Here is a 234115-nt window from a genome sequence, read left to right as displayed (position 1 = left end):
AACTTTTTTCCACCTACGCGCCGCAACTCAAGGTCACGTCACCTTAACAGCCTTTCCACAAAGGGCATAGATTGCTACTTACTTCTCTACCGGCCTGAAATGTGCTCCCCAAACCTTGGCTTATCGCGCAGTTTCCCTCTTAGGAAACCCAGCTTAAGCTTCAGCTGGGTCAAGATGTATTTTGCCAGTCCAGCTGTCATCTAGCCTTTTCTGTGGTAGACTCTCAGTCCAGTCTTCGCTGCCTTGTCTGTTCCACCGACAGGCTGTCAGTATTTACTTCTGTGTCCTTTCTTTGTTACTAAAAGGCAGGGCATGCAGGCTCTGCTGCCCGTCCCCCACAGCAGCTAGCACTAAAACTGGCACGCCCGCGGTCCCCAAGGAGTGCTTGTGGCCCTGCCCTTAACTTCGGCACTTATTACAGGTGACCTGTATGGTGCTTTGTCTATATTTTCTCTATATCGGTGTTTCGCCTCTAACCTCATTTTCCTGGTGAGCAAAGATGCCATCCTTCAGGACAGCAATTAAGGTGTTCCTTCCATCTTTCATTTTAAAATATGCCAACAATGTGCAAGTACAGAGATGGAACTGAGCAAGACATTTTTAATGCTCAGATTAAGACTAGTATCGAAAAGCCTATATTTACCTTTTCCTGTATGTCTGACTCTAATCTTGAAGGCAGTGTAGTGTTAGACATTCACTCCTTCAGCCTCTTTGTGAAACGCTTAACAAATGCCAGGCACTGTTCTAAAACAAGGCCCTTGCACTCTTGAAGCTCACCTTCCTATGCAGGGGCTTGCAAAATTTTTGGCCACAAATCCACAATAACATGCTTTAAATCATGACTCAGCACACACACATGTTTACAACAAAATTTTTTGACCTCGTACTTATCCTTGTATGTACAACTGCACTGTAGTATTTTATATTCTATTTATTTTTTTCAAATCTGGTTGCAATTTCCCATCCCATTAACAAGTCAGGACCCACAGTTTGAAAAACACCTTTTTTAGTAGACTTTTATCTCCAGAGCCTTGCACCTTTTTTTAGGCTGAAGTTTGCGATCAGTAATTGGGAAGTCAAGGAGTGAATAAATCTTTGAAGGTCAGATCACACCTTCTCTGTGCCCTAACTTTTCCAAATCAGATCCTAACTTGATTCCACCCCAGAGCCTGAAACTGGAGAAGTCACTAATCTATCCCAACCCCTACTCATGCTCAAGGTGTCAGAAAATACAGAACCGAACCTAGGAAAGGGAACTTCCCTTATTTCTCTCTGTGGGCTCTCAGAAACCCTAAAAGTGTTGACTGTAGCAGTCTGTGTCAATGAGAGTATAAGAGGTGGTCCCTAAATCAAGACACGAGTTCTGTTCTCACTGTCACCCGCTGACTTTAGTCCTCTTCTACTCAGCTCCCACTTATTCTCCACGACTTACTTATTTTTAATTTTTTAAAAGTTCATTTATTTTGAGAAAGAGATAGCATGAGTGGGGGGAGGGGCAGAAAAAGAGGAAGAGAGACAGAATCCCAAGCAGGCTCCACGCTGCCAGCCTGGAGTCTGACGCGGGCCTCGAACTCTTGAAACCAGAGATCATGACCTGAGCCGAGACCAAGAGATGGACACTTAACCAACTGAGCCATCCAGGCGCCCTTCCCTACTATTTCTTAATCAGATCCTGCACCGGTGACCTTACAGGTGTAACCCATTGAAGGCCTTTAGCAGACTGAAGAAAGCTGCAGGTCAGGAAACAGTATTTCAGAGAGGTTAAGTAGTTGAACTAAGTCACCCAGCTGCAAAACCAGTAGTCCTACTCAGGTTTGTGTGACTGTCCAACGTCGTTTTTAATTTATTTACACTGTTTAATCTGTTTACATTGTTTTAAATTCCATCGCCTCCCAAGAGTCTCAGTTTTATCATCTGCCAAAAAGGTCACACAATCCTTGTGTCACCTCCAGCTCTAGACTGTTTTAGGGAAGGACGTGAACAAAGGGAAGCCTGAGAAGACAGAGGGGAAGTGGGCAGAACTGATAATCAGGTTGTACATTTTGGTCAGGCCCTACCAGTGTTAAAAACTCAAACACTGGGGCGCCTGGGTAGCTCAGTCAGGTAAGTGTCCGACTCTTGATCTCAGCTCAGTCTCAGGGTCATGAGTTCAAGCCCCATCTTGGGCTCTGTGCTGGGCATGAAGCCTACTTTAAAAAACAAAAACAAACAATGATTTCATGGATCATGGGTTCAAGCCCTGCATCAGACTCTGTGCTGACAGCTAAGAGCCTAGAGCCTGCTTCGGGTTCTGTGTCTCCCTCTCTCTGAGATCCTCCCCCACTGGTACTCTGTCTCTCAAAAATGAATAAACATTAAAACACACACACACAGATACTTCTACTGGATGGTAAACAGCCATTGTCCTAAGTTGTCTCTGCAAGCACACCTGTCTGCTCTGACCCCCACTGGAATCCATCTCCTGCCCAGGATCTCTCCATGGTCCAGTGATGAAAAGGTAAACTATGACACCCAGGAAGCCTCCAGGCCCTACCTCCAGTGAAGGCAAGCTGCCCTCAGATTTGTCAGTGCTGCCTCTACAAGATGTTAGGTATTTTGCTTACCACTCTGGGACCTGGGCATAGAGCAAGCTAGGGCAGAGCCAAATGAGATTACCAAGAGAAATGGAAGGGTACAAGCACAGCTTCTCTGGCAGGTGGGCTTAAGGAGAAAGTGGCTACTTTCTTGTACAAGAGTCAAGAGGCTTTCTGTCTTCTTCATTCTCCAGGGTCCCCCAACCAAGATGAAATGTTCATTTTGTCATTTATCAAACATCCTTTCTTGAATTAATTTAACAACTATTTATGGAGCACCTATTATGCGCCAGGCCCTGTGATAGGCACTAGGGACACAATAGTGGAGAAGCAGGCTTCGTCCCTACCTTCCCAGAACTTAGTCTAACTAATGGGAGTGACAGAGAAGTAAACAGATAATCATAATGCAGTGTGACTAGCGCTGACGTAAGGACAGTATGGGGTGTTAGGAGAGCACATAGACTAGGTACCTAATCTCCTCTACTGGGGTCAAGTAGGGCTTCCTGCTGGCAGTGATGTTTGAGATGAAATCTGAAGGGTGAGTGGAAGTTAAGCAAGTGAAGGGAATTCCTCAAAGGAACAGCTTATGCAAAGGCCTGGGAAGTAGTGAGAGAGCTTACAGAGAGGGAGGACATGAAAACAGTTCAGTATGGCGGGAATGTGGAATGGGAGGTGAGAACTGGTAAGACGTGATGCTGAAGAGGTCAACAGGAACCAGACCACGCAAGGGACCTTGGAGCTCACAGAGGATCCTATCTTAAGACATTGGATTCTATCTAAGGGCACCAGTTAGCCACTGAAGAGCTTTCAGAGAAAAGTGACATGATCCTGTTTTAATTTTAGAAATAGCTTTCTGCCTCCAAAATGTAGACTAGATTAGAAAGGGACAAGAGTGGAAGTGTGTCTGGGAGAGCAGTCAGAATACCAATGTAGTAATTTAAGTGAGTGATGATAGCAGACTGCTCACGGAAATAGTGGTGGGGTAGAAAGAAGTCAGGGGTGGGGGGAGGGCGTTCCAGAACTCTTTACGAAGCAGAAACAAGCAGGCTAATACTCAGGATTAACGTCCAGGATTAGTTAAGAAAAATACTGTGAGGGATGAAAACTACAAAAAGTGAAAAGACAAATGACAAATTGGAGAAAAGATATTTGCAGTTTGTATCACAAGCGGCTAAGCTCCCTGTCCTAGAACTCACAGAGATCAGTAAGCCACTAGAAAAAGTAGCAAATGACATTTACAGACAGTTCAGAGAAAAGTAAATATAAATAAATGGTTTTTAAACATATGAGATGATGTTCAGTTTCACTTTTTTTGTTTAAGTTTATTTATTTTGAGACAGTGAGTGTGGGGGAGGGACAGAGAGAGAGGAAGGGAGAGGGAGGACCCCAAGCAGGCTCCACGCTTGTCAGCACAGACCCTGATGTGGGCTCGAACCCCTGACCCCTGAGATCATGACCTGAGCTAAAACCAAGAGACGCCTGACTGAGCCACCCAGGCACCCCTCAGCTTCATTCTATTTAATAAGAAAAAGGCAAATGAAAACCGTGCAGACACCATTATCAGATTGGTAAAATCCAAACATTTGCTAACTTCGCTCTATTTGCAGGGCCGTGACCAAACAGACACTCTAATCTATTTTTTTGTTTTTATTTTCCTAAGCTGTTATTTTAATTTCAGTTAACATACAGTGTAATATTAGTCTCAGGTGTATGATACAGTGATTCAAGACTTCCATATGACCCTAGGTGCTCACCACAAGTGCACAACAAGTCCTTAATCCCCATCACCTATTTCACCCAGCCCCACTCCCCTGTGGGTAACCATTAGTTCTCCATAATTAAGTCTGCTTCTTGATTTGTCTTGCTCTCCCTTATTTTTTCATTTTGCTTGTTTGTTTTGTTTCTTAAATTCCACACGAGTGAAATCATAACAGTATTTGTCTTTCTCTGACTACACTCTCTTGCTGGTGGGAATGTAAATTGGTATAACTCCTACTGGGTTAATTTGGCAATATCGATTGACACACGAGATCTATCTGTCAATACACATACCATCCCCATTTCTAGGAATGATTCCTACAGATATTTGCACTCATGAGAAACACTGTGTATAAAGCGTTCACCGTAGCATTGTAATAGCAAAAGATTAGGAATAACCCATATGTCCAATAATAGGGAAGCAGTAAAACAAATCCTAGTACAGCCATACAGCTAAATATTCCGTGGCTGTAACAAAGAATGAGAAAACTCTCCAAAATATTTTTAAATTAAAAAAAAGAAAGAAGAAAGAAAGAAAAAGAAAGCTTCAGAACAGTGTGGTTAGCATGATGCCTTTGGTAAAAGAGCAGGAAAACCAAGAATACTCTAGTATTTGAGTAAAGAAATTCTTTTTTTTTTTTTATTTTTTTTTTTAACGTTTATTTATTTTTGAGACAGAGAGAGACAGAGCATGAACGGGGGAGGATCAGAGAGAGAGCGAGACACAGAATCGGAAGCAGGCTCCAGGCTCTGGGCCATCATCAGCCCAGAGCCCGACGCGGGGCTCGAATTCACGGACCTGAGATCGTGACCTGAGCTGAAGTCAGACGCTCAACCGACTGAGCCACCCAGGCGCCCCAAGAAATTCTGAAAGAACATACAAGCTACCTACAAAAAGTGGCTACTGGTTGGCATGGGGAAACAGAAGGAAAAGTGAGACTTTTCACTGTATACCTCTAAAATTTTTAAAAATTGGGGCACCTGGGTGGCTCAGTCAGTTAAGTGTCTAACTCTTGATTTCGGCTCAGGTCATGATTTCACAGTTCATGGGTTTGAGCCCCACATTGGGCTCCATGCTGACTGTGCAGAGCCTGCTCGGGATTCTCTTTCTCTGTCCCTCTCTGCCCCTCTCTGCTCTCTCTCTCTGTCTCTCTCAAAATAAACAAATAATAAATAAATAAATAAATAAAATTTTTTGAACCATATGAATGCTTACCTAGTCAAAAAATTAAAGCAATGTTGGCACACATATGAAAATGGCTAAATAAACTTAAAAAAATTTTTTTAAATAAATACAATAAAATGGCTAATATAAAAAGCCTGACTATTTCAAGTGTTAGGATGTATAGCTATTAGAACTCTCATATGCTGCTAGTAAGAGTATAAAATGGTCTAACCACTTTGGAAACAGTATGGCAGAATCTTTAAAAGTTAAACATACACATAGAACGACCCTACAATCCAGCAATCGCACTACTAAGTATTTACCCAAAGGATACAAAAACTGATTGTTTATAGCAGCATCTATCAACAGTAGCCAAATTATGAAAAGATCCCAAATGTCCATCAACTGATGAATGGATAAAGAAGTTGTGTTATATATATATATATATATATATATATATATATATACACACATACACACACACGTATATATACACATGTATATATTAAATTAAATATATATACACACACACACATATATATATACACACACACATATATACATACAACGGAATATTATTCAGCCATAAAAAAGAATGAAATGTTGCCATTTGCAATGATGTGGATAGAGCTAGAATGTATCATGCTAAGCGAAATAAGTCAGTTGGAGAAAGACAAATACCCTGTCATTTCACTCATATATGGAATTTAAGAAAAAGAACAGATGAACATAGGGAGAGAAAAAGAGAGGCAAACCCATAAAACAAACTCTTAATTAGAACAAACTGAGGGTTGCTGGGGGGGGGGGGGTGGGAATGGGTTAAACGGGTGATGGGTATTAAGGAGGCACTTGTGATGAGCACTAGGTATTGTGTGTAGGTGATGAATCACTAGATGCTACTCCTGAAACTAATACTGCGCTATATGTTGACGAACTGGCATTTAAACAAAAACTTGAAATAAATAAACAAACAATAGGGCCGCCTGGGTGGCGCCCAGTCGGTTGAGCGTCCGACTTCGGCTCAGGTCACGATCTCACGGTCCATGAGTTCGAGCCCTGCGTCGGGCTCTGGGCTGATGGCCCAGAGCCTGGAGCCTGCTTCCGATTCTGTGTCTCCCTCTCTCTCTGCCCCTCCCCCGTTCATGCTCTGTCTCTCTCTCTGTCTCAAAAATAAATAAACGTTAAAAAAAATTTTTTTTAAATAAAAAATAAATAAACAAACAATAAACAAAACAATTTTTTTTTAAGTTCATACCATATGATCCAGCTATTCCAATCCTGTTAACCCAAGAGAAATGAAAGCGTATGGGCACACACAGACTTCCAAGGATATTTATAACAGCTTTATTTGTAACAGCCCCCAGCTGGAAACAACACAAATGACTGTCAACAGGCCAATGGGTAAACAAATTGTTGTATTGCTATACAGTAAAAAGGAATGAACTATGGAAGTGCCCGGGTGGCTCAGTCGGTTAAGCGTCCAACTTCGGCTCAGGTCATGATCTCGCGGTTGGTGGGTTTGAGCCCTGCGTCAGGCTCTGCGCTGACAGCTCGGAGCCTGGAGCCTGCTTCAGATTCTGGGTCTCCCTCTCTCTGCCCCTCCCCCACTCAACCTCCGTCTCTCAATAAACATGAAAAAAGGTTTTGTTTTTTTTGTTTTTTTTTTTTTTTGTTAGAGAAAAAAGGTTTTTTAACATAAAAAAAAAAAAGGAACTATGGATGCACAAAAACTGGATAATCTCAATTATGCTGAGTGAAAGGAACCAGACCAAGGAAAAATAAAAACTAAAAAATGCATACTGTAGGATTCTGTTTATATAAAATTTTGGAAAATACAAGTTAATCTACGGTGACAAAAAGCAGATCAGTGGTTGCCTGGGGGAGGGGGGGGGACAGAAGGAAAGATGGATTCCAGGAAAATTTTGGTGGGTAATGGATGCGTTAATTATCTTGATTGTGATCATGGTTTTCATGGGTGTATATGTGTGTCAAAATTTATCAAACTGTACATCTTAAATGTCCAGTTTATCATGTGTCATTATACCTCAGTAAAGGTATGTTAGGGGTGCCTGAGTGGCTCAGTTGGTTAAGCATTGGACTCTTTGATTTCGGCTGAGGTCATGATCTCAAGGTCATAAGATCAAGCCTCACATCGGGCTCTGAGCTGGATGTCGAGCAAAATTAGGGCAGAAGTTAGCAAATGCTAGAGTACAGATGGGTAAGCTGTGGTCTGAGGGTTCAGAGAATGGCCTTGCCTCTTCCTGCTGGGTCCCTACTTCCAATTAATCAGGCCGAGTAGAGCTTTTTTATGTACCTTTTTTTTTTTTTTAACTTTTTTTAAAAGTTTATTTATTATGAGAGAGAGCAAGAGAACAAGCATGAGTCGGGGAGAGGCAGAGAGAGGGAATCCCAACCAGGCTCTGCACTGTCAGCGCGGGGCTCAAACCCAAGAGCTGTGAGATCATGACCTGGGCCTAAGTCAAGAGTTGGACACTTAACTGACTGAGCCACCCAGGCGCCCCTTTTTATGTACCTTAATTGAACACCTACTATGTGTTGTGCTCTTGACTTATGTAACTGGAAGAACAAAACCACCTCCTATTTCCCAGCCCAAAGAAGGAGGGTAGTGGTTTGTGGAAGAATCCAATCAGGCTCTTTGAAGCAGCCTTTTCAAAGCTTTGGCTGGTTTTTGTGTAACTAAGGGAACAAGGATTACAAGATATATGACTCAGAAATGGACCCTCCTTTCTTATTCCAGGCAAGCCTTTGTAGGAGAGGCACTAACACCGCTCTGCATAATAATGCAAAGGGCTAATTCCACCGTGGCAGGGGCAGTGGCTCTTCTTTGGGGGTTTTGACCAATTTTTCTCAGGGTGAAATCCCAAGCCACCTGCACCAGAATCATTCCGTGCTTATTAAAAGTGCAAAGTAACGCAGTGATACTAACACACATTCGCCTGTTTGGGGGTTGAGATCTCATTTTATTCTTCGAGGTACGGGTATGTGTCACAAAGGTTACTTACTTCCCAAAGGACAGTCAGAAGAATAAAGCCTCATCTGCATCTCAGTCTGGCCAAGAGACTGGAAGGGTTCTGGACTCGGGTGCCAGCGGCCCCTAGACAGTTCTGCTGGGTGAACTCTGTGTGCCAGAGCTCACTGGGACACATGCTCTGTGGCGCCTTTCCCCTGGTCCATCTCATAGCACCACGCATCCTCCTCCCCCCCCCCCCCCCCCCCCCCCCCCCCCGCAACACTCACCTCTTCCAGACTGGATTTGTCAGATTTAGGGAAATTTGCTGGCAGTAGCTGAGGAACATGAGGGAAGGCCCTGGGGCTTCCCAGAAAGAAGTGGAGGTTTTTAAAAAAAAATTTTTTTTTAACTTTATTTATTTTGAGAGAGACAGAGACAGCTTGAGTGGGGGAGGGGCAGAGAGACAGGGAGACCAAGAATCCCAAGCAACTCTGTGCTGTCAGCACAGAGCCCGACGCGAAGCGGGACTCGAACTCATGAAAACCACGAGATCACAACCTGAACTGAAACCAAGAGCCGGATGCTTACCCTACTGAGCCACCCAGGCACCCCAGAAGTGCAGGTTTGAAAGAGTTTCTAAGGAGGGAAGCAGACCTGAGGACAGGGAGCCAGGTTAGTGTCTGGGGTACATCCATGAAAGGTACAGACCCTTTAATAAAGATTGAATTTCTTAGCTGTTTTTCACTTGGATTATAGGGAAAGTTAAAGGCAAACTTATTTATTTTACTTTTATTTTATTTTATTTTATTTTATTTTATTTTATTTTATTTTAGAGAGAGAGTGTGAGCGGGGGACAGGGGCAGAGGGAGAGAGAGAGAACCTTAAGAAAGCTCCACGCTCAGCTCAGAGCCTGATGTGGGGCTCAATCCCAAGACTCTGGGATCATGACCTGAGCCAAAATCAAGAGTTGGACATTCAACCGACTGAGCCACCCAGGCACCCGAAAGCAAAATTTTTTTTAAAGTTTATTTTTATTTTGAGAGAGAGCACGCAAGAGAGAGCAGGAGTTGGGGAGGAGCACAGAGAGAGGGAGAGAGAATTCTAAGCAGGCTCTGCACCATCAGCACAGAGCCCAACACAGGACTCGATCCCGTAAACCATGAGATCATGACCTGAGCCGAAATCAAGAGTCATATACTCAACCAACTGAGCCACCCAGGTACCCCCCCAAAGGCAAATTTTTAGTGTTTTCCCTTATTCATTGCAATTCTCTTTAGTCTTCCCCCAACCCTTCGGCAAAGAACACTTTGTACAGTCATGTTGAGGAGAACTTACAGCTCTGCTCCACTGTGAATATAGTTGCATTTCATCCAGAGGAACCACACCAGGAGTTTTAGACCATGGCCAGCAGCCAGGTGAAGGGCCCAGGACCGAATGGAACAGAAGGTCAAGCAGAAGACTTGGGAGACGGGCATGAGACAAACCTTGCCTTTCATTCCACTTCCCCAAATACACTAGAGAGAGACAGGTGACCCTTAAAATGGAAGGATATGGGGGGGGGGGGGGGAAGGAGGAAAATGCTGACACTTGGATTTATATACATTATCTCCTCTAACACTTAAAAAAACCCTAGGAGTGAATGTTATTCCCATTTTACAAATGGGAAGCTATGGTTTAAAGACCTGTCCAAGGTTACACAGCTAGTAAGTGACCATGGTCACATCTGAACACAAATCTATGCATCTGATTGGATTATAATGTCTCCTACTTGTTCCTGTGGCAATGGGGGTTGGCTGCCTGTCCATGCCCCAGAGACATTCGTTATTCTCTGTTCTATAGAATTTTGTATTATTCGATGCTTTCAAACCTATATTGCTTCTGTAGTTCACAGAAATAATAAAAATATTTTAAAAGGGGGGGGCATAATCAAATCAATGGTTTGCGGAAAACATTGTAAAATGCCTCTATCTTGGGACTGGTGGTCTTTATCACCCAGAGGACTTAGGAAGACAGAATATAAAGAACATGAAACACAAAAGAAAATTTAGGCTCTACTCCTGGTCTGCTCCTTACCAGCTATTTGGCCTTAGACAAGTCACTTGACCTCTCTGAGCCTCAGTTTTCCTCATCTTGAATATTATTCCTACCTCACAGATTTGGTGTGAAGGTCAAATAAGAAGATAAATGATGAATACTTCTGGAGCTATAGAAATCAGCCTGTATCTTAGTTAATCTAAGTATTAACTCTATCAGATTTACTGAAGCTGCTCTTTAATTGCAAGGAAGGATACCCCCCTCTGGCCACTTCCTGGGCACAATCTCTGTGCAAGCAGGAATCAGGGGCCTTTAGCCAAGTTAAATGAATGGTGGTTGATTCTGCCAATTTATTTCCTACTCCAGGCTTTCTTTCCCTCTTATCTACACATCTGCATGTCAGAAATAAATTTCTGTTTCCTACAATATCATTTTTTTGATGGAAACTTCTAGACTTACTCAGATGGGAGAAGGGGGGCGAGGAGAACAAAAGACCACATTTCTTCCGCATTTCAATCAACAACCTCATTTTCTTCTAACAGTTGAAGTGAACTTCTTATGAATAATGGATGATGGCCTGATGAATATGCACACAGCCTATTATGCCTGTGAGGTTTGGTAAATAATTTATGAGCTAAAATGTTCCTCACCTTGTTACTGTACAAAAATTATGGGAAAAAAAACATATTTACCCTTTGAGCTGGTAGGGTGATCCGTCAGAGTGACAGCAGCTTAGTAATACAGTCCTACATCATTGCTAAGATTACAGTAAATAGAATAAAATATATGCATTTCAGGGTGGGAGGTCTGTAAAAACTGGAGTTTGCAAGCCACACTCTGTGTCACATACAAGTTTTCAAAAACTCTGGCTTCTCAGAAAACAAGCAAACAATGACAGCAAAATACCTCTGGCTTCTCACCTTAAAATATCCCTGCATTGTTAACAGTACTCAGCAACCTTCCCCTCTCCCACCTATTCTCTTCCCAAGGGCTTCCACATGACCAGTCAAGATGGACGGCAGCTTCCTGGTTTCGTGAAAACTGGCCAACCGCGACAGGCCATAACATGGCAAAATCTAAGATTCCAGAGACGTTTTCTTAAAAAATTCTAAAAGCTTTCAGAGAGAACAAACAGGTAGCACACAGAGGGGAAAAACTGGTGGAGAAGCACTTGGAAATGCATTGCTGTCTTTTGTCTCCTCCCAATTGAGGGTTTTTTTTTTTTTCCTGCTGACCAACCTGACTCCCTGCTGTATCATCCTCCAACTCACTCCCACCTGCCCAAACCTCATTCCCTTAGCAACAGCAGTGATGCCTTTAATCTGGTGATGGGGGGGGGGGGGGGCAAGATCAACTATGGACACGAGGAAGGTGTTTGGGAAAACAGGCATGGATCCTGGGGAAATTTGGTTGTTCTACCACAATTCTGAAAACCTGAAACTGGGTGAGTTCTCAAGCCAGGGAAGATAGGACACCAGAGACTATCTGCTTCGATTCCCAGAGCTTTCTAGGAATGGAGTACCAAGCCAAGGGAGCCGTCAACAGACTCTTGCTATCCCCCTGATGTGCTGAGTGCTTGGTGGAGACCAGACAAAAAAGGAAACAGAAGGCCCTGCCCCACATCTGGTGGGGAAACCAATATGTTCTCCAGAAAAAGAACGAATGGCCTATAAACTACAAATTAGATAATGAAGTTATTGGAACAATGATGTAGCTAAAATAATACTAATTAGAACAACATGATATTATTCAAGAAAGCTTTTTGCAGGAGATAAACCTTGAGTGGAGTTTACAAAGGAAGAAAGACCCAATTAAACTGAAAGATTAGAGGTATATATGGCCAGGCCTTCCTGATGTGGGCCCTGCCAATCTTCCCAGCCCCATTTTGTGCAATTTTCACTGCTGTGCTCCAGCCATGTTGATCCTCTTTCAGTGTCTTGAATGCCAAGTTCTTTCCTGCCAGATGGCCTCTGCCTGGCCTCTGCCTCTGCTGTTCCTTCTGCCTCCTGCCTATCCTGTCTTTTAAAGTTTGTCTTACATTTCACTTCTTCAGAAAGGTCTCCCCTGCCCTGCCCCCCAGTGTTATTCTCTTTCACATCACGTTGTTTTCCTTCTTTCTTTCTTTCTTTTTATTTATTTATTTATTTATTTATTTATTTTGAGAGAGAGAAAGAGCATGAGCAGGGGAGGGGCAGAGAGAGAGGGAGAGAGAGAGTGAATCCCAAGCAGGCTCTGTCTGCACTGTCCGTGCAGAGCCTGATGTGGGGCTCAAACTCCCAAACTGCAAGATCATGACCTGAGCCAAAATCAGGAGTCGGACCCCTAACCAAACTGAGCCACCCAGGTGCCCCTGTTCACAGCAGCTTTATCCATAAGGGACAAAAACAAGAATAACCCGAATGCCCATCCGTAGTAGAATGGATATATTGTGGCATAATTATGCAATGGAATATATATATACAGCAACAAAAAAAGAGCAAACAATACTGCTAGGCACAACAACATGGATGAATCTCAGGAACATATGTTCAGTGACAGAAGGCAGACCCAAGAGCACATACTGTCTTGATTCCATTTATATGAAGTTCAAGAACCAGCAAAGCTAATCTATGGTGATAGAATTCAGAATAGTGGTAACAGTTGAGTCTTCTTGGGTGTTGGAAGTGCTCTTTTTTTTTTTTTTTTAAAGTAGGCTCCATGCCCAACGTGGGGCTTGAACTCAAAACCCTGAAATCAAGAATTGCATGCTCTACTGACTGAGCCAGCCAGGTGTCCCGGAAATGCTCTATATCTCGTTTGGGATGGTGATGATAATTATGTAAAACTTCAAGTTGTACATTTAAGACTTAGGTACTTTACTGGGTGCACATGTCAAACCTGAATTAAAAAAAAATTAAGCACACAAAGAAGTAATATATGCTCATCATCAAAAATTTAAGCAATGCAGAAGCATACACAATACAAATTAGAGGTTTCCTTTTTCCAGAGAAAACCACAATTAACATTTTGATGTATCTCTCCCCCCAACCCCTTCCATCACGTCCATTTCTTTCTTCAAACTATCCTTCATATTTACATTCAAAACATTTGATCTGTGTCTAGTACCAAACCAAGTCGCATAGACTAAGGGTTTCTGCCTTCGTGTGATAACGTTCAAGAGTAAGAATGTGCCCCTTCTTCACAGAGTGATGGGAAATACAAAAATGAGTAAGTCACAGCCTGTGCTCTCAAGGAATTTACAGTCAGAGGGGAAAGACCACAGAGACTACAGACCAAACAAAACTCCCAAGAGGGGCACTTGGGTGGCTCAGTTGGTTAAACATCCCACTCTTGGTTTCAGCTCAGGTCATGATCTCGTGGTTTGTGCGTTCAAGCCCCACATCCGGCTCCACACTGACAGTGCAGAGCCTGCCTGGGATTCCCTCTCTCCCTCTGTCTCTGCCCCTCCTCTACTCTCTCTCTCTCTCTCTCTCTCAAAAATAAATAAACTTAAAAAAAATTTTTTTTTGAACTCCCAAGAGATAGAATACCATGATATGTATGAGTTTCACAAGGCCATTAAAGTGGATATAAGACTATTGTACAGGTAATGATACATCTGTATAGAGCTTATAGTTTTTGAAGTTTTTTCACACACAGCCCCACTATTAAACTTCTTAACCCTAGGCAGTAGTGCCTCTAGATAGTACCCTCATTTTCTAAGTAATGAAGAAGTTCAACTACTTGCCTGGACTGCAAGCGGAAGAGTTGGGACTAAAACCTCAACGATCTGACTCCTAATCCACCAGCAGGAACTCCTCACCCCCACACGGAAACAGCAAACGGGCAGCACCTGAGCCCTGCTGGCCCAGCAGATGATGACGTCAGGCCTCAAGGGGGAAGCTTCTGTGAGCGGGACCTCTGGGTGCGAGCAGGCTCCCGGTGACATTCTGGAAAAGCCTGTGGAGCCACTGGTGCGGCTTCCCTTCTATACCCCTCCCCTGCAGGGTCTTCCCCTAAGGGGCTTAAAGAACGGTCGGGGGAGGGCTGAGGACTCCACAGATTCTCCCCGTGCTACCTGTCACTCCTCTATCTCCCGCTCTCCCCGAAATCCACCAGATTGGGGGTGGGGCGGGCAGTGGGTGTGCAATCCAGGCCAACAACAGGCCGCCTACATTGAGGGATCCATATTCGCTGAATTTAGAGCCTCCCTAAATTATTCTCCTCTCATTCCTTCTCTTCCCCCTTGGGACTTCCAACTCCTTCCTCTTCCACTTGCAACTACTTCTCCAACCTGCTTTCCCTCAGCCCCCAACTCTGCCTTTTCCAATCCCTTCCCCTACCTTCAAAAGCCCCTAGGAAACCAAATCCTCCACACCACCATCACCAGCAAAGCACAACGTTGTTTGTCTCCATTTTACCGAACTTTGTCTTTTTTTTTTTTTTTACATTTCTTGTCCACTTGGACAAGAAGACAGGGAAGTCGTCTTTAGACAAGACAGCCCACAACAAACCGCCACTGGGGTGAGGGTGGAGGGTGCATTCAGGACCTGGGTTCCCTCCCTGAAATGGAGCTGGCTGAGCGCCCACGAGTTCCCCCTCCTCTGTCGCGGTGGGGTTCCGGCCTGGGGCTTGGGAATGGACCTGAACTTGACTTTCCGGACGAGGAGGGGCACAGCTGACTAACCTAGAGTGGAAAGGCGGCGGCGACGGGGAGTCACCGCCCCAACCCCAGGCTGAAGGGACCGTGGCACAGAGTCTCCACTTCAGACTCCCGTGCTCCCCCTCTCGCACCTTCCAAAATGAAAGCACCTCGAGCAGCACCTCCGAGGGGGCTGCGTGACCCGCCCCACGGACCCTCCATTCCAGTCCAGGAAGGGAGCCCTTGGGGCCTCCTGGCGTGGCCAGGGGCTAAGGGTGCTGCCCTCCCCACCCCCACCCCTCGTTCCCCGCTCCCCAGATCCCCTCCCTTCCTCCACCACCCGCCCAGCCCGCCGCCCCCGGCGGCTGGCGCGCGCGGTGCAGCATGCGGCAAAGCTCTTTGCATAAATTATGCTCATGACGCAGCAGCTAAAAAAATCCAAGTAGCAGAAGGAGGGAAAAAAAGGGGGGGGAGGGAGAGGGGGGGCCGTGGAAGGGGTAAAAGAAGAAAAATATATATACCTGCCCGCCCCCCCCCCCCCAGCTCCCCCACCCCGCTTCCCGGCCGCCCCCCCTCCGCCCAGCGCAGCTCGCGGAGTCCCCTTCGGCTCTGCCCAGCCCGGCCTGGGGGCCCGGGGGCGGCGGCGGGTCCCGACCGGCTCCCGGGCCGAGCCGAGCCCAGCCAAGCCGCACTGGCTTCTTTGTCTGCGGGCGGCGGCCGCCTGGCCCCGGCCCCGGCCCCGGCCCCCTGGCCCGGGCTGTGAGATGAATCTGTAATCGGTGGCCGCCGGGCACCCGGGGCGGAGGCGGCTCGGGCTCGGGCTCCGGTAAGTAGCGGGGTCCGGGGCGGGGAGGGGTTTGCACGGACGGGGAGGGGGCCGGGCAGGGGAGGTTTCGGGTTTGGTTAATATGCAATGCCCGTAATTAGCATAATTTATATATTTATGATAAAGAGAAAAAATGCCGCGGGGCCGGGGTGCCGGGATGCCGGGCCGGGGCGGCGGGGAGCTCCGGGAGTGGGACAGCGCGCGGCCGCCTGCCTGGGGCCGGAGACCCCGGGGCCGCGCCCTGGTCCGCCCGCGGGCCGGCGGGGACCCGGGGAGGGGAGGGGGCGGCCGCCAGGTGGACCCCGTGGGGTGCTTGGACCTGGCCCCTCCCCGTTTCTGCCCCTGGAGCCCTGGTGGGGTACGGACCAGAGCGGACGTTACGTACACAGACCAGGTGGCGACCAGAAGCCGATTCTTGCCCCTCAGGAGCACCTGGACGCCTGGGTTCCTGGCGGTTAAGGTCAACTGAGGCGGCCTAGGCGACCTGTCATAATTCTCCCCAGCCGCAGTACACTGGTGGGACTCAGGGTTAGGAACCCAGGCGTTGCTGGAAGGGTGGGGGAATGTGGGAGGGTCACCATCGAGCAGAGCATGAGCGCTTCATAAATATTTAATAACAATATTATTATTAATAAATAGTCATAATAATGGGCCCGTTAGGTGCTTCCTGGCCATTCTCACCTGGCCAGGCCAAGGGAGTCCCAGGGTGTCTTCTAATCCTCACTTTAGCGTTGGGATCCCCCACTCAGCTATAATTGGAAGCCTGAAACCACAGAATAGCCTTGGCTGCAGGGCAAGGAGAAATAAAACACTGTCAGGAAGCCTTTCTGGGCAAACAAAAAGAAGTTCTTTGCAAAGATTTGAGCCTCATCTACTTTTCCCGATTCCTTGTTCCAAAAGTAGAGGTTGATCTTCAATTGTTCATAGACATCTATCCCTCCTCTCCTTATCTTGGTATTTTAAGGCAGCCAACATCGACGAGCAGGGCCTAATGAGGAATAATTCCATATATTCCCTTTTGATTGAAGTCCTGGGCTCAGGGTGATATTTCTGTGACCTGGTTTGTTGTTGTTGTTGTTGTTTTGCATATGTGCCATAGAACTTCATTTTGTTTATTGGTCCAACAAAAATACCCAGTATGTGCCAAGTTCTGAACAGTACAGACAGAATTGACCTTGTCATGGAGTTTTCATTTCAGTTTGCTGGCTATAAAATCATAATAGTAATCTTTTACATTTTTTAACACTTTGCAATTGAAAACATTTTTATATCGTGCTTTAGTTCGATGAAAAATAAAAATAATAGTCACAAACAGTTACATAGTGTTGGCTGTGTGCCAGGCCCTGTTCTAAATGCCTTACCTAAGTGTTATCAGTTTAATCCTTACAATGACCCGTGAGGTGGGTACTGTAATTTAGCCCCATTTTACAGATAAGAAAACTGAGGCTTAGAGAGATTACTTGAGGAGAAGCAGTACTCAACCTGGGTCTTCTGCCTTTAAGCCCCAAGCTCTTTCTGTGTCAAAAGGTGGGTCAGTGAGGCCACAGAGGGAATGGGAGGGAAACTGGATTGCCACAGTAGGAAAGAGTTGGTGTGGTCAGGGTTCTCCAGAACTTATTGCTACTTCTCTCTCTTTTTTTTTTTTTTTAATTTTTATTTATTTTTGAAAGAGAGAGAACAAGCGGGGAAGGGGCAGAGAGAAAGGGGGACAGAGGATCTGAAGCGAGACAGCAGAGAGCCTGATGTGGGGCTCGAACCCATGAACTGCAAGGTCATGACCTGAGGCGAAGGCTGCTGCTTAACCGACTGAGCCACCCAGGTGCCCCTGTTGCTACTTCTTTGAAATAATTTTTAAGTAGTCCTAGTACTGCAAATGGGGGCCAGAAAAATTTGAAATAGGATCTGTGTTTTGAGGGAGAAGGAAATATGAGGAAGCCAAATGATATGACCTGATTTCTTAGTTTATGTTTTTGGCTTATAGTCATTGACCCCCTGTTATATATGAGGTATTGTACTAGGCACTGGGGTATGTTAATAAGTGGACAGGTCTTGGAGCTTACGGTCTGGTGGGGGAATATAGCTACTTTTTATTTTTCACATTTCATTTGCCCCCTCCTTTCACCCTGCCTAGGATGAATCATGTTTGGGCACAAAGGAAAGGGTACAGGAGGAGAAACTAAATCTAAATGTGTCCTTATAAACTAGGTTTACTGTTCGCTTATATATGTCTAAGATTATAAATGGTAATTTGGAAAAGGGGAATTAAAGTCATTCACTACTTTCCTATCTTTTTACTCTTCCCTTTCTTCTGGCCCATGTGTATACCTAGCTGGTTTACCAATGGCTTGCCAAGCCATTTATCTCTGCTCATGACATTGGGGTGGGGGGGGGGGCGGCGTGGCTCTGGAGGAGAACTGAGAGCTTCCATTTTCCAATGTGTCCTGATCCTTTGGGACCAGAACAGGCCCTTTCCATTTCCGGAGAGGAGGCTTGGTATTGTGTTAGGAGGATAGGGATCTGGGGCAGGTGGACACTGACTTCAATTTCGAATCTTCCATGGACTTTCCTGTGCCCTTGGGCAAATCACCAGACTTTTCTCTATCTCCATTTCCCTGTCGATAAAACCAAGAATCGTAATAAGAGCACCATACTAAGCATTTTACTTACATGATCTCATATCACCGTTATAACAACCCCCATAAGGCCTTTCCATTTAATCACCATGTTAAAGATAAGGAACTTGAGTTTCAGAGAGAGTAAGTCAGTTGTCCAAGATCACACAGCTATTTCACGGCCAAGCTGGGATTTGAGTCTAGGTTTCCTCCCAAAGCCTATACGCCTACTTCTCTTTAACCCTCAACTTTCTATCTGTAAAAGTGAGAGCAATAATAGCTAACTGTTCTTAGTGTTTTACACAGTAAGTCCAAGGTGAGGTCTCTTATTATTTATCCCTGAGAAAACAGAGAAGTAACCTGCCCCTCTGTGGAAGGTCACACAATTGGTCAGGCTTCGGTGTGTATTTGCTCTATGGCCTGGGGGGGGCTGGTGTCAGAATTGAATAATAATAGTTAATATATATTGAACCCTTTTGCAATTTACTACAACCCTAGTCCTGTTTCAAATATGGTAACTGAGGCACAGAGAGGCTAGGTCCTTGTCCAAGGTTCTCACAGTGAAGAAATCTTTTATAATTTTTTTTAAAATTTGTTTCGAGAGAGACAGAGACAATGCAAGTGGGGGAAGGGCAGAGAGCGAGAGGAAGAGAGAGAATCCCAAACAGGCTCCACACTGTCAGCGCAGAGCCCGATGCGGGGCTCAAACCCCTGAAGCCATGAGATCATGACCTGAGCCAAAACTGAAATTCGACGCTTAACCGACTGAGCCACCAGGGCGCACCCCATCACAGTGAAGAACTCTTAAAACTGAGAGGTGAATCTAGGCTCTCAACTGCTACACTAAAGTGGCATGAGATAATGTATGTAAATTTTTATAATAACTACCATTTTCTGAGCCCTTACTATGTGCCAGGCATCGACCTAAACTTTTTACACGCGTTAATTTATTCAGTCCTCACTATAACCCTATGAAGTAGGTGCTGTTTATCTCATTTTTTTTTCAGATGAAGAAACTGAGGCACAAAAGTTAAACCATTTGTCCTGAGGCCCACAGCTAGTAAATATCAAGGCTGAGATTGTGAACCCAACCCATATTGGAAGGGAGAGCCAATGGGATTCGGTGAAGGAGTGAATGTGACCAGTAAGAGAGAAGGCAAGGATGATGGCAAGGTTTTTGGCCTGAGCATCTGTGGAACGAGGTAGTTGCCCATTGGCTGGCGTGGGGAAGGCTGCATGCAGGTGGAACAGGTTTGAAGTGGAAATCTAGAGTTTGGTTTTGAACAGGTGGAATATGAGAGGATATGAACAATCAGTAGGCATTTGGATATATGAGGCTGAAGTTCCCTGAGGAGGTCCCGGCCAGAGATTGAGATTTGGTCCTTGTGTGGCCGAGTGAGCGCACCTGGGGAGGAAGTGAGGAGTTCATGGCACCATTCAGCTCAGCCCCAGTTACCAGTCTTGGCTAATGTGCCAATCCCCTGCTTCCTGTCATTGTGGCCTTTTTGAATGGCAGCTTTGCAAGAGGTAAGTGGGTATACAGCTGAAACATAAAAGTAGTGTAGAATGCCCACAAACAACCTAGCCTGAGGGAATTACGTCAAAAACACTTTTTTAAGTTTATTTGCTTATTTTGAGAGAGAGAGAGAGAGAGAGAGTGGGAGAGGGTCAGAGGGAGAAGGAGAGAGAGAATCCCAAGCTCTGTGCTGTCAGCACGGGGCTGGACTCAAGGCTCGATCCCATGAACCGTGAGATCACGACGTGAGCCGAAATCAAGAGTTGGATGCTTAACCAACTGAGCCACCCAGGCGCCCTGTGTCACAACAAATGTGACTTTCTTTCCATTGAATACATAAAACTAATTTCAGCTTAATCGACCATTCCTCAGAGTCCAGTAACTTCACGCAGCGTATCCTGCCCCTCCAAATGACTGGATAATGAGAAGGCATTTTACACCTTGAAAACCTCACCCACAGGGCGCCTGGGTGGCTCAGTCGGTTGAGCGTCCGACTTCGGCTCGGGTCACGATCTCGCGGTCTGTGAGTTCGAGCCCCGCGTCGGGCTCTGTGCTGACTGCTCAGAGCCTGGAGCCTGTTTCAGATTCTGTGTCTCCCTCTCTCTCTGCCCCTCCCCTGCTCATGCTCTGTCTCTCTCTGTCTCAAAAATAAATAAAAACGTTAAAAAAATTAAAAAAAAAAAAAAAAAGAAAACCTCAACCACATTAAGTGTTAAGGGAGGGATTAAACCCACAGAAATGAAGGGGCGCCTGGGTGGCTCACTTGGTGAGGCATCTGACTCTTGATTTCAGCTCAGACAATGATCTGAGGGTCATGGGATCAAGCCCCATGTCAGCCTCCCTACTCAGCGTGGAGCCTGCTTAAAATTCACATGCACGCACACTCTCTCTCTCTCTCTAAAACAACAATGACAACAACAACAGAACACAGAAATGCGTCTGAGTTAAAAGTCTGAACCCCATATAAGAACTTCCATTTTCCTCTATATGGTGTAATATTTTTTTTTCAAGTTTATTTTTGAGAGAGAGAGAGAGAGAGAGAGCACTAGTGGGGGAGGGGGCAGAGGGAGAGAATCTTAAGCAGGCTCCATGCCCAGTGGAGGAGGGGGGGGGTGGGGGGTTGGAGGGGGTCCCCGACGTGGGGCTCGATCCCGTGACCACAAGATCATGACCTGAGCCGATATCAAGAGTCGGCCACTCAGCAGACTGAGCCACCCAGGCACCCCATCTTCATACATAAAATTTCGTGTCTGAAACACACGCTCTCGTGGAACAAGGGGAAAAGGACCACACCAGATTGCATTAGGTATCCCTTCTGTGGATCCTCTACTACCTTCTATTTATCCACCATGACATTTAAACATACTGTAACGTAGTTATCTTTTTATTTCCTTGACTCCCACGTCAGACTGAAGGCTTCTCAACAAAGCTGGCAAATGTCTTTTTCCCTCATTGTAGCTCCAACACCCAGCACATAGTAGCCACTGAAATATTTGTTGAATAAATAAGGGATGAAACATTTCAGAATTTTTCCCAGTAGGATCTCTGGCTACTCTAGGGGGTTCGGATTTGTCTGAGATTTCCTAACGCTCCTCCCCAGTGTCTTAGAATGTTGCCCTAAGCGAGCCCAGAGCAGTTGCCAAAGGAGAATGATACATAGAACCCGGTCCCCTAACTCATTCCCCTCCCTGGGAACTCCTTGATGGTCCTGGAGCTCTGGATTTTCGGATTGTGAGCAAATGCTTGAGCACACACAGTTCATTCTCTCCCCGAGGCTACCTGTGTTTTTAGATGTTAGCACAGGAAAGTGAGGGATAAATGAGCCATCTGGTAAGCAGCCGTGGTGCTTTGCCAGGTTTGATTCAGGTGTTTTTCACTCCACTCACTGGAGAAAGAAGACAAAGGAGGAGGCTCTGGGTGGGCGCTGGCTCCCGTCCCAGCTTTACCCAGAGCAGCTCTGCCGTGATCTGTGTGTGTAGTGTTCTACTGCCAAAGTGATCACAGGAGTCCCTTCTCTTAAAACAGACTGTGGATCATCTCTCCTCCCTGGCTGTCAGGCTGTGGACCCTGCATGGCATCATGAGCTCAAAGCAGGCCATTCAAATGTATGTACCCCAGTCATTAGGAAACTGGTCAAAAAGCAAACTAAAGATGGAGGTCTGGTCAGTGAGACCAAGCCACAGCCTAAGGCTTGAGGAATGTGGAAAGTTCTTGGCAAGGGGGTGGGGCTAGGTCCAGGAGTAAGTCTGCACAGATGCTGAACTAGGGGAACACACAGGACACAGCTCAGAGTCAAAATGCTGAGTGTCTACTTCTCAGCGATGTGTTTGTGCCCCATGCATATCTCTGATAGGCGTCCTGTAGAGCCAAGGCTAAGGAGTCATGTAAGGCCAAGTCTAAAGCCAAGGGTGTTCTAGGGTCTGAAATGAGGGAGGCCTTTGTCTCTGTTCTGCCTGTATTTCTGGTGTGCTGAAGCCTGGTTGGTGGGTTAGAGTGGGCCTGTGTGTGGCCAGAGGCTCTGAGCCAGGACTGACTTTGCCCTTGACACAAAGGACTAGACGTTGAGAAACCAGGCCCACCCCACATAAGCTCATAAAATCTCAAGGGCAGAAGGGATCTTAGAATCACCTGAACCTTCTCTACTACTTGAATCTCCCTAGTAACACAGCCACAAAAGTGGATAGTTAGCTAACAACTCTCCATAAGTGGCCATGGTTGGCCAAAAGGAGCCAGTGACCACAACAAGACTATGAGCAGACTTTGAGCCCCTCTTGAGCAGATGCCCCTTGCCCCACAATGACTGGCTACCAATGCCTCCCACCTAAAGGCCTTTGGGATTGGAAAATTCTTCCTCCATGAAATGTACATATCAAGCTATAATGGACCCAGATTTACCTTGCATACCTTTCCTCTCAGTTTGGTGTCTGCCTTTTATTTGAATTTGCAAATGACTTGCTAATTGACATTCTTTTTTTAAGTTTATTTACTTATTTTGGGGGGAAGAGCGAGAATCCCCAGCAGCCTCTGCACTGTCAGTATAGAGCCCAACTCGAGGCTCACACCCATGAACCATGAGATCATGACCTAAGCTGAGGTCAAGAGTCGGACGCTTAACCGACTGAGCCACCCAAGTGCCCCAGACTTCTTTATGTAACAAATTCCATGGCTCATCCCAGTTCCCATCCAGAAGTGGTGGTAAATTGTCAAGTTCTTGGCAAAACTCATAGAAGGCCCCCATGTACAAAATCTGGAGGAGGACATTACCCAGGAATGAGGCTAGAGTCCCAGTGAGGTTGGAAGATGCCTACTACCTCTTCCAGCAAATTCCTCTGCCCCTCCTGTACCCCCTTGTACCTAACAAGAGAGGCCTCATTTCCTCTTTTTTCAAATTGCTAGGTGTCTTGAATTTCTTGCCCTCACTTTCATTCCTACTGTAGGTGGTTAGGGAAGGAAATGGAGAGAGGGAACCTCATGGTTCTCCTTGCCTCTTTGGCCAGGGAACATTCTACCAAAGGGTGAAGACCCTAAAACCTCTTAGGTGAGCCAGCAACAACACTCTTAGGCATATATACCAAAGAACTGAAAACAAATATTCAAACAAAAACTTGTACACAAAAATTCATTGAAGCACTATTCACATGGTCAAAAGGGAGAAACAACCCAAACATCTATCCGCCGAGGAATGGAGAGACAAAATGTGGTATATCCATACAATGGATTTTTTTCCAAGACCTACGAGTTTAATTACCTACTAGACCACCCACATGGAAATATGAATGGAAACAAGGCTCATAAAATTAGGAGAAAGGCAGGCATTTTTAGAGCAGTTTAGGTTTAGATGTTCATCAGGTTGGGCTTTAAAAAAAAAAAAACATTTAAAACAAATACTTTCTTAAGATTTTATTTTTAAGTAGTCTCTACACCCAGCATGGGACTTGAACTCATAACGCTGAAATTAAAAGTCACATGCTCCACCAATTGAGCCAGCAGGGCACCTCTTAAAATAAAATTTTTTACCACAGTGAAAAAACAATATACTAAAACGGAATTCCAGAATTGTCCAAATGATTTTTTAATCATGATTAATTTTTTTCCACATTTCTTTAAATGTCAAGTTTTCTTTGGCAAATTTATCCAAAAATATAAATTTTCATTGTATAATTTAGTTTATATTTATATAACAGGGTGCCCTAAATTGATGTTCATCAGAATACCGTTCTCTAAGCCCTAATGGCTTATATCTTCCCTTTAAAGTGTGTAAGTATCAAAAAAATGTGTATCTTTTAATTATTTTATCATTTTCAAAGATAGTCTAGAGAAAACATGAATTAAACACCTGTAAATTCTTCATTTTTTTTTTTTAAGTTTATTTATTTTGAGAGAAAGAGAGACCCAGAGAGCACAAGCAGGGGAGGGGCACAGAGAGAGAGAGAGAGAGAGAGAGAGAATCCTAAGCAGGCTTCCCACTGTCAGCACAGAGCCCAACTTGGGGCTTGACCTCATGAACTGTGAGATTGTGACCTGAGCCGAGATCAAGAGTCAGATGCTTTTTTAAAAAATTAAGTTTATTTATTTATGTTGAGAGAAAGAGAACAAGCAGCGTAGGGGCAGAGAGAGAGAATGAGAATCCCAAGCAGGCTCTGCACTGCCAGTGCAGAGACCAATGCTGGGCTCAAACCCGTGAACCGTGAGGTCATGACCCAAGTGGAAATCAAGAGTCAGAAGCTTAACCGGCTGAGCCACCCAGGTGCCCCAGTTCTTCATTTCTGTTGCCGTGTAGCAATTGGTCCTCTAACCCATGGTGGTCTATCAGCTGAGCAAGGCTGAGTCTTGTTCTCAGATGCACCTGACTGCACCTCGTAAAGTAACTGACTACAGGCTTCTCCGCCTCTTTTTCAGACAACCGTAACTAACACAAATCATTCTTTGATCTATACGTTCTGCTAGTTTCATCCCCCAGATCCTCCTTTGGGAATTCTCATTCGCCAAATAGTTTTTGAAGACCATTGCACGACACAGTATCAAGTCATTAGATTCACATGCGCTGATAATTCTTGAAGGTATTTTCCAAATGCTTCCTTCCTTCAGCTTTACCATCTGTGTGTTTAAAATGGTCTCAAAAGTTCCAGGGCCACCTGGCGGGCTCTGTCAGTAGTGCGCGTGACTCTTGGTCTTGAGGTCATGCGTTCAAGCCCTGTGTTGGGTGTAGAGATTAATAAATAAATAAGTAACCTTCAAAAAAAAAAAAAAAAGAGTTCTGAGATTCCAAACAGTTTTCTTCTGGAGAAGATGCCGGTTTCTTTGAAAAGGTTCGATAGTTTTCTTCATTCTCTGCTTTGAGGTGTTTTACCATGCTGTAACAGGGATTACATGAAAATCTTCTGTTCCTCAGTCATTGTCTAAGTGTTGCACTTACAGGGTTTTTTATTTTTTTTATTTTTTTATTTTTATTAAAAAAAATTTTTTTTAACGTTTTATTTATTTTTGAGACAGGGAGAGACAGAGCATGAGCAGGGGAGGGGCAGAGAGAGGGAGACACAGAATCTGAAACAGGCTCTAGGCTCTGAGCTGTCAGCACAGAGCCCGACTCGGGGCTCGAACTCACGGACCGAGAGATCATGACATGAGCCGAAGTTGGATGCTTAACCGACTGAGCCACCCAGGCGCCCCACTTTTTTTTTTTAATGTTTATTTTTGAGACAGAGGGAGACAGAGCGTGAGTGGGGGAGGGGCAGAGAGAGGGAGACACAGAGTCTGAAACAGGCTCTGGGCTCTGAGCTGTCAGCACAGAGCCCAACATGGGGCTCGAACCCACGAACCGTGAGATCATGACCTGAGCCCAAGTCGGATGCTTAACCGACTGAGCCACCCAGGCGCCCCATACAGGGTTTTTTCTTGAACCGCTTGTGTGGGGAGGTGGTGGATTGGCACACACCTGTGGAGGGCTGGTCGAGTCACAGCTGAGTGTGATGAGCTTTCCATCTTGGAATTGGAACCTCAGTTTGCCTCTCTCTCAGCCCTCCCCAGAGAGAAAGCCCACCCGATATTATCCGTTATTCCATAGCTATAAAAAGGATCAAAGTCCTGATACGTGCCTTGACAACGTTTTGCTAAAAGAAGCCAGACACAAAGGCCATTTACTGTATGCATCTGTTTTCATGAAATATGGAGAATAGACACATCCATAAAGAAAAGGCCGACTGGCGGCTGCCAGGGGCCGGTGGTGGCAGAGAAGGGGAGGAATTGCTAATGGGTATGGGGTTCCCTTTGGGGATGATGAAAATGTTCTGGAACTAAACAGTGGTGGTGGTTGCACAACATTATAAATGCATTCAATTCCGCGGAGTTTTGCGCTTTAAAATGGTTAAAATGGTGAATTTTATGTTACGTGGATTTTACCTCAATCAATAAAATAACCGAAGAAGGAGAACCTGTCAGCCAACCCAGGGTTGAAAGAGGAGGAGGAAGTCGAAAGAGGGGGAAGCTAGCGAATTTCTCTGAGCTTAGGTCCCTCATCTGGACCATGGTGGTGGTAATTCTCCCATCCCCCAGCGGGCATGAGTAATGAGCTTGAGTAAGTGTTATAGAAATACTTAGCACTTATAGGCGCTCAACGTAAATGTTAATTGCCTTCTTTTCTGTATAAGTATCTAAACCTATTTGTCCGCTTTATACCTTTATTTCTTACGACTCTATGGTCTGTGAATCTGTTCTTCACGAGGGCTCCTCCCACTCCCTCTCCCTGCATTTGGCAGGGAGATCATGACATGAGCCATCTGGGATGTTGTCCTGGCTCCCGCGTTAAAGGCCAGGATGGTCCTTAGGCCACTGCCACAGAATCACTTAAGAGCTGCTTCTGTGGGACCCGTCGGCTGAATCAGACTCTCAGGGGAATCTGGGGTCTGCATTTTTATTTATTTATTTTTTAAATGTTTATTTATTATTGAGAGACAGAGAGACACAGAGCGTGAGCAGGGGAGGGGTAGAGAGAGGGGGAGACATAGAATTTGAAGTACGCTCCAGGATCTGAGCTGTCAGCACAGAGCCCGATGTGGGGCTCAAACTCACAAACTGCGAGATCATGACCTGAGCCGAAGTCAGTCACCCAACCAACTGAGCCACCCAGGCACCCCTGGGGTCTGCATTTTTAATAAGCGCTCCAAGTGGTGATCACGCACATTCAAATTTGGGACTACTGTTTCAATTTATTCGGGTCTTTACCATCTCTTCCAGGAAGTCTGTTCAGACTCCTCCCCTGAGAAGCCCTCTGATAGCCAGAGTGCTCCTTTCCTGTGTCTGAGGCTCTGGAGGCTCTGAATGTCTGGGTCAAAGTCAGCTTGGGTTCTGCTGGGTCTGCTCTCTCCCTGCAGACTGGGGAACGCCCAGGGACGGATGCCTGGCCCTCTCTTTCCTCTTGTCACCCTGGTTCTTCCTGAGTGTAGGATCTCTTGGGGTGCTGTAGGAAGCAAGACACTTCCGTTTTCAGGTCCTTTGAATCCTGTTTCCTTTACTTTTATGGATACTTGGGAGAATTTAGATTTTTTTCCCTTCCTACCATTCTACTCCTGACTCTCCAAGATGGTATAGAAATTGTATTACTGTGTCACATCAGCCTTTGCTTTTCCCGTCCCATGTCATCCCACAGGCTGTGCTAGGTGTGGGCCGGCCCCCACCCCACCCTAAGTGACCATGGATCCTGGAGCCGGGCCAGAGTCATCACTGACCGTCAATGAGCAGGTATGTTCTGGGGCAGGAAGAGGTGGGGGAGTGAGGGTGATGGACCCTGGGGCGTGGCCAGGAGGAACACTCCACAGAGCCTGTCAGTATCTGTTTCTTCACCAAAATTCATGCCGATTTCACCCATCCAGATGTAGTTACCAGCTAGGATTTCTCAGGGGCTGAGATCAGGGATTTAAGCTGTGACTTTATTATTTATTTATTTATTTTAAGCTTATCTTATTTATTTTTAGAGAGAGAGAGAGAGAACAGAGGTGCACGTGCGTGCATGCCCAAGTAAGGGAGGGTCAGAGAGAGAGAGAGAGAGCGAGACAGAGAGAGAGAGAATGAATCCCAAGCAGGCTCCACGCCATCAGCACAGACACCCTGACTTGGGGCTCAAACTCACAAACCACGAGATCATGACCTGACCTGAAATCAAGAGTCAGATACTTAACCGACTGAGCCACCCAGACACCCCTTAATTTCACTTTTTAAAGTCACAGCTTAGGGGCACCTGAGTGGCTTAGTCGGTTCAGCAGTTGACTCTTGGTTCTGGCTCAGGTCATGATCTCAAAGTTCATGGGATCAAGCCCCTTGTTGGGCTCTGTGCTGACAGTGCAGAGCCTGCTTCGGTTTCTCTCTCTCCCTCTCTCTCTCAGCCCCTACCCTATTCATGCTCTCTCTCTCTCTCTCTCTCAAAATAAATAAACTTAAAAAAAGAAGTGAAATTAAAATATAAAAAATTGTATGGGATGCCTAGCTGACTTAGTAGAGCATGTGACACTTGATATCAGGGTCATGAGTTCAAGCCCCACATTGGGGGTAGAGTTTACTTAAAAAAATAATAAAAAGTTTAAATATATATACAAATATGTATAAGTTTACATAAGGAAAAGATTTGGACATCAGGTAATTTACTCTGTTTTTTCCTAAATATATTTTACAATTTTTTGCAGTGAACATTCATTACATAATTTTTTAAAGGAAAAAAAAAAGGTTAACATTTCTTAAAAGGTAATTGGACTGAAGTCCCTCGTATCAAATTTAAATCTGAAAAGGAACTGCTTTTGGAGGTGTATTTCACTCATACTCCCCTGAGAGGTCACATTGTCACTTTTTCCAGCAATCTCTGGCTGGGTTCAATTTTGAGGACTGTGTTGTGGGAGTGCCTTCGGGTACAGGCCAAGTGCAGGGGAGGCTCGACACAGATTTTGAACATACAGCGTGTCCCTGATTCTTGATTGGTCCAATTCAAAGCATGCCAGTGCTGGAGGTGAAGAGCTGAGGGCTGGCTGTTTGAGCAGGGGAAGAAGACCAAGTGTTCTGAGGACATGGAAGGCCCCCTCGAGGTCGGAACATGCCTGCAGATGGCAGGGCTGGCCCCACAGGTCCACAGGGTGCAAGGGTCCAGTCGGAGAGGTTGGGCTCCAGTTGGAGAGATGGGGCTCCAGTCCAGAGAGGTGGGGCTTTAGTTTTGGGAGGTGGGGCTGCAGTCGGAGAGGTGGGGCTCCAGTCCGGAGAGGTGGAGCTCCAGTTCAGAGAGGTGGGGCTTTAGTCCTGGGAGGTGGGGCTCCAGTCCAGAGAGGTGGGGCTTCAGTCTTGGGAGGTGGGGCTCCAGTTGGAGAGGTGGGGCTCCAGTCCTGGGAGGTGGAGCCAGCGGCTGCTTCTACAGTATTCCTGACCTGCGTTTCAGGAAGTTAGCTTGACTGGAAACCTTGGCCTGTACCCCAGAGTTTTGGAATCATGAGCCTAAAAAGTTACTCAGCATTGTGGAGCATTCATGTCCATCCCTTTGTCTTTGAGGAAACTCCTGTAAGGTTTCAAGAGAAGTGAAGAGGGATCTGCTTCTTGGCCCAGCCTAAGGCTGGATGCTGTGTTAGTTAGGGGCCTCCAGTATCCTAGCAGCTAAGAGGACGCCCTTGCAGGGCTGTGGGATAGGCCACTTAACCACTCCCTGAACTGAGTCCAGGACGGGGAGCAAATAGAAATATCTCCAAGTGGTTTGGCTCTGTGGGGCTTTTACTAGCGTGTGTCAAGCCCTTCCCGTGTCACCAGGCCCCAGTTTCTTTCCTGGGGTTGGGGAGCTGCAGCCTGCCCCAGGATGTGGAATTGTCACAGCACACAGCCCTCAGGCAAGCGGTCTGCATCTCCAAGTGCCCTCTCCTCTCTCCCCCAGCCAGAAGCCTACTGGCCACTCCCCACCAGCAATGTCCCCTGTCCTGTGTTTTCAGGTCATCGTGATGTCAGGCCACGAGACCATCCGCGTGCTGGAAGTTGGAGTGGATGCCCAGATCTCTGCTGAGGAGGAGGGCAAAGGACTGGAGGGTGTCGCTGCCGAGGGCTCCCAGAGCAGAGGCCCGGCCGAAGCCAGTGAACCCGCTGGTGAAGCTGGGCCAGACAACCCAGACTCCTCTGCAGAGGCAACTGGTACGAGGCCATTGCTCCCATTTGGCATTGGTCCACCCGAGTCCCTCTTTCTGGCTCCTTGGAGAGCCAGCGTGAGTCCCTAGGGCCAGGGTGGCCTCGGGGTCTTGTCTTCCGGTCCACTGGACGACCTCTGGCCACAGCTGTACTTCTGCTCAGCTGCTAGGGCCGTCCTGCCCTCCATGTCCCTGGAACTTTAGTTCTGGTTTCATTCACTTCCACATCTAAACTGGGATGGGTCCGGGTGAGGTGGGAGGAGAGCAGCTGGGCTCAGTTGAGGGGATTGAATTAACCTCCGAGAGGGCTGTACGTCCAAGCCAGAAAGGCTGAGTGCAGAAAGGACTAGACCTTCAGGATCCCGACAGCCTTTCTAACCCAGTACCTTCTGTGGTGAATCTGGGAGGTTCCAGCAGCTGGGGACAGGAGGGCATGTTACCTACCCCACACTAAAGATGTAGGTTAGGTAGGACCTTGCAGAATCCCAGCTCCTTACTCCTAGCTGGGCTGGCGTGAGTCAAGCCTGGTGTCTTATTCATGCTGTCTCCAAAGACGACTTTTGGGCAAGAACTTGATTCCCCTGTAAGGGGAATGGGTAGGGACGATCCACCCACACCATCTCTCCTAATTACCCTGTAGTATAGCTGCGAGACAGCCAGGGCTGTTCTAGAGGCTGGGACTGAGGTGCCAGGCATGGCTGTCTGGTTGTGGGGCACCCTTTCATGGACTTCCCTCATTGACACCTTTCAGAGTAGACGTCTTTTGCTGGAAACCTGGGGATCCCCAGTTAGTACCCCCAGAACTCCACGATTCATCTCCCCTAGCCTTCTGCTTATCTTCCCTTCCCCGGATTGGAGATCTGGGCTGGTGGGGGTGGGCCAAGAAGAGGAGCCAAGAAGAGAGCAAATGAGAACAGACAGGCTTTAGGGAAATAGCAACTCCTTAATAAGAAAACTGTGAGACCTCACATCCCTCACTCTGCCTGCAAATCAGCACGCAGATTCAGTTGGCACCCTAGTGACCTAGGTTATTTTTTCTCCTTTTGAATAAAGGAACGGCAAGAGGCTTGACCGTTTTCCCCTAGCCTGGAAATGCTCTGCTCCATGTTGAGACCAGGGTGGGGTGTCACGTGCTCCGCAGGGCAGCGCCCCAGAGAGCAGGCAGCAAAGACCAGGATTCTACGTCTGACCGATCTTCCACTCCTTTCCATGGTGGGGATGGGGCCCTTTTCCAGAAAATTCAGGAGATTTCCCAGGTTTACCCACAGGGTCGGCAATTTCCCTTTTTATTCTTTTAACCATCTTCCATATCTCATTTCGTCTGGTGCCTTAATTCTGTTTCTTGTTCAAACCTGCTCTCGGAAATGGATCCTAAGTCAACTATTTATACCTTAGCATCAGTGTTTATGGTACTGTGCATCTTCTTCCAGGGGTTTGTACATTTAAGCCTCTTCACGAAAGTCCTCTTCTCTGTAAAGGCATTTTAGTGATCATCGGGTAGGTAAGGGAGGTATTTTGATGGTACCTACCAAGAAGCCGCCAACTTAGACTGTGGCCTTGATGGAACCTTTCTTGATAATGCTATTGCAGAGCAGAGGCTAAGAAGAGTTTCCTCTTGGGCGCCTGGGTGGCTCAGTCGGTTAAGCATATGACTTCAGCTCGGGTTATGATCTCACTGCTCGCGAGTTCGAGCCCCGCGTCGGGCTCTGTGCTGACAGCTCAGAGCCTGGAGGCTGCTTCAGATTCTGTGTCGTCCTCTCTCTGTCCTCCCCCACTTATGCTCTGTCTCTCTCTCAAAAATGAATCAACATTAAAAAAGTAAAAAAACAAACAAACAAACAAACAAAAAAACCAGTTTCCTCTTAAAATGAAACTAAGTAATGGGAAACTTTCAGGATGAGAAAAATCTAGTGATTTATATCACTCTAAATTACTACCCAGTCCTTGTCCATGTGTGTATTTTTAAAATTTTTTTTATTAAAAAAATTTTTAACGTCTATTTATTATTGAGAGACAGAGAGAGACTGAGCCTGAGTGAGGGAGGGGCAGAGAGGGGGAGACACAGAATCTGAAGCAGGTTCCAGGCTCTGAGCTGTCAGCACAGAGCCCAACGCGGGGCTCAAACTCACAAACTGAGAGATCATGACCTGAGCGGAAGTCGGACGCTCAACCGACCGAGCCACCCAGGCGCCCCTCAAACTCCTTTTTTAAAAAATTAATTAATTTTTTGAGGGAGAATGGGGGAGGGACAGAAAGAGAGCAAGAGCGAGAGCGAGAAGCCCAAGCAGGCTCTGTGCTATCAATGCAGAACCGGAGGTGGGGCTCAAACCCACATACCGTGAGATCATGACGGAGCCTAAATCAAGAGTTGGACGCCTAACCGGCTGAGCCACCCAGGCGCCCCTCAAATTCCTTTCTCGAAAAGAAATCAGTTGTGTACCTAGGAGGAAGTTATTACCTGGAAAAGTACAAAATCTATCAATGAGAGGACCAGTAATTGGCTACAAGGTACCACATGGCTGTTAAGCCAGAAAAATAAATAAACAGTGATAAAACCTAGGTTGGGTGGCACTGTGGAGAAATGGGCACATTATTGATGGTTCTGTGAATTGGTTCAGTCTTTCTGAAAAGCAGTCTAGCAGGAAGTGATAAAAGCCCTAAATGTATGCAAACCCTTGGACCCTTAGTCCTACTTTGAAAATAAATCCTAATAAAATGAACATTTCGTTTCTTTAGATGATAAGCTTTTCTCATTCATGTTTATCACATTCCCATTTTCCCACTTTGCTTTTTTTTTTTATATTTCATAACATTTTGTCAAGCAAAATATTTTTTAAGTTTTTGTGGGTTCAGAGTATCGTGATGTTTTCTGATTTTTTTTTTCAGTAGCTAGACCTGTATTTCCCTTCCACAGTGGACATGAACCTGCCGTTTTGTTTTCTGTTTGTATTTTAGAAGACTTTTGTTGTTGCCTGTTTTCTCTTTGATTTCTTAAAGAGTTGGATTTTTTTTTTTTTTTTCATTATATACTGTGAACTTTATAGTCCTGAGTTAGGTTACTGCCTTTCCAGATGAAAATGTGGGCTGGGAATGCAAGGTGGAAAGGCTGTCTAATTCCGTGGTTCCTCCTCTGGCTGCATGATGTATCACAAGTGGGTTTAAAAGGAAAAAGAGAGAGAGGAGAGGTTACTGACCTCCATTCCCAGACATCCAATTCAGTAGGCTTAGATAAGTGCCTGGAAATCTACACCCAGCCAATATTAAGAGGCCACCAATCTGGTCTAACGTCCATCACCCAATATGTAGATTCCTTTTCAAGTTTTACTGTGTATTAAATAATAACCCTTCTCCTCATTGTTGTGTGGCTTTGAAGAGGTTTCCTGGTGGGGTTCTCCAATACCGGACTAAATCAAGGTAGCAAGAGGAAGCTATCAGCTGGGTGAAAAGCACCCTTTCACAGGAAAGTTCTTTTGGAAGCTCAGTGAGGCTTCTCAGCTGGACTTCGGACCGCAGGCCCTGGCAGAGAAAAGCTGCCTGGCCTGGAATGCCCCTGTGTTCTGGAGTGTGGCAAAGACCTGTCCAGTTTTCAGGGACTGTCACTTCAAGGACCTCACCCAACAGGAGTCTTTGCCCCTTCCCCAGGCTAGCACCTGCATCCACAAAGTCACCTGCGGGTGGTGTAACAATGATTCAATTGCTGGATGAGTCAAGGGAAGTTGCTCCCATCAATTCTAGCTCCTTCCTTCCCTGACACACGTTTGCTTAGGGCCCCTTTACTGATTATGTGATAGGTCACCATGTCCTATGGAGCCAGGAAATGGGAGACTTGATAGGCAACTGTGCATAGGCCTGCATCTTCTTCAACTAGATGTGGGAAGAGGGTAGCCCACCTTTCAGGTCTGGCACAGGGTCCCCCATCCTTCCATTCTCACTACCGGTAGCATTTGGGAAGCTGCCTCCTGGGCCAGGGAAGGCTGGTGATTGGCCTTGGGTTATGCAGAAAAACAATGTAGGCCTGAGAATTTAGCACTCCAAACTGCAACCAGAGGTTCTACTCCAGTGACCCCTCCACTCACACCGGGCTCACTCCTTGTCCTTTCTCTCAATGCCACATGAAGTGAAGTCTCTCCCGGGGATCCCTCCGAGCCCTGCCCCTGCGGTTGCCACCTTCAGCCAAGCCCCAAGCCAGCCTCAGGCATCGCAGACCCTGACGCCACTGGCTGTACAAGCTGCCCCCCAGGTAAGGGCCCCCCGGGGAGCTGAACAGAGGGCCCTGGGCGGGAGCAAAGCATGGGGCAGCCAGTGTGGGGTGGCCATGGGATCTGGGGATTTCTCGGGGCAGAACAGGGAAGGGGCTGTGGCTTGAAGGAGGGAATCCCTTCCTGGGCACCCCTGGCCTCTCCCCTACCCCAGATCAGGCCCACTGGGAAGATTAGATCTGTCTTTGCCAACTAATATTCTTGGGTCCAGCAAAGATTGTAGAGATAACGTTAACTCTTTCGTGCCACAGGCATCTCTGTTTATCTAATGACTAAATGAGTGAATAGCCTTGTTAGCCCCTCCAGGAGATGCCTGGAAGAGTTAATGGATCGTTCAGAGTCCTCATTTAGAGCCAGGGGGCCGCCCCAGCACCGGGAGAAGCTGCCTCCCGGGTCCCCGGCTGTGCTGAGTTCCCTGTGACCTTTTGCTACACGCACAGATCTGCAAGGCATCCAGCGGGGTATCCTCCGTCAGAGCTTCCCAGAAGCCTCTGTGGGCCCTTGATCTCCTGGTTCCACCAGCCCCCGCCCCCTGCTTCCCGACGGCCACGAAGCATTGGTGGGCCAGGGCCCAGGGAAGGCCTGGGAGGCAGCAGACTGTGGTGGAGGAGGCCGGCACACCCTCTGCTGTCCTGAGAGTGGGGCCAGGCCCCGTCTCCGGTTCAGGCAGCTTCTCTGAAGGCAGGATAGTCTGGTCCAGGCACCCCCTCGGGGTCAGGCCTCCGGCTAGGGCTGGTCTCTTCCCCACCCTCACCGGCCTTTTCCCCACCGCCCTCAGAATGCTTTGTTTGTGCTCAACTGGGTCTGAGAGACCTGGTGTTTGCGCTGTCAATGTTGATTTTTTATTTTTTCTTTTCTTTTTGAAATCTTGTTTGCTTTTGCAGGTCTTGACTCAGGAAAACTTAGCCACAGTTCTGACAGGAGTTATGGTTCCAGCAGGGGCAGTTACTCAACCTCTTCTTATCCCCATCAGTATTGCAGGTCAAGTGGCTGGTCAGCAGGGGCTGGCCGTGTGGACAATTCCTACAGCAACCGTGGCTGCCCTCCCAGGACTGACAGCTGCTTCTCCTACGGGGGGAATTTTCAAGCCACCTTTAGCCGGTCTGCAAGGTAACGGCAACTCTCCCCAGGACTGCACCAGGCCCCCCCACCACCCTACACTACTGTCCCTGCACGTGTGCTTGCCATGCTGGACTCCGAACACGCGGCCCACCGGGGCAACAGCCCTGGAGTCCGGATCCGGTGTCCCAGGCACCCAGCCACAGAGCTGCTGCACCACCTCGGGACTCTAGGCCATGACACCGTGCCGGCCCAGCGGGCCTCTCTCACTCCAGCCAACCGAGACTGCCCCCCTCCCCCCCCACGCCAGAGTTCGCCCCACGACCAGCCTCCTAAGAAGGACCACCGCAAGAAGATTCAGCTTCTGCTTTGGAACCTACGCGTCTCCAGCAGGCCCGAGGGAGGGGGGGATGAGAGATGCTGCCACGCGCTGCCCCTGCAAGGATCAAGGGAATCACGGCTGCCTGTCCCCTCTGCCCCGCTGTCCCAACCCCCCTCTCATTCTTGGGCCAGATCCCTTGGGATTGGAGCCGCTCTGGGCTGCGGCTAGGCATTTGAGCGCCTCTGTCTCTGCCTTGCTCCGTAGCAGCTGCCGTGCTGAACGCCGCTCTCCCGACACCCGTACAAGCTGTCCCGCCGGTACAGGCCTCCTCGCCCACGCAGCCCCGGCCAGCGGCCCAGCCCCAGACGCTGTTCCAGACCCAGCCGCTGCTGCAGACCACGCCGGCCATTCTACCGCAGCCCACAGCTGCCACCGCTACTGCCCCCGTCCCCAAGCCAGTGGACACCCCCCCACAGATCACCGTCCAGCCTGCAGGCTTCGCACTGAGTCCAGGAATTGTAAGCTGCTGCCCTCACCCAGGGCTGACCAGGGATGGACCGAATCTCGGGCCAAGGGTGGAACTGGCCCTTCCCACAGGGGAGGAAGGAGGTGGAGGACCAGCCCCCCGAAAACGGCTCTTTTCCAACACATCCGCAGAGATGGCTCCCTCTGAGGCCTTCTCCTTGCATCTGCCAGCCCATCCATCCCAGACAAGAGCAGACAATCTCCGCCAAGAGGGCTGGGCAAATTCTCCAGAACCTGAACCACTGGACCGGCCTTGGAGGGTGGGATGATGTCTGGGGATTGCAAACTCGTGAGCTGTAACTAAGGTGGAGCTGGAGGCTCACAGCCCCGTGCCCGTGTCTGTCCGGTGTGGCTCCCGGCTCGGGCAGTGGAGCTGTTGGATGTGACTAGATTCACATCGGCCCCTCCAGTCTGGCCTTCTGTCCTCCTGGGCCTGGCCTGAAAGATTAGCCGGAGTTACTCTTCCGTGGTGGTGCCCCTCCCCCTTCCCCGCAGCCCCTGGCCCTCGATGCTATTCAGCTGGTGGACATAGGCCTGCAGCCCACATTCACACCTGCCCAGCATCCATATCTCCCCACCCCAAAGCGCTCAGCCTTTTCCTCTCTGCCTTGGGCTCTTTCTCACCCCGTGGCCTCTGAGCAAGGCTCTTTCTCCACCCACAGATCAGTGCTGCTTCCCTCGGGGGACAGACCCAGATCCTAGGCTCCCTCACTACCACTCCGGTCATTGCCAACGCCATTCCCAGCATGCCAGGGATCAGCAGTCAGATCCTCACCAACGCTCAGGGACAGGCAAGTGGTCGAAGCCAGGGCTGAGGGTTGAGGGCTGCGGTGAGGCTGCCTGGGGGTGGGGGGGGGGGGCGGCGGGACTTGGGCTGAGGGTCCTAGAGACTCAGACAGGGTGCCACACTGCCCTTCATCTCTCGTGTGGCAGCTCTCTGCTGATGCTGAGCCCGGGCAGGGGCCTCACTTCCACCCCAGCCTATAGGTGCTCACTCTAGTCTGGGGTTTTCCTTCGTGGAGCACCCACTTTGTGACCAGGCTCTGTGTTAGGTGCTCTCTCACATTATCTCACCTCATTTTGAGTACAGGTCTGTTAGGTGGAGATTTTCATTCCCATTTTTCCCGGGGGAGAAGGCCGCGGTTCAGAGAAAGTAAGCCACCCAATAAAATGTGGCAGGGCAGGGCAGGGCAGGGCTTCACATCCAGGGCTGTGTGAATCACATGCAGACCTATTCTTCCTGCACCTCGGCTCCGGGGATAGAATAAAGGAAACCGCTTTATCGATGAGGGGAACTGAGGTCCGGAAGGGTTCAACGATTCGTTGAGGTCCCTTCCCCTGCCCACGTGGGGATTTGGGTTTTGGGGTAGAACTGGACGCTGGCCTCACACCTGGGGTCCCTGCCTTGTTTCCTCCAGGTTATTGGAGCACTTCCGTGGGTAGTGAACTCGGCTAGTGTGGCAGCCCCAGCACCAGCCCAAAGCCTGCAGGTCCAGGCTGTGACACCCCAGCTGTTGTTGAATGCCCAGGGCCAGGTGATCGCGACCCTGGCCAGCAGCCCCCTGCCTCCGCCCGTGGCTGTCCGGAAGGCAAGCACGCCTGAGTCCCCTGCTAAGAGTGAGGTACAAGGGCTGGGCTGGGATGAGGGCAGGGGTGGGGGGGGTGCCTCCCTCAAGACTGCAGGGCAGGACAAGGCTATTTTCCGAAGCCCCTGGCACACAGAGTACCTCCCCAAAGTGAGGGGAAATCCCAGAGTAGAAGGCCCCACATACTCTGTTCAGGGACAGAGCACTCCCCTCCCCACTCCCCCCACCCCCAGAACAAGTGTATGTGCCCTCAGAGGCCAGTGCCATGCTGAAAGGGCCAGGGAGGTAGTCAAAGCAAACTGAGCCTTGATCGGCTCCAGGGTGAACCGATTGCCAGGAAAGCCCAGGGAGGTGACTCGGCATCCCCTCCGCCTCACCCCTTCACTTGCACTGTGGCTTTGATTATTCCCTTATTTGTTCATTCCAGGAGCAGTTTTTGAGTGCCTACTATACTCCAGGTGCTGTAGATCTAGGGACGAGTAAGATGCCTTTCCTAGCCTTAGGTGGCCCACTGCTGGAGACAGTCGCAAGCCAGAGTGACAAAGACTATGACAGGGACGTGACAAGCTGCTGTAGGGACCCCGAGAAGGGAGTTCTGGACCGACTGGGGAATTCAGCAAAGCTTCGTAGAGAAGGGACGCGGCACTAATCTAAAGGGATGCGGTGGGCGGGAGAGTGGGTCCCCCCCTTTACTGTAATTGCAGGAATTAGAAGGTGTCAGAGCAGGGTTCCCAGAGTTGTGTGTCAGAAGCACCTGCAGGACAGCTGGAATGCAGAGTCCCGACGCACACATGTCCCCCCACCCTTGGAGTTTCTTGTTCAGAAGTTCTGGAGTGGCGCTCCGGAATTTGCATTTCTAGCAAGTTCTCGGGCAAGGTTGAGGCCTTGGCTCTCAAATGCAGCATGCCGCTTCCAGGCTTTGTGAATAACCTCCTAGCCTCATCTGTAAAATGGAGATTATCAGAGTACCAACCTCAGAAGGTTATGAACGTTAATGGATATATCACACGTAAGACAGATAACACTCTGGTATGCAGGGAGCACTGGAAAAAAACTGTGCTTTTATTTTATCACTGTTATTATGGAGCAGAGAGTCATGGAAGGGAAGTGGCTAATTAGATGTGTATTAAAAAAAAATTACCGGGGCGCCTGGGTGGCTCGGTCGGTTAAGCGTCCGACTTCGGCTCAGGTCATGATCTCACGGTCCGTGAGTTCGAGCCCCGCGTCGGGCTCTGTGCTGACAGCTCAGAGCCTGGAGCCCGTTTCAGATTCTGTGTCTCTCTCTCTCTCTCTCTGCCCCTCCCCTGTTCATGCTCTGTCTCAAAAATAAATAAACGTTAAAAAAAAAAAATTTTTTTAAAAATTACCTGTTATCCAGGTGGAGCCAAGAACTGAACTGTGGCGAGACTTGAGTCCTTGTCACCTGTTAGGAGGCAGCTGAAACAGTTCTACCAAGAAACCAGGAGCCCTGAACTAAGGCTAAGTCCCTGGGGAGGAAGAGGGACTGGGCTCGAGAGCTACCAAAGGGTAGAATCCAGGGAATAGGACCCATCCTAGAGAAATGTGCACTTTGCAGGAAGTTGTTTTATTTTTTTATTGTTATTATTTAACATTTATTTATTTATATATTTTGAGAGAGACGGGGACAGTGTGCGTGGGGGAGGGGCAGAGAGAAGGGGGAAGAGAGAGAGAGAGGGAGAGAGAGAAGCCCAAGCAGGCTCCACACTGCCAGCATGGAGCTGGCCGCGGGGCTCGAACTCACGAAACTGCGAGACCATGACCTAAGCCCAAACCAAGAGCCAAATGCTCCACCGACTGAGCCATCCAGGCGCCCCTCAGGAAGCTTTTTTTTTAATTTTTTTTTAACGTTTATTTATTTTTGAGACAGAGAGAGACAGAGCATGAACAGGGGAGGGGCAGAGAGAGAGGGAGACACAGAATCTGAAACAGGCTCCAGGCTCTGAGCAGTCAGCACAGAGCCTGACGCGGGGCTCGAACTCACGGACCGCGAGATCATGACCTGAGCCGAAGTCGGACGCGTAACTGACCGAGCCACCCAGGCGCCCCAGGAAGCTTTTAAAAACAATCATCCTGGGCTGCCTGGCTGGCTCAGTCAGTAAGTAAGTCGAGCATGCGACTCTTGATCTCGGGGTTTTGAGTTCTAGCCCCACACTGTGGGTTGAGTTTACTTTAAAAATTCATACTAAAAATACTGATTTGATATATTTATAGTTTCTCCTGATGACAAATATGATACACACTTAAAAAAAATTTTTTTTAATGTTTATTTATTTTTGAGAGGCTGAGAAACAGAGCATAAGCAGGAAAGGAGCAGAGAGAGGAAGACACAATCCGAGGCAGGCTCCAGGCTCTGAGCTGTCAGCACAGAGCCCGACGTGGGGCTTGAACTCACGGGCCTTGAGATCACGACCTGAGCCGAAGTCGGACACTTAACTGACTGAACCACTCAGGCGCCCTGACACACACGTTTTATAAAAATTCCAATATTATGTGTAATGGAAAAAAGCAAAAATCTCTTACAAGTCCACCCCCAGAGATAGCTGATATAGACAACTTGCTTTATATGTCTCAAGATTTTGTTTTTCCTGGAAATTCACATGTATTTTTTATAGGAGTTATTCTATAAAAATTGTTTTCACTTTATCTTTTCTTCCACTTAGCACTGTGACCCAGAGCTCCTTCCATGTCGGTTAATTAAGAGATTAACTGCGTACTTTTTTTTTTTTAATATTATACGTGAGAAAGAGAGACAGTGCGTGAGCAGAGAAGAGCAGAGAGAGGGAGACACAGAATCTGAGCTGTCAGCACAGAGCCCGACGCGGGGCTCGAACTCACGGACCCTGAGATCATGACCTGAGCTGAAATCACGGACACTCAACCGACTAAACCACCCGGGCGCCCCACTGTATTCTTTTTAGTAGCTGCACAGAATCTCCTTGTAAAAAGGTCCCCAGAGTCATTTGCCAGTTCCCTGTTAATGGACATTTGGGGCCTGGGAGCCTCTAGAATCAAGTGTAGGTTTCTGTTCTGAGGGAAAAGATTTGAGAGCAGTTATCTCAAGGGTGGACACCTGTTGGGCTTTGAACACCTGTACTGAACCTTTCGGAGCCTCTGACCTGCCTGTGTCACGGGTGGCTGCGAGGCTCCAACTTGGTGGGGCATGTTGCTGTCCTTACTTCAGAGGTCACTGTCGTTGGGTGGGTGTAATTAAGTAGCTTCTAGTCTTGCTTTGTGATGGGGCACGGGTAGGAGTGTGCTGGGGGAGTGAGGATTTCACGCCCATTTTCATGTGGCCCGTGCAGGGACTCCCACCCCCTGAGCCAGGCAGGTGGGCAGTAGCGTCTCGTTGGCTCTCTTCTCCCAGGTCCAGCCCATCCAGCCCACGCCAGCCGTGCCGCAGCCAGCGGTGGTCATCACCAGCCCAGCCCCGGCGGCCAAGCCATCTGCCTCTGCTCCCATTCCAATCACCTGCTCTGAGACCCCTACTGTCAGCCAGTTGGTATCCAGTAAGTGACTCCTGAAAAAGGTTGTAGAGAGGAGGAGAGGCATGTATTCGGATTCCCCAGCCCCTTTAGATGCTGCTCTCCCTAATAAACTTTCTAGCGTCCAAAGGGGAAGGGCAAAGGCCCGCTACCAGGCACTGGCTTTCTTATTCCCATTCCTGCTGAGCTGGATTCTAGGCATGATGACAGTGGAGGCCACTTCCTCAAGAAGCCAATCCATGGGCTGTCTCTCGCTTGGTCTCTCACCCAGCATTTGAGGAATGTGGGTGGCTCAGCTCTGCTTGGGGCCAGGAGTGGGGAGAATGGGGGAGGGTCAGCCACCGGAGCTGGAAGAACTAGAAAAGAGACCCCTACTTCCAGACAGGTTAGTCCAGGCCCCTTTTCCTCAAGTTTTGTTTGCTTTGGGAACAGGGGTGGTGAAGGTGTTAAGGGTATATGGGCCTTTTGTCAAATGTCCTCATCCCTCACTGCTTCACCAGGCCAGGCCAATAAGCTAGATAAGGAGGGCTATCATCTGTCTTACACACTCACCCCTGGTCCCTTCCTCTGACCTAGAGCCGCATACCCCAAGTCTGGATGAGGACGGAATCAACTTGGAAGAGATCCGGGAGTTTGCCAAGAACTTTAAGATCCGGCGGCTGTCCCTGGGCCTCACACAGACTCAGGTGGGCCAGGCTCTGACTGCAACGGAAGGCCCAGCCTACAGCCAGTCAGCCATCTGCCGGTGAGTAAGGCTGTTCTGGACAAGGTCAAGGCCGGCTCAGGCATTTGATGGCACTAAGCACTCATTGGGACCCAGGTGCATGGCTCCTTTCCATATTCTCTCTTGCTCCTGCCTCCTTCCAGACCAGGAAGGTTGTTCCAAGGGTAGACGGGAACACCTAGAGTGGCCAGAGGCTGATCCAGTCCGTCTGAGGGCGCTCTCAAGTTTATTCTTCAATCCTGAGCATGTACGTGGTCTTTCGTTGGGGGGAACCTAAGACCCTAATCCATTCAGGAACCCTACAGGGAAAGGGTACAGCTTATGCCGTTGGTCACAAAAGTGGGAACTTCCGTTCTGACTTAGCTGTCCACCGCAACCCACCCTCCCCGCTGTTATGCTCCCATCCCCCCTCCTCCCAAGGCATGACTTTAAAGCGATGTAGCTGATTTTTCTGTGTGCGGCGTTCAGACTGGTTCTGATGCCAGTATCAAAGGAGGGCAAACCGTTGCAAACAGGAATGAGTGCATGGCTCAGGGTTGGCCGAAAGGTGCCTGCCAGCTCCCAGATTAGACAAGAGTGACCGCTAGACCAGGTGTCACGCTGGCAGTTCTGTAGTCGCATCCGGGCTCGGCCAGGAAGAGCGGTCTGACTCAGTGTCACTACTGTGAGACAAAATCGGAGGAGATGGCACTTGTGACATCCATGTGCCATCTCTGAAGTCCTCTTAAGATAACTCCTCAAAGGACCTCACTCATTTGGGTGTGAACGTTTTAGAAGAGTTGTTCAGACAGCAGCTGCACTGTTATCGTTGCGCCACTGAACTGAGGCTTTGTGACCTGGCTTACGGGATAGTCTGCGGGGTCTGGGCTTGGCTGAGCCAGGGTGGTCTCGATGGGGGCGGTGAGGGGACCATTTAGTACGGTCCCACCAGTCCTCAGAGGGGCAACCCCTCGTGGAGAGTACTCACACCCCAGGGTGGGGAGTAAGGCATTCTCACTGTCCCTTCCCGGGCTTGGGTCACCCACAGGTTTGAGAAGCTGGATATCACACCCAAGAGTGCCCAGAAGCTGAAGCCAGTGCTGGAAAAGTGGCTGAATGAAGCCGAACTCCGGAACCAGGAAGGGCAGCAGAACCTGATGGAGTTCGTGGGAGGTGAGCCCTCCAAGAAACGCAAACGCCGCACCTCCTTCACCCCCCAGGCCATAGAGGCTCTGAATGCCTACTTCGAGAAGAACCCGCTGCCCACAGGCCAGGAGATCACCGAGATTGCTAAGGAGCTCAACTACGACCGGGAGGTCGTGCGCGTCTGGTTCTGCAATCGGCGCCAGACGCTCAAGAACACCAGCAAGCTGAATGTCTTTCAGATCCCTTAGGGCTCCGCCCCCGGCCCTGTGTTCCAGCACTTTGTACTTTTCCCTTGGCCCCTGGCTGCAGCCACTGCCGTGACGGCACCTGTCGTTCTGCCACGTGCGGCTGCGCTTGTCCTGGGGTCGTGAGACTCCACTGTGTGCATGTGCGTTCACTGCCTCCCTCCTCTCCTCCACGTAGCTCACATCACGGGGAGGGCAGAGGGGGCCCACCTGAGAGCTCCAGGCTCCGGGCCGGTCACGCCAAGGGACCCTTCCATTAAGTGGTGTCACTTAAAGAAGCACTTTGCGAAGGTGGTTTTCGAAGGGTGAATTCTGGTTGGGAACCAGAAGCTCCCCATCTTTGGGGCAGGGCTGCGGCAGCCCCTAAGTACCACTGACCCTTAGCTCTTGTCTTTGATGGCATTCTCTCTCCACCCTCCCTTCCCCTGTGCTCCTCTGTGGAAGTGTCGCAGGTGCAGCAGCTCGTGCAGCGGAACCACAGCCTCAACTCCCACCCTTTGCCTGCAGGCACCCTGTCCCCGAAAGGACCCAAGGGGCACAGTTCCGAAAAGTGTGACGAGCTGCTCAGCAGGTCAGGCTCAGTGTCTGCCTTGCCCTCGAGGTCAGAAGGTTCTCGCAGCCCTGGGGCCAGAACATGTGATCCCTGCTTCCTTTGGGGGGGAAATTGCACTAAAGCAGAACCTGTTCATTTGTGACCCAGGTTGGAAGGAAGCAGCTTTGAACTCTGGCCGTCCTGGAGTTGACCTGGGTCTACAGCAGGTTGGGAACTTAATAGATGAACCCATCCTTCCAGATTTTAATCTAAACTCTGCCCGTGGCTCTCTCCCTCACTAGACAGTGAGGGTTAAAGAACCGGCAGCCTGGAAAATCCCACTGCCCAAGCTCGCAGCACCCCGAAGAGAAATGAAAGGAATGCTGACTCTCTCTTTCTCTTGTCCTCCCACTCACCCCTAACCCAGTGCTGGGCCTTGTCAGAGGGGCACATGAAACCCTAAACCAGACAGCAAGGCCCTGGGGAAAAGGCCACCATCCAGGAAGAATGGATGGCAGCCCAAGAAAGTCTCTTGTGGAAGGTGACTTAACTCTAATTTTCTTGGTGACTTTGAGCCTTGGATACTGGAGGAGAAATCTTGTTTTGTCTGGAGTCTTACACCATGTGTTTGTGCAAACAGTCCTCCCCACCCCTGCCTGCTGGAGCTCCTCTGAGTCAAGAATACCCCCGAAGCAGGACGGGTCTTGCCTACAGAGAGGACAAAAATGGCACACTGAAGACGGGCACCCCATCCAAGCTGCTCAGTGAGTTTCCCAGCCTCGCTGTGGCTGGACGGCCCCTGGAACTCAGTATGTTACTCCAGGAGGTCGGGCGAGCACTAAGAGGTGTGCTTAGGTGAACCTAGACTCACCGTGTAGACCGTGTCCAAGGGCCACAAGTCACAGAGCTAGATCAGCAGCTGCCCTCCACGGCACCTCACAGGATCTACCCTGACAAAATGGCTGCCAGGCGAGGGCACAGCCCTACCCCACTGGTCACCGGCACAGAGTCCCCTCCTGGTCTAGCTTCCTCTGGCTTGTGGTGTTCCCTTTCCTGCCTACAGCTGGTCCCTGTCAGGCCCTACAATGCCAGAGTGGCCACCCTCTTGGCGGCCCTGCCAGTGAGAGGACGGTTGTGTGTCAGATTTTCCCCAAACCCCCTACGTACGCACACACTCCTGCCCCAGTGCGTTCGGACCGCCCCAACTTTCCAGAGTGTGGTGGGAACGAGGAAGCAGGCGGGCACCCTGCCTGCCCCAAGCCTCCCGGGAGAGGATACGTCTCCAAGGGGGAGGCTTCACATTCAAGTTTAGGGTTATCCGCCTGTGTCAACGAGATGAGGGGCTCGCTCGGGCGGGCATCGTAAACAAGTTTTCAGTAAGAAGACCCAGGGTGCTGGCGTCTGTGAAGGATTCAGTGACTTACACGTCAATAAATGAGAGAGGTAGGCTTGCACCCGCAAACACTTGTGTTCAGATAGGCTTTCTTTTTTTGAGAGAGACAAGTGGGTCACAGCTGGAGCCCTGGGAGTAGCATATAATCCAGGGTGTGTCCGTGGCAGTAGATATGCAGGAGAATACCATCTGTCCTGGTCTGTGAAAAGAAGATAATGAAGTCCTGGTCTAAATCAGGCCTGGCCACGCTTTCTCAGCTCCTCCCTTGTCTAAATCTGTCTTCCCGGGGCTGGGTTAGAACGACACCATTTTCTCCTCTGCGGGAAGGATGAGTAGGTCTTTCGGAGGAAGGATACCAGGGGCAGAATTTTTGCAGGCTGAAGTCCCCAGGCACGGGGTGCAGAGTGTCCCTGAAGTGTGCCCAAGGCAGAGCTCACAGGCCTGCTATCATTGCTCGAGCTCCCCCCCCCCCCCCCCCCACTGTAGAGCCCTTGGGGAACAGCTATCTCCACCAGAGGTGGGTTTTCTGTTTTGCTTCTGATAGCATCAGGTTCTGAGGGGTGTCGATATGAATTTTGTTTTGAAAGCACCTTTCTGGACATAACCCAGAGCTTAGTGGCTCCTTTGCCATGGAAAGGCAGGAGAAAGGGCAGAAGTGATTTAACTGTCTGTGTGTGGCATTGTTTGTTTTGTTTTAAAATGAGAGAAGACCAAAATTTCTATGGCCTGGTGAGTCAGCTGGGGTCTGTGACCCTGCACTATCCATAGCATTTTATCTAGCGGGGGCCCGGGAAAGAATTTGGCCAAATGGACTGAGGAACACACTTGAATTTGGAATGAGAGTCCCTGACGTTTTTGTGTCCTTGGAAACCCAATCACCTTCCTATGCCTAGATTCGCTTCCTGTCTCATAAGCCAGGCTCTGACGCTGAGGTTCTGACTATTCCCTGACATGGGGCAAAGCCTGCTGAGGGCTGGAGTGAGGGGTGGGGAGGGGAAAATGGGGATGTAGTTGTGTGGAATAAACAGTATTTTTCTTTTGTACTGGTCTGTTCGTTTATCCTTCGCCTCTCAGGGTGGGGCTGATAGGGAGAGGCCAGAGAAGGATCTGGGAGCTGCCTTTGCTATCAGAGCTCAGAGCCTGGAAAATCCCACTGCAAGAGGGCGAGACCCAGTGCCCGGGACTATCACTTCAGAAGGCCCTGCCATGACCCTCCCCACGGAATGCAGGTCAAGGGGATGCGCCCTTTTTCCGAGTAGGACCCCAGAATTCCCTGCAAAGCCCACTTTCCCTCCCCTCTTCTCTGAGTCCCGATAGACTGTGCACATTCCTAGCCCCAAGAGATGACCAAGGGACAGCTCTCTGTTGGAGAGCTGGGGGGATGGAGTTTGGATATGCAAGCTGGAGTGTTGATAAGTATATACAAAGCCCTTTGCAGTGTGAGGTGCGTCTGCCACCCGGGGAGAGAAGGCAGGTAGTGGGCTGGGGACCAAGACTGGGGAACATTCTAGCACAGAACTTGAAGTCTAGCACTTCAAGGAGTGCTAGAAGTCTAAATTCAAACGTGGCCTTCCAGGTGATGATGAAGGTATGCTTGTCGTGATAGGAGGCTAGATCATCCGCAATTAGCTTGTCTTAACACAAATTTAGCTACATGGTAAGTGGATCTTCATTTGTGTTGTTGCTCAGGCCTACAAATGTTAGGGCCTGCCACTTGAGCTTAGAGCAAGGAGAGCACGGCTATAATAAGGGCCCCCCTCTTTACTTGTCTACCTCCTAGGAGTTGGCTTCATGCCATGCACTCCTGCAGCCCTCCCTCCTTCCTCTTTCACCTACCTGGGATGGATAAGGTCTGGGCTCCATAATCGAAACAGGTGAGAGCAAGGCATCACCTTTGATTCCACCCAATTAACATCCCCGAGCCGGGCAGTGTGCTTCATTCTAGATTGTGTTCTACCACCCTACCTCCACCCAAGGGACAATAGTTGTCCAATATTCTGATGTAAGGCTCAGGGGCCAGAGAAGCTTTACAGCACTCTGAAACGATGGGGCAGAAAAGTCAAATAGAAGCCAACACTTACTTCTGCATAGATGTCATAACCCTAATATTAGCTGTCCACACTAGGCTGGGATTCCTCAGTATCCAGGTCAGGATAGCACACAACAGGTCCTTGACAAATGTCTGATAGATGACTGAATGTATTTCCTGTCCTCTCCTTCAAGAAATAGTAAGAGCTAAGTCATTGACTTCATGCAACTGGGAGAAAGCAGGTACAGAGGATTCTGCTTAGCCATGCAGGGTTTAGACTGTGCTATGGGGGAGTGAACGGAATCTGGCCAACAACTGGCCTTGACCTGGGAAAGGCAGCTACCACCAGAACAGTTAATGGAAGCTGATATCTCTGGCTTAAACCAGCCGAATGTGGTTCCGGACAGTTGGCCCAGGACAGCCTACAAGGAAGAGGGGTGGGTTTGTGGAGGGACTGGAGTTTCTATTCCTGGGATGTTCTTTTGGGTCCCTGGGCCCAGTTCTTTTTTTTTTTTTTTTAATTTTTTTTTTACGTTTATTTCTGAGACAGAGAGAGACAGAGCATTAGTGGGGAAGGGGCAGAGAGAGAGGGAGACACAGAATCCGAAGCAGGCTCCAGGCTCCGAGCTGTCAGCACAGAGCCCGAAGCGGGGCTTGAACTCACAAACCGTGAGATCATGACCTGAACCGAAGTCAGTCGCTCAACCGACTGAGCCACCCAGGCGCCCCTCCTGGACCCTGTTCTGATGTGTGTGTGGAGGCTTCCCCACACCAACGAGCAATCTCGGACACCAACAAGGTATCCGAGAATTCAACTCAAGAATTCATCCACCTGAAGATAGCATCAGATTCCACAGGTAAAAGGCTCTATCCCACAAGACCACCCTCCACTTCAACCACCATCACAAGCCCAGGCTGTTACCTGTGCTTCTGAAAGACCAGCTATAAATCGGAGGCTCCAACAACCCCCTTCCAGCTCAGGATGCCAACTGTGAGTATAGGTTGTTACCTACACTTCTGACCAACTGGCTGTAAATTAGACGTTCCCATGACCCTCTCTTTGAGTTCAATGAATTTACTTGAATGGCTCATAGAACTCAGGGAAACCCATTTACTCGCTAGAATAAGTGATACAAATCAACAGCCCTGTGAAGAGATACACATGGTGATGTCCTGAACAAAGGAGCTTTTGTGTTCTTGGAGCTTGGGACCCTGGCACGGTGGCACATGGAACAGTTCTGTTCCCCAACCTGGAAACTCTCTGAACTCCTTCCTTTGGGGTTTTTATGGAGGCTTCATTACATAGACATGGTTGATTAACTCATTGGCCATTGGTGATTGATTCAAACTGTAGCCCCTCTCCCTTTCCCTGAATCAGGAGGTGGGACTGAAAGTTCCAACCCACTATTCATGGTTAGTTACCCTGGGAAGCAGCCCCCATCCGTAAGTGCTTTCCCAAAGCCAACTTTGTTTTTCATTTTATTTTTTATTTTTTTTAACGTTTATTTATTTTTGAGAGAGAAAGAGAGTGTGAGCGGGGGAGGCACAGAGAGAGAGGGAGCCACAGAATCTGAAGTGAGTTTCAGGCTCTGAGCTGTCAGCACAGAGCCCGACACGGGGCTTGAACTCACAAACTGCGAGATCATGACCTGAGCGGAAGTCAGACACTTAACCGACCGAGCCACCCAGGCGCCCCCAAAGCCACCTTTGTTAACAAACCCAGTTGTGGTGAAAAGGAGGTTGTTATGAACAACAAGACACTCATTTTACCTTCATGGCTCTGAAGCATTTTCAGGAACTGAAGACAGACCAAATATCGCAAAAGATGCTGTGCTCCCATAGCCCTATTGCTCAGGAAATTCCAAGGGTTTTGGGGCCTGTGAGCCAGGAACTATGGATGAAGACCAAATATGTATGAGAAATATATTTTGGTTATATATATATATATATATGTGTGTGTGTGTGTGTGTGTGTGTGTGTATGTAAATTTCTTATAAATCATCATATTGCAGCTGTCCACCATGCTAAGGACTGCTGTGAAGGGAGAACTGGTCTTTTATGGACTGGAGAAGATTGCGCTGGTTTCTGGATACAGATCACAACCTGAAGTTGTTGGGAGCTGCATGGCTGTGAAAGCTTTTGATTTCTTTTTCTCTCAACTACACTCCTTCAAAGAAGCCAGACTGGAGCTCACGGGCTTGTCGGGGTGGGATGTGGAAAGATGTGAAGAGTTAAACCTAGGTGGCCAGTCCCTCAACAAAGCCTGCCCGGATAATGGTTTCTTCCTGTTATCTAAAGGAAAATGCCCAATAATTGCCTGGGGAACCCAGCAATAGAGACTCTGACTTCAGTAAATGAATGAGAAGGGAAGACTAGGGGATGGACAGGTGCTGATCCAGAAGCTTGAGCCCTCAAGCCTCTGAGAGAATTGTTTTGTCTTGAGAAGTAGGCAGGACAGGTGCTAGGGTCCCCTTTTTATCAGTCATAATAATACTGATCACTATGTGCTAGGTACTCTTCTAAGTACTTAACATGCATTTTGTCAGTTAATTCTCACCATAATTCTGTAAAGCAGTAACTATGCCCATATTATTTATTTTTTAAATGTTTATTTAATTTTTGAGAGAGAGAGAGAGAGAGAGAGAGCGTGCACAATCAGGGGAGGGGCAGAGAGAGGGAGACACCGAATCCAGAGCAGGCTCCAGACTCCGAGCTCTCAGCGCAGAGCCTGATGCCGGGCTCGAACTCACCTGAGCCAAAGTCGGATGCTTAACCAACTGAGCCACCCAAGCTGATTCCTATACCCATTTTATAGGTAAGGAGTTGAAGTGCAGAGAAGATGAGGAACCTACTTAGGGTTGCTTTGTGTGCTGCAGAACCAAGTCTTGAACCCAGGTAGGCTGTTTCTAAAGCCTGTGTGCTTAACCTTATGCTATACAGGATGGGACCTGGGAATTGCTTTTCTGTCCTGATCATTTTTGTAGGATTTCCACATGTTTTTACCATCCAGGGTAAGCTCTACCGTGTTCTGTAGAGGAGGAAGAACTTTTCCTTTACCCTTTTAGGTTCTTTTGGTGGGTCACTTAATTAAATCGACAAAACACACCAAGAGGAGAAAAGGAAATCTAATTGCATACGTACAGAAGGCCCATAAGAACATGAGACCCCCAGGTGGTCAGGCAACTGAGGCTTATATGGCCTCCTGAGCTATGGGGATGAGGGTAGAGGTCTGAGACTTCACAGGGGAGGAAGATAATTTACAGGAAGATGGGAAGAGCAAGTAGTAGGTAAGTAAATGTTTGCCACGGGATGCAGAGACAACGGAGCCAAAAAGGAATCGGAACAAACAGGCCCTGTTGAGCTTCCCACAGCTACCATACTTAGCTCATATTCTCTGTAGTTATCTCTGATGATAGTTCTCTTCCTGGACTAGGCACTCCATCTCAAGTATTTTAGGCAGTTAAAAGTAAAGTAAAAGCGTCTCCTGAGTCTTTTGGGCCTTGACTGACTTCAGCTCGAAGCAGTCCACATGCCAAAGCGGCACATTTTGGGGAGGCTCATTCTGAACCTCTTCAGTTCCATCTAAACAGTGTCTGTTTCGGGACCTAATCTAGAGAAATGAGCCCTTTGCAGATAAGCCTTAACGCCACCCAAATGGTCCAGAATACTGAATTTGGAACTCTGTGCCACAGGTATTCTAGTTAGTCATACTTATTATCTCTAGTAAGAGCCGTGATTTGCGTTGTGGGATGAATTTACGCATACAAACTTTGGTTTATTGATAGGCGGTGCTGGATTTCCAGGGGAACGCCTGGTGATCTTTTCTTGGAAGCAGAGTTCCCGGGGCTATCCCTGGAATCCCTGTTTCTAGCCCTGGCACTCCAATTTCACTCTGAGTTGCACTGGGAAAGGGAGAGGAAGGAAGAAGTCCATTTCCCCCAGGCACAGAATTCCAGGGGTAAACAGTCAATAAAATCTTTTCCCCACAGAGGGATCTGGGCTCACAGACATAAATCTCAAGGCTGATCTGCATTCCAATTGGGAGGGAAGCTTAGGAATTATTTTTCATCTTACCCAGTTTATTTTAGAATTAATAAGTGGGGGCGCCTGGGTGGCGCAGTCAGTTAAGCGTCCGACTTCAGCCAGGTCATGATCTAGCGGTCCGTGGGTTCGAGCCCTGCGTCAGGCTCTGGGTTGATGGCTCGGAGCCTGGAGCCTGTTTCAGATTCTGTGTCTCCCTCTCTCTCTGCCCCTCCCCCGTTCATGCTCTGTCTCTCTCTGTCCCAAAAATAAATAAAAAACGTTGAAAAAAAAATTTAGAATTAATAAGTGGCAAGGAGGACTTTTGTGAAGTCTTTATTTTGGTTCAGAATTTAAACTTGAGCTCAAGCATTTCTGAGAAGAAGATGTCTGTCTTTTTCTAAATATTTTCCAGAGGACAGGGCTCTACGAGATTCTTGGATATGGCAATGATCTCTTCCAAACATCTAATATGAATATTCCTTGCTTTATTTTAAAGTTATTCACTTTGTGCTCTTTTTCTGCATGTTTTTAAGATTTCATTTTTAAATGTGTATTTATTTATTTTCGGAAGAGAGAGACAGAGCATGAGCAGGAGAGGGGCAGAGAGAAAGGGAGACAGAGAATCGCAAACAGGCTCCAAGCGGTCAGCACACAGCCAGACATGGGGCTCAAACTCACGAATTGTGAGATCATGACCTGAGCAGAAATCAAGAGTTGGCCACTCAACTGACTGAGCCACCCACGTGCCCCTAAGATTTTAAGTAATATCCACACCCAACGTGGGGCATGAACCCCCAACCCCAAGATCAAGAGTCACATGCTCTACTGACTGAGCCAGCCAGGCGCCCCTATTTTTCTGCAGATTAAAAAAAAAATGCTTCAGGGCACCTGGGTGGCTTAGTCGGTTAAGCGTCTGACTCTTGATGTCAACTCAGGTCATGATCTCATGGTTTGTGGGTTTGAGTCCCATGTCAGGCTCCGTGCTGGCAGTGCAGAGCCCGCTTACAATTCTCTCTCTGTCCCTCCTCCTCCTCCTCTCTCTCTAAGATGAATAAATCAACTTTTAAAAAATGCTTCATTCAAGCTATCTTCACGTGACCAGTTTTTGAAAATTTATGTTCTCACCTCCACAGGCTTCAAAATGCATCTCTGAAAAGAAGGCTAGGTAGGAAGCAGATGTTTTTTTAGGTTAAAACCATCTACAGCGACACAGTGGCATGATGATTACATGTCCAGACTGTGAGATCAGTCAGGCTTCACCACTCACAAGCTGAGTGACCCTGGACAAGTCAATTAATTTTTCTGAGCCTCAGTTTCTTGATCTATGAAATGCATCTAATAATGGTACCTTTCTTACAGGAGTGATGTGAGAATTAAATGAGATTATGTACATAAAACACCTAGTCAGGGGTTGGCACTTAGGAAAGGCTCAGTAAATATGAGCCTCTCATTATTACATCAGAGATTTAAAGTTACTTGCCCAGATGATGCATGTTGAGATGGAGTTGTCATTCAAGGAGGCATGGTTCCACCTAAAAGGCATGTAAAAATACTACCATGGATCTAATGTTCGTTTACAAAGAATTTTGATTATGGCATCTCTCTTTTGGCTTCTGAGCCCAGTTCCAGTTGCTTTACTCATAGGCACGTTTAAAAAAAAATTTTTTTTTAATGTTTATTTATTTTTGAGAGAGACAGAGAGGCAGTGCGAGCAGGGGAGGGGCAGAGAGAGAGAGGGAGACACAGAATCTGAAGCAGGCTCCAGGCTCTGAGCCGTCAGCACAGAGCCCGACCCAGGGGCCTGAACCCACGAAACGCGAGATCATGACCTGAGTCAAAGTTGGACACTTAACTGACTGAGCCACCCAGGTGCCCTTATTTATTTTTAAAGTTTATTTATTTTGAGAGAGAGTGAGAGAGCAGGAGGGGCAGAGGGAGAGAGAGGGAATCCCAAGCAGGCTCTGCACTGTCAGTGCTAGCCACATGCAGGGCTCAAACTCACCAAACATGAGATCATGGCTGAGGTATCTAGGCACCCCTCAATAAGCATTTTTAAAAAGTCCTATTGAATGCAGAAACTATACTAGGAGATATGTAGAACACAAGCCTGAGAAAGATTTCTTTCCTATTATTTAGGAAATCGCAGTCTAGCGAAACAGGCAAATATATACAATTCAGGACGAACTGTAAAAAGTTAAATAATGAAATACAACAATGAGCCAATACTTTCACATATAGGCGGTGTTTTATAGTGAAAAATATCATCAGACTTTGGAATCAGCTCTGAAGTTGGCACGGTAACTTAGTTGTGGGCAATTTAGCCCCATTAGCCTTCTTTCCTTACTAGTAAAATGAGGGTCATAAATATTTACCCTTAGAATTATAATTCTAATTGCAAGATTGTCTTGAGGATTACTAACAACGTAATAAAGTTCCTGGCATATAGTTGATGCTTGATAAACAATGGACATTACTATTTAATCCTAATAGGACGAAGGGGGAGCAGGGATGGTTATCCTTGCTTTTCAAATGAGGAAACGAAATCTCGGTGAGATAAGTGATTATTCGAAAAGTCACCAAACTAGCAAGTGAAGACGCCAACCCAAATCGTGATCTTCAGACCACGACCTTTTGAAAACGACAACTTTCACCTATCTCATGCCTGTTCTAACGCATCAGGGGGAATGCGGAAGATGAGTAGAAGCCGAGCCTTGACCTTCGGAGAGGTGAGTTTAAGGAGAGCGAGCATTCCAGGAGCAAAGGAACCCCTACAGGGAGCTCTGGGGAAACGGTCCGGAGTCCTCCAGGGGCCGGGGTGAGTTCGGTAAGACTAGAGTGAAGGCTCCATCCACGCCCTAGAGTGTCGACTTGGTACACACCGCCCTAGGCAGGACTCAGGTAGCCTCAGAAAGAGCCATTTAAACGGCAGACACCCGACGCACGCGGGGTCCTCTCCCAGACCGCCCAGCCCATCTCCGGGGGCGGGGAGGGGCCGTCGCGCAGCTAGCCTATCATCACTGCCGAAGCCCGCGAACTCTCTTCCTCATTGGCGACCTCCAGGGTGACGTCATGTTCGGCGGACCCGCAAAGGAAGAGGGCGCCATGATTGGTTGGCGCCGGGGCGGCGGGCGGTGGAGGACCCTGGCGAGTCTAGGTTTCCAGCCGGTGCTGGACTTTCCCCTTCCATGTTCCGAGGCTCTGGGGGACTGCAGAGGGCGGGGAGTCGGCTCGGCGGAGACCTGGATTGGGTTCTAAGAGCCGTGGGGTTGAGAAGGGGTGACCGGAAGTGATCTTGGGACTGACCGGAAGCGAGGCCTGGAGGGGAAAGGGAGAGCGGGTTCCGGGAGGGAGGGGGGCTTCCAGCAGAAGGGGACGGGGGAGAAAGGTGCGAAAGCGCCGTGGGAGTGCCGGGTAGGCAGTGGGTCGCTGCTGCTGGTCTGTTTGGGAGGCAGCAAGTGACCACCACGAGCTCGAGGGGAGAGCCCAAGCAGTGGGAGTGCGGGAGCCTAGGGCTGCCTCAGCGGAATCTGGAATAGCTAAGCACAGGGGCCCTCGCACGGCTCCAAAGAACTGGGTGGGAGGGATTTTGGAAGTCGAGGCAGGAGCCAGGAGCTGAGGGTACGGCAGATTAGTTGTGCGGGAAGTGCGGTTCGGGCTTGGGGGTGGTCGGTGGGGACGGCGTGGGAGATCTTGGTTTGGAGTTTTCCAGTCTTGCCCCCATTGGGTAGAATCACACTACTTGCCTTTGTACAAGAAACGGTGTCTCCTGGGGCAAGGGAGGAGCCAGCATGGCCTGGGCTCTGAAGCTGCCTCTGGCCGATGAAGTGATTGAATCTGGGCTGGTGCAGGACTTTGATGCTAGTCTGTCCGGGATCGGCCAGGAACTGGGTGCTGGTGCCTATAGCATGAGGTGAGTGAGATTTTTACCTGACCCTGCACCTTCTGAATAACAAAAGCAGGGAAGGGAATAAATAAGGTTGGAGGGGTGTGGGAGGGAGGTATTTAGAGTTAAATAAGCTGTCTGCGGTTAGGGAAAATTGACTTTTTTCTTTGTTACTTCGAGTAGTGACTGCTGTGGAAGAAATGGAAGAAGAAGGCAGTGTCAGGTCTGTGCAGGATCAGTGGAAGAAGCAGGAATGGCCCTTGGCTAGCAACCAGATGAATGTTGAGAGGCCGTTGTGCCAGTGTGAGAGATTGGAGACCTATAGTGTGTATGTGTATATGTGGTCAGGTTGGGCTGGAGGTGTGTGAAGGGGCCACATCTGGGGAGTTGGGAGCTGGGGTTTATTGCTGAATATTGGTTGACTGCTTCTTGGAAGGAAACCTTGGTGAAGAAGCCCACACATCTGTACCTTAGCTTGCTTTAAGGATTAATTCTAGGATGTCTGCCTTTTGAAACATAAGCTATGAAAAGAAAAAGCGTCAGAGAACTTTTAGATACTTCTAGATCTTAGTGTATCAAGTCAAATATTGATCAGAAATAAAAATCTCCTATGAAAGAAGCATAACCTCCCATGTAATTTATTTGCATGCATTAGTTATTTCATTTCCCCAGTATAGTTTGTTTCGTTTATGAGATGTACGAGAATCAGGTCTGGAAATGTTGAAACACCTGCACATGAGGGTTAGATGGAATATAATTGGGTTTCCAAATGCATTATAAGGCTCAATCTAAATAAGTGAGTTAGAAGAGACTTCAGAACTTAACAGTTTGAGTTTATAGGAGAAAGAGGTTTTTTATGGTGAAAGCGGACAAATTTTGTGTTCTGATCGCGAGATACTTTGAGAGTTATGTAATGTAAACTTCTTGTCTTTATCTCTGCTAACCCAAAATGGATTTTTCTCAAGTAAAATAATGAGTGAGAACTTAGTACTTCACCTTCAGGAATCTGTGCTTACAGCTAGAATAATAAAGGCTATCTTATATACATACTTAAGTGATTTTCAGGGAAGTTTAAGTGCTATCATGCAATGCTCTTAGTGTTAAGAAATTTAACTCTAGTTTTGTCTGTCCTTGTTTACATAAGTCTGACCCGAAAAATAGAGATTAACTTGGTCTGAAAATAAATGCCCTAACCCTGAGCTTATTATACTCAGTGTCTGACATAATAGTTGATAATTCATACTGTTGTTCATGTAAAGACTACCACAGCAAAAAGTTTGATTTTGTCTAGTTTGTCAGAAGATGGAGGTAATTAACTATAGCCATACTTGTTATAAAAATAGTTAACATCGTCAACATTCTGTGCGTGTGTCATGTGCTTTCCGTACCATATAACCTTACATTTAAAACTGCTTTCCGGTGTCATACCCCGAATGGTCTACGCTGGTATTAGTAGAATGGTTTGCAAATTCACACCTTTAGAATTTTTTTCTAACATCAATTCTGCAAGAGTTTTCCAAACATCACTTTCTGTTTTCCCCAGAGCACGATGTGCCAAAATGTCAAGTATTTTTTCTTTCTTTTTTTTCACCTTCCTCTTTTTCCTGCATTTTGCTCTTGTCACTCTTCTCCTGACTTTGATACACGTTTAATCATTTGCATTAATTTGTGTTAATTAGATATTAGTTCTCAAACGTTTGTGTTCATGAGAGTCCTCTAGAGTGCTTATTTAAAAATAGTTCCCAGGGCCTCATCTTCACTGATTTTTCTGGGGCACAGGCCAGAAATCTGATTTTTTAAACAAGTTCTTAGGTGATTTTGATGCAGGTAATCCAGCGACCACATGTTGAGAAGCACTGACTGGAGGAGTTTTTATACACAAAGACCATGATTCTTTGCTCTTTGTGTTTCTCTCTATAATTAAACCTTCTAATCGATTTTCCTACACCTTTATTAGGGAAAATGTTCTCTTTGTCAAGCTATTTGTTTTGTAAAATACATTCTCTGATGTATTCATTCTAACCTAATTTTCTTATTTTCTGCTGCATCTTATAATGGTTTCACTTCAGATCTATTGATTTAGATTTTATAAAGATTCACCTTAACTGGATTTCTGTTTTGGACTTGATCTGCCCTTATATTCAGTAATATAAGGTATATTATAAGGTATATAAGAACCATTTTCTAAATGGTTCTTTAATATCTTTCTTACTTTTCCCCTTACACTTTAATACTTGGTACAAACTTTTATTGTTAAAATAAAGGAAATCCCCTGAAAAAAATGCTAAGCGAAAGGAGCTAGTCACAAAAGATCACACAATATACGATTCCACTTCTATGAAATGTCCAGAATAGGCAAATCTGTAGAGACAGAAAGTAGAATAGTGGTTGGCTAGAGCTTGGGGAAAGAGGTAATGGGGGAGTGACTGCTGATGGTACTGGGTTTTTTGGGGGGTGGTTGATAAGTGTTCTAAAATTGTGGTCCGGGGCATCTGCCTGGTTGTCGGTAGAGCATGTAACTCTTGATGTTGGGGTTTGAACCCCATGTTGGGTGTGGCAATTAATTAAAATACATACATACATACATACATACATATATACATACCTGCAAATTAATTTTGATAGTTGGGCAATTCTGTGACTACACTAAAGACAACTGAACTGTACACCTTAGATGGGTGAATTGTATAGTACAGGAATTGTGTCAAAATAGTGCTGTTATAAAAAAAAAAAGGAAAGAGGATCAAATTCTGTATATTGAAAAGAATTTTATATCTTTCATTTTTTTTTAAAGTTGAGGTGGAATTCGCATCATGTAAAATTAACCATTTTAAAGTGAACAATTCAGTGTTATTTGGTACATTCGCAATGTTGTGCGACCACCCACCAATTCCATCAGTCCAAAAGAAAACCCTGTACCTCTTAATGCAGTTGCTCCCCATTTCCCCCTCCCCCTCTGTAGTCTGTGTGCATGGATTTACCTATTTTGGATATTTCATATAAATGGAATCGTGTAACGTGTCCTTTAGTGTCTGGCTTCTTTCACTCAGCATCATGTTTTCAGGGTCCATTCACAGGTAGCATGTATCAGTAGTTCAGTATCTCATTCCTTTTTATGGCTGAATAACCCTTTCTATGTATATAACGCAGCTTGTTTATCCATTCATCAATTGGTAGACTGTAAGGGGTTGTTTATAAAGGAGATGACCATGACATTTTGTTTTTAAATTTTTTAAATGTTTACTTATTTTTGAGAGGGAGAGAAAGAGAGAGCAGTGGAGGGGCAGAGAGAGGGAGACAAAGAACCCGAAGCAGGCTCCAGGCTCTGGGCTGTCAGCACAGAGCCCGACACAGGCTCGAACTCATGAGCCAAGCTGTGAGATCATGACCTGAGCCAAAGTCATATACTTAACTGACTGAGCCACCCAGATGCCCTGACCTGCAATGTTTATAAACGTTCGTATACAAGTTTCTGTGTAGATTTCTATTTTTCTGTTTTTTTCTGTGTAGATTTCTTTTAATTGAGGTATAATGATATATAACATTGTATTAGTTTAAGGTGTACAACATAATGATTATGTATTTGTATATATTGCAAAATGATCACAATGTCTAGTTAACATGTTTCACCGTACAAAACAATTTTTTTCTTATGAGAACTTTTTAAAATTAATTTATTTTTAATATAATTTATTGTCAAATTGGCTTCCATACAACACCCAGTGCTCATCCCAGCAAGTGCCCTCCTCAATGCCCATCACGCACTTTCCCCTCTCCCCCACCCCCCATCAACCCTCAGTTTGTTCTCTGTATTTGAGTCTTATGAGAACTTTTAAGAGCTACTCTCTTAACAAGTTTCAAATCTGCATTACAGTATTATTAACTATAGTCACGATGCTGTACTAGACATATGTTTCCATTTCTCTTGGGTATATATATCTAGGCGTGGAATTGCTGGCTCATATGGTAATTCTATGCTTAACTTTTTTTGTTTTTAAATCTAAAGACTTTTTAGAGCAGTTTAGGCTCACAGAAATACTGAGAGGAAGGTACAGAATTTTCCCATATACCCTCTTGCCTCCATACATGCATAGCCTCCCCTTTTATCAACATCATTTACCAGAGTGGTACCCACTCTGTACCTACATTGATGAACCTAAATTGACATATCATAATCACCCAAAGTCTATAGTTTACCTGAGAGTTCCCTCTTGATGGTATACATTCTGTGGTTTTGGACCAATATAGAATGACACATACCCATCATAGAGTATCATACAGAGGATTTTCTCTGCTTTAAAAGTCCTCTGTGTTCTGGGTGGCTCAGTCGGTTGAGCATCTCAGGTCATGATCTCACGGTTTGTGGGTTCCAGCCCCACATCCGACTCTGTGCTGATGACTCAGAGCCTGGAGCCTGCTTCGAGTTCTGTGTTTCCCTCTCTCTGCCCCTCCCCTGCTTGTGCTCTGTCTCTCTCTGTCTCTCAAAACTAAATAAATGTTTAAAAAAAAAAAAAAAAAGATCAACTTGAAAAAAAAAAAGCCCTCTGTGTTCTGCCTATTCATTCCTCCACCCCAACCCTGACAACCACTGATTTTTTTTTTAATGTTTCCAGTTTTGCCTTTCTAGAATGTCATAAAATTGGAATCCTACAATATGTTGCCTTTTCAGATTAGCTTCTTTCACTTAGAAATATGCATTTAATATTCCTCTATGTCTTTTCATAGCTTGATAGCTCATTTCTTTTTAGTACTCAATAATATTCTATTGTCTGGATGTACCACAGTTTATTCATTCACCTACTGGAGGACATCTTGATTCCTTCCAAGTTTTGGCAATTATGAATAAAGCTGTTATAAACATCCATGTGTAGGTTTTCGTATAGAGATAATTTTCAACTCCTTTGGGTAAATACAAGGAATGCAACTCGGGATTATATGGTAAGAATATATTTAGTGTTGTTAAGAAAAGGCCAAACTGTCCTCCAAAGTGGCTGTACCATTTTGCATTCTTACTACAAATTGGTGAGAGTTCCCTTTGCTCCACATCCTTATCAGTATTTGGTGTTGTCAGTGTTCTGGATTTTGGCCATTCTGGTAGATGTATAGTATATACTAAACTGTTTCAAGAACTCTCAAGCTGTTTTACATAACATCTGAACTGCTTTATGTTCCATCAGCAATGTATGAGGGTTCCTGTTTCTCCACACTCTTGTCAGGACTTTTTACTTCCTATTTTCTTTTTGTTGTTCTTTTAATTAAACCCATCCTAATGAGTGTGAAGTAGTATATCATTGTGATCGTGTTTTACTATTCCTTGACCATGAAGTTGAACATCTTTTCACGTACTTGCTGGCCATTTGTAGATCTTCTTTGGGGAAGTGTCTTTTCAAGTCTTCTTTTTTCTAAAGATTTCATTTTTAAATCTCCACACCCAACTTGGGGCTCAAACTTACAACCCCGAGATCAAGAGTTACATGCTGTACCAACTGAGCCAGCCAGGCACCCCATCAACCGACATATGGTCTCCAGCTTACGATGGTTCAACTTATGATTTTTTTGACTTTACAGTGGTGTAAAAGTGATACACATGGTAGAAACCATACTTCCAATTTTGAATTTTGAACTTTAACTGGGCTGGTGGTATGAAGTCCAATACTTTTTCATGATGCTGGGCAGTGGCAGTGAGCCACAGCTCCCAGTTGGCCAGGTGATCATGAGGGTTGCAAATGATATGCTTATAACTGTACAGTATCCATACAACCATTCCATTTTTTACCTTCAGTACAGTACTCAATAAACTACATGATATTCAACACTTCGTTATAATATATGCTTTGTGTAAGATGATTTTATCCAACAGTAGGTTGATGTAAGTGTTCTGAGTACATTTGGCTAGGTTAAGCTATGATGTTTGGTAGGTTAGATGTATTAAATACATTTTTGACTGACAGTATTTTCAGCTTACGATGGGTTTATTGGGATGTAACCCCATTGTAAGTCAAGGAAAAGCTGTACAAGTCTTTCATACCATTGGCTAAATTTATTCCTGTGTATTTTACTCTTTTGGATACTATTATACATGGAATTGTTTTCTTAATTTCCTCTTTGGATTGTTTATTGCTGGCAATAACTACTGATTATTTAGAAACTACTGATTTTTTATGTTGATCTCATATCCTGTAACTTTGCTGAATTCTTTTTTTAGCTTTGGTAACATTTTCCTGGACTTATGGGATTCTCTGTATGTAGAGTCATGTCATATGCAAATAGATATAGCTTCACTTTTTCTTTTCCTGTTTGTATGTTTTTTATTTGTTTTTCTTGCTTAATTGGTCTTGCAAGGACTTCCAGTACAATGTTGAATAGTAGTAGTGAAAGTGGGCATCTTTAGCTTATTCCTGATTTTAGAGGGAAAGCTTTCAGTTTTTCACCACTGAGCTGTGAATTTTTCATAAAGGCCTTTTTAATTTTGAGGAAGTTTTATTCCTAGGTTGTTGTGTGTGTATGTACGTGTGTGTGTGTCTGTATGAATGTCCGTGTGTATTATTATGGTAAAATACACATAAAATTTACCATTTTAGCTATTTTTAAGTGTATAGTTCAGTGGCATTAAGTACATTCACATTGTTGTGAATTTGTTGTGCAAATATTACCACCATCCATCTCCAGAATATTTTTAGTTTCCCAAACAGAAACTCTCTACCCATTAATCACTAACTCGCCTAGTTCCCGACAACCCCCATTTTACTTTCTGTCTCTATGAATTTGACTACTCTAGGAATCTCATGTAAGTGGAATCATACAAATTTGTCCTTATGTGACTGTCTTATTTCACTTAGCATAATGTCTTCAAGGTTTTGCTGAGTGTTTTTATTGTGACAGGTGCTGAATTTTGTCCAGTGCATTTTCTGTGTCTGTTGAGATGATCATGTGGTATATTACGTTGATTTCTTTATGTTGAACCACCCTTATATTTCTGGGAAAAATCCTACTTGGTTATAGTGTATGATCTTGGATTCAGTTTGCTAGTACAGTATTTTGTTGAGGATTTTTGTGTCTTTATTCATAAGGGATATTGGTCTGCTTTTCCTGTGATGTTTTTTTACACATTTTTTAAAAAAAATTTTTTTTCAACGTTTTTTTATTTATTTTTGGGACAGAGAGAGACAGAGCATGAACGGGGGAGGGGCAGAGAGAGAGGGAGACACAGAATCGGAAACAGGCTCCAGGCTCCGAGCCATCAGCCCAGAGCCTGACGCGGGGCTCGAACTCACGGACCGCGAGATGGTGACCTGGCTGAAGTCGGACGCTTAACCGACTGCGCCACCCAGGCGCCCCTTTTTACACATTTTTTTAAATGTTTATTATTTTTGAGAGAGAGAGAGAGAGAGAGAGAGTGAGTGTGGGGGTAGGAGCAGAGAGAGAGGGAGACACAGAACCCAATGTAGGGCTTGATCTCATGACCCTGAGATCATGACCTGAGCTGAAATCATGAGCGGGTTGCTTAACCAAATGAGCTACCCAGGTACCCCTCTTGTAACAACTTTTGACTTAAGTTCTATTTTGTTTGATATATATGTTTTTAAATTTTTTTACTGTTTATTTTTGAGAGAGAGAGAGTGAGCAGGGGAGGGGCAGGGAGAGAGGAAGACACAGCATCTGAAGCCGACTCCAGGCTTCAAGCTGTCAGCACAGAGCTCTATGTTGGGCTCAAACTCAGGAACCGTGAGATCATGACCTGAGCCAAAGTCAGATACTTAACCGACTGAGCCACCCAGGCGCCCCTATTTGATATATTTTTAAAAAATGTTTATCCCATTTATTTTGAGAGAGAGAGAGGGAGAGAGAGTGCTGGAGAGGGGCAGAGAGAGAGGAGAGAGAGAATCCCAAGCAGGATCCACACTGTCAACACAGGGCCCAACGCAGGGCTCGATTTCATAAACTGTGAGACCATGACCCAAGCGGCAATCAAGAGTTGGTAGCTGAACTGACTGAGCCACCCAGGAGCCTCTTGTTTGATATTTGACGAGTCACTTCAGTTCTCTTTTGGTTACTGTTTGCATAGAATATCCTCTTTCACTGTTTTCCTTTTAACCTATTTGTGTGTTGTATCTGAAGTGAGTCTTCTATAAGCAACATGTGGTTGGTCACATGTTGACCACAAGAACAAATATCTTTTTCCCCAATCTGTGTCTTTAATCGGTGAGTTAATCCATTTGTACTTAAAGTGATTACTGACAATGAAGAACTAATTTCTGCCATTGTGCTATTTGTTTTCTATATGTCATATTCTTTTGTTCCTCAATTACTCCAATATGTCTTCTTTTGTGTTTGATTTTTTCTTTTTCTTTTTTTTTTTTTAAACGTTTATTTATTTTTGAGACAGAGAGAGACAGAGCATGAACGGGGGAGGGACAGAGAGAGAGGGAGACACAGAATCGGAAGCAGGCTCCAGGCTCTGAGCAATCAGCACAGAGCCCGATGTGGGGCTCGAACTCACGGACCGCGAGATCGTGACCTGAGCTGAAGTCGGATGCTCAACCGACTGAGCCACCCAGGCGCCCCGTGTCTGATTTTTTCTAATGTATCATTTTAATTTCTTCTTTATTGCCTTTTTTTTTTTGTATATTTTTAAAGTTATTTTCTTAGTGGTTACCGTGGGGATTACAGTTAATATCCTAAGTGTATAGGAATCTAATTTGAATTGATAACACTTTAGCTTCAAGAGCATACATTAAACTAGACTTCTTATGATGATCATTTTGCAATATCTATAAAAATCAAATCATTATGTTGTACACCTGAAATTAATGTAATGTTATATGTCAATTATATCACAAATTTATTTATTTTTTTATTATTTTTTTAATGTTTGTTTTTGAGAGAGAGACAGAGACAGAGCCCAAGGGAGGAGGGGCAGAGAGAGGGAGACACAGAATCTGAAGCAGGGTCCAGGCTCTGAGCTGTTAGCATAGAGCCTGATGCAGGGCTCAAACTCAAGAGCTGTGAGATCATGACCTGAACCGAAGTTGGATGCTTAACAACTGAGCCACCCAGGCGCCCCAATTATATAACAACTTAAAAAAAAGAGCATACATTAACTCTGTTCCTGTCAGTTCTGTTTCCATTCTTTATGTTGTTATTGTCACAAATTATGTCTTTATACACTGTGTGCTTGTTACAATAGATTTATAATTATTGTTTTATGCATTTGTCTTTTTAAAAAAAAATTTTTTTTTTAATGTTTATTTATTTTTGAGACAGAGAGAGACAGAGCATGAACAAGGGAGGATCAGAGAGAGAGGGAGACACAAAATCCGAAACAGGCTCCGGGCTCTGAGCTGTCAGCACAGAACCCAATGCGGGGCTCGAACCCACGGACCGCAAGATCATGACCTGGGCCGAAGTCGGACGCTCAACCGACTGAGCCACCCAGGCGCCCCAATGCATTTGTCTTTTTTAAAAATATTTTTAAGTAAGCTCTACACTCAATGTGGGTCTCAAATTCACAACCCCCAAGATCAAAAGTTGCACGTTCCACCAGCCAGGTGCCCCTATGTATTCGTCTTTTAAGTCACATAGGAAACAAAAAGAAGAGGTTACATACCAAAAATATGGTATGCTAGCTTTTGTATTTTACCTGTGTGACCTGTGTAATGATCTTTATTTCTTCATATGACTGTGAGTTACCATCTAGTGTTCTTTCATTTCAGGCTGAAAGATTCCCTTTAGCATTTCTTGTAGGGCAGGTTTATTAGCAATGAACTTCCTTACCTTTTGTTGAGAAATATTTTAATTTCTCCTTCATCTTAGAATTCTTGGTTGATAGTTTTTACTTTCAACACTTTACATATATCATCCCACTGCCTCTGGCCTCCGTGGTTTCTGATGAGATATTGGCTTTAATTTCATTGAGTTTCCCTCATAATGTGATGAGTCACTTTTTGCTGCTTTGAAGATTCTCTCTTTTCAACAGTTTGAATATTGTGTACCTTGCTGTGGCTGTCTTTGAATTTATTCTTTTGAAGTTTGTTGAGCTCCTTGAATGTGTAGATTTACGTGTGTCATCAATTTGGAAAGTTTTTAACCATTATTTCTTCAAAAACTTTTCTCCCTTTTTCTCTCCTTCGTCTCCCGGGACTCCCATAATATGCACATTGGTACACTTGATGGTGTACCATTGTATTCGTAGGTTCTATTTAGTTTTCTTCATTTTTGTTTTTGCTCTTCAGCCTGAGTAATCTCAATTTGCCATCTTCAAGTTTGCTGATTCTTTCTTCTGTTGATCTTCTGTTGAGTCCCTCTAGTATATTTTTAATTCCAGCTCTTGTACTTTTGGGTCCAGAATTTCTACTTGTTTACTTTTTATAACTTTGATCTTTTGTTGCTATTCTTTAGTTGCTCATACATTATTTTCCTGGTTTCCTTTAGTTATTTGTCCATGGTTTCCTTCAGCTCTTTGGGCATATTTAAGATAGTTAATTTAAGGTCTTTGTATATTAAGTCTAGTGTCTAGGCTTGCTCAAGGATAGTTTCTGTCAATTTCTCTTTTCTTGTGAATTGGCCATACTTTCCTTAATCTTTGTATGCTTTGTAATTTTTTGTTTAGAACTGGACATTTTGAGTATTGTAATATGGTAGCTCTGGAAATCAGATTCTACTCCCTCCCTAGAGATTACTGTTGTTACTTGATTAAAGCTGAAGTTGTCCATTTATTTAGTGACTTTCCCAAAGTGTTTTTGTAAAGAATGCGTTCCTTATTTTTTGTGAACACTGAAGTCTCTTCTATGAGCTCCGTGGTCCGCCAATGACTTGACAGAAATTTTCTTAAATGCTTGGATCTAATAAGAAAAAATGGGGAAAAAAAAGAATGTTCTGTTTCTTTAAATCCCTTTGTCTGACTCTGCTAAGGAAGCCACCTCAGCCATGGTGGTTGAAACAATGTCCAGCCTGTGTGCCAGCTCTTCAGCGATCAAAAGCAGTAATCAGAATATATAATGCTGATTTTTGGAGGACAAGGTCCCTATTGCCCACCCTGACACCAGCAGACTGCAACAGGATCCCAGGCTACTGTCCCCACAGCTGTCTGCCATGGGACTGGGAGCTAGGGGAAGGTAGATGGTGTGCCAGATGCTGAAATTCACTAAAATTTACCAGCCTCTTTCTTCATCAAGCATTCCCTTGTTTGCTGCAAGTATTTGACTAGATTCCAGAGTTCCAGAATAGTTGCTTCAAGCATTTTGTGCCGGCTCAATAGTTATTTTGGTGGAGGGACCAATTCCTGGAGCTTCCTACTGTGCAGTCTTTCATGACCTCTGTCCTTAATCTATAGTAGCCTTTTAACTGGTCCAGCCCTGCTTCCAACTCTGCACTCATCACCCCCATAGCCTGTTCTCTACACAGAAACTTAGAAGTCTATGTGTATTCTGTTCATAAAAAATAATAACAATTTCAGACTTGCCGAAGATTTGCAAAAACAGTGCAAAGAAGTTGTAAATACCCTTCACCGAGATTACTCACATGTTAACATTTTGCTATATTTGTTTTATCTTCCTCTCTTCTGCTCCTCCCCAACACCTAGAATTATTATTATTTTTTTAATCTGAACTGTTTAAGTTGCAGTTGCAGTGTCCCTTAACACCCAAATACTTCAGTGTGTATTTTTAAAAAACATGAAATTCTCCGGTGGAGGGGCAGGAAAGAAACATGAAATGCTCTTACGTAACTATAATATAGTGATCAAAATTAGGAGCTTAACACACAATACCGTGTATGATCTAATCTGTGGACCTTATTCAGATTTTGCCAATTGTCCCAATAATGTCCTTATAGCAAAAAAATACCCAAGATCATGTATTGATTCAGTTGTCATGTCTTTTATCTCCTTTAATCTAGAGCAGATCATGAGTCTTTGTATTTTTTTTTAACGTTTATTTATTTGTGAGACAGAGACAGAGCATGAACGGGGGAGGGGCAGAGAGAGAGGGAGACACAGAATCGGAAGCAGGCTCCAGGCTCCGAGCCATCAGCCCAGAGCCCGACGCGGGGCTCGAACCCACGGACCGCGAGGTCGTGACCTGAGCCAAAGTCGGACACCCAACTGACTGAGCCACCCAGGCGCCCCGAGTCTTTGTATTTTTATGACATTAACAATTTGATGAGTAGAGGTCAGTTATTTTGTAGAATATCCCTCAGTTTGGGTTTGTCTGATGTTTCCTCATGGTAGATTCAGGTTATGTGCTTTGGGTGGTACTACCTAAGAAGGGATGCTGAGTTCTCTGTGTATCATATTAGGGTACACATGCTATTGATTGGTCCCGTTGCTGGCAATGTTAATTTTGACCACTTAGTTAAGGTGGGGTATGCCAATTTTCTCCATTATAAATTTATTGCTTTGCCTTTTGTAATTAGTATTCTGTAGGGGCGACATTTTGACACCATGTAAATATCCTATTTTCAAATTTTCACCAACCAGTTTTAGCATTTATTGATGATTCTTGCCCTAATCAGTTTTCTTTATGATGATTGCTAAATGATGATTTTCATATATATATATATGTGTATATATATATACATATATATATGTATGTATATATATATACACACATATATATATGTATGTATGTATATATTTTAGCTTTGTGTATTTATTTTTGAGAGAGACAGAGACTGCATGAACAGGGGAGGGGCAGAGAGAGAGAGGGAGAGAATTCCAAGCAGGCTCTGCCCTGTCAGCACAGAGCCAGATGCAGGGTTTGAACTCATGAAACCCTGAGATCATGACCTGAGCTGAAACCAAAAGTGGGATGCTTAACCGACTAAGCCACACAGGCGTCCCAAATGATGACTTTCTAATTATGTCTTTCCTTCTACATTTACTAGTTGGCTGTCTACTGTAAGAGGGAACTTTCCCTTCTTATTGATTTATTTTTAACAATGTAGTCTCAGATTTTTACTTTTTTTTTTTTTTAACGTTTTTATTTATTTTTGAGACAGAGAGAGACAGAGCATGAACAGGGGAGGGGCAGAGAGAGAGGGAGACACAGAATTGGAAGCAGGCTCCAGGCTCTGAGCCATCAGCCTAGAGCCCGACGTGGGGCTCAAACTCACGGACCGCGAGATGGTGACCTGAGCTGAAGTTGGACGCTTAACCGACTGAGCCACCCAGGTGCCCCTCAGATTTTTACTTTATTCAATATGTTGTAATCTTTTTTTAAATTTTTTTTCAACGTTTTTTATTTATTTTTGGGACAGAGAGAGACAGAGCATGAACGGGGGAGGGGCAGAGAGAGAGGGAGACACAGAATCGGAAACAGGCTCCAGGCTCCGAGCCATCAGCCCAGAGCCTGACGCGGGGCTCGAACTCACGGACCGCGAGATCGTGACCTGGCTGAAGTCGGACGCTTAACCGACTGCGCCACCCAGGCGCCCCTATGTTGTAATCTTTTACTACCATTATATATCTTGATTAAATTATTCCAGATTTGGCCAGAAGAACCCCTTCAAACTGGCTCTGCACAGAAGCCTTTTATTTATTTATTGTTAAATGTTTGTTTATTTTTGAGAGAGAGAGAGAGCATGAGAGCACATGTGCACAAGCATGGGAGGGACAAAGAGAGAGAGGGAGACACAGAATCTGAAGCAGGCTCCAGGCTCCAAGCTGTCAGCTCAGAGCCCAACATGGGGCTCAAACTCACTATGAGATCATGACCTGAGCTGAAGTCAGACGCTTAACTGACTGAGCCACCCAGGCACCCCTGCACAGAAGCCTTTTAAAATTAAGGTCTTGTTAATGTCTGTTGTCCTGAGGTAACTGCTAATAGCACCCTTGTTCACTCACAAAGTGTCCCTATTTAAATGATAAATTATATGATAGTTTATTTAAAATGTAGAGCAGATCATTTCACTTTTCTCCTGGAAACCCTCCATTCATTTTGCATCTTGTTTTGAATTAAAGCCCCAGTTCCGGCATTGATGTACACAGGGTGCCCTTCTGATCATTCTGTCTAGACTCTCTTTATAGCATGCTCTGCCCCAGCCACATCTGATGGTCTTACGGTCCCTCAAATCCTATGCACCTTTCTGCCTCAGGGCCTTTGCATTTGCTGTTACTCTTACTGGAAGTCTTTTTTTTTTTTTAATTTTTATTTATTTTGAGAGAGAGCCCACACATGTGTGCATGCACACCAGGGGGGTGGGCAGGGAGCAGAGAAAGAGAGGGAGAGAAAATCCTAAGCAGGCTCCATGCTATATCAGCTCATGGTTTGTAAGATCAGGACCTGAGCCAAAATCAAGAGTAGAGTTCCTTGGAGCGCCTGGGTGGCTCAGTGGGTTGAGCAGCTGACTTCGGCTCAGGTCACGATCTTGCAGTTTGTGGGTTCGAGCTCCGTGTTGGGCTCTGTGCTGACAGCTGGGAGCCTGGAGCCTGCTTCAGAGTCTGTGTCTCCCTCTCTCTCTGCCCCTCCCCGGCTTGTGCTCTGTCTCTCTCTCTCACTCTCTCTCTCAAAAATAAATAAACATTAAAAAAATTTTTTTTAATAAAAAAAAGAAATAAACACTAAAAAACAAAAGATGCTTAACCAACTAAGCCACCCAGGCGCCTCTCTTCCTGAAACAGTCTTCTGCATTCCCTACTTGCTTTAGGTTTCTGCTCCAATGTCACTTTGTCAGAGAGGTTCTGTAACCACCTTCACATATGATAGCAAACACCTCCTTGTCCTCACCAGTACTCTGCCTACTCTACTCTGCTTTATCTTTTTCCAAACATCTGATATCTTATTCATTTGTTTGACTCTTTCCCCAATTAGAATAAATGCTCCAGGAGAAGGGTGTCTAACAGATAGTTCGTGCTGATTTGTTGGGTATGTGAACTGAATTCACTCTATTTTGTTTCAAAGGCCACTAGCATAGCAGTTTCTGAGGCAACTATTTCTCTTCATCAAAACTGAATTTTTGACACCTGGGTGGCTCAGTCGGTTGAGCATCCGACTTCAGTTCAGGTCATGATCTCACAGTCTGTGAGTTTGAGCCCCGCATCGGGCTCTGTGCTGACAGCTTGGAGCCTGAAGCCTGCTTCGGATTCTGTGTCTCCCTCTCTTTCTGCCCCTCCCCTGCTCATACTCGGTCTCTCTCTCTGAAAAACAAACAGTAAAAAATTATTACGAAAACCTGAATTTTCTTCTTTTTTGCTGTGCGTCTTTTTCACTACTGTTTGCCTTCACTTTTCCCCCTTCAACTGTTACCCATCCATCTCCTAAATCTTCCATTTTTTTGGGTCTTAGAGTTGGTCAGTTGTTACTGACTGTGCCTTTACTTTCCCTGTTACTCTCAGTGTCTTATGATGGACTGTGTATTTAGGTGAGATTCCTCCCTTTACCATAAAATTTACCACTACTTTTTAAAAAGATGGCACCACTGTAAAAATACAAAGAAATGAGTAAGAATGCTTAACTCCAAATTTATGTTACTGTTGCCTCTGGAAGTTAAAGGGGGATACAATGGAGGAAGGGTATAGAGGGCTTCAACTGTTAGTGCTCTTTCTTTCTTTTTTTTTAAATTTTTTTTATATTTGAAAGAGAGACAGTGAGTGAGCGGAGGAGGCAGAGAGAGACAGAGACAGAATTGGAAGCAGGCTCCAGGCTCTGAGCTGTCAGCACAGAGCCCCACGCAGGGCTTGAACTCAGGAGCCGTGAGATCATGACCTGAGCCGAAGTCAGACGCTTAACTGACTGAGCCACCCAGGCACCCCTCCCTGTTAGTGCTTTATTTCTTAAGCTGAGTGGAGCGTACACAGGTATCTGTTAAGTTTTTTTTTTTGTTTAACCTTCTTGTAAAGTCTGAAATACTGCATAATATAAGTCCAAGAGTGTTTAGCACACAATCGATTGCTGGCTCGCTTTCCTCGTCTTTTTAACTTGTCCTATCATTCCTTGTCTTTTTTGCCAAAGGTCTGTAACTTTGCTTCCTTCTGGTTCTTGCTCTCTTGGAATACTTATGGAAGTTGACCTCTAGCGTTGCCACTCCTTCCTTCTACTTTGTTACCTTCTCTTTCTTTTTTCCACCTCCTCCTGCCCTGCCCTCATTCTTTGTCTGCCTGATTGGCAGTGGTTTCCATTTGTAGCTGATAGCTGGCTCTCCTGATGCAACATCAAACCAGAATCTGGGAGAAAAATAGATTGGGGGCTTTGGATACACAAATTGATGTTGTGATTTTCTCTCAAGGCTACTTCATGCTTTGTGTGTACATCAAGTCCTGGTTGATTCAGTCCCTCAGCAGATTTTTATTCATTCAACAAATACTTGAGTGCCTTCTGAATGCTAGGTTTTGTGTTCCAGCTTGATTGTGTAGCTTTGAGTCTTAACCATACACTTCTGTATGTAGTGCTGTGTCTGGTGCCATGGTGATTAAAAGACAAAATCAAGCAACTTTTTGTCCTCTAGTTGCTTATAATTTGCTAGAGAAGATAAGACATGTATTTAAATAGGTATGATACAAGCTAGAAACCGATACATCAGAGCACTTAAAGTGCTACAGGAGTTTAGAGCATAGAAATACTAAATTCTACCTCCTGAAGGCGTATCTGAAAGAAGAGTAAGATTTGAGCCTGCAAAGATGGAGAAAGAAAATGTTTCAGGCAGAGGGGTTGTAGGATTAATGTAATTGCTGGATTATGAAGTTTGTGTACCTTTTTTTTTTTTTTTTAATGTTTGTTTTATTTTTATTTATTTATTTAAAAAAAAATTTTTTTTAATGTTTATTTATTTTTGAGACAGAGAGAAACAAAGCACGAACGGGGAGGGTCAGAGAGAGGGAGACACAGAATCCGAAACAGGCTCCAGGCTCTGAGCTGTCAGCACAGAGCCCGACGCGGGGCTCGAACTCACAGACCGTGAGATCATGACCTGAGCTGAAGACGGACCCTTAACCGACTGAGCCACCCAGGCGCCCCTTAAATGTTTGTTTTAAAACACAAGAGCAGGAAGGGACAGAGAGAGAGGGGGATGCAGAATCTGAATCAGGCTCCAGGCTCCCAGCTGTCAGCACAGAGCCCGACAGGGGGCTCAAACCCACGAACTGCGAGATCATGACCTGAGCTCATGATCTGAGAGGAAGTCCAGATCTGAGCCACCAAGGCAGCTCGAAGTTTGTGTATCTTTATTCAAAATAATGCTAACTTGTTTTTCCCAGTATACTTAGGAGTTTAAAAGTTTTGGTTGTTCTACATCCTAACCAGTGTTTTATTTAGTCAGTGTCTTAATTTTTGTCAATTAGTGGATGTGGATTTCATTGTGGTTTTATTTGCATTTTCCTGGTTTTTTGAGTCTGAGCACCTGTTCAACATGTTTACTAGCCATTCATGTTTTCTCTTGAGAAGTAACTATTCAAGTTTTTTTTTGGGGGGGAGGGAGGGGAGTTGGTCTTTTTCATATTAATTTATAGGAATTTTATTTTTTTAAGTTTATTTATTTTTGAGAGAGTGTGAATAGGGACGGACACAGAGAGAGGGAAAATCGTAAGCAGGAACCTCACAGTCAGTGCACAGAGCCTGATGCAGGGCTCAAACCCGGGAAACCATGAGATCATGACCTAAGCTGAAATCACGATTCAGACGCTTAATCAACTGAGCCACCCAGGTGCCCCTTAAATTTATATTTAAAAAAAATTTTTATTTAAAAGAAGAGAGAGGGAGAGACAGAATCTAAAGCAGCTCCAGGCTCTGGGCTGACAGCCCAACACGGGGCTCGAACCCAGGAACCGTGAGATCTTGACTTGAGCTGAAGTAGGAGGCTTAACTGAGCCACCCAGGGGCACCAAATTTACATTTTTAAAGGTTACTCTGGCTGCAGATTGGCTGATATTGATAAAAAGATGGTTATTGTCCCTGAGAAGGGTTGAAGTTTCATAGGTATCTTCTGCTCTGCGTATTCTTAGAAATGCAGATTACTTCCCTCTGTCTACCCACTGTAAAAGAAAGGGAGCAAATAACAGTTCTGCTCTGATTACATCATCAGCCTAATTTGCAATATCTCCAGGGAATGTGTTGGCCATTTTAGAAGACTAGGCTTTCATCAAAGGTATGGTTTGAAGGAGGAGCGATTTTCATAAGGCTTACCACTGGGTGCACAAAGGGAAGAGAGATCGCTAAGGCCTTTTTACCATTTCATAGGACTAATGTTCTGGTACTTTTAGGATTTTCCCAAAAGTCATTAGCAATTAAAGCCTTAAAAAAAAAAATCTATGCTTGTATTTCACTGCAGCGAGGAATGGGGGACCAAGGAGATTTGGGGGCTTTGAAGATAGGCTTGGTAGTGGGGATGAAATGAGCAAAGCAGAAGAACACCAACAGATAGGTGGTGAGTGATGCTTGTCTGCGAAGAGGGAAGGAAGCTGAACTACATCAAAGAAGAAGAAGAAGAAGAAGGAGAAGAAGGAGAAGAAAAAAGAAAAGAAATGGTAGACATTTTGGACCTGAAAAGAAGATTTGAGGCTCAGCACCATATTAGGGTCTATGTATGGTTTCCCTTAGTCGCAGGAAGACAGAACAATCTTGTTTTCCCCTTTAGGTCCTACTCTGATGGTAGATAATCAGATTTTGAATACTGAAATGGGAGGGTTCCACTTCCTTTATCAAAATTGTCAGATTCCTGGAATACATAACACACGAATATTGTTGCAGTTTGCCGTTTATCACCTAAAGGGGAAGAGTCAGTAATTTCAAATTTAATAAAAGAGCCTGATACTAATGATGCCACAGGTGATATTTTCAATTAGCAGTGTTTTAATGAGATTTATAGGCTGGTCAGAGCTAATCCTGTAATGTAGGAAAAAAAAAAACAGAAAGCAGGCCTATATCTGGCAAATCTCCTGAGGTAGGGCTTTGCTGATTCATATTTCTTTGATTAAACTTTTAATATCTTGCAAGTTTTCTGGAAGTAAATTTGTATCTGAAATGGGTCAGATACTTTTCAGCTTCGAAAAGAAATAAGGCTTGCAGACAGGTTTGAAGTGAGAAGTTTTTATTGACTTTCTAAGCTAAGGAAAACTAAAAAGTGCATTGCTTATAGCAGTAAATAAATAGTAGTTGACAAATAATTCAACAGAGTAGAATGAGGAAGATCCAGAGACTGGGGTAGAGGGAGAGGAATTAGCTTCATTTTTGGGTAAACTTTGAGTATGTAATGAATGACAACTATTCAAACTGCTGGTCTCTCATAACTGTGTGGAAGAAATAGAATGGTTTATATCTAGAAGTACTTCTTAAAGTGCTTAAAGAGCATTAAGCCCAGTATTGAGATCTTGAAAAAAGTTCCATAAATACTTTCTGACAAGAAAGACTTGTCAGACGACCAATATCTCTGTCAGGGGCATCATCAGCATAAAATCCAGATATGGTGTTTTTATCTACTGCTCACTTGCCATTTTGATGTCCTACTCACGTCCTACTCACTGGACAGTCTGCATTCCAGGTTTGCAGTTGGAAAGGAGGAGTGCAGTTAAGATACTCAGGTCAGAGTTATATAAAACACCTGCTAGAGATATACTAAGCCTTTTTGAGTTGTATCATTTTTGCTCTGTATTCTATAATGATTCATTTATGCTTGAGTATCTGTAATACTGTAAGGACAATGAACTGGAAATAAGAAAACAAATAGGTATCTGTAGAATAATGTAGAATGATTTGTTGCTGTTCACAGATAGGAATTTAGACAATGATGCTATACTTTTAAGGGGGACCTTATCTGTACTTGATTATTCTCTCCCTGCCACCTAAAATAGGGCCCAGAAGATAGTAGGTGCTCAAAGACTATTTGCTGAATAAATGGGGGGGAAAAAAAAGGAAAGAGATTTACTGATTCAATGTCAAGCTGAGTGTTTTCCCTCTAGTAGTGGTGATAGATATGCATAGATTGAAGAAACTCCCTTTCCATTAGAGGTAGTGTTTCAAGATGGCTCATTGAGGACCTCTGTAAAATCAGATTTTGGTATAGGGAGGTGGTCATCTTCGATGACATGGAGATCATACCCATTATGTTGGCTTATTAAGACATGGAACTAAGTAATTAAGCTCACGATCTGCCCCCCCTTCTGATTTAATTGGCACAGGATATGGCCCAGAAAGGAGTTTTAACCACCACCCCACCATCAATTGTTAATATGCACCCAAGGTTAACAGCACTGATCTTTATATGCCTTCCATACGGATTTGACTCTAATTTAGTAATGCAGTCTACAAGTTACGGCAGAAGATTACTTGAAAACTATTTTACTTCCAAATATTTTCTGACTTAAAAAAGCAGGATTTGGATCGCAGTTTTTAAGACAGTCTTCAGTGTGAATATGCTGGCTGTTATATTTTGCAGCCTTCTTTGTTCCTTTGCAATGGAGAGTTATGTGCTGTATGAATTTAAAAATGAGAGAGCCAAAAGGGAGCTAATAATGAGTTGAGGAAGTACTGTCTGTGTTTACTCTCTGTGTAAGTCTCTGTATTTCTTTGTCTATTAAAGCAGATAATATTCCCTATTCTTGAGTAGCTGAATGACAGTCTGATCTGGAAGACTTGTCTTTTATTGTGTTGTGTTTTGAATACTGATAAAGGGATTGTAAATAAACTTGGTTTAATTTAGTGCAAAGTTTTAAGGGAAAGAGGAGCAGTGTTCTTCAAACTGCAGGTTGTGGTCAACGTTTTCAAAAATGAAGTGCTATAGAAAATACCAAAATTAATAAGTATTGTTTTATGAAACTTATTTCAGTTCTGGGGACACATCCACTGAGTCTTAATATAAAAACGACTTACTTAGGGGAGCCTGGGTGACTCAGTCAGTTAAAACATCTGATTCTCGATTTGGCTTAGGTCATGGTCTCATGGTGCATAGGATCGAGCCCTGCCTGCTTGGAATTCTCTCTCCCTCTCTCTCTACCTCTCCCCTGCTCGTGCGCTCTCTCTCTCTCTCTCTCTCTCTCTCTCAAAATAAGTAAATAAACTTTAAAAATTTTTTCAAAAAAGTACTTAACGTAAACGGTATTCAGAAAAATTTGAAAGCCATAGGACAAGAGCATGTGAAAAGATGGAGGAAAAGAGGTGGTTGTCCTATCATTCTCTTAATGGGGCCAGAGTCTTTTCTCTCTTTATCTCTCCCACTTTCTTTTGTTTTGTTTTGTTTTGTTTCTTACCCACCTGCTTATTCTTTGGATCTGACCATATTGTTTAAATTCTTTACTGCTGTTTCTTTACCAGAAAGAATGAAAATAAGTGTGTTTTGTTGGCAGTGTAGTTTTTATAAGCATTAATTTGTTTTATTTATTTCTTATTTAGGTCTGTAAAATTTGAGTATAGCTGACATATACAGTATTACATTAGTTTCAGGTGTACAACACAATAATTCACCTTCTCTATATGTTATGCTGTGCTCACCACAAGTGTAGCTGCCATCTGTCACCATGCAATGCACACAGTATCATCAGCTGTGTTCCCTGTGCTGTGCCTTTTATTCCTGTGACCTACTCATTCCATAACTGGAAGCTGTGTCTCCTATTCCCTTTTACTCATTTTGCCTTTCCCCTCGCTCCCTTCCCTCTGGCAACCATCAGTTTGTTCTCTATAGGTCTGCTTTTTGTTTGTTTATTCATTTGTTTTTTAGATTCCAGACAGAAGTGAAATCATATGGTATTTGTCTTTCTCAATCTGACTTATTTCATTTAGCATAATACCTTCCAGATCCATCCGTGTTGTCACAAATGGGAAGATCGCATCCTTTTTTGTGACTTCCCTTGATGCTATGGACAACCTGTCTACTTGCCTCTCTTACTCAAGGAGAGCTCATCAAACCTTTCCCTCTTTCTTCACTAGGCTGTCTCTAGAAGAGGGCATTCAGCAGCTAGTAGGCCTGAGGGGGAAGGTTAAGTAAACCATAGCTGTGAATTTAGTACAGACCATTCAGAGGCTGCCTTATCTGGAAAGAGTAGTTTATGCCTCAGAAGACCGTGAAGCAGCTCTTCATGGAATCCCGGTTACATATAGGCAAGATCACTTCTAATCGTGCTTCTGTTCCTGTGTTGCTTCCACTCAGATGCTTTCTGCTATGTGTTCACTCTCAGGTGTGAATTTCCACTTAGCGATGCACGTATTTAACATACACTCAAGTTATCTTTTTAGCAGGTGAGATTTCTGTATCCTTACATTTGATCACAGATAGGGTGAGATGTCAAACTCTAAAATGATCGCAATGAGGGGCGCCTGGGTGGCTCAGTTGGTTAAGCGGCCGACTTCAGCTCAGGTCATGATCTCAGTCTGTGAGTTCGAGCCCCACATGCTAACAACTTAGAGCCTGGAGGCTGCTTCCAATTCTGTGTCTCCCTCTCTCTCTGACCCTCCCCTGCTTGCTCTCTTTCTCTCTGTCTCTCCCTCAAAAATAATAAACATTAAAAAAATAAAATGATCACAGTGTACTAGTGCTGAATATTCCAGAAAATGCAAACAAAAATGTAAATCACATCAACAAATATTTACTAAGAACAGAAAACAGAAGTTGCTCCTTCAAACAGCTTATGTTTCATTGGAATAAATTAAATATATGCAGCAGGAGCACCTGGCTGGCTCAGTTGGTGGAACAAGGGACTCTTGATTTCTGGGTCATGAATTCAAGTCCCACATTGGGTGTAGAGATTACTTAACAAAAAAAAATCTTTTTTGAAAAATAAAATAAATAAAATCTTAAAAAAAATAAATACATGAAGCAATCAGGTAAAGTAATAAAATGCTAAATTATACATTGGTACCGACTACTTAAGACTCCACCAGAGTGGGTTTCCCTAATCCATGGTCCATTTACCCCTGAGACAGAGGAGCAGACTTTTGTATTTCCAAATCTGTTATGATTTCTTGCTTAATCCATTACTGTTTTGCTATAAACAGGGGCCTAGAACTGTGTTCGCCAATGACCTTTAGCCTCCACCTCTGGGAACGTGAAATCAAATGGTATTTTTGATCCACAGCAGAGTAAAAGAAATGCAGTATTGCAAGAACAAGAATAGTTCAAATATGTTTGAGGTTTTGGGATCTTAAAAGCTCTGATGAGAAAATATAGCTTTGTGTATTTGGTTTGGCTGTTTTGAGTTATTTAATTTTAGAGGTAGCTTGTAGAATCCGTTTTAAAATTTAAGCATCAAATGACAGTCCTTTGCTTAGTCATGAGGGATTAGGTGTAAAGCCACATTATATTGAGATGACTAGGGACTATTGCTATATATTAACTTAGCTAGGCAGTAACATTGAGAAGAAAAAAAATACCCTACATTCCTAAAGGTTGAGCTGTTGCTATGTTGCAAAATCTGATTTGCCTTGATTCCTGATAATCTTCACTAATCTTTCAAAGAATCATCAGAGGTGATGTTTTTGAGAATGATATGTATTGGGAATGGTATGGTAATAAAGTCTCCCAAAGACTACCATCATGTTTCTGAAGTTTTGTAGTGTTTTGCTTTATGTTCTGTACTGTTTGTGGTGGGAGCATTGGTAACTTCCTGACTTTAGAAGTGGAGGAACTGGCATGGAATACTTTTCTAGAAAACCTGTGCTTCTACAGTTTTAAGTAGTCTCAAGGGATCGGTAGTATGTTTACCTGACAAATTAATACAGACAGAAAGAGGGAGTCCTTGCCTTCTCCACCCAACCCCATGCATTTGAGCACAGCACACACACCTCCAGACCTAAGGGGATGAAAGCACGTTTTGTTTTTCTAGCCTTTGAGATACTTCTTAGCAACAAGAAACTTGTGTTCCATAAAAGCTGGTTTGCGTCCCGAGTGCCTGGATTCAACTAATAACACGTAACCTTGCTGTTTAGACATCAGCAGAAAAGAGAAATTTCTTTTACTCTTCCCTTCCCCCTGCTTGTTTTGTTTGTTAGCATTAATACCATTAAATTTTTATTACTCCTGTGTGGATTATTAGGACAATAATCAGAGCATTTTCTGCTTGTTTTGCTTTCCAGTGAAAATTTGTAATGTTGTCTCTAAGATTTACCTGAGTTCAGCCATTTTTCTGTCAATGGTGGTTTTTGCCTGAATGTAACGATTCTGTAATGTTTGGGGAGGATGTTTGTACACTGCTGAGGGTACATTTAAAGAATTTTCGTGTTGCCCACACACTTAACATTGTGTAGACCATTTTTATCTCCCCGGAAAGTTCTCTTGTATGTCTTCCAAGCAATCTCTGCCCTGCCAGGAAACCACTGTTCTCCTTGGTTTTGCCTGTTTTAGAACACCATATAAATGGAATCATACATTATATATTCTTTTTGTGTAGCTTCTTTTGTTCAGTATCGTGTCTGCGAGATTCATCCATGTTGTTGCATTTCTTTGTTTTGCTGAGTAGTATTCTACTGTATGGAATATACCACAGTTTGTGCATCCGTTTCTCTTAATTATAAACGTTTGGATTCTTTCCCATTTTTGCTTTTGTGCTATGAGCATTTATGTACAAGCTTTACATGGACTTATATTTTCATTTCTCTTGGATAAATACCTATGAATAGAATTGCTGGATCAAAGGGCAGATAGATGTTTCCTTTTATAAGAAATGGTCAAACCTTTTTCCAAAGTGGTTGTGCTATTTTACACTCCTACTGGCAAAGAATAAGAGTTCTGGTTGCTCCACATCCTTGCCAACATTTGGGTTGTCATTCTTTTTAATTTTAGCTGTTCTAGTGATTACATGTACAAATTCTTTAAAGTAAAATAAAATACATTTAATTTTGTGGCATGTCTTGAGATAATTGGAAACACTTTTTAATTTGGTACATCTATTAAGATTCTTTTAAAGTTTGGAGCGAATGTTGATCATAACAGTCGGTCTCCAGGATAGGGCCCAGGATGTTCTTTCCCACTAATCCATGGCTAGAGTTTATGAGGGAAGATTACTGTTAATCCTTGACATCAATTTTAGTCCCTTATGGATTCCAAAATACTTTCTTACATATTTACTCTAGAGAGCAGATGCGGTTCCCATTTTATAGATGAAGGAGCGAAGACTAGAGAGCTTGTCTAAGATTTGCGTAAGGCTTTTAGGAACTGAAACACAGCACTTCTAGTTAGCTGTATTCCACAGAATGTAAGCTGACCTTGAAATATACACTGGTCATTGATTTGTCCTTTTCAAGTGGCTTCTAGGAGTTCTGAGTCTTGTTTTAGTCCTTAGAGTAGATCAGCTGATGTGGTTATAAAGATAACTGTAGTTGGTGCCTTTCTAAGAACAAACACATTACTGAGCATCCTAAATTGACATTTTGGAACTCTGCATATAATTTTCAGAGCCCTTTTAGGCACCCCTGTCTAGATGGTCTTAGCAGTGAATATCTATCTGTCATTGCCCACATTGTTGTGGTGAGGGGACTATCACAGCAGGTAATCTGAACTGAGTGGTTGGGAAGAAACTTCATCAAAGTGAATAATGTTTTTTGTTTTTTGTTTTTTTTTCAAAGTGAATAATGTTTATAGTTTTCCAAAGCAAATTGCAGTTAAATTGTTTCAGCATAAATCCACTCTTGCACTTCTGTCCGATGTTAATGTAAGTTATTTGTTTTATTTCAGTGATGTCCTTGCATTGCCCATTTTTAAGCAAGAAGAGTCAAGTTTGCCCCCTGATAATGAGAATAAAATCCTACCTTTTCAATATGTGCTTTGTGCTGCTACCTCTCCAGCAGTGAAACTCCATGATGAAACCCTGACATATCTCAATCAAGGTTAGATGCTTCCTTATTTGTTAGTATTATTGAAGATATGCTGGATTGATGATATTTTACTAGGTATACTTATATGTAAAAAGTACATCTTTCTAGCGTGACCTGTCGGAGTTGAAGCCTTCAGAGATTTTCACTTTAATGTCATGTTTAATGTATATTACTGGCTTCTTTTGTGTACTTGCCCATTTTTAGTTCCTGTCTCCCTCTTTCTTTCTAATCCATGGTCCCTGGACATCCCCATTCATTGGTTACCAACCGAGAAGTATTACCTTACCCAGCTCTGTTTTCCAGTTGCGTGGCCTTGGACAAGTTACTTAAACTCTTCACGTTTCAATTCCTGTATCTGTAAAAATGGGATTGATAATAGTTTTGAGAATTGTATCAGTTAATTATATAATGTATGAAAACACTTAGCACTGTGCCTAGCACATAGTAAAGGATTATAGTTTTGTTAATAATACTAATAATATTATACTCTTGTATATTCAGCTGGATTTTATTCTTTGTGCATCTTGCAAAGTTAATTTATGATTAATATAATATGTAGTTACTTTTTCTTCTAGGACAGTCTTATGAAATTCGTATGCTAGACAATAGGAAACTTGGAGAACTTCCAGAAATTAATGGCAAGTTGGTGAAGGTAAAGGAAAATGAGTAAATCATTTCTCTGCGCAGTATTCTTTTACTGACCCTTTTTGGGTAATATTCTTTTGCTTCCATTAAGGGCTTGGTGGTATCTCTTACCCACTACAATTTGCTGGCAGAGTGGGAAGCTGGAATTCCTTTGGCGTGAGAGTGAGCCCCCTTATTCACTTAGATTTTTCACAGCTGCGGAAACAGAAGGCTTACTACTCCATGTCAAAGTAGTCTCCTGGCTCAGTGAAGTTGTTTTGGGTGGAATAGAGTAACCTCCTTGAAATTTTTAGAAAAGCTCCAGTGTCTCTTTGGATACTTGGTCTAGTAACAAGAAAAACAGAAACTGCTGTTAATGAATAGCAGTTATTTTAGTCTAGACTTCGAGCAATGAATTCACAGCACATTTGGGACTGAAGAGTTTGGTCAGCCGCTGTGAAAGTTGGTGGGGGGATATAAATAAGCACCTCCACAAAGCCAGAGTAACAAAAGGGAAGTTGATTGATACAGCCCCTGCTTACCCTCAGTGTCGTGTGGTGGGTTAGCAAGGAGGGAGCTTGGTGAGTTTTTCATATACATCTGAAGACCTGAGCTGGATATTACATGGTAAGAGTAGAAACTTGTAGAAATGCTTCTAATAGGAATGCTTTATACCCAGTCCATCAGGACTGATGTTTAAGCCAAGTATTAAATATGGTACTAGTAACTATAAAGATTATATCTGAGCACTTATAAAATTTACCCCGAAGTAGAATTTGGCATGGTATGATGGGTTTTAGGGTGAAACAGATTTTTTTTTTTAATTTATTTTTGAGAGATAGAGTGAGAGCACAGGGGAGGGGCAGAGAGAGAGAGAGAGAGAGAGAGAGAGAGGGAGACAGAGAATCCCCAGCAAGCTTTGTGCTGCCAGCACAGAGCCCGACCATGGGACTCGAACCTATAAGCCGTGAGATCATGACCTGAGCCAAAAGCAAGAGTCATGCTTTAACTGACCCAGGCACCCATAGGGTGAAACAGGTCTTAGGAAAAATAATTTTAGGTTATATCTAGAAAACTAACTGGAGGTAACTTCTGCTAGTTTTCTTTTGTCAGCACTGATTTTTATTTTTATTTATTTTTTTCAAATTTTTATTTAAATTCTAGTTAGTTACCATATAGTGTAATATTGGTTTCAGGAGTAGAATTTAGTGATTTATCACTTACATATTATACCCAGCGCTCATCACAAGTGCCTGCCGTAATACCTATCACTCATTTAGCCCATCCCCCACCCACCTCCCTCCACCAACCCTCAGAGTTTGTTCTCTATCTTTGTTTCATGTTTAAATCCTTTTTTTTTTAATTTTTAATTTTTTTTTTTAGTTTACGTCCAAATTAGTTAGCATATGGTGCAACAATGATTTCAGGAGTAGATTCCTTAGTGTCCCTTACTCATTTAGCCCATCCCCCCTCCCACAACCCCTCCCGTGACCCTCAGTCTGTTCTCCATATTTATGAGTCTCTTCTGTTTTTGTCCCCCTCCCTGTTTTTATATTATTTTTGTTTCCCTTCCCTTACGTTCATCTGTTTTGTCTTTTAAAGTCCTCATATGAGTGAAGTCGTATGATTTTTGTCTTTCTCTGACTGACTAATTTCACTTAGCAGAATACCCTCCAGTTCCATCCATGTAGTTGCAAATGGCAAGATTTCATTCTTTTTGATTGCCGAGTAATACTCCATTACACACACACACACACACACACACACACACACACACACACACACACAGCACATCTTTATTCATTCATCTATCGATGGACATTTGGGCTCTTTCCATACTTTGGCTATTGTCGATAGTGCTGCTATAAACATTGGGGTGCACGTGCACCTTCGAAACAGCACACCTGTATCCCTTGGATAAATGCCTAGTGGTGCAATTGCTGGGTCGTAGGGTAGTTCTGTTTTTAGTTTTTTGAGGAACCCCCATACTGTTTTCCAGAGCGGCTGCACCAGCTTGCATTCTCAAGTTTGTTCTCTATCTTTAAGAGTCTCTTATGGTTTGCTTCCCTCCTTTTTTTTCCCTTTCCCATATGTTCGTCTGTTTTGTTTCTTAAATTCTACATACAAGTAAAATCATATGGTATTTTGTCTTTCTCTGACTGATTTGTTTCGCTTAGCATGATATACTCTAGCTCCATCCACGTTGTTGCACATGGCAAGATTTCATTGTTTTTGACAGGTCAGCACTGACTTTTAAAGGATCCTATTATCATTTGATTGTGTTGCTCCCTTTTAGAGTATATTCCGTGTAGTGTTCCATGACAGACGACTACAATACACTGAACATCAGCAGCTGGAAGGCTGGAGGTGGAACCGACCTGGAGATAGAATTCTTGACATTGGTGAGTTAAGGGAATCTTTTGCCCAGGAAATGCTTATAAGTATGGTCTGAGAATCAGTTTTCTTTACTTCATGTTTACCTTGATTCAGAATGTTTCAGGGGCTCAATTAGCAAAAACCCCGAAGGGGTTATTGACCATAAGCATAAAAAATTACTGGGATAATACCAAAATTGAAGTTGGAACACTTCAGTTCAGTAACAATTACATCCAGTACTTTAGGGTTTGTTTTTGTGTTTTTAATGTAGTCATGGTAAAATATATAGAACATGAAAGTTAGTATTTCAAAACATTTTAAAGTAAATAATTCAGTGCCCATTCACATTGTGCAGCCCTCACTGCATCCATCTCCAGAACTTTTTTCATCTTGCAAAACTGAAACTCTGTAACCATTCAACAGTGACTCCCCATCCCCTTTTCTCCCCAGCCCCTGGCAACTACCATTCTATTTTTTGTTTGAATGAATTTGACTACTCTAAGTGCCTCATATAAGTGAAATCATCCAGTATTTGTCTCTTTGTGATTGGCTTGGTTCAGTTAACATAATCCTCAAGGTTCATCCACATAGTGGTATGCATCAGAATTTTCCTCCTTTTTAAGGCTGAATACTATTCCATTGTGTGTAAATACCACATTTTGTTTATCCATTCATCCTTTAGTAGACACTTGGGCTGATTCTACCTTTTGGTGATTGTGAATAATGCAACTTATGACCATGGGTATACAGATATTTCAGTCTGCTTTCAGTTCTTTTGGGTATAAGCCCAGATCATATGTGATAATTCTATTTTTAAATTTTTTGAGGAACCACCGTACTGTTTCCATAGCAGCTGCACGTTTTACATTCCTGTCAGAAGTGAACAAGGGTTCTAATTATTCTACCTCCTCACCAACATGTGCTATTTTCCTTTTTTAATTTTTATTTTTTTTTAAATTTGAAAATGTTTTATTTATTTATTTTTAATAATTTTTTTTAACGTTTATTATTTTTGAGAGAGAGAGAACAAGCAGGGAAGAGGCAGAGAGAGGGAGACACAGAATCTGAAGCAGGCTCCAAGCTCTGAGCTGTCAGCACAGAGCCCAATACAGAGCTCAAACCCACAAACCGTGAGATCATGACCTGAGCTGAAATCGGATGCTCAGTCAACTGAGCCACTGAGGTGGCCAGATGTTTTATTTATTTTTGAGAGGGAGAGAGACAGAATGCAAGTGGGGGAGGGACAGAGAGGGAGACAAAATCCGAAGGAGGCTCCAACCTCTGAGCTGTCATCATAGAGCCTGACGCAGGGCTTGAACTCCCAAACTGCAAGATCATGACCTGAGCTGAAGTCAGAGGCTCAACTGACTGAGCCACCCAGACACCCCTATTTTCCTTTTTTTTAAATAGTACCCATCCTGATGGATGTGAATTGGTATCTCATCATGGTTTTGATTTACATTTCTGTAATGATTTGTGATGTTGGGCATCTTTTCATATGCTTATTGGCTATATATGTATCTTCTATGAAGAAATGTATATTCAGGTCCTTTCCTAGCTTTTGATTCTGGTTGTTTTGTGGCTGTTGGTTGTTGAGTTGTAGGAGTTCTTTATATATTTTGGATATTAACCCCCTATCAGATACATGCTTTGCAATATTTTCTTCCATTCTGTGTGGATTGTCTTTTCACTGCGTTGATAATGTCCTTTGATGTATAAAAGTTTTAAATTTTGATGTAGTCCAGTTTATGTATTTAATTTTATTGCCTTGCCCGTGCTTTTGGTGTCACATCTAAGAAATTGTTGCAAAACCCAGTGAAGCTTTTCCTGATATGTTTTATAGTTTTAGGTCTTACATTTAGGTGTTTGATACATTTTTCAGTACATTTTTGTATATGGTATAAAGTAAGAGTTCATCTTCATTCCTTGTATGTGGATATTCCGTTTTCCCAAAACCATTTATTGAAACAACTATTCTTTCCCCACTGGTTGGTCTTGGCACCTTTGTCCAACGTCATTTGACCACATATGTGAGGATTCATTTCTGGGCTCTCTCTTGTATTCCATTTGTTCGTGTCTCCATCTTTATGCCAGTACCACACTGGCATAACTTTGATAACTGCAACTTTGTAGTAAGTTTTGAAATCTAGAAATGTGAGACCTCCAACTTTATTTCTCAAGATTGTCTTGGCTATTCAGGGTCTGATATTTTGAGTGTATGTAAAAGGGTTCCCCAAATGCTGCAAGTTCTTTTTTTTACTAATACTTGAGAGCCAGATAGTGTTTGTTTTACCTACAGTAAGAGACCTGGGATTAGAATCTATGTCTCTTGATTTGTAGTTTATATTTTTGCCCCTACTACTACAGAGTAGAATGTTTCTCTTGTTTTGTTTTTTTTTTTGAATTTTTAATGTTTATTTATTTTTGAGGGAACAGGGAGGGAAGGGGGGGGAGAGGGAGACACAGAATCGGAAGCAAGCTCCAGGTTCTGAACTGTCAGCACAGAGCCCGACCCACGCGGGGCTTGAAATCAGCCGCAAGATCATGACCTGAGCTGAAGTTGGACGTTTAACCAGCTGAGCCACCCATCGCCCCTAGAATTGATTTTTCTTAAATCATTGGGCTTAAGGGAAGTTGTTTTACAAACATACATGCAGTCTCTTTTCATGAATGTACTTTTAATCCTGCCATCTGTGTCTTTGATCTCCTACTGGTCTTATCTCCTACTGGGAAACATAATTGTTAAGCAAATCTAAGTACCTACTAGCTTTACCTAAGAAAATACCGATTCTCATACAGACATCCTGATATCCATTTGATAAATTGACCTTAGGATGAATCCAACACAACTAACATTGTGGGACCCACTTAATGCTTTGTTGTTTGAATCGACAGTAAAACAGTAGTATGGTTAGTATTAGTTGTGATAATATCAGCCTGGCTTTATCTCCCCAGTTTGAATATTAATAGGAGTCAGGAAATGATATTTGAGTGAGTATATGCTATGTGGAATGGAAAGCAATTCTGCCAAGGCTCATTCATTTTTGTTTCCCTCTTGAGTATCAGATTTGTTGCTCTGTTACAGGATTATTTGATGACTTCAAGGCCAGCATCGATCTCTGTGTTAAATTTTTCCCATTTCTTTCTGTAATACAATGCTTCTGCCTTTATTCAGACACTCTGCTTTCTCTTTCTGTAGCAGTCTTCTTAGTGTTCTTCTATCAGTAACACTAATCTTAAAACTGTAAGTGAAGCAGATTATATTACAATTTTAGAACTAGTGTGTAGACTACATCTATCTTTAAGTAGAATTTTGGCAAATTAAAAGGAAACTGCGTTTAAATTGTCTTATTTAAAAAACCTTTCAAAGTGGAAAAAAGATACTCAGAAGGAAAGTACTTAGGTCCATTTTAGCTCTAATCAAACCCTTTTCATTGGCAAAAAGAGGTTTAGGATGTGATACATAAAAATCTTGGTAACGAGGACCAATAATAAAACAATGGTACTTTCTTATTTAAACCCAGTAGCCCTCAGAATTGTTCAATGATTACCATTTTGTTTCTCAGATATCCCAATGTCTGTGGGTATAATCGATCCTAGGGCCAATCCAACCCAACTGAATACAGTGGAGTTCCTGTGGGACCCGGCAAAGAGGACATCTGTGTTTATTCAGGTAGGGCCTTGCAGATGGCCTTCCGGTGATGAAGAGCATTCTTACTCCCAGTTTGTTTCTTAAAGGATAAAACATGTTGCATTTGAAATTTTTACAGGGTTCCAGCCTGGCTGTCAAGTCCAGACTCCTCAACGCTTGCCTGAGAGTGATGAGGAGTGTCTGAATTGCCCTTCTAATTTCCCCAATTTATTTATTTGTATGACAAAAACAAACAAACAAACAAAAACATGCTTGCTAACGGCTGCATAATGTTCCATTCTTTGGATGTAGTATCACTTCCTTATTATTTAGCATTTAGGTTGTTCTAAATTTGCCCTATTTTCCAGGAAGTTGTTTTGAACATCGTTATGCTTAAAATTTGATTTACATATCTGATTATTTCTGTTGAGTAGATTCCTTTAAAATTCTTACTTGTAATAAAGAAAGCTAGGGTTTATGGAGTACGTCCCATTGGTCACTATGTTAAGTAAACAGTTTGTATACATGATCTTATTTAAAACTTTTAGCAGTAATCCTGTGGACTAGGAATAGTCTTTGAGGCTTAGAGAAATTAACAATTTCTCTAAGCTAATAAGGGCCAGTCAGGGTTTCACAGTTCAGATTCACCAAGGCATTCACTTTATGCAGTAGCCATGCAAGCCTTGAAAGCCTTTTTTCCCCACTATTGCCCGTGAGCTTTCATAGTTGGTATTTTGCCAGCATGGATGGTGCCTCTGCTTTCTAACCTCTACCTTAAAGTCTAGAAAACTTTTACTAATAGAAATCATTTCTCTTTTATATTAACTCTGTATTCTCTGAAGCAGTTAATGAATTTAGTTCCTCCAAGTAACTTTTGTTAGCGTTGGATCTGTCCATTTACTTTGTTTCATTTGTAAATACGTTTTTTTTTATTTCCTCCATTAGAATATACGTTCTTCAAGATCAAAAAGAGAGTAAAAGTTTTTTCTTGTTTTTTTTTTTTTTTTTTTTTTAAGATTACATATATATGCTTTTAAGTAAGCTCTATGCCCAACATGGGACTAAAACTTAGAACCCTGAGAGATCAAGAGTTGCATATTCTCCGACCGAGCCAGCCAGGTGTCCCTAGAGTAGAAGTTTTTTATAGGTGTTCATAGTGTTTTCTAAAGGTTTTGCTCTTAGTAGGAGCTGCAAAAATATTGCTGAGTGGTTTGGCTGGCTAGAGGTACCGAAACCTGGATGTTGTGTTCTTTGTAGGTGCACTGCATTAGCACAGAGTTCACTATGAGGAAGCATGGTGGAGAAAAGGGAGTGCCATTCCGAGTACAAATTGATACCTTCAAGGAAAATGAAAACGGGGAATATACTGAGCACTTACACTCAGCCAGCTGCCAGATCAAAGTCTTCAAGGTATTCCTGGGCAGCTTGCTGTCCCTTGTATCCTTTTTCCTCCTCTTTCAATTTTAACATTAGTTACCAAGTGGGAAAGTCCGCTTGTCTGTTTTTCAACAACTGTGAAAACTCAGTCTGAGCTGGAGTCCTTGAGGTCATTACTGAGATGTCTGGTAATGGATTTATACGAGGATGGGCATGGGAGAAGGGGAATTTGCAAAGGGAGCTAGAGGCAAAAACATGGATTTTCACTGAAAACTCTTAAAGTCTTTTGAGATTATAAGCTCTTGTAAAAGCTCACAAAATTATGAAAAGTTGATAGTTTTGGTTACATTGGTATTTGACTTTCTTTTTTTCTTTTGGTCTTTATTTTTATCACACGGATAAATATGTTCTCACTGCAGAAGATGAAGTATTCAGACTGAAGTCCCTCTTTACCACTTTTACCCCGACTCCCCAATCTTTCTCAGGGGTCACCACTGTCCTAATTTAGCATGTATCCTTTTAGTCCCTTCTGTGCTTTATATACACGTGTATTTTCTTTGAAGGATAAACAGGATTGCACTAGATGAGTTGTTTTGAGGCTTGCTTTTTTCAGTTAGCTATGTGCTTTAGAGATATTTCCACGTCTATAACTATAGACTGCAAATTCTTTTTTAACTGCATCAGACAGTTAGGTTTCCTATTTTCAGACATAGACGCAAGGTTGCATCTTGTGTTTACATTATTGTGCGTACATCTTTGTTTCACATGTGACTATTTAAGCTCTTAGAAATAATATTGTTGGCTCAAAATTCCGTCGGTGAGTCAAGACAAAACATTTCTCATTTCAGCCCAAAGGTGCAGACAGAAAGCAAAAAACAGATAGGGAGAAAATGGAGAAACGAACACCTCATGAAAAGGAGAAGTATCAGCCTTCCTATGAGACAACGATACTCACGGAGGTAAAAGGATTTCTTTTGGTGACAATTTCAGTCAATACTCTTTATTCTTAAGAGAAAATCCCCCCATTTCTCAGTGTGTATGTGTATCAAATCATTATGTTGTGCACCTTAAAACTAATACTGTGTTGTATGGCAGTTGTATCTCAGTTTTTTAAAAACAAAATGAAATAACCCCCCACAACTTTTTGCCTGGTCAAGATTTAGTTGTCCTGGGTATATTTGCTCTTCATTATGGGGGCCTCTGTGTAGTTAAGACTTACTAATCAAGATATGCTATTCAAGTAATAATGTTTTAGTGGGACACTAGGGTCAAATGTACTTTTTCCGTATTTCAGTTGTTCTTTGTTTTTAGTGTTCTCCATGGCCTGAGATCACATATGTCAATAATTCCCCATCACCTGGCTTCAACAGTTCCCACAGCAGTTTTTCTCTTGGGGAAGGGTAAGTCTGGGAAATGAAAGTAGGTTGTGTTTGTCCTAAATATGTCTTCTTTCATTATCTTCTCATATACAAGTTCTTTATAAGTCAGTAAGTCCTATTTGGTCAGTCTCTGATGGATTCATGGATTAACTGAGGTTTGGATTATCTTCAAAAGTGACTGAAAGTCCTTTCTCCTCCTCTTTTTTCTTTCTATTAAAAAACAGCATTTAAAAAAAAAACAAAACAGCATTATGGTCAGTTTTTCGTGTTTCAGAGACTGATTTTCTGGGCTTTTCACTTCTGTCACTGCTTATCTTGTGGTTATTTCATTTCCTGCTCATACTTTCCACCAGAGTGGTCATTAGGAATTGAAACACAGTTGTACAACACTAAAATCTGTTTTGTTACTTACTAAGAATGATCCTAATACCTTATTATTATGGATCTTTGATAATTGGGAAAGAAGGTTGAAGAAAGCTAAAATGAAGTTTTAGAATGATCTGTGGGATGCATTTAATCTCTTTTTATTAGTCTTTTATCATCAGAGATCATTGAAAGTTGGTACAGATGCCTATGCCAGTTAAAATAAGTTGTCTTACTAGTCTTAGTATTTAACACATATTCCACCTAGGCCACATTGAAATTTGAAATAGGCTACTAAATGTGTGATGTGTTTTGGTTGTAATGTTTGTTTTTGAATTTACGTAGGCTTTGATTCAGTCTGCATTTATAAGAAATTAAAGTAGCTTCAATATTCAAAATATAACAATTAAGAATAAAAATAAGCAGAAGTTGTAGAGAGAATAGATAATTAAGGCCTGGTGATAATTTAATTACTAAGTTTGAATACTGAATTTGAATTTTGCAGTTAAAGCAAAAAAAGAAAAAGAAGAAAGTCTGTTTTGAAAGAAAAATCTCTTACCATCCATATGGAGTACGCAGTCTACTTATAGGCAATTTTTTAATGTTTTTTAAGGTTAATTTTTTTTTAGTAATCTCCACACCCGATGTGGAGCTTAAATTTATAACCCCGAGATCAAGAATCACACACTCTCCTGACTCAGCCAGCCACGCGCCTGTAGGCAATTGTAAATATGTGGGATTAAAGAGTTGTGTTTTAAAATTTTCTCTCTTCTCTTTGTCATTACTTTGTTATTAGGCTCAAATTTTTCTCTGATAAAAGGAGTATTAGGGAATAGGGGCAGTCCTTAGAGTATAGGAGGTATAGGGAAAAACTGAAGAGTATGGAGATAGCCTGTGGATTGCAAATGAGGCAGCACTCATTTTTGAAGCTGCTTTAAAAATAATGGTTTTGGTTGTCATTATAAAAATATGTGGGGGCACCTGGGTGGCTCAGTCAGTTAAGGGTCCGACTCTTGATTTCAGCTCAGGTCATGATCTCACAGTTTGTGAGTTTGAGCCCCGTGTCAGACTCTGCACTGACAGCACAGAGCCTGCTTGGGATTATCTCTCCCTCTCTCTCTGCTCCTTTCCTGTTCGAGCTTGCTCGCACACACATTCGCTCTCTCACTCTTTCTCTCTCTCTCTCTCTCTCTCTCTCTCAAAAAAAAAAAAAAAAGTATGGGATCACATTGCATTACATAAAGTTTCTTCTGGTATTTTTTTCCTATATATATGTTTGTGTGTATATCTATATATTTATTAAAATAGTAATCTATTGATTGCTGTTATGTTCTGATATTTTTAGTTTCTTATAAACTGCTTATGTTAAATATTCTTTATGCCATAATTTATCTAATGAATCCCAATTTACTGAAATTTTTATCTTTTTTCAATTTGTCCAATAATAAAAAATGTTGCAATGACAGTTTCTTACCCTCCCCCTGTGATCTTAATGTTAAATTAACAGACGATAGAGGTATTGACTATAGACTAAAACTGCTTTATGAGAGAGCACAGATTCCTTTTAAATCTCTAGCTTGAGGGGCCCCTGGCTGGCTCAGTCAGTAGAGCACTCGACTCTTAATCTCGGGGTTTGTGGGTTCGGGTACAGGTTGGATGTGGAGATTACTTAAAAAAAAAATGTCTAGTTTGAGACTTACTATGAGGGTGAGGAATGAGATGATGAACCCTAGTATGTGTCTCATCCTTTTCATTTTACATGTGTTTTCAGAAATGGTTCACCAAACCACCAGCCAGAGCCACCCCCTCCAGTCACAGATGTAAGTCTAAAGTTAAATGTAAGTGATTTGCAGTATCTACTAATACTTTGATGACTGTGCAGTTCCACAGAAATGCCCAGCTTTTAAGGAGTACTTTTTATTCATTCATTAAATAGGCATTTATTGAATTTTGACTCTGAATTTTGACAATGCTAGGGAACTGAGATGTGAACAAGCTAATGCAGGAACGCTTGCATTTAAAGAGCTTACAGTCTAGTAAGGAAGACAGGTATGGGATTCCGTGGGCATCTTGCTTGGCTAGAGACAGAAGACTGATGAGGTATAAACAACTTCCAGGCAAACTAGGCGGCCCGTCTGAGTGTGAGTGTGTTTGGCTCTGTGTTACCTAATGATGTAAGAGCTAAATCTATTGAGTTACCAAAAAAAAAAAACCCCCACTTGCTTTCTTTTCCTTTCAGAACCTCTTGCCAACAACCACACCTCAGGAAGCTCAGCAGTGGTTGCATCGAAATCGTTTTTCTACGTTCACAAGGCTTTTTACAAACTTCTCAGGTTAAATTGATTTGTCCTTTTGTTTTCCCCAGCACAAGATATTCCTTTACATTCTAGGGCTTCTTGGCATCCACGTAAGGGTGTGTTGTGTGCGTGCACGTGCAGGGGTGTGTGTGTGTGGCGGGGGGGGTCTTCGTGCTTTTTTCTGATGAAGTGAATTTCATAGAACCCTTCAGACTTTCTCAGCAGGTACATCTGTGCTGCAAAATACTTAAGAAAGACTTCTTCGTTTAAACTCACTTCAGTTTAAAAATTTTTGTTCCATACAGTGCTTTTAAAACTATACTCCACACACTTTTATCAAGGGCATTTGTAGATAGTCTGAAATTTCCCTTTTGATATCACCATATTGTATTTTATTTGCATATTCCACTTATTTAGCACCTTCTGTATACCAGGTATGGTAGGGATACACACATGGATAAGGCATACTTTCTGATCATTCATCATCTAGTATCAAAAAAACCCCAAATCAAAATAAAACCCTGAAAAAAAAAATAGTTGTAATGTAGTAGATAAGTGGTACAAAGCAGGGGAGGGGAGTAGTTTCTGGAGTTAGGGAACATGTGTAATGTGTGACGTAAATCTTGGGAGATGTTGAGGACTCTGTTGGTGGGACAGTGGAAGGCTATTTCAGGTAGGAGGAGCAACTTGCTCATTAGACTTCATCAGTGTGATGAAAGCATAGGGTAAAGTGGACCAGTTCGTTGGGTGGCAGTTGAGGTGGGAGAGGAAACAGAGGCCAGGTCATGGAGAGGCTTATGTACCATGCAGAAGATTAGGGGCTAGAACATAACAGAGCCCATTTTAACGGTCATTAACAAAGACAGTCTTTGCCTTTTTCACCCATTTTCTTATATTTATTCCAGGGGCAGATTTATTGAAACTAACTAGAGATGATGTGATCCAAATCTGTGGCCCTGCAGATGGAATCAGACTTTTTAATGCATTAAAAGGCCGGTATGTAATTAGTGTTAAAATACCCGTGAGGTTGGATTTCAAGTGGATTTGGATTCAGGGACTCTTCACAGTACTCTTTGCACAGCTAACTGCGTCTTGTCAAAACATTCTTTGCGAATGCCAGCTCTGTACCAAATAAGCAAAGATGAAAATATCCTTTCCTACAGTTGATTCAAGGAATGCCCCATGATACCCCATTTTTCCTTTCCAGGTAGTTTTTTCATTCGATAAATATTCATTATCCCTATCGTGAGCCATGTACTATTGTAGGCTCTAGGGATATGTCGGTGAGCAAAACACACGAGGTACCCATTATCATGAGTTCACTTTCTAACGGGGAGAGAGAGAAAAATATAAACAGTATTTTGGATAGTGATAAGTGCTTTGAGGGAAAAGCAAACAAATAAACAAAAACAAGGTTATCACCTGTAGAGCACCCAGAATCTGGTCAGGAAAGACCTCTCTGAAGCGGGGGCACTTAAACTGAATTAGGGGAAGGACGGAAGCTGTGGAATCAGAGGAGGGAAGAACACTCTAGGCAGGAGGAACAACAGGTGCGAAGGCTCGAAGTCTTTTAACTGAAGAAGACGTCATTCTTGGATAGGAAATACTTACGTGTCTGCTTACGAATTGTAATACAGAGTCATTTGTAGTCCCCACACAGAATTTAGAATTTCAAACAGGTAGTGGTATGAATGGAAAAAACATACAGGTTAGTGCCACAGAACCAAATCGGTGACTAAATAATGAAACAGATCGTGAAGTATTTTGTTTGGGTACATCACAAGAACTGTGGAATCAGCTTGGCTCTAATCTTGGAAAATTTTAAAGAGAGAGGAAAAGTTCAGAGGTTGAGGACTTGGAGAAAAAGGAATGGATCTTTTATTTTTTAACATATTATTTAAAGAGCATTTAAACATAGGAAGGAATGAGATGATCAGATCAAGGGGTAATTGAATGCTGTTGTCTAAGAAGTAAGAACAGAAAGGAGGCTTAGGCTACTTAGGAGAAGGTAATGAGGGAAGTGAGATTCTCCAGTTCATTAGCGTGGTGCTTCCAAGGAGAAGGTATATGTTGACCTGGACCCATGAAACAGTGGCTCACACATGTTGAATATTTCTAAACTTTACCTCAAAGGTCATAAACTCAAATGACTACAGAGGCCAGATGTAAATGAGTGACAGTGGGTGTACTGAAGAATGCATGAATCACGCAAGGAGAACAGCTGATTGTTTTCTTGTAAGTGTCAGGGTCTCAGATTGCCAGATCCGGTTTTTTAAGAAAAGCCAAATGTCCCGACACACGATGTGGGAACGAATTCATTTAAAATGCACGCGCACACGCACGCAGACACACGCACATCCCAGTGGGGAGCTGACAAAACAGCAGATGAGCTCCCTTGGCCCGCGGGCTGCCAGTTCTCGGCCCCACTGTATAGCGTTAACATAGATACACAAGCTCTCCCTTAAAATGTGCTTCCCGTGAAAACCGTAAGACTAACAGCCTTGTTTTCCTCCTTAGGATGGTGCGCCCAAGGCTAACCATTTATGTTTGTCAGGAATCCCTGCAGTTGAGGGAGCAGCAGCAGCAGCAGCAGCAGCAGAAGCGTGAGGATGGAGACTCAAATGGGACTTTCTTCGGTAGGTGGTTCTGGACAGGCGAGGACGCCCACGAAGAAAGGGAGGGAGGTGCCTTATGAGCACGTGTGATGGGAATTCCTCAAACAGCAGATGCAGCATTTGCTAGAAGTAATGGTCATCGGTAACGTGTATCGAGTTCCTCGTATATACCAGGCACTATTCTCGGCCCTTCTACATGCCTTGATTTTTACAACCAGTGTCTCCTCTTTGCGGTAGATTTATTGTCACTGCTAACATTCGGGTGAGGAAAATGAGGCTTAGAGATGTTAAGTAACTCACTCCCGTCATACAGCCAGCCAGTGGCGGAGCCAAGATTTGAACTCAGGCAGTCTGACTCCGAGCCCTTCAGGAAAGCGGGCGTTCCGAGTGAGCGGATTACCTTTAACAGCAGAGAGACCTGTATTGACTGCCATCGCTCTCTCCCTTTTGCAGTGTACCACGCCATCTATCTAGAAGAACTGACCGCTGTTGAACTGACCGAAAAAATCGCTCAGCTTTTCAGCATTTCCCCTCGCCAGATCAGCCAGATCTACAAGCAGGGGCCGACAGGAATCCATGTGCTCATTAGTGATGAGGTAGAGTTTCAGTAGAGCTGAGTCACCAGATGACAGGTTGTCAGGGCATGTGACAGGAGCAAGAGCAATTCTACTGGGGCACAGCGCTCTGTTTTCCAGTCCAGGGCTTTGCAAAATCTTGTGCTTGCTTATTACTTTCTAAAATAATTTCTAAATACCATGTATCCCCTTGCACATTTTTAGGTTGACTTGAAACTTTCTGCTTTAAGTTTAAATAGTTGCAGAATATGTCATTCCTGGGCATATTATATAAACTTTAAAAATGAAATGGTTGCATCACTATTCTAACTATATTCCATGTGACCTAAATAGAAGTGATTTAATACCAGCACCATCATCTTAAAAAACACATGAATATACTTCTCTTTATCAGAGTTTTATATCATTTCTTGATTGCCTTGAATTCCTATTTCCACTCACTTCCCCCATAGAATCTTATCTTATCATAACCTATTTTTATGCTCAAGCATCCTTTACTAATTATCCTACCATATTTCTTTGAAACAAATCTGTTTCAACAAAAGAATGTTTCAATAAAAATTTAAAAATTATTTCTTCTGAATAGAATTATCACCATAATCATACAATTAACATAAATGTATTATGTTTGAATAAGAATTTATTATTATTATTTTTTAATGTTTATTTCTGAGAGAGAGAGCATGAGCCGGGGAGAGACAGAGAGAGGGAGACACAGAATCCAAAGCAGGCTCCAGGCTCTGAACTGTCAGCACAGAGCCCGATGCGGGGCTCAAACCCATGAACTGCGAGATCATGACCTGAGCCGAAGTCGGATGCTTAACTGACGGAGCCACCCAGGCATCCCTTGATAAGAAATTATTAACCACTAAGAAATATGTATTACATAAAAATTTGAAACAACAAGAAAAAAATGTAGAAGTATCTCTGTCAATGAGATGGATGGGATTGTCTGATTCCCCACCCCCACCCACATTAATTCATGTTTTGATGAATACCGTCTACTGATTTATAGCATGAAATAGAGTTCACCATCACTTCCATTCTGTTTTATTCTGTAGATATAAGTGCTATGGAATCTGATTCACACAGATTGTCAGACAGGAATGGAAGGAGTTTTTTTATAACAGCATCACTGGATTTTTTTTTTTTTTTAACTACTGAGTTAGGTGCCAAAAATTATATAGTGATGTTACAAAGAATTATTTTGAATCGCCTATCATTTGACAGTTTGTGATTAGGTCAGTCTTCAGTTCTGGTGAAAGGAAAGAATTAGAAACCACGTGACTCCCATAAGAGTTTGTTACCCCATTATTAAAGTTCGCATTAACAGTCACACTTTGGCATCCTGGAGATTTTGTACCCTGGGGCAATAATGCATCTTGGTAGGATTCCAGGAGGGTGAAAGTTATGACTTTATTTTGAAAAATGGGAGAAGGGAAAATGGGTAGAGAAAGCTGAAGAGGTGTTCAGGCGGTTTTGGGAAAGAGTACCTGTAGAAGATAAGGACCAGGAAGTCAGTGCTCCCAAATGGGCCTGTCAGGGTCTGTGCACCCCTTGGAACGTCTTTGGGTTAACCCAGGAAAACGCATACTATAATTTTAAGATCACTGTTTTAGACTGCTTAGCTTTTAAAATGTAAGAACTAAATGGGAGAAAGCAAAACAAAGAATTATTCTCCCTTAAACCTAACCTAATAAAAAGCCATACAGTCTAAATAAATGCAGCAAACCCAAGTTTTTAATAATTAGCAAATTTTCTTGCTTTCCTCAGATGATACAGAACTTTCAGGAGGAAGCCTGTTTTATTCTGGACACAATGAAAGGTAATAAAATAGTAAGCAGCTGCCTCTCTCTAAGGAGTTTAAGAGCTTTGTTCATGGTTTACTCCTTTGAGGAGAGAGGGAAGGGATGGACCACCATATCTGAAGTAGAAAAAGCGATGTCCTTAGAGATTGGCAAGAAGCCAGTTCATACAAAAGGAACCATCTCTAAGAGTGTAAGTGATGACTCTGCCCTTCTCTTCCACCTTCCATGGACAAATGAGATTGAGGCATGCTGTTTTCATAATGCATATTTATTGTAAATAGTTTGTGATAATTAACGAGTATGCTGCCCTTTGTCCTGCTGTTTTTTTTTTTCTCCCTTCTCAAAAGAGCCTTAGTGTATCTTTTTTTCTCCTGCTGTGTTTTAAAGGTGACTAAAGATTCTTCTCTCTCTCTCTCTCTTTTTTTTTTACAGCAGAAACCAATGATAGCTATCATATCATACTGAAGTAGGTGCGGGGCATTCCATCCTCAGTGGCTGCTGCTTCCTTCACCTCTTGGAAGCTTCCCTGCTGAAGGGAGTCACTCGCTAATGGAGATTTGAAGGTCTGCAGGAGCCTGACCCATCTGACTGTGTGTGGGGGAGTCCAGGCCGTGGAGGCAGAACCCCAGCCATCTGTCGGCCCAAGCTCTTGTGGCACACACAGATTATTGCCCAACACCCATTTCTGCAGCTGTTTCTTAGTTAAAATTTATGGACCCTGTTGTTGTTGAATATCATTAGAAACTCCACACCATTTAGGGTGTCTGTAGGGCATAATGATGATGAGAGTTGTGTGATGTTTCATGGAAAGATGTTAAATTTTGTGATACGGAGCCATGTAATTTTTTTCTAATATAAAAGTGAACATCTATATTCCTAAGACTGGATCCTCAGTCTCTTTGCATCATACATGCTGGCTTTTGCCACAGTTGGCCCCTGAAAACCTCACCGACGAGGGGAAGGACAAAGATAGAATCGAACTTTTCTTTTGGTTGCTCTGTACTGCCAAGACTAATAGTTTTAGCTAACATTTACTGAGCATTTACTTGTGCCTGTTAGTGTGATAAAATCTTTAAGTGGATTACTTTGTTTAAATCCTCTCTGATAGACCTAGCTGAAGTAGATAATAATGATCCCTAATTGAAGCTGAGGAAGTGGAGCCAGTAGAGGGGCTAAAGAGCTTGCTGAGTGGCGGGCAGCTCGCCAGGAGTGTCGCCGAAATCCAAACCCAGGCAACCCGGCTCCTTTTAACCGCCAGCCATTCCTGCCTCCCTTGCCATACCCTGTGTTTGCCGCGGTTTCTGACCGTGGCTCTTCTGCTGCGTAGGACATGACACCGATTGAGAACTGAGGAAATCAACCACTGAAGGGGACAAACCACACCTAAATAATGCTGAACAAGTCAAGACCTACAAAAAATGAGAACACAGGTGCTTTTTAAGCATCATCACTTATCAGATTCACAGACATTGAGATGGTGAAAAGGAGGGGTCATCTGTAACTCCCCCAATTCACTGTTCTTGAATGAGCTTCTCAAACTATTTATTAATGAGTTTGGCTAACCCCTGCTTTCTGTTTTCCCCTCTCTGCATCTTTTCTTGGTAGAGAAAGTTCTTTTATTCCTGTAGTGTTCTTTTATAGAAACTTTATAAGAAATTCATTCCAATCCCATCCCATATATTTTTGTTCTTCTTAAAGCGTGTGAGCGTGTGTGTGTGCGCGCGCGCGTGTGTGCTGTGCATGTGTGTGCATACATGTGTGAGGCTGTGGGTCTTAATTTTTTCACATGTAGAGTTTTATCCCTTTACACATTATGTTGAGGTGAAAAAAGATAATGTTCAAAGATTCTGTAATGGATTTGGATCTGTGCGTGTGTGTTTTTAAAGCATTTGATAAAGTTTAAATGTTTTTATACAGAGAATTTTGTTCATTAAAATCAACCTGCAATATGGTCTGATTTCTTTTGGTTTTAAACAAATTGAAAGCTTTGAAACTGGAAAATGAGGTCAAGTGACTTTTTTAAACTGGCCTGTGCAACAACTTGACATTGGACCAAAATATTTTTTTAGTGGAATTACCAGATGTCCCTGTTTCAGGGGGACATTTCTGGTTGTGTTATGTTCCTGAGACTGTTCTTTGTTTCAGAGAAGTCCATTCCCTCCTCAGCAGGCTGCTAGTATTTTTGTTTTTTGGTTGTTTTCTGTTCTTTTTGAGAGAGAGCGAGAGAGAAAGTGTGTGTGTGTGTGTGTGAGAGAGAGAGAGAGAGAGAGAGAGAGAGTGAGTGGGAGAGGGGCAGAGAGAGGAAGAGAGAATCCCAAGCAGGATCTACACTGTCAGCACAGAGCCCAACGTGGGACTCGAACCCATGAACCCTGAGATCATGACCTGAGCTGAAAGGAATCAAGAGTCAGATGCTCAACTGACTGAGCCACCCAGGCACCCCGGTTGGTGGTGGTGGTGTTTTTTATTCTGTCTGAATATTAGGCTGGAGACTTGGACTAGATGACCTTGAAAGGTCCCTTCTAAATCTGTGAATCTTCTTTACTGCAAATGATATATAGGATTCTTTTAATGTATTTACTACAAATTACACTTACTGATTTACTTAGCGTTAGAGTTTTTTAGAGTAGTCTTCATATTTATTATAGAAATGAAATTTTTTTTAAGAAATGGGTTTATATAGGTTTGTAATCAGAGATCCTTGAATTAACCAGAAAATTGCTTAGGCTTTCTTTAGCTCCAGAAAGTATTTATAGTGCCAATACTATATCATTGGTAAGACATGGTATAGTGCTAGGATGTTGTGATTCAACTTGCTTTTAAGAATCACATCTGTTTACTATTGATCCTTTCAATTAAATGAAAAATCTAAACTAGCTTTTATTATGAAAATAATACACAAAATGATAAATTCAAACAGTAAAGAGGCATATAACTTTTTCTGCTTACCTCCTAGTCCCACTCTAAGGAGGTAATCCTTACAAAAAGTACTCCCCCAGTCCTCCCTCCCTTTCTCCCTCTCATTCTCTCCCCCACTCCCCACACAAATACACACATGGGCTCATGTTACACTAATGGTATGCAATTTGCTTTTTGTATTTAACATATCTTGAACATCTTTCTATCATTAGAATTTATAATTCTGCATCATTCAGTTTTAAAAATAGCCATTCCCTATGGATGTTGTTTAGGTTAAGTCCATTTGAACATGCATCTTCATAAGTTTTCTGCATGTACCTCTATGATATATTCCCAGAAGTAAAATTTACTGGATTTTATCTTTTGAATAATGTGACAGTTAATACATGAACTGCAGTAGATGGTTTAATGTTTTTATTAAAGTGAGGGTATTTGAGGAGAATGGTTAGATTTTAGGCCCTCCTGAGAAGTGGAGTAGCATCCTATTTGATTTAGCATTGTGTGAACTGTTCCCTTGAAGTGTAATAGGTTCTGTCTACAAGGATCAGCTGTATAAAGACTTGATAGTTAACAGGGAGTTGGTGGGAGATAAAAGGCGGGGGGCGGGGGGAGCCATTGCCCTTCTCCAAGGATTAAGGACTAGTCACTACATAAATACAGCTACTAAATAAGATTGCCCAATATTATGGCCTAATAAGAATGTTTACACAAATTATTTATTCAGGAAGCTATTTAAATGGGGAGGGGAAATGGAGATGGTCATAATATCTGGAAAGAGATTACACTACAACCAACACAAGACAAACCAGAGTCAGAGACGTGAGAAAGTGAGGTCCACACAAGGGGGCAGACATTCTGATGCCTGGACATCAGGCACAGGTAGGCACTGGGTATGTTGTGAAAGGTAGAGCGTGATCTCACCACTGGGTCGAATGAGCATGGGGAAGCTTGGTGAGTAAAGAAGGCTTGGCAAAATAGAACTAGTCATTTCTTTTATTTTCCTGTTTTAATATACTTGTTTAATGTTTGTTTATTTTGAGAGAGAGCGCACATGAGCAGGGGACGGGCAGAGAGAGGGAGTGAGAATCCCAAGCAGGCTCTGCGCTGTCAGCTCAGAGCACAATGTGGGGCTTGATCTCATGAACCGTGAGATCTTGCAGACACTTAACCGTACAGAGCAACCCCGTTGTTTTGAATTTATGCCTAATGGAGGAGTGTTCTGAAAACCGTTTGTATCCCCAAATATTTATTCTCAGCGGGTCTTTTGTGTAGCGTTGCTGCAGAGATTTGGGCCGTCTCGTAAACTACTGTGAAGTGAATGAAGGTTCGGCATTGGGTTTTGAAAGTAATACAAATTTGGGGTGCAAATATCTGAACTCAAGACTGAGCTTACCCCTCTTCACTGTAGCTTTTTTTTCTTTTATCCATTACCTAACAATTTCAGATAGCATGATTAGAGAGCTGAAGTTGACCTGTTTTATTATCTTACTGAATTGTTCGACTTCCTTGGTCATGGGTGGTTCCTCTACAGGAATTTGATCTGTTGTGTGGCCTCTATTGGTCTGTTATGAGAACTCCTATCTCAACAGAAATGGCACAAATGCCCCACCTAGCTGCATCATTTGTATACTAATTCACACAGTACCTTCCATCATTCTTCTATTTCTCCTAAAAATGATCTCTTTTCTCAGTTGCACTCTTCCTAAAGTTAGAATATTTATTTTTAGTTTGCGATTCGATTTGTTTTGTTATACAAGCTGCAGGGCTTAAATGGGGAAGAATTTACTACCACTGCAAAATGGAATGAACTGGAGAAAAAAATGCCCTATGTGACATAAGATTAATGCCATAAGCGTCTGTTTCTTTCTGTACCGTTAATATTTGATTTCTTTTATTGCTTCATTTAATGACCTTGTATTTTACTTTGACCTTAAACATCCATCTATTTCCACTTCTTCTTTTTCTTCATCTTTCCTTTTCACTTCTAGATCTCCTCTGTGTTGTTCCTTATGTATAGGGGTCTACTGAACAAATTGCACCTAAGTCTAGCATTTACATTCTCAAAATCAGAGGTTTAAAGTTCTATCGGAATTAAATTTTTCAGTTGGATTAATGTGAATTAGAAGGAAACTTGCTATTTAATTTCTTTTAACATTTATTTTTGAGAGATACAGAGTGCAAGCGGGAGAGGGGCAGAGAGAGAGGGAGGCCCAGAAGCCGAAGCAGGCTCCAGGCTCCACTCTGTCAACACAGAGCCCGACGCAGGGCTCGAACTCACGAACTGTGAGATCATAACCTGAGCCGAAGTTGGACGGAAACTTGCTATTTAAAAAATACTGCTGTATTTATATTATTGCACTGTTTTGTACTGTATGGGGTCTTGAAGGGCATGAGTTATAACCAGTTATCTCTCATGGAATCTGTATTTTCATATATTTGCGTAAGATGAGGTAAACATTCCTCATTTTAATTGCTACAGATTCCTGTTTTCTGCATGAATTCTAATGTCTGATTTTTCATTTATGTTTCCATACACATCTTTATAACTTTGCTCAGGCTTTCATTCACTTACTTTAGGTTTGTTAAGCTTGCCCTCTCTAAACTCACTCCTGCACTCTACCCCCTGATTGTTTGCTTTTTTAAAGAGGATGTGTGTTGTGCACATATACAGGTCATTTTGTGTGTGTCCATTTTGAAATCTTCCTGAATCATACAGCTTTTTGGTTTTATTGTTTTATTTTTTAATTTTTTTTAACGTTTTTATTTATTTTTGAGACAGAGAGAGACAGCATGAACAGGGAAGGGTCAGCGGGAGGGAGACACAGAATCTGAAACAGGCTCCAGGCTCTGAGCTGTCAGCACAGAGCCCGACGCGGGGCTCGAACTCACGGACCGCGAGATCATGACCTGAGCCAAAGTCGGCCGCTTAACCGACTGAGCCACCCCGGTGCCCCGTTGTTTTATTGTTTTAAATTGCCATGGCACTTTCCCCCAGATTTGTGCATACTGATCTCTTTTTGTTATTATACTGATTACTTAGTATTTACTTACTGTACTGATCTCTTTGTACAATTAGTCACAAAGAGGTACCTGCCTTTCTAGATCTGGATTATAATTAAATGTAAATTCGGAAAGTAATGTTAACTTTAGGGCTAAATCTACAGGTTAACTCTTTTTCTCTAAGAAGCTTAGCACTTAGTATCCTCAGACCTATTAATTTTCAACCGACCTGGAGAATGTATTTTTCTTTTGGTGGTAAAGAATAGTTGATACATGTATACTTTGGTGTCAGATAAGGCTGTTCAAATCTTAGGTCTTGCTTTTCCTGGATGTGACCTTGAACAAAATACTCTCTTAAACCTCCACCTTCTCATCTTAAAAAGGATATAATACTTAATTCATAGGATTGTTGGGAGATTAAAAAAGGATAAGGAGTATAAAAGTTTTACTTTGTATCTAGTACCCGTTTCCAATTTCTCAATAAACTTAGGATACTACTGATTACAAGATCACCTCTACATGTAGACATAACAGGCAAGACAGATAGGTAAACACTGCCCAGGATGGGAAATCTGAACTTTGGTTTTTATCTGCAGCTGCTGTTGCTGATTGTATATCTTCCTGTTTTGCTTTGACCTTTTTGCCCCCCAAACGAACCACCCATTTGTGATTTGTGCCTTCTGAGCTGGTTCATACGTATGTTGCAGTATGGTTTTGGAACAAAGCAGTAACACTTAGAATTAGACATTGAATGCTATTAGCATTTCTTTTCATTTTTCTTTGTAGTTTCTATTCTGTATTTGAGCTTCCTGGCCACCATTTGCCCTCCATAGGCCCTGCTTAAGTGGGAGGCAGAATTGCAATTCTGGGTGAACTGGCACCATTGTAGCAACTTCTCTAGTGATTCTATCGAGACAATGAAATGTGATAAATAAGTGACTCTGTGATAACTTATCATAGAGTTGTGATGTTTATAACAGGTTCAGATGATCTTCTGACTGACAGAGCTTATTGCCAAATTGAATTCTGCTATCTTCTCAAAGGCTGTGCTGACTTTGGCTTGGCTGACTCCTGATTTGGTATCATAAACTATAAATCATGGGCATTGAGGCTGATGGTACCCTGATGAATTTCCATGATTCAAACTGTGGATGTTTAGGCATATGAGACACGTTTTTAGCCTATCCAACATGGCCTTATGGCTGTTATTTTGTAACTTTGTATTCACTGACTCTACAGAGTGGTCTGGGGATTTCTCCTGTTACCTGTGTGTCCAGGAAAGACAGCATCATGAACATTTACATAGCACTGACTGCATTGTAAACATTTATACTATATTAACTATTTAATCTCCACAAAACCCCCTAAGATACATACTGTTTGCCCCATTTTGCAGATACAGAAGCTAAGGCAAGAGAAGTTACTGTACCTTGCCAAGGGTCATACCACTACTGAGTGGAGGAGTTGGGCTTGTATCTAGGCAGCCTGGCTCTAGATCACATGTTATATCATACCTAAATTTCAGCAGATAGGGAGCCGATCAGTGCATGGTACACTAAAGACTGCTTTTTTATGATCTGCCCTTTCATCTTGCACTGTTGTTTCCTAGCCTCATGGAGCCTCTGATGTCACCAAGGTGAGAGGACTGGAATTTTTGGCATTTTGTCCAAACCAGCCAACTTCTCAGTTCTAAGACTGAGATGGCTTGGTAACCATCTGGCTCCATAGTTTTTGGTTGCAGTGAAGACTGCACTAGGCTATGGAACCAGTCTAACCTGAGTTTAAATCCTGCCATAAATATCCAATAAATATGCAGTAAATATCTAGTGAGTTCCTAAATGTCAACTACCAGGCTTTGTACTGAGTGCTCAGGATACAGTAAACAAAGCAATTCCTTGCTCTCATGGAATTTAGTCAAGTGAGAGAAGACTGAAAAATATACATCAGGAGGTGAATGCTAAGAAGAAATATAAGTCAAGGGGATAGAGACTAAGCATCATTTTTTTCTTAATGGTTAAGCAAAGTCTGATATGGGGACATTTGCGCAAATATTAAGTGGAGGAATATGTATGTGGCTTGCTAGCGAACATGTTTTAAGGAAAAGGCCCTGAGCTGAGAGCATGATTGTTGAAGGAACTGCAAGGACACCAGTGGTCCAGGGTAGTTAAAGCAGAGTACAGGAGGGGAAACGTAGAAGGAAACAAGATGACAGGATGGAGGGGAGGTTGACTTAGAAGTCAAAGAGACATACATAACGTCTATTCTGAGTGAGATCGGAAACCAGAGTGTCCGTGGCAAATGACATATAACTTGACTTCTGGGTCTTCGTTTTCCCCATCTTAAAAATGAATTGCAAAGTTGTGAAGATCATAGACCACGTAGGAATACTTTTGACATAAAACACTTAAATCAACCAGTCAATACGTATTGCAGTACTCAATACATTGCATTTTCTTCTCTATACCTTGCGTAAGCTGCAGCATGTCATGCTGCTTAAGACTAAGCTCCCATGAGTGCGCATAAGGGGGATTATGTTCTTTAGGCATAGGAGAGTGGTCCCGGAGAAAGAAAAAGCGGAGCTTTAGATGGAGATTCGTTTAGTCATTGAAGATCTGTAGCTGAGGTTGTCCCTCTTCCTGTTTAAAAGGCTGCAGCGGCGCCCAACTCGCTCTCCCAGGGTCCACTGCAGCAGAGACACCGCCTCCAAAGCCTGTTTGCCGGCGACTTTCGGCTCTGTGTCTGTCGCCGCCTTCAACTCCCGGCATGCCGCGGGCGTGGGGCCGACACGTAGACTCCATTTCCCAGCATGCCCCGGGGCTCGGTCAGGACGTGCCGGCGCCTATAAGAGCCAGAGCGCTGCGGCCGGAGCCTATTGTTAGCCGGAGCCGGGGCGGTTCTGGGCGTCTGCTACCGGGGGCGCCTGAGTTTGCTGGAGCCGCCCGCCCTCCGCCGCCTGCCGGCCGACCTGCCCACCCGCCCTCCCTCCCAGCCCTGCCGCCCTGGGAACTCCCCGACCGTCGCCGCGGGCCCGGGACTCGCTTTCTCCTCTCTCCTTCCCACCCGGGCTAGGGCGGCGGCGGCGGCAGCGGGGGCGGCAGAGACCATCACGGGAGGAGGCAGCTGCGGCGGGGCCGGTAATGGGCCTGGGGGTGCGGGGCGGAGGGTGCCGCCTCGTCCTTTCTCGGGATCGGCCCTCGGGCGGCTGTGGAGGAGTGGTCAACCCAGAGCTGCGCGGATGGAGGGGTCAGAAATGAGGGAGGCTCGGACGGGAGCGGTCGGGGGGCGGGGAGCCAGGGCGCCGCTGGGAAGGGAAAGAGTCGGGAGAGGCGTGGGAGCTAGGGGCACGGAGGACGCGGGCCCGAACTGCGGGGGCAGCTCGGGGGAGACCGATGGGCGGCTTGGAAGCTGGCAGGATTGCGGATGAGGGTTGAGTTCGGAATGGAGTGGAGATGATGTAGGATGGAGGGAAGTGAAGGAAGGGGAGGGCGAATAGAGGAAAATGTGGGAGGAGTGGTTGGGAATTTGTGAGTAGCAGGCAGGAAGGGATGAGGAAGGCTGGGCAGGGGCTGCAGACGATTGGAATGAGCGGGAAGGTTAGCAGGAATCAGAGAAATGGGTTGGGAGCTGAAGGGTTCAGCAGGGGTGTCCATTAAAGGGAACTGATGCCTTGACATGCCCTTTTCAGCTCTGGTTCCTGATGTCTCCCATTTTTCTGGCGTTGTGGGGGAAAACGAAAGCATCACTTGCCCTGGTTGCTAGCTCGATCGTTTTTTCACAGGCCCAAACACGCAGCTGACTGCCATCCATCCCTTTTAGTGCCATGGTCTTGATTTATTATTTTTTTTGAAGGGGTTAGAGTGGCAGCGTGACACGCAAACCGTTCTTCAATATGAAATGTTGGAAGTTATCCCCGAGAGACACAGTGTCCTCTTGTCCTGCAGTTTTCAGTTTAAGGGAAACCCATAGTTGATTCACATTTTCATTTTCTTCACTGACTTTACATCTTGCTAATTTCCAAGCCAGGAGGATGTTGGTGTGTGCCAGAGTTATCAATGACTGGATATCCTTGAGGGTTAGTGGTTCCTGCAGCATCACGTTCCTCATCTCCCACAAAGATCTTGTGTTCTCCATACGATGGTAGTTTAGACATGGAAAGCCAAATTCTAACCTTGTGTCAGCGAATGGGGGGGGGGGGGAGGGTTGGAGGGACGCTTCCTTAAAATACCTAGTTTAAACAGTATGTTTGCACTTAAGCACTTTATATGTTCATAATCCTGGTAATCACAAGGACACATGGATCCAAGGAATTGATAGTATTTGAGAATCAGCTGCAATATCTTGTAAAAGGAGAAACAGGGTCGGTCATCTTATTCAGGTTTATCCTAACAATTAGCAGCAAGCCTTCCTTCCTCTAACCCAGCTATGGAAGATAACCCTGACGATCTTACCAGAGATTTTTGTCTCTTGACCTTTAGTAGAAGGTTGGGTTCCAGTGGAGTGGGGAGGCTTTCTCCCATGAGATATACCTTGTCTCGTCATTTTATACTCATTTAAGAGAGAGACCTTTGTTACCTAAACTTGGCGAATACACTCTGAACCCACAAAATTATTTCTGGACAGTCCCTCTTTTGCTAGTCTCATAAGCTGTTTTGGTTTTGGGGGGAGTGATAGGAATCCTACAGACGTGAAAAGGCTTAGATCTAGTACTAAAATGCACATACGCTGTAGATCTTGATTTGGTGCTAGCCTAATATCTTCTATATACTCTGGATATGAGTTATTTCATATACCTTTGAGAAATACTCAGACACACTTGAGAAAAGACCATAAGGCAGAAGTATGTAGCCAGAAAGTATCAGCTGACCTTTCATTTCACTGTCATTAAAAAGCTTTTATAGAGGTTTGCATTGTTTTCTCCAAAAGCATTTGTTGTTTGAGTTGGTCATTTTGACAGTTAACTGTCAGTTATGACCTGCATTTCCAGTCTCACCTTCATTATTTCTGTCTGGGTTTAAGTGCTTGGAGTGTAACTTACAAGTGTTTCTCTTATACACAGGCATTGATCCTTTGCCAATGAATGGTTGAGAGAGGTGGGCATGACTGATTTCTAATTGTGGTTTGAAAAGAGGTTGATTTGATGAACTGGAAAGTGTGGAACCTATTCTAGTTGCTTCTGTTGCAAAGAAAGGTCTCTTCAGGCCACTGTGGGAAGTGGATGGGAGGTTTGTTCTTGATGCCCAGGGAGTATCTTTGCCTGACAAGTCGAGTTCACACCAGAGTTGGGTAAGGAAGGCTGGGTTGAAATTTAAACTTCTATTGGTTGTCAGGACAGAGTTGATGGATTTTGTGTGTATGTATATGTATATATATATATATATATATATATATATATGTGTGTGTGTGTGTGTGTGTGTGTGTGTGTATACAAATACATACATGTATGTATTTGTATATATAAATATATGTATAAAATGGAGTGAAAAAGTGACGCAAACAGATCCTGGGTAGCGTTAGGAGAGCTAAATCAGTATGCACATTATTTACACATAGAGCCATAGGTTCAGATTATTCTCCGGCGTTTTAAGGAAAATATCTTTCTCCTAGGTTTCACATCCTTTCTTTCTTTTTTTCCCCCCCCCTCTTTCTTACCTGCCTCTTACGATTGCCCAGAAGCCACTCTTCCAGAAGTGGAAGTGGGGAAGACCTAGAAAAAGGGGCGAAGGAGAATGGAACAAGTAGCCAGCAGTCCTCGCTGCACCAGAGGAAGTGCTACCCCTGAGGGCAGCTGGGTTAAGACAGCGAGAATTTTAATAATAAAGATGATTTTGGACCAAACCCAAACTCGTGCAGGGCATAAAGAGAAATATTCAAAGGGAGCCCACAATACTGGAAGCAAAGGGACACTGGAGGAAAGACCAGGAGCGCACAGTTTGCTTCTGGTCAGAGATCCCCCTCATGCTTCCAGGCTGAGGAAAAGGCCACCTTCCCAGTAGCAACACTAAAGATACCAGTTAAAACTGAAGCTAGACTGAGGCCCTTTCTCAAAAGAGCAGACTTTCAGCTCAGTCTGAGTTTTTATGTGGTTGATAAGATTTTTAAGTGGGGAAGAAAAAACTCGGTTCAGTGGTCAACGGTATTCTTTCTCTCTCTTTTTTTTAAACATCACCCACACAAATTCTCAGTCGGAAAGATTACCTCCCCATGTCGAATGCAAGGAAGAAATTTGTTAGTTAATAGGTATCTTTAAACCCAGCTGAAGTCTTAGCCCATTAAAGAGTCCTTGGCGCTCTCCATTCTTAATATGTGCGAGGAACGTGACCTCTGATGGTAAGATCAGTAGCCCAAAGAACCGAATCGATACTTTGGGCTCCTTTTTGAATTTCATTACAATTCTTATCAAGCACTTGGTTATTTTTTTTTTTCCTCCTGGCCAAGTGTATTTCAGGAATGTGCTTGTCTAGACCTATGATGGCTGAGGTTTCCTAGGTACATCTTGTGACTTGAATACAGAATTTTGATGAGATCTGCACAGAGAGATCAGGAAATCTCTTCGCTAAAGTACTCATTAGGTCTGGTTGACTAAGTAGAGCTGATCCAGGAGCAGGCAAATTGCTTCCGAGAGACTCAGTCCAGAAAAACAGCTCTGTAGCAGGCAGCTTTTGACACCACAGTATATTCTGGGTGGCTGCTCTGCAGTAACGCAGCCCTGTCTTTCTGGGCAGTGTTGTTATTCCTGCTGCATAATTAGCAACTAGTGAGATCATAGTCTGGGGAGATTCTGGCATTACTGAGGCAAAGCAGGGAGGCTTCGTATCGTCACATGTGGCTCCGGCTCTGACAGCATTTCTGTTTCGAGCAGATTCATATTCTTGGGAACTTAGGTCCAAAGATGGAGAAGGAGAGAGATCTGTACCTGGGAAATGGACTATCCCTCGTGTGGCACGTTGAGAACACTGCCTGCCGTATTGACTTTACCAGAGTCGATTGTCACTTCTTTTGCTATTTGTTTTCCCCTCGCTGGTTTCTTTACAGGGGGCTAAGATTGTAAAGCTAAGTTTTCCTCGCACAGGGGATGATGGCAGAGCAGCCGAGCCCTATTATATGGAGCTATGTGAGATCGGAAAAGCTTCTGGGTTTCGAAGGCAGTGCAGATTCTAATCTTCAGTCCATTCTTTACAACCACATTTGATCTTTGTAGGAGGCCGGTGAGAATCTTCACCCTTGTGAAGATCTAGGTAAAGTGTTTCCCTGGCTTCTGATAGACTGTGAAATTTGGGGCCGAGAGCAGTGTTTCCCAATGTGCGATCCAAGGCTCATTTGCCCCCTGAGATTCTTCCATAATCGGGTGTGTGGAACACTGCACTAGCTGTGGGCTCTCACGCTTCACCGTGCTCGTTGGCATATTCAAGGCCTTCAAGCTATCCTCTCATAGCGCTTTTCTAAACTGTTTGGACACGGCAGTCCTATTTCCACGTAAGGCTATTAATATCCATGGAACTAGTTTATTTAATGTACACACTTTGGGAAACGCCAGGCCAAATTTTCCCTAGGAGAAATAATTGGCTCTCGTTTAGGTTTAGGCACAGCCTAATTCTGCCTTTGATCCCCAGTCCCTCCTCCTGGCCCCTTGGGAGAGCTCTCCCGTGTGAGCACAAGAGCAGCTACCGTTATCCCCGGGCTAGTGAAACCCAGAGCCCAGCTGGCGTGGAACCAAAGGCCTTCACTCTGCTGGGAAGGGTGCTGCTGTTACTCATCTCATTATTCTAAGAGTGCCTGGGACTGAAGGGAAACATAAGTAGGAGAACGTTGGCCAGAATAGGTAGAGAAATGACCTAGTCACAAGAGACCAGACATCAGTGCTAGCTCAGGGACTTTGTTTCTTCATTTGGAGAGCCGCGTGTATAGACTTGGGAGGGAGGTCTGTCTCAGGACAGGAGTGCTGATTCCTCTTTTCCCCTGGGCAGAATCCTAATGCGCCTGGCTAACTGGTGGTGAGCAGGGGCTTTGGGGCCAACGCCGTGGGCTCCCCAAGGAAACCCCTTTGAAACCAATGGATGCATTCACGGGCTCGGGTCTCAAGAGGAAGTTTGATGATGTGGATGTGGGCTCATCAGTTTCCAACTCCGATGATGAGATCTCCAGCAGTGACAGTGCTGACAGCTGTGACAGTCTCAATCCTCCTACAACTGCCAGCTTCACACGTGAGTGAGCCCCTCTACCCCCCACCTGCACCCACACCCCCCCAAGCATCAGAGCCCATTGCAGTCCTTGCGACTGCTTCTTCTGTCCAGCTTGGGGATTTTCCCTTAACCATAATCTTCCTACTCTTAGCCCAACCTCGCTCTTTGGAGGACTTCACTGCTCTATTATCATAGACTTAGGTCTGACTTCCTCTAGCTGATTTTCCTTATGCCATGTTTTATAGGTTCCCAGGAACCTATGGGCTGAATTAAATTGAATAAGTCCAGGGGCGCCTGGGTGGCTCAGTCGGTTAAACGTCCGACTTCGGCTCAGGTCACGATCTCATGGTCCGTGAGTTCGAGCCCCGCGTCGGGCTCTGGGCTGAGGGCTCAGAGCCTGGAGCCTGCTTCCAATTCTGTGTCTCCCTCTCTCTCTGCCCCTCCCCCGTTCATGCTCTGTCTCTCTCTGTCTCAAAAATAAATAAACGTTAAAAAAAAAATTTTTTTTAAATAAAAAATAAAAAAAAATAAATTGAAGAAGTCCAGGATACTACCCTTGCCCACCCGAGTTCCACACAATTGTAGCACTAGTAGGACATAAATGCTTACTGCCTGGACAACTGGGGAAACTCCAGATTTCTTAATTCTTTTTTTTTTTTTAGTTGTTTAAAATGTTTGTTTTTGAGAGAGAGAGAGAGAGAGAGAGAGTGGGGGAGGGGCAGAGAGAGAGGGAGACACAGAATCCGAAACAGGATACAGGCTCTGAGCTGTCAGCACAGAGCCCGATGTGGGACTTGAACCCACGGACCGTGAGATCATGACCTGAGCCGAAATTGGCCACTTAACTAACTGAGCCACCCAAGCATCCCCACATTTCTTAATTCTTATAGCTCAATTAATTTCTTGGAAAGAACTTCCACATGAGAGCAGGAGAGGGATAGAGGAAGAGGGAGAGAGAGAATCCTAAGTAGGCTCCATGCCTAGTGCAGAGTCCCATGCTGGGCTCGATCTCACAACCATCTGGTCATGACCTGAGCAGAAATCAAGAGTCCAACACTTAACTGACTGGGCCACTCAGGTGCCCCAGAACTTCGGATTCTGTAGATCAGAGGTTGCCTATGGACCAAATCTGGCCCGCTGCCTGTTTTTGTAAATAAAGTTTTATTGGAATACAGCCACACACGTTGTAATTGATTTCATGCTACAGTGGCAGAGTTGAGTAGTTGCGGCCGAGTTGCAAAGCCTAAAGTATTTACTATCTGGCCCTTTAAAGAAATACAGCATCCTCTGCTATAGATTATACACACTGTCCAATAGAATTTTCTCTTATGATAGAAATGGTCTAGGGGTACTAGGTGTCTCAGTCCATTGAGTGTCTGACTCTTGATTTTGGCTCAGGTCATGATCCTGGCATTGTGAGATCCAGCCCCATGTTGGGCTCCATGTTGAGTGTGAAGCCTGCTTGGGATTCTCTCTCTCCCTCTGCCCCTCTCCCCCACTTACACTCTCTCTTTCTTAAAATAAAAAAAAAAAAAGTTTTACATCTGCACTGTCCAGTATGATAGCCATCAGCCGTACGTAGCTGTGAGCACTTGAAATGTGATTAGTGTAATTGAAGAGCTGAATTTTAAATTTTATTTTGAGTAACTGAAATTTAAATCGCCACAGGTGGTTACTTGCTGCCATACTGACTGAAGCTATATAGATTGTTACATCCTGAAAAGATGGCCTAGATGTCCTCTTCCCAGCTGATGTCCAAAATTAGATGTTGTGGTCATCTGTGTGGGTAAAGTCGGTCTGGAGGCAGTGGTTCGGACCAGCTGATGTTCAAGGCCCCTCCCAACCGTGCATTTATGATGTGACGATCAGAAGTTTCCCAAGGTTCAGAGAGCACTTTGGGCAACAGTTGAGAGCTTAGTTGAATGAGAAAGAACGAGACCGCCAGGCAGGCCGTTCCTGGGTTAGTAACACTGCTCTGTGCTCCCTTCTCAGCCACATCCATCCTCAAGCGGCAGAAGCAGCTGCGGAGGAAGAATGTGCGCTTTGACCAGGTGACCGTTTACTACTTTGCCCGACGCCAAGGCTTCACGAGTGTGCCCAGCCAGGGTGGGAGCTCTCTGGGCATGGCCCAGCGCCATAACTCCGTGCGCAGCTACACGCTCTGTGAGTTTGCTCAGGAGCAGGAGGTGAACCATCGGGAGATTCTTCGTGAACACCTGAAGGAGGAGAAGCTCCATGCCAAGAAGATGAAGGTGCCTAAGGGGTCTGGGATCTGGTATTTAACCGCGTTCCGAGATAAAATGGAAAACCATCTGGGTCTCTGGATTCTTTATTTATTTGTTTTAAATTTGCTGCCCTCGGCACGTAGAAATTCCAGATCTTTTGAACGAGACATCCCAGATTTGGAATCCGATCTCAGTCTGAGACACCATTGTTCTGGTCTCTGGCGGGGAGTCTACACAGGGTAGCAAAATGGCTGCCCTAGAATTCCCTACCCTCAGCAGATTTTTAAAAAGTTTAAAATGTGACTATCTACAAACATTCGAGTCTGCCACCCTTGGAATCTGAGGAAGCACAGTGTTTCAGTTTCTTGTCAAATGATCGTCTGTTGTCCCAATGCCCAGAACGGGTTTTAGATCCTTTACGTTCTCTGATAGGACCCTGCTGTTTCTATAACCCCCGTCACCTCGAGGTGATAGTCTTTTATGTGTAAATGACAGTGTAGCCAAATAGTTCTTTCACTGTGGATGGTCCCGGGCCTGCCGCTGAGGCCACGCCAGCTCTCGCAGTGTAGGAGAGCAGCGCTGGAAGAAGACCCGTCTCTCGAAGGATGGCTCTTCACAGCTACCCGTTTGCTTTCAGCACTGCCTGGCACTCCACAGCCGTGTTTTCCACCAGGCCGCAAAAAGGTCCCCCCGAGTTCCTAGTTCCAAACTTGGAGAACACTGCTTCTGGCCCGGCCAAGTTTCTTGTGGGCCCGAAGCCTGCTGACCCATATTAAGACAGGTGGCTGCGTTATTTCCAGGGCTGCGGGTGACCCCCTGATGAGCCACACCAGATTGTGGTGTGGTCGGAGAACTGACGGCAGGGGATGTGGACTAATGATATCCCTTTCCCCCTGTGAGAGCCGTGTCTCCTTCCCTCAGTCGACTCCCAAAGCCTTACACCTGTTTGTCTAACTGGAATGACATTGAGGCGTCCCTTTCTTGTGTCTGAGGAATTCTGTCACTGACCCTATCACCTTCCTGCTGCTATAGCAACAGCTGGGGAAATAAACACTGTTCCCGTCATTTGCGACGAAGGCTTTCTTCCCTTTCCGTGGAAGAAACCCGTCTCCTAAATCCGGTAGAGGCATAGCCTGTCACAGCAGGATTCCATCCTGTTCTGTGGCCCCCCCTTGCAGGATGTCTGGGGACAGAGCTCAGCAAACTCCAGGCTGGCCGAGGATTCCTCCTTATTAGCAGACTTCGCGAACAGCAGCACTGGTGGCAGCTGGTACATCTTTCTGTGTCAAGAGAAAACCCTGCCTTTGCTCTCCCCAGGTCCAGTTTGCTCTTAGAAAGTTTTCCTATCTTTATTTAGCGCTCTTCAGGGGAGACCCTGTTGATCTCAAAGATACATCTTTTGCATGGCCCATGTGCCATCTGGTATTTTTTCCTTTTAGGCTGCCAACAAAAACAAAAAAAAACTGCTGGTGCTCTGTAGCTTTGATTATATATAATTTTTCTAATATTTTCATTAAAAAATTTTAAATTTATTTTGAGAGTGCGCACGCACATGCACGCGTGCGCGCGCACACGCACACACACACACACGTGGGGAAGGGGCAGAGAGAGAGGCCCAAGCAGCCTCCATGAAGTCGGTGCACAGAGCCCGACATGGGGCTGGAACCCATGAAACCATCAGATCATGACTTGAGCCAAAGTCAGATGCTCAACCAACTGAGCCACCCAGGTGCCCCAGTTATTTTTCTTTTTAATTTTGGCCTTTCGTTCCTTTGGAGTGCCTTATTATGGGTAGTATGAATTGAGAATCTAACTTTTTTTTTTTTCTTCCCCCAAAAGAATATCCAGTTGTCCCAATACCATTTAATGCCAGAGGACTCTTCTCACTTGATTTGAAATGCCACCTCTGTCGTGTTACATCCTTACATTTGTGTGGGTTTCTTTCTATTGCATCTCTAGCTTCTTTCCCTTGAGAGGACAGCGAGAGGGAGGGTGAGGAGGAGGCCATGAGGAGGAAGCCATCCCCAGTGAAATAGGCAGGGGCGATCCCAAGGTCTGCAGAAAGGCCCCTCATTGTTGGTCTGCCTGGTACAGAAATAACAGACCAGGAAACCTCCAGAAGCACCACTGTATTTGTCTCCTCTGTCCCACCTTCCCACAAACAAACACAACAGGTGTGGAGCTTATTAGCCAGGCCTATTGCATCACGTCCCCCAGGAGCTGTTCCTTTACCAGCACCAATCTGTGGCTGTCTGATGAAGTAAGCCAGCCCCTCCAGTAGCTTGCTAGTAGCTTCCAGAGCTCTGGAGATGATGAGGTCTCATTTTCTTCACTCGAATTCTCTGGTGAGTTTTCAAAACTCATTCAGCCAGCTTGTCTTCACACTGTCCTTCCACTAAGACTCCCTTTTCTGGCTGGCTATCCTTCTTAGCCCAGAGAACCCAGATTTCTGCCTGTAGATGGTACCTTAGTGCTATATAAGCCACCCTGCCTCACGTACTGCTTTTCTTTGCAATCAAAAAAGTATCAGGAGAAAGAATATGTTCTAGACCGTGGGCCGGAAGTGAGAGCTTTCTTGGGTAGCCATTAACAACTTGCTCCTTTTTTTTCCTCCTCCCAATGAAATGAAGCTCTTCTGTGTATGTAGATCATTGTTGACACTGTGAAGATTTAGGCTCATTGACAAAGACCCGGTGGCCTTGTACTACACTTGAGTGTCGTCTTCTTCCCAGAATGTGGTTTTGGGTCCTTTGGGGGTACATATTGAAGGGTGTTTTGCAATGTTCTCTATCCATCCAAGGAATATCTAGCCATTGATAGACCTTCTCCTCCCTGTGTTAGAAGGCAAGTTAGCTGAAGTTAAGGGACACAAGTCTGGGAATGGAGAATATATTCGTGGAAGAATATTATCTTCTAGGAGGGAGGATGAGACACGGGTTTTGAGAAACTTTGATCTACCAAGGTGATACCCGGTGTTGACAGGAAGGTGTTAGAACTACAGAGCTACATAAGGCTTCCTGCCTTCCTGCTCTAGGTTTATTCTCTTAAACTATCCAATATGGTAGCTGCTAGCCACACATGGCTATTTTTTTTTTTAAGTTTATTTATTTTTGGGAGAGAGATAAGGAGCACAAGTGGGGGAGGGGCAGAGAGAAGGAGAGCGAAAATCCCAAGCAAGCACCCCCACCATCGACGCAGAGCTCAGTGCGGGGCTTGAACTCGTGCACTGTGAGATCATGACCTGAGCCGAGACCAAGAGTCGGCCGCTTAACTGACCGTGCCACCCAGGCGCCCCATGTGGCTCTTTATACTACACTCAATTAAAGTGAAAGGAAATGAAAACGTTCAGCTTCTCATTTGCACTAGCCGCATTTCCAGTGCTCAGTAGCCACATGTGCTATGAGCAGCATGGCCATTTCCATCGTCGCACCAGGTTCAGTTGGACTGTGCTGCTCTAGACACCCACTGTGAGGAGGTGCCTGCAAATACTCGAGGCTAACCTGTCCTCCCTGTCTCCTGGCAGCTGACCAAGAATGGGACGGTGGAGTCAGTGGAGGCTGACGGCCTGACCCTGGATGATGTTTCAGATGAAGATATTGACGTGGAAAACGTGGAGGTGGATGATTACTTCTTCCTGCAGCCCCTGCCCACCAAGCGGCGCCGAGCCTTGCTGAGGGCTTCGGGGGTCCACCGCATCGATGCCGAAGAGAAACAGGAGCTTAGAGCCATCCGCCTGTCACGGGAAGAGTGTGGTTGCGACTGTCGCCTGTACTGTGACCCAGAAGCCTGTGCCTGTAGTCAGGCTGGGATTAAATGCCAGGTGAGTCCAAGTCGACCTGAGAGAGCATATCTACTCTAGAGTCTGGGGGACGTGATGCGGGTACCCATGAACACGGGAGGCCGCCCGTCACCCGTGGGTGGATTCCCCGTGAGTGTGAACACTCCATAGCTCCATAACCCTCCTCCACCAAGGAGAAAACCAAGCACGGCAGGATTCCTAGGCTATGCAGATAGCAGTTACCTTTTCTGTGTTTCTCACCTCAGAGGTGATGAAGAGGCAGCTGTCCGCAAATGGGGGAACAGGGAACAGGGGTTAGTAAGTTTACCATTAGCTATTCCTTAAATATTGATTTCGTGAGATAAAAGGAAGCAGAGAGCTGAGTTAGGCCTTTAGATTTTATCTTCACTCACAGGACCTCTACCCCAATTTTGTAAAACTCAAAGTAATTCTCGGATCCTGTAATTTAGGATCAAACTTGGCCTGGCAGAGGTTAAGTCCAGGATCTTAAGTTCAGGATCTTTTTTTTTTTTAAGTTTCTAAAATTAAAAAAAAAATTTATTTATTTTGAGAGAGAGAACAAGTGAGATAGGGGCAGAGAGAGAGGGGGACAGGATCCAAAGCAGGCTCTGTGCTGACAGCCCCACGTGGGGTTTGAACTCAAGAACTGTGAGATCATGAAGTCAGACGCTTAACCAACTGAACCACCCAGGCACCCCTTACGTCCAGGATCTTAAAAGATGGAAGACCTCATTCCCCACCTGGCCTTCCGACGAGGGACAGGTTAGAAGGCCTAGCCCAACTGAAAAGAGTAGTACCATCCCAGAGGATGAAATCTACCTGGAACTTGTAGGATGTGGGTGCTGAGTCCTTCTGGTTGAATGGCTCCTAACCAACCTTTTGTTTCTTAATTTTAGGCAGGTAATAGCTCTAGCTGATCTGGCCAAATACTGCTTTTCAGACTGAAGTCCCTAATATATCATTCTGTTTTACAGTCCTGAGAATAGTCCTAAGAATTGGACTGTTCTTAAGACTGGAATGGAGAGTTCTAGAAGTTGATATCATAGGAAGACATTGTGTGTTTGTACATATTTGCTGATGTTATTTTATTTTTGGTGGGGGGGGGGGGGTGCTTTTTTCCTTTTGGGATCCAATAAGGAGGTAGAGTAGATCCCCTTTCTACATATTCCTGGTCTATAACTGTTTCAGAACTAAACTGGCCAACCATCAGGGAAAAATGAAGCAGGCAGTGAAAAGCTGGCCATTATTTTGTTGGAACTGTCACGATAGCACCTTAGCAAACTAAGGCACTTTCGCTAGTTTCCCTGGAATGTATGATTGCTTTGGACCAGCTAGATCTACTTCCTTTCCCACGCCTGTCGTTGCAGAAGGCACTAGGCTTGGGCCCCAGCCTTTGTCTTCTCGACACACCAGGTAAGTTCTGGGAAAGTCTGAGGCACAAAAATTTCTTCCACTCTGAGAACTGTCAGCATTCAGAGAGGTGGTCTCAGGACTTTTTAACTGGAAAGGCCCTTTGACGTGATTTTTGGCTACACTTTATTTGGAAGAGGAAACAAAGCCTTGGAGAGATACAGGACCTTCCCGAGGTCACAACTGCTAACTGATGGCTGTGCTGGAATCAGAACGCGAGTGGTCTGAAAACTACCACCTCATGCTCTTAGGTCACCACGTTGCACGTTACGCTTTGAATTAGTTGTTCCTCTTGTAAGAAGACCTCAAATCCCAGCTGCCCGTGTTTGCCAGCTGACGTCTCCTATCTCCGTTATTAAATCTGCTGGCCTCATCTTCCCTCAACCTCCTTGTCCCCTCCTCAGGTGGATCGCATGTCCTTTCCGTGCGGTTGTTCCCGGGATGGCTGTGGGAACATGGCGGGGCGCATTGAATTTAATCCGATCCGGGTCCGGACTCATTACCTCCACACCATCATGAAGCTGGAGCTGGAGAGCAAGCGGCAGGTGAGCCGCCCGCCAGCCCCGGACGAGGAGCCCTCACCCGCCGCCGGTTGCAGCCTGACGGGAGCCCAGGGCTCCGAGACACAGGACTTCCAGGAGTTCATTGCTGAGAACGAGACGGCGGTCATGCACCTGCAGAGTGCAGAGGAACTGGAGCGGCTCAAGGCAGAGGAAGACTCCAGCGGCTCTAGCGCCAGCCTGGACTCCAGCATCGAGAGCCTGGGCGTGTGCATCCTGGAGGAGCCGCTGGCCGTGCCCGAAGAGCTGTGCCCGGGCCTCACAGCCCCCATCCTCATCCAGGCTCAGCTGCCCCCGGGCTCCTCGGTCCTGTGTTTCGCCGAGAACTCAGACCACCCGGCCGCCTCGGCAGTGAACAGCCCGTCCTACTTGAACGGTGGGCCCCTGGTCTACTATCAGGTGGAGCAGAGGCCAGTCCTGGGGGTGAAAGGAGAGCCTAGCGCGGAAGAAGTCCCGCCTTCTTTCCCCAAGGAGAAGGATCTGAACGTCTTCTCTCTCCCAGTTACCTCACTGGTGGCTTGTAGCCCCACAGACCCAGCTGCCCTGTGTAAGTCAGAAGTGGGGAAAGCGTCCACCCTAGAGGCGCTAGTGCCCGAAGGCTGTAACCCTGACGAGCCTGAGAGCGAAGACTTCCGCCCCTCTTGGTCCCCCTCGAGCCTCCCCTTCCGCACGGACCATGAAGAGGGCCGTGTGGTGGAGAAAACCTCACAGCAGAGTGAGGACGGGCCCCCCGAAGATTCTTCCTTAGAACTCCCTCTGGCAGTGTGACCCGGGGATGGAGATTCTGCCTCTGACCCATTCTCTATTTATTCCCTTATTTTATCTAACACCGTTTCAAAACAAAACTGTAGAAGCAGCTGCTACGCCCATGTTATTTTATTGGGGTCTTGGGGGATGGGTGGGAAAGAATCGTTTGTACGAGTATTTTTTAAAGGGTAAACAGAACCAAGGAGACCGGTCCTAGCTGGATGTGGGGAGAGTCTTGGGGCAGAGGAGGCCGCACAGTGCTGAATACTGAGCTTTCTGGGCCGTTGGAACAAAGAACGAGGATCTCACAGGAGAAGCTGGGTAATTCGAGCAGCTATTCTTTATGTAGGGACCAGAACGCAATAATTTGAACAGCGTGGCAAAGCTCCCTTCTCCTTTCCTGAGCTCCAGGTGGGGAAGAAGCTCAAGTTTTCTCATCGGTCACCCTGATGCCCCGCTTTGGTGCGTAACGCAGTTGGAGTACCATCTGGCCAGATCTAGAGAGGAACGGGTAGAAGGGTCTCTGCTTCTGTAGAAAACCTCCAGAATTTAGAAAAACTTAACCTGCCTTCCCTGGCCCCCCGTTTGGTAAATAAGTTAATATTTGACACGTTTGGTGTCCTCCGACCTGTTCCCCACACTGGGGATTCCTGGTCTGTAACTTGAATTCTTTCTTTCACATGTTCTTAGGTACTAGAGTTAAACTTGCCTATTTGTCTCCCCCACCCCCCTTTCTTTTTCCCTTGAAGAAAAAGCTAGATTGGCTGGGGATGTGGCCTAAAGAGCCTGAGGCTTGTGCCTGTGTAATGCCGGCTCCGTCAGGCAGCTTCAGGCCGGGGCTCACACGTCCCACAGGAGGCATATATGGAGCATTGCCTGTGTCCGAAAGAGGCAGCAGGAAAAGGCTGCTGTCTGCAAAGAAGTGGACTTGATCTGTGCCATGCTTGCTTTTTCACCCACAGTCCCCCCACCCCGCTCTGGGAGGTTTGAGCTTTAAAGGAATGCAGGACGTGGCAATCTAAAGTCACCAACTAGTTTTTGTCCTTTTCTTTCTGTACTACCCTTGTGGTCCTTGGATATACAGGGTTAAGAGAGTTTTGCTATTCCAGCCCCCCCACCCTGACAACTGCAAATGTTTATTGGATCCCTCCAACTTGATACATAAAAATTGGAAGCCAAACGAATTCTTAATTGCTACACACAGCTCCCAGGTTCCAAAGAGTTCAACTTCTGACTGTTACTTTTGAGATCTATAGAGTGGGACTCAAATTCGGGTCTTACCTCCATGGGGGGACACGGTTCCCGTTCTTCTTATGTCCAGCTCATGTTCTAGGATGCGCTCTGCTAAACACCGCTGAATTCTTATTAGTTCTCTTTGCGTCCATTTTAAAATGGAGTCAGTAGGGAGCAAAAAACACTCTCCACTAGCATCCTTTACATCACACTTCACTTCTGGTATGGTTTATTGACCAAGAAAGAACAAGTGGAAAACTGTTTGCTTTTGGTGGGGAGAGAACTCTTCCTACTTACCTTGCTCACAAAGCCTTTTCTTGTGGGACATGAACGCACTCTTTATGTATGTCACAGCAACATTTCACCTAGAAAATCTCTAAACTGAGCCTGTGAGGCCTTGTACTTAAACAGATACGTCTTTTAACCCAGTCTGCCTCTCCAGTTCATTCCTGGTTTTGCTTGGTTTTACATTTGGAGGGGAGTTCTTCAGTACAAGACCTTGTCCCTCCCCATCCTCTAGCCTCACAAAACAAGAGAGTCTTAAGCACCCGAGGTGTAGACACTATCCCAAGCCAAGCCACACTCCCCCACGATCTGCCATCCCCTTGAATACAAGGCTGAAGCTTAAACTGCAAACTGACTTTCTTCCTGAAAGCTTATATCAGGAGGGGAGCGTGGGCTCTAAACATTCCCTCCTTAGGAAGGCTCCAGCCTCACCTTTGGAAGTGGATTCCACCTGCTTGGTAAGAGACCCTTTAGCCTTTGGGGTCAAGCCAAGAATTGGAATCTCATTATTAAACTCATTGCCAGCCCCCAAGAGATTTGATTTTTCTGAAAAACTAGTTTCTTAATCCAAGTCCGTCCCTCCAGGAACAACACTTCTGACTCCCGCCGATCCCAAGTTTTTAAATGCTGAAATATTAACACTGAGCATTAACTGTCTTGTTAAGCAAAGGGCCTTTTCTACAACCTAGTCCATCTCGTTTCTGGTGCTACCTGAGCTGGACACAGTTCTCGCTCATGGTTGCTAGAAAAGCTAAGCCTAGGCCTCTGATCACAGGACCGTACGGCTTCAGTCCCACTCAGTCTAGGCCTAGATAAAAGAAATCTCTTATTACTGCAACTCTTAAGATTTTCCAGTTTCCTTTCTCATATACTGTACACAGGTAGTATTTTCAATGTGAATCCAAAGCTTGTCTGGTTCTCTGAAAACAATTTTTTTTTTTTTTTTTTTTTTTTTTTTTTTTTTTTGCCTTTTAGGTCCTTTACATTGTGATAATGCTGTATTTAAAGAGAATATTTAAATGTAATATTAAAGAAATATTCAAAAGAATGGTGTGTTATTCTTTATCCTGGCAGGCCACAACTTAGTTACTTGTTAGACAAAGGGTGCTTCTCCAGCGTTGTATATAAAACCAATTAGGTCAGTTAGATATTAATGTTAACAACAGAAATGTTTTACGATGGAAAAACAGAACATTCTCTTTGGAGCGTCAAGAACTTGACGTGCATCGTATGCCCTTATGCACCCAAGCTGGAGCACGCCTGATGCTCCCCTGTTGAAGCTTTTCCCTGTCTATAGTCCGTACCCTGGGGGCTCATCTGCTAATCCTGTTTTCTTTACAATCATATATATATAATTTTTACAGATTATGTATGTATCTATAATATATATAAAATTCTCTGTTCCTGGTTATCGCGTTAAAATCGAGCAGAGGATCAGTGTCAAATCCGTTCCCTCAGAACTTCCATCCCATCAGAAGCTTCTATCCCAACCGACTACGTCTCCATTAGTTAGGTTACATCCGTCTTGTCAAAGGAGTTTTAGCAAAATCCTCCGAGTATGCAGAAGTCACTTCCAGCAACTGGTTTCAGGCAGTCTTTACTTGGCTTTAAAACAGTGCTTCATGCATTTAACAATAAGTTATTACACGTCACTAGTGTACAGGGACAAAAGCTAAACCCAACGTACTCTCGACGCAGACCGCTCCCGGGCTCCCAAGCAGGGTGGTCGTTAGTGCCTTGGAGGCTTAATCCAGGGCCCAAAGGCGGCCACCGGCAGTTACAGCCGGACTGCCGCAACTCAGCGGAGGTAGCAGAGTTTAAGATCTGTGGAGGCTGCACCACAGCCCGGAAATTAAGACAAGGGTGGGGTGAAGGCTATAAACACGGAAAGGGTCAAGTGGCACTTGTATTTCCTTGCATCGTTGCCATCAGAATGTTCCCATATATGAATAACTATTTGCTTTAAAAAAAAAAAATGTTTCATGGACTTGGAAAGGGAGTGGTTAACCCAGTGAGGGGACCAAAAATAAAAATAAAAATAAAAAGCCTATTTTTGGTCACAAAAAGGATCGAGGGCAGCATCAAAGGACACGCACAGATGTAAATGCTCCAGTTTCAACAGGGCTGCCCCCCTCCCCAGCCGGAAACTAACAAAAACCCAGCTGTAAAGAATGTGGCAGTGGTTAAGTCTGAGGCTGCTAGGACTTGCCCCACCTGGGGCAAAAGCTCACTTCCTAGGATCTGAACTCAAAACGTCACAATTAAAGCCCAGTACGGAGGCTGCTGCCGGCTCTGGCTGATGGTGAGGAAGTTGGGATGACACTTCTGGTAAGAGGGTCTGTTTCGGTTCCAGCTCCCTCCCTCGAGGGTACCACGCTGGGAAGCCCGCGGGCACCTGCTCCTCTGCCTCCCGCACACCCCCGCCAGGGCACACAGATGCTTTGCCGGCCAGTGCTGTTTGGTACCACGCTGCCGTACTGTGTGACTGCAGGATGATGCCACCCGCTCCACGTTCATTCAGCGCCTTGAGCCGGTGTAGTTGATGGAAAGCAGGACCACGTTGTGTAGCAAGAGGGACAGCTCAGCTTCTGAAAACACCATCAATGTTAATGGTTTGGCCAGGGAACAGTCACCTGGGGGGGGGGGGGGGAGGGGGCAGGGCTTGATCCTGGAGTCGGGAAGCCAAGTGCAGGGAGGTGTGACATCGAGAGGCTACTGTTCTTGAAGGTCCCCTGCTTCACCCCAGTCCCTGCCACGTATGCTGTCCTTTCCTTCCACCAGGTATTCCTTTCTCCTCATCCTCACTTCTTGCCTCTCATGTGCTGGTGGGAGAAAACTCAGAGATGCTAATGGTAGTGAACACTAACTATTGTCACCCTTGGGATTCTTCTGCTAGAAGCTGGTGCTCTGGAAACATTTCTTGGCTCCAAGGAGATTAGTAGGCCTACCCTGCTATTCACAGGCTTAGAAAACATCAAAGCCCAGCCAAAGGTTCCAATAAGTGACTCACAGGCCTAATACCCACCCTCAGATACTTTTTATTTAGCCAGTTGTTTTTGATTTTGTGGGGTTTTTTTTTAAAGATTTGTTTTTATTTTAAACTTAAAAAAAAAAACGTTTTATTTTTGAGAGAGACAGAGACAGAGTGTGAGCAGGGGAGAGGCAGAGAGAGAGGGAGACACAGAATCTGAAACAGGCTCCAGGCTCTGAGCTGTCAGCACAGAGCCCGACGCGGGGCTTGAACTCACAAACCGTGAGATCGTGACCTGAGCCAAAGTCGGACGCCTAACCGACTGAGCCACCCAGGTGCCCCAAGATTTATTTTTAAGTCATCTCTACACCCAACGTGGAGCTCGAACTCACAACCCTGAGATCAAGAGTTGTATGCTCTACCGACTGAGCCAGCCAGGTGCTCCAAGTGTTTCTGTTTTGAGTTTGAATGCCTTTAGACTGGCGCTTCTCACCCGGGATAATTCTATTCCCCCTTCCCCCACAGGACATCCACCAATGTTGGGAGACGTTTTTGATGATCAGAACTGGGGTGGAGGGCGCTACTGACATCTAGTGGGTAGAGGGCAGGGATACTGCTAGATACCCTCTAATGCACATGGTAGCCCCCAGGACGAAGCATCTGTAGTGCTGAGGCTGAGAAACTGCTTCAGACTGGCATGCACGTAGTCTTGGTTCCCCCAAGTCCCCGCTACTGCCTCTTGTCTTGCACAGTCTACTTCACTACCTGCTTAGCCCCTGTAGGCAAATGAGTTTATACACAGGATAAGGGTCTCACAGTACTCACTCATCAACTCCAAAGTAATCTCAGAATAAAATATAAAAATTATTTGAATTTGAGTGGCATAACCACAGGGATGGGTCTTACCTTTCAGGCTGCAGGAAATCTGTAGCCATTCTCCCAGCCAAGTTCGACACCTCTCTTCAGCGATATGGGTAGAATTCAGGCCACGAAGATAACAAGCCTATTATCACCCAGAAGAGAAACAGTCCTCAATAATCACATAGCAAGTATGGCCATGAACTGTAAACCCACTAATAATTCAAAACCTCTAAGTAAGTTCCAATCTCATCCCCACAAGAAACCTTTCTCTGTGGCAATCTGAACTATGGACAAGAAGACAAGCAAAGAGGACTATATAACCAAAAATAGTAGGTCTAAAGAACAGTGTCCCTGGTTTTTGAAAGGCCATAAGCCAAAACTACTCTGGGCAATTCCCTCCCATGAGTTCACTGAGAAAAAAAGACACAGAAACGAAGTGAAAGAATAAAGAGTTTGGGCTTTGTTCTAACAACCAAAACATGGTGGAGGTCTCTGTAAGCCCCCAGTCCTGTGAGCTCAAAAGCCCACCAAGGATTGAGGGTTGATATTGCCATCAAATTCTTACCGATTTCACTTCCTGAGGGGTCAGGTGGCCAATCCCCAGCTTTGCCAAAGCTTTGTCCAGTTGGTGAATTACAGTGGTATGAGTCTTTAAACGGTGTCTCAACAAGAAAGAAGGCAGATAAGGTGTGAGAAGCATGGCTCGACTCAAGGCTTTCTGTAACGCAACGACACAGGAGGAGAAAGTCAGCACGGCATTACCATACACAGAACCTGAGGCAAGGCGAGGCTGCGGAACAGAGAAAGCCTCGAAGTGCTCACCATTTGCAAAGCATGGAGTTGGTTCATGCCCAGAGGATGGTTAGAGAAACACTCTCTCAGAGCCAGGATATCATGTATTGCTGGGTGGGTACCATGCTGTATCTTGGGAGAGCCAAGAGATTGGTAGAGGTTAGGAAGCTCCTGACTGGCTCTCTTTCCTAGTTTTAGTGCAAACTGGATCTAACAAGAGTCCTAGTTTGCAGGAAGGGTTAGCTAGAGGAATACCTTGGTGCACAGCTCTGTCATATGCCACCGGAGTCCTGCATCAGAAACGAGAGGGATAACCCTTTCTAAATAGCCAAGGATTTCTGGGTGGGACTGCTTCCGGAGAGCATGATAGATATCTAAGAAATCAATTTGTTGCTTTGGGGTCCAGAAATGTTGGATCAGTAGCTGCCTAGGAAACAGGTACCTGAAAGGAAAAGGAATCACAATGTCACTTGCTGAAACCAGCATCTTCAAAGCGATCTAAGAAAGCATTTGGCAGATATGAATACTAGGAAGAAGAAATGGAGACATTACTCCCTACGTCACTGTTCTGTAAATAAGTCTCAGACCAGGGTTTAAGAGACACGGAAGCACAATTTCAAGCAACATTACTGAGGTTTGTGAAAGCAAGCAGTGGTGGAATAGCCTCGCATGCAGTAATTGGATAAAATGACTCCTTTTGAACCAAAGCATCTGAAGAACATATGCTGGACAGACCGGGAGACAGATGCAGACAGAGCTGGTCATTATATGTGATGGTGACAACCTCAAGCTGTTGCACAGTCCGTATGTGTATACAAAATGTGAAAGTCAAATTTGTTTTTTAATTCATTTTCCGCATGTGTGGTGGTTTTAAAGCACGGCCACAAATTCTCTGGCAACACTCTCATTGAGGAGGAAGGTCTATGTCCCCCTTACTTTTAAATCTGGGTGACTGATTCAACCAATAAAGCAGAGCAGAAGTGAGTCTTTGTGACTTCCAAGGCTAAGTTATAAAAGGCCACCCGGATTCTTATTTGCTGAAACACTCACCCTTGGAGCCCTGAGCTGCCTGCCATGTAAGAAGTCCTATTACTCTGAGGCCACCATATTAAAGAGGCCACATATAGGCACTCTGACAGTCCCAGCCTTCCGGCCATCCCTGCTAAGGCACCAGACATAAGAGTGATCTTAGATCATCCAGACCAGTCCATTCATCAGCTAAATATCACTGAGAGACTTCTGTCAACATCACACGGAAGAGAAAAATCAGTCACACACCTGAACCCTGCCCAATTTCCTGACCCACGAAACCATGAAAAGCTATTAAGCTTTGAGGTTGTTTGTTATGTAGCAACAGATAACTAAAACACACAAGATCAAAGTTTAAAAGTGTCATCTTTGGGGGGGGGGGGGGTCTGGGTAGCTCAGTCGATTAAGCATCCAACTCTTGACTTCGGCTCAGGTCACACGGCTCACGGTTTGTGAGTTCTAGCCCTGCATTGGGCTCTGTGCTGACAGTGCAGAGCCAGCTTGAGATTCTCTCTCTCCTCTCTCTCAAGATAAATAAACTTAAAAAATCAATCAATCAATCAATCAATCAATCAATCATCAAAAGTGTCGTGTTTGGATACAAAGTAAAGATTTATGTGATCAGGATATGAAATGCGTTTCTCTCCTAAAAAAACTGTCCCAAATTGCTAAGCCTCTCAGGGAGTGGGTTGCTGCCTCTAGGGATGATGGAAAAGGTCATAATCTTATTTCACAACACACAGAGGCAGCTGAGAGGCAGGAAAAGTCTACGCTACCTACACCTACAGCTAACCCAGTAATCCAAGTGTTACCAAGTGTGGCTAATTAGAAGACTGGAGCAGGAAATGTGATAATCTCTGCCTATTTCTGAAATGGAAAGTTCTTCTTAAAATAATTTTGAATTAAAAAAAAATCTATATATCTTCAATACGCTGGGAAGATAGAAGTCTGTACTCACATTAGCAAGAAGACCAGGTAGTTGGCAAAGGGTGGAATGGAAATAATACCTAGGAAAAGACACTTGGTGACGTCTCGGCGGAACTAAGCAGAAATAAACACAGACGCAGTTTTAACCCAAGTAAGTTCTTAATACAATGGACAATCCCTCCCCAACACTGTGCAGTAAATTTCTATTACAGCCCAGAGAAGGATCAAGCTTATTTCTATCTACCTCTAGTTGGTAAATTCCTTGAGGACAGAAGCCCTGATTTGTTCATTTTTGTATCCCAAATAATGTCTAGTACAGGGCCTGACATTATACCAAATCTCTCAACAAATTCTTCCTGATGTGCCAAATGGGTCCCAGGTTCTCGCTCTCAGTTTCAAAGTCACCACCAAAGTGAACACCATCAAGTCACTACCAAATACTACTTTCCTGCTGCCTTTGGGATCCTTGCAGATTTTTATGTATCAGAAATGAACTCGATTTTAGTGTCCACAACTTTCATTCAGCAAGGATGCCAGAATCTCTATGGAGCTCTGTTATAGAGGGCTACAACTCCGAATAAACCCAATTCTGACCAATAACCCGATGTTCTTACTTAGTTCGATACTTTGATCTCACAGCAGAGGGGAAAGGATGATCAGTGGTGAACAAGATAGGAAAGGAAAAACAAAACAAAACAAAAAACACTTGAGATCTTAGTTAACTTTAATTACCTCACCATGAACTTCTGGGTATCTGCCCCTGGCCCATACCTGTCTCAAATGCTCCATCTCCCGGTATGAAAGTTGATGAAACTTTACATTGTGCTTCCACATATATGTCTTTATTCTTCTAGCCTTTTTGGCATCAGCCCAAAACATCTGCAATCCTGCCTCATTAAAGTAGAGGACAGAGTGTAATGTTATCCCAGTGTGAATCTTACCACAGGTCCCTACTCCATGTCTAACCCCAATGCACGTACTTGTCGCTCCCCAAAATTACTCTAAATCAGAGCTCTAAACTAGGACACTTAAAACTCTTGTGAGGCCAACTTGTATCTCTTTTCTCATTCTTTTCCCCCGCAACACAACACCTATCTCCCAGCCAAGCCGGCCTTCTGTGATCTACTATAGAATGGTCTCCCTCTTCTGGTTCATTGCCTGCTCCCTCCTTAAAATGAAAATTCAAGGGGTGCTGGGTGGCTTTGTCAGTTGAGCGTCCGACTCTTGATCTCAGCTCAGGCCGTGATCTCACGGCTTATGGGCTTGAGCCTCGCATCAGGCTCTGCACTGACAGGGTGGAGCCTGCTTGGGGTTGTCTCTCCCTGTCTCTCTCTGCCCTTCACCTGCTGTACGCGTGTGCACCCTCTCTCTCTCTTAAAAGAGATAAACATTTAGAAATAAAAAAAATTCAAAAGCTCCCTAACTTCAGGAAGTCTTGCTCAATTAACCTTATCTTTTCCCCAACCAGATATTAACTTATCTTCTTTCTAGAACACTTTTAGAAATAGTATAATTCAACAGATTTCTATGGTTCAATTTTTCTCTTCATTCGATGATTATTCTTACATTTTATCTAGGGCTTTAGTTCTTAAAAATGCTTTCATATTTATGAACGAAATGAAATAATGTGTAGGTTGGCTTCAAAATTATACAGGAGAAGGCAAGTGTATAAATGAAGTAAGACCGGCAGCCATGAGTTGGTAGCTGTTGAAGTGAGACTGAGTATATGGAAATTCATTACATTATTCTCTCTACTTTTGTGTACATTTAAAACTTTACACAATCAAAAGCCTAAAAACAAACCAACCAAAATATTTTTTCGGACCTTTTTCTCATTTAATCATAGCTATAAACCGGGAGCAGAGAAAGTAGCCATTCTATTTCTACTTTAGATTTTCCATGAAGCTAGTAATAATCATGATAATATCCACAGCTGACAACATGGTACTTTGTTGTAATTGGTGTTATGATAAAAGTACAGAGTATAATAATAGAGGTACATTTATTGAGCACATACTATGATCAGGCCATGAGTACTTTACAAATATTGATGTATTTAATCTTCACAACCATGTGGGTCAATAGGTAGGTTCTATTATTATTTGCTGTATTTTACAGATGAAAAAAACAAGGAACAGAGAGGTTAAGTAACTAGTCCAATCACATAGCCAGTGACAAGCTAGGATTTGAACACAGGCAGTCTGGCACCAGAGTGGACATGTATCATTATACCATCTCTTAGTAACTAGCTCAGCTTTGATTTTAATGAAAACATCCAGAAAACAAGTATATGTAGTGCAATTTCCACAATACGCTACCTATAGATTTGTGATAACCATTAAACCACATCTGCTTATGGGCCAAGTCCACTGATAAATCACAGGGCAGGTCTGTGCAGCCATAGACGTCTGGCCTGGTGCATGTCAAAGAATTTCCATAATAGGCAGCTGCGTATGGTTAAGAAAAGTGCAAAAATACCTATAGGCATCCCCCTCCGGATGCTCTCAGAAGTTGTTGTCATAATACTTTTCTAGAAACATTCTCCAGAAGTGCTAACTTAAAAGAATTCGTTTCACGCTCAAGCATTTATGACACAGAAACCACCCCCCCAGCTCATATCACATAGCAGAACATGCAAACACTCTTACTCATTCTAACTCTTTGACATTGCTCATGAACTGATTCAAGGGATTTCTGTTTTGGTTTTACCTTTCATGAAGATTGTGTACAGGACATAGAAGCGGGGGAAATGACGACCCAAGAAACGATGGTATTTCCCATTAATCACTTTGGTCTTGGTCACCACATAAGAAATCAAGCTCTTCACATCTGCCTTTGGAGAAAGGTGGAGGTTTGAAGACCTACAAGGAAGATCAAAGAGACTATCTGGGCATCAGTCCTGGAGTCCGTTCACACTAATGTAAAACACCAGGTCTCAGGGAATGTATGCTAAGGCCTGAAACTTCTGAAATCCAAGGAAGATCTTGGGCTCAGGAAGAGATAAGCGATCAGAAAAGAAAAACAGATCGGGCAGATGAAAGATCAGACGGGAAGGAATGTTGGGTGTGGGTATGAGTCTGCAGGGAGCGCAAGGCCTGAGGGACCATTTGAACAGCAGGCTAAGGCCAGAGAGATGGGATCCAGACAAGCAGCCGTAAAGCTGGAGTAGAAAAAGGGAGGCTGAAAGCTCGGAATACGTGGGGGATTCGGACAATATGGAGCCCTGAAAGTTGAAGCGGGTCAGGAAGCCATATGACTAGTAGGGATCGGGGTGCGAATTCTGAGCAGAATAAAAACCCGGGGCTAGGCCGTGTAACGCTAAGAATTAAGAAAAGCCATGCAAACAAGGTTGAGAGACTGGAAGGGCCTGAACATCAGAAACCTTTCCTTTCTCCCACGTCCCTCACCGAGGGGCCCCCCAGGCCAGGCCAGCGCGAGGGCGAGCAAGTTGCAGCTTCCGGGTGACATAAGGTCCGGGGGTGACCGCCGAACCCCACAGACCAGCCCGAGCCCAGCACACCCTGGAGAGCGCCATCTTCACAGCGAGGGCGGGAGAGAAGGAAAGAGGTCGTCTTCAGGTCAAAGTTCACTGTACGTCACGTTCGTTCCAGAACGCATGCGTCTTTCCTGAGCGCTGATTGGTATCCATAGACGGCCTGTCTGAGGCTCCCCTGGCGAGGAACCGATGCTAACTAGGTGGCGAAAGAAGGAGCAGGATTGGATGCAGCCAGTATTTCCTTGTTTAAAAGCGCCGGAAGCGGGTTGTCCCGAAGGGAATGAGGACTTACGGCAGTGGTTGGTTTTGCGATCTTGAGGACGTCCTCTCTCTGAGGACCTGCTGACCCCTCGCGATTCACTAGGGCTTCCTAGCGCCTCCCTTGCCCTCTGTCCTTACTCCGGACTTCGGGGCCTTGAGGCGGTGGAGGGGGGTTGGGGGGGGAGGGGGGGACGGTACCAGGTGTCACGGTGGCAGTGACTGGGGCCAAGGCGCCCTCTAGTGGCGGTGGCCGGGAACTGTCCAGTGTCAGTCGAGGCGATGAGGGAGCGGCCCCTGTGCGCACTAAATACCCTTTTACTTTAGCCAGCTTTTTCCAAACTAGGTTTGTGGGAAGGTATCTTTCCTTAAAAGCCTCCTGAAGACCAAGGTCGGGTCTGAAGTGTCACTTTTCCGAGACGCTTCCTCTGTCCACTTTATCCAAAGTAATGCCAACAAATTATAATGTAATACATTATACATGTATTATACATATATGCGTACATGTGTTATATATAATGTATTATACATGTAAACGTACGTGTTATACGTATATACATATGTGTTATACATGTATACATGCATGTATACAGTATATACATATGTATAATGTATAATGTATATATATACACATTAACTTAAATTGTAGTTAACATGCACGTGCAATATTGGTTTCAAGAGAAGTCAGTGATTTATGCCTTATATACAAAATCCAGTGCTCATCACAAGTGCCCTCCTTAGTACCCCTTACCCTTCTAGCCCATCCCCCACCTCCCTCCCTCCATCAACTTACCACTTACATTGTTTATACATTTGTTTCCTTGTTTGGCGGGCTCCCAGAACTAGACTGAGGGCAGGCACCTTCCTGCCTTGTTCACTGCTGTACCCTACCCCTAACAATAGGCGCCATGCCTGGGATGTAGTAGGTGTTCAATAAATATTTTTGAGTTAAACTAATTACTGAAACTGGGAAGGATTCTTAGAGGTGGTGCTTAGCTGCTGCCCAGAGTTAGTTTGCTGTCTTGAGTACATATGAATATTTACCCTACATGGAGAGTAGTAAAAAGCATCCTATTGGTAAACAGGATCTAGGTTCAAATCTTAGCACTGCCATTTCCTTTAGTGTATGTGACCTTGGACAAGTTACTTTAGCTCTATCTCTTCTGTAAGAGTACTCATTTGATAAGAGTTCTGTGAAAAGCCAAGAAAAAAATGGTTGTGAAAACTCCATATGACCCTTAATGGGTCAGAGAGTTTCGTATTAACATAGACTGTTTATGACTACTGCTCATGAAGTCAGAAAATGTTCTGTAAGTGATGGTCTCTACAATTGTTGGGTAGATGAGGTGGGCAGGATAGAAAGTTGACTAAAACATGATTTCAGTCTTCAGGCAGTGTCTAAGTTCTCTCAACTGTTATGTATCTCAAGAATATTTAGCTCTACAGGTCTTGATCTCAGGGTTGTGAGTTCAAGCCCCATGTTGGGCTCCACGCTGGGTGTGGAGCCTACTTAAAAAAAAGAAAAATATTCAGCTCTAAAATTCTAGAACACTCATGGAAAGAAGGGGGCAAGATCAATCAGAGACACTTTTGTGGAGGAAATAGGCAGGTATTGTGCCTGGAAAGATGGAGTCGAGGGAGCAGTAAAACAATATGGCAAGAACACAGGAATTCTTTCCCTCCTTCCTTCCTTCCTTCCTTCCTTCCTTCCTTCCTTCCTTCCCTCCTTCCGTCCTTCCTTCCTTCCTCAAATACATGTTTATTATTTAGTGCCTCTCCCTCCATGCCCCCTCACCACAACATACATGCATAAGTCTTGCTGGTTCAGCCTTCTAACTATTTCTTCAGTCATCCAGTTTCCTCTCTCCTGTGCCACCACCCGCCTTTGATCCAGAAGACTGAATCTGCTTCCTTACTGGTTTCCCTTTCATCTATTTTGGCCTCCTTCCAACCAGTTTTCTATTCCATAGCCAGAGAAAGCTTTGAAAATTGCAAATCTAAGCTTGTCACTCCCCTTTATAAAACCTTTCAAGTTTCCTCTGACTCTTAGGATAAAGTTCAGACTCCTTGACCCGGCCTACAAGGCTTTGCATTATTGACTTCATCCTGTCTTCCCAGCCTCCTCTCATGCCGCATCGTATCTTTTCAACCCCTTAGCTTTCTATGCTAAGAAACGTTGGCCTTTCGGTTCTACTTTAGGGCAAGCAACCTTATGCTCTGGGCTTTTGAATTTTTTTTTTTTCAACGTTTTTTATTTATTTTTGGGACAGAGAGAGACAGAGCATGAACGGGGGAGGGTCAGAGAGAGAGGGAGACACAGAATCGGAAACAGGCTCCAGGCTCCGAGCCATCAGCCCAGAGCCCGACGCGGGGCTCGAACTCACGGACCGCGAGATCGTGACCTGGCTGAAGTCGGACGCTTAACCGACTACGCCACCCAGGCGCCCCTGCTCTGGGCTTTTGCATGTTGCTCTTTGCTTGGAGTGTCTTCCCTCCCTCCCAGTTTGTCTTTCAAGTTCCAGCTGAAATGGTAATAATAGCTAGCGTTTATTAAGCAACTGCCATGTGCCAGCATTGTTCTTGATGCTTTCTGTGTATTATGTCATTTAATCCTCACTATAACTTCATGAGGTAGATACTGTTATTAACCCCACTTTATTATTTATTTATTATTTTCTTTTTCGTGTTTATTTATTCTTGAGAGAGAGAGAGAGTGACAGAGTGAGCGGGGGAGGGGCAGAACACAAGAGGGACACAGAATCGGAAGCGGGCTCCAGACTCTGAGCTGTCGGCACAGAGCCCGACGCCGGGCTGGAACCCACGGAATTGTGAGATCTTGACCTGAGCCGAAGTCGGATGCTCAACCGACTCAGCCACGCAGGCGCCCCAGCTCCACTTTCTAAATGAGGAAAGGGAGGTTAAGTAACCTGCTCAAGATTTGAGTCAGGATTTGAACCCAGACTGGGCACGTGAATTACTGCACTGTACATAAACAGCACTGTTGGAGAAAACTATTTTTTTTTTTTTAAATTTTTTTTTCAACGTTTTTTTATTTATTTGTGGGACAGAGAGAGACAGAGCATGAACGGGGGAGGGACAGAGAGAGAGGGAGACACAGAATCGGAAACAGGCTCCAGGCTCCGAGCCATCAGCCCAGAGCCTGACGCGGGGCTCGAACTCACGGACCGTGAGATCGTGACCTGGCTGAAGTCGGACGTTTAACCGACTGCGCCACCCAGGCGCCCCGAGAAAACTATTTTTTAATCCCACAGATTTAGGTTCCTCTGTCACTCATCTATCTTGTAGCTAGGTATACTTGTCCTTAATAGTACTTAAAATGATCATAATTAATCAGCTGTGGCATTATGCATTTCATGAATTCCATGGAATTCTAAGCTCACTGTATTTATAGTCCCTCGCACAGTGCCTGGGACACAAGACATGCTCATTAAATATTTGTTACATGAATAAGTATTTTATATACCTGAATATAAGGTAGTGTTTGATTTATTATTTATTTTTTTATTTTATTCTGAAAATAATTTTGCAGGAAAGAAGTTGCCTTATATCTTGTGTTCTTACGAAGTCTCTTATAGCCCGCAGTGCCTGTTTTATATATTTCGTTTTGAATCAAAATACTGTTTGGGAGCATTAGAGACTGTTAAAAACTGAGAACAAACTGAGGGTTGATGGGGGGTGGGAGGGAGGGCAGGGTGGGTGATGGGTATTGAGGAGGGCACCTTTTGGGATGAGCACTGGGTGTTGTATGGAAACCAATTTGACAGTAAATTTCATATATTAAAAAAAAAACAAAAAAAACAAAAAAAACAAAATACTGTTTGGGGAAGATGCAGCCTGAAATGACCTTAGTCGATGCTGGTTCTCCAGGCTTACAGAGATCACCGTATGGAATTACTTAAAAGGGAGGCGAAAAACGTTAACACAGATTTAAGGAATTATTCTGGCTTTAGGACCTCACAGTTTCAAGTGTTAGATCTTGTTGGAGTAAGCCTTTTATTTTTTTAATTTTTTTTTTTTAACATTTATTTATTTTTGAGACAGAGAGAGAGAGAGCATGAACAGGGGAGGGTCAGAGGAAGAGGGAGACATAGAATCTGAAACAGGCTCCAGGCTCTGAGCTGTCAGCACAGAGCCCGACGCGGGGCTCGAACCCACAGATCACGAGATCATGACCTGAGCTGAAGTCGGACACTCAACCGACTGAGCCACCCAGGCGCCCCGGAGTAAGCCTTTTAAAAAGCAGCAGCGGGGCACCTGGGTGGCTCAGTCGGTTGAGCGTCCGACTTCAGCTCAGGTCATGATCTCGCAGTTGTGGGTTCGAGCCCCATGTCGGGCTCTGGGCTGACAGCTCAGAGCCTGGAGCCTGCTTCAGATTTGTCTCTCTCTTTCTCTCTCTGCCCCTCCCCAGCTCTCACTCTGTCTCTCAAAAATAAATGAGTGTTAAAAAAAAATTAAAAAGCAGAAAGGTTATATTGTGGATATCAGGAATATATAAGCATAGCATGAATTTAAAAAAACCAACTGTCCTCAAATAATTTGGATATATGTGAGGATGGTGTGATCTGTAAATTGGGCCAGCTGATGATAAAATTGGCTTGAATGATGATGAAAGCACTGATAATTTGAATGAAATTGTATTATAAAGTTCGAGGGAAAAAGCATTATCTCTATTTCGTATGTGATTTTAAATGTGTTGCTAAATAATGTTAGATAGTGTATGTTCACTAAATTAATACTACTTAAAGTAGACAGTTGACTATTTCATATATATGAGGTTGACCAAAAACTATTTTTTTAGTTCTTCTCTTTGGGAAAATAAGGCACTGCCTTATTTTGCAATACATTTTATTAAGTGTTGTTTATTAGGTACTAGCAGACACAAAGATGGGCTGATATGAATTTGGTGTGTATACAAAACAAGAAGAAACTAGCTGGGCTGAAACAAATGATTATATATTAGGATTAGTTCATTTATTCAATGATCTCACAATTATTAAGCCTCTCCCCCAGGCCAGCCATTTTTCTTGTTGCTCGGAATAAATCAGAGATGAGACAGGTAATTCCAGCCCACATAATAAAATGATTGGGAGATATGTTTGGAATACTCAAGTGAGGCTGGGTTTCTGAAGGCCTCATGACTGAAGACTAGAGATTTGGATTTGATATGAAAGGATTAGAGAGTCCTGCTGCATTTTGCCCAAAGGAATGACAAGAAAAGATGATGTTTTATAAAAATTAGTCTGGGGTGGCATCCAGGATGGATCAGAGTGGGAAGAGACTGAAGGTTAAGGATACAAAAGAGTTATTATAAGGACCTGGACAAGAGATAGTGAGGAACCAATAGAATGCCCTAAAATAAGGACCACCTTAAAGCGGTCCAGATTTGTGGTGCAATAAATGGGAATCAGATTTGAGCTCCCCAAACCCATATATCATGTGGTTTGTCATCAGAATTTGGCGTTCATCTTATAAACATTTGAGGGGCCACTCTGTAGCCATTCTGCTAGGTTCTAGGAAAATAAGGGCAAATAAGAGGTAGGCCTTTCCCTCAAGAAGTTCAAAAGTTTAGCAGTGAAGATTGGCATTTGAAAGTTACTGTGCTATCATGTGATAGGTGCTGTAACAGAGAAATATGTTCAGGGCACAGTGAGAGTTAAAGGAAGGAGTAATCATTGATAAAATCTGGTGGTGGGGGACAGAGCATCCAGATGAAGAGAAGTCACGCTGGAACTAGATCATGGAAGATAAATTGGAGATTGCCTGGCAGACAAGCACCGGAAGGAAGGGCTTTGTGAAAAGAAGGAACAGCATGTCCAAAGATAGGAAAGATTGAAATTTCAGGAAAAGAGAAATCTCTTTTGCTAGTGGAAATACTCACTGCAGTGATTTGCCAATCTTAGATACTAATTCATTAAGTTTGACAGGCTGCCTTTGGCAGGTTATTCATCCCAAGGCACTAAAAAAAATATCCCAGAATGAAGGAGTTTTAATAACCAGTGCTTAATACAATTTTATGATATTCTTTCAGAATCTGAACAAGATGAAAACTTCTTAATTGCATTTTTTTCTTATGTGTTAAAAAGGTTGGGAAGCCTGGCTGTCTGTCAAAGAGCATGTGCCTCTTGATCTCTGGGTCATGGGTTCGAGCCCCATCTTGGGTGGGGATTACTAAAAAAAAAAAAAAATTAATATTTTAAAAGGAAGAGAACAAGGAATACTATAATGTACACTTACATATCCACCACCTAAAATGAATAAATAATATCATACCTACTTTTTCCCAAGTCCCATTTCCCTCCCTTCCTGGGCATCCCCTTTGTATCAGTCCACTTTTAACACTTTGAATATATATATTATAATATATATAATTATATATTGAATATAAATTACATGAATTATATATGAGCATATGTATATTCAATATGGATTACATATATATATATATATTTGAATATATATGCATATGAATATATACTATATGAGTTTTTTTAATGTTTTAAAAATCCATATACAGGGTCACCTGGGTGGCTGAGCTGGTTAAGCATCTGATTCTTTAAATGTTTATTTAGTTTCGAGAGAGACAGAGAGAGGCAGAGCACAAGCAGGGGAGGGGCAGAAAGAGAGGGAGACACAGAATCTGTAGCAGACTCCAGTCTCTGTGCTGTCATACAGAGCCCAACGCGGGGCTCAAACCCACAAACCGTGAGATCATGACTTGAGCCGAAGTAGGACGCTTAACCAGCTGAGCCACCCAGGCACCCCTAAGCATCTGACTCTTGATCTCAGCTCAGGTCTTGATCTCAGGGTCATGAGTTCAAATCCTGTGTTGGGCTCCATGCTGGACATGGAGCCTACTTAATAAATCAATATTCATATACAGTTGACCCTTGAACAACATGGGTTTGCACAGCACAGCCCCTGTTTGAACTTACTCAAAAAGTGCTAATTAAAATGTGGATAATTGTTGATTTTAGTGGAACAGCATTCCATTAAGGTCAAGATCATGTCCTGAGTTGCCTTTGTACCATGTTGTTGGGTCCTTGATAGGAGTAGTGCTGGTTTGGGGATTTAATTTTTTTTAGAGAAAGGAACACAAGTACATTGTAAAAAAAACTTTAACTTTTCCCTGTGTATTCTTTTTTGAGACTCACAGCATTACTTTAAAATTTTATTTTGAAATATACAATACAGAAAATTATTTTCAGTTTATTGAGGTATAAATAACGTCACTATTACTTTTTTTTTTTTTTTTTTTTTTTTTTTTTTTTATTTATTTTTGGGACAGAGAGAGACAGAGCATGAACGGGGGAGGGGCAGAGAGAGAGGGAGACACAGAACCGGAAACAGGCTCCAGGCTCCGAGCCATCAGCCCAGAGCCTGACGCGGGGCTCGAACTCACGGACCGCGAGATCGTGACCTGGCTGAAGTCGGACGCTTAACCGACTGCGCCACCCAGGCGCCCCACGTCACTATTACTTTTTAAATATTATGAAGAAAGACAACCAAACAGACTACCTACCCCCCACCCCCAGACTGTGTGTACAAAAAACCGTTTCTGTGATATTTTTCTATGTGAAAAATCATATGGACTTTTATAAATATTGTTTCTAACATAATTCTATATTTGTAAATTAATTTATAATGTGAACTGGGACACAATGCGGGTCCACTCCCACTTATATGGAGATTTTTTTCAATAAATACAGTACGGGACTATAAATGTATTTTCTCTTCTTTGTGATTTTCCAAATAACATTTTCTTCTCTCTAGCACACTTTATTGTAAGAATACAGGATATAATACATAGAACATACAAAATATGTATTAATTGACTATGTTATTGGTAAGGCTTCTGGTCAATAGTTAAGTCTGGAGGGAGTCAAAAGTTATACATCGATTTTTTTAATTTTTTTAAATGTTTATTTATTTTTGACAGAGAGAGAGAGAGACAGAGCATGAGTGGGGGAGGGGCAGAGAGCAAGGGAGACACAGAATCCGAAGCAAGCTCCAGGCTCTGAGCTGTCAGCACAGAGCCCAATGAGGGGCTCGAACTCACAGACCGCGAGACCATGACCTGAGCTGAAGTCGGATGCTCAACTGATTGAGCCACCCAGGCGCCCCGACATACATGGATTTTTGACCGCGTGAGGGATCAATACCCCAACCCCTGTGTTGTTCAAAGGTCAACTGTAATTGGTTTCAAGTGGCATTTATTTTTATTTCCCTCAAATTTGCTTTCAGAATTCATCCATGTAGATCAAGTTCATTAATTTTAGCTGCTGTGTGGTGTTCCATCTCATGAATGCACTCCAGTTTGTTATTCTGTTTGTTACTGATAAACATTTATGTTGTTTTCAATGTTTCATTATTACAAACACTGCCTTGTAGGGGAACATCCTTGAACAGGCTTCCTTGTTCTTATGTATGAGAGTTCCTCTTAAGCAGTGTTTTCAGAGTGGTTTTTTTTTTTAACCATAACTCATGGTAAGAATACAATTTATGAGGCGCCTGAGTGACTTAGTCCGTTAAGCATTGAACTTTGGCTCACGTCATGATCTCACAGCTCATGAGTTCAAGCCTGCATCAGGCTCTGCGCTGACAGTGCGCACATGCTGTCTCAAAAATAAATGAACAATTAAAAAAATGCATTTTATAACAAGACTCATTTAATATACAAAATAAAAGTTTAGTGAAATAATACTTACTTAGGCTATCTGCACTCTATTTACTATTCTATTCCATTTTTGTAAAATGCTGGACACGACTAACTAAAACGATTTCATGACCCACTAATGGACTGAAAAACACTGTTCCAAGGCAGTAGACTTTCTGGATCGGAGGATATATGCATTTTCAACTTGAGTAAATATTGCCCTGTTGCTCTCCAAAGTGGTTGTATCAGTTTTACAGGATATGCAAGTCCTAGTTTCTCACCAACACTTAAAATGGTCAGACTTTTAGATTATTGCTAATCCAGTAGATGTGCAATGAAACTCTTTGTCAGTTTACTTTGCATTTTCCTGGATACTGGAGAGGTAGAATAGATTTTTATATGTACCATTGTTTGAATGTCTTCTGGTAATTGTCTATTCATACCTTATGTCTATCTTCCCACTGGGTTGTTTATCTTCTTTTTTATTGTTATTGGTTTATAGGAAGCCTTTACAGATGCTAAATACCAATCTTTTTCTGATATGCATGTACATTGCAGATACCTTCTCCCTATCTCCCCATCCGTTACTTGTATTTTGACCTTATTTAAAATACTTTTAGAGGGGCTTCCAGCTGGCTCAGTTGGTGGAGCATGTCACTCTTCATCTCAGGATCATGAGTTCAAGCCCCACATTGGGTGTGGAACCTACTAAAAAAAAAAAAAAAAAAAAAAATATATATATATATATATATATATATATATATATATATATATATTTGGGACAGAGAGAGACAGAGCATGAACGGGGGAGGGTCAGAGAGAGAGGGAGACACAGAATCGGAAACAGGCTCCAGGCTCCGAGCCATCAGCCCAGAGCCTGACGCGGGGCTCGAACTCACGGACCGCGAGATCGTGACCTGGCTGAAGTCGGACGCTTAACCGACTGCGCCACCCAGGCGCCCCTGTATATGAGTATTTAGTATTTGTTACAGATTTGTTACAGTCAGCTTTATCAAAACTGGCTATTATAACTTCTGCTTTTTCATAATTTGGCTTTTTAAATTCTATCTTAGGATCATAAAGATATTTATATTTTTTCAGATGATTTTGAAGGTTTTATTTCATTTGTTTTACCATTTCAGGTCTTTAATTCACCTGGAGTTTATTTTTGCCTGTTCTTTTTCTGTCTTCTGAAGCTTGCGGGGCTCACCGTTTGACTCCAGCACATTTCTCATTCCAGTCATTGTTTTTTGGCACATTGTTTTTCTCTTAGCAAGAACAGAATGGGGATATAAATGACCTCCAGGCTTAGAAAAGTATCTGTTTGAAGGCCTGTAAGGAAGAAGCAAGCGGCAAAAATGAGGTCAAGAGGGTCATCGGGAGGAAACTCTGCGAAAGATGACGCGCAAGCATGGTTCCTCCTTCAGACCAGGAACCTGAGGATCCTGGAAGAAGAAGTGTGTCTACAGGGAGAAAGAAGAGTGTCTCAGAGGGCTGGGCCTGAAGGAGAAGCTTCTGACAGCCTCCTCACGTCCTACTCTTGAAGCCCTTCCGCATCTACCGTATCTACTTTTTAATTTTACCTCTTGTTTCTACTTGCAAGTCCTGTGAGCTTCTTCCATCCTGCACTAGAAAACTGTGAAACTAAGGCATGTAAGAGACACACAGAAGTTTTTGGTGGATCTGAGATTAAAACATAGGTCTCTTGGCCATCAAATGGAAAGGGTTCGGGTGGAGTCCAGTGGAAACCAGTTTATGAGAGAAGACTTGTAAAAGAGGTTAGCATTCCAGAGGAGCAGCAGTCCAAAATTATAACAGGTAGCCTTTGATTTCCAGTGTAATCACTGCAGTCATAATCATCATCAAAAAGCCTTTATGAGTGCCTGTTCGTAATGAGCAATTAAGGTAGACACTGAGCTACATTTAGAATATGTTTTTCCTGAACATGGTCTAAGAATTCATACTCTATGAAAATGAATACAAACAGATAAGCAAAGGACCTATCCATCTGACAATTAAAAGTAGGCCAATCTAGCTACTGGGGGTAGTAAAGAACACCAAACATGCCAGAAGTAGTGCAATTTAAGGATAAGGGCATCACTGGATGAAAAACAGCGCCAAGTAGGGATGGGTTATAGGGGTTCCAAGTTCAGGGAAACTGTCACCAATCAATTAGGGAGGGCGGGTCTCTTGCTTTCTGACTTCTCTCACTCCCTCCACCCTTCACACACACGTACCCCACCCCAAGCTTTTCTCTTTCAGGTGACATAACCCTTGCTAAGGACTGAGATCAGAGGAATTTTTCCTTTGTGTTAGTCCTTGGCTTTGGATAAGGGACCTTTACCCAGCAGCAGCAGGAACCACCCTCAGGAGCCACTTTGTGCCGCCTGGCACGTCCACGGCAATTAGAGCAAAAGGACAGAGGTAAGAAAATCCCTAGAAGGAAATTCTCCCCACCCAGCTTTAGTTGGGTCACCCAGGATCTCTGTCCCATCAGTCTTGGTATTCACTGTGCTGCATGGCTCGTTATCCCACCAGCACCATTTAGTGAGCTTCCGCTGGGTTCAGTTTCTATTGGGCAAAGGAAGTCCCTGCCTCAAGTCTAGGCACCTGTGCACACTCAACAAGATTCATAAATATCTTACCTAGAAGAATCAATAGTAGAAAGACTTTACGGATTTTGCAGTTAACAATTTTTTTAACGTTTATTTATTATTGAGAGACAGAGAGACACAGAGCAGGAGCAGGGGAGGGGCAGAGAGGGGGAAGACAAGAATCCGAAGCAGGCTTCAGGCTCCGAGCTGTCAGCACAGAGCCCTATGCGGGGCCCGAACCCACAAACCGCGAGATCATGACCTGAGCCGAAGTCGGACGCTTAACCGACTGAACCACCCAGGCGCCCCAGGATTTTGCAGTTTAGTATTACTGTCCTAAAAGTCATCGATTTAATGTAGAAAAATAATTAACATGATCACATACACATGCAAATATATGTTAATAAGTGTACATGTATTGCTCCAGGGGGAAGTTATTGGCCCTGTCTCAGGATCTTTGCACTTGCTGGTCCCTCTGTCTGGATCTTTCCCAGATGCTAATCATGTGGTTTGCTTTCTCACTTTGGTCAGATTTCTGCTTCAAAGTCACCCAGTGACATCTTCTCTAACCATCCTTTGTCAAATAATCCTTACCTCTCACCTCTGGCTCTTGCTGCTCCTTACCTTACCTTTCAAATTTGTTTTTTAATGTTTATTCATTTTTGAGACAGAGAGAGACAGGGCATGAATGGCGGAGGGTCAGAGAGAGAGGGAGACACAGAATCCGAAGCAGGCTCCAGGCTCTGAGCTGTCAGCACAGAGCCCGACGTGGGGCTCGAACTCACGGACCGTGAGATCATGCCCTGAGCCGAAGTCAGACGCTTAACCGACTGAGCCACCCAGGCGCCCCTCAAATTTATTTTTTAATAGAATTTATTACTTTCTCACTTATATTTATTGACTTGTTTATTATTGGTCTCCCCCACAGAATGTAAGTTCTCTGAGAGCAGGACATTTGTATATCTTGATCATTACAATATTCCAGTGCCTTGAACAGCACTTGCACATAGTATAGATCCTCGGTGCTATATTTATTAAGTAAATGAAATGAAATGGAACAAACATTCCTCTGCTGTTCTATGGTGAAGCTAAGCAGAAGAAACCATGAAGTCTTTCTAAACTAATCCTATTCAGCTTTAGAAACTTGGTCATTCTGAATCTCTGTCATTCTGAATCTCTGACCCCTGGAGAAGACTCCCTACCAATCTCTTTTTCAGTTCAGATGACTCCAGTAGGGCTGACCACACCCCCTAGCTCTAATGGTCAGCTTGTGTCCCAGGCACCCCTGGGCACTGTTTTCAGCTTGGGACTTGGTTCGTGACCCAAGCTAGGTTATCAGACACAGCCCTCCCCAACACTTTTGCTGGAACAATAGGGAAAGAGATACTCCAGGCTGTGAGGATCACATTGGCCCAGAGCAGATGGTGGCCATTGTTCCCCCATGCAAGGAGAACTTGCTTGAGAATAAAATTATTCTAGGATGGATACAGAGTCTAGAGAGAGAGAGAGAGAGAGAGTTAGATAAAGACAGGTGCACAGTAGCTTGGCAATATTATCTGAGTCCTCAGATCCAGCCCTGCTTCAAGCTAGATGTGCCATTGGATTTCCCACTTATGTGAATGATTCAGTTCCCTTTGAGCACACCAGTCTGAGTGGGTTTCTGGGTGTCACTGACCATCAAAAAACAAAATGAAAATCACACCTCGTGCCCATTTAGCTGTATAATTTGTGCCCCATCAATTTTCACTTTTTTACTGAATGACACATGCAGGTTTTTATCTAAAACTTTTGAACATTTTTATAGTTTACAAAATAATCTCGTGTGTATATAAAACTTAATTTTAATACAGTTATGTGAGGCGGGGTATATGTTGTTCTTTTAATTGGTTAAAACTGAAGCTCAAGAAATCAAGCAATTCATTCAGCATCACACAGTGAACAGCAGAGCGAGAACTCTAATGTGGGTCTTCTGGTGCTAAATCCAAGGCCTGGTCTATAGTTTTCCATCTGCTTTCTTAAGTATTTGTAGAATTTCTTCATGAATTTATTTATTTTTTGTCTCTCTTAACAGAGGAGAAGCTCACTTAATAGGACCTTGCTGTTTGCCTTGAGTCCCTCTTTTAATTCCTAGGGCAGCTTTCTGGAATGAGTGAGGTTCAGGAGTAGGGGGTTGGCTCTCACCGATCGTAAGGTTAGAGTTGGTCAGATCTGCTTTCTGTCATCAAGGAGCTTGTAATCAGCTGACTGAAATAATGCATATGTATTAAAGTGGTGCTTTTCCACCTTTTTTTGACTGCTATGGTAAGAAGCCACACACACACATCATTAAAGTTTTACAAAGCAATACCTACCTTAGTACTTATAACATTCTTTGATATTTCCTATTTCATTAAAAAAATTTTTTTTAATGTTTACTTATTCTTGAGGTGGGGGGCGGGGGGGACAGACAGAGAGGGAGACACAGAATCCGAAGCAGGCTCCAGGCTCTGAGCTGTCAGCACAGAGCCTGACGCGGGGCTTGAACTCACAAACCGTAAGATCGTGACCTGAGCCAAAGTCAGACGCTCAACCGACTGAGCCACCCAGGTGCCTCAACCTATTTCACTTTTTAAAAATTCGGATTGTGACCCACTAAATTGACTTCATCATTCAGTAAGATGGATTGAGACTCAGTTTGAAAAGCACTTTTACAGGTCACATATATGTAAAGTCAAATCCAAGCTAAAGTTCAAGATCACAAATGTTTATTGAGTGCTAAAGGATGTGCTAAGTATATTACTAGGTGCAGTGAACAATAAAAAAATAATGTATGTACAGCTATCTTTATGAAGCTCATACTCTACTGGCAAAAATTAGAGAATAAGCTCAAATAACTAATAAAAGGAAAAATTTGAGCCAAAAAAAAAAAAAAAAAAAAAAGCCCTCACAAAGATTCTGGAGCAGCAGAAGTCATATCCCGTGAGAATCAGGAAAGGCTTTAAGGGAGCAGGTGGTATTTGAGTTGAGCCTTGAAAAATGGATACTAGAGGGACACGTGGGTGACTCAGTTGGTTGAATGTTCAACTCTTGATGTTGACTCAGGTCACGATCTCACGGTTTGTGGGATCGAGCCCTGCATCAGGCTCTGTGTTGGCAGCTTGGAGCCTCCTTGGATTCTTTCTTTCCCTCTCCCTCTCTCTGCCCCTCCCCTTCTCGTGCTCTCCCGCCCCCAAATAAACAAACTTAAAAACAAATTTTGATAAAAAGCATTAAAAAAATGGAGACTAGAACTGTGAGTGGAGGTAACAAAAGGAGCCAAAAGCATAGGGTCAGGCAAACCCAGTGTGTGTTGGGGAAAGAAAATCGGAAATTCAACGGAAAGGAAGGGTTTGCATGGTGGAGAGGTGGAAGATGAGGTGGAAGGAGGGCTGGAACCATGGTGTGGGGGATCTTGAATGCCAGATGAAAAGTCTGTTCTGTATTTAATGTGATAATGTGTGTAAAATATCCTCCACGTGGCATGAAGTGGCACTTAGTTGATGTGATCTCCTCTTTCCTTCTTTACTCTGTAGGCTATAGGAAGTTTCCAAGTGGGGAAGAGAAATAGATTGATCAGGAGGAAATTGAGGCTGTGGAGGTCAGAGCTACGGGGGCCTAAGCAGGAAGGTAGCAGTTGAAATAGAAGGGGACAACTGACCTTGCGCAGGTAGGCTACATAATTACCATTATTTTATGTAAGGGAAGATGAGGAATCCATGATAACCTTCAGTTTTCAAGTCCTAGAAACTGGGAATATAAGGAAATTGTAAGAACAACCTGGTTTGAAGAGAAAGGAGGATAGTTGGGGATATAGTAATGCTGACTTTCTAGCTGGACATGCGAGGAGAAAGTCCAAGAGGCAGGTGTAGCTCAGGGAAAGAGGGTACAGAGAGTAATGGCCTTTGGGAATCATTGTCAAGAAGGTGAAATGGTGCCATGGCTGTGAAGGGATGCTATCACAGCCTGAGACTCCTCCCCAAGGACACACCAGTGAACATGATAAAGTTCTGGCTCTCAAGGAGAAATACAAACCACAAAAGCAATTCAGTGTTATGGGAAAGGGAAGAATACAGTATAGTATATCATAGGACTACATAGAAAACATGCCTTACTCAGACACTTGGGCTCGTGGAAGGCTTTTGGAGGAAGAAGCATTTAAAGTGAGACCTCAGTGGTGAGTAGGAATAGGCCCAGCTGAAAGATGTGTAGAGCAAGAATGTTCCAGCAGGAGCACAGCATGTGAAAAGGTGGGGAGGCAAGAAAGAACATTGGTGCATTTGGGGAACAAACGATAGAGAGAATATCCTTCAGAAGTTAGTATCATACCCACTTATCATACCATATCAACACAAAGATTTAAGAGCGTACCCATGGTTTCCCAGCTGGCTAGACCTCAAATCCAGGTCCGTGTTACTCTTAAGAGGTTGCTCTTTCCGTTATTCCAAGCTGTCCCATAGTGTCTCTAATGCTGGGTGGGTCCCGGTATTGTTACACTGAAGTTGTAGGGATTGTGTAGAATTAGGGGACCAAGGGTTGAACCTAAGGAATGCCAACATTTAAGGAGTAGGAAGAAGAAAAGTAGCAAATGAAGAAAGTAGAGGAAGCGCGATCCAAATAGAACTGCCCAGAGAGCACAGTATGATGGAATCCGAAGAAACAGAGTTGGAAGAGGAGTGGTATGACATTTCGAATGTGGCAAGAGCTCAAGAGTCTGTGGGTTCTGACCATAGATGGCCAATGACGATATTATTTAGCTAACAAGAAAGTACTTACCGGGGTAGATCACAAAGGGTGGAAAAATAAAGGAGTGTTCAGGAAGCAGAGTGAGTGCTGGTCACTTTTTCAGAGACCTTGATTTTGGGTTTTACAAGAAGAGGAAGTAAGGGAAGCCAACTCTGTGTTGGAAGCACTAGGTTTATTAGGAAGTGCTCTTGAGATCACCACGAAGGTAAGGGAAGCAAATCTGCACCGAAGGAGAAGTCGGGCTGTGAGGCAGGACGAAGGCTCAGCTGACTTTCAGAGCTGTTCCTAGTTGGGGTGAGAGGGATGAATCTTTACGCTCCTACATAAATCAGTCATTCCGTGTGGGCTGCCTAAGAAAAAGGCATGACGTGACAGCTGAGGGCCATCTGCCAGCAGTGTGCCCACTTCAACAGCTGGGGTCATAAGTCCTTTATTCCCAAGGGGGATCCTGTCTGTGCATTCTAACATTTATCACAGCAATAGCCTTACAAGGCTAGCGGATTCGAGGGAGGAATGTTTTTAGGGTAGTAAGACTCAACTTGGGAAATAGATACATTAATATAAACATATCCTAATCATTATTCTGTATTGCCTTGTCAGGCAATATGTCAGCCATAACATATTAAAAAGTGGGCTAATCCGTTTATGAAACACCTCCCATATAGCTGGCCTTTGTTAGCAGGTGTACAAAGATAAGATAATCACCCGTATTGAGAAGCTAACAAGTTAGTGGGAGAAGGGATGCACCAAAACAATAGCCCTGTAAGAGGCTGTGCTTATCTTATTTGTGTTTATATCTGTACCACCCCATCTATGCCTGGCACACAGTAGATTCTCAATAGGTATATACAGAATGAGGCAGTGCTAGAGTAGAGCAAAAAGTGCTTGGGTCAAAGAGAATAGAGGGCTAATGCAGCCTGGAGGAGGCAGGGAATGCATCACGGAGGGGGATATTTTAAGGGAAGCTTAAATGATAATAATGAGTTTTCCAGGTAAGGAAGGGGAGGGGTGGGAGGAGTTAATTCCTAGCAGCTGTTTCAGGGAAAACAAAAGCATGAAAAAGAATACTTGGAGGGTGGGTCAAAGGTAAAGCATGGAAGGAAAAGTCTCCTATTTCGATAAAGGGCACGCGCGACACAAACACATATTAACATCTACCCAGAAATGAGTTGGCTACTGTGGTAATGTGGGATATTCAGGGAATTTACAAGAGATTGTTTTTTGAGCTGGAGTTGAATGAAAGGGAATTGTTTTAGGTGTACACAACAGAGGCAGAATGGTATGGTAGTTGAGTGCTGGTTCTTCAAGAACAGATCTGTGTTCAAAGCCTGGCTCATGTTTGTGACATGTTATATGTGGTGTCTGATACGGATACATAATAAGAATGCAGTTAATGTCAGTGAGAATCGCGGACCTGGAAGGCATGAGTGGAGTGTATATACCAGGGGAACTGTTGAGTAAACGAAACAGGAGCTATGGTAGAGTCTCATTGTAAAATCCATTCCTGTTTTTGGAACTCCTAAACCAAAATAGGGCTTCTTCCTCCAACATTTTAGTTCAGGGATGATTTCGTGTGTACATATTTTCCTGGGAAGGGGGACAAATCAGTGCCCCACTCAATCTAAGGCAGCTCTGCATTGGGGAACTTGTCTGAGGTAGCACAAGGACAAGGAGCAGGGCACATTGTAATGGTACGACTTTTAGTATTTGTGCATGCCCTTGAACAAAGAGATCTTCATCTGGGATCCAGGGAAAGAGATTTGTAGATCTTCTGACCCTACAGTTGTTCTGAATAGGAAGCAGAGCCACCTGCTAGAAGCCTACTTTGACCAATATGAATCGATTACTCTTTTCTTTCTTTTCCATTCTAAGACATTTCTTTCTATCGCACTTATTTGCATATGTTTTTGTGGTATTAAGCAGATTTTCTTTAAAACTATGAGAAAAGTTTCTGAAGGCAGCAATTTCTTCCTCCCAGTATCCCACTTCACTCTTCTTACTTGCCCCGCCCCCATGTCTCCTTTCCACCTCTGCCTCCAGCTGGCCTACTAAACTATTTGCCAGAGGCATGATTTCCTCATTCTTTCAATTCCCCTTCTCCCAGATTGAGAAATTCTGGGCTTGCTCTGGATTTTTTTTACAGTCTCAGGTTTTCATTTTTGTTTTTTCTTTTTCTTTTCCAGCAGATGCCCCAGTCCTGGGTTCGCATGTCTTTGTTGTCAGCCTGTGGATCACTGATTGACCAGCCTGAGCCAGGGGGTCCCTCAGATCCCAAGGGACAGACTGGGCGGTGCTTTTACCCACACCGTGAGACTCCTCATAATTGCATCAGTGCCGCACGTACCTATGGAAAATACTAGTGGACTGTCAGGCTTGGGGTTAATTGGTTTCAGCTAACACCTTATGGGAGCAGAGTCCTTGTGCACATGCTGCCGTGGTACAAGTGCTCTAACTAGCTTCACACCAAGGGGAGTGGCATCCTGAAGGAAAGCAATTCCTTTTACTCCACCCCTTTCATCCACTGCCACTCACAGATTGGCCTCCAGCTCCTGCCCGGTGGATCAAAGACGAAATCTTGGAATACACGTTTTCAAACTCAATTAATTGTTCATTAATATCCGGGAGTGGCAGATATACGATGCTTCCCTTTTCATGGCAGGTCAAAGATGAAATTTGATTATGCTTTGAAGGGTGTGGTTTGCCTCTTGAAATTCCCGGCAGTGTCTTTACCAACGTGGTGTTGCCCAGAGCAGCCCAAGTGCCCTTATCTAACCAAGGGAGGCGCACTTGTCTGCATATATACAGGCAGGAGCCGACGCTCGGAAAAGTCAAATCCAGCCTGCACAATGAAGAAGCAACCTAAGAAGGATGAAGCTCCACACTGTGAGCTCAGTAAGTAGCCAGCAACCATGCGGAAGCCCAAAGAGGTTGCTTAGCTGAGCAGACCCGTTAGGGGGACATGAATGGCTCCAGCCATTTTACTTTCTAGTTGCAGCAGAAGTTCCCACAGGAAAGGTTCTGGTCTGGAAGGACTTCATCAAGCCTTTCTGAAAACTACCCAGAGGTGTTGGAGAGAGATTCTCAGAACTAATTTGTGCATTTTCTTTTTCTCTCTAGGGGAAGTTCTGTATGGAAACCAGCCTGTTCCAGAGTAACTGAGGATACTCAGCCCAGTTTTTTTGTCCCTGAGATTTTTACTTTGTACTTGATTTGGAGTTTTCTTTTTGCAGTTCATTCTCCTTCCTCCTCTCTTGGACTCTTTTTACTATCTAATAAAATTTTCTCCTAGCAGTTTTTTACGTGGAGAAAGAAGTTGGAGGGGTTTATGCTTCTTTTCCTCTCTAAGCCTACAATTTGGTTAGATAAGCCTGGTTATCTTCAACGTAAGCTGTAGGGGGGTGTCTAAGAATGTTTCTGGAAGCTCTAAAGGGCATTGTAGAAAATGAGGGTGGCTCGTCAGACAATTTTTCTTCCCTCTAAAGCACCACTAGTCTGGCTATCATCTTCAGGGAAAGGCTGGCGTTGTGAGGTTGGGGCTGGGGCGGGATCGCTTTTAGGTAGGCAGAGATAAAGCTTGGAGGAAGAAGTGAACCAGCCGGGTAGGATGGAGGAAAACAATTCATTACAGAGGCTTGGGAGTGGGGCATCTGATGCGGTGGAACTGGCTGTACTAGCTGATGTCTCGCGATTCCTCCCGGGTGTGGGTTGCTTTCGGTGAAGCAGCAGATACTATGGTGTGGCTCTGGGGACGAGAGCATATGGTCCTGCCAGGTTGGCTAAACTTTATGGAGTGGAGCTGTACCTCGCTGAACAAAGTCTCCAGAAAAAAAGCGGGCTTGACTGCCAGTATCTAATGTGAGGCAGCGGCTAACTGAGGTAGGAAATTGATCTGACCCGGGACTGGGCGCAGGACCGCCGGAGCCCCGATATCCACACTCAGCTGAGCACGACCCGCGCTCGCAATGGCTCGGCGAGAAACAGCTCCAGCCCAGGCCGTCGTGGCCCCGCCTCCAGCCTGCTGACCCTGGGGTGGGCGGACCCTCGGGACGCCCTCAGCTGGCCACGCGCGCCGGCAGCTACCGGGAATACGAGGAGTCCAGCCAATAGGAATGTGCAACTGCGGTCCTATCGGCCAATCGCGGGGCGTGTAGGGGGTTGGCAGGCTTGGCGCTAGCTCCCGGGATATGGAGCGGCCAGCGCGAGGGCATCCTGTCTGGTGGCTGCGGAACCGGTAAGGCCACCGGCGGGCGAGGTCAGGGGTCACGCGGCCGCACCAGTTTCCCCAGGCCGGCCGGGAGGGCGCGGGGGTGGGCCAGGGAGCAGGCGCCGGGGCCAGTATGGGGCACGCGGGGCGCCATGCGGGACGGCGAGGGGCGGTGCGGGGGGCCAGACAGAGCCGCCTTATTCGAAGGAAGACAGAGAGCGGGGCGGGGGGTGGGGGCAGGGAGCGAACGCCTGAGGTTGTGGGGCCTCGTCCCTTCTCCGCCGCGGCCTAGGCGAAATGGCCGAACCCCCGTGTGGACCCCGCCGCGCCGGAACCCGTGATCCAGGGTGCGCTGACCCGCTTCACGCCGCGGAGGAGGCGACGGGCACAGGGCAAGGTCCCCGCAGCCGACTTCTTATCTGCGGAGCCCTGGGGCCGCGCCCGTTCCCTGGGCCTCCCGCCGCTCCTCTTTAACAATAAAGATCACTTTAGTGCAGCCGACATCCATGGAGCGCCTTCGAGTGAAGGGCCTGGGCAGGCCGCTGAGTACTCGCGTGTAGATTGGTTTTAGGGCTCTTTGTGCCGCTTCCTGGCTCCAGGTACTTTTATAGGGGGCACACGTTATTGAAGTGGGGTGGATGCTCTCCGACTGTTAGGTTTCTTGTATCCCTGCTTTTAAAGCTACGATATTCCGTCTTTGGATTCCTTTCCACTGCCCCCCCCCCCCCCCCCCCGCGCCCCAATTCCCCGACTCATGTACCAGACGATTTCAAAGAGCATCATTAGGGAAGAAGTTGAGGAACTTGGGATTGAGTTTTCCTGTGTGTAAAATGAGCATATTTTCATATTGTCTGTTGCTTTCAGAAGAGTGCTGCGAAGTTAAGGGAACGCGGCATATCTCTAAAGTGGAAGGCAAAAGCAGAAATTCTGTGGAAGGAGCAGCAAGGGCAAATGGGCTTCCAGAAACTTTTGCTGGCCATTATTTTAGTGAATGTCGGTTAAACCGGGGGGGACACTGTTGACCGTGACTCCTGTGAATGGAAGGCCCACCAGTTTGCACCACTTCTTGGCTGTGTAAACCTTTGAGCAAGTTGCTTAGCCTCCTGGTTCATTTGTCTCCAGGAATTTAAAATGAGAATTGATACTATAAATCTTACAGGTTTGTTAGTGAGTATAAAATAAGTTGATACAGATGAAGTGCTTAGTTCTTGGCGTGTAGGAATTTTTATTACTTAACACGTGCCTTCTTTCCGCTAAAGATTCCCGTCTAAAGAATTTTGATCTTATAACTTACCCTTTGCTCAGAATCGTGTGAGCCTATTGTGAATGAATCCTTAGGCCCTTGTTTTCCATCCCTGGTGTTAACGTTGACCTGAAGGTATAGTATAATTCCGGGTGATTAGAGGCTTCCTACTGGGTGTTTACTGTATCATTAAATAAGGTTGGAAACTATCACTATTCTAGGTATGGCTGTGACAGCTGTGTTGAGTAAACGAAGCCTCAAAACTTTTTGGGCTGTTTAGTTTTTCATTGGAAAATACTTCATTGACAGTCTTGGCCCAGGCACGGTTTATTTTGGATCCACTACCAAAAAGGCCATGATTGCAGTATACTTGGTTTCTCATGTTTCCGGGATGGCTGTGGGACTTCGGAGGGGAATTTCTGGGCAGCCTGGCAACACTTCTTGTTAATGAATGGGGAAGCTTGGTATGAATCTAATCTTACTTTACTGTTAGGAAATCCGCAGTGGTTCCTTGGATTACTCTACAGAGCAACTACTAAGCAGTTTTACTTCAGTTTTGACTCAGTGACGTCAAGGTTAGAGGTTAGAGAACAGTATCCATAAAGTAGCATCTTTTGGGTGGGTGCTGTGGAGTGAAAGGCGTCTTTATTCCTTGTCTCCTCCCCATGTACATAAATACAGTCTGCTGACAGATTTATACCCTTTCCATGAGTTTAAAATTGTCTCTTTTTTCTTAAATTTCTTTTTAATGTTTATTTATTTTGAGAGGGGAGGGACAGAGAGAGAGAGAGGGAGACAGAATCCCAAGCAGGCTCTACTCCAGAGCCTGATGCAGGGCCCAAATTCACGAACTGTGAGATTGTGACCTGAGCTGAAATCGAGTGTCAGACACTTGATTTTAGGGCCACCCAGGTGCCCCTAAAAGTCTCTCCTAAGTTCTCACGATGTTATCTGGAAGGCACTAATGGAAGACTGTTTTGTCTTCCAATTCTCCCCTTCCATGAAAGCTGCTATTTACACACATAGCATAATCACAAAATGAGAAACTCCGAATTTGTGAAAAAGAGTATGCTGTCCCGATTTGGCTGAAGTACGGATGGTATATGTTCAGTTATTTAGCTTTGGAATGAGACAATTTAGTACTTCTGTAGGGTTGAAAGTTGGATGTGGGTTTGGTGAGGGTAGAGGACGGTGTCTTCTCGAAACCTCTTTACTTGTGCTTGAGTAAGGAGGAAAGGGAGTGGCATCTTCAAAGAGTTGAGTGTTTAAGGCAGAAAAGGAAGCCTTTTGCTCTAATGTTGTCATCCTTATCATCTGAGTCTCTGTGGTCTGAATAAAATATTTTGGAAAAGAAGGCAGGGAGCATTGGAATGTGCAGAATATAAGGCTTTGGAAAAGCTAGACCCCTTTTGTCTCATCAGATGCTATTCATTCTTTTGATAATTTAACAAACAGATATTTAACAATTGACATTTTTGGGCCCCTGGAGACACAAAGAAAGACCCTTCAGACATCATCAGGGACATCATGGATAACATACAACATTGTTTGTATTATAAACTATAATAAAATGGGAATGGAATATAAAATAGTTGGCCAGGAATGATAGAAAATATACTTATCATCTAGTTCCTTTTCCACTTTTAATTTTTTTTTTTTTTTAACGTTTACTTATTTTTGAGACAGAGAGAGACAGAGCATGAACGGGGGAGGGTCAGAGAGAGGGAGACACAGAATCTGAAACAGGCTCCAGGCTCTGAGCTGTCAGCACAGAGCCCGACGCGGGGCTTGAACTCACTGACCGTGAGATCATGACCTGAGCCGAAGTCGGCCGCTTAACCGACTGAGCCACCCAGGTGCCCCTCCACTTTTAATTTTAAGGCTGAAGTCACTTACATTTTTTAATGTGAAGACCAAAGTTTCCAGTAAAACCTTGAATTGGGAAGTTGAGGTTCTTAGGCTTGTCTTTATGCTTATTGCTGGTAGGTGATCTTGTTTGGGTTATTTTTGTTTTGGTCCCATTAATCGCTAGTAATCAAGTGACTGCTAAAACCCCTAGGTAATGAAAGGAGAAGGCTGCAAGTTAATTATTAAAATTTTAAACAGGTTCCAAAGAGCAGAAGGAGGCAGGTGTGCAGCTGGAGAATCTTGTAGTAAGTGTTATTTGTCTGTACATATAATTTTTCTTTACTTTAAGAAAAGACGTGTTGAGGAAAATATGTACTCAAATTGTTAAGGCCAGGCTACGTCCGAGGGGCCAGAATGTGTCATTGGAATGAATGAATTGAATGTAGTCTAGTAATAATCATTCTTCACATTTGCCAGAGGAAAATGACTCATGCAAGTGTGAGGGCAAAACATTTTTCTGAGGCATGAGTGGGTATAGGCTTATTTAATACTGACCTTCTTATTTCAATATAAAGGGGTGTTTGAAATTGTTCACAGAGCGTAGAGTTGCAGGATAGATGCGTCAGGCTGGGAGGCCAGGTTGGTTCCCCCAAAGGGAAATGCACTGCTGTTTACTTCTGGTTAGGAAGAAATCAGAGGAAGCTCTCTGTGTGAGAATTGGGAGGAACAAAGACCCAGCTACAGTCTCTAGAGGTAAGACTTCAGGGACCCTGACTTGTGAGCATAGAGGTTTGAAAGCTGGTTAACCCTCAGCAATGAGCAGAGAAAGTGTTCTGTCTAGTAGGTATCAGGTCCTTCTAATTCTGAAGTCTCTGGTTGATGAGTGATATATTTTTTGAAAGATCAGTACTTCTGGACAGCCTGGCCACATTTCTCCCAGCTGTTATCATCTTTGACACCCAGGCAGCCAGTTTCATTATCTTTCTCCCCATTTCTTACTCCCTCTCTCCTTGCTGCTTAACATTTTTTTTTCTTCTTTTTTTTTTTTTTGTCATTCAGTGTTCTCAATGTCATGTTTTTCTTTCAACTGTGAAACAGATCCTCAGAAGTCCAGCTCAAGTGAGAAACAGCAAACTTGATGTTGAGTTGAAATTGTGGTTCTCTGGGAGACTAAGCAAGATTATCCCAATTTTGAGATTATTACTGCAGTATACAAAGTCAGTAAAATGAAAAACAGTCCACACTGGTATCTTAATGGCCATCGTGCCAGAGTGAGAAAGAGACACACACATACAGAAGCCCTGATGCGTATTAAGCACATTGTACAATAGGAGTACTGTTTGTACTTTGTGAACTGGGTGTGTTTCTGTGGCTTTGGCTGAAGACATTCTAATATGAAGACATTCTCTAGTTAGGTAGTGAGGATTAGAGTTTTCAGGCCTTTTCTTAAACTAACACCACAGGGACTTTTCACTTTTCCTTCACAGAAGTAGGTGTAATCGGTCTCAACCTGTCTTTTCTTCATTTTATCATTTTCTATCAAATTCATTTTCATAACAGAAAAATAGGAGGCACTTACATCTAAATTTAAAAAATTCTAAACTTTGTATCCTCAAGAATAATTTAGAAATTCACAAGGCTTTTTAAAAATTAATTATCATAGTTGACATATCATGTTACATTAGAATCAGGTGTACAACATAGTGATTTGACAATTCTGTACATTATGGGACACTTCCCATGGTACATGGAGCTCCCATCTGCCACCGTGAAATGTTATTACAGTATTGTTGACTATATTCCCTATGCTTTCCTTTTCATTTCCATGACTTATTTATTTTAAAATTGGAAGCTTGTACTTCTTTTTTTTTTTTTTGAGAGAGAGAGAGAGGGCGCAAGTGAGCAAGGGGCAGAGAGGGAGGGAGGGAGAGAATTGGGGCTCACCCTAAGCAGGGCTCAAGCTCACCAGTGCAGGACTTGAACTCAGAAACCATGAGATCATGACCTGAGATGAAGTCAGATGCTTAATGGACTGACTCACCCAGCCACCTGGAAGTTTGTACCTCTTAATCCCCGTTACCCATTTTGCCCATCTCCCTCACACCTCCACTCAGGTAACCATCCGTTTGGTCTCTGTATTTAAGAGATTCTTCATTTGTTTGTTTTGCTTTTTAGATTCCACATATAAGTGAAATCATATGGTATTTGTCTTTCCCTCTTTGACATATTTCACTTAGCATAATACCTCTAGGTGCTATGTTATGCTATGTTATGTTACTCCTTACATGGGCTTTGGTGGGGGTCTTGGGGCAGCACCTGTGGTCTGAATCAGGGTGGGAGGAGCGCCTAGGTGGCTCAGTCAGTTGAGCATCGACTTCAGCTCAGGTCATGATCTCACGGTTTGTGGGTCACGCTCTGTGCTGACAGCTCAGAGCTTGGGGCCTGCTTCCGATTCTGTGTCTCCCTCTCTCTCTGCCCCTCCCCTTCTCATGCTCTCTCTCTCTTTCTCTCTCTCTCTCTCTCTCTCTCTCCGAAATAAACATTTTTAAAAAATTAAAAAAATAAAAATAAAAAATAAATCAGGGTGGGGATGTTCAGTCCTTCCATGCTTTGCAAAAGCGATTCCTGACTACCTTGTGAATTTTGCCAGTCAGCTTTAAACATTCCTGTTCACATTTATTTAGCCAGTTGCTTCCATATAAACACTTTTGGTTCCCTCTATGAGAGTTTGTTGCCTTCTTAATGCTGTCTTTGATTTTATTTATATAGGGGAGGGGAGGGGAGGTAAAAAGGGATGAATTAGAGGAATGTTCAAAAACATTACTCTCTAAACTTTATAATTAATTTTAGGGAGACTTTTGCAATATTGAACACTACTCTGAAATCGGTGAAATAGTTTGTATGTATGTATTTATTTATGTTTGTTTATTTTTGAGAGAGAGAGAGCAAGTGAGGAGTGGGAGCAGGGGAGGTCCAGAGAGAGAGGGAGACACAGAATCCGGAGCAGGCTCCAGGCTCTGAGCTGTCAGTGTAGAGCTCAAACCCACAAACCGTGAAATCATGACCTGCGTTGAAGTCAGATGCTTAACTGACTGAGCCACCCAGGTGCCCAGGTTTATTTATTTATTTTGAGAGAGGGAGTTTGTGCACCAGCAGGGGAGGGTCAGAGAGAGAGGGAGAAAGAGAGAGAATCCCAAGCAGGCTCCGCACTGTCAGTGTGGAGCCCAACTTATGGCCGGTTCCATCTCAGGAACCATGAGATCATGACCTGAGCTGAAACCAAGAGTCAGATATTTAACCAGCTGAGCCACCCAGGCGTCCCTTAACTTACATGTTTTTTAACATTCAGTATTTCATACTTTCTTGGGGGCAATTTAAAAACAGATTTGGGCTATCTAAATTGTTCTTTAAAAAATTAACTGTTCTTCCAGAGTTCTTGTGAATGCTAAGAGAACACATGAGATAATGTTAATAAGATGTTCAGAATTGATTATGGCTAGTATGTGTTTGGGGGGATACCCAAATTAAGGAGTCAGGAAATTCCTGACAAGGCAGCTTCTAATTTTTGCATTCAAGTGAAATTCCCAATTCATAATTTCAGAGCATGGCTGTTTGGGCACTAAGACAAAGTAGTAATAAGTTAAGCTTAAGGTAGTATATTATATGCCTGCCAGCTGGACAGCTGCAGATCTCTGATTATCCATTACAGAAGTTTTGTCAGACAGAGTTCATCTACACATTCTGAAAGTATCTGTTTGGAAGCTGAGTGAATCCATAGGACTTTTGCATTAAAAAATAAATAAATGGTACAAGTACATGACAAAATGATTTTTTTTTTTAAGTGCAAAATGGTATATGGTGTATATTCAGTGAGAGGTCTTCCTTTCACCTGACCTTGTTTGTACTTCCCTACTCCTTCATCTTGGGGACAGCATTATTAGTTTTTGGTATGTCCTTGAGAGATAGCCCATACATGTACGTATGTATATTATCATCCCTCCTCTTGTTTTCTTCTTGCCATATAAATGATTCCATACTGTCTATAAATTGGATTTTTTACTTGAAAACATATCTTGGAGATTGTCTCCTATCAGTACAATTAGATATGCTCTATTATAATAGCTGCATGGCATTCTATCCTGTGAATGTACATAGTCTATTTAACCAGCCTTTGACTGATATCAAGGTTGTTTTTAGTCTATTGATACTACAAACAGTGTTACAGGAAATTTCCTTGCACACACTTCCTTGTATGAGTGTTTCTTTAGGATACATTCTTAGAAACAGAATTGCTGGGTCAAAGGGTGCTTTTAACATTTGAGACAGAAAATGTAATTTTATTAGCCTTTTTATCTTGTAAAACATTTGTTTGAAAGTAATCTCTGTGGGGCTTGATCTCATGTGGGGCTTGAACTCATGACCCCAATGTGGCGCTTGAACTTATGACCCTGAGATCAAGAGTCACGTGGCTCTATTGCTCTACCGACTAAGCCAGCCGGGCACCCCACTTGTAAACATTCTTACAGCTTTTTTTGTCTTGAAAGAGAGAGAGAGTGGGTACACACAAGTTGGAGAGTGGTAGAGGGAGAGAGAGAATCCCAAGCAGGCTCCATGCTCAGTGAGGAGCCTGACATGGGGCTTTATCTCACGACCCCAGGATTATGACCTGAGCCGAAATCAAGAGTTGGACCCTCAACCGACTGAGCCATCCAGGCACCTCATTCTTACAACTTTTGATAAGGAATGGGATAAAACAGTTTATAGTACATGTATCCAGGAGTGCCATTTTTTCTGTTGTTGCTGTTTGACAGGAGGAAACTTACTGGCTTTGGAAGAAGGTGACGCTTTATGGTTGCGGTGAGCTAGAATATTATCAAAGGTATATTAATCATAATTACCAAGTATTGCTGGACTGATTCTGGTTGCTTATATTTCAACTTGATCTTTTTATTAATGTAGTTGAATGACTGAAATGATCTGGTGGCATAGTCCTAGGGAGGAAAACTGTCTTAATATTAACTCAGTGCTTCCATATGAATCTTAAATTTTCATGGAGATTTAAATACCAAGCATAACTGACCTTCTCTATTCCCTGCTCTCGTTATGTTCTGTAGACACTGGAAACAGTGGAACTTATAGTTTGTTAACTGCAAGTTTTGATGAGAAAAATGGAATCTATAATCTCTTTTCCTTTCTTAAAATAATACATTCCTGAGATTTCAGAGAGAAGGTCAGACTTCTTGTATCTTATTGGCTCTGTATGTAGTTAGTATAGGAATAGTCCCATAGAATACAAATAACAATTGTAAAAAATTTTGTCATGAAATATTTCTGTCTAAAATTATTTATCACCTTTGTAGACTGTAGGCTTGGGGAAAAACAGAGTACTATCTGAATTGTTTGTTCTCAGAATTTAATTTAAAAGCTTATTTTGGGGAGAAAATTTCACCAGATGCATTAAACAATTCTGTGCCTTAAAGAGGCTCTCAGTCATCACTATAAAAGTAATCTAATTTAGTCAGTTCTTGGTGAGTGGGGCCACATTGGAAGAAAGTTGAGTTATTCTTGATAATAACATAATACATAATAAAATATTAATAACATAATTTTAAGTAATAATAATGTTCTCAGAGTTGATCAAAGTATAAAGAAGGGCTCTTTACCTCACACCAAGTGGCCCAGAACCTTTTCCTGTAAGAGCCATAGTCCCAAAGCTGATTTGCAGTGCCTAATTTATGATGGGTTAGGATAACCTGGTAACCTAGCTTCTTAGAATTCTATGTAAAATAAAAAGGCTCTGGATGGGGCCAAAGGGCTGTGCTGTGATTGGAATCCAAGTGGCTACTGCTACTCTGAATGGTCAGCTATGTAAATCTCATTTAGATGAGGTGCTAAAGAGGGTTTGAATATCATCAGTATTACTGGCATCTGTTGGCTGGTTTTTCGACATCTGGTGTCTTAAAACCTGATAGGAGGGACATGGCTAGTTGTCCATTGCAACAAAATACTTGATATTGGTGATTATAGAGGTAAAAGGTTATGTTTTCCAAATTAGTAAGTGGTAGTATGTTTTACATCGGGAAGATAGATGAAACCTAAAACCTTTCAGGTCTGAATTCTGTAATTCTTTAAAATAGGTACAGAATATGTTGGTAGATAGATTATGTAAAAAAGAAAGTAGAGGAATGTTCAGATAGGAACAAGGGACAAGAGAGATGAAGACTTTATACAGTAAAAGATATCTAAGGAGAGGCTTTATAACTTTTTAGGAGGATAGTTTTTATTGGGATTTAAGTGGGGGTTAGGGTTAACAATAAATATTGCCTTAGGGCGCCTGGGTGGCTCAGTTGGTTGAGTGGCCGACTTTGGCTCATGATCAGGTCGTGATCTTGCAGTTTGTGAGTTCGAGCCCTGTGTCAGGCTCTGTGCTGACCGCTCGGAGCCTGGAGCCTGCTTCGGATTCTGTATCTCTCTTTCTCTCTCTCTCTCTCTCTGCCCCTCCCCTGCTCATGCTCTCTCTCTGTCTCAGAAATAAACATTAAAAAATTTTTTTTAAAAACAATAAATATTGCCTTGTCTTTCTCCTTCTAAATTTGAAATCAACTGAGAAATAAATTCCTTAATCAGCAGATCAAAATGTTAAAAAATCATCCTGATTGGTGGGGTTGACTGGAGAATACTCCATAGATCTGTGGCTAGATGAGCTTACAACCATCTTCCCCTCTCCCCAGTTAAACTTAACCCAACAGGATGCTGGACTCTGGGACAACCACTCATCCCGCCGTCCCCCGACCCCCACCTGGGCCTTGCAGGCCAGAGAGAAGTTCTGGCATCATGCAGACTGTGCCTACTCCTCCTGGTACCTCATCTTTCCCTGAAAGCCCAAGAAGGGAAGGCCATGGTGATTAGTTTCTGCTCCCGGTTGTTGAAGGGTTAGGGAATGAGAAATGTCGTAGAAGTCTCTCTCTCCTCAGGGAAATATGAGCCTGCGGAATAATGGCCCTCCTTTTCTCCCCCCTTCTCAGAAAATTGAAGCATGAGCTTAAATAGTTTCCTAGATCAAAAAGGGTTACAGATCTTTGTCTTTTGGGGCGCCTGGGTGGCTCAGTTGGTTAAACGTCCGACTTCAGCTCAGGTCATGATCTCATCGTCCATGAGTTCGAGCCCCGCGTCAGGCTCTGTGCTGACAGCTCCGAGCCTGGAACCTGCTTCAGATTCTGTGTCTCCCTCTCTCTCTGACCCTCCCCCGTTCATTCTCTGTCTCTTTCTGTCTCAAAAATAAATAGATCCTCCCCCGTTCATTCTCTGTCTCTTTCTGTCTCAAAAATAAATAAACATTAAAAAAAATTAAAATAAAAAACTTGTAAAAGGCAGGGGGACCAATCTGGTTTTAAATATTTGAGTTAATCTGGAAGCAAAGGGCAGAAACTGGGGAATCGCCTAGCAGCCTCTCTGTGGATACTTATTAAAAAGTATTTGCCTATTTCCCTGAAACACCTTTTGCTTCAGTTTGGCTTAGAAGTCTTATTAGCAAGACTTTTATATTTTTATTAAATATCTCAATCATACTCTGAAAACTGATTATTTTCAAGGTTATCTAATTCAGTAGAAGGATTCTTTTCATATAATACGGGATCAGTTGTACAGAGTAACAAAATGCTGGTTCTAAACTTTTAGTTTGTTCTTGCTGATTCCTCTCTTCCTTTTCTCCATTTCAGAATCCTATTCTAAGAACTTGGACACTCAGTCATCCACCATGGTATTGGGTCCTGAACAGAAGATGCCAGATGGTAATTTACAGCTTTGTGTTATTGTCTGATTTTTATTTGGAACTAAGTTTATTTTTTTTATTTTAATTTTTTTAATGCTTATTTTTGAAAGAGAGAGAGAGAGAGACAAAGCATGAATGGGAGAGGGGCAGAAAGAGAGGGAGACACACAATCTGAAGCAGGCTCCAGGCTCTGAGCTGTCAGCACAGAGCCCGATGAGGGACTCGAACCCACGAACCATGAGATCATGACCTGAGCTGAAGTCAGACGCTTAACCAATTGAGCCACCCAGGCGCCCTGGAATTAGGTTGAAATCGGTAACAGAAATTGACCATATTTTCCTTCTTGTCATCTGTGGTAACAAAAACTGTCCTTAACTCCACTTCCCTAGCCAACAGTATCATCACAGAGACCTGCTCCAATCAGGTCTGATCCAGTCACCATCTGCTGATTTAGGCTGTAAATGAAAAATGGATTTATAACTAGAGAGATCTGTCTCCTGTCTTATTTCCAATCCTGAGATGAGCCAAGATTAGCTACAAGTTTGGTTTCTATAGCAGTAATGCTTGCAAGGGCAGTATTAATCACAGACCTGGCATAAAATTCTTTAGAATGCTTTGGCTTTTCACAGCACTGCAGATACTTAACGTGAGGAGCAATATAATACCGAGCAAACACCTTTAACTGTGTATTCCATTAGAGCTTCTTGAGTGCTCTAATCCTTCCGAATTCTAAATGTCCCCTGTAGAATTTTCATTCCTTTTCTTTAAATATCTTCATTAATTCAGGGCCACTTCACCTCAAGTGGGTCAGCTCCTTATAGAAAGAAAGCTTTTGTTTTTCTAATTGGAGGTTGCAAGGATTTCTTGGAAACCCTAACATTAGAGAGCTCTGTGGTTCAAAATAGCCATTTGATGGCTACCAAACTAGGCTTTGTGTCCTTCTGGCAGATTAGCCCTTTTCTTCCAGACCCTCCCCTTCCCAGCACTTAAGATTAACTGCGAAATGCAGGACTCAGGGAAACACTGATTACCAGTCTAAGATGAGACCTCCTATCACAAGGGTGCCCACACCCCGTGACCCAAGGCTCTTCACTGCAGACCGTAGTCAGGAGGCAAAGGGTTCCTGCTTGGTGGCTTTCCTGCAGGTTCAGATTTTAGCTTGAACTGTGGCAGGATTTTTCAACTTCCACATTTATTGAGAAGCCTGACAGAGGTATAATGTCCAAGGATGATTCTTTGAGTAAGTCCTACCAAATGATGGGTTGGAGACAGAACTAGACAGACTTAGTTCCTTTCTTCTAAAAGTTAAGATTTTAGGTTTTACCAGCCTGGGAATGTTATATTTTGAGCCCTAGACATCCGTGTTTTTAGAAGAAAATGGAGTGGTTCTAAAAATTGCTACCTGGGAATATAGAAGTGTGAAAGTAGGAAAACCATTGCAAGAAGAGTGTTAAAACTGATCGAGAGCTGAGTGACTGGGGAAGAGGGGTGAGAGGGAGCTTTGTTACCATAAGCTTTTTTTATTTCCTGAATTTCCATCCCTGTGAATGTATCGCCTATTAAAGAATTCATTTATTTTGGGCGCCTGGGTGGCTCAGTAGTTAAGCATTTGACTCTTGACTTTGACTCAGGTCATGATCTCACGGTTCGTGAGTTTGAGCCCTGCATTGGGCTCTGTGCTGCCAGCATGGAGCCTGCTTGAGGTTCTCTCTCTCACCCTCTTTCTCTGCCCCTCCCTCACTGGTGCTCTCTTTCTCAAAATAAATAAACTTTTAAGAAAGGAATTAGTTTATTAAAAATATAAATAAAATATTAGAAATAAATTGAGTAGAGTCAGCTTGGTCTTGTGCATTTAGGTATTAAAAGATTTAATTTAAAAGTTACTAAGGATGAGTTGTCAGTGTATTTTGTTCATTTTCATTTCTTCTCAAATTTGTTAATTTAGATGATGCTTCTGGAGACCATGGGGACCCTGCCAGTCTTGGTACCCTCAACCCTGCCTATAGTAACTCATCTCTTTCCCAGTCCACTGGGCACTCACAGGAGCCCTTTACCACCTACTTTGATGAGAAGATTGCCATTCCTGAAGAGGAGGTTAGTGACAAATCTTTGGAGGAAAACTTTATTTAGAGAAAACTTAGGAGTGAAAAGTCTGCTGGATAACTCAAGATTAATGGCCTCACATCTAATTTTGGCAAGCAGTCTCTGAAGACAGCTTTTGTAATCAGAATAAGTAGAAACTGTTTGGGAAAATGAGGACCTTGAAAAACAGTTGCCACGTTGACCTAGTGAATATTTTTTGATCTAGAAGTATGAATTTCATGTTCTTTTTTTTTTAGTGTCCCATTTAGGTAGTGATTGGGCATAGGGGTACTGATAGGTATTAGACTGAGAGGCTGATTGATGGAAAGAACAGGTAAAGAAAGGGCTCCTATTTGGACAGAGAAGAGGTAGCTTATTGATAAGAAGTGGGTAACATGGAAGTTGAACTTGGACACACGCAGTGTCCAACATCCTAAGTCTTTCGATCTTATGAAGCTCATATTGTTGTTTTATATGTAACAAAATAACAGATAAATTAGATCAGTAATTTGGAGGTGGTAATTCGTTTGATGTCTTCCTCTCTCGTATAGTATTCTTGTTTTAGCTTTCGTAAACTCTGGGCTTTCACGGGACCGGGCTTTCTTATGAGTATTGCCTACTTGGATCCAGGAAACATCGAGTCTGATTTGCAGTCTGGAGCGGTGGCTGGATTTAAGGTGAATATCTGGTCTTACCCCTGTCCCTTTTAAACACACAGTACACCCTCACATCCTTTCCCCCTACAATGCCTGTCGGATGTCAGCCTCGGGAGTTACATGCAAATACTTCATTGGCAGTAATGCTTAGGTGAAAAGTACTTTCCACCATCTGCTTTTTTTTTTTTTTTTAATGTTTATTTATTTTTGAGAAAATGTGAGTGGGTGAGGGGCAGAGAGGAGGGACAAAGGATCTGAAGCATACTCCTCACTGAACAGCAGTGAGCTCAATGTGGGGCTTAAACTCAAGAACTGTGAGATCATGACCCGAGCTGAAGTTGGATGCTCAACTGATTGAGTCATGCTTCTGTTTTTTTTTTTAATTTATTAAAAAAAATTTTTTTTAATGTTTATTTATTTTTGAGAGAGAGAGAGAGAGAGAGTGCCAGTGGAGGAGGGCAGAGAGAGAGGGAGACACAGAATCCAAAGCAGGCTCCAAGCTTTGAGCTGTCTGCAACGAGCCCCATGTGGGGCTGAAACTCACGAACCTTGAGATCATGTACTGTGCCAGAGTCGGATGCTTAACTGACCAAGCCACCCAGGTGCCCCTTAATTTATTTTAGACACATATTTGGTTTTAAATTTTTGTTTTGTTTTATCTACTCCACATAGTTTCCTTGAACAAAGGAGAAACTGTAGGTGGGAGAAACTCAGACTCAGAAAGGTATGAGGTGACCTAGCAGGTTATGTACAGAACCTGATACAGAACTCAGGTCATTTGATTCTGGATCTGGGCTCTTTCCCGAATGTTGTATTTCTCATTCATGTTGCTAAACAGGCAAACAAAAACACCCCAGTTGTCTAATGAGTGTTATGATGGGATTTTGTTCTTTTCTAGTTGCTCTGGGTTCTTCTGTTGGCCACCATGGTGGGGCTCCTACTCCAGCGCCTTGCAGCTAGACTGGGAGTGGTCACAGGGTTGCATCTTGCTGAAGTGTGTCACCGTCAGTATCCCAGGGTGAGCAATGTAGTGTGCGGTTTGTTACTCATCTCATAGGAACCTGTGTGTCTGGTGATACGTGCTGGCCGGAGGGCTTGGCGGTCAGGGGCCCTGAGGATGAGTCCCAAGGAATATTATTTAGTTCCTCTTGCTGCCAACCCATATTTCTCTACTTCAGAATTTAACTTGGGATTCACTTTTTGCCAGAAAGCTTCCTTCGAAAAATTCAGTTTGCATAAATACCTGCCATTCGTTCTGCCTTCTGGCATCTTGCAGTGCCCAGCCCATGGAGGGGTGGGAGTGCTCTAAGCACTTTGAGTCATACATCTTTATTACTATCATACATATTTTCTTTTTTGATTGACTTTGTCATCAATTTGAAAAATAAGGTTTTTCATTTTACTTTACTACATGTGGCAGGATCTTTGGATTTGTTAATAATTATTTTTCAATTTACCATGACCCTGGAGGTTATACTGTCTTCTGCAACTTTTTTCTGGACATTTTGGCCCTTTCTCACTGCTCTCTAAGGCAGGAATGGACTCTGTGTCTGGAAGATAGTTTTAACCTAGGTTCATCTTTAGATAAGATACTGATCTGCCTCTGGTTTGTCCTAAATGTTTAATCTCCTTTCATGGCTGTGAGAAACTATCTGTATCTGCTTTATTTCCCCATATATGCTTCTCAAAAAAGCCATGGTAATTTATAATTTCTTGTAGCTTCTTTTTCTTCATGTATCTTAACAGTTGTTTTTTGTGACAATTTTTTTGTATAGTCAATACCTGAAGATGTATGTTTGTTTTTTTTTTCTTGACCCCTGCTAGCCAGTATTAACTAAATTTGTCTTTTAGCTGGATTATTTGACCAGATTAGTTTTCTCTTATATGCCACTCAATTCCAATCAGTTCGCCCTAAGTCCCTTTACATGTCTGTCCTTTATCACTTGGTTGTGTATTATTATTACATTAAGGATGACCCCAGCCTTTTCATTTTTGTTTTGTCTCTGTAGCCACGGTCAAGATATTTTCTCTTGTGGTCATTTTCTGTTCTCTCCTGAACAGTATTTTGACCATATGAGCATCCTCATCTTCCCCTAAAACTTTTAAGTTTGTTTTTAGGCGGGAAATTAAGTGGAAATTAATGAATGGAAATTCTGTTCCTCTCTTGAGTGGAAGAGAAAGAGAAAAAATTAGGATCAGCCCTTGCCCTGACCTCGGCTCATAGGTTCTACCACGTAGAAACACCCTTGCTTTCTCCAGCTGGGGGCCACAGTGCAATAGTCCATCCCTAGACTGAAAGCTTATAAAGGACTGTGGATGGGTCAGTGCCAGATGTGAATTCCAAACTCTAAGGAAAGTTCTTAGAAATGATTAATTAGAACCATGTCTTTCTGCTGTTTGGTATTTAGGTCCCACGAATTATCCTATGGCTGATGGTGGAGTTGGCTATCATTGGCTCAGATATGCAAGAAGTTATTGGCTCAGCCATTGCCATCAATCTCCTGTCTGTAGGAAGGTGAGGGGGTTTTCCTCCAGAGAGTAATATTTTGCTACATTTCAAAACAAATGTAAAAACCACCCAACTCATTTTCAGTTTTCAAGATTCAACTTGAGTATTATTTTTTCTGTGGAGCCTTTCTGGAGCCACCTTCTCTCCCAGCAGCCTGTAGGCTCTATATGTCCCATGTTCTCATGTTGGGTTATACATCCCACTATCGTATAGTATGTGACATTGTGTGTTACAATTATTTATCTGTATATCAGCTTATCCCACTAGACAGTGAGCTCCTAGAGGGGTAAGACCTATACTTTTCAGCTGTGTATCTGAAATGTCTGACTTAGTAGACCATCAGTGTTGGAATGAATGTAATTAATTCAGTTGGTGCTGTGATCCTAAACTACCCAAGGCCTGACCTCCCACCACTGTCGCCTCTCCCCCAAGTCCTTGCTTCTCCAAGTATTGTATATCTGGAGATCTGTTGGAGAGAAAGTGTTTCTCAATGTTTTCTTTCTTTCTTTTAATCTCCATTTCTTACCTCTGACCTAGGGTTCCTCTATGGGGTGGAGTTCTCATCACCATTGCAGATACCTTTGTATTTCTCTTTTTGGACAAGTACGGTAAGGAGAGTGGGAATGGAGGGGTCAAAGAATCTACTTTCCATCATGTAGCTGATGGAGAAGTCTGCCTTCTGTGAGCTCACTGCTGCATTTTCCCTTTTAGGCTTACGGAAGCTAGAAGCATTTTTTGGCTTTCTCATCACTATTATGGCCCTCACATTTGGATATGAGGCAAGTATTATAGGCTGTTCGTTAGCTTTTACAACAAAGGAAAGATTTTTTTGCCTTTTATTTACAATCATATAATGCTAGGATGGTTTAGTTGTATCCCATGCATTAACAAAAAGCCAATTCAGTCTAGGCCAGTTTTGAAGGAATAGGATCTGTAGCAAAGGCTAATCTCCAGGAAGGCCTGCTGGCGCTCCTAGTTCAAAAGTGACTAGATTTTTTAGGACTTCCTAGACTAGACTCTCTGGTTCCAAGTTGGCCATCCCAACAATAGAGCATGCTGGGAGAGGGCTAGGGAGGAAGCAGGGTTATTCCTGGCTGTGAACTTGGAGGGGTTTTACTTATATTGGCTTATACCAACTGCAGCTTGAACTTTCTCTGTATTGCAACAGTTAATGAACTCTTAAGGGATATAGCCGACGTTTCCTGCTTTGTGCCCCAACCCAGCTGCTCCTAGGAATCAGTACCGTTTTATGCAGTAATAGTACCTTTCTGTGTCCAATTTTTTTTTAAAAATATTTATTTATTTTGAGAGAGAGAAAGCGTGCGTGTACACGTGAGCAGGGGAGGGGCAGAAAGAGAGGGAGAGACAGAATCCCAAGCAGGCTCCACCCACCCTGTCAGCCCAGAGCCCCACTTGGGGCTCGATCTCATGAACCTTAAGATCATGGCCTAAGCCGAAATCAAGAGTTGGATGTTTACCCAACTGAGCCACCTAGGCGCCCCTATGTTCAATTGTTATAAACTGATTTTTGCTTAATGGCCTCACTAAACTTGGAAAAGTGTATCTAATCTGTGAATAGATTATGCAATAGGTTAGTCTAAGGCTTCCAAGAGAAATGCGGAACCAGGAAAAAGTATGTATGGGAAGTATTTATCAATGAGTCTCAGCATACGTTAGTGGCAAACATAAGTGATTTTTAGATAAACATAGGTAAATAGAGGCATGAGTGTGGGTAATCAAGAATTGACTGTATTCTTGGGTCTGTCTCCCAGGAGTGATTGTGAAGCTGCTATCCGTGAGGCCCTTAGCAGCTGCTGACTGTTTCTTTAGAATATTAATTACATTCTCCACACATCTACTTTGTATATTTAAAATGTGATGTAAAGTGTCTGGGTACCCCAGTCCTGAATTCTCAGACCTCTGGCAGCAAGCCCCTCTTATGCTTCTTGGTTTCCTAATGGTTCTGTGTTCCTCATTATTCCAGGTAGTTGTTGAAGAAAGTATTATAAGGAACAATGGATGCTGAGTGTTTCCTAGTACTGTGTTACTCCCCCGGTCTCATATCCTAATAGTTGTTATGTTGGCATATAGTATGTTACAGTGAAACCCAGCCAGAGCCAGGTACTCAAGGGCATGTTCCTGCCATCCTGTCCAGGCTGTCACACCCCACAGATCGAGCAGGCTGTGGGCATCGTGGGAGCTGTCATCATGCCACACAATATGTACCTGCATTCTGCCTTAGTCAAGGTGAGCATGGCCCTTATCTCCATGCCCCCCAGGTAGTTGATGGTTCCTTCAGTTGCAAGGGACACACGCATAGTTTAAAACTGTTAGAGCCCTAAAGGAGAGAAGTATTTTTCCACAGTTGGGTGTTTATAAACTCCACACACTCAGACTGTTTTTATCACAAAGATGACCAGAAATAAGCGACCCCACGGAAAAACTGGGACTAAAGTTCTACCTAAAAGGTCCAAAAGTACACCAAGTCTCTTGTGTTTGAATCTCAAAAGTCTGAGTGACCGTGAGGAGATCAGAAGTAGAGTACCCAACAAAGCTTTTCTCAGTCAGTCTTCTACAGTAGTTCGCTGGGAGATTTCAGAGACCTTTATAATTAAGGTTATTAGGACTGAAAATCAGGTTGTTTTTGTATGTCAGTGGTTCTTCTGGCCACAATAACTGAGAGCTCATAGTCATCATTTCCTGTTTGGGGCATGCCCAACGTTGTCAAAGTGTCACGAAGTTCTTACTTCATGAACTAGGATGTTAAAGTGAGTTTTCTCACATTTCATATGGTCAGTTGTTTTGCCCTCTGCATCTTTCCTCTGACTCCAAACTCATGCGATATTACGTACGAGGAGACTTGTTCTAACTAATTAACGACTACTGCTGTCCTCTCTCTAGTCCAGACAGGTAAACCGAGCCAATAAGCAGGAGGTACGAGAAGCTAATAAGTACTTTTTCATTGAATCCTGCATTGCTCTCTTTGTTTCCTTCATCATCAACGTCTTTGTCGTCTCCGTCTTTGCCGAAGCATTTTTTGAAAAAACCAACGACCAGGTGGTGAGTAAGCCAGGGTCGTGAATGTGAGGATAAGTGAAGGAGTGGGGTAGGCAGAATGACAGTGACTTGAAGCTCAGGGGAAACAGATCTCCAACCTCAGGGCTGCCCCCTAATCACTGCACTAGTTAGGGTCTGGAGTCTGGGGGCAGACTAAGCCTAGACCCATTTTTCCCATCTTTTGGCACAGAAGAGAGCTTGCCTCAGATTAAAGATTGCCTCACGTTGCTGTTAGTGGCTTCGTGTCAGTTTGGCTCTTTGTCATCCCCTTTTGTTTCCTGTTTATCAACTGCCAGCCTGCTTGCCAGTCCTGCCATTTGGTGATGAGGACAAGTGGGGAGGAGTCAACAAACAGAAAACAGAAACCGCCTAAGATACACTCTTTGGCATTTTTTTTTTCTCACTCTTTTGCATTTTGAATTCTCTGTCGTCTTGATTCCTGATTGCCTGTCTATAGGAACTCAGACTTCTGGCTCTGCTTTGACTCAGGAGTCCTCTCCTGTTTCTTAGGGGCCCTCTCCTCCTGTCATCGCTTAAAGTGAGCCAGCATTCACGTATTACCATGCACACTCTTCACTCGGTAAATATTTTTGATGGCATGGGGGTGTAGAAAGATTATGGAAGAAGACCACATGTGACATTGGTGCCAGTCTCTGCTCCCTTTACAACCTGTATCCGGTGTCTTACCTCCACCCTAGGTCTCATAGATGACTTGAGTATGACGTGTAGTTTGTGATTTGCTGGAGAGTTCTTCTGATCTGGTCCTTGCCTCAAAAATAAAAGTTGCTCCTAAACTGCTTGCATTCCAGGTTGCAGTCTGTAGAAATGCCAGCAGTCCCCACACTAGCCTCTTTCCTGACGATAACTCGACACTGGCTGTGGACATCTACAAAGGGGTAAACCTATTCAGATCTGTGATGATTGCTCCTGAATCAATATTCTTGGAATAGTATCTGGTCTTTTCTGTGGGTTCACTTCAGAACTGAATATATCTTCTCTGGAGTGCCATTTATTTCAGAGGTCTAGATGCCAGACAAGCATTTTTGGATTACATGGGAGGGAATAGAGGATAAGCTGAAAGATAAAGATGAACAGTATCAGCCATTCCCAGAGTTATGCTGGTAGTATATTGTTTTATAGGATTTTTAAAAATTTCTTTTTAAAGTTTTTTATTTAGAGACAGAGAGTGCGTGCGAGTGAGCAGGGGAGGGGCAGAGAGAGGGGGTTGGGGACAGAGGCTCTGCACTGATAGTGGCAAGCCTGACATGGGGCTCAAACTCACAAACCGCGAGATCATGAAGCTAAAGTTGGATGCCCAACCGACTGAACCACCCAGGCACCCCTTTTTATAGGATATTTATTGGGGGAGACTGAAGAAAGTGTTTCTGATAAAGTATTCTTTATTGGGACCTCTCAGTCCCTTTTATGTTGGTTACATTACGAACCTCCAAGAGTAGAACACATAGCTTATGTAGCACTTCCCAAATTTATTTGACCTTTTTCTTCACTCCTGTTGTTATCTTCCAGAATAGTGTGTTAAGTAATATAATTTGAGAAATGTGGTATAGACTTTTTTTTTTTTTCACATATTTAAAATCTTTGTTGAAGACGAAGCCTTTAAGAACTTGGAGAAGAGGTAGAGGAATGAAGGAATATCCAGGAAAATTTAGGTTGAGGGCCTCTGAAGTGAGGACAGGTCCTGAGTGTAGCTTCTGGGGTAGTTCCCAGCACAGCACTTGGTGTAGATTGGTACATAGGAAGGAAGAGGGAGAAATGCTGCAGAGGAATTCTGTTTTGGGTGTTGTCTAAGCAGATCATTGACACAAACATCTTTCTTCCCTCCTTCTCCCAGGGTGTTGTACTGGGATGTTACTTTGGGCCTGCTGCACTCTACATCTGGGCAGTGGGGATCCTGGCTGCAGGGCAGAGCTCTACCATGACAGGAACCTATTCTGGCCAGTTCGTCATGGAGGTATGTGCTGTTGTGACTGGTATACATTAGAGGAAGAAAACATTGTCCTTTTGTTACTTCTTCTTACTCCCATGTTTCTAAGGGCTTCCCAGACCTCTCTCTGTTTCCTATTCTAGACATTCATCCTGCTGTGTTTTCTTCCAGGGATTCCTGAACCTAAAGTGGTCACGCTTTGCCCGAGTGATTCTGACCCGCTCTATTGCCATCATCCCCACTCTGCTTGTTGCCATCTTCCAGGATGTAGAGCATCTAACAGGGATGAATGACTTCCTGAATGTTCTGCAGAGCTTACAGGTAAGGAAGGAGCTGAGGAAACTCCCATTCCATTTAATCAGGCAGCATTGTATATTGCTGTCCCTAGGTACTGAGTGTATAGGGCTGGGTGCTGGGGAAAATTGAGAGGAAGAAAGAGGCAGAGTCTTGGTCTGCAGTAAATGTATGGAATCCCGGTATCTAAAAACCTTTTAGGGATGCCTGGGTGGTTCATTCGGTTAAGCATCCAACTCTTGACTTGAACTCAGGTCATGATATCACCGTTCATGGACTTGAGCCCCTAGTCAAGCTCTATGCTGATAGCGCAGAGCCTGATTGGGATTCTCTGTCTCCCTCTCCCTCTGCGCCTCCCCCACTTGCTCTCAAAAATAAACAAACAAACAAACAAAAATAAATAAATGCATAAATGAAAGCTTTTAGGGTGCCTGGGTGGTACCGTCAGTGAAGCGTCAGACTCTTAACCTCAGCTCAGGTCACGATCTCACAATTCATGAGTTTGAGCCCTGCATCTGGCTCTGCACTGACAGTGCAGATCTTGCTTGAGATTCTGTCTCTTCTTCTCTCTGCCCCTCCCCCGTTTATATTCTCTCTCTCTCTCTCTCTCTCTCTCTCTCTCTCTCCTCTCTCTCTTTCTCTCTTTCTCTCTCAAATGAATTTTAAAACATTCTTTTAAATAAAATCTTTTGGACATGGTGGTTTGGTTTTAAAAGCTTGTTGAATGGGAATTATCTGCTATAATTACGTACAGAGTATAAAATTATTGTTTCTTAATCCAAGCAAACATTAAATAATAAATAACATAGGACATTGCTAGGTCCTGTGGAGGTTAAGAAGACGAGGAAGATAACAAATGTTTTTAAGGACTCAAAGGATGATGATCGATGCTAAGTTAATGATGCCTCTATAGATTTCAACGTAATGCATGAGCATGTTGGGATGACAGGAATAATTTCTCATGGGGCAGATGAAGCAGGGTGTGTGTTTCCCTCTTGCTAACAGTGCTGGGTAATATGAGTATCTCCAGTAGTCCTGTCTGATCTTTGTTCTTTCTTTTCCAGCTTCCCTTTGCTCTCATACCCATCCTCACATTTACGAGCTTGCGGCCAGTAATGAGTGACTTTGCCAATGGAATGTGAGTGTACTTCTCTCAGTTCCCCCAAAATATGTGGGGAAATGGTATCTGCATCCAACAGGCCAGTCAGAAAATGAGTCATATAGGGAACCACATGCTTTGAGAGGTGATTCCCAGAGGTGCCCCTCAATCTTTGGCTTAGAAAATGGAGACTCTGAATGTAGTAAAAGAAGGCAAGCAATTTTTCATTTTTGGGGAGAGAAAGGTCAGCTCTTAGGGTTTTATTCTTCAGCTGCAGCCACTGAAGCTGCCTTAATTTCATGTTAAATGATCTTAATGAGAAAGGCATAAACTAATACCTTTTATATGCATCTTTAAAGAGTGTGGGGCATTTGAAATTGTCTGTTGCATCTCTAGGAACTCCGGGCTTGTTGCATTTTTAGGGCTTGTTGCATTTTTAGGGACTTAAATATCAGGGATTATTTGATAGTATTTCCCCCACCTCTTTCTCCCTACTGGTGTCTATTTGGCTCATTTAATTGGGACATAATAAGACAATTTTCAGTTCATTTTGAAATGCCTCTTAACTCCTGTCCTGTCTGCTCCACAAGACCGAGTGTCCTTTTCTGCTTACAGATAGGTTGGACTATTCCACCAATGATTGCTGATTCTTTTACAGAGGCTGGAGGATTGCAGGCGGGATCTTGGTCCTTATCGTCTGTTCCATCAACATGTACTTTGTCATGGTTTATGTCCAGGAACTAGGGCATGTGGCATTGTATGTGGTAGCTGCTGTGGTCAGTGTGGCTTATCTGAGCTTTGTGTTATACTTGGTAAGTCCATTCAGGAGGGAGTAGGGGTATTTGTATCAGAGTTGGTATCAGCTCAGTTGGGGCTTACTGATACCAAAATGAAAGGACTCAAAAGAGCACATAGCCTTCTTATCTCCAGGTTACTGGAACAGTTTACATGAAATTGTTAATAACGTCAGCTGTGGTTAAACAATATTTTTAACCATAAAATTTAGACTCCTAAGAGCTGTCCTGTCACTTCTGCTGGTTTCCATTCTTAGTAATTCCTAATAAGAGAGTGTACTGTGTTTGAGGAATTAAAAGAAGAGCAGTATAGAAAGTAGAGGGCAGTACGAGATGGGGTTGGTGAGATGTCAGAGCTTTGGGGCGGGATACACGTGAGTTCACGGCCCTGCTCAGCTCTGCCATTTAATAACTGTCTTGTAAAGAAATAACAGTGATACTTGCTCATTGAATTACTCTAGAGTGATTTAAAAATGATGGTTATGAAATCGTAACTACATAGAAAATGAATACGGAGTAATGTGTTCCGAGATAATCAAGTTCCTTCTCAAAAGTCTAGGGTAGATTATGTGAACATGATGATAGTTATGTTCGGATGGTACCATCATGGGGGTGCCTGGGTGGCTCAGTCTTAAGCGTCCAGTTTCGGCTCAGGTCATGATCTCATGGTTCATGAGGTCAAGCCCTGAGTCGGGCTGTTTACTGTCAGCATAGAGCCTGGAGCCTGCTTCAGATTCTGTGTCCCTCTCTCTCTCTCTGCTCATCCCCCACTTGCATCCCCCCCCTCAAAAATAAATAAACATTAAAAAAAAGATGGTACCATCATAGATACATTCTTTTCTCTATTTCCCAAATGTTCTGTCACGTTACTTATAGTAATGGAAATAGTTCTAGCAACAAAAACAACAAATCCACCTCCCTGTTCCATACAGGTTTCTCTGAAAAATTCATGTTTGGAGGAATTTAGGGGCAGCAGAATTTATACCATATCTGCTGAGAGAATGGTTAAGAACAGAGGCTGGGGAAACCCGATCTTTTGAACATTTAACTAATCCCCATGCCAGTGTTTGCCACAGGTTAGGTACTAGATTGAGAAAAACGCTTTAGTGACTATTGAAAAATTATGTCCTGGATTGATATAGCTTTTCTTTTTTTTCTCCCCAGTAAACCTGGGGCACACTAGGATTATGCTGAGCCTATGTTCTAGGGATTTACTCTAAGGAAATCCAAGTAATTGAACGTGTCTTTGACAGGAAATATTTTAAAAATTCACCGTAGAAGTTAAAGGAATCTTTCCTTCCTGCAAATTGTGTATGAAGGGTCCGAGTTGTCCTCAGTCACCCTGAGACTGTCAAGATTGTTGAAGACCCATTTTAAGGCTGAGGGCTGATTCCAGGGTGGGTTACTGCTGTGAAGCCCCCAAAGCATGACGTTGTAGAGCAGTTCAGGATACTATTCCATTTGTATTAGTTTGTCCTTCATTCCCTCCGCCTCCACCTTCATCATGAGGAATGGGTCTTCAGGGAACTCCCAGTCGGATGAAAGAAACAAACGACAAAAAACGGTAGGAGCAGGGAGCTCAGTATTGAAAATAGTATGCAAGAAAACGTTGCCGAGGAAGGCAAACTCCAGGATGTTTTGAAGGGGGTGTGGGGTTGGGAGAATGACTTTGTGCAACCTTGGTGGTAGGAGATGAGCAAAGCTGGATATGCAAGGAAGAGAGCAGGTTTGTGTCTGAGCAGTGAGGCGTGAGCAGTCATGGTGGGTAAGAGGGCTCTTCAGAGGGGCTGGTGAATGATGGCCATGCTTTATCTTTCAGGGTTGGCAATGTTTGATTGCACTGGGCATGTCCTTCCTGGACTGTGGGCACACGGTAAGCATCTCTAAAGTCCTGCTGACCGAAGAAGCCACCGGTGGCTATACTAAGTAAACACTGGATCAGTCTGTCTGTCCTCCACAGGTAGCCATCAGAGCCAGTGTGTTTCTATGGTTTACTGTGTGAACATAGACAAAAGTATGTGCTGTTGCACAGACTTCATTTAAGACTCAACTGTTTGTTGGGAAAGACTTTGTTTCAATATATGTTTGAAAGATGGAATTTTTTTTCTTCCTGACCTCCTAACCTGGGAACTGGATTAGATAGGATCTTTGAAAAGCTGACATTTGCTGCTATCATTCCAACACTAAAATTTTAAGTAGCTGCCTAAGGGCCAGCTTGTTTTATCCTTTTGAGAGAGAATCCTGTAGGCATGATTCTTAACTAGGCTGTGTGTTTAAAAAAAAAAAAAATTGGAAAATGTAATAAATTTTTCTTAATACAAATTATAGAATGGGTATGCAGGTTTTGTTTATCAAAAGATTCTGGATTTTAAGAGGCTGAGAAATACTTTTCTTATCCATACCCTTTCAGTTACTTTACTTATTAAAAAAAAAACAACTCACCTAAGGTGGTGTCATCCATATTAAATATAAAATTGTGAAACATCTCTACCTCTTTCAGGTTCAGGATTCTTTTAACTTCTTTCCACTTTAAATTTTTGGTGGAAGTTAAGAGGGATGAGAAAGCATAAATTTAGAAGGTGATAAATGAACAAATAGCAAAGCTGACATGCAGGTGGTGGTTATTAATCACCTTGGAACATCACTGAGCAGATTTTCCTCAGAGATGGAAAGCTTATCAGGAATTTCTTGGGAGTTCTGATTTTCATAAGTTTCATCTTAGTACCGATCTTTCCCGTTGATACTTCCTCTTTGAGTGCATACAGTTGTAAAACCTTCACCTTCCTCATCCAGGAAGTTGGTTATAGAAAAAGATGGTAGCATTTATGAACTGACGTTCTCATGAGATTTTGGAATGGGGAGAAAAGACTTAAAGGAAAAGAAGAGCCATCTGTTTTATTCCTAAAAGCCATCTCCTACCAGAATTGTCACGTTTTTCCGAAGCATGCCCAAGACCACTTGCGAGGCAATCTCAGGAGCTGTGGACCTAACTGTTGCAAAGCTCTTTCTCTCTCCCTCAGCAAGTCAGTAGGTATCACTGTGGTTGCAGAGTTCTCTCAGCAAGGTTGCGCTGGGCTACCTCTCTTCAGCCATTCCCTCAGAGGGAAAAATTTTGAGACCAGATGGTGGAGCTTTGGAGTCAGAGGAAATGGGTCCCTTCAGCATGAAGCTGCTGCTCTTCAGCCACTTCTGATACTTTTACATGTGGAGCCTGAGATTGTGTGATTATATCAAATCAAATCACATTTGTCTGGTGGAGATAAATAATCAAGTCTTTTATAGCCATTGACTTGGTGAGAACAGTAACGGGAATGGCATTGAAGGACTTCTCGTTTTTTGGAGCTTTCCTTCTGGAGTCCTGGTTGATTGATATTATGTATTCATCTCAGCCCCTGAAAGCATTATTGCTCATATTTTGCACACAGTCAAAAGCACAGACTGGATGGATTGTTTTTCATAAGGCATTAAGGATAAACTACTGTTTCACTGACCATACCTTCTCTTAGTCCCTCAAGTAATATCTGACAGGATCATGAAAGACAAATTTCCCCAACTGTTCCTCCTCACATCTTCCCCTCTCCCTATCGTCATGCCTGGTCATAAGGGCACTCTGTGAAGATGTTGGAGACTGACATCTTTATCTCTCATCTGGCTGTGCTAGGTGAAGGCAAAATTGACAAGAAAAATTCTTTGTAAAGACAGTACAGTGACACTTCCCTTTGCCCTGAGTCTGGTGGGCCCAGTCAGTCTCAGATTCACAATATGTATTTAGAAGTTCAAGTAAAGCTGCTTATTTTCTTTTTTAAAGTTTTATTTATGACTGACGATGATGGAAAATTTCTTCCCACTTTAGTGGCATTTTATAATACTATGTGTGGAGTGTTTTACAGTGTTAAAAGCACTCCCAAACCATATTCCATTTGATCCTCTTAGAGAGAGAGTGTCCTTTAGCCAGTACTCTGGGTGCAATAAACAATGCTTATGAAGTCTTCCGGTGCCAGCATGTGCAGTGTGTGTGTGTGTGCGTGGAATGTTAAGGATATACAATTGTACCTTATGTAAATCCGTCCTTGTTCTCCAGAAATGTGACATGAAATAATTGTGCTGGTACAGCATCTTGGGAATTCATAGGGATGGGGACGAGCTGTAGTTTGGCTCCTGTGAGGTCCTGCTAGTCGTATTCCAAGTGGTGACAACTGAGCTGTTAGTGACCACTTAACAGTATGTAAACTTGGTTTGTAATTAAAAATTTTTTTTTTCCTGTTTGGTTTCCTGGGTATTTTTTTTCACCTGGAAAATATTTAACTTCTGAAATACTGAAACATCAGCCGCCACCTGGATTGACATATTAAGCCCACAGTGTTAGTGATTTTCTCTTGTGAAGGGATGGAAGTATAAATAGCTTTAGTCCCCAGAAGACTTGATGAACTGCAGACAGCAAACACGAATATCAATCTACCCACTTAGTCACATACTGTTTGTCTTGCTGTTGCTAAAGGTCACATCATTGCCTTATTTAAACTCGAAAAAAAATTATCATTCAGCCTTTCTTTGCTCTAAGCTGAACATTTTTCTGTCCGTAGTCTTGTTTCACCGTTGGAATAGGCTTTTATATTCCATGTATGCTGCCCATAAAAAGTATAAGTGTTTGAAAAGAGAAACCAAAATTGTTTAGCTTAAAAATTGAAAGCATTTTGGTGGAACGGATATAAACAGAAACATTGGCGCCATTTAATGAAAACAAAGACGAAGCTCAGGCCTAATAAACTACTAGCCCTGTCACCATACAAATGACAGGAAAATCTAAGTGAACACTTGATTTATTCCAAGATTGTCACTTGAACTTCATTTTCCCTTTCTCTGTCATAAGCTTTTCTGCCTGTCTTATAGGAGCTGAATACTGTAACACCATAGAAGTAATCTGAGAATTCTGTTCTCCATGTTGTCCTTCCTCGTTTAGCTCTCCCTTCTTCTCTTGGGTTTACTTTCCAAACTAGAATAGGATGCAGTAGTTTGAAGATCCTGATTTGAGACATTTCTTTTAGCTCTGCCCTCTGGAATGCTTTCTACTCCTTTATTCGATAGGTAGGGCCAATGAATCTAAATGTGTCAGCTTCTCTTGGCACCTTAGCTTATGAAGGTTAAAAACGGCTGACACTGACCCCCATGTGCTCGTCCTGGTCTGAGCACTCCTAGGACCTCATTCAGTTGTTACAACAAGAGGATCGGCCTCTACGTCGATGAGGCAGCTGGAAGGCCAAAAAGTAAAGTTAACTTCCTCGAATCACATCAGTGGTAAATGAGCAGCTGGCATGTCAACTTGAATAGCTAAACCCCAGAGTCCACGTTGCCATTACCGAACCGTCCTGTGTAATACGTAGTACACTCTTCATGCCAGGTTAAGACGCCAAGCTTTGGTGTCTGGCATTACAGGAACACGTCAGAGCATCTCGCTTGATACTCTGATTAGTGAGAGATTTGTACTCAGCCAACTGACAGACTAATTTTGCTTGGCCTGTGTTAAATTTGGAACAACTTTGAATGCTTTTTGGTGGGCACAGAAGGCGGACAGGGCCCTCTCTGATCCTACCCCAGGAGTAGCTAAGAACTATGAAGCTTACTCATTTATTTGCATTACCTCTCTGCACCTGTGACAGCAGTTAGCCTATTCCTGTGCCGTTCCGCGCCACTTCTCAGTGTCTCCCAACAATATGACAGACTCCTCCAGTGAAGGAACCCTAACAAGTCCTCTAAGAGTCTGGGGATCACAGGACTAATAAGGCAACTCTTGCTTATTACGTAATGAGGAAGCCCACCAGCTCAGCTCTCTTGTGAAAAGGCAGCAATGAATTTATAGTGTATCTGACAGTTGCTCTTGGTTACTAAAACCTGAAATGGAAGACCCTGAAATGAATAAGGAGGCTTGTCTGAAGAGCTGTTTTCTGCCCTAAGGCCAGTGTTAGTAATTTCCTAGCTCACTATGCCTAGAATAATTTTATTTGGGGGTTCATTTGGTGTCCACGGGGTCATCAGAAGCTTGTGAGGTATACAGGGCAATTTGTAATGTGTTAAAAAATTCTGTTTGTCGAGGTGCCTGGGTGGCTCAGTCAGTTAAGCATCCGACTCTTGATCTCAGCTCAGGTCATGATCTCACGGTTCGTGGGCTCGAGCCCTGCAACCAGTTCTATACTGAGAATGCAGAACCTGCTTGGGATTCTCTCTCTCTGCCTCTATAAATGAACAAACAAACATACATTAAAAAATAAACATTAAAAAAATCATATTTGTTGAAGACTAACACAGCATATCAGCGTACTTGGCATTTTCAAATGTAGCATTTATTCCCATTTTACAAATAAGTAGGATAAGGCTCCAAAAAGGATACATGAACTTGCTCAAGGTCACAGGAAGCGGCAGAGTTGGAGCTTGAACTCGACTCTGGTGCCTTTTCCACTGTGCTATAATAGGAATATTTTCCTCCTGTGGACTCATAGTCTACATTCTGCCTTAACTCACAGGTTGTTGATGCCAAGGGGTGATAACATTCCTAAAGCCCTAAGTAATAACAGTAGGGCTAAAGTGAGATTCAGTGATTATCTCACGATGGTATGCAGAGGAGAGAAAAAGAGTAAACGACAACTTCAAAGATCTCAACACAATCCATAGGGATTCATGTTTCCAGGAAGGTGGTTTGGCAATGTTTGTTGTTGTTGGTTTTTTTTCCATGTTATTTATTTTGGAGAGAGCAGAGGATAGGGGCAGAGGAAGAGAGAGAGAGAGAGAGAGAGAGAGAGAGAGAGAGAGAGAATCTCAAGCAGGTTCCACACTCAGCATGGAGCCCAAAACGGGGCTTGACCCCACGATGCTGGGATCATGACCTGAGCCGAAATTAAGAGTCTGACGCTTCTCCAAGTGAGCCACCCAGGCGCCCCAGCAATGTGTTTTGATAGCAGTCCAAGTGATTTGATTCAGCCTGACAAACTTTTGCGACTCAGGTCATCTCCCTGTCACTCTTAGCACGTGCTATTTTCTTTTTTTTTGGGGGGAAGAATTGGCTCAGGTGCCAGAAGATCATGGGGCCTGGATATTGGGTTTAGGAGTTAGAGTGAGCTCAAGAGTTAGAATTAGTATTTGATTCTAGTATTTATTTGAATTACTTAGAGCTTATTTGATTTCTAAAACACAGTACTAGAATACAAAAGTGCTCAGAGTGTTTGCTCTCGTCCTTGTCGCCAGCAAGCTCCCCTCTGGAACAAGTGTGTCACAAGAATAGTCAAAGTGCAGATTTCATGAGGGCACTTGGCATTATCTCAGTTCTTAACTATTTCATTCAGCTCCAAGCTAGTATTTTATGTAAACCGTTTCTGTAAGCCATTTCTTTTCGGAAGTAAAAATCCATATAGCAGTACTGAAAAAAGGCTGCTGATTATAGGTGTGCATGTGCCAGTTTCAGTATTTAAATATTCGTAAATCAGGGCTGCCTGGGTGGCTCAGTTGGCTAAGCGCCTGACTTCCATTCAGGTCATGATCAGTTTGTGAGTTTGAGCCCCGCATCTGGCTCTCCAGCTCTCCGGCTCTCTGCTGTCAGCATGGAGCTCACTTCAGATCCTCTGTCCCCATCTCTGCCTCTCCCCTTCCCCCGCTCACGTGTGCACTCCCTCTGTCTCTCGGAAATAGACGTAAAAAAATAATAACAAATACTTGCACATCAGTCTAACCCTGTTTCATTTTTTTGTCCTTAGTACCATCTGGGACTGACAGCTCAGCCTGAACTCTACCTTCTCAACACCGTGGATGCTGACTCACTTGTGTCTAGATGACTGACAGCCTGAGAGACTGTTTAAGAACCACTTTGTCTTAGTCCTTTTGTGCCAGGTGTCCTGTTAACATATCTCTGTTAGTTCAGAGGTGAGTTTTGTTCAGATGTTTTGAACAAAAGTCAAAGATTTCCTCATGGGAAGGGTGTTAAAAGCTGCCAGCTCTAAGTGTAGGACAGAGACCCACCCACCTCACGATGGTCCTACAGTAACCAGAGTGACATGATTGGCCCACGGTGGCCACACACCCCTATGGGCTTGTGTCTTGACCTCTGGAATTTAAAAAATATATATGTGTATATATTTATGTAAACCTGAACATGTCAGTTTGGGTAGAGTTTTAAGGTTATGTGAAATTGATAGGTCTTTCTTATTTTTTTAAAAGCTATAGATAAATCAGATATTTGTTTTCTCTGGGTCACAAGTGAGAGAGGAAAGGGAGTAATGCTCTTTTTCGGAATGATCTGGTCAAATTGACTTGCCTTTTAAAGTGACACTTGACTATGGCTAGTTAAATTCGATTTCAGTTTTAACCAGACCCTTAGCGACTACTGACTAGCAGCACATCATTTCTAAAGGAAACAGTTCTTTTCAGCAGATTTATCCTGGTTATATTGTGTGCTTTGCAATTATTATTCTTTGTTGCTTTTCTTGAAATCTTGTCAGAGGTATGGTGGTATTTCCCAAAGAGCTTAATACCTCATCAGAAGATTCAGAAACCATACTCGAACCAATGATCAGTTTTCCATGTGACATCATAACTCAGCCCATTCTAGCATTCAAGCTTTAGGTATAAAAAGAAGAACCTTCTAACATTTAACTTTGTAAGTCCCAAACAGAAAATGATGGAGGTTACTTGTTTTCTTTCTAACGTTTGTAGAGTTCTACCATTTCTTTTCTTCCCATTTTTCCCCACTAAAACTCCACAGACACCATTTCTAGGTCCAAAGTCTATTTCCAGGAATGGTTAATATTTCTAGTGTTGAATTTCCTTGAATGCTAAGCATTTTATTTAAGATATTTATATCAAGTAATACGAGAGCAGAACTAGACCAGGACATGGACGACTAGTTCTCATGTCATAAACTGCCTGCCTACATGTGGGTGATAGACTTTTTTTGACCCCTCTTCTTAACCAGGACTTTTTTCTTTAAGATTTTTATAATAAAAAAAGTTAATATTTAAAAATTGGAAAAATGTTGCATAATTATCTGATTGAAAAGAAGATTGGCCACACTGGGCTTACATTCCTGCATGGAATTGCAGTTGGCTGGAACTGGATGGTGGCTAGTCCGTTTTAATGGACTTCAGGGTGGCACACACTTCTTCGATTCGTTTCCTTCTAGCCCCAAAGACATTGAGTTTGCAAACCCTGCAGCTTTTGTATGACTTTGAGCATCATTTTCCTCTTTCAGCTTAAAAGTGAAATATCTGACCTCTCTGTCTTATTTATTTTATTTTATTTTATTTTATTTATTTTTTTCAATATATGAAATTTATTGTCAAATTGGTTTCCATACAACACCCAGTGCTGATCCCAACAAGTGCCCTCCTCAATACCCATCACCCCCCCTCCCCTCCCTCCCACCCCCCGTCAACCCTCAGTTCTCAGTTTTTTTTTTTTTAATTTTTTTTTCAACGTTTTTTATTTATTTTTGGGACAGAGAGAGACAGAGCATGAACGGGGGAGGGGCAGAGAGAGAGGGAGACACAGAATCGGAAACAGCCTCCAGGCTCCGAGCCATCAGCCCAGAGCCTGACGCGGGGCTCGAACTCACGGACCGCGAGATCGTGACCTGGCTGAAGTCGGACGCTTAACCGACTGCGCCACCCAGGCGCCCCTGTTCTCAGTTTTTAAGAGTCTCTTATGCTTTGGCTCTCGTCCACTCTAACCTCTTTTTTTTTTTTTTTTTTCCTTCCCCTCCCCCATGGGTTTCTGTTAAGTTTCTCAGGATCACTCTGTCTTATTTTAAAAGTTAGTATTTTTTCAGTAAGACTTTTTAAAATTCCAGACATTGTTTATCTTCACTTATACAGACTTGGTTCTCTAAGTGGCAGGGAGTTGTCTAAGGTAATACTTTTTAAAAATTCTCTTATTTCTATTTCAGAGGCCCTTGAAACTTCTGGTAAGAGTAGCATTTGTAGGTTAGAGTCCTTCTGATCTTAAAAATGAAATTGAATTAACATCAGTTATCAGCTTTCATTTGAAAAAGAGATTTCTTTTTTGAGAGAGAGGGAGAGCATGAGCACACACGCACATACAGGGGAGGGGCGGGGGGGGGGGAGAGGGAGAGAGAGAGAGAGAGAGAGAGAGAGAGAGAGAGAGAATGAATCTTAAGCAGGCTCCATGCCCATTGCGTAGACTGCTGTGGGGCTTGATCTCCTGACCCTTGAGATCATGACCTGAGCCAAAACCAAGAGTGGATGCTTAACTGACTGAGCCACCCAGGTGCCCTGAAAAAGAGATTTTTTAAATGAGTTTCAGTATTTTAGATTTTTTTAAGACATTTTCTTTATTTAAGTAATCTCTACACCCAACATGGACTTGAACTCATGACCCCAAGATCAAGAGTCACATGCTGTTTGACTGAGCCAGTCAGCTGCCCCACAGTATTTTATATTCTTTATACACAGATAGCAACTCTAGATGAACCAATTTGGATTTTCCTGCCTCTCTTGGAAATTCATTTTCTCAGGTAGTTAGTTTCATGACCAGAGAGTGTTAGGAGAAAGAAGAAAAAGGTTACAAAATTCTGTTTTGCCACTCATAAAAAGATGAAGTGCTTGGTTATACAGAGACTAAGTACTTGGGGGAGTCTAGCTCTCATCTCCATCCTATGGCTGTACATTAATGGAACAGACTGGAGTTTACAAAAGCTTTTAAGTTTGGGGTGCCTGGCCCACTCAGTCGGTAGAACATGCAACTCTTGATCTCAGGTTGTGAGTTCAAGCCCCATGTTGGTGTGGAAGCTACTTAAAATAAAAATAAATTGAAAAAAATGTTTATAAATTTATCCATCAAGTCATACAACTCCTGTAATCTGAAAAGTTGATAAACTGAGTCACACCAAAATCAGTAGAAGAGACTGATTTCTAAAGAATGAGTCTTGGGTAAACTTTTTTTCTAAGTTAGAACTTTTAATCATTCTCTAATTTATATTTACAAATCTGGATTTTATATTATATGCTTTTATAGCTATTAACATATTCAATTGTAAGAGAAACCTAGAAGCATACACTCACTCAGTTCCTCAGGTTTAACATTATGGAGTCAATTTATAAGAGGATGCTCTGACAATGAATATCCAGAATGTCAAAAAAATACAACTAAATAATAGTTACTGGGCAGCTGCTGCTACATAACCACATGTCCACCTAATATAAAAGGCAGTCAGTCAGTTTTGGTTCAGGTCATGATCTCACAGTTCATGGGTTCGAGCCCCATGTTGGGCTCTGTACTGACAGCTCAGAGCCTGAAGCCTGCTTGGGATTCTGTGTCTCCCTCTCTCTCTGCCCTCCCTGCTTGTGCTCCGTCTCTCAAAAATATATAAATGTTGAAAAAAAATTTTTTTAATTAAAAAAAATAAAAGGCAGAGCATATTGAGGCAAATGAAATAGTTTAGCAAGTGAGGCATCAGGGGTTTCAGTAGTTAATGAAAAAAGCCTTCTCAACTTTAAACATTATGATATCAAGCCTCCAAAGTTTTGCCCCAGAAGTGTTGTCTTCATTCGGGTACTGTATTTCACCTATATGTAGGGTCCCTGCAGTGACCCCCTCTTCTTAACCCAAGCTAAAGTGGATAAATGAGCATCCTGCTTCTTTTCTACACAGATGATTTTACACGTTAATTTAAATACAGTTTGTGAGTTCTCATGCATAGCTATTCTTGGTGAATAAATACTTTGCATTTCTGTTTCAAGCAATAAATATATTCAGCTCTCAGTAAAATTACAAAATTCTGGAACCTGTTGGGTGTTATGAAAAAAGCCCATTTCTAATTAAACACTTAAGTCTATTTTTAATGCAGAGTATACATTGAGAGAATGGAATCTTTCCAGGACCCTGAATAGAAGTACTTCTCCATTGTGGAATCAACACGAAGGGTGACATTTCTCTGCATGGTGTTCTCAATCTCCCTGACCTCCATGCAACATATTAGATCCAGCTGCAGGACTATTTAGTGGAATAAAGTCGTTGGATTCTTGCCTTGCCTATTTTCCCCAGAGGACAGTGTTGCCCAAAATATGTATACTTGTTGGTGGAACTAGGAGAGCCCCATGACAGGTACAAATGACAATTTTAAAAATAATTGCCTGTGCCAATTAATACACAGAACAGTGGGGGTTAATGCCTAGACTGCAGACTTAATTTCAGATATTCCGACATCGTTTCTTTTCCCAAATACTAGACTTCACCTTCCTTTCAGATGAACTCTCCACTGTAGGAGACATCAAAGAAAAGGAAGTAACCACCACAGATAATTTTATAATGCATTCTTGATTTTTTTTCAGTGAATGCTTTTTTCATTTGTTTGTTTCTGGTTTTGCTTTTTTTTTTTTTTTTTTTTTTCCCCCTTTCTCCCCAGGCTTGGAGTCTTAGAAGGTAGATCTGAGTCACAGATGTAATGACTTCAACAGTATAGTTAATTTTTTAGAACCTTAGGGCAGTTGTAGAGGAGTTTCAGGTCACAGGTGTAATTAACATTTAATGTCTGTTTTGATTTCTGTGTTTTCGAGTGTCATACCAGATTAGCAATAGCACTGGACTAATTCCTTTCACCCCTACAGTTGTCATCTGGGGAAAAGGGATTTTTTTTTTTTAGCAATTCACCTTTGTACTCCTAGAAATGCTTTCAAGTATAAAAATGAATACATAGACCTTTAAATGTTAAACATTTATGTTTGTGGCAAAATAGTCAAATTTTGAGATAAGAGCGAAGCACACAATGGTAAACCAAATTTAAATAACAACATGGCCATTCTCCTCTGATGTAATTGTTTCCCATTCTCAAAAGGAATTTATGAAAGCTTTAATTACCTTGCCCCTATTTGGAGAGAATTAAACAATGAATGGAGCATCATTTTTTTTTAAGGTTTATTTATTTATTTTGAGAGAGAGAGAGTGAGCAGAGGAGGGACAGCAAGAGAGAGACACACACACACAGAATCCGAAACAGGCTCCAGGCTCTGAGCTGTCAGCCCAGAGCCCGACGTGGGGCTTGAACCCACAAACTGCGAGATCATGACCTGAGCTGAAGTTGGACACTTAACTGACTGAGCCACCCAGGCTAGACCGTCACATTTAATACAGATATAGATAATTCTTCTGTAGCCATTATATAACTAACTCCTAATTTTCAGATTGGTTTGATGTAATATAGATTATTTTTTGCCACTAACTAGAAAATAAAAATTCTAAAAGTCAGAAAATCATGTCCTAGGTTCTGAAAGACAACAAAGATATTTTTGAGTTGACTATGACTCTTGATTTGGAAATCAATATAAACAATTGAGACTTGCTATACAAGGCTATGCGAATCCTGTCTCATACTTTTGCAGTATAATTTACTACATACTGAAAATTTATTCTTCAGAATAAATAGTTTTCAGAAGCCTTCTTGTCTTGTATGTATGTAGCTTCATTTTTTGGACACATTGAAGAATCGAGGTCTAATGTAATCCTTATACATAGAATAGAGAACACCTAGAAACAAAAAGATAGACATCAATACGGTATCTATGGGAAACAAACACTGAATTTATTGTATTCTGCTTGTATTTTTCCAAAACTGTCCCTCAGTTTAGGTGCCTTTTTTTTTTTTTAAGTGACCTCTACACCCAATGATGGGCTTGAACTCACAACACCAAGATCAAGAGTCACATGCTCTACTGACTAAGCCAGCCAGGGGCCCCATTATCCCTTAATTTAAAAACAAACAAATGCCTTCCATCTCACTAACTTTTGGCTTAGATTATATAAGTGGCTCCAGAAAAAGAAACCCAAAAAAGTCAGAGCCCATTAAGATCAGTACAAATCTAAATCTGAATTTATAATGTTACTATGTCATCCTAAAATTTGAATTTTAAAATATTGGTGAAAGAGTGGGGAGATTTGGCTAGATAATAAAATAGAAATAATAGACACCTCAACTTAGCAAACCTCTATTCAGTGTCTGGTTGTGCTCAGCATCTCAAGAGAAGCAAAACTGCTTCTAGGGGATTACAGTCTAGTGGGTAAATTAGCTGTGAGTTTAGGCAGATGACATAGATGTGGGTCTTTCACCAGGATGAGGTCCTAGGGCCATGCAGAAAAGGGTAAGGAGTCAGGGGAAATAGCGTGTGGAATAGAGTGCTTTCGTTGAATTGTGGGGATGTCAGCAAATGTTCATACCCAAAGCAAGTTAAGGAGTCCACTCAGCTCCCATTCCCACCCGTATCAATTATCAAGGCTTCAGATATCTAATAGATTGTCTAATCTAAATCCTCCATTTTCTTCTGCTTTCTTACACCTCTTGTTAGTATCTTCAAAGAGCGCACAGAGAATAAGGGGTCAGTAAGTTAGTTGTTCTCATCTCAACATGGTAGCCACGTGAGGCAGCTGTCTGCACAATTTTCTAACGAAACAGGAGTGTAACTATCATAGATGCATAAGATCCAAGGCAAAAATATGCCTACCTGAATCATTGTCGTATCTAGGGAAATAACATTCTCCAATGCAGAGAGACTTCTAGAACTCATTTCCCTATGCTTATTAGACACAGATAATTCTTACCTCATGCCTACCTTTTAAATGTTGGTGTTCCCTGGAGTTCCAATCTCAACTCTTTTGTTGCCTCACTCATACCTGTTGCTTCACTGGTAAGCAAGTTATTAGATCTCTCTTCTGAACATGAGACTTATATTCATTATACTATACGTGGCATTTCCACATACATGGATAGGTGGCTGCCAGACTTTTAAATTGTGCACAAATCAGTAATTTGAGCTTGCTCCTCAAAATGTTCATTTATTTATAAACTTATATAAATGTACTATTGGCCAGTGTGTCTATTAGTAAAGCTTTTTGGTTTTTTAATTTTTTTAATTTTTATTTAATTTTTTTTTTTATGTTTATTTATTTTTGAGAGAGACAGAGACAGAATGTGAGTGGGTTGGGGCAGAGAGAGAGGGAGGCACAGAATCTGAAGCAGGCTGCAGGCTCCAAGCTCTCAGCACAGAGCCTGACACGGGGCTCGAACTCACGAGGTGTGAGATCATGACCTGAGCCAAAGTCGGACGCTCAATCGACTGAGCCACCCAGGCGCCCCAAAGCTTTTTGTTTTTAAGATAGAAATATATTCTTCCTACATACCCACGGATCTCCTTCTACATCTCTTAGGGTATGAGTACTCTAATTTAGAGACATCTGCCACAGGTACCTCAGTCAGTATAATATAGAATTAAGAGTTCAGGCCCTGGAGTAGAGAGCCCCCGTGATTGTGAGCAAGAAAGTTTTCCTCTCTAAGCCTCAATTTCCTTATCTGTAAATGGGATTATAACAGTACCTACTTCATAGGGTATTGTTTAATAAAGACTTTGGTCTTCGTCCACAGTTCCTGGCATAGAGCTTCTAAAATGCTTGGAATTTACCAGGTATGGGAGTATCTTTATTATTCATGAGCCTCTTGGATCATACCGGAGTTTACGTTAATGGTGTGATCCATGGTGGGCTCCTAGATAACTTCAGGATATGGCTAGTCATGCCAGGAAGACCAACTATGTGACTAGACCTCCAGGAGGGGAACAGGACTGGAGACTGAGTTGTGTCATAGGGCCAGTGATTCAATCAATGGTGCCTATGTAACGAAGCCACAATAAAAACTCTGGGTACTGAAGCTCCGTAGAGTCTCTTGGTTGGTAAACACACTGATGTGCTGGAAGGGTGGCATTCCACAGGGCGAGGGTACAGAAGCTTTGAGTTTGGGACCCTCCCAGACCTATACCCTATTTGTTTCGTTGGGCTGCTTCTGATCTGTATACTTTGTAATAAAACTGTAATTGTAAGTATAGAGCTTTCCTGAGTTCACAAGTTGTTCTAGTGAAATATCAAACCTGAAGGAGTCTTGGGAACCCCTGAATTTGTCGCTAGTTGGTCAGAAGGGCAGGTGGCCTGGGAACCCCCAATGGCTGGTGTCTGAAGTAACAGCAGTCCCTTCGGGAACCATGTCCTTAAACCTGTGGCATCTAAGGTGAGCTGCAGTGGTTGGCGTCAGTATTGAATTGTATTACAGTACACCAGGTGGTGTAAAGAGGTATTTATTAGGATTAAATCACTATATTATACACCTGAAACTAACATAACACTGTATGTTATACTGGAATGAAAATAATAATAATATAAAATTTACTTACAAAAAAAGGTTAAGTGAGGTAGTGATATATAAAGCAATTAGAGTGGGTTCCACATCATAAACACTCATTAACTATTAGCTATTATTGTTTTGTCCAGTACTTACTGGACTTACTCTCCTACCAACCCTGTTCTGCTTCATTTTTTACATTAGTGAAAGGCCCATCTTATATCGGATTGCCCAAACCAGAAACCTAGGAATCATCCTGGACTCCTCCTTCCTTCCTTTTCCCACGCACTTAGTTGCTGAGTCCTCAATGTTCGTAGACTCCATCTCCTCCCGTTTTCACCATTACTGCTTTAATTCAGACCCAGTTCATCATCTCATTGGCCTCTCTGTCTTTATTTTCTCCCCTCCTTTGCCAGTCATCTCTAATCATTTTCTTTTTCCTTTTCACATTTTTTTTCATGGTGAAATATAATATGCATGGAAAACAGTAGACACAATTTAAACGACTAGATTAACAAACAGTTGTAGACTGAATACCTGTATTTGTGGGTCAAGAAATAGAATATAGCAAGCATCCTAGAAGCCTGGCTGTATCTCGCTCTCTTTTCCATAGATAACCACCGTTCTGACTTTTATGGTAACAGGTTTTTTCCTTGTCTTTATAGTGTGACCATCTGTTTAAACAAACAGTTTCATATTGCCTGTTTTTGAGCTTTGATAAGGCAGGCATCTTTCTGAGCTGGCATTCTGACTACGTTACTCCCCTGTTTAAATCTTTCACTGGCTCACTTCATCTCGTTGACTTCTCAGCTCGCAGCCATGTAGATCTATTGGGGATTTGTTCTCTATCAGGTTAGCTAAACTGTAATTCCCATCCCTGCATTTTTTCTGAGTTAGCCTGGCTCACAAGAGACATTTTGCTGGAGATTTGAAGGTAAAATTGAAGCAGTATAGCTTCTGTATTCTTTTCACACTTGGAAGGCTCGGTGCAGGGTTACTAGGCGCTGTTACAGCTTGTGCGTGTTGTTTATCTGCTGGCTCACCTTGCCGTTGCTGGGCAGCTGTCAGACCCACAGATTGTTCAGCTCCTTCTGGAGCTCCTCCTTTAGCTTCTTTGGCTACAAGGCCAGTGGATTAGCTCCATGATAGACGGCTCCAGCTTCTCCTACAGGTCACACCATGATCGAAGTTAGAGTCAGTTAGAGACTGACTCAGGTTTCTATTTCTCTGTGGGTTCCAGCTCTTCCTTGCAGATTCCAGTTTATTTTTCCTTCCCAACTGCTGCCTGGCTAAATTTAGGCTCCAGTATTAGAAACATAAGCAACAGCCTCACATGGACTGTTTAACCAGCTCCCAAAGTTGGTTAGGGTCATGTTTCTATAATTCCCTTTGTATATATCACTACTCATAGTTTTACTTCTCTGGTTGAACCCTGACTGATACAGATTTTGGTATCAGAAGCTTCCAGAGGAACGTTACCATGAGTACAGGTCCTGTGAATAGGTTCTGGGTCATCTCGAATTGGTTCTCTGGTGTGATGAGATTTAAAGATATTAATGGCCATTTTTTCCAGTAGTAAAGACAATGCTAGCAGCCCACGGCATGCTAGCAAAGCATTTTTTAAAGACTGTCGCCTATAGATAAGATACCCTTAATCAGGTGCCTGTAGAAAACAAGGGCTTTGGGTGATCAAGTATTTACTGTCATAGAACATTTAGTGGAAAAGAGAAGTATAATTAGGTTGGTTTCTTCTAAGTGTGCTGGAGAACTCGGGAAAACAAAATGATGGGCTCAGGGCTTTTAACTCCTCATTTAAAGTCCGATGAGGGGACCTGAAAGCTTTATGACTTCCCAGAAAGAAACTCAACTCCTGTAGCTGTGAGGCTGATATTTTTGAAAAACACAACACAGGGACTTATCCTCTGAGTGGCTAATCACTACAATCATAAAATTCCCACCTTCACAGAGTCTCTTTTGTCAAAGTTAGGGCATTGCTTTGGAAAGAGTGGGACCCTGAAAATTAGGATGGGGATACGTGGGCAGATTTCAGTGACAGGGAGTCCTTAAATCCCTGTATCTGACTGAGACCCCTTTCCACTCCTTTCAGAGAATGACTGAAACTTGGACTGAAAGGTAATCTCCACTAAATGAAGCTGCAATGCCAGAGCTTTCTTGGTATAATTGTAAGGTACAGCAGTGATTCTGTACTGGCAGTGATTCTTCTTTACTGGGGCAATTTTATTCCCCAGGGAAATCTGGCAATTTCTGGAGCTATTTTTGGTTGTCACTCTGGGGGTGGGTAGGTGCTATTGGCATCTAGAGGGTAGGGGCCAGGGATGCTGCTAAACATCCTGTAATGCACAAGACAGCCCTCCACAGAGCAATTAGTCCAAAATGTCAGTAGTGCCGAGACTAAGAAACCCTGACATTTGGGAAGGTATCCAAAGGCTTAGGGAGATTGGAATGTTAAGGTAGATTTATCCTGCTCATTCACCCCCTAAATATATCTACTCCCTTCACCAAGGCTGGGGAAAACACATTTGTGAAGGGAGTCCTGGCATCCTTGGAGAGTTCCGTGGCAACTATCTTCTGTAAGCCAGAAATGACAGTGGAAACTGCTAAGCTTCCTGAATTCAGTGGAGACGGTGGGATCCTGAGAAGCAGGGGTCAAGGAGCACCATTTAATTGACAAAGACGAGGAAAGTGTGATTACTGTAATGGGCAGCAAAGACTAAACAGTAATCAGAATAGGCTAAGCCACAAAGACCTTTGGCATTGTCTAATTGATTATGGTGTCCCTAGAGTTGAAAGTGGTGGGCAACATTGAAGCAGAAAAGCTCTAGGTTTGGTGAATAAAAGTTTAACTTGAGTCATCACAGTAGACAGCCATGGGCCCCCAACCAATTCCCAGATTTGAGTCACTTCACAGACCCAGAGTCCCTTGAATAAAGGAGAAGTCAGATCTCCTTAAGAAAAGATGCTGTTAACACGGCCAAAAAGTAAATACTATGAACAGATCTGTGGCCATTCACCAAGATGCCTATGCATAAGGAATGGCAAATGATCACATTTGTGAGATTATGAAACACTGGCTCTGAATTGATACGAATGCCTGGAGAATTAGGGCGGTCTACCAGTCACGCTAGGAGTTTATGAAGGTCAGGTGGTCAGTGGAGTTTTGCTGTGGGTCCGTTTTGCAGTTGGCCTGGTGGGCCCCTAAATCCATATGTCATTTGGATTGTCATTTCCCCAGTTCTGGAAGGTGTAACTGGAAGGGACATACTCAGCAACTGTCAGAATCCTCACATCAGTTCCCTGACCTGGGGTGTAAGGGCTATTATGGTGGGGAAAGCCAACTGTAAGCCGTTCTACTTGCCTGTATCTACCAAAAGAGTAAACCAAAGCAGTACTGCATTCCTAGATGGACTGTGGAAATTAGTGCCATCATCAAGGACTTTAAAGATGCTAGGGTGGGGATTCCTACCACATACCAATTCAATTTGCCTCTTTGGCTAGAAGACAGATGGCTCTTGGAGAATGATAATGGATTTCTATAAACTTAATCAGATGATCACTCTAATTGCAGCTGTTGTCCAGGTGTGGTTTCATTGCTAGAGCCTATCAATACAAGCATCTTTGCTGTTTGATTCGCAGCTGTTAACCTGGTTGATTGCTTTATTCTCTAGAGCTTTTAATAAAAACTACCAAAAGCATTTTGCTTTCACCTGGTTGGGCCAAGAGTATACTTTCACTATTCAGTCTCAGGGCTGCCTGAATTCTCCAGACTATGCCATAATCTGGTCTGCAAGGACTTTGATCATCGCTCCATTGCACAGGACAGCACGTTAATCCATTACATTGATCTGATCTATCAAGGAGAGATTATGGTACTACTATATAATGGTAAGGTAAGGAGGTATGTGTGGAATGCATGTATCTTCTGGGCATTTTTTAGTACTCCCATGTCCCGTGATTAAAGACCGTGGAAAACTATACCCAATACAAGCAGACTGGCTAAGGACCGAGACCATTTAGGAATGAAGGTGTGGGTCACCATTCTAGTCAAATAACCACGAATAGCCAAGGTGCTTGCTGAAGGCAAAGTGAGTAAGAAATGACTAGTGGAAGAACATAGTTATAATACCAGCCATGACCATCTGACCAGTTGTAGAAACAAAGTCTGATGGAAATATTTCTTCCTTATTTTGATATGAATACATTTGTATATACATTAATTTTTTTTTCTATTTGCTACTTCCATTTATCTGCCATCTAATGTAAAAAGTGTTAATAATACTTAATCTTACATTTCAGGATTTAGGTTACAGGATATCAAACGGGAATGTGACTCTATTCAAAGACAAATCAACACCACCCAAAGATGGGTAAAAGGATTTTTGTATCCTCTTTTGGGACAGAATTAGCATGTTTTTGGTTATACAATGGATGGTTGATTTTGCCACTGTCTTTATTTGAAGTTAAGTGTATTAAAAGAGATGTACATGGATGCCAGGTTGACAAGGCCTAGTGGTAAGTTTGTGTTGTGTCAACTTAAGCTAAACTATAACTACATTTCCAGAATTCCTTTCCGTTTATTCCCTGAGTTATTGCAGAAGAAACACTCTGCATAAGGTTTAGAGGACAGAAGTGAAGCAGCAGCTAAATTCATTTTTTTCTTGGAAGGCAGCACATGTTTGCTTATCTGCTGGTCCACTTTGTTGGCATGGGGCAACAACTAGGAATGCATCTACTGTGGACCTGCTTAATTTCCTCCTTCACCTTTTCTGACTCCTTGGCTAGGTTCATGTTTATCTCCAAGATGAAGGGCATCATTTTTCCCTCTGTCACTCCCATCATCAAATTCAGAGGCTTAGAGATGGTGAGAAACCCACAAGGGTTCCAGTCTATCCTATGTGTTCAGCCCATCCTTGTAGCTTCCAGATTTTTCTTGCTTCTCTCACTTTACATCTACTTTTTAAAAAAAAATATTTATGTATATCTATCTGGCTTTTTGCTAGAAACACAAGATAGGAAAATAAAGACCATTTGAATAAAAAAAAATATTTATTTATTTATTTATTTATTTATTTATTTATTGGGAGAGTGCAAGCGGGGGAGGAGCAGAGAGAGGGGGACAGAGGATCCAAATCCTGCTCTGTGCTGACAGCCCCATGTGGGGCTTGAACTCACAAACTGCAAGATCATGACCTAAGCCAAAGTTGGGCGCTCAACTGACTGAGCCACCCACGTGCCCCCACATCTACTTTTCATTTTTTTTAAATGTTTATTTATTTTTGAGAGAGCGTGAGCGGAGGAAGGGCAGAGAGAGAGAAAGATATAGAATCTGAGGCAGGCTTTAGGCTCTGAGCTGTCAGCACAGAGCCCGATGCAGGGCTCAAATTCACGAACTGCGAGATCATGACCTGAGCTGAAGTTGGATGCTTAACTGACTGAGCCACCCAGGCACCCCTCATATGGTTTAATCCTTAGGGAAGCCTCTCCTGGACTCTCAGCCCTAGTTAAATGCCCCTCCTTTCTGCTTGTGCTTCCATAGCAACAACCTGTGCTATCTCTGTCATAGCATCTGTGAGTTTATATGGTCTTCTGTTGTTGGTGTCTCTTCCTAAGGAGACTAAACTGTTCGAGGGTAGGGACTGAGTCTTATCTCTGTATCTCTAGACCAGTGCAGTGCTTTGCACATAGCAAGAGCTTAATAAATGTTTGCTAAATGATGAAAATGAGCATTGTAACTTTGTAGTGAGGCTTCCTATATTTTGTTAACACCTGTGTATCACAGCTCATGGTAGTAAGATAATTACCATATAACTCCCTATACACAATCCCCACACTGCTCATTCCATAATCCTAGACCTACTCTTAGGCTGATTCTACTCTGCACAGCATGAAAGAGAACTAAGAACATTGTAACTTGTTCTCATTAATGTAGACCAAAAAAAAAAAAAAAAAAAAAGATAATTTAGATCCCCAAACTAGATTTCTTGTTAGAGCTATCAGGTTTAGCTGTTGATATAACTGGAATTAACCAGATAATTTTACACCTGTTCTTTGGATTTCACTACATTAAGTATAGCCTAATTTATAGACTGATTAAAAAAGGATTGCCTATTGCTCAGACCGGGACTAAAAGGAGAACAGATGTGGAGATTGTGGGCTCCAAAAAATGTATTCTTCCCAGTTAAACTACATCAGTAATTATATCTGCTGTTCGAATAGGCCAAGAACTATGACTGCTGCTCTTAGGTGAGCAGTAAAGGCTGGAATCTAGAACCACTGCTTTAGTTGGGTTATAGAGGGTACAAACTATTCACTGCTCCTTTCATAATACAAGATAACAGAACCCGAAACCTAGTTCTCTACCTTTTTATTTTTATTTTAAAAAAAAAATTTTTTTTAACGTTTATTTATTTTTGAGACAGAGAGAGACAGAGCATGAACGGGGGAGGGTCAGAGAGAGGGAGACACAGAATCTGAAACAGGCTCCAGGCTCTGATCTGGCAGCACAGAGCCTGATGCGGGGCTCGAACTCACGAACTGTGAGATCGTGACCTAAGCCGAAGTCGGATGCTTAACCGACTGAGCCACCCAGGCGCCCCAGTTCTCTACCTTTTTAAAATGTTTATTTATTTATCTTGAGAGAGAGAGGGGGAGAGAGTGGGGAGGGGCAGAGGGAGAGAGAGAACCCCAAGCAGGTGCCACGCTGTCAGTACAGAGCCCAGTGTAGGGATCGATCTCGCAAAACGTGAGATCATGACCTGAGCTGAAATTAAGGGTCAGACTGTCAAGTGACGGAGCTACCCAGGTGTCCCCTCTGTTTTAAACTGAGTTATAATTGACCTATAACATTATATTAGTTTCAGGTGTACAACAATGATTTGTTATTTCTATATGTTGTAATGATCACTACAATAAGCCTAGTTAACGTCTGTAACCATGAATACTTACAGAATTTTTTTCCTGTGATGAGAACTTTGAAGATCTACTCTCTACTCTCAGCAACTTTCAAATATGCAAAACCGTATTATGAACTATAGTCACCAATATGTACATGACATCCCCAGCACTTATTTATTTTATAACTGGATGTTTGTACTTTTTGTCTACTGGTTGTTTTTTTTTCAGTGCTTAAAATACCAAGAAATTAAGCCTATTATGGGGAAGCAACTTCAACCAAGTGAAGTTCATGGTCTTTCTTACCATTCCTCCTCCATGATATCATCTTAACCCAATTTTCATTTTCCAATATGATTGAATAAAATAAATAAAAATACTCACAAAGACAGCACAAGATACAAATTAAGCAGGTTACCTAGAGTCACAGCTCCTACAACACATCCTTGGGCAGCAACTCTCATGTGAATAAGATGAATGGACATTTTCTGATCCCTTCTGTACTTTAACGTGTAAAGACCATAGGACACGACAGTCATAAAGCCTGCTATTCCTGTTAAAGAAAAAAGTAGAGGTTATGTAAATAGTAGGCTAGAATCCCCAACATTTAGAGAGCTGAATAAGACTGTCCAAAGGATCAGTACTTGGAAGATAAGCAGGCAAGATACCAGAGAATACTTTAAAAAGAACCATGCTGGATTTGATCCACAGATTTTTTAAAGAGACCCTTAACATTTATGGATTCAATATTTGCAGTTTTTGACTCTTCCCAGAAAACCCCGAATCATAGAGTGTAGTAATTTCTCTTTTTTTCCTGAGGCATGATTTCAGATTGTGCATGCTGAGAGACTTTTATCTGGGGCAAGTCACTTTAGCCAGTGAGTGAACCAACAACAAACATCCCAGCATCCATAGCTTTCGAATGTTTGCCTTTACTCCTGTCTACTTGTTATCAAATAAGGAGTAAATCTAGTAAAATGAGAACATTTTTGATCTTCTGTAAAAATGAGATATTTGAATTGTAATGAGACATGGAAAGGTATGAATATTTGCACAGGAAGTGTGTGACTCCAAAAAGAACTATGACTCTAGGAGACTCCAGAAGGGCAAATATTTTTGTATTCCCTACCAGTGTCAAGGGGTGAATATGCTGCTGTGACAACCAAGATCCTATGTAATTGGCTCTAAGACAGAACACCAATCAACTGAATAGGAAACGTTCTAGAAACAGATTTAAAACACTGTGAGAACACTGAGAATTCATGACAAATCAAAATAACCAAATAACAGATAAAGGAGTAATTATTTAATAAATTCCATCGGTACAATTTGTTGGTATAAAGAACTAATTTGGATTTGTATCTCACAGCAGACCCTCCAAAAAAAATTCTGCAGGAGTTAGAATTAAATGTAAAAACAAAACAAAAACACCAATAAAAACAAAGAGGAATAGCATATTTGTAACATCTAAAAGAGGGTAAAATAGACTTAAGAGAAAATGATAAGGACAAAATGCCATTTTGACATAAGAATAAAGAAAACTTTTGCATAATGAAAACATGGGTCTATTTTTTGGGTTTTCTCTCCTATGTTGTTGGTCTGTGTATCTGTCCCTCCATCAACACCACACTGTCTTGATTACTGTAGCTATATAGTAAGCCTCCATATCAGGTAGAGTGATTTCTCCCACTTTATCCTTGTTTTTTAATGTTTTAGCCACTTTAGGACTTCTGCCTTTACTTGTAAATTTTATTTTTTATTGACTTTTTAAAGCTATTTTTAAAACAATTTTTAAAAACAAATTTTTAATGTTTATTTATTTTTGAGAGAGAGAGAGAGAGAGAGACAGAGTGTGAGCAGGGGAGGGGCAAAGAGAGAGGGAGACACAGAACCCAAATCAGGCTCCAGGCGCCGAGCTGTCAGCACAGAGCCTGACACGGGACTCAAACGCATGAACCGTGAGCTCATGACCTGAGCCAAAGTCGGACGCTTAACCTACTGAGCCACCCAGGTGTCCCTAAAAAAATTTTTTTTAAAGTGTATTTATTTTTGAGAGAGAGAGAATCCCAATGACGTGGAGTTCAAACTCACAAACCCAGAGATCATGACCTGAGCCAAAATCAAGAATCAGAGCCCAACTGACTAAGTCACCCAGGCACCCCTTTACATGTAAATTTTGGAGTAAGCATGTCTTATCTACAAAAAAACTTACTGGGATTTTGATGGGAAGTACACAAACATGTAGATCAATTTGGGGAGAGTCTTCCAATCCATGAACACAATACTACCTGTGGTCTTTACGTTTATTTAGGTCCTTTTTTAATTCTTTCATTAACATTTTATAATTTTCAGCATACAGATTGCATGTATGTTTTGTTAAGCATATATCTAAGCATTTCATTGCCTTTGGAGTGACTGTAAATGAGGTTATGTTTTTAATTTCAGTTTCTGTATGTTGTTAATACATGGAAATTCAGTTGGTATTTATGTAGGATAGCAAATTTTGATTAGTTATGTTGGCACATGTATGCCTCTGTAGGTGGGTGAGGATATATTTATTCTTTCAGAATCCATTTAATAAGTGGAAGTAAGAGAGTAATTGCATTGACACGTATATTTTGTAGGCCGATTAGCAAATGAAATCAAAATTAAAATGACAAAAACAGCAAAAAACAAGTAATAATAGAATAGTGGCAGACATGTTGAGAAACAGGTACAATGCTGAAAGCTCTGTGAGTTTAGCCAACTCTATAAAGATTTCTGGAAATATATAATAAGGGGTGTTAAATCAGATGTACTTCCTGCCCTAAAAATTCATACTCCAAGGAAATAAGCAAAAGAAACGTCAAGAAGTTGACACAAAGATGTTTATGGCTACACTATGTATGAAGAAAACCTGAACAACCCAAATGTCCCAAACAGAGGAAGAACTGCCATAGCTACGAAAAAAATTATAAGCATAGCAAGGAGTTTCAATATGTATGTGTGCAGAGACCTTAACAATGATCATAAAATAATTTTAAGCAATATAGATTGTATTTATTGATGGAATGGAAATATATCTACTTATATTTAATGATGGAAGTTGTTGAAGACAATAAAAATATTTATTGGTGGAATGTAAATATATCTCTTTATAGATATATTTAATGATGGAAGTTGTTGAAGATAAATACAAATGTTTTGTGAGTTTTCGGCACAGCTCACTCCCTGCAGCAGGAAATATATAGTAGATATTATTAAAATAACAATAGCTAAACAAACTATTCAATAATATATATTCAGATTTTGTCATTTATTTTTCTAGCAAAAACTTGATTCTCTTCCCTTATCAAATCAAGGCTCTGTTCTTAGTTAAATTGGTTTTGTTTCTTTTGGAGATTAAAGTCAGAACCTTTACTGTTTTCCATGTAGTGTCTCTGTGTAGTTTATATGTAATTGAATTTAGCTGGAAACACTTTTATCTTACTACTTTAATCACCCTAAATGTCTCTGGAAAAATTATTTAATTTGCAGTGGGCACAGTGATTAATCTCTCTATTCATGATAGTGATCTGTTCAAGTGGCAACAAGTTCTTGAATTGTTTTTCCAGTTAAAAATGCTAAGGAAGATGAATCACTATAACATTATTTGCTTCCATTTCTTGTAGGTGCTATTATCAAGTTTTAATCAAATGAAATTAAATGTATAAACAGCATATTAGTATAAAGTACAAGTTTGATTCTTTTTAATATGTGAATAATGACACAAGGTTGCTAGATTTGCAGTGGTAACAGAAACCCAATGATATACCTATTCAGGAGGTTTTAGGGAATTAATCACCTATGTCAGTGTAACTTACATAATGTAAGTCTCATTTAAATAAGTTATTTTAATAGCTTCCAGACCAAATGAACACCAGGCAAGAGGCATGGCTGCAGTATACAATAATAATGCTTGCATCAGCTAAAGCATCCAAAAGAACAAAGAGAAAACTTAGATTTTAAAACATAATATTGGTGTTTAGATTGTGTGTGTGTGTGTGTGTGTGTGTGTGTGTGTGTGTGTCTAAGTCCACTTACATATAGTATTTGTTCTAAATGTAGGCATATTAAGTCTGTGTCAGGAAAAGACAAACAGGCTAAGCCTCCAGGTCTAACTATAATACCACTTCTTTAATCTAGAGTTTATTTAACCATCAACCTCAACATCTGGAACACTTCAGGAAACCAGCAAAAAGGGCCATTGAACATGAACATCACAAAGTTCACGCTCTCAAGTGTACAGACAAGTAGGTAGGCCTAGGCTTTTTCATTCAGAGCTTCTTTACTCTGAATTGACTCACAGTTCTTTTAAACTTGGGTAGCTAGCTTCTGGTGCCACAGAATACTAGAAGCAGAAGTTTTTGATTGCACTCAACATTAATGGAAGAGACAGAAAAATCTATAAACATCAGACACAAGAGTTTAAAGGTTGGAGTTAGAACAGAAAGAGACATACACATCTCAGTAGTCATTCTTAGACTTTCAATGTAATAAACTGGTGCTGCTAATGATCTAGTCATGATAGAAGTGTTAAAGTTCATTCAACTCCAGTTAGAGTGGCTGGGAACTAGGAATTCGAGATAGACCTCGAATGAAGAGGAGTTAAGTAAGATTTGAAGCTTCGTAATAAAAATAGCTAACATTTACTGGGGATTTGCCATCTACTAGAAACTGTTCTGAAAGTTTAACTTCTACTTAGAGAGGCTTAGCTTCAGTTATCTTAAAAGTTCAATGATGTAAAACATCTCCATTCTCAAAGATACTGGGTAAGGCATTATTATTATTACAGACAGTTCTCCAGTGTCCAGTCAAGGCTTGTACTTACCTACGGGGACAAAGGGGGAGTCTCTAGATTTCCTAATCAGTCGTGAGAGTGGGCTTTCCTCCCCATCTGCTGACCACTGGTTATCTGAAGACATTTTTCTCTCTAGTAACAGTAGGGGATAAATGTGGTTGCTGTGAATCATTAAAAATCCATTTACCCTCTCCCAATACATTGTCGATTATGTGTTTTCAGTTTGCTTGATCTGCCTGCTTGCTCCATTGAAATAAACAGTCCTGTTTCCTTCACCCTTTTCATTATGGAATCCTTTCATCTTGTTTGGGGGTAGGGGGTAAAAGAAAAAGAGAAGTGATGATAATCAGATTCCGTGAATACAGAATGAAGACACAGATCATAACTGGGTTATTCAGTCTCCTTTCACTGCTCAGCATTTGAGAACATGGGGAATCTCAAAACTTCTTCCACAAACAGGAAGACAATGCTTTTACAAAACATTTTAAAGAATGATGGCAGTGCCACATACGCAGAATTACTTCCCGATTCACAGCTGATGGCAGAATGATCATTCCAATTCTTCAGAATGTGCAGAGCACTATAAAATCATTGACACAGTGGAAATAATTCTCCTTGTCTATACAGGAATGAGGAAACTCACAGTCATCAACATGGCTTAGCAGCACCTCAGTCTGTTATCTGCACCACCCACTCTTTTTACCTCAAAATTCAAATACCATGGCTTCATCCTATAAATCGGCTTTCATCGGAAAATGGAACCCGGTAAGCGGCAGAAGCACCATACCTTTGGCGTACCCCACCACCTGCTGCCTGTCCCAGTGCTCCTTGAGCAGGAAGCTGTGGATCAGAACAGGCTTTGAAAGGCTGAGACACATTTATGTGCAATTTCCTACGAATTGATCGTGAGAAAGCCCAGAAACAACCTGCTCGCCCCCGCCCCCGCCCCAGGGGGGGCGTGGCCAGATGGTATTGCCAAGGTTTCCACCTCCCCCGCTGGAAATTTACTAACACCACCTGGACCACAAACATTGGGGGTTTTGAAGACAGCACTAAGGAAACATTAAGGATTTTGAAGAAGATGCTTTTACTGAATTCTGCCTTCACAGGGAGCTCCCAACTTCTCTCCATAGCTGTGAGTCCCCACTACCTGATACCAGGACCCCAAATCAAGAGGAAAGTGGGCCCGTGGTTACAACATTGAGCTTGGGCGGGGGTGGATGTTAGCCATCTGAGGCCGAGAGTCTTGTCTTTAACGACTCTGGGGGCGCCTGGGTGGCTCAGGTTAAGCCTCCCACTTCAGCTCGGGTCATGATCTCCTGGTTCCTGGGTTCAGGCCCCCCCCCATCAGTTCAGAGCCTGCAGTCGGCTTCAGATTCTGTCTCCCTCTCTCTCTACCCTTCCCCCACTCACACTCGGTCTCTCAAAAATTAATTAATCAATTAAACAAACATTAAAAAGAAAAAAGAATATGCACTTGCTAAAGGGGCGCCCACTGCGGCCCAGATCCCTGGCTGAGATGCCACGAGCCTGCACCTGGGGTCACCTGGAGGCGAGGCCCTCACACCTGAGGCTCCCGCAGAGCCTCGAGCAGCTTGAGCACCAGGCTGTAAAGCACTTGACGTCACCAAGCCCCCGGCCAATGTGAGAGCCTGATAGGCGCAGGAAGGTGCTGAGGGAGCTGTTGTCCTGCGCCTGTGCCAGGAGCCTGAGCCTTCTGTGGCTCCCCGGGCGGGTCGGTGGTGGACGCTGCTTTTGCTTCTGTTGTGACCCCGCAGCCTTCGGGTGCTCGAGGCCTCGGAAAAGTCCTGGCTCACCGTCTCCTTCTGACTGCATCCACAAAGATGAGCGCAGAGCACCAGGTAGCGTTCACGGTTTTTTCCTTATGGCTTTAAACTTTTAAGTAATTTCGAATTTACAGAGAAGTGCCCAGAATAGTACAAAAAATTGGATGTCCGACACCCAGCTTGCCTTTTGTTAACATTTAGCCACATTTGCTTTATCATTTTTCTCAACGAAAATTTCTCCCTTCCTTCCTTTCTTCCTGAGACCCATCTGAGAGTGAGTCATATACTGATGCGCCCCAACCCCTAAAAACTTTTGTATGCATTTGGGGCATTCTTTTATGTAACCATAGTACCGTGGTCAAAATCAGGATGCTAGTTTTGTTATAATACTATAATCTAAAGATTTTATTCATATTTCAGCAGTTAAGGTCCCAGTGATGACCTTAATAACAAACATTTTTTTTCTAGGCTAAGATTCAATCAGGATTACATACTGCCTTTGGTTGTCAAGTCGCTTTATCCCCCCCTCTAATCTGAAACATTTCCTTAGTCATTGTATTAGTCAAGATTCTCCAGAGAAACAGAACCAACAGGAGATATATATACACATATATATACTTACACACATATACGCACACACATACATGTATGTATATATATACATATATATATGTATATGTATATATATATACATATATATATGTATATATATATATATATATATATATATATATATATGAGCTTGCATATCTCCGTATGCATATATTCATGTATATATACTTATATATGAAGAAATTTACTATAGGAATTGGCTCACGTGGTTGTGGGAGCTGAGAAGTCTCATGATCTGCCATCTGCAACCTCGCAATGGTGTAAGTCCTTATCCAACCCCAAAGGCCTGAGAACTGGGAGCAGTGATGTCTGAGGGCAGAAGATGGATGTTCCTGCTCAGGCAGAGAACACATTCACCCTTCCTCTGCCTTTTTGTCCTGTTCAGGCCCTCAGTGGATTTGATAATACTCCGCTGCATTGGCCAGGGTGCTCTTTATTGGTCTACCAGCTCAAATGCTAATAATCTCTTCTGGAAACACCCTCACAAACACACCCAGATATAAGGTTTTACCAGCTATCTGGGCATCCCTTAGCCCAGTCAAGTTGACATGTAAAATTAACCATCAAAATCTTCTTTTGTCTTTCATGACCCTGATATTTTGCTAACACAGGCCACTTATTTTGTAGGATGTCTCCCAATTTAGTTTTTTGCTGATACTTTCTCATCATTAGGTTGTGGTTATACATTTTTGGCAGAGTGATGCTGTGTTCTTGGTGTGCAGTATCCGGAGGCACATAACTTAGTTCGTCTGGTGGCAGTAACTCTGATCCACTGTTATGCTGATAAATGTCTAACAGCTGGTTATCCAGAGGAAGAGAAGCCCTGACTTACATTTGTCACTTTCCGCTTGTAAATGGCCAATTTCAAGCTACTGTTATGTCATCACTGAACACAAAGTTGGGAAGAGACGTGCTGCCCCTGAGTTGGGGTGAGTTGACTCTGGCATGCCACAGTTTTGAGCATTTGGATTAAGGTGGGGTCTGCCAGTTTCTACACTGTAAAGTTCCTCTTTTTTCCCTTTATTCATAATGAGTATTTTGTGAGGAGGTACTTTAATATTATGCAAATACACTGTTATGTATCAGGCTTTTACTCATTAACTTCAGCATCCATTTATGATCCTTGCCTGAATCAATTAATATTATGTTTGCCAGATGATAATTTTCTAAATACATCATTCTTTTTACATTTTTCAGTTGGCACTCTAATGTAAGGAATTGCTTTTCCTTCTTTCCTATTATTCATTTATTTATATCAGTTTGGTCTCATGAATTTCTATTTTATTCAGTGCTTATCCATCACCACCATTATTTATTTTGATGGTCAAACTGTCCCAGATTTGTCTAATGGGAGCCCCTTCAGGCTGGCTTCTATTGACTCCTATTGACATGACCCCATCATTCTTCAAACATTCTTCTTTCTATCCTGGCATAACAAGATGTTCCAGGCTAAACTTGTACTTTTTCTGCCCCAGCTCTGAAATCAGCCACTTCTTTAAGGAGCCCTGATTCATTTTAGTAGAGAATCATATTTAGAAACCACGTTCCAGGCATTAGAAGTGCTCATTGTTCCTGGAGTGTCATTCCTTCTAAGCCCTCTCTCAGTAGGCAGAATTAGGATTTATATCTATGTCTGTTTCTCTTCCTATGTACCTATCTATACTAAAATCATGAGTTTGTAGTAAGATCTCCAAATTCAACCCAATTCCACAGGATTCATTCTAGTCTTCCCTTTTCATTATTTGTGATACCTTTCTCTGTGAGAGACCTGGCTCCTGCTATCTTTAGGATATTTACTTATTTGCTTAATTCTAGAGTACACAAAAATTCATTTCAGATTTTCTAACCCATACCTCTGTGAAAAACAAGCCCATTAAATATTTTTTTATAGTTCTTTTTTGTCAGAGGGAAAATGGTCAAAATACTGTCTTCAAAAATCATTTGGAATGAAAACACATTTCTACACAAAAACTCGTGGGCAGATGTCCACAGCATCACTGTTCTTAGTAGCCAATAAATGGAAACAACCCAAACATCCATCATTTGATGGAAAAATAAAATGTGAGGGAGGCAAACCATAAGAGACTCTTAAATACAGAGAACAAACTTGAGGGTTGATGGGGAAGGGTGGGAGAGAGGGGGAAATGAGTGATGGCATTGAGGAGGGCACTTGTTGGAATGAGCACTGGGTGTTGTATGGAAGCGATGAATCATGGGAATCTACTCCTGAAGCCAAGAGCACACTGTATACACTGTATGTTAGCTAACTTGACAATAAAATTATATTTAACAAAAAAAAAAAGAAAGAAAGAAAATGTGATATAGCTGTACAATGGAAAATTATTTGGCCATAAAAAGAAATGAAGTACTGATATGTGCTATACCATAGATGAGCCTTGAAACATGCTAAGTGAAAGAAGCCTGTTATAAAAGACCATATATTGTGTGATTCCATTTTTATGAAATACCCAGAATAAAAAAAATCTATAGAGATGGAAAATAGAGAGCTGCCTGGGTGGCTCAGTTGGTTGAGCGTCCGCGACTCTTGGTTTCAGCTCAGGTTATAATCCCAGGGTCATGGAATTGAGTCCTGCATTGGGCTCCACGCTGAGTGTGGGGCCTGCTTAAAATATTCTCTCCCCCCACCCCACCCCGTCTCTCCTGCCTCTGCACCTCTCCCCTGCTTATGCTCACTCACTCTCTCTAAAATAAAAAAAATAATAAAATTAAAACCATAAATTTAAAAAAACAAAATAGATTAGTGGTTGCCTGAGGCTGTGAGACAGTGGAAGGAAAATAGGGAGTGACTACTGATGGTTACAGAGGCTTTTCAGGGGGTAATGAAAAAATTTTTTTAAATAGATTGTGTTGGGGGCACCGGTAGCTCACTCAGTTAAGTATCTGACTCTTGATTTCAGCTCAGATCATGATCTCCTGGTTCATGAGATCAAGCCCCACGTCAAGCTCTGTGCTGACAGCATGGAGCCTGCCTTGGGATTCTCTCTCCTCTCTCTCCCTCTCTCTCTCTCTGCCCCTCCTCTGCTTGTGCTTTCTCTCTCTCTCTCAAAATAAACAAACATTTAAAAATAAAGATTGTGGGGCGCCTGGGTGGCTCAGTCAGTTAAGCGTCTGACTTCGGCTCAGGTCACGATCTCGCGGTATGTGAGTTTGAGCCCTGCGTTGGGCTCTGTGCTGACTGCTCAGAGCCTGGAGCCTGTTTCAGATTCTGTGTCTCCCTCTCTCTCTGACCCTCCCCCGTTCATGCTCTGTCTCTCTCTGTCTCAAAAATAAATAAACATGAAAAAACAATTTAAAAAAAAAATTAAAAAAATAAAGATTGTGATGTTGGTTGCACAATGCTAAATATAATAAAAAACCACTTAATTGTATATTTCAGGTAAATTTTAGGATATGTGAATTATATGTTAACAAAGTTGTTTAAAAAAAAAAGTTACTTGATGGGGGAGGGGAAGGAAAAGAAAAAAATTAGGGAGAGAGCCAAACCGTAAGAGACTCTTAAAAACTGAGAATAGGGGCGCCTGGGTGGCTCAGTCATTTAAGCGGCCGACTTCGGCTCAGGTCATGATCTCGTGGTCCGTGAGTTCGAGCCCCGCGTCGGGCTCTGTGCTGACAGCTCAGAGCCTGGAGCCTGTTTCAGATTCTGTGTCTCCCTCTCTCTGACCCTCCCCCGTTCATGCTCTGTCTCTGTCTCAATAAATAAACGTTAAAAAAAAAAATTTAAAAACTGAGAATAAACTAAGGGTTGATGGGGAGTGGGAGGAAGGGAAGGGTGGGTGATGGGCATTGAGGAGGGCACCTGTTGGGAGGAGCTCTGGGTGTTGTATGGAAACCAATTTGACAATAAATTTCATATTAAAAAATAAATAGATAATCTAATGACACACACAAAAAAGTTACTTGAAAAAAAAGCTACTTGGGTTGAATTTTCTCCCCCTGCATCAATGTGGTTAGTCTTCATTTAGAATACAATTAGGGCACCTGGGTGGAGTAGTTGGTTAAGTGTCTGACTCTTGATCTAGGCTCAGGTCATGATCTCACGGTTTGTGAGTTCGAGCCCCACATTGGACTCTACACTGACGGTGCTGAGGCTGCTTGGGATTCTGTGTCTCCTCTCTGCTCCTACCTTGCCTGTGCTTGCTCTCTCTCTCTCTCTCAATAAATAAATAATAAAACTTTTTAAAAAAAGCAGAAAAGAATTTTACACACACACACACACACACACACAAAAGAATACCATTAGGTGTTTTTTATTTTTCGATTTTAGGGATGCCCCCCCCCCATTCTTCATTTCATCTTATGTAAAAAACATTCTTTTGCATATTTTATGTAAGACATTAACATGGTTCCCCAAATCAAAACTATACAAAGGGTATATTTAAAACTGCATCACTGCTCTTCCCCCTTTTATTTCTGCTCTCTTCCCACCCACCGCTATAGACAACCAATCTCGCTAGTGTCTGGCTTATTCTTCTGCAGTTTCTTTTTGCAAAAATAAACATATACGTGGGTATTCTCTTATTTACCCTTCTTTTTTACAGAGAAGGTACCACACTATAGCTAGTTTTAGGTGACAGAGCTTCTGTTTACTCAATAATATGTCCTTGAAATCACACCTTATCACCCTAGCAGCTCTCTGTCTCCCATCCAAGCACTAACCAGGCCTGACCCTGCTTAGCTTCCGAGATCAGACGAGATCGGGCGCGTTCAGGGTGGTGTGGCCGTAGACTCTAGCAGCTCTTTGTCATACTGCTATTCAGGTATGTAGTAAGTGCTCCGCTGTGCAAAAAGTGCCCTGGTTTATTCAAGCATATTCGTATGTATGAGCATCTAGCTTGGAAACATTACAAACGATGCGACAATGAACTGTCTTGTGCTTCTGTACTTTCCTGTTGTTGGAAGCGTATCTTCAGGATGCAATTCTAGAGGTGGGAGTGGCGGGCCAAAAGGTAAATGCAGGTATAGTTTTGTCAAGTATTGCCAAATTCCACAAGAGTTGAACACTTTGGCATCCCCATCAGCGATACGCAGGTATGTCTGTTTCCCCATGGCTTGCCCATCTGAATGTATTGTCAGACTTTTGGAGTCTTGGCAGACCTGATGTGTGAGAAGTGGTATCCCCCAGTAGGTTTAATTCGCATTTTGTGGATTGTGAGCGAGATTGAGCATGACGTCTAGGGCCATTTTTGCGTAGTAAAAATTATTTGCCTTCATAATTTTAAAGTTCCTGAGGAATTTGGGGAGGGTTGGCAGATATCCCCAGACTCGTCAAAGGATTCTGAGTTCAGGGATCGGTACGGGAAGCCTCCAGAAGTAGAAATGATCATTTTAGCGTGAGGAGACTTCAGAGACAAACACGAGCTGTCCTGTAAAGTGCAGCCGAATTGCCTTTTTGAAACCTAGAGTTTCATGTTGTCCTTTTGTATCCCTCGTTCAGTTCTTCCCGCAACTCGTTTGCCATTCTGCACCGTTCTCACCTTGGCTCTGTGTTAGGCCAGCTGCAGCTTCGTGAAAGTCCCCACTATCATTTACATATTTGCCTTTTCTTTCTTTGTCCAGTCTAGCTGATGTGGTAGGCAGAATAATGCCTCCTCTACCCCGCTCCCGGAGATCTCCCCATCCTAGTACCAGCAACCTATTGGATGTGTTATGTTACAAGGCAAAGGGAAACTAAGGTTGCAGGTGGAATTAAGCTTGCTATCCAGCTGACCTTGAGATGTGGTTATTCTGGAGTATCTCGGTAGGGCCTGTGTAATCACAAGGGCCCTTAGAAGTGAAACTGGGAGACAAGAAAGTCAGGTCCGTTTCAGAAAGAGATTTGAACCAGCGTGGCCTCGCGAAGCTGGCGAAGGCAAGGGAACAGTTTCTTCCGGGGGGCCTACAGAAAACGAACAAACAAACGAAACCCTGCCAACACCTTGGTTTTAGCCAAGTGACACCCATTTGGGGCTTTTGTCCTCCAGAACCGGTAGATAAAAGTTTGTATTGTTTTAAACCACTAAATCTGTGGTAATTTGTCATGGCAGCAATAGGAAACTAATATGACTGACACGGGCCTGGCATTCTCCCACATAGCCAGTCTGCCCGAAAGGCCAGGAGAGGGAGGTGATGTGGAACTGGACTTGGCAGTTCTGTTGAATTCCCACAAAAGGAAGTCTGTAGGGATGGAGAGGACTAAGGATAGAATTCTGGGGAAGTAAAAGGCAGCCAAGGAGCTCGAGATGGAGCAGCCAGAGGGTCAAAAAGACTCACAAGAAAAAAGAGGAAGATCTCCAGAAGAGCGGTCAGAATCAGATAGTACACAGTTCATACAAAGAACGAAGCCTTGGGGCGCATGGGTGGCTCAGTCGGTTAAGCGTCTGACTTCCACTCGGGTCATAATCTCACGGTTCGTGGGCTCGAGTCCCACATTGGGCTCTGTGTTGACAGCTCAGAGCCTGGACCCTGCTTTGGATTCTGTGACTCCCTCTTTCTCTACTCCTCCCCCACTCACGCTCTGTCTCTCTCTCTCAAAAATAAATAAACATTTAAAAAAATTAAAAAAAAAACACACCAAAGAACAAAGCCTTTATATTTGGGAAGCAGGATATCCGTGGTGGCTTCGAGGAGAACAGTTTCAGAGAGGGCTGGCTACCCAATGAGAATGGATTGAGGAGTGAGTGGGAAGTAGGCAAAAAAAAATGGATTTGATATTTTTAAGAGATTTGAAGGGAGGAAAAGAGCATAGCGATTTCAGGGGAAAGCAAAGCTAAGTTTTTTTTGGTGTTTTTTGTTTGTTTGTTTTTACTGGAGGAAGGTGGTGTGGATTTTAGGGTATTTGAACACAAGGGGAAGAGTGAAGATGCAAAAAGAGTGTGACTTGGCAGGAAAAAAAGACCGGGAAGAAATGAATCCAGGGCCCAGGGCTGGCCTTGCAGGTCTGATCAGGAGAGGGCATCTGGTGGGGTTCTTAAATCTGTAGACCCGCTCGATGGCTCTCTGTTTGTGTTTCCCTCTGTGGAGTAGTAAAAGTCCTCTGCTGAGAGGAGAGGCGTGGCAATGTGGAAATGAGCATGGTCAAGGACGGGCGGGACCCTGTGGCAGCTGAGGATACATTAGCAGTTTCTGAGCAGCCCTGAGAAGTCTAACTGGGGCTTTGGGCTCTCTCCTAAAGGCAGCAGAGGAGACAAATGAGTGGGATCGTTTGTATGTTTCACACAGATGGAGTGCTGCAGGTAAAAGCTGAGTTAAGAGGAACCCCCTGTCCCCCAAGAAGCTTTGAGTCAGTCTGGGGCAGACAGATGAGTAAAGCAACAATGGCAGCACATGAGAACGTGACAGGAGGAGGCCTGGGCTCGTGGGAGCCTGGATGAAGGACCTAAAGACCCAACTGGAGAATTAAGGAAGTTCTTTTCGGAGAAAGTGACTTTTACGGGATATTGTAGAGAACTAGTCGATTTGAGGTGAAGAGAGGAGAGGGTAGGGCATTCTGGGCAGAGGGCACAGCGCGTGGAAAGGCTCAGAGGCAGAAGGTCCAGACAGCACAGTGTGTAGAGTCAGGGGTGGGAGTGGCTTGTAGAGAATCAAGCTGCAGGGCCAGTGGGGCCAGATCGCGAGAGCCTTGCATTTTAACCTAAGGATTTTGAAGTTTCATCTGAAAACCATGAAAAGCCATCCAAAGGTTTGAGGCAGGAAGTGATTTAAAAAATTTTTTTTTTTTTTTACATTTATTTATTTTTGAGAGATAGAGACAAAGCACGAGCAGGGAGGGGCAGAGAGAGAGAGACAGAATCTGAAGCAGGCTCCAGGCTCTGAGCTCTCAGCACAGAGCCTGTTGCGGGGCTTGAACTCAAGAACTGCGAGATCATGACCTGAGCCGAAGTCAGAAGCTTAACCAACTGAGCCACCCAGGCGCCCCCAGGTGGCACCATTTTACCTAATTCTTACACTTTCAGACATACCTGTCCTCCAGCTATGGATGTGTATTTGCTGTGTGTGCAAAAGGCAAATATTTTTTATGAAATTTACTCAGGATCCCAGAAGGCCTCCTTCCCAGAATCCGAAGGGAAGAAAATAAAAGCACAGTAGCAAAAAGGGGGGCTGACAGGTTATTGATTTATTGATTGTGGCTACGTTCTCCAGTGTTTTCTCTCACTTTCAACATTTGGGCAGATGAGGTTGCCTCCATTGGTAAGTAGTTTGGTATATGGCAACATTTATATTTATAAGTAAATATTATGGGGTCACCTGGGTGGCTCAGTCGGTTAAGGGTCCAACGTCGGCTCAGGTCATGATGTCACAGTTCATGAGTTCGGGCCCTGCATCGGGCTCTGTGCTGACAGCTTAAAGCCTGGAGCCTGTTTCAGATTCTGTGTCTCCCTCTCTCTGCCCCTCTCCCACTCATGCTCTGTCTCTTTCTCTCAAAAACAAATAAACATTATAAATATTATGTATTTTAATATTGCACTCTTGGCTTTTAAAAAAGTTTTTAGCTTTTTGTGTCCTTAAGCTGTGGCAGACAATAAAATTTAAAAGAAACTCTTCCTCTGAGACCAGAGCAAATAATCCGTTCCCATAACCTGAGAGGTGAGATAGAATTTGAACTGAGTGCTGCTGTTTCTACAGTTCTAATACTGTCTACTTAGCCTGACAGGTAAAATGTGAGCCAAGATTAGAGGGATTTGGGAAATCACATCTGTATCTTTAGCGCTCTGTGTAGAAGTTCTTTGCAGCATCTCCTGTAGGTGCCAAACATTTTAGTGTTAGGTGCAAACATGAGGGCTTTGTCAAGTTATTTTTTATGGGAGATTTCTTTAACAGTATACTGAGTCTCCAGAAAAACATTAGGGTGTATAGTAATCTAGCCGATTGGAATTCTAGGACTGCATTTATAGAAGTAAAATATCTTGGGGCGCCTGGGTGGCTCAGTCGGTTGAGTGACCAACTTCGGCTCAGGTCATGATCTCCTGGTCCGTGAGTTCGAGCCCCGCATCGGACTCTGTGCTGACAGCTCAGAGCCTGGAGCCTGTTTGGGATTCCGTGTCTCCCTCTCTCTCTGCCCCTCTCCTGCTCATGCTCGCTCTCTCTCTCTCTCTCTCTCTCAAAGAATAAATAAACATTAAAGAAAATTAAGAAAGAAGTAAAATATCTTTTCCTATAGACAAATTAACTTTATTCTGTTCCTCTCACAATTGCTTAAGGAGGCCGGGCCCCGACCCAAGTAAGGGACCATGTGAAGAACTCCAGCGCTCACGGCAAACAGTTTGAAGTTTACAAAGCACTGTTTGCATTATGTCCTGCATCCTCACAAGAATCCTGGGAGATGTAAGCTGTGTTCTCTTTTTAAGCGAACAAGTGAATTAGTAAGACGTAATGTTAGTACGATTAGATTCAATTAGATTCAGTTAGTAAGATTCAGACGTTCTCACTCCGAACCCCATCCTTTCCCCGCTGGCCTACACAGCAGGGAGAAGTGTTGAGGTGTCTGTGGACAGTCCCAAGTGCGAAGTTGAGCGACCTCAGTTCAACTCAGGAAGCTGAGTAGCTGCCTTCATAATTTGAGTTGCAGGAATGGCTGGAGTAAAGTGTTTTGGAAATTAGGAGCTTGAAGGAGGTGGGTGTTGAAGGCATGGAGACCAGTTTGAAGCGTTTTCTGGCATGAGAGATTGTGACTTAGATCAGACATTGGTGCCTTCCTAGGAAACCACTTCTTTGTGCCTCAGGAAAATTATTTGCTGAGTTATCGTTTTTCCATCCTAGGTTATTGGGGTGAATTGAGTGAAGGAAGGCAAAGAAAGCTGTCAGTTGCAAAAGGAGTGTTTTTCTACTTCTCTATCTACATGTAGTATCTTCCCCTCACCTTGGAGCTATTTTGCTGCCATGTCCCTGAATCATGCAATACCTAGCAAGTTCCTGCACACATGGTTTGTGATTCGAGCTGTCCACACTCAATCTATACATGTAATCATCCAGGGCTTAGTTCTCAAACTAAGATGGTGGCTGTGGAAAGGCGGTAGAAGGGGCCATCTAAGAGGTATGGAGAAGAGGATTTGATGACGAATTGATCGGTAACTACTCTGGGAGCACCTGCTATGTAGTAAGCACTGTGTCTGGCCTGTGCACTAATACCCACAAGTGTATTAGTGAATGCTGAGGGATTTCTCAAAGAGGAAGCTTCTTGAAACAGCCAGCAAATGCTTTCTAGAAGGGCGTCTCTTTATCTGGTCCTTGGGAAATAATCCTAGGTGTTGAAGAAGTTAGCAAGTGTCGCTTGTTTAGGGAAGGACACGGTTGAGTTTTGTTTTTGACATGTTAAATTCTCAATGCAAAGGAATGGCAAAAGTGTGAGGTTTAAGAATCTCTTCCACACGAGTGATAGCTCACAAGCTAGGAGTATAAGCAAGGCTCGAGGGATGAAACACACACTGAATGAGTCTCGGGGACCATTCACAGTGAAATGGTAGAGAAAGGAGACAGAATTACAGAGACTTGGGTTTGAAGAGACCTCAAGAAGCATCACAACATTGTGGGGAGGGCTGGGCTTTGGAATCAGGTAAGTTTCATGGGCATACTGGTGTGATCACTCAGTAAGTGGCTTTGGGCAAGTGACATTGACCATTTGTCACGGGCCCTTTCTCGTTTGTCAATTGCAGGTAATGTATCTGCCTTATAGAGTTATGAGTATTCTATGAAATAATTGTGTAAAAACTTGGTGCCTGGCATAAAGAAGGCATGTAATAAATGAAAATTTTTATTATTAGCTATTAGAGTCTTGGAATAGAAGGATCATTCCAAGGAGAAGGTTGACATCAGTGTCGGACCCATTTTAAAGATTGAGAAGGACACAGCCTGAATTAAGGCTGTGAGAGGTTTTTACTTTTAGAACAGTAAATTCTGAATGGCAATTGTCCTTGTTTGTATGTAATTCTCTATAGGTTCCGCAAATTTCCTTTAGGAATAAAATAATAACTTGCTTGGCCAGCAAATTGCTATGTTTTATTTTTTGTTTGTTGTTGTTTTGTTTGCTTTTTTTGTTTGTTTTCAAATTAGCTAGAAATTGGGAATATTGGCCCCTCTACGTTCATTTCCTGTATCCTCAATCAACATGTCCTCTGTTCTTGATTCTGGCAGTTCCATGGATCAGGGACTTCTGATTATTCTTTTCTTATTTTGTAAGGATTTTATTTTTAAGTAATCTCTGCACTCAACGTGGGGCTCTAACTCCCAACCCTGAGATCAAGAGTCACATGCCCCTCCGGCTGAGCCAGCCTGGCGCCCTTGGTTTTTCTTTAATGTAGCCTGAATGCTTTTGGTTTTAGGTATTGAAAGAGTTCAAGTGACACTTCCTGGACAGTTTTCTTTTTAGCTTTTGTTGGCACGAGGCTCCTTGATCATTACGCTCCCAATTGCATTAACAGATTAATGGGAATTGAATTTCAGTTAAGTTCTAGGTCTTCTAAAGCAATACCAAAGGGGAAGGCTTATGTTAAGGGTTAAGAGTACACAAGGTGCTATTATGCAATATTTGCTTCACTCGCTATCCAAGTATGAAATATGTAGGAATTCAGAAGAAGCAATTAGAATATGAAAACAGTTAGGAACAGAGTGTTTTATGATATAAACATAAGAAATTTCAATGGTATTTGAAATTTCTTATGTTTATGTCATAAAACACTCTGTTCTGTTCCTAAGTATGTTTGGTTTGCCATTAAAATGAAGTACGGGGCTCATGGGTCCAGGGACTTAACAAGATTAGGAAGAGGCCTGGTGTAAGTAAGCAGCCATCCCCAAATCCCCCTTGCAGTCTCTCATACCCAGCCCTGCCTGCCTTCAGTTCCTTGAACACATTGTGTTTCCTCCTTTTATTTGTGTGTGGTACCAGCTGTTCTGTTAGGCTGAAATACTAATACCCTCTGGAATTCAGCTCGGATGTCACTTCCTCAAGGAAACTTCTGATCCTCCCCTCCCTCCCCCACCCCAGGGCTGCCGATTCCATTTTCCTGGTGCCTGGTGCTTCTCCCTCCTAGCTAGCATTTATCACGGCCTATGCCTCTGCTCCGTGAGGGCAGAGAACAAGTCTAGCTTATTTAGGGCTCTAAGCCAAGCACCAAGGGTGGAGTACACAGTAGGCACTCAATAACTGTCGAATGAAGTTTAACATTTGTTAAGTACCAAATGCTTCACTTCATTAATTCCTCTCAGTAACCCTTGAGGTAGATATTATCCTCATTAACAGATGAGGAAAGTGGCACTAGAAAGGGAAACAAAACACAAGAGAATCTTAAAGATAGAGAACAAACCGAGGGTTGATGGAGGGAGGTGGGTGGGGGATGGTCTAGGTGCCTGATGGGTATTAAGGAGGGTACTTGTGAGGAGCACTGGGTGTTATATGTAAGTGATGAATCACTGAATTCTACTCCTGAAACCAATTTGGACTGTATATGAACTGACTAAAATACAAATAATAATAATAATAATAATAATAATAATAAAGAAGGTGACACTAGAGAAATAACTTGCCCAAGGTCTCACAGTCAACAGATGACACAACCAGGACTTGACCTAAGTCACTTGGATGCCAAAGCCAGTGTCATTTTGTCTTTTATCTTCCTCGTTGCATGCAACTATCCTAGTGAAAAGCCAGGTTCTCAGCACGGTACTACGTAATCTACCACCCGGAAGCAAACAGGGTCTGATTGAAATGCAGCGATGTGCCCATAACGAGCATTTGCGGCGTGCCTTCTCAGCCTCCCTTCCCACTTTCCCCCAGCCTTGTTTCATTTGGAGGATACACAAGTCTCCTTGTCTCTGTTCACAAAGGTCTGGGTGTGCTCAGCCCCGGGGATGAAGCACTGTGACCTTTACTTGAGCCAAATCAGCCTAATCCATTTGGTCTAAATATTATGACTGATTCGGGGATGGACTTGTGACCCCAGATTGTCAACAAGAGCCAGCTGAGACTCAGTGCAGAAATTGGGTGGAGCATTTGCAAAATAGCTTTGATCTTTCCAACTGGCCTTGGCCCCGGGGAAGCATGAAGATTGGCACCACTTCCACAGACTCACCACCTGGTAGGGCAGTCAGGAAGGGCAGATGTGACATCTGATCACATCAGCTGAGCCCTGCTCAAGCTGTGCGGGAGGCTTTCTGCCCCTGTGCTTTTCACTAATTTGAGTCTGAAGGTCTTTCTTCTGCTTATGCCTTTTTTTGGTTGAACACTCACGTCACTTCCAATCGAAGGAATCCTAACCAACACACGACCCAAAAGACATTGGACCCGTTTTACCTTTTCCGGTTTCCATTTTGCACGGGCTTAGGTCACTTCCACAGGCTGTCGGAATGACCACAAACGTGTGTCTTCTGGCCTGTGGAGGAAAGCAGTGGGGAGGTGCTATGGCAGCCATGATGTCAAGACAGGTCTTGGGGGCGCCTGGGTGGCTCGGTCGGTTAAGCGTCCGACTTTGGCTCAGGTCATGATCTCACGGTCCGTGGGTTCGAGCCCTGCGTCGGGCTCTGTGCTGACAGCTCAGAGCCTGGAGCCTGTTTCAGATTCTGTGTCTCCCTCTCTCTGTGACCCTCCCCCGTTCATGCTCTGTCTCTCTCTGTCTCAAAAATAAATAAACGTTAAAAAAAAAAAAAAAAGACAGGTCTTGTAGTTTCAGGAATTAGGGCTTCTAAGACTTGCTCGGGAACTCATGGAATGTAAGAAACTTTATTTATTTCTCCACAGAAAGGATCAACTTTGCCACACCACTTAGACAAGAGGGAATTGATAAGAATGTACCCAGTACATTGTGCTATATGGCATTCCTTTCAACATGCTGATAACATTTCAGCATGTCAACCTGTGGTTTTTCATATTTCTCAAGCACTGGACTACCTTAACCGATAGTGAAGTGGGGTGGTTAAGGAGGTCCCTGCTTTGGAGTGAATGCAGAGGGAGGAGATCCCTGTTCTAGAGCTCAGAAGGCCTTAGGTAACTATCCTAACCTCACCATAACAGTAACTGTCTTCATGTTCAAGAGAGTTAGAATCGTTATGTTTCCTTCCTTTTTGTTTTATGAATGTTATAAGTGGAGGTCTTTGGACTCGAACTTTTCAAAATCCATTCTGATCCTCCCTCTGCTTTCTGTAAGCAATTACCTGGCTCTAGAAACATAAATCTGTATGTTCAAATAGCTTAATTTTCCCCTTCCAGACATTAAAAAAAAAAAAAGAAAAAAATGAAGCCAAGCCAGCAAAGACATAAACCATTTATTTCCATTCCTAAAATCTATATGAACGTATTGATTTGATAATTAAAATAGTCCTTTTGTAAAGTCATCTCAGAAAATATACTAAATTTATTAAAATACATACGAACTATTGCTGAAAACGCTATTCTTAAGCCCTCTGACCAACCTAACACTTTAGAGGTTCCCAGAGTGGCAAGGAACAAAGAAATCATCTTGGGACAAGAGGGGACATTTGGTCAGAATTATCTCCAAAATATGTGTCTACTTCTTGACAGATTCACAGATTGCCTGGGTTATAGGGGTTCTTACAAAATATGCCTAATTACCCAAGGTTTTCCTAATTACAGTGGCCCTTTTCCTTGCCTACAATTTAAGACATCCAGCAAAGTATACGCCACATAATCAGGAAAATGGAGTCAAGAACCTTAAGTATCTCAACTATTTTTATGGACATACTAACGGGTCAAGCACACTCTTCACCTTAAGAGTTGAAGACTGGAATGCAGGAAGACAAATGTGGGTGGAATACTGGAGAAAACACAGTAAAGCTGGGCAGAACTAGGTGTGACCTAGGCGGAACTGCCTGTGACCTAGGCAGAACTGCCTGTGACCAGGCAGAACTGGTCCATTAATTTTGAAAACCAGCCCTGCGATCCTAAGAACAACACATGCATTCAGCTTTCTTTCTGAAAAAATCTGGGCTGCTCAGATTAGGATTTTCGCCTGGGTAGGATTTCTTTATTCAATTTGTGAGTTATTAAGATCTTGTCACGTCTCCCCTTTCAAAGTCTTCTTTTGAGTGATTTGATGGCTTATTAGCGCCAAGCTCTCAAAAAGCGGGTACAATTAAAATCCGTCAGGTAACCATGTAAGTAAGACAGTTGTGGGGCACCTGGGTGGCTCAGCCGGTTGAGCGTCTGACTTGCGCTCAGGTCATGATCTCATGGTTCGTGAGTTCAAGCCCCACATTGGCTTCTCTGCTCTCAGCACAGAGCCTGCCTCAGATCCTGTCTCCTCCTCTCTGCCCTCCCCTACTTGTGCTCGCTCTCTTTGTCTCTCAGAAATAAAACATGAAAAAATTATAAAAATCTATGATATTAAAAGACAAAAAAGATGGCTGGGAGGATTTTGAAGTTACAGACTTAAGTTTGGGAATAATGGTAAACTTCAATTATGAAAGCCCAGTGTTTCCTTTTAAGGGAGAGTCCTGTTTTGCGTTTGCTTTGGTTTTGATCCTCTGGGAGCCAACAGAAAATGGCTAAACGGGTTATCACATAAACTTCTAGGGATGAAATTCAACTTTACTTTAAAAAAAAAAAAGGTTTCCTTTCTCCCAATTAGTATTGTGAGTGTAAATAAAACTGTAGCCTTAAGCCATCTGAGCCACGCAGCTCTCCGCCCCCGCTCCTGCTATTTCACAGCATATCCACAGATGTGAGGGCGCACCAGCTCCACGGGCAGCGGTGCCTGGAGGTGCTGCAGCTCAAGTTTAGAGAAGCGCGCCCGTTCCAGGGCCTTCCAGCTCTCTCTGGTCAGGTTGCACCCATCAAACAGCAGGTACCATGTGGGATCCAGGACTTGTTGCCAGAAGTAATTCCAAGTTGAGCTCTCAGCGGCTACATGCTCCAGGAAATAGAAAGCCCCTCCCTGAGAAACAAACAAACAAACAAACAAACCCCGCATATTGGTTTTGTCAGAACAGGTTTATAAGATGACTGAAGAAGCTTCGATTTCAGTGGCCCCAGAGGCTAACTTCATGAAAAGGCATGGATAAATTAAAACTTGCTAAGGCACCATTTTGGCCAATAGTCTCAGCTTCTGTCAAATTTTATACAGAGCTGCCAATTTCAGGCAATTAACACATATTTTCTGATCATATAGGGGCGCCTGGGTGGCTCAGTCAGTTACGTCTGACTCTTGGTTTTGGCTCAGGTCACGAGCTCACGGTTAGTGGGATTGAGCCCCACGTTGGGCTCTGTGCTGACAGCAAGGAGTCTTCTTGGGATTCTCTCTTCCTCTCTCTCTCTCTTTCTCTCTCTCTCTCCCCCCCTCTCCTGTGCATGCGCACTCTCTGTCAAATAAACGTTAAAAAATTCATATTATGTGAATATCTATTTTTTCCCTAAAACTAGGATTAGAATGTACATTCTCTTTTGTAACCTGCTTTGTTTATGTATTCGAATATTATCCTAAAACATGATTTAAAAACTTTTCACACAACATTTCACACCACTGAAGGTACCATGTCTCCTTTAACCATTCTCATTGAAGTTATTTCCAGTTTTTCATCATTATAAATACTATCACAGTCAATAGCCTTGTCCGTACATCTCTGTGACAACCTCTAATTATTTCCAAAAAAATAACTTGCTAAAAAGTAGAACTGCTGAGTCCAAAGTCTGTGTCTTCTTAAACTGTTGGTACAGGTGGTCAAATTGCCCTACGGAAGAGTCATAGCAAGTTTACATTCATACTAGCAATGCATATGAGTGCCCATTTCCAATAAACTCTTCTCAATCCTTTTTTCCTCTGTATCCTTGGCAAGCTGATGGGTAAAATGGTATTTCATTTTCAATAATGTGTACATCTTTAATATCCTTAATATAGATAACATCTTTGCTAAACCTTATTGGCGATTTGGATTTCTTCTCTTCCGATTTGTCTGTTATGTCCTTCATCAGTTTTCTAGTAGGGTGTTGGGTTTTTCTTACTGCTTAGTGGGGGCATTTAGTATAATAAGGCAACATATACTACAAAGGTCTCCCCCAGTTTGTTGTTTGCCTTTTAATGGCACATTTTTTTTTTAACTTTTACTACTTTTATTTAAAAACAAAAATTTGGGGGTGCCTGGGTGGCTCAGTCAGCCCAACTCTTGATTTTGGCTCAGATCAGGATCTCACAGTTAGTGGGATCGAGCCCTGCATGGGGCTCCGTGCTGACAGCATGGTGCCTGCTTGGGATTCTCTGTCTCTGTCTCTCTCTGTCCCTCCCCTCCTGTCTCAAAATAAATAAACTTTACATACATACATACAAAAAAATTTTTTTTTACTTCATCTGAGAATTGCTCTTGGGTTCTGTTTTGCAAACCTGTGGGAGAGTCTGAATCCACACCCAGCATTGCCTGAGACTGAATAAGCATGTCTTACACTTTTGTACCATTGTCACAAGGATGTAAATGATATGATGAATTAAAATACTGAAGCATCAGCCCGTGGACACTGCCAAGTCAGCATCGTGAAAGTCTCCCCTCCCCCAGCCATCATGTCTAAGTCAGAATCTACTAAAGGGCCTGAACAGAAGCTTTTCATTGGAGGTTTGAGCTTTGAAACAACCGATGAGCATCTGAGGAGCGAGATGGGGAATGCTCACAGGCTGTATGGTAATGAGAGACCCAAACACCAAACGCTCCAGAGGCTTTGGGTTTGTCACCTATGCCACTGTGGAGGAGGTGGACGCAACTATGAATGCAAGGCCACACAAGATGGATGGGAGAGTTGTGGAACCAAAGAGGGCTGTCTCGAGAGAAGATTCTTAGAGACCTGGTGCGCGCTTAACCGTGAAAAAGATTTTGGTCGGTGGCATTAAAGAAGACGCTGAACAACATCACCTGAGAGATTATTTTGAACAGTAGGGGAAAACTGAAGTGATTGAAATCATGACTGACCGAGGCGGTGGCAGAAAGAGAGGCTTTGCTTGTGTGACGTTTGATGACCGTGACTCTGTAGACAAGATTGTCATTCGAAAATACCATACTGTGAACGGCCACAACTGTGAAGTCAGAAGAGCCGTATCTAAGCAAGAGATGGCCAGTGCTTCATCCAGCCAAAGAAGTCGACGTGGTTCTGGAAACTTCGGTGGTGGTCACGGAGGTGGTTTTGGCGGGAATGACAACTTTGGTCGTGGAGGAAACTGCAGTGGGCAAGGTGGCTTTGGTGGCAGTCGAGGTGGCAATGGATACAGTGGCAGTGGGGATGGCTGTCACGGATTTGGTAATGATGGAAGCAACTCTGGAGGTTGCGGAAGCTATAATGATTTTGACAGTTACAACGGCCAATCTTCAAACTTTAGACCCAGGAAAGGAGGCAGTTTGGGGGGCCGAAGCTCTGGCCCCTGTGGTGGTGGAGGCCAATACTTTGCCAAACCACAAACCCAGCCTGGCTATGGTGGTTGCAGCAGCAGCAGCTATGGCAGTGGCAGAGGTTTAAAAAAATATTTTTATTTTATTTTATTTTTAATTTTTTTTTAACGTTTATTTATTTTTGAGACAGGGAGAGACAGAGCATGAGTGGGGGAGGGTCAGAGAGAGGGAGACACAGAATCTGAAACAGGCTCCAGGCTCTGAGCTGTCAGCACAGAGCCCGACGCGGGGCTCAAACTCACAAACCGTGAGATCATGACCTGAGCCGAAGTTGGACGGTTTTAGGTTTTAATTGCTACCAGGACACAAAGCTTAGCAGGAATGAAGAGCCAGAGAAGTGACAGGGAAGCTACAGGTTCCAACAGATTTGTGAACTCAGCCAAGCACAGGGGTGGCAGGGCCTAGCTGCTACAAAGAAGACACGTTTTAGACAATACTCATGTGTATGGGCAAAAAACTCAAGGACTGTATTTGTGACTAATTGTATAACAGGGTATTTTAGTTTCTGTTCTATGGAAGGCATAAAGCATTCCAACAAAGGTTTGGGTTTTTTTAAATTTTTTTTAAAGTGTTTGTTTATTTTTGAGAGAGGGAAGGAGACAGAGTGCAAGCAGGGGAGGGGTGGAGAGAAAGGGAGACACAGCAGCTGAAGCAGGCTCCAGGCTCTGAGCTATCTGCACAGAGCCTGATGCGGGGCTCGAACCCACAAAGCATGAGATCATGACCTGAGCCGAAGTCGACACTTAACTGACTGAGCCACCCGGGAGCCCCCCAACAAAGGGTTTTAGTGTAGATTTTTTTTTTTTTGCACCTGTGCTATTGATTGCTAAATGTAATAGTCTCATCATGACACTGAATAAATGTGTCTTTTTCAAAAATAATAATAAAATGCTGAAGCATCGAAAGCATTACTGAAGTCACGGTACCATTGTGTCATTAGGTATTTTATTCGGTGGATGTGATACGTAAGTCACTGTCATGTAGGAATTAGCAACTGCTGCTTTCATCTAGGGCAGTCCTATAAATGTAGGTGAAGTATAGACACAGTGGAGGGTATAGATTATCAGGGGGATTTCAGAAGTCTCCTACCTATCTGCCTCTTTGGGAAGTAAGGGGAAAGGGACCTCCAAATCCCTTCCAAAACCTGTGGTGATGGCCACACTCTTCTTAGCCTCTTCTATCTACCCTAATCTTGCCTATCCCAAGCAGAGAGCTTAGAGGTGGGAGTTTCCCATTTCTGTGGGCAAGGATAAGACAGGAATGTAAGTATAAGTTCAGGAATGGAAAACTTGGAATTTCCTGATTGGGCAAAAAAAAAAAAAATCCATAGACTAGAGCAGGAGAGAAAGGAGGAGACCCATGGAGGCCAGTGTTACCCCAAGGGTCACACAGGTTTAAGCGAGAGATAGATGCCTGTCACCCATTCAGGTGACTATTGAAGAGACAGCTGGATATGCAGATTTGGGGTTAGAAGAAAGATCTGGGCTAGATATTTAGATTTAGAAACCATCTGCCCCCCAACACACTCACAGTCTGTCTCTCTCTCTCTCTGTCTCTCTCTAAACAAACAAACAAAAATAATAAATAATAAATAAAAGGAAGTGAGACCTACTAGCTGTGTAACCTTGGGCAAATTTCTTAACCTCTCTGAGTCTGTTTCCTCAAAACAACATGAAGACAGTATCTGCTTTAAAGGACTGTTGTGAAGGTTAAATGACAATGTAATAAAGCTCCTGGTTATATTCAGTAGAGAGTAGAAGGCTACAAAGAATGTGATCTCCTTAAGAGTGCTATTAAAACGGGGGTCAGAATTACTTGTTTTGTAGGGATAACACTGTAAGCAAAACATTTGCTAACATTGTCCAGTTAGTGCCCAGTCTCAGGACACAAAAACCCAGCATTTGGGTATAAGAGGCAGAACTTTTTCATTTACTATTTTGATGTTGGCCTATCCTTGAACCAAAGACAGAATTATATCATTGCCTGTAAACTCCATCTCAAGTCCTTTTCTTCCTGAGGAACTTCCTCTACTAGAAAATAAAACTGGGGATTACAGAGCATCCTGTTCTACTAGAGCAGTGAATTCAACTGTTGAGACATCCATACTTTATCTATGTTCAACTATGTTTAGAATAAAACTATTAAAAAATAATAAAGGTAATAGGTAAAAATTACATGCAAGTATAAAGAATTCCAAACAATACCAAAAGATATAAAATGAAAAGTATGGGAATGCAAACTGGTGTGGCCACTCTGGGAAACAGTATGGAGGTTCCTCAAAAAACTAAAAACAGAACTACCCTGTGACCCAGCAATTGCACTACTAGGCATTTATCCAAAGGATACACTTGTGCTGTTTCGAACGGACACATGCACCCCCATGTTTATAGCAGCACTATCAACAATAGCCAAAGTATGGAAAGAGCCCAAATGTCCATCGATGGATGAATGGATAAAGAAGATGTGGTATAATTATACAATAGAGTATTACTCAGTAATCAAAAAGAATGAAATCTTGCCATTTGCAACAACGTGGATGGAACTGGAGGGTATTATGCTAAGTGAAATTAGTCAGAGAAAGACAAAAATCATATGACTTCACTCATATGAGGACTTTAAAAGACAAAACAGATGAACGTAAGGGAAGGGAAACAAAAATAATATAAAAACAGGGAGGGGGACAAAACAGAAGAGACTCATAAATATGGAGAACAAACTGAGGGTTACTGGAGGGGTTGTGGGAGGGGGGATGGGCTAAATGGGTCAGGGGCACAAGGAATCTATTCCTGAAATCATTGTTGCACCATATGCTAACTAATTTGGATGTAAATTTTAAAAAATAAAAAATAAAATTAAAAAAAAAAAAAGTGATTCTTCCCCTGCATCCAATCCCATTCCTAAGAGGTAACCATTGTTAATAGTTTTTTGTCTGTCATTTCCTTTAACATATATACACATGCATATATATGTGTACATATATGTGTGTGTATACATATGTATACATACATATATATCCCACACTTTAACATATATACATATGCATATATGTGTGTATGTATGTGTGTATACACATATATATATATACATATACATATATATGTATATCCCACACATATATATGTGTATGTATATGTGTGTATATGCATATATACATATACATACATATATATGTATATCCCATGCACTTATATTCTACCTAATTGTCTATTCTTTGATTGCTTTTTTTCATTTAACATAATCTCTTAGGGATTTTTTCCATATCAACATAGGTAACCCTTCCTTGTTCTTTTTAACAACTGCACAGAATTCTTCTATACTCTGTGACAGTTTACTTGAATGGCCTCCTGTCGATGGACATGTAGGTTATTTCCAATTTATGCTATTATAAATACTCTAATGAATATCTTTGCATATGGCCACGTTTTTGCATATTTGTGCAGTATAACTATGGGATAAATTATTGGAGAAAAGACTCTGTGCACCTTTTGATATTTTGATAAATTTTGATATTATCAAATTACCCTCGAAAGAGGGCACTTCCTTCCTCCAATGTAAAGGAAGATGTCCTGCCTCCCAAAACCATAATACCATATTGGCCTTAAAAGCCTCTGATAGTATTAATAGGTAAAAATGGTATCTGGCTTTATTTTGTTCTTTAAATGCGTGTCAAGTTGAGCATTTTTATCACATAATTGGCTATTTTTTAAAAAAATTATTTATTTATTTTGAGAGAGAGTAGGGGGTGGAGGGGGCAGAGAGAGAGAGAGAAAGAGAGAATCCCAAGCAGGCTCCCCACTGTCAGCATGGAGCCCTTCTCAAGGCTCCACTTCACCGACTGTCAGATCATGACCTGAGCAGAAATCAAGGTGAAGCTCAACCAACTGGGCCACCCAGGCCCCCGGTGTATAATTGGCTATTTTTATTTATATTTCCATTCCTGCTATTTGCCTATTTTTCTCTTGTGTTTTTCTTATTGTTTTTTAAAAAAATCCTACTGATCTTTTGATTTGTAATGTCTTTTAATATGAAGGAAGTTAACCTTTTTTGTCTATCATCCCTGGTAAATACTTCTATGTTTTTGTACTTTACTGTGTTTATAGTATTTTTTTTCCTCTGCCGAAGTTTTAACACTTTTTGTGTATTCAGAATCAGTCTTTCCCTTTATAGCTTCTTCCCAACTCTAAGATTCTACAAAATTCAACAGTGCCTTCTCTCCTAGTTGCCCTTTTTATGGTTGAACGTCCGATCCACCTGAAATTGATAGAACTAACTACCCTTGGGGATAGTGGTTGCCACTAACCAGTCCCCCTTGCACCGCCTCACTCACCGGCCTCAGCACTCGGCACACCTCCTGGAGGATCTGCTCCTGGTTCTGCACGGAGCACAGGACCAGGGTGCAGACCACCACATCCATGGAGCCATCGGCCACCTGCTGCATGTTCTCCCCCGCAGCCACCACGAAGCGCTCGAACTGCAGGTGTCGGTTCTCGGCGACGCTCTTGATCAAGAACTTCTCAAAGTTGGGGTTGGGGTCGATACAAGTCACCCTGCATCCAGCCGGGTAGAACTTGAAGTTGGCCCCGGTGCCGCAGCCCACTTCCAGCAGAGAGAGCTTCCCGGAGGGGCCCGCAAACTCCGGCAGGCTGCTGAAGAGCTCGCGCTTCTTGCTCGCCATCTGTTCGTTGTACATCACAGTGAACCTCCGCAAGAAGTAGGGGAACCATTTTTTGCATATCTGGTTCCACAAGCCCAGAAGGTTCAGCAGGAACATGGGAAATAGCAGGATGCCGATGGCCAGCCGGAGCGTAAAGATGATAAGCGCCATCACCAACAAGAGAAAAAGATCAACGGGTTAGCGACCCGGCAACCAGACTCCTTTATTGCAGGAGGTAGGCTTCTAGCCAGAGCCAATCCGCTGCGGAGGAAAGAAGAATTGGCCGGGCTAGAGAGACACAGCTCAAGTCAAATCGTGGGCGAGAGGCCCATTTCACCTAATTAATAGGCGCTGGGCAAAAGATTCAGCTTCGTTTTCATGAAGCAAAGTGAGAAATTTCCCAGCTTCTCAGAAGGAAAGTTGATTACAGTCCCTTATTCCAGATCTATTGCTGCTTCTCCTTCTCTGGGTTTGGAAACTACCGCTGGTTTCCTGCTGGAGTTTTATACTATGCACGCTGCTCGTACACACCCCATCCGGGTCCTCCAATGACATCTGCAAAGAAAACAGAACCCGTGGGTGGAGCCTGGCTAAACCGTACTAGGAGGCTGCTGCCAAGTGACCGCCTCCTGTCACCCTTTGGTCCCTCTCCTCCCCCAGCCCTGTTTTTAAAAAGAGGAAATGAGAAGACACGCTTGCCTGACCACAGTTAACGAGAGGTTCCCCCCTTTTGCATTCTGGATCGAGGCTCTCAGACGTTCATAACTCAACAGGATTATTTTTGAGTCACAGTTCTGGGCCTCCCATTTTTTAAAGGGCAAGTTTCAACTTCAAATTGTGCGTGACTGCTCCGTCACTCAGCTAAATTTAGATAAAAATAGCCCCCAGAATATTCGTGTTGGGGAACCTAAAACCCTAAAGTATACAGAAAGTAGTTTCAAGCATTCATCTGTTTTTAACAAGAAAGCCTTGGCTTTTGGGTGGGTCAGGGAACACAGAAATTTTCAAAAATTATGGTAACGTTTACTTTTTTAAATTGGGTGATGGATACAGGGAGTATTCTGTTGATTCATTATTTGTGATCCTCTATATAAATATATCTTCCACATTTAGCAGCTTTCTTGAGGTGGAATTGACATACAATAAACTATATAAAGTGTACAGTCTGGTAAGTTCTGACCTAGGTACATACCTGTGACACCATCACTTTAGTCATCACCCCCGAAAGTTTCCTCTTGCCCCTTTGTGATCCTTCCCTCCTGCCCTCCCCATCCCAAGGCAACCACTCATCAGTTTTTTGTCACTAGAGACGAGTTATGCATTCCGAGAATTTTGTGTAAATGGAATCAGGCATAATGTGCTTTTTTGTCTGACTTCTTTTACTCAGCATAATTATTTTGAAAGTCAGCAACATTGTTGCATGAATCCATTGATTTTGTCCCTTAGTAGTATTCCATTGTATGGATGTATAACAGTTTGTTTATCTGTTCACCTACTGATGGACATTTGGGTTGTTTTTGACTGTTACAGATTGAGCTAATGTGAGTATCAGCATACAGGTCTTTGTATGGACAAAAGCTTTCATTTCTCTTGGATAAATTTTTAGGAGTAGGATATATGGGTCACATGGTAGGCAAATATTTAACTTTTTTTTTTTTTGCAAATATTTTTTTTTTAAGAAACTGCCAAACTGTTTTCCGTAGTGGTATACCATTTTATATTCCCACTGTAAGGGTACGAGAGATTTAGCTGTTTCACATCCTGACCAATACTTGGTGTAATTGTCTTTTTTTATTTTAGCCATTTTAAAAGGTCTGTAGTAGTCTCTCCTTGTACTTATAATTAGCATTTCCCTGATGATTAATGATGTTGAGCATCTTTTAATGGACCTGTTTGCCATTTGTGGTCTTATTTGGTAAGGCCTCTGTTCAGATCTTTCACTCACTTTTATTTTTTTTATTTTTTTTTTTTTTTAATTTTTTTTATTTTTGGGACAGAGAGAGACAGAGCATGAACGGGGGAGGGGCAGAGAGAGAGGGAGACACAGAATCGGAAAGAGGCTCCAGGCTCCGAGCTGTCAGCCCAGAGCCTGACGCGGGGCTCGAACTCACGGACCGTGAGATCGTGACCTGGCTGAAGTCGGACGCTTAACCGACTGCGCCACCCAGGCGCCCCATCTTTCACTCACTTTTAAATTGGGTTATTTTCTGGGGCGCCTGGGTGGCTCAGTCGGTTAAGTATCCGACTTCAGCTCATGTCATGATCTTACGGTCGGTGAGTTCGAGCCCCGCGTCGGGCTCTGTGCTGACAGCTCAGAGCCTGGAGCCTGTTTCAGATTCTGTGTCTCCTTCTCTCTCTGCCCCTCCACTGTTCATGCTCTGTCTAAATAAAACATTAAAAAAAATTTTTTTAATTGGGTTGTTTTCTTATTGAAGATGGAGAATTCTTTGTATATTCTCAGTATGTCATTTATCAAATGGGTGACTTTTTCCTAGTCTGTGACCGGTCTTTTTATTCTCTTAATGGTGTCACCATCTTGCCCCCTCTCCCCTGCTCCTCCTGCCTCTGCCAACCACCAGTCTGTTCTCTGTATCTGTGTGTTTGTTATTTTTTTTTTCTTTTTTGTGGGGTGATTTTGTTTTTTTGTTTTTTGGTTACACAGATGAGTGCAATCATATGGTATTTGTCTGTGACTGGCTTATTTTGCTGAGAATAATGCCGTCAAGGTCCATCCATGTTGTCTTAGCTGTGCCTTTTATTTTGGTAAAGTCCAATTTATACATTTTTTCATTTAAAAAATTTTTTTAATGTTTGTTTATTTTTAAGAGAGAGAGACAGCGTGAGCAGGGGAGGGGCAGAGGGACAGAGAGAGACACAGGATCTGAAGCAGGCTCCAGGCTCGGAGCTTTCAGCACAGAGCCCAACATGGGGCTCGAACTCACACACCGTAATATCATGACCTGAGCTGAAGTCGGACAGCTAACTGACGGAGCCACCCAGGCGCGCCACATTTTTTCTTTTTTTTTAATATTTATTTATTTATTTTGAGAGAGAGAGAGAGAGAGAGAGCGCATGCATGAATGGGAAGAGTAGCAGAAAGAGAATCCCAAACAGGTTCTGCACCGTCAGCACAGAGCCCCACACAGGGCTCAGTCTCACAAACTGTGAGATCATGACCTGAGCCAAAATCAAGAGTTGGATGCTTAACAAACTGAAGCCCCCAGGTGCCCCTACATTTTTTTTTCATGATCCCTGATTTTTTTCCTAAGAAACCCTCACCTAGTCTGTGGTTGTAAAGAGTTTCTCTTATATGTTCTTTCTACATCTTTTGAGGTTTTAGATTTTATATCTAGGTCTATGATTCAATTAAAGTTTTTTTTTAATGTATGATATTTAAGGTAAAGGACAAGGTTAACTTTTTCCAGTTTTATTAAAATATAATTGACAGAACCTTATAAGTTTATATAGCATGAATGTTAATATTTTTTCCATATGGATATCTAGTTACTCTAGCATAATTTGTTGAAAAACTATCCTTTCTTCAGTTGAATTATTTTGGCAACTGTGTTAAAAATATATTGGTCATATATACGTGTGGGTCTATTTCTGGGAATTCTGCTTTATTGTCTCTCTATCCATCCATATCCCAGGATCACACTGCTTTGATTACTGTAGCTTTATAGAAAATCTTGAAATCAAGTAGTTTAAGCTTTCTGACTCTGTTCTTCTTTCTCAAAATTGCTTTGACTCGTTAGGTCGTTTGCGTCTTTATATAAAACGTAGAAATTTTAAAATTATAGAAATATACATATTGTAAATTTTTAATGGAAAATGTAATTTCTTTAGGAAATTTGGGACTGTTCAGATTTTCTAGTTCTTCCTGTGTCTGTTTTGGTCATGTGTCCTTCAGAAATTTGCCACCTATAAAGTCCAAGTTGTTGAATTTATTGGTATAGAGTTGGCCACAATGTTCTTATAATCCTTTTAATAGCTGTAGGATCTATAGAAATGATACTGATATTTTGTGTCTTTTTTTTTTTTTTTTTTTTTTTGGTGAATTTAGCTAGAGGGCTTTGTTAATTGAAGGCTACTTGATATACATAATATAATATTCTATTACTTTCAGGTGTGCAACACGGCCATTCAATACTTATATGCATTACAAAATGCTGACCACCATAAATGTGGTTAGTTACTGTCCATCACCATTCAAAATTATTATAATATTATTGACTCTGTTCCCTACACTATACTTTATATCACTGTATACTTCATATCCGTACTTTATTGCAGTTCAATTTGTACCTCTTAATCCCCTTCACCTATTTTGCCCATCCCCTGATGCCCCTCCCCTCTGGCAACTACCAGTTTGTTCTCTGTATTTATGAATC

The 234115-nt window shown here is 43.3% G+C and overlaps 7 protein-coding genes and 1 pseudogene across 37 annotated transcripts; 5 read left to right on the top strand and 3 right to left on the bottom strand.

Annotated features, from left to right (window-relative positions):
• The first annotated feature begins 15529 nt into the window (after positions 1–15529).
• On the top strand, positions 15530–46531 carry POU6F1 (POU class 6 homeobox 1). 7 transcript variants are annotated; one of them, XM_060657602.3, is made up of 13 exons: positions 15530–15948; positions 19568–19620; positions 22102–22181; positions 27722–27813; positions 30027–30222; positions 34339–34455; positions 35359–35584; positions 36120–36373; positions 37043–37171; positions 37799–38002; positions 41352–41493; positions 42046–42214; positions 43221–46531. In XM_060657602.3, the coding sequence occupies exons 5-13, from the start codon at positions 30079–30081 to the stop codon at positions 43564–43566; spliced, it is 1731 nt and encodes a 576-aa protein (XP_060513585.1). In that variant the 5' UTR covers positions 15530–15948; positions 19568–19620; positions 22102–22181; positions 27722–27813; positions 30027–30078; the 3' UTR covers positions 43567–46531. The 7 variants fall into 7 exon arrangements, with proteins under 7 accessions (XP_060513585.1, XP_060513584.1, XP_060513582.1 ...); XM_060657601.3 differs by having other exon boundaries at positions 15535–15948; positions 34334–34455; positions 36123–36373; XM_060657595.3 differs by having other exon boundaries at positions 15536–15948; positions 34334–34455.
• Positions 46532–54621: 8090 nt separating this feature from the next.
• Positions 54622–100147, top strand: TFCP2 (transcription factor CP2). Of its 4 annotated transcripts, none has more exons than XM_078449864.2 (15): positions 54622–55450; positions 81011–81162; positions 81726–81802; positions 84071–84176; positions 87717–87823; positions 89039–89191; positions 90007–90117; positions 90470–90558; positions 92672–92720; positions 93140–93233; positions 94103–94193; positions 95715–95833; positions 96266–96408; positions 98161–98212; positions 98631–100147. In XM_078449864.2, exons 1-15 carry the CDS (start codon positions 55329–55331, stop codon positions 98663–98665), a joined length of 1500 nt encoding a protein of 499 aa, XP_078305990.1. In that variant the 5' UTR covers positions 54622–55328; the 3' UTR covers positions 98666–100147. The 4 variants fall into 4 exon arrangements, with proteins under 4 accessions (XP_078305990.1, XP_078305989.1, XP_078305988.1 ...); XM_078449863.2 differs by having other exon boundaries at positions 98628–100147; XM_078449862.2 differs by having other exon boundaries at positions 92672–92738.
• Positions 100148–106956: 6809 nt separating this feature from the next.
• On the top strand, positions 106957–123601 carry CSRNP2 (cysteine and serine rich nuclear protein 2). 3 transcript variants are annotated; one of them, XM_060657605.3, is made up of 6 exons: positions 106957–107248; positions 111184–111349; positions 112079–112315; positions 114287–114546; positions 118043–118339; positions 120133–123601. In XM_060657605.3, exons 3-6 carry the CDS (start codon positions 112165–112167, stop codon positions 121054–121056), a joined length of 1632 nt encoding a protein of 543 aa, XP_060513588.2. In that variant the 5' UTR covers positions 106957–107248; positions 111184–111349; positions 112079–112164; the 3' UTR covers positions 121057–123601. The 3 variants fall into 3 exon arrangements, with proteins under 3 accessions (XP_060513588.2, XP_060513586.2, XP_060513587.2); XM_060657603.3 differs by lacking the exon at positions 111184–111349; XM_060657604.3 differs by lacking the exon at positions 111184–111349 and having other exon boundaries at positions 106957–107357.
• A 533-nt stretch (positions 123602–124134) lies between these two features.
• Positions 124135–133036, bottom strand: LETMD1 (LETM1 domain containing 1). 11 transcript variants are annotated; one of them, XM_060657616.3, is made up of 9 exons: positions 132922–133036; positions 131843–131994; positions 129905–130024; positions 129165–129247; positions 127433–127619; positions 127208–127309; positions 126951–127103; positions 126431–126527; positions 124135–125141 (listed from the first exon to the last, which is right to left on the bottom strand). In XM_060657616.3, the coding sequence occupies exons 3-9, from the start codon at positions 130010–130012 to the stop codon at positions 125071–125073; spliced, it is 801 nt and encodes a 266-aa protein (XP_060513599.1). In that variant the 5' UTR covers positions 130013–130024; positions 131843–131994; positions 132922–133036; the 3' UTR covers positions 124135–125070. The 11 variants fall into 11 exon arrangements, with proteins under 11 accessions (XP_060513599.1, XP_060513598.1, XP_060513595.1 ...); XM_060657615.3 differs by having other exon boundaries at positions 129905–130020; positions 132922–133035; XM_060657612.3 differs by lacking the exon at positions 132922–133036 and adding an exon at positions 132541–132702 and having other exon boundaries at positions 129905–130020; positions 131843–132015.
• On the top strand, positions 132812–185691 carry SLC11A2 (solute carrier family 11 member 2). 10 transcript variants are annotated; one of them, XM_078449869.2, is made up of 21 exons: positions 132812–132928; positions 142704–143123; positions 143824–143985; positions 147707–147840; positions 151100–151808; positions 163930–164001; positions 165928–166076; positions 166616–166741; positions 167619–167738; positions 169129–169235; positions 169767–169837; positions 169941–170008; positions 171321–171476; positions 172131–172289; positions 173096–173182; positions 174139–174258; positions 174403–174552; positions 175590–175663; positions 176283–176436; positions 178238–178291; positions 184161–185691. In XM_078449869.2, exons 5-21 carry the CDS (start codon positions 151583–151585, stop codon positions 184236–184238), a joined length of 1971 nt encoding a protein of 656 aa, XP_078305995.1. In that variant the 5' UTR covers positions 132812–132928; positions 142704–143123; positions 143824–143985; positions 147707–147840; positions 151100–151582; the 3' UTR covers positions 184239–185691. The 10 variants fall into 10 exon arrangements, with proteins under 10 accessions (XP_078305995.1, XP_078305994.1, XP_078305993.1 ...); XM_078449868.2 differs by having other exon boundaries at positions 142704–143214; XM_078449867.2 differs by having other exon boundaries at positions 142704–143379.
• A 3884-nt stretch (positions 185692–189575) lies between these two features.
• Positions 189576–221501, bottom strand: HIGD1C (HIG1 hypoxia inducible domain family member 1C). Its single transcript, XM_060657624.3, has 4 exons — positions 219984–221501; positions 204333–204434; positions 199902–200036; positions 189576–189939 (listed from the first exon to the last, which is right to left on the bottom strand). The coding sequence occupies exons 1-4, from the start codon at positions 220099–220101 to the stop codon at positions 189875–189877; spliced, it is 420 nt and encodes a 139-aa protein (XP_060513607.1). The 5' UTR covers positions 220102–221501; the 3' UTR covers positions 189576–189874.
• Positions 221502–222011: 510 nt separating this feature from the next.
• Positions 222012–230249, bottom strand: TMT1A (thiol methyltransferase 1A). The gene is made up of 2 exons (XM_078449874.2): positions 229398–230249; positions 222012–222579 (listed from the first exon to the last, which is right to left on the bottom strand). The coding sequence occupies exons 1-2, from the start codon at positions 229893–229895 to the stop codon at positions 222343–222345; spliced, it is 735 nt and encodes a 244-aa protein (XP_078306000.1). The 5' UTR covers positions 229896–230249; the 3' UTR covers positions 222012–222342.
• On the top strand, positions 224194–225336 carry LOC144616911 (heterogeneous nuclear ribonucleoprotein A1-like; annotated as a pseudogene).
• Positions 230250–234115: the final 3866 nt, after the last annotated feature.

The sequence above is a fragment of the Panthera onca genome, chromosome B4 (genome assembly GCF_046562875.1).
Source record: "Panthera onca isolate mPanOnc1 chromosome B4, mPanOnc1 haplotype 2, whole genome shotgun sequence".
NCBI lineage: Eukaryota > Metazoa > Chordata > Mammalia > Carnivora > Felidae > Panthera > Panthera onca.
Note: the sequence above shows the minus strand (reverse complement) of the source record. Positions and strands in the feature narration are given on the sequence as shown.

What these genes read in the sequence shown, in the direction of transcription:
- POU6F1 (XM_060657599.3), top strand. Translation starts at nt 27,766, where the DNA reads ATGGATCCTGGAGCCGGGCCAGAGTCATCACTGACCGTCAATGAGCAG. An exon ending in TCGCACTGAGTCCAGGAATT is followed by an intron (nt 36,374 to 37,042) that starts GTAAGCTGCTGC and finishes CTCCACCCACAG; the next exon opens with ATCAGTGCTGCTTCCCTCGG. An exon ending in TCACCAACGCTCAGGGACAG is followed by an intron (nt 37,172 to 37,798) that starts GCAAGTGGTCGA and finishes TGTTTCCTCCAG; the next exon opens with GTTATTGGAGCACTTCCGTG.
- TFCP2 (XM_078449860.2), top strand. Translation starts at nt 55,329, where the DNA reads ATGGCCTGGGCTCTGAAGCTGCCTCTGGCCGATGAAGTGATTGAATCT. An exon ending in ATGTAAGTCTAAAGTTAAAT is followed by an intron (nt 92,739 to 93,139) that starts GTAAGTGATTTG and finishes TTTTCCTTTCAG; the next exon opens with AACCTCTTGCCAACAACCAC. An exon ending in CTCAAATGGGACTTTCTTCG is followed by an intron (nt 95,834 to 96,265) that starts GTAGGTGGTTCT and finishes TCCCTTTTGCAG; the next exon opens with TGTACCACGCCATCTATCTA.
- CSRNP2 (XM_060657603.3), top strand. Translation starts at nt 112,165, where the DNA reads ATGGATGCATTCACGGGCTCGGGTCTCAAGAGGAAGTTTGATGATGTG. An exon ending in TACAACTGCCAGCTTCACAC is followed by an intron (nt 112,316 to 114,286) that starts GTGAGTGAGCCC and finishes CTCCCTTCTCAG; the next exon opens with CCACATCCATCCTCAAGCGG. An exon ending in TCCATGCCAAGAAGATGAAG is followed by an intron (nt 114,547 to 118,042) that starts GTGCCTAAGGGG and finishes GTCTCCTGGCAG; the next exon opens with CTGACCAAGAATGGGACGGT.
- LETMD1 (XM_060657611.3), bottom strand. Translation starts at nt 132,668, where the DNA reads ATGGCGCTCTCCAGGGTGTGCTGGGCTCGGGCTGGTCTGTGGGGTTCG. An exon ending in GTACACAATCTTCATGAAAG is followed by an intron (nt 130,021 to 131,842) that starts GTAAAACCAAAA and finishes TTAATGAGGCAG; the next exon opens with GATTGCAGATGTTTTGGGCT. An exon ending in CCCCTCAGGAAGTGAAATCG is followed by an intron (nt 126,528 to 126,950) that starts GTAAGAATTTGA and finishes GGGTGATAATAG; the next exon opens with GCTTGTTATCTTCGTGGCCT.
- SLC11A2 (XM_078449869.2), top strand. Translation starts at nt 151,583, where the DNA reads ATGAAATTTGATTATGCTTTGAAGGGTGTGGTTTGCCTCTTGAAATTC. An exon ending in AGTGACTTTGCCAATGGAAT is followed by an intron (nt 175,664 to 176,282) that starts GTGAGTGTACTT and finishes ATTCTTTTACAG; the next exon opens with AGGCTGGAGGATTGCAGGCG. An exon ending in TGAGCTTTGTGTTATACTTG is followed by an intron (nt 176,437 to 178,237) that starts GTAAGTCCATTC and finishes TTTATCTTTCAG; the next exon opens with GGTTGGCAATGTTTGATTGC.
- HIGD1C (XM_060657624.3), bottom strand. Translation starts at nt 220,101, where the DNA reads ATGGCTGCCATAGCACCTCCCCACTGCTTTCCTCCACAGGCCAGAAGA. An exon ending in CTCCCCCTTTGTCCCCGTAG is followed by an intron (nt 200,037 to 204,332) that starts GTAAGTACAAGC and finishes TTTCTTTAACAG; the next exon opens with GAATAGCAGGCTTTATGACT. An exon ending in TGTAGGAGCTGTGACTCTAG is followed by an intron (nt 189,940 to 199,901) that starts GTAACCTGCTTA and finishes TTTTGTTTCTAG; the next exon opens with GTGTTCTCTATTCTATGTAT.
- TMT1A (XM_078449874.2), bottom strand. Translation starts at nt 229,895, where the DNA reads ATGGCGCTTATCATCTTTACGCTCCGGCTGGCCATCGGCATCCTGCTA. An exon ending in TGTGCCGAGTGCTGAGGCCG is followed by an intron (nt 222,580 to 229,397) that starts GTGAGTGAGGCG and finishes TTTGTTTCTCAG; the next exon opens with GGAGGGGCTTTCTATTTCCT.